Here is a 280,493-nt window from a genome sequence, read left to right as displayed (position 1 = left end):
TGCCACCATTTCGGAGGGAACAGCCCATGTCACACGGGTGCCAACTCGACCAAGGAGGCGCAGTCCCAGAGTCTGCCAGGAGCCACCACAGCCTGTGATGCCGCAAAGGAGCAGAGTCTTGGATTTTTCAATAAAATCAGGAAGTCAAATGTTTATTTGAAATGTCCTGTTTTGTTTTGTTTTTTAATTTCGGTAATTAAAAAACACAAACACTGTGCCAGTCAAACAAATATCCGGGGGCCAGTTTGGTCCGCACGTGCCGTGCACTGGCAGCCCCCATCTCCACCTGGGCCGCAGGGCCACAGCGGGGGGGGGGGGGGGGCGGGGGGGGCCCCCCACCTCTGGGCGGCGGTTTTCTGGGTTTCAGGTTTCAGTTTGGTTTGGTTTCACTGTGTCTAGTTCTAAGGGACCCTCGAATCTGTTTCACTTCAAAGCGAAAATCTCCTGCTCGGGGGTGGGTCACCCCGTGCTTTCTAGAATGGTTTAATGCCATGCGTCACCTTCCACATTCACAGAACAGAGGGTTACCGGCCGGGCCCCCCCACTGCCTCCCCAAACCTGAGCCACTCAAGGGCCTGCATGTCCCCTGCTCACTGCAGGTCGATGTCACTGCCGGAAGGGGAACGCAGTGACCTACCACCTCCTTCCCAGGTCTTCCCGAGGCGGCTCACACCGGGCCCCTCCGCCCAGCCCGCCCGGCCTCCCTTCCGTGGCCTGTTCTCGGGAACCCAACCCCGGAGACCGGGGAGACTCCAGCCCAGCGCCGTTTCAGCCGGCGCAGCGGGTCAGCCCGAATTCCTCAGCACTCAGCATCCCGACAGACAGGGAGCATTCTTCGCTTGTTGCTGGTAGCAACACCTGGTCTTGTGGACGGAGCTCTTTCCTGGCATGCGGCGAGCGAGTGCCTGGGACGCAAAGGCGGCGGAGCCCCGGCCTGGAAGAGGAAGGAGCTCCAGACCGACTCCTCGGCTGCACTGGGGCCGATTCGGCTTTTAAAACCTGTCCGAGCCTAGGTCGTCAAGTTTAAAACCACGGGACACAAAGTCCAGTTGGCCAAGTGGGACCCCTCATCCACGCTGGTAGGAGGAGGGCAGGTCACAGGCCCACCCGGAGCCCTTCCTCAGCCGTTACCGGCTCTGCGGCCTGTTTGCCGCAACGGCTTGGCCAACCGGAACCAGCAAACACTGTCACCAAAGCCCAGGGGGTGGTCACCTGGCACCCAGAAAACAACGTGTCCCCTGCAGGGACAGAGAGGGAACAGGAGGGGACCTTTAAAGTCACGTGGGTGACAGAGCCCTGCCTGGTGTTATTCGACAAGTGAGGAAGGACTCGTCAGGGGGCCTGGAACACCAGCTGCTCAAATGCCATTGTATTGGCCCCACTGGACCAGGGACGCCCCTCACAGGCCAGGAAGCAGCCCAGTCCCCGACCCCGGCCCTTCCCCCGCCCCAGCCGCTCTGCGCATCTGCACAGACCTCTGCCAGCCGCGCCAGTCCCACCGCCGCGCGCTCCGGCTTCCCTCCCGGCTGCGGCACTTTTCGGCACCTCGTTCGGGATAACGGGGGCCACAGAGTGGACACACTGTTTCCCTCGCCCCCGAGGTTACTGCACGGCATCGCTCAGAACCCTGGCCCCGCGGGGGACTGACACTCTGCCGCGGAGACCCGAGAGCTCTGTGAAGAAGGCCTGTGGGAAAACCGGGGAGGGGCGCGGCTGGCCGGGCGCGCACCCGGAGCCCACCGACAATAGCGCATTTTGCACGCATCGCTGGCCTCTGACTCTGTTGCCAATTAAACCCTCCGTGGGGGGCGAGCCGGCCACTTAATCTTCGCTGCCAAAGAGACAATCCCCCCAAATACCGCAGGGTGGGGCGTGGCCTGTATTACAAAGACGACCCGGATCCTGCCCTTCTCTGAAGTTTCCGTAATTCCTCCCCGGTCTGCTCGTTGCTGGCTCCGGCTGTCAGAAGGGGTGACGGCAGAGGTGGAGGGGACCCAGCCCCCCGCCACCCCCACCCCGCCTCTGCCGCCAGCCCGAGTCTGTGTGATTATAAAAGGCCCGAAAATGGGTCGGCCAGCCCCCCGAAGGGGGTGGGATGAGGCGGCAGCTCACTTCTCTGCCCTTTTCTTTCTTTCTTTCTGTTTATGATTATTATTTGATTCTTTCTTGTATGTTTTTCTTTTCTCTCTTGGGTTTAATTCTGTGTGTGTGTTTTCTTTTTTTCGTTCTTTTAAAAAATAAAAACAGCCAAGGGGTTAGAAAGTCAAAATTATATCTAATCTTCTTTTAAAGACTCCGTTTTACAAAAATGGACCTGAGTTCAGTTGCTGGGCTGAGGTGGCCTGTCTTTCATCCCCACAGGAGCCTGGGGACACTGTCACCTTGGAAACAGAGCCCCCCTGGGCCAGACACAGCTCTGCCTCCAGTCCCGGAGCCTTGGCCGTCCAGTCAGTGAAATAAACACAGTCATTTAAAGGTACTATAAAGGGTTTGGCCCTGGTTGGTGTAGTCCAGTGGATTGAGCACCTGCCTGCGAGCCAAAGGGTTGCTAGTTCGATTCCCAGTCAGGGCACATGCCTGGGTTGTGGGCCACGTGCCCAGTGGGGGGCGTGTGAGAGGCAACCACACACTGATGTTTCTTGTCTCTCCTTCTCTCCCTCCCTTTCTCTCTCTAAAAATTAGTTACTTAATTAAAAAAAATAAGATACTGTAAAGTGTTTGGCACACAGGAAGAGCTTGTTAATGTCAGTCGTTATTATTGCCAGCAACGATTTTTAAACAAAAAGCTTAAAGTGCATTTCCAAAAGCTCGGTGGCTTTTAAGCAGATGTCTGTGGTTGGCCTGGTAAAGTCTGATGGAGAACAATAGACACTGGCCAGCTTAGTTTATCTTTTTCATTACAACCTTTGAAGATGGCAGTTAAGTTCTCTATTTCCCCCCTTTAAAAATTATTTATTTTCAGAGAGGGAAAGGGAGGGAGAAAGGGACAGAAAGAAACACTGATTGGTTGCCTCTTGTATGTGCCCCCAACTGGGGATCGAACCTGCAACCCAGACATGTGCCCTGACTGGGAATCGAACCGGCGACCTTTCAGTTTGAGGGACGACACCCACCCCACTGAGCCCCACTGGTCAGGGCTCTGTGTCCCCTTTATTTCACAGAGGAGAAAACTGACCATGTGTTATGTATGATGTGTGTGTGATTGTATCGATTATGTTCAACATGTAATCAGTTTTCTCCTCTGTAAAACCTATTTCCGCACGTTACGTGTGTGTATGCATGTGTCTGCACATGCGTGTCCATGTGTGTGTGTAAGGTAATGATTTCCTATGAAAGAAAATGCAGCCATGACACCTGGGCCCAGGGAACGTCACTAAGCACCTCTCGGGGGCACCCGTTGCCCACTCCTCCTGTCCCCCAGTAAACGTCGTCCATCGACCTTCAGGGCTCACCCCGGCCACAGCCGTGCGGACGGCGCTCTGGTGCCGAGAGAGGCTCCGGCCACACCACCTGGGCATGTGGAGGGTTTGGAAGAGGGGACGGAGCCAGGCGGACTTGGGATTGGAAAGGCGAGAGAGGGAGGGGGGCGGGCAACCGCCTTCGCTGCCGCGTCAAAGACGCGTGAGAAGGAGCAAGACCGGAGCTGGGAGCGCCGGGAAGGGGAGGGTGAGGGACCAGCTACTCAGCAGGGCGCGGAGGCCACCGAGAGTCCAGGGGGACACCGGTCAGGTGTCCAGCAGGGTCCTGGCTGCCCGTGGAGGGCTGACCGTGGGGGATTCAGAACAACAATGGGAAACACACGGGATCGTTGGCAGCGCCAGGAAACCAAGACAGAGCCAAGCTTCCAGAACCAGGGCCGAGGCTCCTGCAGAGCCGGCCGGGCAAAGACCGCCTCTGACCTCCCAGGAGGCACGAAGACCCCACGAGGGCTGATCCACGGACACTGCGGACCGTTCCCTCACAAATCTCCAACCTTGCCGCCCCAAGCATCTCCCTGCCGCCCTCCCGTGACCGGTCACTTCCTGACCTGGAGCTTCTGGGCCAAGAGACTCCCCGCCACCACCGGGAGGCTGCAGGGATGATGGTGGCCCCTCCTACCACCAGCAGGTCCCCGAGAGCTCGGCTGCGCTCCGTGGCCAACTCAGAAGGAAAGGTCTGGAAACCCGGGGCAGGCAAGACGGAAGCCCGGCTGTGCCGGGGCCCCACTGCGGCCTGACCTCGGCCTCTTCCTTCCTCTGCTCGTCTGACCCAGGAGAAAGGCAGGGAGGGGCCCCCACCCCCACCTGCTCTGAACTTTCCATCACCATCATCATCGTCCGCTCTCCAGCACAGTGAAGAGTCGAGAGTAACCCAACTTGCTTCTTCCCAGGGGGCCGGCCGCCGCCCACCCCGCATGCCCAGACCCACCCAGGGGCCTCCTTCAAAGGCCGGACCTGCTCTGGACTTGACCTGACTCCTGCGCCCTCACCTTCCTCCCTTTGTCTGGGGCCTGAGCCGCAGGGGCCCTCGGACAGGTCCTAACTCTCCCAGCTGACGTCAAAGGGCCGCGGGAGGCTCAGGGGTCCCGTCCCGGTACAGCGGACTTCCCAGCCTCTGTCCGGGCGGCAAGAGGCCCCCCGGATGCACAGGGGTCCCCGTGAGCGGGCCAGTCTGAGCGCCTGCCCCAGATGTAACTGTTCCGCCGCAGAAACCGGCGGTCTGGTCGCGGGAGACACACAGCACAGACAGAGGGAGGGAGGCTGCGGGTGTCCCCAGGCCCCTCGGCCCGGGCGCTGGCAGGGGGGGCTCGGCAGACCCCAGGGCGGGGGCTTCACCACGACGGACACTCCGAACCCCCGGTCTGTCAGCGAACACACCTGTGCCGCCGGCTCTGCTGCGCGTTCAGGCCCCTCTCGCTCCCCAAGGCGCCCGGGGCTCCCGCCCGTGCCCTGAGGGTCAGGCACGAGGGCCGCTGGTTTATGACGTCGGGGCTGCCGGACGAGAGTCAAGCCCCTGGTGGTGTGTCAGCTGAGGGCGTCCGGTCCATGCCCAAGGGGAGTCCCGGGGGCCCTGGGAAGGGGTGTGTGCAAGCGTGTGTACATGTGTGTGTGCGCACGTGTGTCTGTGTCTCCGTGTTTGTGTCCTTGTGTCTGTTTAAGGAAAAGGAAGAGAGGTCCCCCCCATGCTTTGCTGTAGAGTCGGGGACACTCGGATGATGTGGAAGGTGGCTTTTTAACCACCCCTGCCCTCGGGGTCCCCCCGCCCCACAGCCCACCAGGCCGCCCGCTGACCACAGCAGCGGAGACGGAGGAGCCCCCGGTGCGGGACCGAGACCTTTCCTCCGGCCGGGCGGCCTCCGTCCCGAGCTCACTCAGGCCTGGCCTGCCTCTGGGTTGACAGTACAGCTCCTGCGTCAGCCACCTCCCCTCCCCCCGCACACACCACACTTTCTCCTAGTGGGTCTGGTCCACGCAGGGCCCCGACCCGGGCCCCTGAGCCAGCGTCCACACAGGGGAAAGCCCTTCAAAGGGCCTCCCAGGTGAGCCGTCCCCCGGGGTGCCCCGGTGCTGAGGGTGTGCCTGGCCCGGAGTGCTCAGACACGCGGCGAGAGACGCCAGGGAGATGGCCGGCGTGGGGCACGATCCCGGAAAATACTAGAAGTTACTTCATGAGCACGAACTTCCAGGGCTTCCGAGGCCTGGAGACCTGATGGCCACGCTCACGCTCAGTGTTCCCGCCAAAGGCACTCGTGGGGCTGCGCCAGCCGCCCCCTCCCCAAGGGGAAGGCAGTGGTGGCCCTGATGCTCGGAGCCCAGTCCCACCCCCACCACTGTGGCCCTGGGGACACGTGAGTTTGAGGCCACCAGCTGAACCGATGAACAGGGAGTCCTGGGGAGTGGCTGGCAATGCCCCAGAGGAGACGACCCCATTTCGGTGAGGACTCGGGGTCCTGAGAGGGTGCTGCCCGGTTTTGTGTCTGGGTGAAGACTTTTCATGGAGTGAACAGTGTCCAAGGGACGACCCGGCCGGCACACCTGGTACCAGGGCCCAGGCGGTGGCAAGGCCAGGCGGCCTGCCGCTCCGGTCACTGATCTGAGAAATGACAGGGTCGGAGCTGGGGCCTCAGGGGGCTGGCCCCCAGGCACCTGCCCTGCCTGGGGGGGGGGGGGGGGGCTGGGAGACCAAGGGAACACAGCTGGAGGAAGGAGCAGGAGGTTCTGGGAAAAGGCTGAGCCCAGCAAGGTCACACGCAGCAGCGGCACACTGACTTGCGGTGGACGATGGCACACCCAGACGTGGGCAGGGGCGCCGGGGACCCTGGCCTCCGCCTGCTGCCGATGCAGCCGAGTGGACAACGTCTTGCACCATTGGACTCTCTGTGGCTGGGGTGTTTGGTAATTCACACAGTAATTAGAGGCTCCTGCAAAAGTCAAAGGCTGTAATTTGCTCTAAGTGGCCCAGAACCTTGGCAGCACCCACGCCGGACTTCTTTCGGGCTCCCACTCCCCCGCCTTCCGTCTGCTCCCCGTAAACGTCTGGGCGCTGTTTGCCCCGGGGCGGCCGCGCCCCTCCCGTGGCTGCCCGGGCCGAGAAGGTGTGGCGCTCCCAGGTCCCCGGCGCGAGGTCTCCTGCGCACCCTGCGTGGAAACTTGCTTCTCCCTGGCTCGATGGCCTCAGACAAGCCTGGAGGCTCCACTGAGCGTGTCTCCCATCGGCTAAACCGGCGTAATTACCCCCCGTGAGGGTTTACAAGGATGAAATGAAGTAACACACAGGGACTTGCCCGGCGGCAACCGGCCCCGGTCCGTGCTGGTGGGATGCGTGTCAGGGCGGACATGAGCGGACCCCGCCTCCGAGGGCAGAGGTCCGGGTCCCGGGTCCGACATCCCGGCTGCTTCCCGGTGGGGGTGGGAAGGAAGTAATTTGAGTCCCCAGAATTTTCCCACGGTTTTGCAAAGACGGGGGAAATAAAGACCCTTCAGCGCGATGCTGTTTACCTAGTTAGCCTGCCTGCAGACACTTGGGTGAAGCCGTGCATGTATGAGGTTTTTCAATCGCCTAAGGAAAAAAATCACCTTAATAAGAAGGTCCTCAACTTACTTACAGCTTTTGGAACATCACGCGTGTGTGTGAGTGTGTGTGTTATTTGTCCGGCACTAAAATCAGAATCCCACCCCGGGCTGTGGGGACGGTGATGGAAATGCCTGGCCTGTTTGCCCGATGCTCTTCCCGTTTAGGGAGACGAGGCGGGGGAGCCTGTTCCGACACCTACTCTTCCGATCTAAGAAGCGCACACGCCGAGAAGTGTAGAAATCGCGAGTGTGCTGCTCCAGGAAGGGTCTCGAATCGGCCACCCCCTGGCACAGCGCTCCCTGGGCCCCCGTCATGGGCTCCCGCCCACCTAGCCGCCCCCTGGTCTCCGTGGCTGGTGCCAGACCCTCCCCATTCACTACACCCGCGGATTCAGCGCCCCCTCCCCGGGGAAAGAACCGAGTTGTTTCCCGGACTTGCCCCCATCTTCGCCGATCCGACTCATCAAAAACGAGGCGTTCGCAGCACCTGAATCTGAACGTTTTCCGTGATGCTTGGGGCCTTTCTTGGGCGTCTCTGGTTTCTGTGGCGCCCGCCCTCGCGTGAGTGCATCCGGAAAACAAAGCCCGCCAAAACCAGCCGGGGGACCGTGCTGGGTGTTTGGGGCCAGGCTGAGGGCAGGTGAAGCTCAGACACCGGGAAATACTGAGGTGCGACCCTATCATTCTCCAAAACGCCTCCCAGAGACAGAGTGAACCAACATGGTAGGAAAAACCAAACGCGTGAATTGGTGGGGGGTTTTTTGAATGCATAAAATGTGCATATAGAATGTTCTAGAAACCATTGACAGGGGTTATTTCTGTTAATTGAGACACAAGAGATTATGGGGGGGAGATTTTACACTTATTTTTAGATAAACACTTTATTTTTTAAATGTTCGGTGTATAGAAAATTGGTAAAGGTAGCACAGAGAGGCCGCGAGCTGACGCTCCTGTACGACAGAAGTGTGCTCAGCTTCAAGCCAGGGCCGAATTACAGCTCACGCCCCACCTGCTTCCGTGTCCCCGATGTCACCTCGCATCACCCCTGACACTCGTCAAAGCTAAACAGCAGCTCAGGGACGTGGTTCTCACCCACCTCCCTCATCCACCTTGCACCCCAGCCGGAACCCCGGGCGCACAGTGCCGAGGCCCCGAGGCCCCGCTCATCTGTGGACACAGGTCAGCCTTCCCTCACTTTCCACGGCCTTCGCCGGCGGCGTTGAGCGGTGCTGGTCAGGTCGGGAATGTCACGAAAGGCCCCCCTGCGTGGCTCTGGTGTTTTTCCGCATGATTAGACCGGACTGGGGAGACCACACAGACCCCAGGTGCGCTTCCCGCCCGTCAGGGGTAGAGGACCTCTGCCCGGCCCCTGGTGGTGCCCCCCCACCCATCACCTGGAGAAGGCAGTGCCTGCAGCCACCTCCCGGTCTCAGCCCCAGTCCCCAGAAGTGACTCTGTCCGTGCGCGCACTTCAGAGAGGTGGGGAGGGGCGGGCCGGCGGAGGACACTGCTCGGCATTTTTCTCGTACCCAGGCAGGTGTCACTGGTGTCATTTAAAAACATCGTCCCCGAAACGGTGGGAGCAGCTGAGGGGGGATCAGGGCAGGGTCCCCGGACATCCGGCTGCAAGCGAAGCTCCCGCCAGCCCTGCAGCATCCCCACCCCCACTCGCTGCACCGCCCCCCGGGCCCCTGCGAAGACGATTCCAGTGAAGAAAACAAGTGCAGCCCACGTCCTGTCCAGGGCACAGGAGACGAGGACAGGCCACCAGTCTGACATGACGGGCAGGTCGGTGTCCCAGACACAGGCCCTGAGGTCGGAGGGGACCCTTGCCCGGGGGCTGGCACCAGCGCTGGGAGCCCGTTCCCAGAAAGTGCTACCCGGCGGTTTTAAGGGGTCGGAAAGGAGGGCTCTGGTGCACGGAGCCAAGATGCTTTGGTTAAATCGAGCAACTTGCTTTGAAAGCCTCCTGGAGGTGCCACTGCTGACGTGTGTGATGTTTTCTCCCACTTGCCTGGGCTTACTGAATTATTTGCCCACAATTTATTTTACTTTCATTGGGCATTAAACTACCCGGAGACCGTGGAGGGGTCCCACGTCAGTTCACGGGGCAAGGCGGCTGACGGGGGCGTTGCTGATGGATTTTCCTCCCTGGGAGGTGAAAGGGGGAGGGGGACCCTGCAAACTGGGGGGACTGGGCGCTTGTAAAGGTGGCTTCCCACCCTGCTGTGGGTGGGCCCTCTGTTCGGTCGCTGCTGGAACATTCTTACGAAGCAGCCGGGAGCATCGAAGTGGATTCAATCGCCTGTGTCTTAGCCGGGAGCATTTACCAAAACCTTCCACCCCGGAACATTTGAACTCCATGTAAGAACAGAAAGAAGACGTTAAGAAATCATTCAGCTTCCAGGACCACCGGCGCAGGGCCCACCCTGGTCATCTCTGCCCCACTCACGCCGGCCCCCTCCAGGGGCTGTTTTGAAGCTGGTCCCGGAGGCCACGGCATTTCATCTGTGAACAGGAAACGTGTTTTCCACAGGATGGAGGAGCCGAACACACCTCTGCTGGGGCCCATCCACTGCGGCACCAGAAGAGGCCGCTCTGCCCACCGGGCAGGCGAAGTGGCCCCCAGTGGGTCCCCGGCTGGGACAGCCCTGGTGTGGCCCGCCTGCCTCCCCCCAGGATACCACGCCCTGGACGCTCACCCGGGAGGGTCGTGGCGACAGGTGGGTGAATCTCTGGGCACCCCCACCTCCCACGGGCACCCCAGCTCTGGCCGGGAAAGCCAGCAGAGCCCGTCCTCTTCGGTCACCTGGGACCTCACAGAGCTCGGCCCACCAAAGCAGGGCCTCTGGCAGGGGCCCCGGAGCCCGTCTTTCTTAGGAACCTGCTCGGGTGACTCTGAGTCCTGGGCGCCAGGAGTTCCCGCCCCCGGGCCGAGCGTGTCTGATCCCGGGCAGTCGGGTGCACCTCACCTCCCCAGCTCCCTAAGGATTTGCAGGCGAGGCCGGTCTCGCGTCTTCACGTGAGGGATCAAGAGGCTTTGGCCGCTCTGACCGCCGCGTGGCCCCCAGCACAGACTGGCCGGGCGCTCAGACCGCCCCGTGGACGGTGCGCTGTGGGCAAGACACGCCCGCAGACTCTTAGCTCTCTTCCTCTGGACTGGACGGCGGCTGTGCCGGCTTTCCCAGAGGCTTCTGGAACGAGGCGACAGGAATCCAGTGTCCGTGTCACCCCCTAGCCACAGCAACCGGGGATTAAAAGGGGACAGTGGAACCCACGCTGGGGCGGAACTGGGAGCAGCCTGGGCCACAGTAAAGGCTCCCGGCCACGCGGTGCCCGGTGCCCCGGCCGTCCCGCCACCCCACACTCCCCGAGAGGAAGGGTTTCCCCACGGGGCCGGCTCTCCAAGGAGTTGAGAATCGGATCTGATTTCTAGAAATGTGCTGGGTTGTCCATGTCCCCTCTCCCACAGGCACCCCGTCCACCGCGCCACACTGGGCACCGCCTATCTCCCGCCCGGAGCGCTCCTGACGGGCCCCAGGCCTCTAATACGAAACACGTGCTCGCGAGAGCGTGCTCTGCGGGCCCCCGCCCCGCCCCCGGTGTCTGGGGCTCGCATCCTCAGACTGACAGAGATTAATGGGCAGCAGCCCACATGTGTTTTCTCTCTCCTTTTGGAGACCAGATACGCCCGATGGATCCCAGCCGCGCTGCGCCGCAGAGGCCGCGAGATGGGAGGTTATAGATATTGGGATCGGTATTAATATTTATCCTGCGGTCACCGCCCAAGACACTTCGGCGTGTCCCCTTATGCGGTCCTGTCCACGGCGCCGAGACGGGCACTTCCGGCCTTCAGCTGCCTTTAGGGGCGAGGCTGACCGAGGAAGCGCAAATTTCTCCATCACATACACAAGATCAAGGTTAGGACTTTGAACCAAAACGAACACTTAGTGACGAATCTAGTTTTGGGAAGGAGAGGAACAGGATGGCCCTCGCCCGCGGGCTGTGTCCCCGGCCCGGGTCCTGTCTCAGGTGACCTCCCTATGTCACCCGGTCAACTGACCTCTAAATATTTCTAGAGAGTGAATGTTCACTTTTATTTCTTTAAATTTTTATTTATTAGTTTCGTAGAAAGAGGAGGAGAGAGAGGGAGAGAAACGTCAAGGTGTTGTCCCATGACTGATGCATTTATTGGTTGATTCTTGCATGTGCCCGGACCTGCAGTCTTGGGGTATCCAACCTGCAGGGATCCAACCTGCAGTCTTGGAGTATCAGGAAGGCACTGTAACCCCGCCCCTCCGAGCTACCCACCAGGGCCAGAGTAAATGTTTTGGAAACAGGCTACGGTGGGTCAGCTGGGTGCCCTCTCCCAGTCCGGAAAGGCCAGCGGCTTCCACCCTCAGGCCCCACCGGGCCCCGGCCCCCCTGGGACTGAGCAACCCCGGGCCTGGGCCAATATCCCGCCAGTCAGCAGGCCGGTGCCTCTGCCAGGAGAACGAATCGGACCCTGAGACGTGGGACGCAATGACCACAGCTGTTTGAGGCCTCTCAGTGTGGGCGGGCCGGTCGCAGCAGCAGGGGGTGTGGCAGTGGCTGTGGGGGGCGAGGGGGCGGACAGGGCGGCCCCGGGGCTCTGAACGCAGAAGGCGGGGCTGACACTCGGACCACCACGCACAGACCTCGGGCTGCGTGTCAGCGTCTCGGCCTCTCAGGGCTCAGTCTCTCCATCTGCAAAGTGGGGACAGGGATTCCTCCAACTGCCGGGCCACAGTGATGAAGTGGTCAGCGCTCAGGCCACACGGGGCCCGGGCGTGGAACCCACGTGTGTGTGTGTGTGTGTGTGTGTGTGTGTGTGTGTGTGTATTCCTCCGAGTCCCTTGACCCCGGCCGGCACTCAGCCTCATCACGGGTGCCTGACCCCTGACCCCACGCCCTCCCCGGAGCGTCTCTCCCTGTTTGCTCGTGCGCCGGCAGCTCCGTTCTCGGTGCACAGCCACGCCTTCCTGCACAGAACTCCACGGAGTCCCAGCTCTGCCACTGGCCGCCGGGCGACATTGGGCGAGCCGCCATCTCTCTGCAGCCCAAGGGCTCTCTGGTGTGAGTGAAAACACGCACAGGCACACTGCAGCAGGGCCTGAGAACACGTGTGGCTTGGAGCAGCCGCCAAACAACGGCCGAACCACTGGGACCGTCCACTTTCTCCTCCTCTTTCCACCACCCCCGGCATGGCCGCGGTCGGCGCACAGAGCGATTCATGTGAAATGCGCGGGTGTCACTGTGTGGAGGCTGCGGGCTGGTTTCTTGCATCTGCAGGAAAAGCGTTAAACTGGCCTCTGTGGTTATTTCACAGGCATCTCACTCCTCGAGAGGCCGCGATAGACGTGAGCCCAGTGGTTTTCAAGCTCTAATCGTGAGTGGACACTGTCGCAGGTGACGGGAGCCCTGCCCCAGGACTGGGCGGGCGGTTCTCTCCCGGTTCCTGTAAATCACATCACATGTGGCCTGAGGTCCCCTCCTGGCAGCGTCCCCTGCTCACAGCGGTGGCCGTGCACAGAGACAGGACTCTGTGTGAGAATGTGTCACACTCGTGCGAGTGACCAGTTGTGTTGGGGGCGGGGGGCACTGGCGCTTCCCTTTCAAACTTGAACCAAAGCAGATGGAACTCACGTCAACATACCCACGGTATCGAGTTGGACACAGACTGAGTGAAAAGACTCGGGGGACAGGAAGCAGCCGGGCGTCACACAGGAAGCGGCCGCCCGCTTCCTCCCGGCCCCTCCAGCCCTCACCTGGCGCCCACGGCAAACCTCCAGCCGCCAGACACACGGCTCAGGGTGGGAGACCACCCAAAGTTGCCGAGTGTCACCTGGCCACCTCCCAGGGGCCCAGCCACCGTCCCAGGCTTCCCGGTTGAAGAATTGTCACATTGTATCTAAAAGCCTCTTTACTGGGGGGTGGGGGTCTCCAAGAGGATTTCTGACTTCCTGTGGCAAACGATTGCATTCTTTCTGCTCTGTGAATGACCTTAAAACATGCCCCAAAACTATACGAGCAACTAGTAGTGTTAATAGATATTATGTATCCAACTATGCGCCAGGCATTCATTCCGTCTCTAATCCTCACCCCAACCTGAGCAGGCGGAAAGGATGAAGATTCCCGGGGAAGTCACACACCCGGCAGAGTCAGGGTTGGAACTGGACACTGGATGGCCCCTTGGTGGATCTCCCCGGCCGCCCTCCCCACCACCACCCCTTGGCCTCGGGGCAGGGCCTGCAGACAGGCGGGAGGGAAGGGGAAGCCCGAAAAGCAAACAGGGGCGGAAGGAGGATGGGCCCAGGGGTCCCCAGGGTCTGGCTCAAATCCTTGATGGCCACAGCTCAGCCAGGACAGGCCTTGATGGTGAGTCCGCTGGCCCAGCCGATGGCACAGCCGCACACCTCCCAACCCCGCTCCTGCCGCTGCTCAGGGCCGTGACCTCCCCCCAGAGGGGCCTCGGGCTGTGCACCGTTCACAACGCCCCGGCGTGAGGCCCTCCTCGGTGCCGCGGCCCTGCTGCGCCTTTCTTGTGAACAGCAGGGGGGAGCCGGTGATGAGAAGCTGTGGCTTCAAAGGCAGGCTGGGCCAGCTGCCCCTCCCCGGCCAGCCTGCAGGGCTGTCCCGGCTGCAGGCCCTCCCCCAGTCCAGCACCCCCCGGCACCCCCCTCCCCGGCCTGGGGTCAGAGGCGGCAGCGGCCGGATGGGGGGCACCGATGGGGGGCTCGCTCACCCTCGGGGGTCAGCAGAGCTCTCAAAAGCTAGGGGCCAACGGAGTCCCCAAACCCCCGCTGTCTGTCGTTTGTCTGAACTGGGAGAGAGTGACAATGCCCATGGTTTTGGCCGATCTGAAAATCAGGACTTCTTCAGGAAAAGTCCGTGCATGTTCTCGAGAAAACGGGGCACCAGTGGAGGGCGGGGGGCAGGCTGACCACAGCCGCTGGCCACTCGCGCCACACAGGTGGGGTTCAGCTCGGCAGCCCCGCCCCAGCCTCACCACCCCCACCCGGGTCCTGGGCGGGACCCTCAGGCGCCCTGGTGGTGACACGGCGGTGACACCGGCACCTTCCTTCTGGCATGTTTGGGGCTCCCGCTCCAGGCCCAGGGGGACCCAGCTCTGAGGGCTGTCCCGGATGTGGGGCTCAGGCTGCAGACACAGGAGGAGAAGAGGAGGAGGAGGAGGGGGTGGAGGATCCTGACCCCAGCCAGCCAGGCCGGCCCTGGTCTCCATGACTACGAAGAAGCTTCTAGAAGGGCCAGGGTGATGTTGACCTCAGGACAGAGGGCGCTAGGGACAGCCACCCATCCAGCCTCTCACGATTTCAGCTTGAGTGACCGTGGAGGTTTCCAGGAGCCCCTCAGGGGCCTGAGACCCCCGGTGCTGAGGGAGGGTGGGGTGCAGGGTCCTGCAGAGGCGCCCCACCCCCGTGTCACCCTGACCGTGACCCTGCCCTCCTGGGCTGACGGTCCCCCCCTGGGGGTCGCCCAAGACTCCAGAAGCAGGAATTTTTCATCCACCCCTAATGCCACCCCAGACAAAGGTCTGGGCCCAGGAAAAGCTGCCCCAGGGACCCAGCGGCCCTCAGCAGGGGCCCCCTCCGCCCCATTCGCGCCCCACACGTGGCCCCCGGCCCCGGGTGGTCCCGGCCGGCCCTCGTCACAGACCTTGAAGGGCACTGTGCACCAGGAGAAACCCGGGGAAGTCCCCTGGCCCCTTCCCCCCAGCTTCCCTTTGATTCCTAATTTCTAATTTTTTCAAAGGTTTCTTCAACACAGGTTTCCGGAAGCTTCCTCCCCAGAAGCTCACACAACAAGTTTTGGCAAAAACCAAAGTCTTGTTCCTCATTGGGCACAAGGAGCTGGAACGGTGGCCCAGGCGCACCCACCAAGGAGCACACCCCGTTCCCCCCCCCAGCGCAATTACGAAGGGGCCCTGGGTGGAGGGGATCCGGGCCTGCCGACAAACTGCACTTCACTTCACGGAGGACTCACAGGACGGGACTTGCCGTCCAGCTGCTCCGGGGGCGCTGGGCGGGGCAGCTACCTCAGTCACGTCCACGGTTGGATCCAAGCTCTGCAGGGAGGTGGGGACCCGTCCCCTCAACAGGGCCTGTGTGAATGGGTTCCCCTGGAGAGTGGGGGGCAGGCAGACAGGGCCAGGGACATCCACCGAATGCAGAGCCATTTCTGAACATCCTTAAAATCCCCAAAAGTGATCTCCGCAGAAACTGTCCCAATGGCCATCGCTGGGCAAGTAAAGATGCTGGCCCATCCGTACAGGGGACTGTGCCCGGCTGTGTCCAGGAGCGACGCTCCGATACCTGCCACGACCCAGGCGAACCTCGAAAACAGGATGCAGGGGGAAGAAGCCAGACACTGAGCGCCACCCGGGGTGGGGCCGAGGACAGGAAAGGCCCAGACCAGGTCAATCCACGGAGACAGAAGGCAGATCCGTGGTGGCCGTCCTCCCCGTCTGCGCAGGGCAGGCTGGAGGGCCGGGCTCAGCGAAGGGGCGGGTCTCTGCACCTCACGGAAGGTGGGACTTCTTCCACGGTGGCCAAGGGCTCGGACACCTTGTGTCCCGGGAGGCGGAGGCAGAGTGACGAGGCCCCCGGTGAACCGGCCTCGGAAGGCACTCGGTGGAGGCCTTGCTTCCGGACTGTGCCGGGAGAGAGCGCGGCGGGCGTGAGCGCTGGGTGCTGTGCAGGGGGCTCTGTCCTGGAGGCCGCGATGACCGTGGCCTCCTTCCCCATCCATTCCGGACGCACCAGATGGCCATTACCGGGCACCCCGACCTGTCAATCATCATCCTGGGCAACGAGTAAACAGGACACACCGGGCTCTGCCCCCCTGGGGGTTGGTGCGGCGGGAGGTGGGGTACAGAGCAGGCAGACAAGGAAAACGTCCCTGGGACAGTGGCAAGCCGAGCTCAGTGTTTTGGAGACGGACAGACGGAGGGGAAGATGCCGAAAGAGGGACGCCTCCCGGAGGGGACCTGCGGCAACGGGCTCAAACGGTAGCAGGCGGCAGTTCTCCCCGCAAAGGGCATTTCGGGAGAAGGGACCGAGTGTGCTGTAGGGTGGAACGGGGTCACGTTCCCAAGGGACAAAAGACAGGCCTGGGAGGGTGGAGAGTGCTGAGCCGGGTCAGTAGCAGGGGCTTCCAAGTGTGAGGGAAGACCGAGGGGCATCGGGACCAAGGCACACGGTGGGGGTTCAACCCCGAGAGCAGTCCAAGGGCTGGCCCCGGGCAGAGGTCGCTGAGGTGTTACCTGTGGCACATCCAGGGGACAGGTGGCTGGGCCAGACAAGACTGCCCTCCGCACACCCACGGCACAGGGAGGCCTGTCCGTGCACCCGTGCACTGCCTGGGCGCTCCCCGGTGCTCCCACCCACTCTGGGTTTGTGCCGCCCACAGCCACACCAGAAACCCCCGCAGCTGCAAAGGGAGACCCAGAGGCTGGAGCCGCAGGGCCGGGGGAGGCCGCTGCAGGAAGTCAGTCTGGCGAGCGCTTCACCCCAGGGCAGGCCTGGAAGAACCCGCCGGTCTGTGTGTTATTTTGGACATGTGTTTTGAAAAAATCAAAGGAACAGAAAAAGGACTGTTTCCTCTGTCGACCAGGAGCCCCCACCTCCCCCCAGTGGAGGGAAGCCAGGCGGGTAGACCCTAGAGTTCTAAAAATAGCGAACTTCCGCCGTGGGCCCCACCCCCCCAACCTTTCGTCTTTACCAAGCCCTCTTGATGTCACTTGAATTTTTTTTTACTTTGTCATAACCTGTCAGTTCCCCAAAGGGAACCCGGTCTCATCAAAGGGTCTGCAAGTGTGGACGGGCCGGCTGCTGGTAAACCAGGGGCTTGGCAGCCTTCACGCCATGAGGTTTCCTATCTGCTCGGTGCCCACCTCTCCATCTGTGGGAACAGCACCCCGAGGTCTTTAGGGACCTCCGTCCTTACTGTCCTGCTCCATTCATCACTTGCTGTCTGCAGGGGCGGTCATGTGACTCAGGCCTGGCCAACCAGAGCACTGGGTCTCTCTGGCCACACGATTGGTTCAGGGATGGGCTTGTCACCCAGTTGCAGCCAATCACCATCAAGCTGAAAACTTCTGTTCCCTGGGAGGATGGACACAAGGATTTGTTTGCACTGGGCTTGGAGCACAGAGAATGTCCCCTGAGACAAGGGACACTGCAGGGAGACCACATGACGAGAATGGGGACACACGAGGAGAGCAGACTGGGAGGTGGTTTTGATGGCAGCGTCTGAACCCGACTGTGTCCCAGACGCCTCCCCGGGCGATGTCAGGCGCCATGTGCAGAAATGACACGTCTGAGCCACCTCGGCCGCCCCACTCGGGGTCAGTCCTGCGTGAGGAGGGGCATCGGCATGACCCTTTTCGACCGTGTGGAAGTCCACCTGCAGGGCCGGACGCGGCAGGTCACCCCAGGCTTTCAGCCTCGGTTTCTTGTCCTGCAGCCTCCTGCTGGGCTCCTCCTGGGGGGTGTGGGGGGGAGGGCGGTTCTGTCCTGGGGAGACCGGGAGCTGTCACTGTTGTGTTTGTTCTCATGGAGTTTGCAATCTTGAGTCTTGACCTTGAACCAGGGAAACAACCAGCCCTTCTCCCACCCTGCTCTCCGCCATCCCCAGCTGGCCTCCAGGGAACCTGGCGAGGACGTAGAGAGAAAGGTGTCCCCGTCTGTACTCCTGGCCGAGCGAGGTGCGTGCACCTCCCTGGGCCTCTGCCGCCCACGACTGGACCCCCCTCCCCTGGCGGCGGCTGCCCAGGCCGCACCCCTTCCTCCCACGAGTGGGGATCCACACGCTCCCGGCCACCCTGGAGCCCCGTTCGGATGCTCAACAAGGTCTGCAAAGGCGGAGACCCCACCAGTACTCGGCGGCCAGGCTCCGGCCCCCTCATCTTCCCCGTCGGTCTTGGTGACATTGCCCCACCTCCAAGGTCAGACGACACAGGACCGAAGGCCTCGGCGCGTCCGCCTGACGTGGGCCCTCCCGTGCCGCCGCGGGGCGTGAGTCACGCCGGCCTGGCTGGGGCCTCGCCGACCTGGCACAGCCAGACCGACCTACTCTGGGCTAATTCGCTTGGCGGGAGCGTCAAAGCCCTGCGAGGAGGGAGTCCAAGTTTTCTCCTCTTTTAAAAACAAGAAAAGAACAAAACAAAAACAAACCCTGGCCCGAAGGATAGCGAAGCTCTGACTGTCTTTCATCTTCTGTTCCACTGGAGTGGAAGTGTCCTGAGGGCGGGACCCGTGTCTGGGGTCCTCACCATTGCGTCACCGCCACCTGACACAATGCCTAGCACATAGTAGGTGTGCGGAAAAAGCATGCTGGAAGGTGTTGCAGGCGCTGTTGCGGGTGAGAAAATGAACAGCGTGAGACAACTTCAGTCCCCGAGAGCTTTGTGTCCCCTCCTGGGGGGTCGGGCCCCATCCATCCCCCCGTGTTTCCATGCGCTCGTGTCCTCAGCTGGACACCCAGAGTGCCCGAGACGCATCCCCGTGATGCGGGGGACGGTGACCAAGGAAGTCGATGCACAGTGTCCGAAGGACAGCTGTTCCTCGTGTGGGGGAGACCACAGTCCGGCCGGCAGAGCAGGGCCGGGCAGCAGCCAGCAGGTGCCAGAGGAAGGGCTGTGTGTGCATGAGTGTGCACACGCATGTGTGTGTGGACATGCATGCTGTGACCATCACCCTACATCTTTGTCTCACCGTCAGCCTCCTGCCCCTGGTCCGGCTTCCTAGTTTGACTGCAGTGCCCCCTATTGTTAACGGAATTAAGCTCGGTTGAGTGTTGGGGGTGGAAGCGCGTACCCCGTAAAGCTCTGTGGATGTCCTAAGCCCCAGACCCTGGGGATGTGACCCTACTGGGAAATGAGGTCACTGCCTATGTAATCACTTAAGATGAGGTCACCCTGCAGTTGGCTGGGCCCCTAATCCAGTCTGACCCACACCCCCAGACCGAAGAGCCACAGGGGAGAGAAAGCCATGTGGAGGCCCAGGCGGGGGGCACAGCGGGCCAGCGGCCGACGGACAGGGGCAGGAGCACCCGACCTTCTGAGAGAGCGTGGCCCTCGGGCAGCGTGATCTCGGGCGCCGGCCTCTGGAATGACACAGGGTCACTCGTGTGCTGTTTGGGGCCCTCCAGCGAGTGGCGGGCTGGTCAGGCAGCCTGGGGTGGGGAGGTCCTGGCACATTGGGTGAATAGGACCGACCTGGCAGGTTTCCCCCTGGGGATGAGTCACAGACACCCGAGACCAGGTACTGCCCACCTGGCTGTTATTTCATACAGGCTCCGGGCCCCGTTCCCCAAGTCGGACGTGCCGAATGTTGCTGGCACAAATCCCCAAGCCCCTCGGAAGCAGCAAAAGCCCCGTGGCTGGCACACACGGCGTCCTGCAGCTGCACGGGGCGGTTCTCGCTGGCACGATCGGCAGACAGAGAGGAGCCCGGGACAGCCTCCCAGGCCGTAGGAACCGAGTTCGACCTCCCAGAGACTTGGGCTGCTGCACCACGACAGTGGCACCGGGAACCTGGAACCGAACGGGCCGTCCCGGCGTTTCTGCACGTGCGCCTCCAAGAAACTCGGAGCTTACATACGTGTCGGGGCCGGGCCCGCCCTGGGTGCACAGGGAGCCAGGTCTGAGGACTGGCTGGCACCCGCCACGGGGATCAGCCCTAACCGGCCCATCGCCAGTCCCGGGGCATTTCAGAAAAATCGAGCTGGGAAGGTGTTTTCTGGGGATGAGTCAGACGCGCCCGTTGCCCCGGCAGGTAGGGCCTGCAGTGAGGGGCACCCAGCCTGCCGCCAGCAGCACCCTGGGGCGGCCAGAGCAGGAGGCCGGTGAGGCCGAGGGGGCGCCTGGCAGCCGGGGCTCCCCGGGACAGGGGAGCACGTGGCCTTGAATGACCCGGGGTGCAGACGGAGGCAGGAAGTGGAAGCAGACAGTGGCCGTGACCAGGAAGGCTGTCCTCCACCCCCTTCGGTGACAAGGGAACAAGACGAGGCCGAAGCACACGAGCCTGGGGCGTGTCCTACAGGCTGGGCACGGAGTGACCCCAACTGTGGGCCAGATGCAGGAGGGAGGACGCTCCCCCACACTGAGCCCACAGCAGGGCCACGGCCTCTGTCTCCCTCCTGAGGAGTTTCTCTGTGTGAGGGGAGGGGGAGGGGGACCCTGCTCGTCTCTGTGGCAGCCCCGCCCTCTCCCAGCCGTGGAGACCACCCGGAAAGTTCTTCCCGCTCTGTCTGCTGAGGCCCCGCCCACCCCGCCACACCTCGCCGAGCTGGGCTGAGGCACCAGGACGAACGGAGCCGAGGCTGCCCCCACTTCCACGGCCCGAGAGGCGGGCCCGCAGTGAGAGGCCCAGCGGCCTTCGCCCCGCCTTCCTCCGAGATGCCCTCCCCGCCACCCGGCTGCATGCGTCCCCACCGGCTGCCACACTGTCTCCAGTTGTCTTTGCCGTAAACTTGGGACCCTGAACGCCTCTGTCTTGTCACAGGCGGGAGGAGGCCGAGGGGACAGATTTCCATCCTGACTCCCAGCCCCTTCGCTGGTGGAGGACGTCCGTAGAAAACGAGGTGACCGAGCACAGAGCTCACTCTTCCCTCGGCCAAGGACAGAAACCCGAGCGGCACCAGATTACGCCTGCCCTGCTCCTGAGGGACGGCCGGGGGATGGCCCGGGGGGTGTTGAAGACCCTCCAACAGGACGAGGGGACAGAGGGGCTGTCTGCAGAAGACCGCCGTGCAGACAGTGCTGGCAAAGAACTTGACCCACCCCCCACCCCCACCCCCGCACAGGACTGTCAAGGGGGCGCTTGTCTGTCGGGGCCACACCTGGCGGGCCCAGAAGCAGGGAAGGTGCCAGGGGTTGGGGTTCTCGGTCCCTTCGGGCATCACATTATGCACGTCCCTGGGTGTGTCCGCCGGCCGTGCCCTCACCTCACCTCTGGAAACCTGTCCACCCGGATGGGGGACTGGGTGGCCCATGGCTCACCCCTCCCACGTTCCACACCCAAAAACTGGCAGAGCGGGCGGCCGGCGCCCCGTGGGACAGAAGCCAGGACTGGGCTGGCTTTGGGGCCACCGCCCATCAGACACCAGACGTTCACCGTCACCAGGCTGGAGTGATTTTCTAAAAGGTTGTAAACGTGACACTGAAGATAAAAACGAACACTGAGCAGTGAACACAAAACACAAGGGAAGGATCTGAACAGCCAACAGTGGGGAACTTGCTCCGCGTCCCGGAAGGGGAGGCGCCTCGCGGCCTCTGCGTGAAGACTTCCTCTCAGCGGGCAGGGTCTCCTGCTGCCGCAGGGGATGGGACTGAAGCGGGTTATGAAAAGGTCAGTCCAGCCACATGCCGTGACAGAATCACTCGTGACTGTGGAGTCCAGCTTTTCAGAGAGGAGGGGCCGAGGGGGGTGCGCAGACCAGCAGGGGCCCGAGGGCCTCAGGGAGTGAGTCCGGGGCCACAGCCATGTTGCTCTGTTTGCTCATATTCCACAGTACACGCATCTACCATACAAACACGAGTGACTTCTGTGGTCAGAAAAAAAATTAGGTTTTTAAAAGCATGGTTAAGGTTTCGCTAGGAAGTGTCCATTCTGTCTGATGCCTTAGTCTCAGAGGCCGGGCTGTGGTTGGGGATGGTTTTGGGACCCCCGGCCACCGCCCAGGAGCCCAGCCAACGCCCCCGGGCCTGGGTTCCCCCTGACAGTGGCGGGCCCGGCCCCTTCCCTGCGACATCATCCCTGCCAGGCGGGTTCGAAGAGGACGGGGCCGAGTCCCAGCAGAGGGCACACTGAGGCGAATGAGGGCCAAAGCCCCAAGTCCTGGGGCTGCCAAACTGCTGAGGGGGCCCCGGGGACCCTCAGTGGCTGGGAGGCCCGGCGTCCCCAGGGGCACCACTGAAAATCGTCCTCGTCCCTTTTCTTCTCCCCCCACCAACAGCTCAGAGGCCAAACTCCTACTCCTCCTGATGGAGGCCGCTCGCAGCTCCGTCTGGAGGCTCCGGGGGGCCTTGAGCAGGTACCCCCACTGCGCCCCGCTTCCCGGGCTATCATCGAACGGGGCAGCAATGGCGGAGCTGCCCCCGAGGCAGTAGAGGGGGTCAGGGGGTGTCAGACCTCCTGACAAGTGCGGCCTCATCCGGCCAGAGGACGGCGCTCGCGGGGCTGGCCGAGGTCCTGCTCACCATGTCCGTCTGCTCACCCTCCCAAACCTGACCTAGGCCCACAGAGAGAGGCCACCTCCAAAAGAGCCAGAGAGAGACACAGAGAAAGACGGAGGGGAAGAGAGATCACGCCTGTCTCCAGCTTCAGTGAGGCAGCCCCCCTGGGTCGTCACAGGCTCCCTCTCCCTGCAGGGGGCTCAGCCGAACCAGTCTCCCCTCTCACCAGCGGCCTCTCCTCTCTGACTGTAACTCGGTGGGGGACGCACAGGCTGCCTGCCGGTTCTTAGAGACCAGCGTGAGGCAGCCTGGCCTCCCTCCTCCATCCGTGGCTGCCCTTTGTCCTGCAGGCTGCCCCAGCCCCCAGAGTCCAAGCCCACCCCTGACGTCAGTCAGCCTGGGAGCAGAGGCACGTGGCGCCCCCGGGGGGAGTGGCCTGAGCACCTTATCGTGTCACCATTCAAGGTTCCCTACGTGTCCACCTGGCCCAGGGTCCCCTTCCCGCTCATCTGGACTCAGTCTGGTTAGGGTCCCCTTCCCTCGGAGAAAACTGGCCAGTGAGTGGCTCCCAAGGAGAGGGGCAGGTGAAGTCGGGAGCAAGGATTACGCCAGTTCTGGTGACGCACCGTGGCACTGAGCACACCTGCCATGTCTCCATGTGGAGCTTGGGGCCGCCCTGCGTGGGTTACCAGGGAAGTCAGGGGTCGGGAGACAGCAGCAAGCCTTTCCCCCGGCCCTGCACCCACCGGGACGAGCCCTGGTGATCCAGGCAGGTCCACCCACCTGTCCAGTGAGGTCGGGCGTCCAGGCCAGGAGCCTGGGGCAGCCCATGGGCCAGATCCTGCGGGGAAGCCTGTGCAGGAGCAAGCGCCAAGCCTGCTGCTCTGCAGACAGTTATGAAGCCTCCCCGGTCTCCCTCGGTGCCTGTAATGACACTCACTTCACATGTGGGGAGACTGAGGCAGGCACCCTACCAGACTCTGGGATTGGCCGGCCAGTGCGGAACCCCAGTGGGGAGCACTGTCCTGATAAAACTTTATTAACAAAGGCCGGCGTGGGGCGGATCACGGGGCCAGCTGCCGACTCCGGCCTGGTCTGGCGAAACAGTCTCTACATCCGGGGCTGAGCAGGCAGCTGGCTCAGTGTGTACCCATCATCCCAAAATGCAGGGCAGAGGCGCGGTGGGCAAAGGACTGGTTCACGGACGTGGGGCCTGTTTCAAACCGGCTGCGTAATGCAAGGCTGACGTAATGCAGCCACGGGTGAGTGCAGGTGGCCGTGACTGAGTCGGCCAGGTTGGGAATGACCCCATTTTCTCACTGCATTTTAAACTGGGGAGGTGGGTGGCACTCTTCCCCCCCCTTGGGTGCAGAGAGTCTCTGCTGGTATTTGCTCTTCTCCTCTGAATTAAAGTTCCCGAGATGCGAATCTCCAGGAAAGGCAGCCGCTCGGCATTGGTTAGATTTCCTGTCTCCCGCCCCACCCGTCCCCAGGGGACCCGGGGCTGGGCGGGCTGGAGCCGCTGCTGGGCTCATGGGCACCAGACGGATGTGACAAGGGACAGGCCAGGAAGGAACTGGCCAAACCAGAGCCGCGGACGTCGCTCTGAGAGATGCCTGCGCCTCCTGATGTCAGCGAGGCGCGCCCCTCCGGGTCCTGCTCACTTTTCCTCTGGAACTGGGGCGGTCCCACCTCTTGGCGTCCCCGGGCCACCCTGGAAGAAGAGTCGTCTGGGGCCACACGTTAAAGACATTGTGACACATGATCACAAATAAATCTCATGATGTTTTAAGTAAACGCACAGTTTTGTGTTGGCCACATTCATAGCCCTCCCGGGCCACACGTGGCCCGCGGGTGGCGGATTGGACACCCGGCCGTGGAAGCTGTGCACGTGTTCGTGTGGAATGGTGCCCACTGCCCGGGCCTGCGGAGCGGGGAGCAGAAATCACTCCTGAGGTCCTTCCGAACCTGTGTTCTCGGGTCTGCGACGTCCGTCTCTGTGACTGACAGCCTGTGCTTTTCTCCACATGAGGCACCAGGCACTTAGAAGTCCCATGTCACCGCAGCCTCGGCATGTCATAAACCACATCAAAAGCTCTCTGCAAGGCCCGCCTTCTCCTCTGTGAAACCTGAGGCCTTAAGTGGACCTGCTAGGAGGCTGGCGATGAGGAGCCCCTCCCTGGGCCCAGAGGGTGCGTGTTCCGGCCGCCAGACTCTGCTGAAACTTGCAGCTTTGTCACTGGTGGGGGCCGGGGGCCGGCTCCTGTGTCCCCCAGAGCCCATGCTGGGACCCCTGGAGCCTGTCTGGGGTCTCGGGGGTCTCAGCGTGGGGAAATTTGGAACTGCGCTGCCCTGGTTTCAGCCACACCCCCCTGTTCAGACACTGAGCCCTGCAAGCCACTCGCCAAACCGCCGTCCCGGGACCACACGGAGGGCTGCCTGGCAACGCGCGGCAGCCCCGGGGACCCCAGGCCTCTGAGGAGGAGCAGGCTGACCCTGCAGCGCCCGCCCCACCCCACCTGCTCCCCCAGGGGCATCTGCATTTGTCAGCACCATGGACCTGTTCCCGCAGCCTCTGCCAGGAGCCTCATCCTTTATATTCCCGGAGACAGGAGCCTTTTTTGGTGGAAGCCAGTTGGTGCTGGGCTCTGCCACTAACTGACGAGATTCCCAATTAATGCAGCAAGTTGCAGATGCGACAATACTCACGGACGCCCGCGCGCTCGGGGGTCCCTGTGCCGGCGACTGCGATGAGCCTTTCCCGTGAGTGGTCCCCTTAACCCTGTACCCTCTTTGGGCCACAGTCCTGTTGTACAGGACACACAGAGAGAGACTTCGCAGCGTCCCCACGGCTGCCCGCAGGGGCTCCCAATGCCCCTGAGCCAGGCGGTGGCCCCCGGACAGAGCCTCCCGCGGCACTCGGTCCAGGCGGACGGGTTCCAGGCCTGTGTGCGTAGCTCCCTCTTGGCAGGTGCTACGTGTGCGCCTGAGGGGGTCCTGGCCGCCCCCCACACACCCCTGGCACCTGTCCACTCCGGTCCTCTCCGTCACAGGGGACACGCCGCTCGGACACCATCCCTGCCACTGCCTATACCTGGATTCCCGGGGGGACTGGAGGAGGCTCGTCAATGTGCCGAAACTGTTCCAACTCGTAATTGTTACCTGGGCTTCCAAGAATAAGGGGGAAATAAGTATTTTCTAATAGCCAGGGAAGAAGGAGCAGGGTGAGGCCCTGGTGCGGGGCTGGAACCTGGGGGCAGCCGGGCTCGATCGGCTCCGGGACCGACACCGGTGCGGAGCAAACGTCACCACAGAGTCGCCGAGACACCGTGAAGTGGGCGCAGGTCTCGGTCGGGTTTGTACACGCGGCCTCAAAATTAGGGTCTGAGCACCTATCTGTACCCACAATCGATTCTCGGGTCTGGATCTATATTGGAGTGTACAGGTCTGTCCAGAAAGTATCCAGCTGTGCAGTGTGAAAAATAGAGACATTTATTGAGGAAGACACAAGAAACATTGTACACAGGACAGTGACACCTCAGTCCCCATTCGAAGCAGGCACCTTGACACCTCACACAGGTCTCCCAGTCGCCATCAGCTGCTCTGTTGTATTTTCCTGAATCTCATCGATGGTCTGAAATCTCTTCCCATTTAGAGGCGATTTTAGTTTTGGAGAAAGTCAGAAGTCGCAGGGCGCCACATCTGGGCTGTAGGGGGGCTGGGTCACCCGGGGGATTTGATGTTTCACCAGAAAACTCTGCCCGAGGCGGGATGCGTGAGCAGGCGTGTTGTCGTGCGGAAGCTGCCCGTCAGCAGGTGCCCGCAGCTGCGGCCTCTGAATCATGTGACTAGTTTCCGTGGAGGGATGTTCAAGTTTAACACAAAACTGGGTGCAGATTCGTGGCTCTACTCGCTCAGTCGTTTCGAATGTGATGGCCACACACTGCACATGCTCACTCGGTGGTGTCTGCCACCCGCACTGACCAGTGCGGTGAAGTCGTCACTGTTCACACACGCACAGTCCAGGCCACCCTCCTCGGCTTCCAGGTTACATCCATGTTGCGCAAACTGTTCTCATTAACAGTGGCTGGACTTTTTCCAGAAGGTCCTCATCTAGGTACATGAGGTCACACATGTGTGCATATATTTCCATGTATTAGAGCAAAGGAAGGGAGGGGAGAGAGGCTGCCTGACCCGAGCGGACAGGGTCTGGGGGAGCCTCTTTCCTGGGGACTCAGGGGGCCCGTGTCGGTCCTGCTTTGGGAAAGAAGGGGGCCGCACCCAAGAACCAGGACAGCCAAACTCTGTCCTCTGGCCTCGTCTGAACCTACCATTGCACTTGAATTGTCACTGGCCTGCGGACGGCAGAGCTGGCCACGATGGACTGGCAGCCTGTACCTCCCGGAGACTTGCACCCTGCCTGAACCACAGCAGCAGGTCACTGTGGTGACCCCGGCCTGGGCTGCAGCGAGGCTGTGGGGACCCCGGAGGGCCAGTGGCGAGCCGGGCAGCTGTCCTGCCCGGTACCCAAGCTGAGGGCGTCTGTGGGGGTGGGGGCCCCTCCTCTGCTTCCCTGGCAGGACCCCTGTTCGCCCCCCACTCAGCAGACAGCCTCCAACCTGCCATCTACGTTTCCCTGCTTAAATTCAGGGAGGGAGAGGGAAGCTGGGATCCTGGCTGTTCTGTTGGAAAGAAAAAGACTCGTGAATGGTGCTGTGAGTGGATACTTTCCCTGCTAGCCGGTGAGGACCCACGAAGAAATGAACAAAGAAAAGCGGGCAGGCGGGCAGCGCACAGGCCGGTTTGCCCCACACGGTTAACACGTGTGTGCCCGACGGGCTCTGGGGGCTTCCTGTGTCATTTCACTTAATCCTACCCTACACCTTCCAAAGAACTGCTGGTATCATCCTTGCTTTACTGCAAAGCCCAGAGCGGTTAAGTGAGTTGCCTGAGGCTGCACAGCTGAGGATGAGGTAGAGGTGTTGTCTCCCGCAACTTAGAGAATTTGTTCCAACGCACGAAAGGTGGCCGGCCTGTCGCAGTGCTGGCCGTGGCGTTTCTCCTGGCCCCAGGCAGGCACCACAGCCGGGCCCCTCGCTGGACGTCCCGGCTCCCGGGCATTTGCTGACAGCGCTGTGCAGGAGCTCGAGGCCCGAACAGGCCTTGAATCCCGACTCTGCCCCTTGTCCGCTCGTAGCCTTGGCCAAAACTTGCGTCTCCTCGACTGCAAACTGGGGCTCTTCCCCGGCTGCCTCTGGGTCCCGGGGAGGGGTTAGCGAGTCACGGCCCCCTGGGCTCTGCCCTCACGGGCATCTGCGTGATTCACGACGTGCCGCTGGCCTGTGATCCTCCGGTCCCCACGTGGTCACGGCTGAGCCCTGCTCACACAGGTCACCGCCGGCGCATCCGCGGTGCACAGCAGCGACAACGGCGGCTGACCAGAGCTCCGTGCTCCACCCGGTGGCCTCGTTATAAATACTCGTCATGGACTGCGGCGTCATCCACATCGTGTCCCGTGCGTGAGCCTGGCCCCGACCGGTCCCCCTGCTCAGAGGAGGAAACTGAGGCACAGAGCCAGAAAGCAACTCACCCTGGTGACGTGGCTGGAGCCTGGCGGGGCGGGGGGGTTTGGATGGGGGTCCCTCAAGGCCCGGCGCGGCCAGCGGTCCCGGTTCAGAGCGGGGGCGGGGGCCGTCCTTCCCGCTCCCCCGGGTCAGGGCAAGCTTGGTGGATGTCCCGCTCTGTCCCGGTGGGGCCAGGGCTCCCTCACCTGGGCCGGGGCAGCCGCCGTGCTGGGGGAGGGGCGGCCTTTCTCGGAGCCTCCCCTTGGCCCTGCGGGGAGAGGCAATGGGAGGGTCCCCGGCGGGGGAGGAGGGGCACCGCGGAGGGGAAACAGATGGGAAGGTGAGTAATTAAATCAGCACAGACCACAGACGGCAGGGCCTGGGACAAAGGAGCAGAGCAATTACGTCAAAAAACAAAGTTTGATCTCACATCACATGAGCTCGTTCCCTATGGACTGTTCCTTAGACCTGTTTGGAATATAATGCAAAATAAAACACACTCACACACACACCAAAAAAACCCCACTTCTGTTTCATTATGTCATTATTCTGGAATTCCCTAAATTTTTAAAAAATATGTAATTCTTCAGGAAACAGCCCAACACAGAACCCCAAGCCCAAGGCCCTTTCCCAGGGGACCGTGGGGTCCCCGGGAAGGGTCAGAGTGTCCGCGTGTCCCCGAGGGCCCGAGCTGAGCCGGCCTGTATTTTAAACAGATAATGTCCCCGTAACTGGGAAGCACTGATGTCGCAGGCCGGCTTTGTCCGCCCCCCGCCCCCGCCTGCTTTGGTGTGTTTGTTGCTGCCGCCTGTGGTGGTCCAGAGAGGAAAAAAGAAACACTGTATCTTTAAATTAGGAGGCGCTGGGTCCAGGCAGCGGGGCAGTGAAAAGGCTAACGGCTGTGGAGAAGGAGTTTAATCTAATTTAGTTGGAGGGCGTCTGTCGGCGGTGTTGTTTTTTGGAGTGTGGGAATAGAGGACAGAAGCTGCCCCCTTGAATGGTCCCCCCTGCGCCAGAAGCAGTGGGGAGCCCCGTCTAGGCCACTGATCCAAAGCCAGCCTTGAAAGGGAGATTAGAGGCAGACTCTGATTTGCAATTCACACGAAGGCACCCCGTGGAACCTTTGGTAATATTTCAAACCCCGTTTCAAGGGAAGCGGCCTTAAAAATAGCTGCCCAAATCGTGCCGGAGGGCCAGGGCCCTCGGCCGCCCATTTTATGATGCGGGGGAGCTCCCCCGTGCGTCCGCACTCTCCCTCCCTGTAACCTCTCCCAACTCGTGTTTTTCAGGCGCAATTAAAACTTCTGCGCCTGTTCAGTTGGCTGCCACTGGAGCCGGGCCCGGAGCGGGCTGCAGCACATTTTCCTGAGTGATCACCAGTCAGGTCACGGGCAGCAGGGGGTTTCCTTGGAGAAAAATGTGGGGTGTGGGGGGGGACATGCCTCCCGGGTTAGAAAATAGCATTTTCCATGCTTTTCCTTTTTAATCTGGTAGTCAGTTTCTGCAGAAACGCAGCCCACGATGAGGGCTGGGGATGCGGTGCCGGTGACGGCCCAGGACCGCCCCTGCCTGCGAGGAAGCAGATCCCCTTCTGTTCCCATTGGACGGAGGACTGGGGATGTGCCTGATGGGACACCGGGACTGAAAGAGGACACACAGCAGCCATCTCGCTGGGGCACCAAACCTGGACGGCCAAGAGCTTCCCCAGTCCCGGGGGTGGGGGGGACCCTGCCGAAAGAGCACCCGCCTGACCCCAGCTCCTTTCATGATGAACTTGACCAACACACCCCGTGTCCTTTCACAAGGCCCGAGGGCGACTCTGACAGCTCACTCGGACCATTAGCTTGTCACATGCTAAGTCTAAAGGCTTAATTTCTTCCTGTGGCTGAAAGGGACAGTCCTTTTTTTTTTTTTTTTTTTTATCTTGGAGGGGTTGCTCGGACTTCCTCTCATCTCCTTTTGGAAAACCTTGAACGGTGCGCGTAAGTGGCCCCGACTGGAACATCACAGGAAGAGCTGTGACTTTGATTTCCAGTGATGTCCGTGTCCAAGTGTTTTACGCTTCTGACTTCGCTGGGTCGGAAGGAACCCTCCTCTCCTTCCACTCTCGTCCACCCGAAAAAAACACCTAGTTCGCGTCCTAACTCTCGCCCGACTCCTGAAACATCCCCTTTCCAAAGCCTTATGCTTTCCAGAGAGAACCGTTCCAAGACCTCGACCATGGCGAATGCTTAAGAGCAGAATTTTCCAAGGTTTTTATTTTAGGTGATGGGGGGGGGGGTTAAGAAAATTCCTTGTCCCTGCAATGTTATTTGAAATCATGTTTAATTATAAAGTTTCATTAAAAACCTTTGCTCAAGATTTTAGAGGCCTAATAAGATTTCCATTAATTTAAACATATCGCTATTCCCACGACAGCCCCAAATGCTTTCTCTTCCCTCTTTCATCCGTGGTTAAATATGTAAATAAAATGTCTAAAGTCATTCTTCAAAGAAGACAAAAGAAAAAAGAGCTGAGGGGGAAGACAGCCATAAAAATCCCTCCCGATTCTCCACAACATTTGCCAGAGGGGGGCCAGTTGCCAGCCCGGCCGAGCAGCAGGGGAGCCGGCTGCTCCTTAGAATCACACATCTCAAATCCCACACACAGGAAAATAAAATAAAATAAAATATCTTTTCAGCTGGAGCCATCAAAAAAGGCCCTTTTCATTTATTAGTCACAGAGTTATCTGGCCCTGGCTGATTTCTCGGAGCGCTCATTTTTCTACAATAACGTCTATTTGTTGGTTTGCACCTCGGCTGGGCAGAGCGCAGGGCGCAGCACTTACTGACATTTTTCTGAAAACCAGAGAAGAAAGCAATCTGAAGTGGTTCCAGCTAAAATAATGGGTCTGAACATGGCTGAATTAAAATAGCACATAAAAGATCAATTAGGAGGCACTTCTCGCGTCCCTGGCACCCCCTCCCGGCGCCCGCAGCCCCCCTGAAACTCTCGCACAATGATTTGCCCCCCAGTAGGTTCTGAGAAGCAGAAAACACAAAGGAAAAGAGAGAAATAAATGGTGCCCGATGAAGGGCCTCCGCCAGGAAAAAAAAAAATCTAGAAAAGCCAACTGATGTTCACTGCATCGTTTCCAACTTCGGGTTTTGAAAATAGCTCACTATTCAAAAGTAAAACAAATAGCATACGAAAGATGGCAGCCTTTGAAAAAGCGGGTGCTTTTGCGTGGAAGAAGTAAAGGCGAGTTGAGGTGGGTGGTTCTGACTGCGTTACGGCGCTTCTGCACTTGGCTCTCGCTCCAGGTCTCCCCAGCATCTCACGCGACAGACACCCAGCCTCCCCGGGACAATGACTCAGGGCCCAAGGGCCAACCGCCGGTTCTGGCCTGCTGGCCAAGTCCCAGCCCGAGACTTCTCAGTGTGGATGGAAGGACCGATGAGGAATGGACGGATGGACAACGGGCAGAAGGAAGAAAGGAAGGGCTGAGGGAAGGATGGATGGACAGGGAGAAGGTTCGGTGGGTAGATGGATGGATAGAGGGATGGATGGATGATGGTTGGATGGATGGACGGAAGGAAGGAAGGATGGAGATGAATCGGTGTTCGGATGGGTGCCTCTATTGAAAGAAGGGTGAGTGGATGTGTCAAGTCTCCAAGTGTCTTCAAGATGGGAAACCCCATGCCTTGTTTGAAATAAAAACCAATGTTCTAAAAAGCCTTCCAGAGGAAGTGCCCGAGGAGTCTCCCACTGGGGCCCAGCACCACTCCCGGGGAGGTGTGCACAGTCTGTGCACCTCTCCAGTGTCACCTGAGCATGGGGGAGATTAAAAAAAGGCCCTGAGGACCGGGCTGGGTCCTCTGGCCTCCTCTCCCCGCGGCGAGGCCCGCCGGCTGCCCCCTAGAGGTGGGGTCCTGGAAGTTTCAGAAAAACTTAAAAACATCCTGACGTCGCGGGCGTCTAAGAGGAGAGAGACGCGGCCATCCCCTAGGGGCCCTGTTTATTGAGGGGTTAACACGCGTTGCAAGGGGAAGCGCTTTGCAGGTTCTTTGCAGGCCCGGCCCCGCGCTTACGCCCGGGGCGGGGCCGGGGCGCCCAAAGAGTCCTGGTCGAAAACCGGCCGGTCCAAGAGGGTGAGCAGACGGCCTCGGTCTAGGGAGCTCGCTCCACTTTCTCCAAAAACTGAGTAGAAATGGAGCTGACGGCCGCGTCCCCCGACCTGTCATTCCCAACGCCGCATCACCTTGCGGGTCTGCGCCCAAGGAGGCCGCGGGCGGGCAGATCACTCGCCAAATAATGTAAATACCCGACGAGCGAACGACTTCCTACGAAAATAAACTCCAGCCCCGCCTGGCGCGAGGCCCCTCGACTCCGCGGCTCTGTGGGGGGAGGGGGTCACCGCTCTACAAGCCGAGCCCCCACTTCCCGGGGACGAAGGAGCCGCAGGAGGCGGCCTGCCCCTCCCCCTCCCCGCCCTCTCGGCCGAGACCTCGCCGGAGCGGCCCTAAAATCTGGATTCCCAGAGCCCCTCCCCCCGGCTCTCAGCTCCTCGCTTTGAAATTTCAAAGGAAGGCCCTCCCCGGAGCCGGAGCCGGAGCCGAGCGCAGGCCTGGCGACTCCCAGCTCGGGCCGACGCGGGCAGGTTTACAAGCCAAAGGGCCACTTTATGGCCACGGCTGTAAAACGCAGATCCCACCCCGCTTTGAAAGCGCCCTCTGCCCGGGACCCGCCATAAAAACCAGGGAAGATGCGTCCCCAGCCCCCTGCCGCGGGCACCCCACCCCCTTCTCCGGCCAGTCTCCGAACTTCCAGTAACCTCGGTGCCCTTGGGGTTCGCCGGGAAAGGGGGCGCTGGCGGGAGGCGGCGAGAGGCACAGGGTGCCCGGGACGATCTCGAGGGGGTCCCCCGGAAAGGGGGCGCAGGCGGGAGGCGGCGAGAGCAAAGTTGGAGGCCGGCGGAGGGAGGGCAAAGGAGCGGCGGGCAGGACATGCGGAGGCGCCAGGCGGGGTGTCCCGGCCGGGCGGCGACGCAGGCGGGACAACGCTGCGCCCCGCGGGGCCCGGAGCCGGCGGCGGGGCGCAGGAGCCGGGGACCGGGCGGCCCCGCTTTCTCATGCAAAGCAGCGGCGGGGGCGGGGCGCGCGCCCGGGGGCGGGGCCTGTCACCACTCGGCTTTTCCCCCTTCGCCTTTTTGCGAGTCTTCTCACCCCGGGACGCAAACCTCGGAACAGCTGCGGGCTGGGCCCGGCGGAGGCCGGCGGGGGTGGGGAGGAGCCGCGCCGCGCTGGCCCGGCCACCGTGCGCCCGCGCCGCCCGCCCGCTCCGGACGCGCCGCCCGGGAGCCCCCAGAAGAAGCCAAAGTTTGCTGGCAGAGACGCGCAGCCCGCGCCGGCCGCCTCGCCGAGGGCTCCGGGGCTCCCCTCGCTTCCCGGTATTGTTCGCCAACTTTGCTCCTCTGTTCCCCGGCCCTACCTCGGCGGAGGCCGAGCTCGGGGAGCGGGGCCAGGCTGGGCGGGCATGGGCGGGGGCCCGGGCCAGGACACGGAGCCGGGGCCAGCAGCCCGAGCCCGGGAGCAGCGGCTCTGAGGGCAGCGGACCTCCCTGCGGGGGCGCTTCCGACGCCACCATGCAGCGCCCGGGTCCCCGCCTGTGGCTGGTCCTGCAGGTGATGGGGTCGTGCGCCGCCATCAGCTCCATGGACATGGAGCGCCCGGGCGACGGCAAGTGCCAGCCCATCGAGATCCCGATGTGCAAGGACATTGGCTACAACATGACCCGCATGCCCAACCTGATGGGCCACGAGAACCAACGCGAGGCCGCCATCCAGCTGCACGAGTTCGCGCCGCTGGTGGAGTACGGCTGCCACGGCCACCTCCGCTTCTTCCTGTGCTCGCTGTACGCGCCCATGTGCACGGAGCAGGTCTCCGCCCCCATCCCCGCCTGCCGGGTCATGTGCGAGCAGGCCCGGGTCCAGTGCTCCCCGATCATGGAGCAGTTCAACTTCAAGTGGCCCGACTCGCTGGACTGCGGCAAACTCCCCAATAAGAACGACCCCAACTACCTGTGCATGGAGGCGCCCAGCAACGGCTCGGAGCAGCCCGCCCGCGGCTCCGGCCTGTTCCCGCCGCTCTTCCGGCCGCAGCGGCCCGCGGGCGCGCCGGAGCACCCGCCCAAGGACGGGGGTCCGGGGCGCGCCGGCTGCGCCAACCCGGGCAAGTTCCACCACGTGGAGAAGAGCGCGTCGTGCGCGCCGCTCTGCACGCCCGGCGTGGACGTGTACTGGAGCCGCGACGACAAGCGGTTCGCCGTGGTCTGGCTGGCCGTGTGGTCCGTTCTCTGCTTCTTCTCCAGCGCCTTCACGGTGCTCACCTTCCTCATCGACCCCGACCGCTTCCGCTACCCCGAGCGCCCCATCATCTTCCTCTCCATGTGCTACTGCGTGTCCTCGCTGGGGTACATCATCCGCCTCTTCGCGGGCGCCGAGAGCATCGCCTGCGACCGCGACAGCGGGCAGCTCTACGTCATCCAGGAGGGGCTGGAGAGCACGGGCTGCACGCTGGTCTTCCTGGTCCTCTACTACTTCGGCATGGCCAGCTCGCTCTGGTGGGTGATCCTCACCCTCACCTGGTTCCTGGCCGCGGGCAAGAAGTGGGGCCACGAGGCCATCGAGGCCAACAGCAGCTACTTCCACCTGGCGGCCTGGGCCATCCCCGCCGTGAAGACCATCCTGATCCTGGTGCTGCGCCGGGTGGCGGGGGACGAGCTCACCGGCGTCTGTTACGTGGGCAGCATGGACGTGAGCGCGCTCACCGGCTTCGTGCTCGTCCCCCTGGCCTGCTACCTCGTCCTCGGCACGTCCTTCATCCTCTCGGGCTTCGTGGCCCTCTTCCACATCCGGAGGGTGATGAAGACGGGCGGGGAGAACACGGACAAGCTGGAGAAGCTCATGGTGAGGATCGGGGTGTTCTCGGTGCTGTACACGGTGCCTGCCACCTGCGTGATCGCCTGCTACTTTTACGAACGCCTCAACATGGAGTACTGGAAGGCGCTGGCCGCGCAGCGCAAGTGCCGGGTGAACAACCAGACCAAGAGCCTGGACTGCCTCCTGGCCGCGTCCATCCCCGCCGTGGAGGTCTTCCTGGTGAAGATCTTCATGCTGCTGGTGGTGGGCATCACCAGCGGGGTGTGGATCTGGACCGCCAAGACGCTGCAGTCCTGGCACGGGGTCTGCAGCCGCCGCCTCAGGAAGAAGAACAGGAGGAAACCCGCCAGCGTCATCGCCCACGGTGGGATTTACAAAAAAGCCCAGCACCCGCCCAAAACGCACCTGGGGAAATACGAGGTCCCGGCCCAGCCCCCCACCTGTGTGTGAAGCGCTGGGGAGGGGGGGGCGGGAGTGCAGCGCTCTCCCGGGGGGCTCGCGAGGGCTGCAGAGTCCGGCACGGGGCTCTCCTCCCGTTGGCGGGCTGGTCGGGTGGTGTGTTTTTTTTTTGTTTTTTAATAAAAGTAAAAGAAAAAAAGTGCAAAGTCTGTGCCCTGAAATGCAGGAGGCTGTGACACACAGGCAGGAATCCCCAGCCGGAGAGGTTTGGTTCTGCCGGTCGGGTTTGGGGGGAAGCGGAGTGCCCCGCTAAGTAGCCTCTTGTGTAACTAATTTGTGGTGAAGGAGTTGATTCAGCCCCCAAAGAAAACTTTTGTTTAGAAGCCTCGGTAAATATACATACATCTGTGTGTGTTTGAGTTGGTTTAGCTACTCATTTACAAATCAGAGGAGAGATAACTTGTTTGCAAATTAAAGGGCTACTGAGTTGCAGAGAGAGAGAGAGAGAGAGAGAGAGAGAGGCGGAGGGAGGCGGGGAGGGTCCCTTCGCCGCCGCCGGAGCCACCCCGGGGGCCCACCCTCGGGAAGGCTGCCCCGGAGACCGCACTTCTGTGCAGGCAGGAGAGGAGAGGAGACCTGACAGCCCCACACGCCCCAGAGGGGCGCAGCCCCTTGAAACAGACCCCAGGCTCCACAAACGGTCTTTCTCGGGCACAGAAATGTCCCCCAAACCTCCCGTTGGCAAAGGCCAGCGAAGTGCAATACATTTTTCTCTTCCCGTGAAAATAAAAAGAGAAACAAGTCGTTGGCTGTGTATAAAGACAACAAAAGAAACCCCCTCACAAAGGAACGAGGGGCCCAGCCCTCAGAAACCCCTCAGCGCTACATTTTGTGGCTTTTTAATGGAAACCAAGCCCATGTTGGAGGGGTCGCCCTGGTTTGCGGGAGGGAGGGGAAAGGGGAGAGGGGCCATTCAAAAGCACCCAAAGGGCTTATCGACTCTTTCTATTGTCAAACAAATGGTTTCCGTGAATAGATCAAGAAGCCCTGGCCCAAGGGCTCGGCCACCCCTCCCCCATGCCGCCGCCCGCCGGAGTGGGCCTGCGTGGGCCTGCGTGTCCAGATGATGTTTTCACGCGCCGCTGTTTTATTAAAAATAAACTATGTTCTTTAGTGGGGGGCTGGTCCCTTGGGCGCTGGGAGAAAGGACAGAAAACTTTCTCCCTCCGCCTGCTTTCGGAGCAAACCCAAGCGTTGTCTCCACGCAGAGCTGGCCTCTCGCCCACCTGGCGTGGCCACTGACCGGCAGAGTCTGAAGGGTGATCCAATGTCCAGTTTTAAAGGAGTCGCCTGCGGGGAGGGTGTGAGGTTGACCTCGGCTCTGTGACTCTTGGCAGCCAGATGCTGGGCCTGGTTGGGGCATGAGCTCAGACGGGCGCTGGTACTGCCTCTGCAGAACGGAGCAGCCAGGGGTGAGAATTGGGTGAGTCCTGTCGGGTGACAGGCTGGGGTCACATCGTGCCCGGACGGAGCGGCAGTCCAGAGCCTGCTGACTTGGCAAGGACAGGCGTACAAAGCAGGATGCAGACCTGCACCGGACCGAGGAGGGTGCACCGGACTGAGCAGCGGCTGACTGGCTTGGGGCTGCCCTGCGCCCGACCCCCTCTTCACCCCGTGTCTGCCCGCAGAGCCTCAAAGCTGGGCAGTGCTGCATTGGCCCAGGCACCTCAAGTTCTAACCGAGGGGCCACCGGCACCGGCCAGTCCCACCGCACCGGGAGACTGACCAAGCAGACCGGGCTGTCCACAGGTCCTGATGACCGCAGGCTCCGCTGGACGAGGACCTCGGAGCACTGTTCCTGAGCACTTCCTCAGAGGGACAGCCACCTGAGGGCGGGGCAGGACCTGAAGAGGAGGACCCCGGTGATGGAGGCCGGCCTCATAGCAACAGCCTTGGAGCTGGGCAGAGGGCCCGGCTGTTTGGGGACCACGTCGAGGAACACCAGCGAGGCAGGTGCAGGAGTTCAAGGCGAATCCAGGCCAGCCTCATTGCATTAAAAATGGGAGGAAAGGGTTTCCCCCGAGTGAAAACTTACTTCTTGGTTGTTCCTACTCGGAAAGACTCTCTGGAGGGGTGTGTGTGTGTGTGTGTGTGTGTGTGTGTGTGTGTGTGTGTGATGCTCCTTTTTCGTCTTTTATGTCTGAGGAGACATAAAAAACGGCATGTTTGGAATAGAACTTTGAAAAGCCTTGAAAGAAGCCGGGGCTCATCCGTGGGCCTCAAAGCCGGCACAACCCGAAACGCGCAGTGTCAGCCGGGGCCGGCTGCCAACGCCGGGCCAGGTGGGCCAGCTGCCAACGCCAGTCCTGTGGAAAACACCCGTGTGGCACACACGGGAGCCGTAGCTGCATCTGGGATGGGTCTCAGGGTGGGTCCGTCCTGGAGGCGGCGACCCTGCTCCCGCGTACCCAGGGACTGCTAGACAAGGGCCCTTTCCTGTCCGGGGTGGATACGGGCCGGAGCAGGACAGACTTCTGAGCAAACTGCTTCCTGGAGCTGGAGCCCCCCGGCCCCCACACAGTTCCAGACTGGTGAGCTCAGGAGCAGCGCCAAAGCGCACAGGTCAGACACCTGCTTGTCCTCAGCCCGACCCGAGTGGGGTGCAGGGTTCCTGAAAGAACTGTCAGGTGTCCTGACTTGGAGGTGGCTCAGCACGTGGCCTTAGCCCCAGGAACAGGGACACCGGTTTGCGGCGACAGGTCGCAGAAGCCCACAGAAGGTGACTGTCCCAGGTCACTCGCACCCACTCACTCTGTCCTGCATTCAGCCACAACTGCCCCCAGCTGCGTGCCAGGGCTCCCGAAGCAGAAAGGGCCCTTGGCCGGGAGGAGGTGGCGGCCCGGTGGAGAGACCAGCCTGGTTCCGCCGGGGCTGCACCGGGCCCAGCTCAGATGGGCTTCCGTAGCCGGCCAGCAGCCTCCGGTGCAGGGAGGGCAGGAAACTCAACCTGTGGGGGCTCACCGCCTGGGGCATGGTGGGGTCCCCTCCTCGGTGAGAGCAGAGTGTGGATGGAGCAGAGACTGTCAGGCGGGGCCCCTACTGTGTGGCCGGGAGTACAGGCCACAGCAGGGCCGGCCCCTGGGAAACCCCACGGGGCCCGGGCTGCACCCAGCGCCCAGCAGCGGGCCTCGCAGGGGTGACGGTAACTGGGACAGTAGCAACGACCACCAGCTGCTGCTGCGTGCTTTCCCGGGATTATCTCAGGCAAGCGCTCCGTCAGCCTGCTGGAGACGGGGAGGTCCTGAGACCGGGATCATGCAGCCGGTCAGGGTCAAGGTCAGGGTCAGGGTCAGGGTCAAGGTGGGAACCAGGCAGTCTGATAGCAGACCCTGGAGCGCCAGCTCCATAAGCAATGACTGAGTGGATGGACGGATGGGTGGGTGGAGGGGTGAGCGAATGGCGGTGACAACCAGCGCTTCACGCCAGGCGCCGGGCTAAGCCCTTCGCACACGCATCCAGGCCTCTGGCTGCTCTCAGCCCATTCCATAGGTGAGGGGCCCTGAGCCCAGAGAAGGCCCAGGGTCACAGAGGAAGCGGGTGGGGAGCTCAAAGCGGTGCGCCCTGGCTGCCCACCTGCCCTCCTGACCACTGGGGCGTCCCGCCTCCCGGGGGTTCTGAGGGCTTCACAGAGTGGGTTTGTCCTTACAGCCCGCTGCATGGCTTTGCTCCAAGCAAGGAGGCACCAGCCACTTGGGCAAAGCCAGGCAGTCGGAAGAGGAGAGGTGTCGGCTGCCTTCTGTGCTGCCAGAGGGCCCTGCTCCCAGGCCGTGGGTGAAACGAGGGGCTCATCGAGCGAGAGGCACCGAGACATATGAGCAGCAGCCCCGACGCCACACAGAGGGAGCAGGGTGCAGTGGGTGGCAGGGCTGGCCCAGCCCGGTGTGTGGGCACAGGGGGACAGAAGGGGCAATGCAGGCCATCTGTGTCCCAGGGTCTCAGAAATCCAGGTAGAGATGGTCGGTCTCAGCTGTGCTGGGGGCGCCAACACGAGGCCGGGGGCACGGGCCAGTACCTGGAATGGTCCACTTTGGAGGCCAGCGTCCCGAAGCGGGCGGGTGGCTGCCTCCAGGGACTGAGGAAGAAGGAGCTTCCCAAGGGGGGGGTCACCCCTCACCAGACTCTGGATGTCACACACACGGGCTCATCCAGAGACCAGGGGGAGTCAGGACGGTGACCACCTGCCACCCGCCCCTTGACCCAGTGTGCCCCTGTCTAACCCTCGGCCCCTGAGCAAAACTAAAATCACCCCCCAGGGCTGACGTGCTCCAGTCTGCTCGTACCTCTGCAGGTGTTACTCAGGACCAGAAGACAGAAAGATCAAGCCCTCCCCAGGCTGCAGGAGGGACCCTTTCCTTCCAGGTTCTTCTCTGAGAAGGACGAGGGGGAGGAGCAGGCTGGCCCAGACGCGGGCACCCTGCCCGGGAGGGCTGTGGGTGTCTCTCCCGCCCAGGCCCGCTGCCCGGCAGCCCGTCTGACTCAGCTGCTGTGGGCTCTGCCTACGGCCAGCGGCTGGACCTCCCTTGCCTCAGTTTCCCCTTCTATACAATAGGGGAGGTCACAGTACCCCCCTTACGGAGTATTCTGTCTTCATTAACCTAATTCCTCACAACCACCCAGGAGATAGGATTTTAAATAAAATCGTAGGGGCCAGGTACTTAGATGGACGGTCGGCATAGAGCAAAGAGTGAATAAATTCTAGCTCCTACTATGTTTACCGCCCCTCCCCCAGAACATCCCGCCCAGCGCACTAACGAGCAGCGCTCTCCAAAGAGAACGAGTTTTCTCTTCTTCTCGGAGAAACACTGTCCCCAACACCGAGTTCCATCTGCACGGAGTACCCACGGCTCTTTCAGGTTTAAAAGGCAGGCCCGGCGCCAGTGCAGCGGTGGAAAGAGTTCTCCGACTTTCTCTTTGAACATGAGAACATCACAATGCACTTCCCAGGAAGTCGGGCCCGTGCACCGCGCCACCGCCACGGTCCACGAGTGGCGAACGTGGAGATGGAGCGCCGCGGGCAGACGTCAGGGGAGCGCGGCTAACACGCCTGGGCCACACATCGGGGGAGTTTTTTAATGTTTTATTAAGAGTGTGAAGGCCAAGCAGAGGGAAGAAGCCCAGAGGCGCGTTTGAAATCTGCAGAGGACGAGTTTCGGGCCGAAGCCAGCTGTCGTAATTCGGGGCTCGCACGGTCCCAGGCCTGGGAAGGTGGCTCTTCAGATGTCGCACGGTGTCTACAGCCCGGTCGGACCTTTCAACTCACCAAGTGTCACCTTGTGATGACAAGACTTTTTTTTAGGTTTTTTTTTTGGAGGGGCTCTTGTCCAGGAGGCTCTGGTTTACGGGAAAAGGATTCCTAAGGACCAACCTTAACCAAATCGACCTGCATCCCACCCAAAACACTTCTGCCCCCGTCGACCTTGGGGGTTCTGTGAGGTGGGACGGGATGTTCTCTGGTGGTCTCACAACAGATGTCCTCACTCGGTGGCATTTTAGGCCATAGTTGCACAGAATTAAAAAACAACAAAACTTAAAAACCCACCCTAACAATGTCTTTAGTGTTTTCGGCAGATCTGCAGTCTCCAACCCTGACAGGTGATAAATCGGCGTCTGCTTTAGAAGGCGGGCGATGTAATTACGAGGTGCAGGTGCCGACTTTGATCAGAAGGGACATGCTCAGGGGGCTGGGGCGACGGTCCTCCCCGCTCGCCCCCAGGGCACGGCCACACCTGGGCCCTCCCAGGGCCGCCCTGCCCGCGCCTGCAGCGCCCGCGCGCTGCTGCCTTGGGTCCGGTCTCTTTCACAGTGGTGTGTCTTCACTCTGCTCACCGGGAGCAGCGTCACCAGAGCTGAGCCGAGATCACCAGGACTCGCTGCAGTCCAGGCTCATCACAGGGGCCTTGAACCTGAACCAGATTCGAAACACTTATTGAGGCCGGCTGAAGCGTTATGGCTACTTTTTTCTCTTTAAGGGACTTTTTCTAAAAACTGGGATAGCAAATGTCAATGTGCCCATCCGCACACGGCCTAGAGGAAAGGAAGCATCAGAGACTTAGGAAGAATTTGTGATTCTAATTTGCTGTCATGATGAAAAAGGTCTATGGAGACCAGCGAAACCTATAAGAATGACAGGAAAAGGTCAATTATAAAATTGGCCCTTCTTCTGTGGCCATCAGGATGACAACCATTTTCCCAATCGACACAATGCAACTGCAGCAATGCACAGAGTATTGGGTCACCTCTCTTGGGTAAATGGAAATTATGAAAGAAAAATAAATGAAAGAGGAAAAGGCATCACAGGAAGACTAGAACCTTCTAAAAGTTTCATTCTTACCAAGGCAAAATCTTCACGCCTATCTCAGGTGATGAGGCAACAGAATTAAACCAAGTAAGAGAACCCCACTGAGTTTGGGATGAAAGCATATGTGGAGCTGTTGCAGCCGTTTTGTGACCACGAGGCAGTAAAGCCAAGGTTAAGGACAGCACACTGAGGATGGTGGGGACCAAGCAAGGAAGAGCCTACTTTGTGATGACTTCACTGAAGTGACTACACCTCTGGTCTTCTTGTTCTTCGAGGTAATTAACTGCCCAGGTTCTCTGAACGTCCGCAAGTTGGGTGTTCAATGATTCATGAAAATATACGTAGTTAACTGGTCCACAACCCTGAAGTGCGTGCAAAGTACCTGGGCTCTGGCTGAGACACTGCCGCCCCTGAGCCTCCTCTGAGGAGCAAGGCCTCATGGACTGCCTGCACAGCTCAACGTCTCCCCGTTGCTCCTGGGCGTCACTGCATGAACTTGCCTTGGGCACCACCACCCCCCCGGGGTGTCCTGTCTTGAATTCATTCTCAATTCTCAAAAACGTCTCCTGTTGAGTTAAAAATCTGCTTCCCGATGACCCTTTCCCACGAGCTCTCCTCTCCATGCCTGGCCCCCATAACACGTCCCAGTTGGTTTCCATGTGCACACCCCGTGGATCTTTGAAGGTGAGCGCCGTGTGCTCCCTGCACCCATGTGGGCTGTCAGCACTGCCGCCCAGATGGCTTGGTTCCCTCTGGTGCTTGAACCGTGATCACCTTGCTCCCCATTCCTGCCTGGGAAGCAGGCCCACAGCAAGGTGGGACCCCAGGACCCCTCCAGCAAACATCATACACAGTAATGGGAGACTGGACGCACTTTTGCTAAAGCTGGCAGCAGCACCAGGCTGTTGGGTTCAACATTCCCTCAGATGTGCTGGACCATGCAATAAGACAAGAAAAGGGACAAGAGGGTAAAACCACTGGAAACCGTCGTTATGTGCAGCTGACGTGATTAGGAGAGAATCAGCAAGCGATCGAACTGGGGAGAAGTAAACAGACTTGGTAAGGAGAGTGGGGGGCTACGCCAATCTACAAACATTAGTAGCCTCCGTAGATACCAGCAGTAACCATTGAAAATATAAAGGAAATAAAAGACCACCTTCCCAATGCCTCCCAAAAAAGTGGACCTGAACTCTCTGGAAATAAACTTAAGAATGTGCAGACCCTTTTGAAGAAACTGTTACTATGTTCCTCAGGGGCATAAGTAATTGGCTCCAAAAATTGGAAAATTATACTTTGTGCCTGGTCAATATGTCCATTGTCCCCAAATTAACTGAAACAGACTAATTAGTAGAATAAACATAATGTTCAGAGAGGGCCCTAAATGCATGGGAAACTTTATTCCGCACAAATAGAAAATAGTGGATCATTCGGTCAGTAGTGCGGGGGCTTGTTTTATATTTGGGGGACTTTTTATATTAGATCTCAACTTCACACCTCTTATCAAAATACATTTGGGTTGCTAAAAGATTTAAACATAAACATAATACTCCCTAAAATTTTCACTCAATAGAAAGAAAATGCTGGTGAATACGTTTTATAAACTCGTAAGGGAAGAGTCTTCTCAGCAATTCCACCTCCCTGCACTGTAGTGAAAACCCAACAACGGCTGTATTCACACCCACAGGCTGGCTGTTGAGTTCAATTCGGGTAAATCCCTGGGATATTATGTAGCGAGGACGGCGATTATGCAGCAACATGCCATTAACCCTGGAAAACGGCTCAGTGCCTCCTCGCCAAGCCGGCCGGAGGGCCGGGACAGCTTCTGGTTGTTCGGGTGTGGCGCGGGTTCTGATCGGCCCACGTCTGTGCCACCTCTGTCATTAGACACTTTGACCCTCGGCCCTGTGGTTCACCGCCAAGAGCAGGTTGTGGGACACACTCGATGGAGCGCCACGTGTTTCTCTGTAACATGTGCACGTGTGTGCTGAGAACAACACGAAGTGCATGCACTAAGCAGTGTGGGGGGCTGGGTGGACCATCTCCATCGTCTCCTGACATTTTCTCAATTTCAGTTTTTGGCACCCAAGAGGCCTTGTGCAGACGGAAGGCAGGATGGAAGGAAGGAAGGAAGTGAAGGGAAAGATGAGTGGGCGCACAAATAAATGGATGGATGAGAGAGGTTGAAAAGCTATTAAAAATACTGGTTTAGTCACCTATTTCCGTCTAGAAATTCCTAGGCCCACAGGGGCAGGAAGACCATGAGGACAGCAGTGAGTATGAGCAGGCGACTCCTCGGAGCTGCAGGAACCCGGGGGCCCCCCGTTCAGGCCCCCACCACGGCAGCATTTGCAACAATGAGGTCAGCGCACGGGAACAGAAATTCTGATTTTTCAAGATAAGCCAGAAATTTGAGTTGGGGGCGTGGTCATTTGGCTTTTAAGTGTAGACAACTAATTAGAAATGTGGCAAACGTGCACAGGCAAGCCAACCGTGCCTGCTAGCCCGCCACGCGTGGCCCTCCCTTGAGCATCCAGGCCGCTCGGGTGGGCGAGAACCGAGTCAGCTTCCTGGCCGGCACAGGGTCGCCTCGGCTCGGCTGAGCTCTCCGTCATCTTTCCCGCAGGCCATGTCTGCACCGTGTGTCCCCTCTCTGGGCTCCCGGGAGATTCATTCTTTATAAACCCGAACGCAGGGGTTACCTCCCCCCATCAAATTTCCTGTGGTTAATTCTGACTTCGTCCTCGAAAACATTCCAGCTCCTGCTTGTTTTCGTCTCTGGCAACGGCCTCGGTTCCCGGCTCTTTCTGACACTGACATCCGTGACTCAGCGGGTGACTTTTCTCCCCAGGTGTCTGTCATGCAAAGTCCTCCCGGCCACACGCATCCAGCTGTCATCTCCCCGTGGCGTGACCGGGTGTGTGCGTTCTCTGGGTTCGCTGTTTGGAAGCATCCAGGCAGGGGTCTTCTGACGGCAGCTTTATTTATTGGCAGCTTTGCCGTTCTGATGCATGGCGATGGCTTCCGGCAGAAGGACCCTGGAAGGTTTCCGATGGCAGCCCACCCTCACCTCTGATGTTCTTCAAGAAACTGTGGCTGCTCATGGCCAGTGGAGCTGAGATCCGGCCCAGGGACGGCGCTCGCGCTGCCGATGTGGCCACGGGCCGTGGGGGAGAGCTGCTTGCTCCCCAGCTCCTCTCGGGGGCCACCTCCACGTCAACCAACTCTCAGATGCAGACCAGGCGGCGAACTCTCAGAACGCCAGCACGGACTGGCTGTGTTAAAGGCAGATTCTCAAACCTCCTCTTCCTTCTCCACCTGGAAAGGTAGCCACATTCTCACCAATGCCCCCGAATCCACCAAGACAGCAGAGTGGGTGCCGCCTCCCGCTGCCACGGGTGCCGGTTGTCCGAGTTCTCCGGCCAGTTGGTGGCAGCCGACACTGTCTCCAGTGGAGCCGACTCTCGGGGGTCCGAGGTGCCCTGTCCTCACCTCTGGTGGCCAAGCTCGTTGACAGGTTTGGAGCCGGCAGCGGCCCCGGGTCTGGTCCCCAGGCGCGGTCCAGAGCCACTGTGTAGGCTGGGTCTGTTTACCTCTGGAAAACCTGGCTTCCTGCTTGTTTTAGGGGGAACAGGTTTAAAGGGCCTCGTAAAAAACGGGCTCAAAGCCCCTCCACATCAAACGGCTCTTCCAGGGCAGCACTTGATGAGTTAAATGCAAAGGAGTAGAAACATAAGGGTTGCATTTCCTCATGGAGACACATAGGTTATAAATTAAGGGGGGAGACTCGTGTCAAAACACACCCTGGCACTGGGCCAGCGCGGAAACGGTGAGGACTGCGTTTGAGACGGTGACTGTGCCCGCGTCCCATCTCGGTCCCTCCTTCCTGGTGTGTAAAGGTTTGTTTCTTCAAAAATAAATGGCAGAGGGTTTGCAGGCCGGGGGCAGGGGAGGGACGGTTCTGATTTAAGTTACCAAGTTGTTTTGTTGGTTGTTTTTTTTTTTCAATTTTCTTCCCGAAAGACGCCCTGGATGGAGGCACTAAGCATCTTGTTTCGTATGGGTTTTAACTGAGGTTTCAAAGGAAGGACCAGAGGTTTTATAGCCTTTAGCATGTTTCTTATTTACATCAGGGCTCCAGGAAGGGCAGTGGTCATTAAAGCCGGGCCCTGTCCACCACACCGCGGCCTTTTCTTCACCTGTTTCCAGGACCCACTGGTCCGCAGGCACCACTCCTGCAGCCAGCGTGTGGACAAGGATGCAGGAGCCACCGCGCCCAGGTGGCACTGGGACCCGCGGCTGCAGAGCCGGAATTCCTGCCCCGTTCCTGGGGAAACGCCAATGACCTAGGGCTGCAAAGGCAGAAAGACACCGCTTCTTCCCTTCGATTTAAGGTTTTTAGAAAACTCAAAGATCGCCCCGGAATTAAAAGCGGGCACCCTGATGCTGCCCCAACAGCAGCCTGCACACCTGTGCACACACAGTGTGGCTACCCGACCGAGAGAGCCCTTTGCAGGGGACGGTGAGCGCCTGAGGCCTGGTCCGGGGCCCCGGGGCCCACGCCAGAGGCACCGATTTAAAACACAAAATAGGCCACAGGCCTGTTTTCCGGGCGGCGCCACCTTAGTGTCTGTGGTCTGCGGGGGGCGGGGAGGCAGCAGCCCCAGCTGCGGTCCTCAGCTCAGGCACCAGCCTGCAGGGCGGGAGGAATGTGAGGGGGGTCCTCACTGACACCCCCCAGCCAGGGACAGGAGGCCGACCCCATCTGGGATCCCAGGAAAAATGCAGCGGGCGACGTTCCCGGGCCACCTCACCCTCCCACCCCTTCTGTCCCTGCTGCTGACTCGGGCAGAAGCCAGTGCCCAGCCCAGTAAAGAAACACTGACTTCAAAAGGCCCCACAGCTGTTCTCTGGGACGTGGCCGCCCGGCCCCTCGGCCCCTCAGCTCCCAGTCTGGGCCCCGATGGCAGGTGCCGGCCAGGCCGGCCAGGGAGCAGAGGGAGGGACATGTGACCATCCCAGTCCAGGAAACCAGGGACAGTGACCTCGAGTCACGTGTCCTGTTGCTGTTTTTTAATGCAGTTCCCCTGTGATAATCAGTATGAAGATGTCTCCGTCTTCTCATCTTAAGTTTTCCTCCGAACCCACTTTGTATGAACTCGAAGGGATGGGGGCGGGGAAGACGGGTCACCAGGGGACCAGAGTCCGGAACTGGGGAAGAGGAGCCACGCGGCAGGTACACCCTTGTCCCCAAGCTCCGTGCGGCCACAGTTTCCGCAGAGCCTGCTGTCCCAGCTCCCGTACTGCTTGCTCCAGAATGCCACCGAGAATGTCCCCGGCCGTACCTACATGAGCGCCACGGGGGTGCGGGGGTTGGGGAGGGCTGAGCCAAGTCAGAGTGAGGTGGGGCTCTCTGGGCCTGGGAACTAGCATCTCCTTCCCAAGACAGGTTCTGCAGGTGGCTGGGCAGAGGGAGTGGCCAGACCAGGGCCAGCCACGCCCCACCTGAGAGCGAGCATTACCCCCCAACCCCCCAGCGGAGAAAGTCTGGGCAGGGCCGGAGGGTGGGGGACGGGCACTCCCCCTCTGTGAATCCAGCCCTTGCAGCTCCACGCCCCCGGGGAGGGTGGGGGTGTCAGCCCCCCCCAACTCTCCCTCCCAGCAGCTCCTTGGAGGGCAGCCCAAGTCCAAGCAGCTGCAGTGGGGGAGGGGCACCGCCTTTGTTGTCCAAATGTGGTCAGAGACTCTCGGTGGGAGGGACACCAGCCCAAGATGGCCATCCACCCCGAGGGACAGGCCAGCCAGCCCCTCCCGGTGCCCGCCTGGCCGGCACCCGGCCAGCCGCAGAGGGAGGAGGCGAGAGCTTTGACCTTGTCCCAGCCTCACCAAGGCAGGAGGTCAGACAGCGGGGACCTAACCTCGGGCCTGGCCCACCGTGCTGTGTCCTTCGGATGCATTTCTGTCCGGGGCCGTCTGTCCCCACAGAGACCTCCGCCCGGACTGGAGCCCTGTGACCTGATCAGGCAGCCGATGCGCGCCCCGTCTGCTGGGAGGGGAGGGCACCCGAAACTTAACGTCTGGGGTCCGATGTTTCCAAGGCGGCCTGAGAGAGGAGTCGGCTCGGGAACTGCTGGGCATTTTCTGACGCTTATTTCACCTTTCGGAGCAGCTTTATTTTTCGTTCCTCACCTGGACATATGCGATCATTGATATTATTAATTTTAGAGATGGGAGGGGAGAAAGAGAGCAAGAGAAACATCGACGTGAAAGAGGAACTTTGACCATCAGCCTCCCGAGGGTCCTGATGGGGACCCAGCCCACCGCCCTGAGGGGTGCAGGAGACCCCTGCCCCCGGCGGGGCCCCCGGCCAGGCAGAATTGCCTTTGTTTTGAAGCATGTGCCCGAGCAGGTGACTGCTGTCCCCTTCTCTGGCATCGGACATCTCCAGAAGGTTCCCTCCAGCCTGTCTCACTGAGGGGAAAGCCAGTACAGCCCTACCCTGTAGTACTTGCTGATGGCCACGAACTGGTCCTCTTCTACCCTCGTTGAGGCAAAATTAAAAATTACTCCTTTTTTTTTGGACTTCCAGGGGTGAAAATTCATTTGGACGACCTTCCTAGGACACTTAGGTTTAGTGCGGCCAAAACCGGCCACCGATCTGGACCCCGGTCCCCAGGCGTGGTGGAGACCTGCCGTTCCGAATGCACTCAGGAAGGGGCTGGAGATACAGGTCGGGGTCCGCGGCCCCTGCGACCTGACGCAGCCACGTCGCGGAACGAGCGGGAAGCTGTCTGAACAAAGCGACTGGGCGGCTGCACTCGTTGGAGCTGGAGAACCACAGCCTCGGTTAGAGCATGGCCAGAAGTCAGACAAATGCGCCCGCACGGTGGTGCATTGCCTTTGCAGACCCACCGCCCACTCGTCCCCAGAGGCCCCCAGGCACCCCTGGCCGAGGGAGGGGGCTCGAGGAAGCAGAAAATGAATCTGTTTGGCCTGTCTTTCGTCTCAGTTCTGGGTGCCTTTGTGCCTGTACTCACCCAGCTGCAGAGCGGAAGGGACGGCCGCGGGGTGTCCCAGTCCAGACGATGTGCTTGTCCTGAGGCACTTCCAGGTGCAGCCAGTCGAACAGACGGGGCTGCCCGCCCAAAGCTCCTTTGTCGGGGACGGGAGGCCGAGCCCGGCTCATCTGCGCTCTCCGGTTGAGTACTCGTGGATTTCGTCTTTGCAGCCGGGGCCACTGTGGGGCTGGGCTCCGCCGGCTCAGTCTGTTCTCAGCGGCGTCTGCAGGATGCTGGGCTACGTGCTAACCTTCGGCAAGAACCACCCAGGCCTGGAGACCCTTGTCCTGTCCGACGAGCTCAGTGCCTCACTCTGTCCTCTGGCTCTGGGTCCCCTGGGACTAGCCCTGGCGGTCAGCAGGGCCGAATCACAGCGGGTTTGGTTTTGAGAGAGGAAACTCACTGACATACATGGTGCCTCGGGCGGCCTGGGCCGCCCCGGCAAATCACCACAGGGTGGGGAGTGTAACAGCCAACATTTCATATGGTTCTGTGGGTTGCAGCCCCAAGATCAGCGCGCTGCAGGACAGCTGGACAGCTAGACAGCTGGACAGCTGCAGGGTGATTCTCCCCGGGTTCACTGAGGGGTTCACTGACCACCATCTTCTTGCTTCAAGGTCACATAGGAGAGAAAGGTCGAGAGAACTCTCTCACAAGGGCACGAATCCCTCTGTGGGGGCTCCACCCTCCTGACTAATCGCATCCCGAAGGCCCCGCCTCCGGACGGCACCACCTGGGAAGCCAGTGGCACTGAGTCCCCGTGCTCAGTGGCGCCCCCTGCAGGTGAGTCAGCAGGAAGGCGGAGGCTCCAAGGGGCTGGAGGACTTCCCATCTGGTCTCCTTTCTATAACGGGCATTGTGGGCTCCCTCCCTTGGCCTGTGAGACCTTCGCCCTGACATCTCCGTGCGTGTGAACCAACTCAGCCTGTCACCTCGGACCAGGGCACCAACCCCACGAAGCCACGGCCGCAAACCTCAGGGGACAGCTCCGCGCGCTGATCACACTTTGGTTTATTGTGTAGATCGTCCAGCATCCATTTCAGGAGCTTCCTGGGAGTCGCACACCGTGCGAGCCGGCTCCCTGAGGGTATTTCTGTCACCACGTCTCTGCGGGAGGCTTCTGGGTCCCCTCCTGACACCCCCCTCCCCCAGCAGGCCCCTCATAGCCAGAAGAGCCCGGGGGAGGGGGGGACGGATTTTCTGCCAGCGCCTGGCCTGCCGTCCCCTCTTCCACATGACGACCCTGGGGTTCAGGGGCTGCCTGGCCTGCACTGGACTTGCAGGTGAGTGGACAGCTGTCCTGAAAGCGAGAAGCAGGTGACATGTTGCGACGTGAGGACACTGGATCCGGAAAGTTGTGCCTGATGCTCACACACCAACGTCTGATTCATGCTTCTCAGTCACGTCCGCTCAGCACCTTCCACGACGGTTCAACTGGGTCAGCAGCGCGCAGAAGAACTGTGGGCCGTGGTTACGGTGTTAAGAAAGAGGGGAGGGCCCTGGCCGGGTGGTTCAGTCAGGTGGAGCGTCATCCGTGCACCGAAACTTTGTGGGTTTGATTCCCGGTCAGGGCACATGCCTAGGTTGCAGGTTCAAACCCCAGTCAGGGCGTCGATGGGAGACAACTGACAGATATTTCCATCTCCCCACCCCCATTCTTCTCCTTCTGGTCACTAAGTGTCTCCTCAGGTGAGGATTAAACATTTTTTTAAAGAAAGAAGGGAGAGAAGAGAAACATATTAAAAGAAAAAGGGGGAGGGGCACAGAGCCAGGCTTGGAGGATCCGTACAGCCTGACACCTGTGGGCGGGACTCGAAAGCTGATGTCCAGATGGAGGAGTCATCGTTTAGGGAGTCGGACCCGGTGGGGAGCCTCAGGAGACCAAGGACACACGAGGGGCCGCGGAGCCCGGGCGGCCGCCGCTGGACCAAAGGGCGTCCGTCCTCACGACACAGCCCGTCTGCGAACTCTCGGAAGGCAGGACCACACGAGACCACGCTCTGCTAACTTCCTGCAAACGTGCGCTTTTCTTGTCCCAACGCAGTCTGCAGTGGTAGCCGAGGGCCTCCCCAACCCACTCTGCCACCAGCTTCAGGACGGCTCCCAGGGCTGCAGCCCCGGGTCGGACACACCTGGAACTTTCCCGACAGCTCCGGTCACAGGCGATGGCAGCCCAGACGATGCCCCCTCCCCCGACCTCCCGGTGAAAGACCCATCATCAGGGAGAGGACCACCCCAGGGTCCGGAGGGAACGTCAAGGTCAGTTCGCACAGACTGGAGGTCTTTCAAAACATGTCCTTTGCTCATAAATATTCTGCGCCCGACAGAGCGGTTCTTGCTCCCCCGGGGACGCCGATCTCTCTGAGTCTCGCCGCTCTGTCCCTGCTGTGCACAGTCTGGGTGGGGAACAGACGCCAGGCACACACACGTATCCCCTGCCAGTCACAGTGGGTGACCACCCACACGGGCACCAGGGAGAGGCAGAGGCCCCAGTCTGGGTGGAGGTTTGGCGGCTTGGATGGGGGAGGGTACAGGGGGAGGGGCAAGACGGGAGGGCCTGCAGCCCAGGTGCTGGGGAGACAGAGGCGCCCGCCCCCGAGGCGCAGACCCAGGGGAAGAGGGCTCAGTTTGAGACTTGCTGGACGCGGAGCCGGCGGGAACTCAGGTGGCCGCTGCAGGGACCGGAAGGCCGGGTGGGGCTGTGGAATGAGGCCCCGCGCCAGGGATGGAGCCCCGAGGACAAGGCCTTTCAAGAGCTTGCTTTTAACCGAAGAACATGCCAAGTGTGGGGTGGGGTGACTCAGAGACTTCCCTGTGGCTTCATGTGTCAGCTTGTCTCGGGCGAAGGAAGAAAACGTTCAGCAAAGCCCCGCAGTGTCAACCCCGAGACATGGGGAGCCGGCCGGGCGGGCCCGCCCACCTGAGCCGCCTTTCTTCTCCCCCATCTCTGCCCTTCGCTGGGGCGGGCCGGCCTTCTCCCGGCTCAGGCCCCCCCCATCCATCCCCACACACCCACTCCCAGGCCACGGTCTTGCTACCCAACACAGCTCCGGCACAAACCCCGCCTCCCCTGCATTGGGGGGTCCCCCTAAGGACCCCCAGCACGGGGGTCGGTGGCAGCTGGGCCGCCACCCCGCCAGCAGCGCAGGGAGGAAGAGCGTGGCCCTGGACGAGGACGTGGTGGAGGTGCTGCTGCCCGGCCAGCAGGCTCTGGCTCAGTTCCCGCACCTGTGGGAGAACCGCAGGGACCCCAGGGGCTGCCCTTCCGCCGCCTTGAGGGTCTCGGCCAGGCCTCAACTCCACCGTCACCTCCTCCTGGAGCCTCCCTGGCGCCCCCATCACTGAGCGTCCATCACCGCGGTCGTCTCTATAAGAGGGACTATATTCGGGTGTCGGTTTGCTCGTTCAACGGCCACCGCACCCCCCGGGAGCTAAATTCTCTGAATGCTCATCAAATGAACGAACGAACGAGAAGTAACATTTTGGGCTGGCCCTGAGGCCAGAAGAAGGGATGTGGAAAGAAGGAATTAAATAACGACCCGAAGCACACGCACTGTCAGGGGTGCCACCCACCGAGGGGCACGCACGGGGTGGGAGGGGCGGACTGGACGCCCGGTTCCGGTTCCGCCTCCTCCCAGGCTTCAGCCCTTTGGCGTCTTCGGTGCAGAGAGCGGCCCCGAGACTCGGGTGCCCCGCTGCCCGCTGCTGGCCAACCCCCGGCGCCACCCACTGCCCAGGGCGCAGCATCTGCTTGCTCTCATTTCCTTCTTTCCCCCCAAAAACTTGGGCGCCCGGTCACTAGGGTCGCCACGGTCCCCATGATGTGACTCAGTGTGGGACCGAAGGCAGCCCAGTTTAGGCTCAAATGTGCCACCACTTCCTTCTATGCCCTCGTTTTAAACAGACATGACTTCTTTATGGCAGTGCTAGGCTCTCTGCAGAATCGAGTGGACGGTACAAGAGACGTCCCACGTCCCCAGCCCCCCGCCGCACGCACAGCCCCCCACAATCGACGTCCCCCCCAGATGGTACGTGTGTCACCGCCGCCAAAGCTGCTCTGACCGCTGGTCACCGCCCAAGCCCGCGGTGAACGTCAGGGCTCACGTTCGGCCGGGTTCACACTGTGGGTGTGGAGAGCGGACGCTGCCTCACACCTGCCGTTGTGGTCGCACACACAGTGTGACCACAGCCCCTGGCGACCCCTGAGCCTTCACTGTGTCCCTCGTCCGGCCTTTTCCAGGTCACACAGGGGGAATCCTACAGTGTGTGAGCTTCTCCCACCTGCTCTTTCACTGAATGGTGTGCGTTTCTCGTCCCTCTGTGTCTTTTCACGTCTCCCTCCCTTTTAATCTCCCCCACCGGGTCCCACCCCCCACAGAGCGCCTAGTCGGCTCCGCGCCCTGGGGTGCAAGCAGGCTGCTCAGCGGTGGGCAGGGCAGAGGCCGTCCGGGCTCCTGAGCCCGATTCGGTCCCGCTCACGGGCCTCCGCCCCCGGCTCCCTCTCTCCCCCACCAGCTACCCCCCCACCCCATCAAGTCCCATAAAAATATCAAACAAGAAAGTAGAGGCTCTCTCTCCCTGTTTTTCAAAAGCAAAACTTCAACGAGGGGTCTTTGATCCACAAATGTAATTAGCGTTAGAATTGGCGATGGAACGGATATTTGTCTAAAAGCGCTCATTTTAATTCCTGGCCCAGTTTTTTTTTCCTCTCTCTCTCTTTTTCTTATCAGCGCCTGTGGCAGGATCAGGAATCAGAGAAACGAAGCCAGTGCGACTCCCACCAGCAAGAGTGCAAATAACAATTACAGGGGAAAGATTTTAAATCCAGGCCGGTGGGGTGACCCAGGGGGGTGACTTTGTGTTTACGTCGGACACCTGGCCTCGCTCACAAGATGCCAAGTCCGGAGCAGTCCCGCCGACCAGCGCCTCCCTCTGCCTGCCCCGCTGTGGACGGTCCTTTGGGCTCTGATACGCTTTGCCCATCGGTTCCTGTTGCTGGGACTTGAGGAGTCACTTTGGATGGTCACAGAGAGTTTCTGGGGGATTTTTTTTACAGCAGAAGTTAAAGTCCCACAAGGGTTTGGGGAGGGGGGTGAAAGACACGTTCTAATGTTTACCGTGGAAATGCATGTGAGTTTCAAGTTAAATTCCTCTGTGTCACCTGCTGAATTCGTCCTCTTGGAAGCCCAGAACAAGCCGCTGCAGATGCGGGGGGGTGGGGTGGGGGTGTCCAACAACAGAAATGAACCGTTTCAGGCTCTGAAGCCTCACGTCCAAGCCTCACGTCCAGCCCCTGTCTGTCCCTTTTGTCATGGGACACCAGTCGCGTCGGACCAGGGCCCCCCAAACGGCCTCCTTTTAGCTGAACCAACTCTTTAAAGACTCCGATCCAAACAGGACCACACTCTGAGGGGCTGAGAGTGGGGACTCCGGTGAGGGAATGTGGGGGCGCACCAGCCCCTCACCCCTGCTCAGCCCTGCTCCCAGCCAGACCCCACTTCTCGAACCCCAGGTCGGACAGCCTCGGTCCCCTCCGCCCCACAGTCCTGCTTCGAAACCCAACTTCCTGCCTTCGAGGGGTCTTGCGGAGTGGGCACAGCCATCAGAAAAGCCGGCCACACCCAGATCAAGGCCCCACTGCCCTGTGCCCGCCTCACAGCCCTGCCCCCCTATGTGGGGTTCCGTGAACTAAACTCCACATTTGCACCCTATTTCCTTTGCCCCTGAGAATCTGCCACTCAGTGGCAGTCCACCCTTGTCATCCGGGCGCGTCACCCTTGGCTGGAGGGCAGGCCATCCTTCCAGGTCGGCAGCGAGGAGCCGTGTCTCCCGGACACAGCTGCTACCTCCCACCTCTCCTCATCTCCCAAGTAGGGGGGCAGGTTCGGTGGGACAAGGGGGTGACCGTAGCAAAGCTGGGGTCACCGGGGGCCCCATGGGAGCACGGCTTCACCCTTCCCAGCAGAGAGGAGAAGTGAGGATGGAGACTCGGGGGAGGGGGCGCTGGGGAGAGGCGGCGCAGACACACCCAGACGGGGTCGGTGGCCGGCACCTGCCAGCCCTGCCGGTGTCTCAGCTGGGACGGCCACCTCTGTTCCAAACGGCGTTTGTGAAACATCCCGACATAGGAAAGAAGGAAACACAAGCTGTCTCTTCCATCCTGAAGTCAAAACTGAAAGGCGTCCTGATGAGGACACCATGGGCTAGAAGAAGGATTCGCCTTTACTTCCTGATTGGTCAGACTGCCCTTCCGCAAAGTGGGCGCTGGTTCAATTTCTTGCTCCAGTGTCCGGACGCCCCAGGGGATGCTGGGAGCTCCCTCCCGGGCCTGCAGCACACCCTCCAGCCTCCAGGTGGCGCCGCCGGCCCCTGCCCTTGATGCACCGCAGGCGGGTGTGCCGCCCCAGCTCAGTCCTGATGGTCAGCGCTGTGTCCCCCACGGCTGTCACTCAGCCTCCCGCCAGGTGGTCACACAGTTTCTGAGGGCTACAGGGCCACAGTGCTGCGGGGGAGGGCCCGGGTGGGGGTGCGGTGTGAGTGAGAGTGTGCACAAGTGTGCTTCTGTGTGTGCGGTGCAGACAGTCCGGGCGCGGGGGAGGGGTGGACAGAAAGGCCGACACAGGCAGGACAATCCTCAGGGAAGCTTCCAGCATGTCCCGCCTTGGGGAAGAACCGGGTGCGGCCCCGATGGTCCCCTGGTTCTGCCTGCGGAAGTGACAGATGCCCGAGATCACCGCCCTGGTCTCAGGTGCTCAGAGCAGGGCTCCTGCCCGGGTTGTGAGGAAGAGGGAAGCACGTGGACATTGGGCTCAGGGCCTGAGTCTGGAATAAACGGGGGGCAGGTGGGGTGCAGCCTGCCCACCCCGCCACTCACGCCCGCCCACCCCTGCACTGGGAGTGGCAGAGGGCTCCCCAAGTAAAACGAGTCCACCCACCGGATTCTGGACGACCCTAGAACCTATTCAAAACGGGTTCAGCACCAGGGGAAAGTGCTCTCCACTGTCGAAAGAAAGGGTGGGCAGGGCTTTCATTTTATTTTTTCCTCTAAAGAAAAAAAGCGGTAGGTACTTTCAAAGTCAGGAGAGACCTTTTTTAAAAAACACAGAGAGAGACATTGGCCGACAGGGTGTTGCTTTCCTCACTCTGTGCCTTTAAAGCCTCAGCTTCAGAAACCACTGTTAATTTTCCCCTTTCTCCGCTGGCGTGAGGGTTTCAGAAACACCCGTCACGCGCAAATCTCCAGGCAAATTGTCTTAAGACGACTCCCCGCATGGGATGAGGTGGGGGGGTAGGAATGACGGTACCACCTGCCCCAGACTGTGCACTCTGCACCCCACACCCACCCCCGACCAACGGGGGGCGCCCCGAGACCTGAGCCCTGCCCCGTCATCCCCAGAGAAGGGGGTGAAAATGGTCCCTCAGTGGCAGCACAACCGCTTCGTACAGGGCTGTGTGGCCACGGTGACCTGGCCTCGGCCACAGCTGTGATCAGGTCAGAATGCTGACACGCGGGACCTGTCCCCATGCCCGCTGCCTGCCCTCTGCCCTGCATGTGGACTTCTGTGACTCGCTTCCCCGCTGCCACCCCCGCCCCCTGCGCTTCAAAGGGTGCCCTTCCCGTGGAAAATGCCTCTCGGAGGGAAGCCGGCCATCGCTGGCCCGCTAGTTTGGAGAGTCTGCACTGAGCTGAGCGGAGGCCAGGAGCCCTGGCCCAAGTCTGCAGCGTTTTCAGGGAAAGATCTAAATAAACCCTGAGGTTTAGAAATAGGAAAGTCATGGCATGATCGCCCCAACACACGGAGCCGGTTCTTTGCTTCGGGATGAGGATGAAAGCGTGACGACTCGCCTCCTCGCTCCCGAGTCCAGGGGACAGAGTCCCGGCCCTAATGAGACTCTTTTCCTGAGAGTTGGATCACTCCCGGGATGATGCGGTGGCCCTTGAACCTTCACACAACAGCCCTGAAATGCCGGCCGCACGGGGACAGGTCTGCAGACCTCCGGCACCCGGTTTCTCTGGGGAGTTTTCCACCGTGACCCCAATGGGAAGGCGCCGCCGCCGGCCTGGTGAGGAGGGGCGGGGACAGAGGGGCGGGGACAGAGGGGCAGGGACGGCAGGGCCCACAGCACAGGCAGCGGCCCTGCGGTGATGTCGGGCTCCGATGCCTTGTCTGGGAAGGTGCGGACGCAGCAGGTAGGTGACAATGACATCCACAGGAGCGCAGACCCAAACGGAGCCCACAACTCAAAGCGTACGCCGCCTGAAAGGACACACGCGGGCGGAGATGCGGGTCCTCCCCTCTCAGCACAACGTCCGCTTCTACACAAATAACGGGAGGCCCGCTTTCCCGTCGGGGAAGGAGCTCTGGGCCGGTGCCCACCTGCCAAGGGCCAGGGCCAACACTGGCCGCTTCATCAGCTGGCGCAGGGGCGGGGCTGGCTGGCTGTCCCCTGTCCACGCGGGCAAGGGGGGACTTGGAGTGAGCTCTGTCACCTTGGTAGAATCGAGCCGTCTTTGCAAAGACGAGTAAACACTGAAATTATGACCCGCTCCCACAAGGGAAGGTGCACAAGGTTTCACCGTGGAGCCGCCTGGCCCTCCTTGGCTACTGTTGTTGCAAAGTCACGTTTGGCTTGAAGAGAAGAAGCAGAGCTGTTTGGGCGAGTCCGTGCTGAGCACAGGGACAGTGCAGGAAGTACTCGCCAGCTCTGGGGACGCGGGACTCCCAGGTCCCCAAAGCTTAGGTTGTGTTACAGGTGGAAACTCGGTGTGGAGAGGCGCACGGGCCTCGGCGAGCACCGCGCCCACTGGCGCCCCCTGCGGCCAACTCCGTACCCACCTCCTGGCCCCTTGCTCCCTCCATGGCCGTTCTGTGGCTTCATCTCCCAGCCTTGCTGTTCGGAGTTACACTTCAGAAAAAAAGCTCAACTTTCTGGTTCCTCCTTTGTCACCACAGGGCCCAGAAACCTTTCTTTCGTCAGGTGCTGCCCACGTGGCCGCTCAGTCTCGCTTTCCGTGTCGCCGCCCCCGCGCAGCCATCCTCAAGGTCCAGTCCCACGGGACATCGCGGAGGGACGCCCCTGGAGAACCCACGGACCCCGCTTTTCTTCTTTATCCTGCGTCTCGCTCCATTTAAAAACACGCTGTGGCCCTGGCTGGTGTAGCTCAGTGGATTGAGCGCGAGCCTGCGAACCAGAGAATCGCGGTTCGATTCCCAGTCAGGGCACATGCCAGGGTTGCAGGCAGGTTCCCTGCAGGCCAGTTCCCAGCAGGGGACGCACGAAAGGCAACCATACATTGATGTTTCTCTCCCTCTCTCCTTCCCTTCCCCTCTAAAGATAAATAAATAAAATCTTAAAAAAAAAACAAAACACTGTGTAGTATGTGTATACAGCTGTTGTGAATATACTTACTCTGTTCATCTATAAAACTCGGAATCAGAAAAACTCAGAAATGAGGTGGGAGAACTTAGGAAAGAATTAGAAATAAAAAGCAATATTGTTTTAGTGATGAAAATTAAGGTTCCTTTAGTGAGAAGGAAGACAGGAGAACGAAAGGCATCGGAACACCTGAAGAGAGACCAAAGTTGGAAAAAAGGACACCTCTGAAAATTCAAAAGAAATGAAAGAGTCGATTTTAGAAATAGGTTTTAGAGAAAGTCACATTGAAACGGTAGGTGAAGTAGGTGTAATAAACATAAAATTGAACTCTCCAGAGGAAAAAAAGCCAAGCAGGAGAAACAATAAACACTAAAATTATAATTCAACAAAAACTGTCCTGAGATTAAAAATAATAACTGAAACTCTATAGCAAAAGGGCACATCGCGTGTTTGAGAAAGTTGGCCCAGAACAACAACGAGATCAACGAACTTGTAACTGCCACCCTTCCTCGTGCAAGAACAGGAAGTGGGGCCCCAGGACCTTGATCCCGCCCGGCCGAGCTCCGGGGACGAGGCCGCCATCGGAGAGTCATCGCCCGCGAGGTCCCGGCAGCGTCACTCCCACGAGCCCTTTCTCAGAATCTAGAGCGCCACGGGGCCCAGCCGGAACCACCAGACGGGGGTCCTGGCGTGACGAATGTGTGTTTGCTCGCTGACAGGACTGATTGGCAGTGATTAGACAGACAGTGTGGCACGTAAGCACTGTGTGCTCTGACACGGTCACAGAGGACAACTAGCAAAACCCAGGAGGAGCTAGTTACTGTTCTCCCTGGAGGTGGCGCTCATCTTGTTACTGTTACTCTTCTCCCTGGAGGTGGCGCTTGTCCTGTGACTGTTACTGTTCTCCCTGGAGGTGGCACTTGTCCTGTGACTGTTACTGTTTTCTCCCTGGAAGTGGCGCTTGTCCTGTGACTGTGACTGTTCTCCCTGGAGGTGGCGCCTGTTCTTTCACTCCGAGACTGTTGTGCGTGTAACCCGTGATAAAGCAAACGCCCTGCGAGGTTGCCGAGCAGTCTGCCAGCCCTGTGTTCTTGGGAACCGTTGGTGTGGAAGGAAAGTCAGACGTGTGGGGTAGAAAATGGCAAGTCAGCAAGCCTGTAGCCTGAGCTGGACCTGGGGCCTCAGCGTGGAGCCCCGAGGTGTTTCCTTCACAGATCGAGACATGAAAACACACATTTCCTAATGGTCCACTGAGACGGCCTAGTGCGGACGAGCGAACTCGTACAGATGAGACCCCAGCACAGACCGTGGTCCTGAAACGCCATGTCCGACTAAAAAACAAACACCCATAAAACGGGACTTTCGTGGGCAGCCAGGGCTGATGGCCGTCTCCGGGTCCGGAGCAGGACGAGTGCATCGTGGGCCTGGAAGGTCCATCACGGCAGGTGCGGTCCTCAGAGCCTTCCACGGTCAAGTCCAAAACCTCAAAACCAACGCAAAGAGGCCCCCGCCGACCAAAGAGGAGAGAATTTGAGCACCAGTTTTTTAAAAACCAGACAAACTGCAATGAACTAAAATACATGACCTGCTTAACTCCGTGGCTTCGTAAGGACACTACAAAAATAGGGTTGGTTGCTTTTCAGTGTCGAACTAATCGCTATTTTGAAAACTGGAAGCGAAAGAGGAAGAACTGTACTGTATGAACCGTCGTGTGGGGACCACAGCGTCACGGGTGACGGGGTAGCAGATGCGGGGTCTGCCTCGGGAGGAAGTTTTCCCGTCTCGCCAACACAAAAGCACTGCAGAATGGTAACAGCGTCATCCTGCCACCTGCGGGGAGCTGATGTTCTGGACATCGAGGAGCCCTGCTGGCTGACGTCACAGAGCGGGGACACAATGGATCATCGCCTCCTTCTCTTTTTTTAATTTTTAAAGATTTAATTTTTTACTTTTAGAGAGAGGGGAAGGAAGGGAGAAAGAGAAGGAGAGAAACATCAATGTGTGGTTACCTCTCTCACGCCCCCTACTGGGGACCTGGCCCGCAACCCAGGTATGTGCCCTGACTGGGAATCGAACCAGTGACCCTTTGGTTCACAGGCCAGCGCTCAATCCACGGAGCCACTCCAGCCAGGGCTGAATCACTATATATTTCTGATGGATAGCCACCACGCTGCTTACAAAGTCATCTCACTGGGAAAAAATCGAACCTGGATATGGGGAGGTCTATGCACCCAACTCCTCACTCACAGAAAATACAGAGGGACATGTAAGATGACTCCACAGGGGTGATTTCAGGAAAGCACCAACTGCGGGACAAGCCACATCCAATAAATGGATTACATAGAAAAGAAAAAAAAGGATTAAGGAGGAATGTATAGGTTTAAAAACCTAAAGACATATTCGAATGGACAAAATGAAACCACCGTGTTTGCAGATGCGTACGGAGAGACAAAGCTGGGAGGGAAGCTGGGAGGTGGTTGAGCAGGTCGGGGTGTGGGGGTTTTCAGGGCGGACGGAGGCCCCACCTGGGGCCCGGGGCGGTGGGGGGGGGCAAGGCTCCATTTCCAGACCTGGGTGTCGCCTACGGGGCCCCAGGCGTAACTCGTCATGAGGCTGTGATTTTCTTGACGTCATTTCCTGTGTCTGTCCGGCCCTGTTCACCACCCCATACACAATAAGAAGTTCAAAGCTTGCATTAAAAAGAAATAAACTCCACGTAACAAGCAAACACACTGACATTTATTCCACAAACGTTGGGGCTGCATTTTAAAATACCCCGATTCCCTGTTGTGTGTATCGGTGGACCACGGTGTTGGAATGCGTTTAAACACAGACAATTTTGTACGTGATGATGAGGGAAAAGAGACGTTTAAGTTAATTACCGCAGAAGGAATAGAGCCGTAAGTTTTGATGTGGTGAAGAGTAAGGCAGGCGTGCCCACATGTGCCCACGCATGCCCGCATTCACGCGTGTGCACGTACACGTGTGTGTGATTGTTTTGGTGAAGCCCCTCTTCCGCCCCGTAGGAGAGAACAAGGAGCCTTCGTGCTGCGTGTGTTCCAGCCTCGGGTCAACGGACTCGTTTAGGGGTGGGGTCTTGCTCGGGTGGTCCCACAGGAGCGCATTGGAGGAGCCCCGACGGACAGGGGTCTCCTGACGGACAGGCCCGGGGCTGTGAGTGTCCAGCGCAGAGGAAGACTCTGGGCCATGTCCTGTACTGTGGGGAGAGCTCCCTGTTTGAATCCACGTGAAAACAGCTTTGGGAACAGAAGTCCGAAGAGACACACAGTCTGCGAACAGGCGGGAATGAGGATGAGGAAGAATCAGCACTGCACACCGGGCATGTCCGGGCCGCCTCCCTCTTCCTCGCTGCGGAACCGGGCCGGGCGGGGGTACAGGTGCGAACCCTGAAAGTTTATTCCGAGAGCATTACGGGGGTGATGCACCTGCAAACGCTTGGTGCAGACACGCGCTTTGGGAAACCTGCCCGCGCATCTGACAGACACTCTCGGCGTGAAAGGTGAGCTGGGGAGATGATGGGCGGCTGCCTGGGAGGTGGTCACAAGGCCGTTACAGCCGACCCGGCGAGAATGAGGCCCCGGCCCGAGAGGTCTGAGAGCTACGGCGTGAGTGGCGTCCAGTTGGACAGGGTCAGGGCACCACTGATGTTGGGAACGGTCCCCAGAGGAGTGTTCAGCCCGGGCCCCGGGATGGGGAACCAGCCCCAGGTTTGTTACGTTGGAGTGAAGGCGACGTTTGAGAAGCACTTGGAAAGTGAGCCTGCAGCTCAGGAGGGAGGTCCAGGGTTGGGGAGCTCGGTGTGGGGCAGAAACTGTGGGGGGGGGGGGGGGTGAGGGGTCCTCGGGAAAGCTTTGCAGAGGAGAGAGCAGGGGGACCGAGAATGGGACTCTGACCAATGGCATCTGGGGACAAGAGGCACAGACAAGGAGCAGCCAGATGGGCGGGACGGTCACCGAGAAATCCCAGACAGGGAGAAGTTCAGGAGGTGGGCGGTGAACAGGGTCGACGGCCCCCCCAGGACCCAGCAGCAGGAGGACCGAGTCGAACAAGGCATTTGGTCGTTGGGAGGTCAATGGGTGTCTTGCAAAGTCCCGTCTCGGAGAAGAGCCGCCCACGTGCCCACCGACAGACGAGGGGACAAAAGCTGTGGCTCATACGTACAGCTGAGTGCGACTCGGCCGTAAACAAAGTCATCTTCCCGTCCGTGGCGGCGGGGTGGGCCTGGGGGGCACTGTGCTGAGTGAACAAAGTCGCTCAGAGAAAGACAGGTGCCACATGACCTCACTCATCCGTGGGGACTACAGGACAATCTGAACGAGCAGACAAAACAGAAAGTGACTCAGGCGCAGAGAACAGACTGACAGTTGTCGGGGGTGGGGCCGGGGGCCTGGGTGGGGCCGGGGGCAGGTGGAGGGACCGAGACGTGCAGACTGACAGGCAGGGGACAGCCACGGGGTGTGTGTGAGAGAACAGAGTTGGTCGCGTTCAGTGTCAGCGACCGGCGTGGGGCCGGGGTGCAGGAAACATCAGGGCCCCGCGGAAGGCGGGCGACTGTCGAACTGCGATACGGCGGGTTTGAAACTAACACGAAATAACAGTGAATGCCCTCTTCAATGGGAAAAATAAGAATCAAAGAGGAAGCACAGGACAGCAAACAAGGAAATGACTTCTGTCTTATTGGGGAGACTTGGGAACAGAAACCAGGTTCGGCAGCGGCAGCTCCAAGGGAGGCGGCCGGGGGTGAGAGTTTGTGTAGCTGGGATGGTGGGGGTAACACAGGGAAGAAGGCAGAATTTTGTTTTCCTCCAGAGAAGAGATGGGGCCCCTTGTAGAGGGCAAGGAAGTCGGGCGGCATTTCAGCTCGATGACCTCTGTTTCCCTTGTGAAGGACAAAGCAGAAAGGATGGGTTTTGTGGGTGGGACGTTTGCCCAGATGGGCAGCAGTCACCGGCTGTGTCCCCAGGGAGGAATTGTATGTGTTCCTGCCCAGCAGACGGGGCGGCCGCGAGGGCCCTGGGCCGCTGCACCTCCGAGACCAGGGAGAGTCCGGTAGGGACTGTGCAGAAGCAGCAGGTGAAAGACAAGGAGCCAGCCCAGCGAGGAGGGCCTGCCGCCCCGGGGCGTTCGGAGCTTTATAGATGCAACTAAAAATTCCACTTCTGACCACACGCCCACGCAACTCGGGAGGAAGAATCAGCATTTGTGCGTGGAACTGGTTGTTAGACACTTTAACTTGCTTTGGAGTAGGGGCTTCCTTTCGGGTCCCCTCAGAGGGGACGGAGGCAGGTCTGCAGCCTCTTCCCGCAGGTTCGGGAGCAGGCGGACGCCCTCTGATCGCTAACCGGGCCACAGCGTCGCTCACAAAGGGCATGCTTCAGCCTCTCTGTCTCTTCTCTCTTTCCCTTTAAAAAAGGCATGTGGCCCAACTTTATTATTCATTAGACACTTTGTTTCCCCCATTAACTTTGCTCATAAAGTGTTTCCAAGAGTCTAAAAGGAGAAGGATCGGTGGGTTCTCAACACTCCCCCTTTGAGCTCAGGGATCACAGCTTCCTTCAGTTTAGTCAAACAACTAACCAGCTTATCAGCTGACTACCCAACTCACCAACTAACCAGCTTACCAGCCAACTACCCAACTCACCAACTAACCAGCTTATCAACCGACTACCCAACTCACCAACTAAGCACCTTCCCAGCCGACTACCCACCTGTGGTTGCTGCGGCAAGATCAAGGAGAGTGGAGGCCCGCTGGGTGAGCGTGCGGGATCCTCGGGGGCCCTGGGGGCGGCGTGGGCAGGTGGGGGAGGGTGAAGACTGCAAGCAGCCCCGGGGGCCCCGTTTCAGACTTGGGGTCTCCGGAATGGTGAGAGTCAATCTGTGCTTTAGTTTCCACTGAGCTTGTGGTCATCTGTCCCAGCGGCCACAAGGCCCGCCCACGGTGACCAAGGGCGTGCATGGCTGTGAAGGAAGGGTGGCCGGCTGAGTCCTGGGGGGCTGGTTAGAAAATTCTATGTGAACAGAGACGTGGATATGGATGGCTTTTGCCAGCTTCACACCTGCACCAGGGGGCAGTCAGGGCCGATCAGGGCCAAACGCAGGGCCCCTCGCCCCCAGTTGAGGAGCAGTTACACGGACACAGTGTGTGCACTGGCCCTTTGAAGACCACCGCGAGGCTGACGTGCCCCCGGTGACGATGAGTGCGACACCCTGGTCCACACAGACACAGAGGTACAGACGCCGAGTATGTATCTGCCCAATATCTGCGTCCGTCTGTCTACCATCTGTCTCTCTGTCCATCTGTCTCTCCATCATCTCTCCATCTATCTATCCGTCCCTCTGTCTTTCATCCATCCGCCTGTCTACCTACCTGACACAGAAGCCACCGTGGCCACCTCCCCTGACACCCACCAGCCCTGTGGTGCGCCTCCCTCCCACCCCGGCCGCAGCTCGGTGAGGCCGCACCCCCTCCCCGCGGAGTCGGACCGGCTCCCGGTGCCACCGCCCTCCTTCCCACGAGGGGTCTCTGAGCACAAGTCAGCGCGTGTCTCGGGCCCTGATTTCCCCGTCTTCCGAGCAGGGATTATGATGTCGCTTTTCCAGGCTCTTGATGAGAACTAAGCAGGAGCATTAATTATTTAAGTCTTTAAAAACCAGAAAAATGCATTCAAAAAGGGCGTTTGATCGACACGGATGTTAACATCTGCCTCCTCTTCTTACTCCCCATTCCCCCCAATTATGGAGAAAGTATAATTTCATATATTTTTCTAAATACGAAGATCTGTGGGAAAGCAAGAGTGGTGCCATTAGTAGGCAGAGAAATCTCCAGCAATGTCTGGAAATGCAAACCCAGACGGGGTGAATCAGGTCACTGGTTGGGCAGGGGAGGACTGGCCATGGAGGCGCCGCAGTGAGGTGACCCCCAGAGGACCCCGCTGCGTGGGGGTCACCGAGCTGAAGGCAGGGTGCAGATGTGCGCCAGGGTTCTGGTTTTGTTTGGCGGGTGGAGCTATTGATTAATATTAGACATTAGACAATCGTCGTAAATATGTACGGCTCAATTTCTAATCACGGCCGTGTTTAAGGACCGGCTCCCCCAATTCCTACACAGTAGCCACCAGCTCTCACAAGCCAGTGTGGCCGGGTTGGCACACGACCGGCTAACGCCGAGAATTGCCAGAAATGGAAGCCCGGAGCTGACCCTGGGTGGGTAACATCCAACCACGCGAAGTGGCTTCACTCACTGCCGCCCGAAGGGCGAACACTGGGAGGCAGGTTCAAGTGCAGGGGCGGGGTTGTCTGTTCCCTGACGGTGCCGGTGCCAGCGGCCCTTCTTCAGTCGGCGACACCTCCTGCTGCGATCCCCATTCTGGCAGAATCCGCAGGGAGCGGGCTGGGCCCCGGCCTTCCGGCTCCTTCTGCGGATAGGAACGCAGACGCTGATCCGAAGTGAGGTCCTGGCCCCGTGCCTCTTCCACCCCGGGGGGCGTGGATGAGAGAGGTTACTGGTGAGTGATCATTATAAACTAGGTCGCGGTGGGAAAATCGCGTCCTTTCTCCTCCTCAAGAGCTAAGTTCCACAGGCAGAGGAATTATGTTCAGCACCAGCGTCTCAAAGGTCAAGGAAAAAAAAAAGGCTGCTCTTTCTTTGGAGAAAGAGGACATCCACTTCGAGCTGCCAGAATTCACAAGCCATAATAAATTATTCCTTTTCATGACTGATTTATTAAGAAGGCTACTTGGTGTAATGGCAGAAAATTTCTGTTTAATTTTCATAGTCTGAGGATCTGTGATTTCTGACCTGAAATCAAGTTGAGTTATTAAAAGAAGGAGCTGTATTTAACGCCACAGCCCAGCCACACACCAGGCCCTGGTCTCCACTAAATTCTGCGGAGGACAAGTTTCAGCATTTCTGTGACACGGCCATCTGGGGCTGGAAATAAGACGTCAGCCCCGGTCTGGGACAGCATCAGGTGTCCACACGCCGAGACACCTTAGGTCAGCGAGGAAACACGGCAAGTTGGTCTGGAGATCCCACGGCCAGGAACCACGGGACCGGGGGGACTCCCATTTTCACTGGAGTTGACCCATTTTGATGACAGACGATTGACCAGCACGTTGGAATCGCGATGTGGCTGGAACGCAGGTAAATGTGAAGCGTTCGATGACACCCGGGAGCTGATGGCCACGCGGACTGCACTTGGGCCTGAGGACAAACAGGAGGAACCGTCTCCTTCTGCACGTCACCTGCGGGGCTCAGCGGGCCCAGGGGGGTGGCAGGTTCTCCTCCTTCTGTGCAAATGTCTGACACTGAAGTGTTCGTGGAGCTCTTAATGGGGTGGTTCAGCCCTTGCGGGAGTTCTGGAAGGTTCTGGGGAAGCCGGCCGGCTGGCAGGAAGGTCTGGGTGACACAGGGGACGCCGGGCCCCGTCCCGCCTGGAGAGCCCTGCAGCCGAGCCTTGGCAGGTCGGGTGGGATTCCCGGAACCAGACGTGAGACATGAAGAGAGTGGCCAGGCCTCCGCCGCCGGGCCTGCAGGCCCATCGCACAGACAGCAGCGAACCCACCTGGGCCCCCGCATTTCTCCAGTGTCAGGGGGCTCCTTTTGTAATCAACCTCTCAGGTTGCAGAAAGGGGCCAGGTAGGAACTTGAACGGGTGTTCTATCCATCTGACAGAATGAAGACAGGACTTCTGGTCACATTCTAAGTGTCTGCTTTGGGTGTTCACGCTGACTGTCCACCCGGAAGCGTGCCTGGCGCCTGGCGAATGCCCAGCAAATAAACACGGCGCAAATGAGATCAGCCAGTGTGTGTCCCTGGGGGCCCCCGGGGCCTGAACAACCGAGGAGCCAGACGTGTGAGGACATGTGGGAGGGGCTGAGACAGCCCCCTGGGCCGGGGGATCACCGAGGCTGGAGCAGAGCGAGTGAGACTAGGTGGCCTCCCTGTAAGAAGTTTGGGTTTTTTTCCAAATTGGGCCACTGAGGGTTAATTTTAGACAGAGCCCGGGGGGGGGGGGGGGGGGGGGGCAGAGTTCAGAAGGCCAGGGGACAGGAAGGGGCAGGGGCACCCTGAGGCTCTGAGGGTCCCCCTGGTGGCGGAGGCACCGGCCGCACCTTACGGGGGAAGTGAGGTGAATAGCAGTCCAAGGTCTGGATTTTGCAGTGTCTGGAAGGACAGACCCTGCTGGTGGCCTGGCTGTGGGAGTGTGGGCGGGAGCGAGCTGGTGCCGGAACGACCCTACATCAGCGATTCACAGCCTGTTCCATCCTATGGCACAGATGGGTAATGACTCACATTCTGCAGTGCAGCAAAATGTTATTTTTTACCAGTCTGACAAAAAAATAGGTATAACTGTGATTGATTTAGCAAAAAATAATAGCGATTACCCACTCTTTTTGCTCCAAAGTGACTTTTTAATAAAATCAACCCTGGCTTGGTGGGGCTTAGTGGATTGAGCATTGGCCTGCAAACCAAAGGGTTGACGGTTCAATTCCCAGTCAGGGCACAAGCCTGGATTGCAGGCCAGTTCCCCAATAGGGGGCGCACGAGAGGTAACCACACATTGATGTTTCCCTTTCGTTCTCTCTCCCTGCCCCCTCTAAAAAGTAAAATAAAAATCTAAAAAGAAAATAATCAGATGCTTATACTCGTATACGAGGATTACTGGTACCAAGAGGTAACCAATCCTACGCAACCTTATTCTGCGAGGTGACCAATGAGAAGCAGCTGTGTTACCTGACCTACAGGTTTGTGGTTTGAGCCAGGGCAACGCACTGGGCGGGCGGCTGTTGCTGTGCTGGCTGCTGTCGCTTTTTCCCTCGACAATCTAAGGGACGAGGGGTCCGTGGCCCCAACTGAACAGCCAGGTACTACGTGCTTTAAAAGTCCTCGCAACACTTGGAAGATTGTGGCTCTGCATTTTGCAGGCAGCTGCCAGATGGACTGGCCCTTGGGGAGCATGCGCACTGCAGAGGCAGGGCCCGGTGGGCGGGGCCAGGCCTGTGAGGGCGGGAAAGGACCCTGCTGCCCAGCAGCGCGGCCCGGGATGAGCGGGCCGCCCTGGTGGGGCCTGGACACTCAGCGCTGACTCTGGAAGGGGACAGACATCCCCGCCAGGCCCTCCGGCCCGGGTCCGAGGGGCCAGGCGAGCTCCGATGTCACACACACCCCCGTGCCCCCACCCCACGGCCGCCCCGCCCTCCTCCCCGGCGAGTTCCCCTCCCCCCCATGGAGGACACGGGCGTGGGGGCCGTGGACGGCGGCACAAGGGGGAAGACTCACATTCTCAAAACCCGATGATCCAGAAAACCACGGGAGGGCAGGATTTTCGGTTTCGACAAGGGGGGGAGGGGGAGGAAAAGGAGCAGAAACAAAAATAACAAGGCCATTAATCTTTCATTAAGTTAAAGGGATGAAAAGAAATCTCTTAAAGTATCATTCTTTCTTGCACCACCAGCATGTCGCCCCCCGCTGACTTCAAAGGCGCTGACGAGAAGTTGCTTAATGTTGTTGGCACGGTCTCAGGCTGGGGCTCCTCTCGCCTAAGTATGATCTTTTTTTTTCCCCTTTTCAACAAAGAGAGCGAGCGGGCCAGGCACGCAGGGACGGGAGGCGGCACGCAGCGTCCAGGGTGCCCTTGCGTGGCCCGCAGCGGCCTGTGGAGTTTGCCTTTGGCCACAGGGGCTGGGTGCAGACTCACAGACATGAACCACCCCCACAGAAACACGCAGACACACGCAGTCCCCCAGGAAGGGTCCGGGCGGGTGTCCACCTTCCGCCATCGCAGAGAGCGGCCTAGTCCCTGACGCTGCACCTGGGCTCCCCGTGGCCGTGGGCCACACGCAATTTGCAGGGAAGATGACAAAAAGCCCCACCACTTTCCGGGGGAGTTGAGGGGCCCGCTCTTCTGTGCACGGGGTGGCTGTGCCTTGTTGATACTGCACAGTTAGACGGTGGGACAGACAGGGCTTGACGGGGAGGCCCTGGCTCCGTGCTGGCGGCTGTGGGTGGTAAGGCCACTGTCCCCCTGGCAGAGAAGCCTGGCTGGGGACGGTCACCCACCCTGACACATTTGTCACCAGTGTTCCCCACAGGGGAACAGACCACAGTCACTGCCCTTTTGTAAGAGGAAACTTCTCAAACCAAATGACCGAACAGCCCCCGGTCTTCCATGCACACTGGTACGGTTTTCAGTGCCTGGCGACTACATGTTGGTCAGAACTTAAAGCTGCAAAGGAAATATTTTTTTTTAATCTAAAATTGAAGAGTAAGCCCTTTATCATCACAAAGAGATTTTCTTCCCCTTTGTGAGGCTCAGCATAAATTCAATCAACTGGTTGTGTTGGAAAGTAAACTTTCTGGGATGTCATTACTTTTTAACAATTTGTCAGGGAACAAGCTATCGCAAAGTCTCAACAGCCGCTCTATCAAAACAAACCTAAAACGCAAAGCTAATAAACCGGAAGCATCGGTCTTCCCATCTGCAGGAAGCAGCGTGCAGCGTGAGCTGCCCAGCTGCTAACCCCGACGTGGACACTCTGTCTTTTCTTTTCTTTCTTTCTTTTCAAAAGATTTTATTTGTTTGTTTTTAGGGAAAGGGGAAGGAGAGGGAGAAAGAGGAACATCCACGTGTGGTTGCCTCTCCCACGCTCCCTTCTGGGGACCTGGCCCACAGCTCAGGAGTGTGCCCTGACTGGGAATTGAACCGACACCCCTATTCATTCAACAAACCCTCCTCGGGTCTCTGCTACGTCCCAGCAAAAACACTGCCTCTGCTCTCACGAGATCAACAATCAAAGGGGACAGAGGAATTAACAAACAGGGACAAGGGACCCGCGGGCCCTCGACCGCTTTCCTCAGGGGAAGCATGGGCGTCTCTCGGGGGACGGCACAAAAGGGCACGTTGGCAGGGTCGGGAAGTTCTGCCGCAGAGATAACCGGCACCGACCCCGGAAGGGGATCTGGGGATTCCGAAAGCAACAGTGACTTCTGGTGCCCTGGGCCGAGGACGCAGCCTGTGAGAAGCTGGGACGACCATCAGACACGCCTGTTCTAGGGACCGGAAAACTCGGCGAGGCTGGAGTGGTAGCAAGAGGGGACATTGGGACAGAGGACACAGCGCTTAGATGCCGTCCTGAGCTAGAGGACAGCACAAGGAAGGAGAGAGAGGGGACAGGCAGGGACACAGAGAACTGGACACTTGGCTGAAGGGGAGGAAGCAGGATGACCCACAGGCTTCTGGAGAGACCGAGTCAGGGGCTGCGGGGCCGGTGAGGGCGCTGAGCTCCACTCTGGATGCGGGTGCAGGCGTCTGAACATGGCTGAGGCAGGCGTCCCGTCCAGTGGGACTCGTGGCTCAGCGGCTCAGAGACGCAGGCGCCAGGGAGCTGAGAGTTGCCCCAGACGAGGGGGAAACTGGGAGTCTGTGGTGCCAACCCCAATCTGGGGACAGGACGCCTTAAAAGTGGGGGCACTGGGCCCTGTCACCAGGGGACAAGAGGGAGGGGCTGGCTGGGAGGGACCGGGGGCCGTGGGTGAGCCGTGGGTACACACGTGTAACTTCTTCCAGGAGTTAACAGCCAAGGAGAGAACAGAGACTTCCCGTGTTTGTTTTACTGTTTCTTCTTTATTTCGTTTCGAGATGGGAGGGAGGACAAGTCTTTCCACTTTTATTCCTGCGAGATTCCACAGGGCAACGGTGTTTTCCGCATCAGTTTGCTGTTCACTGAACACACCTGCTCTCTCAACGTGGAAACTCCTCGTTATTCGTCCGGGTCAAGTTGCCACAAAACCCTGTTGGGGGTGTCGGGCGGCGGGGGCATTAACACGTGTGTTCCTGGGGCGCCAGGCACTGTACTGCTGTTCGAGTTTTCAGTGTTCTGTTGGGAACACGCTTTGCCTGCCCCCCCGGGTACCACGTGAGCCAGTTTTGTGCAAGATCCTCTGAGCTGACTTTTCTGACCTGGCCTGGCCTGTCCTGAGAGGGCCCCCTCCGGGGGCCACTCAACCTGCACTTGGGGACCCAGGTGTTCACAATTCCCAGAGGTAGCCTGGTGCTGTCTCTCGGAGAACATCTGATTTCCAAAAAGTTCTCCATTGTACAGAATCCAAAGTGGTCTCCCCAGAGCTTCCCTCTGCTTGGGAATTAAGAGTAGAAATTCTGAAGTCAGACTTCCCAGGTTCCCATCCCACTCTGCTGCTAAGCGGTCAGGGGACACGGCCCGCCCCTTGGTCCCAGTGGTCCCGCGTCTCCGTCAGCGCAGCAGGGTGGAATGTCAGGACCAGCCCCCGGGGGCCGTGGCTGCGGGTGGCCTGGCCCACTCCCAGGAAGGGTCTGGACCCAAGCTCCATGAGCATTCACCAGCGTCCCAGTCACCAGTGACCCTCATGCCCGCGGTCACAGGAGACAGGGAGGACGCGTTCTACCCTCTGAAACCTGTCCCAGCCACCCGCCTGCAGGCCTGACTTCCAGATTTCAGAAGTCGCTTCCTGGCCTCAGGCGGGACACACTTTGCGATCCTTCGCCATCTTGCTTGCTTCCCTTCGGACCCGAGTTTATTTACAGCCCCCGAAATCCAGTCTATCTATACCCCTGCCCTCCGAGTGCGGCGACCAGAGCAGGCGCGAATACTCTGGCGGGGGCGGGGGGGGGGGGGGGGGTCTGTCCTGAGAACAGGGGAGACAGCGGCGCATCCCGACCTCTCCCCTCTGCGGTCTGCCGGCCTCATCACGGCGCCCACGGAGCACCGAGAGCGCCTTCCCCTGCGGCGGGCGTTCCAGGAGCTCGCTTCTGCTTTTACTGCTAGTGCGGCCCCGACTCGCTGCCGCCCACGGCGGCCGGTTTGGGAGTGTGTTTACGAACAGAGGACTCGGAAGGAGCCCAGCCCTGGAGCTGACTTACTCCTGTGTGGGCTCAGTAATGAACTTGGTATGAACTATTTATTTGTTTGTTTGCTTGTTTGTTTGCTGTTCAGAAGAGGCTGCCCACGCAGGGTGACAAGGTGAAGGGCTTGAAAGAGTAGAGGAAACACGGGTCCCTTTCCCCCCTGGCCCCCTGCCCAAGGAGAGGAAACTACTTTTCACCAGCTGAGAGTCGGGCTCCTTGCAGAAGAGCCCCGGGCTTCCCATCGAGTGGGACGTCACACACACATTGTCATAATCAGTGCTCCCCACAGGGGTTGGCTGGACCCCCGGGGACCTCCGGCTGCCACCCCGGAGGTGGGCGGTGGCGGGCGTCTGATGGGTAGAGACCCGGGACACGGGACGACCCCACTGCCAGCAGGGATTCACCCCAACATCGGTGGCACTGAGGTCAAGGGCACCCAGCTTTTGTCACGACCTGTCCACTTCTTAAGCTCTTTGGTCTGCTGCCCCCAAACGGGTCCCCACGGGTTCCTGAGAGCGGGAGAGAAGGCCGTGCTGAGGGGGGGGCGGAGGGGGGCACAACTCTGGTGGGATGCCCAGCCCCCCGCCCCCCACACGGGGCTGTGACTGCACAGACGATGAATTCGTTATGGGAGACATCGAAATAAAACGAAATTAAATGAAAGTAAAATAAACCCCAGCCCCCGGCCCCCCACCCAGTCCCGGAGGATAGACCAGAATTCGACAGAAGTTCCTCAGAGCAGGCGCAGCGGTGGGATTCTCTGGACCCAAAGCAAAGCACGTGGGCTCTGAACGGATTCTCTACTTGGAAGCAATGTCGGAGGACGGAGCCGCCTCGGCGCGGCCCCCATTTACGGAGACGAGTTACTGGAACTCACGGAGACCTCGCGTGGCTTTTGAAGCGAGGAGACCTGCACCCTCCCTCACGGGCAGCGGACGCCCATCACGGGTGGGGGGACGGAGGTGTCCCATCCTCATCAAAGGCTCGGAAGAGCAGGACGGCCCTGGCGGCCGCCCTTGCAGGGGTGGTGTGCACGTCACATCCGAACTGCTCCCCAGAGCGAAGTCCCGCCCCAGAAGGCCTGGCAGGTGGCCACCCTTGCGATGACCCGTCCAGTCCCAGGCTGGACGGAGGCAGTATTTTCACAGAGAGAGAGAAAAAACGGATCTCTTTAATCAGCTCCGAAAAACCATTGTGAGCACGCACTCCGCCCGTGGAAAAGTTCGACTTGACTTCCATCCATATATAATCAGAGCTCCTGTGTGTGTGTGATCCCTGACAAACACAGATAAAAGTCCGGGGCCCCTCGCTAATGAGACGATGAAACAGCGGGACCGCGTTTTTAATTACTGCCGGCGGTGCGCGGAGAGGGCGGCGCGGTTCCCGCTGCCTGTCGGAGAGCGACTCCGGGCTCCTGGCGGCCCTGCTGTGCCGCGCGCCTTTGATGATGGCTCGCCTGTCTCCAGAGAGCGCGCGGAGGTTTCTGAGCCAGAATCCTGGGGGGCTGGCAATTATTGGCACAGCCTGCCTGGGGTGCCCCGCTCCAGCCGCCGTGCTCAGGGAGGGGCCGGCCCCTCCACGCCCGCCGTTCCCCACCGGGGGAGGTCGGACATTCAAAGTGTCTGTGCGCCCGCCGCGGGGGTGAGTCCGATCCCCCTCTCCCAGCGTGGGCTTCCCATCAACCGTGAAATGCTTAATTGAATTGGAAGGTTTCCGGGACGTACGTTCTCATTTCTTTTCAAAGTCACGCTGGAAATTTTTCAAAGGCCTATTTTTATACATTTTTGTAGATGGGTATTATACTTATTGTCGATATTCCCTTTGTCACTACAGACACTTGGCCACTGGAATTTTTAAGGTGCCATTTTGGGTCAAGCGTGTGTGAAATGTAAAGGCCGTGAACTCTTGCCCCAGATGAAACGGAAGCGGGGCGTGGGTTTCATTAGCTCTCGGGTTGCTGGGACGCCCACCGTGCACACCCCCCCGAGTGGCTACAGTTCTCAATGAATAAGGTTTTCTGAAAAACCTGTTTTTTAGCCGTAAGAGCTAGAGCACAGGATCCATCTGACTTGTGGGCAATCATCAACCCCATCTGAATCCAATTAACCAGGGAATCAACTGACTACCTAACGCACCACATAACTAACCAGCTTATCAACCAACTACCCAACTCATCAAACAACTCACCAGCTTATCAACCAACTACCCAACTCATCAAACAACTCACCAGCTTATCAACCAACTACCCAACTCAACAAATAACTAACCAGCTTATCAACCAACTACCCAACTCATCAAACAACTCACCAGCTTATCAACCAACTACCCAACTCATCAAACAACTCACCAGCTTATCAACCAACTACCCAACTCATCAAACAACTCACCAGCTTATCAACTAACTACCCAACTCATTGACGAATTCATCTCTGACCCCGCTACTGACTCCTCGGGTATGAGGTGAGATCCGGGAGCCCGGATCGCAAGCGCTGACAGAGCCCAGCCAGGCGGCTGGAGAGTCTAGATTTCAGGTCACAGACATAAACAAGCTTCTCAGCTACTGCGCTGGGAAAAGGCCACAAACGAAAGCAAATTAACGGAAAGAGAAGTAAATGGATTTTTCTGTGCACCCATTCCTCTCAATTGAAAATACCCATTAGGAATTTCTATTTTTGTCGACAACGCCTGTGGCCTTAAAGAGTTCCCCGTGTGCGAACTATGAAGACCACACTCTTGTAGCAAAGGGAAGTACAAATGTTCTAACGGTACACTTTATAGGTGTGCTACCAAATTTGTATTACCCCTATTAGTCAGCTTAGACCAACTGCTGTGACAAACAGCACAGACTCCCAGTGGCTGGACACGACAGACACTCACTTCTTGTTCACGGAGTCCCGTCCGATGGGCCTGGCTGGGCAGTGTCCCCCGCAGGTGCCTCAGGACCAGCTTCTCGCATCCAGGGCTGTCCCCGCCTTCTCGGATGAAGCACTCCCCTCTGGCCCCTGCACCTCTGGCTGGCTGCAGTGGGGGGACCCACTCGAAGGCCTCTGAGGGGCTCCAGGGGCCATATCCCGATGTGGTGGTTTTACTTTGTGCACCGTCTGTTGGCCAGAAGCAGGGTGAGGAGGAGTCACTCACACGCACAGGGGCCCCGGGAAGAAAATGCCCTGGCTCGTTAAAAAACTCAAGTGAGTTGTCTGCATTAATAACAACACTTTACCCAGACAGAATGCTTTATAGTTGTTGAGGGGTTTGTTGATATATCGCATTTTACCCTAAAAGTCACGGAATTAAACAGATATCATGATTATTTATGGAAATGAAAACTGAGGTCCAAAAATATTTATTTTCTTGCAAGAGGTCAGACAGCCATGAGGAGCTGGAACCAAACACTGGTTTCCTTACTTCCCCTTTGATGTTTGTTATTCACACGCCTGCCTTGATTCATGGAGTCTATTGTCCTTTAGAAAGAGTTATTGAGATGAAAGCAATAGCCCACTGGAATTAACGTGTTTAACCATTAAAGGCCTAAGTTATTCATTACCCGCATTCAATAAAATAATGCATTTCTAGAGTTGCTGGTGTCAGGCATTGTTCTAAGTGCTTTTATATTCGCAAACTCTTTTAATGCTTAGAGCCTACTTTATTAGGTGTTTAACATCATCATCATCACCATCTTTACCACCATCACCACCATCATTACCACCATTACCATCATCATCACCATTACCATCACCACCATCACCACCATCATCACCACCACCATCATCACCATCATCACCACCATCACCATCACCACCACCACCACCATCACCATCACCACCACCATCATTACCATCACCACCACCACCACCATCACCACCACCATCATCACCATCACCACCACCATCATTACCATCACCACCACCACCACCATCACTACCACCATCATCACCATCACCACCACAATCACCACCACCACCACCACCATCACCTCACCAACATCATCACCATAATTACCACCATCACCATCACCACCACCATCATCACCATCACCACCACCATCACCACCATCACCAGCATCACTTCCACCACATGTGGCCCAGCGGCAGTGAGGAGGTGCAGCGCAGGCAGGTTGGCTGCACAGCGCACAGCGCACCCCTTACGTGCTCAGTGTTTGTTGAGGCGGCCAATGCGGACTTCCTAGTCAGCATCTCCCCAGTATTTAACAAAGAAGCAAAGAATGTAAAAATAAACAAGGAGGTGCTTTATCTCTTTATGATCCAAATATTTTACAGTAATGAAAAATTTTAAATATAATTTATATGCAGGCTATTCTGAAGAAAACAGTGTTTTACCGCATCCCAATTTTACGAGTTTTCTGCGGACCTGTTCTATCAGATGGAGTCACAGCAGTAGAGACACGACTGCTCTCGTTTTTCTCACGAGGGTCCCTCTGTCAGGGAGTGTCCCCTGTACACATGTAGCTGCTGAGCCTGTTCAGCTGCACTGACACCACACTCTGTCCCACCGACGAGCCACCCCTCCCCAGAGCGTCCCCCCCCCTGCCCGTCCCCGGGCACAGAACTCTGTCCAGTTCCTCACCGTTGTAAATACAGAAGCTGTTGATGCTCTGGGCAGAGTGATTTCAGATGAGTGGCCTCCTGGGCTGTAACCCACAGAGTAGGGTTTTTAGCTCAAAGCCTGGATAATTTCATAGTCTTCCAATAGATTTCCTGAAGCAGGAAAATCATGTCTCTATTGCTGTAACTCTGACAAAGTAGGTCCAGAAAGAGAACTTACATAAAACTGATGTGCATTAAAATATTTTCTACAAAATATTCTGCATATAATCATATTGTAAGTTCTTATTAAAGTGAAAGCATTGATTACAATAAAAAAATAAAGCATTCTTCTTGTCTATTTTTACATTTATTGCTTTTCTGTTCATGTAAATTAAATTCTGTAACACATGGAACCTGTGATAACTTACGATGACTTTTAAATCTGGTTGTGTCGTTCAGACGCCCTCAGCTACAAGCGACAGAATGTTCCAGGTGACGTAACAAGCAGGTTGGAGGGAAAACATGCGGATCTCTGCTGGGACCCCGATTTTCCCGCCTGTCCCTCCGTCATCCAGCATGTGGTGGTCCATCCATCTGGGTCCCAAGAAGCCGCCAGAGAGCAAGGGGGGAGGAAGTGGGGTGTCTGGGGTCAAGGCCATGCGGCTATTTGTTGTCATGGCAACAACTAGGGGGGAAATACACCGTGCTCAGGCCAGAGTGGTGGGAACGTCTCCCTCCTTGGCGAGTCTAACATGGTGTCTTTGGCTCCCTGGTCCCTGCACCCTCATTTCTGCGCAGAATCACCCAGAGTGGCCACGGGGGAACCAGAGAAAGCAGGACGCATCCTGGGGAGCAAACAATTGGGGTCCCCCCTTCAACACGTCTGGAGTTGAAAACGAACGCCCTTTAACTGCTGATGTGTTTTGCGCTGAAGAGCAGATGTGGGAAAATCCATCTCGTGATACGAGGAGGAGGAAGAGGAAGGCAGGGTGGTTGGCACGGTCTCGGCTCCCTTCCACGTACGGTCTGCCCAACACTGACACCCACACGGACACACGTGGGGGGCGGGGCGCCTCACAGCGTCCACCCCCCCAATCCGATGATCGAGTTAGCAGAGGTCGGGCGCAGACACGGCCACCTCCCCCAGGGCCCGGGAGCTGAGATCCGCTCCCCAGCCATCGTCGGTGACGTCCCCACACCGTGGCCGCTCCCCACACGCTCTGGAGACAGGTGCCAGCCGCAGCAGGCCCCTGCCGTGTCCCGCGAGCCCTGCCAGCTTTTCGGGCGCCCGCTCCAGAGGCACATCTGTTTTAACTCCTCTTTTATGAAAATTACTGAGCTTCCTCTGTGTGCTCATCTTTAATTTCTAAATTCTTTGTCGCAATAACTTGAGATAATAACCGACTGCATTTCTGGCCCCTTTAAAAAAATAAATGGGGCGGTGGAGTTGGGGCAGAAAGCCTGAATGAGCCATTTCTGGACCCTGAACTACCTTCTCCAATCCCCCCGCCCCCCGGCCCCACCTTCTGGCCCGTGGAAAGCCCCTGGTCCGCGGTCAGAATGGCTGCATCCAGGGAAGGAGGCAGTTTGCGGCTCCCGGCCCGGGGCCCTGGGATCAGGTGTCAGCTGCCGGGCAGGGGGACGGCTTCTCTGGGCCACTGCTCAGCTAACGGTCCCACCCCCTTTTCTAAGCCCCTTTACCCCCCCCCCAAGCCCTTTTTACGAACCTTCTTTCCCTCTTGCCCCCCAGAGGGGTCACTTGAAGGTGCAGGAAAGTGATCACCGGCCGTGGGGGGAGCGCCGGCCAGCTCCCAGGACCCTGCCCAGGGCTCTGGCCGGACGGTTTAACTGGCCCACCTCACTCCGAACACTTCCTGCCGTGTGCTGCCATTGCATTAAAAAAAAAGTCCATCTCTATCAGGAAAAGCAAGTGAACCATTCCCAAGGGCTGCATTTTCCAAAGCGATGACGCACGAGACCTAGAGGGTCTGTGCCCCTTGTGACGTGTGGGTGGTTGGAGGGACACCCCACCAGCTGTCGTCCCCGCAGGACAGTTGGGGACGAGGGTGCGCCGCCTCCTCCCAGCAAGGGCGCTGAGTCCGAGCCGGCTCCAGCCCGATGGGAGCTGCAGGGCACGGGCCTTGGGTGGCCCGAGGGGCCTTCCTTGTAAAGAGGCGAAGGCAGCCCAACCGCGAAAGACGAAAACGAGAGGACGAACTGAAGTCACAGCGGACAGTGGTCCCTGAGAGAGGCCGGGAGGGAACCTGCAACTCGCCCCAGCCCCGCAGGCAGAAGCCCCGCCCCTGCCCCGTGTGCTGGGTGTGGACACGGGTTCTTCAGGAGGTCGTGAGGGTCAGATGAGGTGGCCAGGGTGGGGCCCTCTGTGTGAGGCCCCCTGCAACCAGGGACACCAGCAAGCTTGCTCCCTCCCTCCCGCTCTGTCTCTGTTTTGTGAAAACAGTGGGAAGCGGACCACCTGCCCCCAGAAAGGCAGCTGCCGCCACAGCGGTCACGGCCTTGGTTTCCAGCCCCCCAACCACGGGAGATAACGGCCGCCCACGCCATCGCCTCGTGGCAGCCCGAGTGGACGATGAAGCGCATCAGTACTTTCCCGGACGATGGAGGAAAAGCCCTGCCTGACGCTGGCCCCTCGCCAGGGGCCGCCCAGCAAAGCGGACACTGTTGCACGGGGTCCCGGCCCCAGCAGCGCCCGGAGAGGCTGGAAAGATGGCCTTGCACTGACTGCGGCTGAGAGGAAGTGAGAGTGGCCCAGGCTGGTGCGGGGCAGCACGCACGGCCCCCCAGGGAAGAGTCCGCTCGGCACATCCGAGGACAGGCTCCGGGGAAGGCCCCGGGGCCGTTCAGTCACCTGCACGGTGGGCAGTGTCTGGCGGCTGCAGGTGGTCCTGCACCTGCCAGTCTCAATGGCCTCTGCCCAGATCCCCAGTGCACGGGGTGGGTCCATGCATGACCCCTGCCCCCCGCAAGACGTAGGCCATGAGGGCAGCTTCCAGCAGAGAAGGTGGAGGACGAGGACTCGCCTGAGATACATCCCGATCTTCCCAGTGAGCCCGCACGGGCGGCCCCAGTTCCAAAGCGTCACAGCTGGGCCCGCAACGTGAGACCAGCCTGGCTCTTCACAAACCAGCCAACTGGTCTGCCCAATACAACCCAATGTCAAGGTCTTAGAAATATGGACTCTCACATTTAACACTCTTGTAAACCAGACTCCGTGGGGAAAGGCAGCTTGAAATATTCTAGACTTGAGAAAAAAGATTTCACTGTGGGAATCTCTTCCCACTCATAAATGAGTTGTGCATTTCTGGAGCAACATGAGGCTTTTATTTTTCGTTTCTGTTCCTCTGCTACGTAGGGATCCGTGGTGATAGACATTTCCACAGTCTCAGAGGTCAAGTCCTCGCTCTGTGAGGCGAAGCCAGAGATCGTGTTACGCTGACTGATTAATTCTCAGCCGGAGGTATTAACAAAGATTTATAGGGTGTGAGGAGCATAACAGTTTTTTTAAAAAGAGACTTTGATGTTTACAAACACAGAAACGTTGTTTTGTTGCTCAGAGGTGGTTTCTGAAAAGTGGAGGTATGAGGACACCTTAGAAAGAGGACAGACAGCCAGGAGCAGCGTGGCAACCTCACGGAGGGGCCCCGCCCCCCGCCGAGGACCCCCCACCGGAAGATAAACACGAGCGACCCCGCTGAGAAGGGGATGAAGTACCCGGTGACTTGACAGTGATGCGGGCTGACTCTCACAAGAAATGTCAAGACCTCCGAGCGATTTTATTAAAATACAGATTTTTTAAACAAAGACCTTGGCAAGATCACAAGAAGTTATTTTCGAGGGTCTGGGATGTTTTTTAGATCGATTTGTGGGGCTGTCCCTCACGGGCAGCTCTCGACGGCCGCCGCCCGGCGGGGCTGACGGGATCCTCTCGGTGGCTTCGGCCCCCCAGCGCCCGCCTGTAGGACACGCTCGCCGTGCAAAGGCCTCCGCGTGTCCGCACACCGTCCCCCGCCGCAGCCCCCCCAGACCTGGGTCTGTCCCCGCGCCTTCCGTCCCTGCGGATCTGCCTGTGTGGAGGGGTCACGCCCTCTGTGACCTCAGTGTCTGGCATCTGTCGCCCAGTGTTGTGCTTCCAGGTCACTCGCTGGGCACCGGGGTCAGGCCCTGCCTCCGCTCTGCGGCTGAACCGATCTACCACACACACACCTCACACTTCCTCGGGTCACGGCTCTGTGGACGGACATTTGGGTTGTGACCACCTTTTGTCTATTTGGTGCAAGTTTGCAGGAGGACATATGTTTTTATTTCTCTCTCTCTCTCTCTCTCTCTCTCTCTCTCTCTCTCTCGCCATTCAGGTCGCACCACCAAACGTGGTCGCACCTGAGACAGCGTGTGGGCCTCTCGGCATCCTGGGGGTTGTGGCGGTGACCGCCTCCCCGCGGACCCCGGTGGGCTCGGCCCCCGTCCCCTCCTCCTGCCCCTCGGCCTCGCCCACCTTTGTAGGGCGGCCTCGGTCAGAACGTCTCCCAGTGAACCACGGGACAGGGGTCCCTTTCCCGGCTGGGAGCCAGCTGGGCACGACTGTCATCAACTTCTTTTTGTCGGTGCAAGCGATACAGAGCATAGATACCGGGAAGGGTGACCGTTGACCGTCGTCATTTCACCTACAGAGGAGCAGAGCCCGTGCGCTGGGCCCAGCTCCGCCCCGGGGGGGGGGATCCTACCCGTGAAGACTTGCTCTCAAACACCGGGAGTCGTGAAGGACAGTGAGAACAATCGGCGCCAGTTCCTGACCAATAAGAGGTCTCTCTACAGTCACGATTCTGAACCTTGATCAGAAATAGTCTCCCTTGTTTGTTGTTCCCTTTTAAGTTTGCTTTCGAAGTTCTTCAATTTTTTGAAGACGAGGTTTGTGTCTCCGCAGGGCCGTGTGCCGTCCTCCCTCCTTCCCGGTCCCTCTGCCGCCTCTGCAGGTCCCTGCCCCTGGAAAACGCCTGGTGGGCGCTGCTACCGAAACCCGGCCCGGGCCCCGGGCCCCGAGCACCGCCCTGCACTGGGGTTCTCAGCATCTGGCCGCCAAGTCCAATGTCTGCTCGCTGTGTGAGCCAAGGCGGGTGGCCCAGCCTCTCTGTGCCTCCTTCCTGACTCGGGAGCGAGAAGAGCGATGACCGAGTGCGGGTTTCCTGCGGCCGCCCCACCAGAGCAGCTCCCGGGTCTTGGCTGGAGGGAGTGGAGCACGGAAATCGGCAGCAAGCGCTCGCTTTCGAAACCCAGCGCACAGGTGTGTGTCCCTGTGCCCGCCCCGGTTCTGGGACGTCACCGTGTTTCACAGGAGCAGCCGCGGGCTGCACGTGGGGCGTGAGCGGCGACACGGGGGCACGGCCGCCTGAGCGAGCTGTGCCCTTCACCTCTCCCGAGAGCCCGCTGTCCTTTGGCCACGTGAGACCGTGTCCACACCAGCAGGGACCTGCTCAAGCCAGGTGCCATCGTGCGTCACGTGTGTCAGGGGTGAAGGGTCACCTCGGGTGCCCCGCAGTCCCTCACCGAGGCTGAGAAGGCCGGGTAGGCCCCTTGAGGGCTTGGATCTGGGGAGGAGCCAAGGCGGCGTCCAGACTCAGAGCTCCCAGAGTCCTGAGTCGCAAGTTCTTCTCAGGTGACCCATGAACTTGGCGGCAGGGGAGGGGCCCGCAGACCGGGCGGACGTGGGAGACAGCTGTCTCAGTGTCCGTGAGTGGACCCTCTCCTGTCCACCCCCAGCCCAACCCCGAGCACAGTGAGATGGATTCCCAGTCTAGTGAACTCAGGGGTGCCTTAAAAAAAAGGAAAAGAAAAGAAAAACAAACCCCAAAAAGAAAAACAAAACAAAAGCACAGGGCATGGCCTTGGAGTCCAAACAGAAAGTGTGGGGTTCGAACCCCCCGACGGCCTGTAACCGAGGCGCCAGAATGACAGTAGCCAGGGAAGCCGACCTTTCGAACCTCATCCTCCGACACTGGTCATCTTTTTCTTTTATTTTTCCCTTTCAAAGACAAAATGTGGCTCCAAGATGCAGGGTTTGGGGGCCCGGATTCATCCCGAGCAGCCGGGCGGCGTTCGCTCCCCCGCGAGCCAGCCTGCGGATTAAAGGCAGGCATTTCAAAAATGACTCTGTCGCTTAAGAAAACATACTTCAGCAATTACTATTTCCTCTTCCACGTAACCAAACTCACTGTACGTCGCGACTTTAAAGCTGAGATCTGAGGTTCGGATCAGCCCTTTAATCCTGCCTGTGGCTTCCTGCCCTTTATGAGGAGGGCTCCGGGCCAGCAGCTGCCTGCGAGGGGGGCGGGGGGAGAGGAAAGAAAGGGGAAAAGGAGAGGAAAAGCACAGCCCTGCCCTGGCTGGGAGGGGGCCCTGCCGCAGAAGCCTGTCCGGCTGGGGCGCTCCGCCCTCGGCCACTCGAGCGCTGACTCACTGCAAAACAGCGTCTACTCTCGGTGTCTGGTTATAACTTGCAATCCGAGCTCCGTGAGGGAGCACCGATCCTCGTCCTGAAAACGGAGTGAGCTCTTGTCTTCTGGCACGCCGCCTTCCAGATCTCCCAGGCCCCTCCCCGCCACCCAGCGCCGGTCTTCCACACTGGCCTGGCTGTGCTGTCCCGGCCATCGAGACCGCACGGTCCTCGGGGACTCCCGACACTGACCTCGGCTTTGTGACGGGACACAGACAGACCCTTCACAGAAACGCATTCCCGGGCACCGGTGGGAATTCCGCTCGCCCCTGCTGCTGCGTGGCCTGAGTGGGGCAAGGCCCGGTCATGTCGGCAGCCCCCCCCCCGCCCCCCCGCATGAGCGCCCGGGATCTGGGTGTGCAGACGCGGCCGAGTGGAGGGCAGAAAGGCCAGCGCTGGCCACAACCCTGGCACACGGGCAGCGTGCGGCTGCGGCTCCGGCCTCAGCGTCCTGCTGCGGAGCTGATCGCCGCCTCACAGCCCCACAGAGAAACAGAAAAGCCACGCGGTTGCGTCCTCTTAGGAAGGAGACATTCTGGTTGGATGTCTGTGGCCCCGTCTCCCCTGCGTCACCTGGACAATGTGGAGGCGCAGGGTCAGGTGTGCCACGGTCCCCCCCTCTCCTTACCCCCCACTTCTGTGCTGTGGGTGTTCACCACGAGGGCTTACTGGTGGTTCAAGGTTTTCTAGAACACAGGTAACACAACATCGGAGACACCATGGTCTCCCAGTAAGAACCCGGTGGGTCTCAGGGTTACGGCCCTTATCACACATAGTGACTGACACCCTAATTCAAGCCAGGCCGCGTTACATGTCCTGGCTCTTCTGAAAGAGGAACAGACTGTGCCAGACACGGCTCAGTTCCGTGGCCTGGGAACACACCAGCCACCCCGAGCGACCGCCGACCTGACCCTGAGCATCTCGGGCAAGTCACGGGCTCCGGTCGGGAGCTGTTGGCAGGAGAACCAGGCAGAGACGATGAGGTCGGGCTCTTCCGGAAGTCGGTTCTGTGGATCCGTGAAATTTACTGGAACCTCTGAGTCATTCAGACCCTGGTGGCTCCACCGCTACAAATGTAACTGAATTCTGCTGCTACAAATGTAACTTAAACGGAGAGAGAACCAGCCCGGGGGGGGGGGGGGGGGGGTGTGAAGGGTGGGGTCTTCCCACTGCCTCTCCTTTCCCCGTCCCTTCCTCTGCACACCCCCGGGCCCTCTCCCAGCCGCGACGGCAGCCCGGGCTCCCAGCTGGCTGCCCCTTGATTCCGGGCTCCGCAGGCTTCTTTCCTGTTTACACTTGAACATCAAATGTGCCTTTGGAAAGTTCCCTGTTTTTCTTTGTCCTGTGCTCTTTGTTCTGTTTCCATTTCAGACATGTCAGGGGGAGGGTTTATTGCAACGACCAGACGATGGGGCAGGGAAGCTGAGCATGGGAAAGAAACCACGCACACACACTTGCACACAGACGTGTGCACACATGCACATGCACACCTGTGCACGCACACAGGTGACGAGCAACACCCCAAAGGCAAGCCTTTGCCCACGAGTCCTGGTTGCTGCTTCTTGTGCAGGATCAGGAATGAGGACAGGTGGGCCTTTCAGGGGGAATTTTATACGAAATGGCATCGCGGGCTTTTCTGGAACTTTCAGCTTCACAACAACTATGTTCCTAACTCTCCACCAGGTTGGCCCAACAGGAGCTGTTGAGCATCCTGACCCCGTCCCCGCCCCAGGTGCGGACTTCAGGTCCCTTGGGGACCAGCCACCTCCCCTAAGAAGACAGGAGTTCACGTCACACAGACCGCAGCCGCCCGAGAACACGAGCCACTTGGCAATAAAGGCAGCAGTCAGTCCTCACCCGGGGCCCCCAGAGGAGCCGCACAGTAAAGGCCGGGCGTGTCACGGAGGAAGTCGGCCCACTGCCCCCACATACGGGCTGACCCCCATCCCCTTGGGGGAAATTTGGGGCTGTCACTGTTTGCTCCGGGGCTGCGACAAACGAAACCCCCGGGAAGAGCGAAGAGCGGCACTCACAGACATTTGTCTGAGTCTGCAGCGTTTAATGGGGCGGGAGCAGCGGGCGGGGCAGCCTTGGGCGATTCCGCACGAACAGTGATCTGTGTCTGTGAACGTGACCCTGGGAGGTCGGGGGCAGCGGGGGCACTTTAAGTTCTCGTATCTGTGAAGCGGCCGCGGGGGCTGCAGGCTTGGTTTCCGTTAGGCTCCTAGCCCGGCACGCTCACCCCGCCCGTGAGGCGGGGCAGTTAAACTCGCGGGGAAAGGGCTTTGATGCGCCTCCTGTTTATCTTTCTGACCACACGGAGCCCAGATGATTCTGAAGTCATGTTCCTGTGCCTCTAACCCCGTGACCTCCCGGGGAGCACGGCGGGCCGCTCAGTAATAAAGTCCCCTGCCGCGGGGACCCACCCAGGGTGGCGCGGGCGATGGGGACGGCAGGCCTCACGCCGCTCCGCGCCGTTTGATGAAATAGTCACCCGTTTTGGTATTGAAGCCGTAAAAATGGTGGCTGCACGTCCTGTAACTGCCTCCTGAGCTCGGCCCAATGTGTTAAATGTCACCCCTTCAAAGGGTCGCCGAGCTTCTGATGCCACGGGATGGGTCCCTGGCCCTCCTGGTGAGACCTGGGACATGGTGGAGACCTCTGGTCCCCCGGGGCGGCCGGCGCCAGCAGCTCCACAGGCTGCCTCGCTGGGTTTTCCATGGAAATAAGCTGTCATTTTCATTAGTTTGAAAAAAGTGGGGGGCCACAAAACTCAAGGGACATGGACGTGTGTGAGGTGGGACCAAAGAAGGGTGAACCCCGCCCCCTCCCGGGGCGTCTGTCCGTCTGGGCCTGCAGGCCACGTGTGCCCACCCACACCCACACGGACACTGTTCTCCACACAGGGAAGGACGAGAAGAGGGCGGGGCGGCGGCGGCGGGGACGCCCCACGAGGCCACGCTCCCCTGGCGGGTTTGCCGAGCTCTCACCGGCTCGGTAGTGATGAACGGCATATTTTCTGAGCCCGGCGAGCACCTGGCCTGCCCAGAATCTGTCCAGGGCTCTCTCAGTTCCTGCCCGACAGACCGCCGCGTACCCAGACATCCTCCTGCCAACACGCATCTCGTCTCAGGACACGGGTTCCTCCTGACCTGTGGTCCGAGCTGGGCGCCCACTTGGTTGTCCCTAGAGCAGGGGCGTCAAACTCATGTTCACGGGGGAGCCACATCAGCCTCCTGGTCGCCTTCAAAGGGTCGAATGTCATTTTAGGACTGTGTAAATGTAACTACTCCTTAGCCGTTAAGCGAGAGCTCCGGGCTGCCACCAGGTCGAAACAGGTGCTGGGCCGGATAAAACAAGCTGGAGGCCCGGATTCGGCCGTGGGCCTGGTTTTGGCCCCTGTGCCTGAGAGCAAATGGACGAAGTCAGATTCTCTCCTGCCATCGGCTCAGAGTCTGAGAGTCACATTCATCATCTGACACATCAGCTCTCCTGGGGGGTCCAAGGCGGTGGCCGTGGGAAAGGAGGGGCCCACTGTGGAAGAGGACGGATTTTGGAAACCTCCTACGACCCGAGTCGGGGCTGTGCAAGTGCCCAAGGCAAAAATCCAACGTGACCCCAAAACCAGTGTTATCTTGCCTATGTTAACGACTTCCCGTTTCAACCAGCGGCACGACCTCTTCATTATGGTACCGAACTCATCGAAAGCGTTTTTATGTGTTTTTTATTAGTTGTACCGAACCCAAAACCCAGCCCTCCAGCTCGGGAGGCCCCCACAGGGCCATGCTTGCGTCATGCGAATCGACCACGGTCCTCTCCCTGTGCTCACAGGCTCCCACAGAACAGAGCAGAGCGCCTGCTGACGGTTACATGGAGAGCCCGACACGTGTGTGTGTGTGTGTGTGTGTGTGCTCAGCAGGCAAACACACACGTGCAGACTGGAAGGATGAATGGCTTCCGGCTGCGGGCACAGGACTTAGGCCCAGAGAGACCAGGACCTAAACTGTGTCCACCGCTCAGCGAGTGGACAAGCCCCATTTCTTCGTCTGAAGGGAGGACTTGAGTGGCAGGCGCCTTGCGGGGGCTGGGGGTGCGCCCGGGGCTGAGAGAGTGAGCCCTCCAACCGGCGGCGGCAGAGCGCCCGGGCGGGGCCGACCCCAGGACAACACTGAGGACGGCGGACAGGGGGACGGAGGACAGGGGGACGGAGGGGCCCTTTCACGCCGAAGCCGATGAGAACAAAGGCTGAGAGAGGGAAGGGGACTGGCAGGTGACCGCACCGACGGGCTGTCAGGCCCTCGGTGGCCTCCGTGAGCTGAAGTGGGACACGTGGAGGGACGTCCCTTTGTCTTGGGTGGAATTTTACAAAGAGGCCCATCCCCCCAAGCTGATGTGCAGGTGTTTTCCACAGCGACCCTCGGGAAGGACTTTTCCGGGAGGTGGGGGGGGGAGGCGGCGGTTATATCACGAGGGCCTGCGTGTCCCAGACACGGGCCAGGCCTCCTCTCCGCTACCGCGTCCTACCTCCTCGCACCCGAGTGGAAGCCCCGCGCAGCTCGCCCAGCTCGGCCGTGCCATTCGGTGCGACTCCCTGGCGGTCAGGACGCTCCCTGGGGTCAGGACGCCAGCTGCCGAACCGTCCCAGGGCGTTTCCGGCGGCCCCTCCGACAGCCGGTCTGCACCGTGGCCGGGCTGCCCAGCCTTACGCAACTGAGAACCTGACTTCCGCCTCCCCAGGCCTGCCCGGGCCGACGGGCCGTAGAAACGGCGTCGCAGGCCGCGTGGTCCCCATCGGCCGCCTCCTCCCACTCGGCGTGGGGTCCCCAAAGGTCATCGGGGCTGTGGCGGGTGTCACAGCCTCCTTCCTCGTGTGGTGGACGATCAGTGTCCCCTTGCCCGGACAGGCCTGGTTGCTGTGTCCGCACGGCAAAGGGTGTTTGCGTCGTTTCCACCCTGGGATCGTTACGAGCTGTGCCGTAGTAAACGCTCCCGCCCCTATTCCCGTATGAGAGTGACGTCATTTCCCCTGAGCACGCGCCCTGGGGGTGGGACGCTGGGCCACAAGGCACCCCCGGGAGGGAAACCTGTGGGGAACCTTCCGGACTCTCGTCCAGGCCACGAGCGGCCCCATCAAGCTGTGCAGGCTGATTGCTCCACAGCCTCGCCAACGTCAACGACAGTCTTTTCTAGAATCACCCGGGTGGCGCAAAGTGATACCGCCTTGGGGCTTTCCTTGTCATTTCCTTGACGTCTGAGGCTATTCAGCACCTTTTCATACACTTCTTAGCCATTTCTATGTCTCTGTTCAGATCCCGCGCTCTTTTCAAATTGAGTTATTGGTCTTTTTATTATTGACTTGCAGGAGTTCTTTACATATTCTAGACACTCCTTCCTTACTGGAAGTCCGGCTGTATCCTAGCAACAGTTTATACTACTTTCTTTCCAATGTGCCCATTTTTTGTTTTGTTTTCTTGCCTGACTACCCGGCCTAGAATCTGTGGAACAGAAGGGGTGAGAGCGGACGCTCCTGCGTATTCCTGAACTCAGCGAGAAGCGCCGGTCTCCCACCACCGAACCTCCCGCGATTTCCTGGCTGCGGGTTTTGTGTGGTGGGCCCCACCTCCCCGGAGAAGTTCTACCAGGACGAGATGCCACTTCTGCCCGATCCTCTCTGCACGTGTGAAGACAAGCCTGCAGGTGTGGCCTTTCGCTCTCAGGGCACGATGTGTGACATCGCACAGCTGCTGGAAGTCCAGTCTGCCTGGCACTGCTGTGGCCCACCCTCCGGGCCCGTGTGGGGCCTTGTCACACGCCCTGCACCGAGTCTGTTGGCGTCTTGTGGGGAATTTTTGCGCCCGCATCCGGAAAGAATATCGGTCTGCACTTTCCTTCCTGGTAATAGTGTTGACTGGTTCCGCTGTCGGGGTAATACTGGACTCATTTTTTTTTTTAATGGGAAATGTTCCCTCTTACTCTTTTCTTGTAAAAGCTGGGGAGTCGTTTATACTCATTCTTTGGGTTCAGTTCACCGGGGGAGACACTGCACAGCCCGGGTACGTGCTGGTGATGAGTTTGCGAACAGATGTCCGGCTTAAGCAGACACAACCCACGTGCTGCGAGGAGTCGGCCCGCAGTGCGCCCTTTGCTGGCGAACGGCTCCCGCTCTGACGCGGGTTCCCTCGGACTCTGCGGTCCTGTTCACGTGGGTGATTTGCATTGGGAAGCCCCTTGCAGTACAAAGATGAACATCAACCCGGTTACGATGACATTATCCCTGGTTCTCGTTAACCAGATCAACAGCGCAAAATTTTTCCCGTGTACCACCCCTTATCAAATCAGGAAGGGCTTGTGCTCTTTAAAATAAAACCAAAGTAACTGTGACTTTATCTACCTGTGACTCAGGGTTACAGACCTCCATTCTTGATGCGACACCAACTTTCAGGCATTTTAATTAAACGACCTCGTTTAGCCTGCACGGCACTTCTCCGAGACTGGAAGCATCGGTTCTGGTATGACGATAAGGCCCTGGGTGTCTGAGAGCTGGGGCTCGCTCCAGGTCACACCCGTGGGTAGGCACTCCATGACCCCTTCATCCAACAGACACTTAATGAGCCACTGTCTTTGCGAGGTACTAGCAGTGGCAGCAAGTGGTGGTGGCCCGGGGGGTCTGCAGCCACCCTCCCTGATCTGCTACCCTCCCTCCAGCCTGAATCCACAGCACCTTCGGTGACCAGTGTGCCTGCCACACAATCACACCTCCGGGCAAGCCCCAGACCGCGCCCACCCCGCCTCCTACCGCCCCTTCTGCTCGGGAATGCCACCAACTGCGTCACCGGGTCCAGGCTGGGCGCGTGGGCTACAGAAATACCTGGTGTGGTGCGGTCAGTCCAGTCCACAGCAGGGGCCAGCATCAGGGCTCACTGGGGTCCAGAACCTCCTGACAGGGCGTAGAAAATCACAGACACGTCCATGCGCACATGTGTGTGTTTTTAAAGCTGGGAACCACGGCTTCCAGATTTCCAGAGGAGAACTGCTGATCTCCTACACTCAATCCAACTGTGCAATGCCCATCCAAGTTACATTTTAGCACAATTCTCTGTCACCCTCCTGGTCAGGGCAGGAGGAAGGTCTTCACCTTGTACAGCTCTTTCAACTACACCCGAGACACATCATGGCATGGAGCTCGGTACAACCTCCTGTGATTTTGTAGCAAAAACCAAAAACAAAACAAAAACAAAAAACCACAAGAAACAAAACCCTGCAAGTATTACTATTTGATTTTTGTTCTTTGAACGTAAAGATTTGAAATGAAGCTGGATGAAATTTCGAAGGCACCAGTTGGTAACTGATGATACAGCCCAGGCTAACGCACAGCCCAAACCAGTTCTACATCTGCCACTCTCCGCCCACAAGCCCCATGGTTTCCAAAAACGTATCCTCTGGGCTAGTTAGGGACTCAGACTGCAGCTAATACATAACAAAATTGAGAGTAAATTGTCATTGGAAAAAAAATTGTTAGGCTTCCCAAACAAAGGCTTTAAAGAAGGAACTCTAAAAAAAGGAAGGAAGGAAATTCAGAGTAACTTTGTTATTAAACATAGAAAGAAGTGAATATTTCTACCAACAGATTTAATTCTGTGTATGGGATTTTGTTGTGGTCAGTCCGGACAATACGAACCTCTCCCCAAATGCTAGTTTTCAAAGTACCCATTCCTGAGCATCCTTCCCAGGCCCCGGATGCTGAAACATTGTGACGATTTCTACTGACATACAAAGAAACGGGTGGGGCTTCTTCCCGGTTCAGAACAGAGATCGATGAGCACTGGATACATAGAACAAGAACATGTCGCTTTCATTCAGCTTCCAGAGTCCCACACAGAGTTTCTGCCACTAGGGTACCCAGCCTGGGGCCATAACTGTGGTCAATGTGGAAACAATATTTCCCTAACCTCTCTCTGTAGCTTTTCCTTTCAAACTCTAAGTGAGCTCCTTGAGATGGAAGTTTGCACCATCAGAAGAGTGAGGGTACAAGAAGTACCTCCATCTTCCTGTACCACAACTTCTTAAGTCTTTAGAAACCAAGATTTCATTCATTGCACATCCCAAGACACTCCAGAATATTTCCACAAGCACTGTATCTTTGGCAGCTACAAGGAATTCAGGCACCCAGGCAAAATAAACTGCAGGAAAAGTGCCGCTTCTACCCTCTAACGTCCGTTCACGGTATTTCCTATCCCCGGCGGTGGAGGCTGCGGAGATCTATTTCTTGTTTTATTGCGCCCCTTGCTGGCCAAGTCACAGAACACCTTTTCCACCAAAATCTGACATTTGGCAAAAGTTCACTTTCATATTGTATTCCAAGTTGTGCCTTTTATTTTATAAAAAGTGCAAAGCTTTGCGAGGCCAGGCTTTTCTTTTTGTCCCAAACTAGCTCTGTCTTCAAGTGTCTTGCCTTTTCTCGTACATTCTTTAAGTGTGAATAACGTCAGGATCTGAGAACTCGCCCAAGAGACTCAAATGTCTCGGAGCCTCAAAGTCACTCAGTGCCTCTCATTAAAATTCTTCCTTCCCATCCCAAACTCTGGAATCAGCACGCTCTTGGAGTGTGCGCTTTGCAGAGCTTCCCCCAGGGGATTTCTACAATCAAGCTAATGTGGGAAACCAGGAAATCCAGCCGGTTCCTTTCGCCCACAGACAAGGTTGTAGGACTGGGGGAGGTGCCTCAGGGCAACGAAAGCCTCATCCGGCCCACCCACTCCCCACCTCCACCGGCTTGTGAGCTCTCAAGTAAATAAAAACAGTATGTTTGCTCTATGAATGCAGCTTTAAAACAAGCCACAAACCCCTACACTTTGTTATGCAAGGTTTGAATTATTATAAGACGCAGCTAGTCACACGATTCGTTTCCATCAGCCACACTTCCAACCTGACAAACAATTCTCTTCTGTTTCTCACTAGTTACAATGGTTTTGCCCAAAGACAAACTCCCCTGATAGTCGCTCCAGCAACTAGCCAACGGGCTCACATCGACCGGGACCCTGGCCCAGGTGCAGAACCACCACCTGAAACCAGTTAAAGATGCAAGTGCGTGGGTCCCACCCACGGAGCCGCTGAATCAAAATCTCCGTGGGCGGCGGAGTGATCTGCGGGTTCGCCAGCCCTCCAGACGCCGAGAGGCAAGCACAGGGGGGAACCGCTGCCTTGCGCGTGGACGCGCACACCCTGAGCGCGCAGTTCGTCTGACTACTCGGAAAGTTCAACGTCTTAGGTACGCAGCCGCCTGCCATCCTGGCCTCGCAATGCCATTTTATTTTGCAGGGAGGTCGGGGGTGCAAAATTCAAATTTCACTTCTGTAACTGATGAGTCGACTTCTAAATGTAAGGGCCAGCCCCAGACGAAGTCACTATCCCACTGCGCAGCGCTCAGAGCGCACCTGGCCGCAGTTCAGAGTTTATGAAGGTGGGCTTCGCGCACGGGACTGCGCCCCAGCTGAGCGCAAACCAGGCCCCCCGCCCGCCGAGCCCACAGACGCTGCGCTGCGCTCCAGGGACCACGTGGGGCCTGGGCGACGGGGGACTAGGCCCTGCGTGGGCGTGGCTCTCCTGGGAACCCCGGTGCGCGCGGCAGCCAATCAGCGTGCAGCGCGAGCCGCCCGCCTCGACGTTTGTCCCCAGTCACGTGCGCCGCAGTTGGCCTTTGAAGCCAGTGTCCGTCCACCGCGAAAAAGAGGGCCGCGCCCCGGTCCGCCGGAGGCGCCGCAGCGCACCGTCCACCGCGGGGTGCCCCTCCCGGCCCGGCGGGGTCCGGCCGCGGCGTCGGCGGCCGGGAGCCGAGTCCCGGCGCGGAGGGATCCGGCGCGGGTAACCGTTGGGGACGCGGCGGGGACAGTTAGTGCGCGGGCGGCGATCAGGCTGACGGAGCTCAGAGGGCCGCTGCAGCCCGCGCCGCCCGTGGCGTCGCTTCCCGGGCTCGGTCCTGCGGGCCTGGTGAGGCGGAGGGCGGGGCCTCGGCCCTGGGCTCCTGGCCGGGGCGGGCGGCGGAGAAGCCGGCCCGTGGGCGCGGCGACCGGGGGCTGCGGCTGGGACGCGGGGCGGCCGCGTTGCGGGCCGAGTCACCTGCCGCGGTGCCCGGCCTGGAGGCCCGCGCCCGTGTCTCCCTCGGGGTGGCCACGCGATCGGTCGCAGGGCCCCCGGGGCGCGGGGCTCGGCCCCTGGAGCCTCCCGCCCTGGGGGGGGCGTCCGCACCGGCGCCTCGCGCGCGCCCCCTGTCGGCGAGGCTGCGCCGGCTGTCACTGGGTTTCAAGCCAAAGGCTCAGGCGCAGCCGGGCCGTGGAGCTGACGGAGGGGGGCTCGGGTTCGGGGAAGGGCGCCCCGGCCCCGCCGCTGCCGGCCGGACGCACTGCGCTGGTGGCGCCGAGTTAGGCCGGGCGGGGAAGGGTTTTGCAATCAGGCGGGCTGAGCGGACGTGCCGGGAAGTCAGGCGGTGCCGTCAGCCCCGTCTGCTCGGAGACGGGGCGTTTTCGAAGCTGTTGAAACCCAACCCGGCGCACAGCAAAGCGTATGTGCGCGTGGTGTCCAGCCTGCTGCTGTGGCCGCCGCGGCCCCCAGCAGCCCCGCCCCCCCCTCCCCGAACGACCCCGCGGGGTGTCTGCGAGGCTGGGGCGCCCTTTTCAGCCCTGAGTCCCCACAACAGAGGCAGACCTCCTGAGCAGGACACTTAGGTCCCGCCTCCCTCTTTGTAAAAACGCATTTCCTTCCTTCAACTTTTAAAAATGTGTAAGTTTACCTTCCTTTTCCACCGGGGCTAACGTTCGTGAATGCTCTCCGTGTGCAGGTACTTGGTGAGCGCTCCACGTGCGCTGTCACGTGACCCGGGTGGTGAGCTTGACTAGCTGCAGCTGCAGGTGAGGGCGGAGCTCGCTTCCTGCAGGAGCAGGCCCAGTGCGGCCCTAGGGTCGCTGCCCTTCCTAACCCGAGGCTGCCGCCTTCCTGGGGGGGGGGGGTGCAGGGGGGGGCAGTCACGTGGTATCACAGACAGGAGAGAGTGGCTAGGTCAGGTGCCCTGCACCAGTGCGGGGTAGGTTAGAGAGCGGTGGCCCAGGCATGTTTCTTTGAAGGCCAGGTACACAGTGAACCCCCCAGAGGGAAAGAGGTCCGGGGACATAAGTGATGTAGTGGAATTGGGGGGAGACCCAGGAGGAGGCAGCCAGTGTGCGAGGACCATGGGGGGGGGGAGGCCAGGCAGGGACCTTGCCCCACGCCTAGCCTGCCCCACGGAAGATGACAGAAACCGCCTTCGTCTCGCCACACTGGCAAGCGCACTACTGTGTCGAATGTGTTCCGCGTTGGCCGGCCACCCAGCACAGCGCCCCCTACAGTTCGCGCCCAGTTTGTGGGAGGGGCTGAGAGCTAGAAAGGAGCGATGACCCACGTGCTCGTTTTACGACTGCAGGCGGGTGATACTGTGACACAGCCAAGTGTGACTGTGGGCAGAGTCTTGTCTTTGCCTTCATCTCCTTCCAGGAAAGAACAATGACGGGGCGCGCGAGGGCCAGAGCGAGGGGAAGGGCCCGCGGCCAGGAGACGGCGCAGCACGTGGGCGGGGCTGCGGTGAGTGCCGCCCTTCCGGGCCCACACCCCGGGGCCGCCCCTGGGGCTCCGCCCCCACCCACGGCGCCGCTGGGCGGGCCTGTCAGCCATGGTGAGGACTTGGGGCCCAGCGAGGCAGCAGAGGCCCCATTCTCTGGGGACGTTAGGCTGGTTCTTGGCTTTCGTGGGTGACTTTCTGAGGCATCTTTGATAAACTAGTCGATGACTAACTTAGGTCACTTTGGTTGAATGTACTCACCTCATTGCACACCTGCGAGCCCTCGACGCTGACAGAATGCCCTTCTCTGTCTCCATGGGACCGCAGAGCCAGCAGCCTGGGTACAGGCAGCCGCGGCCCCAGCAGCCGCCGGCCGAGGGGGAGCTGGTCGGCCTTGGACGACAGCGAGGACCAGCAGGAGCAACAGCCAAGTCACAAGGTGAAGAAGTCACAAGGTGAAGGGAGAGCGGAAAGTGTGTGTGGTGTGAGACTAGAGGCGGCGAGCTGTGCACGAGCCCGAAGTGGGGGCCCCACGACTCCTTGAGGTCGGAGGACGGCCTCCCTCCCGCACGGTGCGCCCACCCCGGGGTGGAGGGCCGCAGCGCCTCCTCACCCGGAAACAAAAAGGCGTGTTCTTGACCCGCCCGGGCTGCCACAAGGGAACTGAACGGTAAGCGCACAGTAAAGGCGCTGACTGTGCACTTCAAACCACTTTAGAACATTCTCTCAGCGTCTTTGTGGTCACGAGCTGGACCAGGGTTAACGTTTGACACTTTGGTTTATAAAACTCAGACACAACTGAGGTCAAAGCCGTGACCCCTGGCAGAATCAGACGCCAGTGCTGACCCCACACTGCGCTGCGTCGCTGGTGCAAAACTGAGCTATCTGGGTGTGTGATGTCGCATCTCCGGTGGCTGTGGCTTGTCTTCCTCCTCACTAGGGGAAAACAGCCCCGCGTGCAAGGCGGGGTCAGTGTGAGGTCGCCGGCTTTGGTCTGCGGGTGGGTGCGGGGACGGCAGCGCGGGGGCGGCTGGGAGGAGGGGCTGCTTCCCTGCTCCGCTTCCTGCCAGCGGCCCCCACGTGCTCCAAGTGCTCAGTTTCCACCCGTGAAGTCTGTGAGCGTGAGCAAGCGTGCGGGTGAGTCTGCCACCGGCAGTGGTGTGCACAGACCTGTGACAGGCCCTGCTGGTGTCACAAGACAGCGGGACACTTGGTGACAGGGCGGAAGAGCTCCTTCCTCGGCTGCATGCGCAGCCTCCCATCACCCTGCCCCGTCTGTGCTGCTGGGTGGGCGCAGCGAACAGAGGGGCCAGCGGGCGTGGCACCGAAGGGGCACCGCTGGGAAGCAGGGAGCCTGTCCTGGCGTTCGCATCACCCCACACTCGGCGTCCTGTCCCTCTCCTCACCTGTCACCTGTCCTGCTGGCCTCTGTCGGCGTGGTCCCTGAGGGAGGGGACACTTGTTCCAGCCTGTGGGGGGCCCAGCACCGGGCAGCAGCTCACACGGTGCCTGTGCTGGCGGCCCCCACGCACAGTGGGCGTTAGCGACGCGCCCGACCCGTGAGGGCCAGGTCCCCGGGGTGAGACAGGTGATGGGACTGATAGGCGCGGACGGGTGGTTCCAGACCGGGCCGGGCCGGGCCGGCCGGGGCCGTGGTCAGCGAGGTGGTCAGAGCTGCGTGGGGCACACGGGGCACGGAACCGCCGCGCCGCACCCACACGCCTGGGGCTCACAGACTGTGCCCGACTGTGCCGCGTGTCAGCTGTACGTAAGATTTTAAAATTTATTTACTTTTAGAAAGAGGGGAAAGGAAGGAGAAAGAGGGAGAAAAACATCAGTGTATGGTTGCCTTTTTCTCACCCCTCAATGGGAACCTGGCCTGCAACCAGGCATGTGCCCTGACCAGGAATCGAACCGGCGACCCTTTGGTTCACAGGCCCGCACTCGACCCACTGAGCCGCAGCAGCTGGGGCCGGCGTCGACCCCTGGGAAGTGGGCTGTCTGTGCCGGCTGACGGCCAGTCTCGCTCAGGCCACGTGGAGCAGTGGCAAGGCCGCCTGCGGCCCGGGGAGCAGGCTTCATTGCCGTTTGTGGTCAGGAGCTTACACTCAGGTTTCCACATCCAGAGATGACTCTTTTTAAAGACAAATTCACAATTTTTCAGGGAAAATTTCAAGCCCCACCTTTCTGACCTGCTGTAGCCATCAGGTCAGCTTCAGTGCCCATCCCGGTCGTGTAGTCGGTCAAGGCCCTGGACATGGGGCGGGTTTCAGGGTCCCGGATGGGGGCTGATGGGGACCTAAAGGTGAGTGGAGCCCCCAGGCCTCAGGAGGGGCAGGAACCAACCGACCAGCAGCTCCTGTGAGGCGCTCCACGGTGGCTCTGCCATTTGAAACTCCACACGGCTGGGGGCTTTGTCATCCTCGCTCATTCCTTCGGGAGGAGCTGGACGCACAGGAGAGCAGCTCTGTGGCCGGTGAAGCCGACATGGAGTTGAAGCCACAGGTCGCAGCCAGAGCCCCTCCGCCGCCGCAGCCGGGGCGGGGGCTGGGTTCCTCACCTGACGCTCCGTCGTACTTGGCCTGCCATTTGCTTCCTTCCCTTTGCTTTAAGAACTGCAGATCTCTGCTGGGTTTCAGGAGTTGTCCTTAGCAGAGAGGGGAGGCCGCCGCCGAGACTTCCACGACCTCGGCGTGAACACGAGACAGAACATCGACCACGTGAAAGAGTCAAAAACAGGTGGGTGGGTAGGAGCGCAGCTCCTTCCACAGCCTCGGCCGGAGAGCCGGTCGGGCCGGGGCCACGCACTCAGTCACAGGAGGATGTCTCCCTGGACCTGTGCTCTCAGGGATGGACGCAGCTAGGACAGTGGTCCCCGGAGTCGCGCATCAGGGCCCCCGTCGTCGGCCGCTCCGCCCTCTGTTCGCAGAGCGGGGCGCCTGGGCCGGGAGGAAGGTGCCCGGGGGGACCGACTCGGGTCGCCCCGCGCAGCGACTGGCTCTCGCAGGCTCCTCGGGCGTCATCGTGAGGCTCAGCACCAACCACTTCCGGCTGACGTCCCGCCCGCAGTGGGCCCTGTACCAGTACCACGTGGACTACAACCCGCTCATGGAGGCCCGCAGGCTGCGCTCCGCCCTGCTGTTCCAGCACGAAGACCTCATCGGGAGGTGTCACGCTTTTGACGGAACAATACTGTTTCTGCCGAAGAGACTGCGGCACAAGGTTATTTTCCGTGTCGTGTGGGGAGGGAGGGGGCTTTCCACTTCCGAGCAGAAGTGCCACAGCCAGGGGGCAGCTGCCGGGGAAGCCCCAGTGGCTCCCGTCTGATAGGACCTCAGAAGACCTCAGAGGGTGTGTCACCTGTGTGTCACCCTCGTGCCGGTCTGAGGGGCGCCCTGGCCACAGCACAGCAGCGCACGGTGCCTGCTCCGCTGCCCGCCCGGCCGCCCTGCCCTGGTCCTCAGAAACACGCTGCACTCGCCTCTGTCCTCTCGGACAGTCCCCTCCTCGTTCCCCCCACCCCGGCCCCAGGTGACCGAAGTGTTCAGTCAGACACGCAACGGAGAGCACGTGAGGGTGACCATCACGCTCACCAACGAGCTCCCGCCCACGTCGCCCACCTGCCTGCAGTTCTACAACATCATCTTCCGGAGGTACTCATGCCCGCGTGTGCCCGCGTGTGCCCACGCTCCACCGAGAGAGGGGGAGCTCACGGGGCGGGGGGGAGGGGACGCCAGGCAGCGAGAGCCTGCACTCGCAGCTTTACATGGCGGTCGCTCCGTCACCCCTCGCGGTGCGAGGCACTGGCTCCAGTGGGCTTCTCCACCTTCAGCCTCCCCATCTGGGCCGTCTGATTTCTCACATAAGACACTGCCGCTCAGCTGTCGGCTCCCCCAGGGGCAGGGGCAGCCTGGCGGGGGCTGCCTGGGCCTGAGGACAGCGAGACACGTGCCCGGCTGTAATTTACCTGTTCCGGTGGGTCCGGCAGGCTCAGTCCCCGACACTGGGACGTTCCTTTCGGTGGGTCACTGTGTTGGGCTGATGTAATTAGCAGGTGGATTCTTCTCTAAACGAGGAGCCGGCAGCCCTGTTCTGGGCAGGGCGGGGCGCACATCCCCGGCGGTGGGCCAGGCGGGCTGTCTCAGCCGCAGTGCCCACACCAGCAAAAGGTCGCGGCTGCGCGCCAGCAAAACCCGCTGACGGACACTGGCACTGGAATTCCACATAATTCACGCGTCTTTTTACTTTTCTCAACCTTTACAAAATGTAGGCAGCCATCCTTAGTCCCTCAGCCATGTAGAAACCAGCAGGTGGGCAGCGGCTGGTCAGATGGGGCCCCGCACCGAGCCCGCTGCGCCTTTGCGGTTGCGCTGTGAGGGGTCTCACCCACACTCACTCCCTGCTCCGACCTCTGGGTCCCCAGGCTGCTGAAGATCATGAACTTGCAGCAGATTGGGCGGAACTACTACAACCCGAGTGACCCGATTGACATCCCCAATCACAGGTTTGTGGGAGGTGCCGAGTTTCCGCCCCTCAGGCCGCATCACAAACTTCCAAAGCGACACTTGAAATGACCCACTTTCTTCCAGGGGCTGTTTCTGGTGCCCGTCACAGGGCGTGAGCGTGAACCTGGGAGTGAATAACAAGAGCCATCCCGGAATCCCTGGTTTTTAAAACCATGGGGGGCTCTGAACGCACGTGTCCCCGGGTTCGCACACGGCCTCCCACGCAGAGCCGACACCACCTGGGAGTGAGGGCCGCTGCGGACACCGGGCACCAGGGCGGCGGCCCAGGCGCTCTGCTTTGTGATAAGGACTCAGGAGGTTTCCATTAGATTGGCGACTTTTTCGAGTCTTGGGCCAAGATACAGATTACTTCTATAAAGTTAGTATATTAATTTGCAGTGCAGCTTATAAAATTATTATAAAAGAGCATTCGTTGTTGAATATCTCAAAAAGCCGGTCTTCCTCTGAAGCTGTGCAGACCCTGGCAGTACGTGAGCTCAGTGGGTGATGACGTTTGGCCCCCAGACCCGGCCGGTGGCGGCGTGAGCGGACGGGGCGGGTGTGTGTCGCCGCAGGTTGGTGATCTGGCCCGGCTTCACGACCTCCATCCTGCAGTACGAGAACAGCATCATGCTGTGCACGGACGTCAGCCACAAGGTGCTGCGCAGCGAGACGGTGCTGGACTTCATGTTCAGCCTGTACCAGCAGACGGGCGAGCACCACTTCCAGGAGCAGGTGTCCAAGGAGCTGGTCGGCCTCATCGTCCTCACCAAGTGAGCGGCCGCCCCAGCGCCCCGTGGGTCTCCGGGGCGGGGGGGCGGCGGTGTTGGGGGACACACGCATCTGTGTGGGACAGACACTGCGTGACTCCTGCCCGCTCAGTTTTCTGACAGTGACTGTCACCTCCCTGTCCGTCCGGCACAGTCTGTAAGACACCCTTTTCCCTCTCCGTGACACCGTGTGTTACTGAGTGACTTTGAAATTGTCCCTCCCACGGTGCGTCTTCAGGAAGCACCAGTAAGTGCCCCGTCCCACAGGTACAACAACAAAACGTACCGGGTCGATGACATTGACTGGGACCAGAACCCCAACAGCACCTTCAGGAAGGCGGACGGCTCCGAGGTCAGCTTCCTCGAGTACTACAGGAAGGTACGCAGCGGCCTGCGCCCGTGTGGCAGGGTCCAGGTTCCTTTCGCAGCGGAGCACGTGCAGGACGGGCAGGGAGGGGCCTGTCCCTTGTTCTGATGTTGGTGCTTTCGCACCCACCTGGGGTGCGAGTCAGGGCACTGGCCTGACCAAGACGACTCTAGATTTGGGCCTGGAACTCACTGAACTGAGAAACTCCAGAGGCAAATCGCAAGAAAAGCACCGACGGACTGGAGGACGGTGAAATGTTTGCCTGGCGAGGCGGACGGGCAGGGTCTTAGTTCCTGCAGTGAGCAGACCCGGCCCTGAATCCCGTCGGAAGGGGCACTCGTGGCCTCTGAAGTGATGAGCCTAGCGGCCAGGAAGGTGTCCTGGAACAGGAGGAAGGAATGGGCGGGGCCTCGTGGTCTGTTGACGAGGGACCCAGACTGAGGAGGAGGCGCTCGCACTTCAGGGAGGCCGATGCCTTCGTGTCCAGAAGGCTCGCCGGTGTGGGCGGGGCGCTGGGCCGGCAGGAAAGGGCCGACAGAACCAGGGGGCCCAGGGTTCAGAGCAGCCTGTGACGGCTCCGGAATTGCCAGGCGGCGAGTCCTCTGGTCCACGGGGGGTGGCAGCCGCTGTCTCTGCCCGCTGGCACGTCACCAGAGGCGTCCCCTACACATGGTGACTGCGCTTTCTTCTCAAACAGCAATACAACCAGGAGATCACAGACCTGAAGCAGCCGGTGCTGGTCAGCCAGCCCAAGCGGAGGAGGGGCCCCGGCGGCAGCCTGCCCGGCCCCGCCATGCTCATCCCGGAGCTCTGCTACCTCACAGGTGTGGGCGTGGGGCGGCGGTCGGGGGGACTGCAGGGCCGGTCACCCCGGTCAGCCTCATGGCCGCCAGCGTTTCTCCACGCCCCTCCCGCCCTGGGAAAACCCTTGAAGCCGCCCGTCTCCCCGAGATTCTTCCCCCACCCCCACCTCGCACTCTGAACACCGAGGGGCGATTCTCGGTCCTCCAAACGAACGCCTCGTGGACGTCCCCTCTGCAGGCCTGACCGACAAGATGCGCAACGACTTCAGCGTGATGAAGGACCTGGCCGCGCACACGCGGCTGACGCCCGAGCAGAGGCAGCGGGAGGTGGGCAGGCTCATCGACTACATTCACAAGTACGCCCCCCGCGGGGCCGGTGTGCCGCACTGTCCCGGGGGCGGGGGGGGGGGTGCGGGGGGGCGGGGCCGCCCCTCCATCTCCGAGTGAGGGAGGGCGTCCGCGTCCTCGGTCAGGACCATGGGGTGCAACACGGCGGAGTGAGTTTGGGCAGCTCCGTCCTCTCTGTGCAACGCCAGGGCTTTACTTTGAGGAGGGGGAGGTTTGGGCCCCGGGATTTTCCATTGAAGGAGGGGTGGAGTGTGGACGTGCAGTGTGGACGTGGGACGGTGCTCGTGTTTGTACTCGGCGCCGGGCCCCAGCCCCGAGGTGGCACGGCCATGCACTGCGAGGTGTCCTCACACGCTGACGTATAAACACACTCCATCAACAGAGATGACAATGTTCAGAGGGAGCTTCGAGACTGGGGTCTGAGCTTCGACTCCAACCTGCTGTCCTTCTCAGGGAGAATTCTGCAAGCAGAGAAGATTCACCAAGGCGGGAAAACGGTAAGGCGGCCTTCCCGCCATCCCCGAGGTTGGGCAGGGCAGAGGCCCGTGCAGCCAGCGGGAGAGCGCAGTGGTGTCCGGCTCGGTGCCGCCCGCACCACCCCCGCCCCGCCCTCTGCCAGCAGCCGAGCGGCAGCGGAAGCTGCAGGGCAAACGTGCAGGGGCCACAGTCAGAGGACGAGGCTGGGGCCCCTGGGAGACCGGACCGTGCCAGGCAGCGCTCAGGTGGCAGTTCTCACTAACGTGCACAAACCCTAAGCTGCCACCGTCTTTCCAGACCCTTTTGCATCTCTCTTGCCACCAAGGGCCTTCTGTCCGCCACTGCCGCCAGGTGTAAGGAGGTGCCCCGGGCCTGGTGGTGACTCTCCGGCCTCCTCCGGGGCACGCAGGCGGCTTCACCGTGTCTGTAAACTCTCTCCCAGTTTGAGTACAACCCCCAGTTCGCCGACTGGTCCAAGGAAACGAGGGGCGCGCCCCTGATCAGCGTGAAGCCCCTGGACAACTGGCTGCTGGTGTACACGCGGAGGAACTACGAGGCGGCCAACTCGCTGATACAGAACCTGTTCAAGGTCACGCCGGCCATGGGCATACAGATGAAGAAAGCGATAATGTGAGTTTTCTCCTCCGAAACAGACCCGCGGCCCTGACGGGGGGAGTGCTCACAACGTAAGCACTTGCTGATCTTCGTGTGAAGACCGGATACAGGCCCACGGCCTGCGGGCATGGACGTGCGTGTGAGGACCGAGATGGAGGGGCTGGCGGGGCTGCGGATGCCCCCCCACCCAGCACCTCGGGCAGCAGAGCCTCACACACCAGACCCCGAGGGGGCTTCTCAGCGGGCGCCGCTCCGTCCCCTCCCTCGGTGTTGGTCACGTGTTTCCATTTTAGGATCGAGGTGGACGACAGGACGGAAGCCTACCTGAGAGTCTTACAGCAGAAGGTCACGTCGGACACCCAGATAGTGAGTCGCCCACTGCCCAGAGCTGCTGCCCAGAGTGCCTGGCTCGACTGGGGCGTGTAGAAATCCTTGAACTCGAGTTCATTTTCCAAATGTCATGGTTTGGTTCCCAGACGGGCCACAAAGTGTGTGTGTTACCATCCTGAGGTCTCTGAGGCCACACGGGCTCCGGTCAGTGCCCCGGGTCGGAAGCTGCCTTGGATGTGTTTGGACCCGATGGTTTCAATTGTTCTAGAACACTTGGGGAAAATACTGGCACAAAAGTGAAAGCCAACCTTGGATGTTCCGCACACAGTGTGGAACTGCTAGGTGGCCGGGCACAGCCCCTTCCTTTGTTGGTCCTCTCCCCCTGCTGCTGAGGGCAGGTTCCTGCCCATTGTCTGGGACGCTGGGGACGCAGAGGGTGGGAGAGGGCTCCGCCTGGTGAGGGGGGCGGGTGGGACCTGGGCGTGTGGCCTGGGGCACAGGTGAGCCACCGCTGGGCTCAGCCCCAGCCCTTCAACGTGAGCTGGGCGGGGGTGTGTTTCCTTCCCTCCTGAGGTACAGTTGGGGGAGAACGTCAGGTTCACAGTGCACAGCGCGTGTGCGCATGTGTGTGCGTGTCACCACGTCGGGCTTGTTGGCGCCTCCGCTTGGCGTGTGTGGTGAGTCAGGGAAGACCCAGGCGCCCTGGCAACCGTCGGGCGCCAGGCTGTGCCCGAGGCCACCAGGGCCTGCTCAGCCTGTCTCCGGCCGCTGGCCCCTGCCCACTTCAGGGGGCTGTGTGCGGACCGTCGCGTTAGGTTTCCTGGTTGGCCGTGGGCTCCCTCCACGGAGCCATGAGGCTCCCAGCCAGGGCTCAGCCGTCGGAAAGCCGCCACCCAAGGGGCCTCCTGGAGGTCGTGTGCGGTGGGGACGGAGCGTGGCAGAAAGCCCCCCTCTGTCCGCCGGGCGGCTGCCCTGTGCTCGTGTTGCCTCGGTCCCCGTCCTGCAGCCGTCCTGGGTGGCCGGCAAGCTGGTGGGACTCGTGCCTGGGCGTCAAGGTGCACAGCCATGGGCCGTGTGCTCAGCATGTGCTCATCGTCAGCATGTGCTGGTCGAATGTAGTGAATGAAAAGTAAAGGCCAACATCATGCTTCGTGACCATACGGCACAGACGTGTGGAAAACGCGTGACCGTCACTTGTCCTGTGGGGGTGACTTCTCCCCTGGTGTCTGCATTCTCTGTCTGTCTGCAGGTCGTCTGCCTGCTGTCGAGCAACCGGAAGGACAAGTATGACGCCATCAAGAAGTACCTGTGCACGGACTGCCCAACCCCCAGCCAGTGCGTGGTGGCGCGGACCCTGGGCAAGCAGCAGACGGTCATGGCCATTGCCACAAAGATCGCCCTGCAGATGAACTGCAAGATGGGCGGGGAGCTGTGGAGGGTGGACATGCCCGTGAGTTCTGTCCCCCGCCGGGGACGGCCTGCATGCCGCCGGAGGAGCCGAGTCCCTGCTACCTGGTGTCTGAGTAGCAGCGCTTCCCTTGCAGCTGAAGCTGGTGATGATCGTCGGCATCGACTGTTACCACGACACCACGGCCGGGCGGCGGTCCATCGCGGGCTTCGTGGCGAGCATCAACGAAGGGATGACCCGGTGAGCGCGCAGCAAGGCTGCTGGCCGGGGCCCTGCCGGGTGGCGGGGCTGCATCAGCCCTTCACTTCCAACTGCTGCCAGCCCCGGTGTCCAGCCACGCGGGTCAGGGAGGGACACCTTCCCCTGCTGGCCCTTAGTCTCAGGTTTGCCACTGTGTTGTGTGGGGGGGCGCACTGCACCGAGTGCCCCCCCTGCAGCTGGCCCAGGCGCCACGTGGTGGTGCACTGATGTCAGTCTCGGGGCCCTGGCAGCACGGAGGGGACCAGTGGGACCAGGCTCGTGATGGGGGCGGGGGGGAGAGGCGGGGGGTGTCTCAGCATCGCCGAGGGCACGTTTGGAGGCCTGACGCTTCTGAAGGGGGGTGTCTGTCCTGAGGGCTTCTCCAGGGGACAGTGGGGCGGGCCAAAGTGTGCGCTGCTGTGCGAGCCCAGGAGATCCTGGGCGTCACCGTGCGAGTTGGCACTCTCTTCAGCTGAGCTGTGGAGTCGTGGGCGTGATCGCTGAGAAAAGAGCGTGTGGTGAGTGTGTTTGTCGGGCACTGGCAGGCCGGTCCCTGCTGTTGAGACGTCCTGAGTAGTCGCAGACGTCAGCAGGTGCCCGGCACCACGGCCAGCGGGAGGGAAGGCGGGCCCGCGGCAGCGTGCCCTCGGTGTGCTCTCGCCCCACAGCTGGTTCTCCCGCTGCGTGTTCCAGGACAGAGGCCAGGAGCTGGTGGATGGGCTCAAGGTGTGCCTGCAAGGTCAGTCTCCACCCGGGAGGGGCCTCGAGGGCGCGTCCCAGAGCCACGCTGCGGCCCAAGCCCAGGACGGGGGGGGGGGCCTGGCCGCCGCGGGGGGGCCCCCCCTGAGTGTGTCTGGCCCCGTCACAGCCGCGCTGCGGGCCTGGAACACGTGCAACGAGTACATGCCCAGCCGCATCATCGTGTACCGTGACGGCGTGGGCGACGGCCAGCTGAAGACGCTGGTCAACTACGAGGTGCCGCAGTTCCTGGACTGCCTCAAGTCCGTGGGTCGCGGCTACAAGTGAGCGGCGCGGTGCAGCCCACGCCTGCAGACCCACACCCTGATTCGGGCCCGAGATGAGCTGGGGGTGCAGGGGCAGTGGGGGGACCGCACAGGCCTCGCCCCAGGCCCCGAGAAGGGGGTGTGCAGGCACCCGGGCGACACTGAGTGTTCTTGTCACCTCCAAGCCCCAGGCTGACGGTGATTGTGGTGAAGAAGCGTGTGAACGCCAGGTTTTTTGCTCAGTCTGGAGGGAGGCTTCAGAACCCGCTTCCCGGGACAGTCATCGACGTGGAGGTCACCCGCCCCGAGTGGTGAGTCCCGCCTGCGGGGCCAGGTGCAGGCCGGGTCCCGCCAGGTCCCTGAGCGCGGCCCCCGTGTTCTGTCCGCCCTGACACGCCGCCGTTTCGTCCTCACGCCGTATTCCTTTCCCACGCTGCAGACGTCACCCCGTCTGCTCCGAGACGCCCGCATGGCTTGTGCTCGCTGCCTGGGTGCCAGAAGCAGCAGGCAGAGGCTTCTGTGCCCACGTCCCTGTGGGCCGGGCGGTGGCCCCGTCTCCTCGGTGGGGGGGCCCGGGGCCTGACGGCGGGCACTTGTTTCTGCACATGCACCTTGTCCACAGACGGCTGTTTCCAAATGAGACGTCTGGGCCTGTGGTGGACTCGGTGACCCTTTCTGTGCCCTGGGCCCCCTGCTGCCGCAGGCAGACAGGAAAGCGGGGCTCGGGCCCTGTCGGGCGCTCACAGCACTCAGCCAGGAGCCAGGGGCTTGGCCCTGCAGCGTCCACGGGACGCCCTTCGCAGGAAGCGACCCTTGTCCCTGTGTGGAAATGTCGGGAACGTTTTCTGAAAGGCGCCTGTCGTCAGGAGACGGTGTTGGCCAGGCTGTGCGGTCGGCGCATGGAGCCCTCTTCCTGTAGAAACCGGGGCCGAGCCGTCGCTGCACTGACTGTGTAGACGGCGCCTCCCGTGGCAGCGCCTGGGACTGCCGTGCGGAGCCGCACACTTGGACTTCACCTTTTTCTCGGCAGGGGTTAGGCTGGCAGTCACTGCAGCGCCATGGGCCCCGCACGGCGGGAAACCCAAGTTGCATTGGGAAGTAGGAAAACTCCGCTCCTTTTTGCTACAACCCAGCCGCTGTGTGACTCGGTGCCGGAGCCTGCACCAGCGCCCGTCCGGCTCCAGCGCCTGGCGTGGCCGCGAGCGCCAGTCGGGGCCGGGCGCCAGGTCCGGCTCGGCCACAGTTTCTCTGCTGTCTTGGGGGCTCATTTCTAAAACCCTCGCTTTTCTGGAAAAACCCATAATCTGTTGTAGATCCATTCTGGTCTCATCCTTTCTCTCGTTCCCACGGACGTCACAATCGCATAGTTAAGTCCCTCAGGTCCAATAACAGTGCTTCTGCCCCGGTGGGTTAGCGTCACCACGAAAACGACGGACGCGGAGACGGGTGCCGTACGCCCCTCCGTCCTGCACCACTGGGTCTCTGTGTGGCCGCCCGGTCCCCGTTCTGGTCCCACTGACGGTCCTTCACACTCTCCCTGTCGAAGACGCGCTGAGTCGCTGATGAGTGAAACGCGCCAGGCGCATCTTGGTTGACGACACGGGAACAGCCGGCAGGAGAGCTGCTGTGGTTGAGGGCGTCTGGGGTGACGGAGCCGAAGCCGGGCCTCCCGTCCCCACTGCCCTGCCTCCCCCACGGCGTGGACGTGCAGGCACGCGCGGTGCCCAGGGCTCCCGTGACCCGCCCCGGTACCCGCAGTGGCCCATCTCAGCACGGCACGAACACACACACACACACACAGGCGGCCCGCAGGGGCCACGTCACGTCCCGAGGGGACCGGCTGACGTCCGGCTCCAGGGTCTTCTCACTGTCGGACACCGAGTCCTCTTCCCTCGAGCTTCGGAAAGGGAAGCCCTGACGTGCGCGTGGCTCGTGTGTCTGTGACCCCAGGTACGACTTCTTCATCGTGAGCCAGGCGGTGAGGAGCGGCAGCGTGTCTCCCACACACTACAACGTCATCTACGACAACAGCGGCCTGAAGCCGGACCACATCCAGAGGCTGACATACAAGCTGTGTCACGTCTACTACAACTGGCCCGTGAGTGCCCCTCCCCATGGGCCCGGGGGCGCTGCCGTGGTCATGAGACTCCCCCTTCAGGGAGACTAGCCCTGCGGTGACAGCAGCTGTGTTTTCTCCCCCTGAAGGGCGTCATCCGCGTGCCCGCGCCCTGCCAGTACGCACACAAGCTGGCCTTCCTCGTGGGCCAGAGCATCCACCGGGAGCCGAACCTGTCCCTGTCCAACCGCCTGTACTACCTGTAGCCACGGCGGGGCCACGGCGGGCCACGCACTCCCGTCTCAGTGACGCCTCCGGGGCTTCCCGGCCTTGACTTCTTAACTATTCTTCGTAGTTGAAACTTGGGAAGGGAATTAGGGGGTTTAGAGTCTTAATTCTGAGATTGCTTACTAACCGATTTGTTTCACAGGTAAAAATTAGGATATTTTAAGTTGTTTGCCTCTCAAACGTAGAGTCAGTTTTGTTTTGGGAAAAAACGGGTAAGGTACTTTGTTTTATGAACAGCGTCTCTCAAACTATCTGAAAGTACTTTCATGAGAGAGAAAGTCCTGCTTGGGACCTATATTAACCTTAGTATTGAAATATTTATTTTGAATATAAAGGAGAAAAGGCATAAAGTAGGAAGCGCACCGCGATCCCAAGGTGTGGCTTTACTTGGGTGTGTAAAGACAGAAGCTGGCACTAAATGACACCTGCCAGGCCGGGCAGGGTGACAGTGTGGAGAAATAGGCTCACGGGGTGGGGGTGGGGGGTCAAAAAAAGAATTGAAAACTTTTAAATTTCTCTTCGAAGAGACATTTATTGCCCTGTAACAGAAGAGGCGAGTGGTCCATGTTAACATCACTGTTTGTTTCGTTTTGCAAATGGGACTTCGTTCTACTTATTATAAAATAAAATGGAAGTGATTGTCACCTGATTTGAATTTGCAGTGTAGTTTTTGTTTTCACTGAGAGCATACGCATTTTTCCCACTTAATGTATTTTTCAAACTGCTGGGGAGCAGCTTCAGTGAGAAGGCCACTCCACGGGTATCAGCTAAATCAGAGCCACTCAGGAAGTGCCGCGTCAGAGTGCAGTCTCGCTCGGAAGGGCTGCCCCCCACCCCCAGGGCAGCCTCGGGCGTCTGCGCCAGCGGGAAGCAGGCGTCTGTGACGAACGCAAACCTGCATGTTCGTGGGGATCTTCAGGAAATTTTCTAAAGAGTGGGTGTGAGGTTGCCGAGTAACTGCACAAGGTCTGTCTGCAAGGTTTCCAGCCATGTGGCAGGAAAAATAGAGACTTTTACTGAAGAAGATACAAGATACAAGAAACACTGTACAAAGGACAGTGACACCTAAGTCCCCTTCAAAGCAGGCACCTTGGGACCTCACAGAATTCTCCCAGTCACCATCAGCTGCCCTGTCGTCTTTTCCTGAATCTCATCAGTGGTCTGAACTCACTTCCCTTTCACAGGTGGTTTTAGTTTTGAGAAAAGCCAGAGGTCTGGGCTGTAGGGGGGCTGGGTCACCCGGGGGATTTGATGTTTCACCAGAAAACTCTGCCCGAGGCGGGATGCGTGAGCAGGCGTGTTGTCGTGCGGAAGCTGCCCGTCAGCAGGTGCCCGCAGCTGCGGCCTCTGAATCATGTGACTAGTTTCCGTGGAGGGATGTTCAAGTTTAACACAAAACTGGGTGCAGACTTGTGGCTCTACTCGCTCAGTCATTTCCAATGTGACGGCCACACACTGCACATGCTCACTCGGTGGTGTCTGCCACCCGCACTGACCAGTGCGGTGAAGTCATTCCTGTTCACACACGTACATCCCAGCCCACGCTCCTCGGCTGCCAGGTGACGTCAACCTCATGCAAACCTCTCTCGTTATATTAGCGGTGGCTGGACTTTCTTCAGACAGCCCTGTAAGTCATGACCCCGTCACACACTGCCCATCGGTGGCATGTGTGCAGCACCGACTGTGGCAGCACTGACTGTGCAGGCCACAGGGACAGTGATTTCATGTGGTTCCATGAAGCTGCTTGTCCTGCTCTAAGTTTACTTGTCCTGCACAATAAACACCTTTCTGGTTTAGCCTTGTTAACATTGTGAATAAAACCATTCTAAGGTTTTGTTATTGTTTTTAGTTCTTTGAGCTAATAACCGTTGCTGACACTGTCTTTGGCTATTAGTCCAGGTTTTGTAACCTGTGTGATTTCTAAACACCAGAAGAAAACAGGACTGTGAAGTTCCAGAAGAACACCAAGCAGGGAAAGGAAATCAATGATAAAAGTTGTCACAGTATTAAGGAAAACAAGGAAGTCCGATCATGCAACTGTAAAAGGCCGACTTAGGCATTAGTTTTTATTTATGGGTCTTTATGGACAATCAATAACCTCAGTCCTTGAAGTCTTATTCTTAGGGGTTTTTAAACTACCCCTTCGAGTTAAAAGGCTGGCCTGTCTCCCAAACTGAAAAATTCGGGAAAAGTGGCAGTAAGCAGGCTCCCCCTCCCCACACGCTAGAGACCTCATTCGAGGGACACAGAGCCACTCAGATCAGTGGAGCCAGAAGGGGCACGGACCGCATTCCTGTTCATCCTGGGCCGTGGGTTCCGATGGAGTCGGAACACCTGCGTTCGCCCCGCACGGACCGGAAGTCAGCTGTGCAGCAAGGCCGGAGGACCGGTCCCGGCAGCCACAGCCACGTGGGCCGGCCTTGGGTGGGTGTGGCTCAGCAGCCAGAGAGTCGGGCTGATGAGAGGACACAGAGGCCACGCCTCTCCTGGCCGCCCGCGCTCCTGCTCAGGCTTTTGTCAGACGTCCTTTGTGAGTGACAAAGGGGGCAACGGAATTCAGGTCTCCGTCCCTCCACCCATGAAAGGACTCTGGGGGAGGGGCAGCCAGGCTGCAGCCCTGGCTCTGGCAGGCGCCAGGTGGTCCTGGGCCCACGGACACCACACTGTGCGGGAAGGGCCAGATCCCTGGGGGCTGCTCCTGGGCCACCTGCCCCCTCCCTTGGGGCCCAGGGGCCTGTGCGGGCAGAGAAGCAGCCTGACACCTCCTCTCTGGGCAGTTCTGCACCTCTGGACACCAACTCCTCCCCCTCCTCCCCAACTCAGAGGCCATAGCTTTTTAAGTCAACTTCACTGAGGTTTAATTTCTGTGTACGTGAACACAATCTGGTGAGTTCTGACAGATGACACACACCTGTATCTGCCACCTTGGAGATTTAGGGGCTCTTCTATAGGGGCCTCACACACATTTCATTAAATTTGTCCCTGAATCTCCCGTGGTTTTGATGCTAACATAACCACATGTGTCTTTCGGTCACATAGGAGTATCTCGTTCTGTTTCTGACCCTTGCCTGCTGGTTTGTAGCGACAGCTGACTTGCATGCTGACACTCTCTGCCACCTCGCCGAGAATGTCATCTGCACAGAGTCACGTCGCCTGCACACAGGGACCGTTCCTCCTCCTCTTTCCCGGGCGGGTGGCCTTCATCTCCTCCTCTCTCCTGCTGTCCCGGAGAAGCTCCATGCGGGGGCCAGACGCCAGTCGTCAGGTGGACGTCCCCCCTGGTTTCCGACGGAAGGGGCGCGGTCAGCCCTCACTCACCCCAGAGGAGGGTGTGGGTTGCAACCTTCACCAGGGGAGACCGATCTCTCTCTTTCCCTGCTTCCTGGACAGGCGTGGACAGACAGACGACCAGACAGCACACCTCCCTTTTGCTCTGCTGGTGCTGCAAACCACACCGACCCTCTTCGGTGTGATAACCCAGCCTCTGCGTGTAGGGCTGGACTCGATCTGCTAGTATTTTGTGAGGGATCTTTCATTCCACTCACGGCGCTGTTGGTCTGCAACTCTCCTACAGCACACTGGACTAGTTTTGGCATCAGGATGATGCTGGCCTCATACATTTGGGCATCTTTCTCCTCTGGTCTCCGGAAGAACTCGCACACAGTGGGCGCTTTGTGCTCCTTCAATGCCCGGTGACCTTCGCCACAGCCGAGTCCCGCTTGCCGTTGCTGTGGATTTTCTTGGGAGACCCGTGTTTCAGACTTGGAGACACTCGGTCCGGCTGCCCTTGCTGCTGGTTTTCTTTTGGAGAAATCGTCATCAGCTGACTTTTTCCTGTGGTCGAGTAGCGCATAAATTATACTACTTCAACCACCTGTAAGTGTGCCGTGGCATTAAGTACGTCACACATAGTTACACTAGTATTTCTTAAACGGGAGTTTCAAAGCAAATTTAAACGTTGCGTTTAATTTAGCATTTCAGCTTTTCCTTTACGTTAGAGCACCAGACTGTACTCATATGTAACTAAACTCGTCGGTGCGTGACGAACACCGTGGACCCTCTGACCGGCACCCCCGGCCCCGGCCCCTGCGGAACAGCGCCCTCCTCTGCCCGTGCGGGTCTGACTCTCGGCCCTGCAGGCAGGACACCGAGCAGCACGTTTCTCGGCCACCAGCCCTTCGCGCCGCAGCGGCCGGAGGAGACATGGTCACACTCGGATGACCTGGGGCGTCCGGTTTAGTGGCGGACTCAGACGTCATTTCATAGTGACGGCGCTTGGATCCCACTTCATCTCACCGTAAGGTGCTGCTCACGCCCCATTATCAGGAGAACACTAAAGCCAAGAGGGCTTTTTGGAAAAGTGTCTGCCTTTGAGAAGTGGTGGTGTGCTATGCTAAGCAGGTGCTCGCTGTCCCCGGCGCTAGGAGGTCCCCGTTGCTAGGACGCCGGCCAAGCCGAGGGCCAGCACAGGCGCAGATCGGGGGCTCTCCCTTCCCGCCTCCTGGCTGCGCAGGAGGGCGTCCTGTGCACGGGAACCGCGGACTCAATGCTGATGGTCTGGCCGCGCCACCGACTGGGTTGTCACCAAGGCGAGTGGCAGCATTTTGCGAATGAGGCCCAAACCACGGGTCAGAACTACTTCTGGAAGGGGGGGAGCTCAGGGAAGGCCGCAGACTGGCTGTCGTCCGTGTTGGCGAGCGCGGCTGTGCCGCTGTGACCCAGCGCCTCAAACAACACAGAATACACGGTGTCGTACAAAATCGCCAGTTTTATTTCTAGAAAACGCTGGACACGAGCCGTGCCCACGCCACAGCCACACCGCGCTGAACCACGCAGGGCCGTTTCCTCGTGCCCTGCCGCACAGATCCCATTACAGCCGACAACACAGTTCTGAAGACACAACGGGCCAAGCGGGCCCTCAGTTACAAACCTTCCGTCAATTACAAAAGAAAGGCAGTCTGAAAAGTCCGCGTATAAAGAGTAAAAACAATTTACAAGTGGACAAGAATTACAAAAGAGTAACCATCAAATGCACCTGCCGGCGACTCTGTAAATGTTTGTTCAAGTGCCGGGGGGTGGGGGGACCCCCGGGGGCAGACTCCGGGCAGGGTGCTCTGCGGTGCTCACGCGTGAGGGATGGCTTTCCGTGGGCGCTGCTGCTGGTGGTGTCTGTGTCTGGCATTTTAAAGAATGATGAAAGCTGCGGAAATCCACAGGCCACAACACGTAACACGAAGCGGGGGCGGTGTCGGCTCTCTGGCGCGCGGGGAGGTGGCCCTGCCGAGGAGGCACCTGCTCTGCCCTGAAGGAGGCGGCCGAGCAGACACGGCCGGGGAGCCCGGCGTCCTGCGGCTCCCTGCCCGGACGGGCGGGTCTGAGGCCCCTGCGTGTGGGGGTGGAGAGCACTGGACGCACCACACAGACAGCGGACAGCGAAGTTTTATTAGACATACAAACCGTTGTGCAGGAGTAAGGCAGAACACCAAGGCGGCTCGACTGGGGCCTCAGGACCAGAGTTCAAGTGACAGTCACGCGCGTGGGGGAAGCACTGGGGAGAGGGGGTGGGTGGGAGCCGCTCCCTCAGGGGCAAGTGCACAAAGACTGGGGGCCCGGTGTGGGGGCTGCCGGGGCCTGGCCCGCCTGGGGGGCCCTCCCGCGAGACCCGGGGCGGTGACCGCCAGGGGGCCGCAGCCCGAGGCCTGCAGCCCCTGAGGTGGGTGGGCGGAGGGGCAGAGCGCACTCCGCTGGGTCAGGAGAGGGGTCCTGGGAGGTGCAGCGTCGAGAGAGCCCTCGTTTGGAACTAAGGAAAAGCGCGCGGATTCGGACGCCGTCCGCAGCAGTGGCTCACTTCACCGCGCCCAGCTTTTTCAGCAGTCTCTTGCCTTTGAAAAGCAGCCCCTTTTTCTTTCTCGAGGACACTGCCCTGCCTCTCCCGGGACTACCAGTACCCACAGATGACGCAGGTGACCCCGAATGGAGATGGGCTGTGGGGGATGGCGCTCTCCTTGCTGTACCTGACCCCTCAGGAGGAACCTGGTAGGTACAGTGTGACAGGTGGAGTGTCAGCGCCAGCACCGCCAAGCCCCTCGGCCGCTTCCACGCCCGGCCCGCGCGCAGGGGGGGGAAGGGTGCTCTCTCCTCTTTCCAGTGGTACTGCCCCGGGGGAGGGGGCACCCCAGCGTCACTGGCCCAAGGCCTGGCCGGCTCAGTCTGTGTCCTCAGGGCAGGCAGAGTGGCCAGCGCTTTGGCAAGACAGAGCTAGGGACTCGCTTCCCTTGTACATTAAGACCAAGGGCTGGGGGCTGTTTTAAGTGAAGTTGGTAGTCAGGTTGGCCAAGTACCCACTGGTCATCTCAAAAGTGAACTTTCTTAAGGGGAATTCTGTTGCCTTTGAAAGCTACTTGGGTCTATAAACCCTGGGGAGTGCAGGGGAGGGAGCACGTGCGTTCCTGGGTTAGAAATATTGGAGATGGCACACCCGTTGAAAGAAAAAAAAAAACTAAAATGAACCTTAATTACAATCAAAGAAAGCTTCAAGGCCCTCACTGTATGTGGTCGTTATTCACATGTAACCAGAGATAGAATTTGTCGGTTGTGAGCTACATGGTGAGTTTCAGTGTCTCCATGACCTTGACCTTAAACGGGGAGCGACTGAGCTCACCACGGGGCGCCTGGTGGCCTCGCCAGGCCCCAACTGGCCTCACACCTGACATGCGGGACCACCGCCCCTCGCTGCCTGACCTCGCCAGAGCAAGCCTCCCCCCACCACCCAGGGTTCCGTATTCAGCAGGAAAAGGGCACCAGCCAAGGGGCTTCAAGCTTGCTTGGATTTAAAATCAAGGTCTAACTCTAATGGAAAACACCTCGTCAAGCATCCCAAGGTCACCTGAAGATACCGTGTCCTCCATGTGAGGCAATCATTGGAGCTGCGTGTCTCCTAGACCGAACTTGGTATTGCATTGGTGGCCACCAGCCCAGCCTCTCCCCATGGTCTCTGTGCTTTGGGGAGACGCTTGGCCCTCGCTGCACAGAGGCCTGGGGACCCCAGAGACGGGTGCGGCCCTCAGGCCAGCGCGGCGGGCGGCTGCCCCGCTCACGGCCCGGCGGGGAGCCTGATCTCGCTGGGTGTTTTACGGAAGCCGCAGTCCCGTGGCAAACATTCGTGCGAGGCTGTGCTTTTTGCAAGCCTGGCTCACAATGCAATACGCAGCCTCGGTTACGAGTAGACATTGGAACGCTACGTAAACACGCCACTGGCCTCGTAAGCAATACGCTCCCAATGTGGGAGCCTTTCCAATGCTCTCCGTGTGGACGGAAGGAAGTGCCCGTGAGGGACGGTTCGTCTCACCACACACATCCAGCTGCCCTGCAACTGACGCCCGGCAACAGACACCTGACACTGTAGGTCCAATGATTTTCTGAGACATGTTTCTCTTTGCAACCCCACAGCGAACCTTAAGTCTACCGCGCTAGTCCGTTAAGGTAGCTTAGGTCGGTGTTCTATAGGTATCTTCAGTTGCTGACTTACGTGAAGGCTACATGGCCTGATTAAGGTGTGAAATGAACACTCTTCTTCTGTTTCCAAGCAGATGAGCAAAGAAATAAAAATATATATATAAAAATATAATATATAAAAACTCGCAGTGATGAAATAAAACAAAAATGAGGCACTACACGTGAATGTCGGCGGCCGTCAGACGCGCCCGCGGAGCACTCTGACCTTGGCCGGGCGGACGGGGACCCCGGCGGGGCTGCCTCCCTGCTGCCTGGTGCCTACGGACGGGCAGCCCGCGCCCCCCCTCAGACCGGGTGTGCGTCTGTCACGGGGGAGGGGTCCCCCTGTGAGTGGAGGCAGGCCAGCTAGAACGGAAAGGGTCGCCGTCTGTGAGATGTGAGGTCTAGAAGTGAGTGCTTTCGGGCTCGCCCCCGGGAAGGGCGGAAGGAACGCTGGGGGCGTGCGCTCTCAGCTCGGGATGCGGAGCGGACGACAGACTGCGTGAGAGCACAGGTGGCAGTGGCAGGGACACGACACCGGCTGGGGACGGCTGCTTACCCGCTTTGCCTTGGAGCGCGCCGGCGTGTCCTGCGCGTGGGGGGACGGGGCGTCTGAGAGATAGACTTCCACGTCGTCAGGCACTTCTTCCAGGAAGTTCGAGGGCACCAGGCCTTTCTGCCCATTGAGCTCCCCCTGCAAACACAGGAGGCTGGAGCCCCCTCCCTCCACTGCCCTCCACCCTGCTCCCCCCACCCCCGGCCCCCGCCGCAGGAACGCTCAGAGGACAGCGGTGTGGGGGCTCCTTCCAGTTCAAAAGGGGCGCAACGCGAAGCTGCCCTGGTTGTGGCCATGACCTCCGTGACCTCCCTGGATCTGGCCTGTGGGGCCTGGGCGACCCTGGCACCAGCCCAGTCTGGAGCCTCAGGTGGTCTCAGCCCACAGTTCTCCATGCTGGGACCTGGGGGTCCCAGGAACGCTGGCCAGACAGATCCCCTCCAGTTCAGGGTCGGGAGGTGGAGACCATGTCGGGAGTTAACTGCAGTGGCGAGACCACGCAGGCAGGTCTGTCCCACCACAAGCCTCTGCCCCCAGGCCCGGCTTCAGTCTCATTAGAAATTCAGACCCTGCAGCTGGGGAACGGGCCACAGCCCCCCAAGACCACGGCTTCGGGCTGCTGCACATCCTCCCAGACCCTTCCACCTGCGCATGGAGGCGTGGGAGAACTGCGTCCTCCCCCACGCCTGATACCCACCCGCCCGCCCCACAGGCACCCAGGACCAAGTCCTGGGGTGGCCCACGGCAGCCTGTCCTCTGCTCACAAGGTCTGGGAGATGAAGCATGACAGGGGCCCCCCCTGGGTTGCCCGGCAGGGAAGGGAACCTGCAGAACGGCCCCAGTGGGGGCTCGCCTCCACCACAGGCACAGGATGCCCTCAGCTCAAGAGAAACACCACCCGATTAGAAAGGGCAAAGGGCCTGAATAGCTGCTTCTCCAAAAGGCCTGCGATGGCCATCGAGCACCAGTAACCATCAGGGAAACGCAGAGCAAGACCAGGAAGCGCCGCCTCCCTCCCCTGGAACGGTGGCTGCTGGTGGAGACCGGGAGGCACCGGGGCCTGGCGCAACCTTGGTGGGAGCCGGCCGCCGCTCAAGGTCAACTGCCCTGTGCGACCCAGCACGTCCACTGCCAGTCTCCACCCCAAGGACAGCATGGACACTGCAGACCAGACACACCAGTGAATGGCGTGGTGCGTCCCGATGCTTCAGAAACTCACGTAGTAAAACCCGTCTTCATCGATTTCACCGAACACGGAGATGATGTCACCTGTGCAGAAGGTGAGCTCAGCCTGGGCAGAGAGAGCACACAGTGAACGGCCTCAGCCTCTGCGGGGTGGTTGACACAGGTCTTGCAATTCCTCGATCTCCCCCGCAATGATCTGGTATTAACCTACAAAGCTGACCAGCACGTCTGTGTGCGTGGCCTGTTAGAAAGAGCGACCCCTTGACACCCGGGCACCTGCAGGAAAGCGCGGCGGCATCCTGGTTCCGCCAGAACTCAGGTCACAGCCGCGTCCCTCTGCCATCCTAACACCCGTCATGCCGTCGTTAACTCGAGCACCAGGGACCTTCATGTAAGTATCCTCCCCCAAGGCAAGAGAATCTGTGCTCCGTTATCAAACACCTATTTCAGGGACCACGAGGGGCCAGCTCCAGGCCGGGGACAGGAAAATCGATGAGCTGCAGGTGCCAAAAGATGCACTTCAGTCTCTAAACAGGTGACTGGGGGAGAGGTCCCCACCGAAGGGCCTCAGGCGCCTGTGCACGGAGCCTGGCGGAGCTCGTTGAAGCAGCCCCTGGGGCCAGGCTCTCCGGACCCCAGACGCCCGGGGTGATGGGGTCCGGACACACCCTGTCCTCTGAGGAAGCAGCTCCGGGGGGGAAACCTAATCTCTCCAAAGGCCGGTCCTTTCTGCTTCACAGGTGTGCCGAGGTCACCCAGCCACGTCGGTCCTGCCCACAGCACGTGCCCGTCCTCCCTGCGCCTCCACCCCGGGGCCCTCACGCCCGCCTTCAGGAAGACGCTAAGGGGCCTCACCACTGGGTGTGGGTCACATGCTGCCCTGCCCATGAAGGCCGCCGTGCCTGAGCCTGTCCTCGGCTGCCCCCCCCACCCCGGCCAGCAGCCATTTGCTGCTCTGGGGGCCGCAGAGGGCTCCGGAGCAGGCGGGAGCCACACCAAGTACAGCGCCAGCGGGTGCGCTGGGGAGAAGGGGGGGGACAGGCCGCACCTCCACGTCGATGTTGGGCGAGCTTTCCCGCGGGTCGTAGTCATACAGGGCCACCATCCTGCGCGTGGACACGGGGTGCTGCCTGCCGCCTCTTCTGGTCCTCTCTGCGGACACCCAGGGGAGGAAGAGAGCCATCGTGACGCCACCGCACAGGCGGTGGGCCCCTGGTCCTTGTCAGCGTGGCAGGGACCCGAGAGGACCACCCTGCACCAGGTCTCAGGCTCACGGCCCTGGCAACAGCTTCTGCTTTGGGGCCAGTCGCCTGGACTTCCTGGTCCTACGTCTCGTTCTAATTTAGAATAAGCAGGCCCACCTTTGCGGGACTTGGGGATTACGCGCCCTTGACACAAAATACGTATGTCCCAGAAGTGACGCCAGTGCTCTGACTGCTCAGCTCCACGGGGGACGTCGGGACCGAGAACCTCTGCAGGTGACGAGGTCAGCCCGCCTGCACTCTCCCCCGAGCGTGGCTCACACCTCGCCGTCCACGCTTTCTGGCTGCAGCGCGTCGGGTCACACTGCCCCCCCAAACTCCTGTGCGCCCCTTTATCGTCCCCTCCCACCCTGGGGAACCAACAGCGGGTCTTCGGCCCCCCGATGTCAGCCTCTTCCAGGAGGTCGTCTGAGTGGAATCTCGCAGCTTTAGGGACGGTCTCGGTCCCTTGGATGTTGCGCCTGGGACCTGACTGCCATGTGCTCTGTCGTCCTTTGTTCTCTTGTCACTGGAGAGCAGGTTGCACCGTGTGCACGACCAGGGTTGTGACGCCCATGTGCCAGCAGAGCCACCGTCGTCAGCCCTGCGCTTGTTGCGTGGACAGTTTCCGTCCCTCTGAGCTGTGGGAGGACGCTGCACGTGGCGGCGGCGGTGGCAGGAGCCGGCCCGTTCCGCCTCACCTCCCGTCTTCAGCTCACCGGGTGTTTCGCCCACGAGCTTGCGCCCCTGTCCACGTGCCGAGTCACGCTCGTGCGTCTCTGGTGCAGACTCTCTTCAAGTCTGTCCATGCTGCTCCTGGGTAACTTCTTTCCTTGGTGCTGAGTTTTGAAAGGCGTTCGTGTACCGAAGTACAGACCCCTCTGCAGCTGAGTCGCCTGCAGATACTTCCTGCCAGCCCTCGGCCTCCCTTCATCCTTCTAAGGGCGTCTTTCCAAGCTCCGAGGCACTTCACTTTGATAAAATCTAACATTATTTTTCTTTTATGCATCATGATTTTAGTCTCATAAAGAAATTGTTGCCTGATCCTCACAAAGCTCTCCCCCATGTTTACTTCTAGAAGTTTTACAGTCTTAGTTTCCAGAAGGTCTGTCCAGAAAAAGCCCAGCCACTGTTAATATAGCGAGTTTTAATAATAACGATTTACACAGCATCAGCGTAACCTGGTGGCCAAGCAGAGTGGGCTGGACTTTATTCTCTCCCACTGATCAAGCGCCTATCTTTTTCCAACACCACCTTGTCCTGATTAGTTTGACTTTATAGTAGGTCTTAAAATCAGATTAGCCCTGACCAGTGTGGTCCACTGGGCCGGGCATCATCCCACGAACTGAATTCACAGGTTCGATTCCCAGTCAGGGCTCATGTCTGGGTTGTGTGTTCAGTCCCCGGTCCAGGTATATACGAGAGACAACCAATCAATGTTTCTCTCTCACATGGATGTTTCTCTCCCTCTCTTCCTCCTTCCCTTCCCCTCTCTCTAAAAATAAGTAAGTAACCTTTTAAAGATTTTATTTATGTCAGAGAAGGGAGGGGAGGGAGAAAGAGAGGAAGAGAAACATCCATGTGTGGTTGCCTCTCCCGCGCCCCCTCCTGGGGACCTGGCCTGCAAACCAGGCATGTGCCCCGACTGGGAATTGAACCAGTGACCACAACCTCAGGCTGGTGCTCAATCCACTGAGCCACACCAGCCAGGCCAGTAAGTAAATAATTGTTTAAAAAATATTACTTTTTAGAAAGTCAGGTTATGTGAGTCTACCAATTTTGTTCTTTTAAAAAAATCGCTCCGGTGATTCTAGTTCCCTTGCTTTTCCAGATGAATTCTGCACTGAGCTGGCTGACCCTGCCTGCACCCTGCACGGACTCTGAGCAGGGCTTCGTCCGCCTCCTGGTCACTCTGGGGACGTTCGATACCTTGGCGACGCCAAGAACACGGCACCTCTCTTTATCCAGCAATGTTGTGACTCCTTTTACCAGTGTTTCGGAGTTTCCGGCCCACTGACCCTGACGTACTTCGTCGGGCGTGGCCCAAAGCGCTGCACGTCCTGCTGTTGCTGTGACAGTTCGGCTTTTTAAACGTAAATCTCTGATGTTCGCTGCGAACATGGAAATGCCGTTGCCAGTGTAGCCGTTGACCTTGGTTAACTCACGTGTTAGGGACTTCTGCGAACTGCTTTCTTATAGATCCTTTGAGAAATCTATAGCGTCATCTCCAGCCCTCACACTGTTGACTCCCGTCACTCTGTGACCACACTAGCCGGGGGATAGACGGAGAGACGTGGGTGGAGCCAGCTCCTAGTCTCTCCCCTGGAAGTGTGAGGACTCCCAGGACCCTCAGGGTGGGCAGATGTCCAGCTGCACTTAGAAGAATAGAAAAGGACAGACATTCGAGCTAATGGACGATGTCATTCAAGTTGCTGGTTTTTAGCAGACTGCTGCCAGGTGTTCTCGGTCTGTGGGAACAGCCTGTCCCCTCATGGCTCCGTCCCCGCTGATGTCTGGGGAGGAGGTCAGCTGAGAAAGGGAGGACTCGGTGCACAGGACATAGAGAGCTCCCGCTCCGGGGCTTCGGGGGGCAACAGGTCGGCAGAAAACCTCAGCCATTACACAGTGGGCCCACTGGTACCACCAGGGGCGGCACATTTCGTTTCATCTGTGGTCATCCTTAAGACGATGCACGTTCTTTGAGCCTTTGAATTTTGTCTTTGAAGTCTGGTTTCGAAGTTAACCTAATGTTTTCACATATTGAAACCTAAACTATGAATGACATAGAACTGATCTTTCCATCTCCAGGTATTTAGAAAAAGGAAACACCTTTATAAAGAGTGGGTGCTCCTTGCGTGTGAAGAAAATGAAGATCATAAATGTGACGTTGCTTAAAAACTGGGTGTCTGCTGAAAGTCCACTTCCTGGCTCACAGAGGAGCCCTCACCCGAGGAGAGGGCGGCAGCTCTCTGAGGTCCCTTTGGTGAGGGCGCTCACCCCACCCTGGGGGCCCTACTCGTGACCGCATCACCTCCCGAACTCCTCACCCGCTCATACCTCTCCCTGGGAGTTAGGGTCTCAAAATACTGGGGTAGGAGGGGGGACACAGACACTGAATCTAAAACGACCAAGAAGCAAGTGCCTATTTCTCAGCCTTTGGAGAGAAAGCCGCTCTCTCCGCGCCCCCATCAGGTCACCCGCGTCGCCATTCAGGGAGGCGCAGGACCCTGACGCCAACTCTGGGAGGGGGGGAAGGGGGCGGGGCCGCTCTTACCCAACTTCTCCACGGGCGTGTTGAGCGGGAGGAAGCCTTGTCTGAAGAGCTGCTCCATCATCTCCTCGTCGTCCGTGTGGATCTCGGAGACCATGTTGCAGGGAATGAGGCCCACGCGCGCGCAGGTCTCACCGCGGTAGAAGCCATCCGCATCCTTGTCGCCATAGACCTGCGGCCACGGGAAGCCGAGGCCTTGTGATTGGCAGGCTCCAAATGACGTCACCGGCTCACCGCACGGTGATTGGTGGGCTCAGGAATAGGTCCGGGCTCCAAGCGCGGTCCGCGGCCTCAGCCAGGCAGCCCTTCAGTCGCAGCCCCGCCCGGATGACCCGCCCTCCCAGGGCCCCAGCCCGCAGCGCCCCCAGGCCCGGCAGGGCGCCCCACCTTGATGATCTGCCCCTCCTTGAAGGGCAGCTCCTCCTCCGCAGCGTCAGGGTTCGGGGACATGCTCAGGGGGTCGTAGTCAAACAGGGCCACGAAGATGCGGGCCACGGGCTCCTCGGCCCCGGGGTCGGTCTCGGACTCCTCATAGAAGTCCGGGGAAAGCCGGTCTCGGTCGCCGTATTCATCTGGGGGCGTGAGGCACACAGGCCCGAGCTGGGTCACCCGCCAGAGCCCCAGTCACCCTGATGCAGTAATTCTGTCATCTTTGAAAGCGTGCCGCACGGCTTGTAGGCAGAACTGGTCCGCCGGGCCAGGCGTGGGTGCGAGGTGCACGCCCACCTTGTGCACAGCAGCCGCTGCGCGTGTGCGGACCAGAGGGCTGAGCCCCCACCGCTGCACCAGAGGCACCGCCACAGGCGCCCGAAGCCCAAGACTTCCCACGCAGGGTGTGACACAGCCCCCACGCCCTTCCCTCGGCTCCAAACAACGCGTGTGGTAACTGCTGCCACCTCCCGGCCACTTGCAAACAGGGATTCTTTCTGAAACCCCCGCGTGAGTGCAGGGACAGCATTAGGCTCCATGGTGGCATGCATCTAGATAATTCCAGCCCACTATCTAGACGAACCCGCAAATCCATCGCCCCATAAAGGCGACGGAGAGAGAAAGAGGGCTGCTTGCTGACCAGGGAGGAGGCAGTGAGGGAAGCCCAGTCACCAGAAGGGGGCAGACGGGGCCAGTGGCCAGCCAGAGCGCTGCTGCCTTCTCTGGAGCACACAGCGGACCGACAGCATATCACCAGTGTGTGGCAGGACAGGCCGTGCAGGCACAGCCAAGCCACTGGCTCTGTCGCCAGCAGACACATTTAGTGGGAACATAAAAGACATCTCAGCTGTGGGAAAGCTGGGGGTTTCAAGTGCTCCAATGTGAGCACTTCACGTTATTTAAACCGGGGGTCTTCCCAGAATGCCCGGGGAAGCTGCTAAAGCTTGGCGATCTACCTTCTGCGAGGGAAAGAACTTAAACAGCTGGCCTGTCTCATCGCCCCCACACACGTCGCCTATTTCCAGGCAATGGCAACATCTCCTGCTTCCTCAAGTTTCCGAGAGTCATCTGCCCAGTGCGACTCCGACGGGGCCCACAGAGCAGAGTGAGGGTGGGTGTGGCAGCTGTGTCAGCTCTCTCGGGGGCTCGTGTCCCCCCCCCCCCACCGCTGGAGCTTTGTGGGAGGGGTGACGCCACCGTCAGGGAGAGCAAGGCAGTTAGACGCGACCACACCTCCTCTCCGGGTGGGGACGCCCACGGGAAACAAGGCCACCTTTCTATCTGGTGGCCCCGTGCATTCAGCAGTTTCCAACTTTTTGTCTCTGCAGGTGGAGACGTCAGCTGCGTCCCCTCATTTCTGAGCACGATTCCCTTTCATCTTCTGAAAACGCGACGGGACCCTCTGAGTGAGAACCCTTGCAAACCGGCTTCATTTCTCTTGTGCTGCCTCTCCTCCCTTCTGCCTCAGCTAAGGGGGGGTCCCCATGTTTAGATGAAAATGCTGTTCCCACTCACGTTCCTAAATGTTTGCACCGAGGCTCTACGCAGCCACGTGCCCTGTGGCCGAAGGAAAGACAGAGGCGCCAAGCAGGCACACTAACCGATGGAGGGGCCCGTCCCTGGCCGGGACCTCGGGGGGCCGGCGCTGCCATGGGGAAACCTCCGGCCCACGGAGTCCGGCCGGTCGGCCCGTCCTGCAGCCGCGGGGTTGCCTAGAATCTGGAGACAAAACAACGAAGTCATGAGCCCACCAGCCCTGGGGACACAGGACCGAGTCGGCCAAAGCAACTCAACTCAGAAGCAGAAGCTGTAAAGGCAACTAAACTGAGCTTTTAACTGAAAGGTTAGCTGAAGGGCCTGGGAGACGGAGCTGCTGAGCCCGGCACCCCGACTTCCGCAGCGGGGGGCAGGCAGAGAGAGTCCCTCGAAGGGCATCTTTGTGGCGCCGCTCCCGCTGCAGAGGCCAGGTGTCCGACCCCAAACGAAAGGGCTTGCAACGGCTCGTCGCCCGGGTGGCCCTGGGACCGCGTGCACCCCTGACCGACGGGCCCCTCTGACGGCCACAGAGGTGGGAAAACGCCAGGTGGTGGCAGAGCTGCACATGAGGTCCCCGAAAACTCACAGACGGAGAAGCCTCCGGGCGTGTGACACTCAAGGCAGCGTCCAGCCCTGACCTGAAGATGTCACGTCAGGGCTCGCTTGACCGCTGTCTGCTCCTGGCACTAACGGTAATCAGATTGTACAAGAGGGTCCGAGCAGAGCCTCCAGCTCCAGGTAAGTGATGTGAGTCGGGATGCTCTCTGGGACCCAAGGAAAGAGAAATAAATCTTCAGGGCACCAGTGAGAGGAGGGCCTGTTACAGGCGGGGAACAACTGTGGCTGTGTCCACCGTGGGGGCCAAGGTCCGCAGAGAGGCAAGGGGGCGTGGGTCAGAGCCCCCTCGTGGACAGATGGCAAACTGCACCTGCTCCAAGCGTGGCCTGGCCCACCTGAGACCTCACGTGTGTGCTCAGGGGAGAGTCGGGCCTGATAGGAGCTACGAAGCTTTTTCCTGGTTAAGGAGAGAGGCCAAAACTCAACACCAAAGCCACAGGAAGAGAGCCTTCCGTGGCACCGACAGTCAGACATCAGTCCCTACGTCCATTCTGGAAACCTACGTGCTGTCAGACTTTGGGGTGAGCGCAGTTCAGCTAACCCTTAATTAAAATTTAGATTTAGTTGTCCTTTAACTAAAGCAGCCATAATCACCGCTGATTTGGGGGTGGGGGAATCATTATTCAGAAGCGAAATAAAGAAATCTTCAGCGCGGTCAGAAGATTGGGAAGCAATGGACCAGAAAGTCAGAACGGCATGGAAACCAAAGGCAGCCAGCGAGAGGCCCGGGGGGCGCCCAGACGAGGGGGTGAGATGGAGGAGGCGGACGGATTGGTCTGGCAAGCGGAGGCGAGGAGGGCTCACTTCACACACCACGGGGCCTTCTGCCACTCGGGGAGGAGTCTGTGCGTGTTGGGTGGTCGCCCCACTGGGGGCTGTTTTTAGGCTTTTCTTCCAGACGTCCAGACCCGCGGGCTGGTCCCAGCCAGATGTCCCGGGGGCAGGCCTCTCAGGACTGGGGCGGGTGTCAATGCTTCCGTCAAGGGCGCTGGGGTCCACCTGCTCCCCAAAGTCCTCCTCGATGCTAGTCTGCCGGGTCAGCGTCCGCCGCCGGGCCAGCAGGGGCCTCAGGCTCCTGCAGGGACAGGGCCCGGGGCCTGGGCTGCCCGTAGCAGCCACACTTCTGGAGCTCCACCGAGGGTCCTCCTCTTCACTGCCACAGTCCAGGCCGCTGTCTGGACTCCTGGTGGCCGAGCGGCTGACCCGATAGCCTCTGTCTTCGAGAAGGATGTCCTCGGTGTAGGGCCCAGCTGTGGGACCCCTGAGTTTTGCAGGAAACCAGGAGCCCTGCGGGGCGCCGCGCCTCCGGCAGAGCCTGGCGGGCCCAGGCCCCCAGGTCCCAGACGAGCGCCTTAAGCCCTGTCTGTGCAGGAACTCGCAGTGCTCAGGATCCTCCTCTGCTACTTCAGGGATACTGGACAGCCTGGTGCTGTGCGGGGCCTGCGGGGGGCCCTCGGGCTGCTCCGGGAAGGCCCCTTCACAGGTCCTATGCATAGGGCACTCCTAAGGGACGCGTGCACAGATGGTGTGTGAGCAGGCATGAGGGGCCAAGGGAGGGAAAGAAAACACAGCATTAGTCTCGGAGGCAGGGGTGGGGCATGCTGCCAGCTTGGTGCAGGGATGGCATGCTCTGGCCAGGCTCTAAGATGAGAGCGGAGCGGGCGGAAGGGTGGAGCCGGGCTGGGCAGGAGCAGTGGGGGCGGGCAGACCACGTGCTGAACCAGGGAAGCAGGTGGGGGCTGCTGAGCGCCGGGCGGCACGGAGGCAGGATGCTGCCCTGGACCAACGTGGTTGGTTCCGTGAGCCAGCTGTGCCCAGAGTGCCGGGGAGACCTGACCCGCTGCCCGCTGGCTGCGCCCGTCCCCAGGCAGCTACCACCAGGTGCCGGGTGTTTGTGACTGAGCTGCGTCACAAACAACACCTGTCCTCTCTCATCCTCTTCCTAGCACTGAGCTGGCCTTCCTTCCTCCCTAAGTGTGAAACCAGGACCTGATCACTGGGAGTCTGTCCTTGCCCTGAGACCCGTCCCGCTCCCCAGTCTCGCCCGTCAGTGTCTGCAAAGGCCAGGGGTCTGCCTGACCCTCCTCCACATCCTAGACTTGGAGCCCCGAGTGGAGAGCCACGTCCTGGCTACCGAGGGCCCAGGGCCTGGCCCCATGCTGGCTCACCTGGGGGGTGGGTGCTGTGCATCTGCACAACCCCACCCACTCTGCTCACCCAGCCTCAGTCTCTGTTGTGTGGACGCAGCGTGGGGGGGGTCTGCTCTGGGAAGACTGACCCTCTAGGCCAGGCACGCCCCTCGGGTCCTCCCACCAGCTCTCAGTGTCCAGGGGGCACACCATTCGGGAGCATGGTGATCTGCCACCCCGCCTGTCCCCACACTGGCCTGCAGGGTCCATGAGCACAGGGAAGTGGCAGGTTCCCCGGGACCTGCAGAGCGCTCGTGGGCAGTGAAGGATGCACACTCTGCCCACTGAGAACCTCCCTTGTTTGCTAGCAGGACGGCGAGAACATCGGCACTGGGAGCGTGATGGGGAGGACGGCTGTGGTGAAGCGCGGGGTCTGCCCAGAGTTTCCCGGGCCAGTGGGCCCCGTGCAGGGCAGCCGGACCGATCCAGCCGGGACACAGCCTGGGTGGCAGCTCGGTGAGCCCCCTGCACCAAGTCCCAAACCCTGACCCGGGATTTCTAGAAGCAGCTAGAAATCCAGATCAGCCCAAGACATCTCATCTCTAAGCTGCAAGTGCACTGGGGACAGACTAAACCCGCCCAGCCACTGCCGGCAGCCCCGCTGCCTGCCCACCATGACGCCCCAAAGGGCTGGGGCTGAGCCTGTGGGTGCGGGGCGTACCACACCCACGCGGCCACAGGGTGTTCTAAAGACCTTGCTCGCCCTCTGGGCCCCTCCCTGGGGGGACGCCCTTTTCGCGTCCCTGCCCCGCAGCTCTCAGGGAGCTCCCCCCACCCAGAGGAGCAGCACCGTGGGTGGCGGGGATACCGGCACATGCTTCATCTGGCCCAGCTATGAGCGTGGGGCATCCTGGGGAGAGTGGGCTGGACTCTCACAAGGGGGCTTGGGGCTTTCCTGCAACCAGAAAGGCTCCTGAACCCTGCTGGACAGGGTGACGTGGGGAGCTGGCGGGACAGGGCAAGGGGCCAGCGGGAGGGGCAGGAGCTGCAACCGTGCAGGGTTTGCGAGGGGACCCGGCGTGTCCTTCGGCGCGGCCCTTGCGGGAGCCCATCACTCAGTCTTTCTGTGCAAGGAGGCACCAGGCTGGCAACAGATTTGGGCGTTGCCTTCTGTCCACCATTCAAAACGCATGACTCCGAGTCCCTGAGAAATGCCGCGGCCGGCCCTTCTCCCCCAGCCTGGGTCTCCTCTCCAAAGCCTTTCCACCCAAAAAACCCACAGACATCCTACCGCTGGCCAGCCCTGTGTCTGTCTCCCCCACTAGGTTGGAAGGAACTAGAGGGCAGGGGTCACGTCCATCCTTGCACCCCCTGGTCACACAGGGGTGACCAGCCCACACACCCCATGCAGTGAATGAATGCCCAGGCCAGAGCAGCCAGCAGAGAGGGGGACAGCCCCCCAGACAAGGCTGGGGGACACATGGGGCCAGCCTCTTTCTGGGCACGGTGTCATGCACGTGACCTCCCATCAAATCCTCCACTAGCAGCCACACCAGAGGGGGGTGCTGAGGCTGCCCCATCTCTGGTGGGGGGGGGGGGTCTGACCCCACTGTCCCCCAGGAAGGCCATCCCTCCTGCCCTCCACAGGGCCCAGCTCAGTCACTGATTCTTCCCACAGCCCCACAGCCGGCCCCTTGGGTCCCCAATCCCCAGCTGTGACCCAGGCCGACCCTCCTCTCCTGGCTGCTGCTTCTCTGGGTGTGGACGGTGGGGGCCTCCTTGTCTGATTTCTTCCCATTTGATTCCCAGTGCGGAGCTGGGTGCACCCAGCAGGGTGCCAAATGGGCCCTCCCAAACCCTCGCACCCAGGCTTTTTAGCAAAGAGGACAGACTGAGAAGGACAGGGGATTCCTGGATGCAGATTCAATGGTGAGAAAGAAGCCAATCCAAATCCACAGGCTTCGGGAGCAGGGGGAGGCCCCCTACAGCCGGCCCCGCAGCCCCAGCAACAGACAGGACAGAGCTGGCGTCCGGCCACTGACCTTGAGGGCACTGTGGGACGTGCCGCTGGGCCGCCGCCGGCCGCCGCCCTCCAGCTGCATCTCCGAGTGCAGCTCCTCCTCGTCCTCCTCCATGATGTCCGAGAGGTCGGAGCCTCGGCTGCTCTCTGTGTGGTACTCGTCTCCATGGCAGCAGTGGGGCTGGGGGCAGGAAGGGGACACGGCTGAGCATCCTCGCGAAGTGAGCAGGCCCAGGAGGCTGTTCTTGACGCCGGCCCTTCTCTGCTGGCTCAGGAGCTCACAGACGCGGCGGCAGCATGCCTGCGGGGCCTTGGTAGCCCCGTGTCGACGGGGCAGGGCGGGGGCCAGACAGAGACTCCCACTCCGCGCCCTGATGGGAACGGGCTCCCAGCAGCACACCACCAAGGCCAGAAAACACTGCCCTCCGGCACCTCCAGCATCTCCAACTTCGCAGCCGGGCAAAGGCACAAGCCGGAGGGCGCGTGCCCAGGGGCTGAGGGGCTGGGGCCCAGTCACGGGAGGGGGTACGGTGGTGGGAAAGTGGGCGTCTCTGCACCCTATTAAGGAGCTTCAGACCATAAAGAGCGGCACATGGCCTGGAATGCACACACATGTACACGCATGCACAGGCACACACGCCCACGGGGCCGCCTGGAGAACAGCCTGGTTGGGCGGGGTCCGAAGCCCTGTGAGGCCGTGCTCACTGTGTGCCCAGCTTGTCACAGGCACCAGCTGGGCCCAAGCCACTGAGAAGAGGCTTGGGACAGTGTCAGAGGTGGCACAGAAAAGCCCCCGTGACATGAAGAATCCTTGGTAACGTGTGGACTCCGATGCCAGCAGCCTGACAGGGCGTCCCAGGGAGGGGACAGCCACAGTCTCAGGCCCCCCCACCCCCTGAGCGCTGAGGGAAAGTAAGAAAAGCTGCAACCGCCGAGCAGCACACTGGCACACTGGCACACTGGGGTTTTCGAGCACGGAGCACGGTGACTGCGTTGTCTTTGCTTGACAGTGGGGACCGAGGACATGGCCCATGTCCCTAGTGGGTGACCAGAGAAGTGTGTTCAGCAGCACCTGAGAGACACACTGGCTGAAAATGCCGCACTTCCCATTACTGCCCTTGACAAAGACGGCCTGCGGGGCAAGAGGCAGTGCGGGCACTCCCGGCGGAAGGTTCTAGAAAGCTGCACCTGCCCCGTGCCCGAGAGAGGTGCCCGAGAGCTTGAAAAGCCCTCGGCTGGCGCAGTTTGCTGCATCAGCTTCCCAGCTGCTCGGGCCCCAATTCTCCCAACAAGGCTCGCAGCAGTCAACACAAAAGCGGGTGGGTTCTCAGGGGGCAAACTAACGAAGACCAGGCGGGCTTTCAGTGAGGTCTGGGAAGCCCATGGGCATGAACTCCCGGCAGGGGAACGGCCTCACGTGGCTCAAGCCCAGTGATGATGAGTGAGCAGTGCGCTATGGGATGTGGCGATCTGTTGGTTGCTTGCCAGGTAGGTCACCCACAAGCCATTCATAGGAACCTTGTGAATTGGAGGCATGGGCACATGACCCTGGCTGCCCAATGGGATGTCTGACAGAGGTTCTGCAAAATATTTTCCTCCCATTAACAGGAATTGCAGAGGAGAAAGCCCCTCCTCCCTCAGATGTCCCTTCCTTCCTTCTTGGGATGCTGTCCTATGAGGGTGTGATTATTGGAGCTATGGCAGCCACTTCGTAACCATGAGAACGGCCAAAACAACAGAAGGTTCAGAACCCAGAGCCCAGACACAGCTGAGCAGCTGACTGGACCTTGCAGCCCCCTACCAGAGACCCCTGCAACAAGGTGACTTCATGTTCGTGTTATCTTGTCATTGTAGTGGGGCACGCTGTTCCTTGTCTGAAAGTGAGTGCACGGAACATTAACGTCACCTCACAGAGAAAGAAGCTGACATTTGCAGAAGTTGGGGGACTTGCCTGCAGCTTCAACGGCAGTAGCAGAGCCAGGGTGTGGCCCCTGCCTGCTAGGTGTGGGTGAGGCCCTGGCGCTGCCCTGCCCTGCCCTGCCATGGGAGTGAGTGATGTGGAGGATGTTGGGTTTTGGGACTCCAAGGCCCTGCCCTCCGGTTGCCCCGTACCAGTGTTGGCACCATCAGGAGAGGCCTGGTCAGACCTGCAAAGCCACGGGCTGGATTTGCTTCGTGAGCCTCGTCTGGACGTTTTGCCGCTCGGAGCGTAGCATGCCGGCGGTTTTCCATCTGGACCTCCCATGACACCCAACAAACGTCCGCTCGGCTCAGGAAAGCGCATCGGCAGATGGCAGGCTTTGCCTGAGCTGAGCCCATTGGTCGTCTGACCCACAAAATGCCCTGCAACCAGGTGCTGGCATGGGGGTCAGCGTGGGGGGCTCACATTCAGGCTTTTGAAATGTCCCCAGATGCGGTCCCAGCGCACAGGGATCGCTGAATCTAAACTTCCCACACCCACTCAGCTGGTCCTCCCGAGGCCTGGCACCTCCCCAGCCGTCCGAGGGCCCAGGGGCCGTGCTGACCTCCGGAGGCCGGTGCAGGGCAGGGATGTTGGGAGCCGCCCGCCCGCCACCCACCCACCCACCCACACACTCACGGGCTTGCCGAGCTCAGAGCCTTTCAGAAAGTCCTCCACCGAGGTGCCTCTCCGCCTGACGTCTGGGGACTCGTCGCCCTCCTCCTCGTCGGAGTTGGCGTACTGGCCGCCCCTCTCCGGGAAGACGCTCCTTTTCTCTAACTTGGAAGGAGAGGAAAGAGGTGGGTGAGCACGGCATCGGGATGGGGCCAGCAGAGAGGCTGCCTGGCCCCAGGGCTGCACAGGGAAGGGGGGGTCCAGGCCCCCGGGCCTTCTGCGTCCGCCCCTTCCCTTCACCCAGCTCTGCCTCCGACCGCCCTTGGGGTCCTGGGCAGGGTCTCCAGGCTGTGGGATGCTGGGCTGCGCCCGATGGACAGGGGCAGTGCCGCCCACCAGGCCTTCCTGCCCACAGAGCAACGCCAAGACTCAGAGCTCTGCCATCAGCCGGGCTTCAGCCCCGTGAACCAGTAGAGCAGGGTGTGGCCAGGACAAACACACAAATGCTGAAGTGCGTCCGCAGTCGGAGGCCACAGGTCAGAGTCCAACTGCTTCTTAAGTGTCAGAGGCAGACACCAAACAAGCCAGGAGGCCTCCCCCGAAAGCCGGCCCACAGTCGTCCAAGAGGCCAACCGGCTGCCCCAGCGGCTCTCCCACCCCACCCGGGACCCTGGAGGTGACCTGCCTCTCAGCCTGACCTCCTGGGGGCCCCTGCCCAGCCTCCGGGCCCTGGGTTTCTCAGGAAGTGGGGGTCTCCAAGCACCAGCATCGAGAAGGTGCTGCCGGGGGTCACCATCCTGGAGACCTGACAGGCGGCCTGGGGGGCCACTGAGCCTCCGCCAGTGCGCTGACCACCCAGCAGACACCGAGGGGGAAGTCGGGCTGACCCCAGGCAGGGAGGGCGCCAGGTGCTGCTCAGTTTCAGGCCCTGGGAGAGGAAGGCAGCCTCGCCTCGCAGGGGCGTCTGACACGTGCCCCCTCTGCACATGGCACCTGGAGTGCAACCTCACGCTCCCTGTCCCCGGGGCCCAGACCGCTCCTAACGATGCCACGCAAACACACGTGTGAATTTCCGTACCACGAGTGCACGTGTGCAAACATGTCCACCTGTGCGTGTGCCTCACACACACACAGTGAGAACTGAGGTGTGAGCAGGGCCAGGAGGTGCCCTGGTAGGATGATCGGTCCCCAGGCTGACGCCCAGGACACACTGGAGCCTGGCCGGGGGCCGGTGCAGCGTCCGCCAGGCCAGGCCACAACCCCTGGCTCCCGTCGCCCGGGTCCAGGTCCCCAAAGTGAGGACACTGGCTGCATCGGGGACGGGCCTCGGAGGCAGCCCAAGGGGCGGCTGAGGGTACACATGCTCCATGGGGGGGGGGGCAGGACCCGTGCGGGAACCGCTCTCACCCTGCTGCTCTCCGCCACTCTCTGTGCAGCTTCCCGGGCCATGGCCTTGGCAACGGAGGTGGACACTGGGGCCCCCTGTGGCTGCGGGAGGATCCGGCTGGGCGACGGCGACCGCCTCCCCTGCAGGCCGGGGGGCTGCAGCCTGTGCCCGTGAGGAGGCGCCCGGCCCTGCTCCCAGGCCTCGTCCACCGTGACGTAGGGGCCCGGGCGGTCATCTTTGGTATCGGGGACTCCGGCACTTGCTAATGGCTTCGGTGTGGGAGCAATTCTGGGGGGGGCTGGAGGCACCAGGAGGTCGGGGGGGACGGCAGCAAGGGCGGAGTCCACAGACTCCCCCTGGGCAGAGAGGGTCCGCACGGTCACAGCCTTGGCTTCCAGGCTTCGCAGCCGCACCAGCTCCACGGCCGTGCTGTCCGCCATGGGCGCGATGACCTCGGCCACCTGCCACGGAGAAAGCCCACTCGCAGGCTGCCGGCCCAGCCAGCCCCTCCCTGCAGCCCTGACTGGGGGGCCCGCCTCAGACCGCCGCTTGTGACTGGCAGCTGGGGCCCCTGAGTCTCAGCCTGGGGGGCCCGGCGGGGAGGTCTGCAGGCACCAGGACCCCTGGCTGTCGGAGGGTCTGGGGGCCAATTTAGCCCATGGGAGAAAAGGCTCCTGGGTCCAGGCCCAGCTCAGAGACAGATGCAGGGATGCAGACAGATCAGAGCAGGGCAGGACACAGGGCCGGACTGCGGTCGGGCTGGCTCCCGCCCAGTGGAGACGGGTGGGCAAGCAGAGACAGCCCTGCAGCCCACGGGGCCCGTGCTCACAGAGGGAGCTGGGGGAAGTGCAGACACTCACACCTGCTGACTGGCCAGCCCTCGCTCCTCGTGGGGACCGGGGCAGGGAAGGAGGAGGACAGACAGGAACGCCCACCCCCAAGCCAGCCCTGTCCAGGTCACGTGCCAGGACGGGCGCGGGGCGGAGGCCACAGGCTTCCCTACGCCAGACACTGGAGTCAAGGCCCAGACACGTGTCATGTTCCCGAGGAGCCTGAACGGTGTCTGGTGGGAGTCAGTTTGGCGGGTTTACGAGCCCACCCCCTACAGAGGGGCCCTGATATCGGGGGACCCAAGGCAGGTGGACTTTTAAGCCTGGGGCAGCAGAATGAGAACAGTGCGGAGCAGGTAACCGATGGGAGGCGGGCAGGGAAAGCGGGGCAGACAGAAGTGGGGGCGCTCAGTGTCCTGCGACGCCCGGGGGACCAGGCGGCAGGTGCCGAGTAAGTGCTGGTGGGCTGAGGAGGAAGAGGGACGCTCCCCCGGTCACCGCCCCCCGGGGTGGGTGTCAGCCGCCCCGGGCGAGCCTCCTGCCCAACCACTCACCCTCTGCCCGTTTGCATACACGCCGTAGCCCGTGACGTGGGCCCCATTGGACAGCCCGGTAGCGGTCAGGGCCGGCGGCTTCCAGGAGACGTGGACAGTTGCTGGGGTGGCCCCTGCTTGGACCATGACATCCTGGGGCGGAGCCGGAGGACCTGGGGACAGAAGGCAGGTAAGCTGCCCTCGTGCCGGGCAGGGGCTCACCAGAAAGGGGTCACTCTCGGGAGGCACAGACTCCCGCTCACTGTGTGGGTCAGCTCCGGCTGCTCCAGGAGCACAGGGCATGGCCGGGGAGTCTCAGTGACTCTGCACGGGACAGACGGCCACTGACGTGTCACTGTGATCTCTCAGTGAGGCCTGTCACTGTGGAAACACTCTGCCGTGCACCTGGAACTCACGTGCTGGTGGACCCAGCTCCCCTTTGATGGAAATGAAATGAATGACGAGACATGGAGACCCGGGCGAGGGGGAGAGACAAGAGTGTGAACGTGGGTCCGGGGGTGGGGGGCACAGCGGGCTGCTCCCTCAGGGCCACCACTCGGTCCTTAGTCTGTGGCTCAGGCCTGGCCAGTCAGTGCAGGGCAGCTTCAGGGTGGCTGAAGGGACCCCAGCGTTGGGCAGGGCTCACATGCCCCTCCTCCCTCTGTCTCTCCCTCAAAGCGACGTAAGCCTGGACTGGGTGTCCCCCAGGCGGTGACCTCGGGGAAGGTGGAGGGAGACAGGGGCTTCACTGGCAGCCCTGGACCCTGGGTGTCGGCTCTGCAAGACTTTCAGCCTGTGGGCTCAAAGGGGACCCCCAGACACTGAGTCTGCTGGCACCTTGACCTTGGACTTGCAGTCTCCACAGCTGTGAGAGGGAAACATGCGTCCTTTCACCAGGTTTGGGCAATTTTGTCCCAGCAGCTCGGATGGCCCAAGATGCTCGATACCTGGGAGCTGATCCGTGGGACACGCCACGCCCCATCCCCGACCCTGTCCCCGACCCTGTCCCTGACCCCGGCCCCTCCTCTGCAGGCAGCCTTCCCCAACTGCCCGTGGCCGTGCCACAGCCGTCCTCTGTGCCCACGCAGCCCTGTGTGCATGTCTCATTTCTGTCCCCAGAGCTGAGCACAGGACTCCGCACGAGCACCGATGGTGAGAGGGGCCTCCTGACCCCACAGTCACGGTCACTACCCATGGAATGAAGCCGTCATGGAACAGGAACGAACAGACCATTCCTAACCAGTCTCCACGGGATGCCTCCTGCCCAGAGTCCTGTCTGCTGCCCGCGCGCAGCCCTGTAGCCCGGTGCGTCAGACCCCCGCTGTGTGGGGGCGCCTAGGACCCCAGGGCACAAGGAGAGATGGGGCGTAGGGCCGCTGCGCCTTGGAAATCCGGCCTTGGGTTTGGTGGGCGACTTCAGGCTAAGTTGATACTGAAGTGTCAGCAAAACTCCTGAGGAACGAGGTGGGGCCCAGGTGGCGGAGGGGACGGAGGAAGGCCCTGAGGACAGAGCTCACACCTCCAGTGTCCCTGCAGAGACCCCTGCTCTGCTCCCAGACGGCGGCTCCTCCCAGAGCTCAGGCTCCCCGCGGGGACCAGGGGTCACAGGACAGACTAGTGACTGGGATAAACCGGACAGCGAGTGGACCCCGCAGGCCCGTCCGTACCGCCATCCACAATTCTCTGGAGTGTGGGGGGTGGGAGTCAACCCTCCTCCAGCTACAGCCCAGGACGAGCAGAGGAGACAGGGTCACTCAGTGGACGTGCCCAGGACCTGAACTGCGTCTCCAGAGGCCTCACACCTCGTGCACAAACGCGTCCAGGTGTGTGGTTTACAGCAGGAGGCCCGTCAAGAGGAGGAGTGCAGGTGCTGGGGCCAGTGCCACCCAGCGGCAGGGCCGGGAGGGGCGGGGCCCGGCTGTGTCCCGGGAAGGTCTCGCTCTGCCCGTCTTTCACAGGACGAGCCCCTGGGACGGGCGAGGGGGGAAGAGAAACATTGCCAACACCAAGGCCCTAAACACAGTCCACGTTCTGTGCTGTCTTGCACACACGCACACACACGCACCCTGTGCTTCACAGGTGACGTTGGCCACAGGCAGCTTTCCCCTCCTGCGCCCCTCCGCACCCCGACCCCAAGTCCTGCACGGCTGACGACGCTGCTCTCACCCCGGGGGGCCCCGGGGGGACGGGCTCACCTGCGGGCAGCGTGGAGAACTCCACGAAGGCCTCCTTCTTCTCCCTCTGCTCCAGGGGGAGCTGCCACGGCATCTGGTGGGGCCTGGCCAGGACCTTGACCTTGTAGGCCGTGTCGGGCCTGAGGCTGAGGAACTGGTACTGGTACCTGGCCGCCTGGACCACGTCCAGCTCCTCCTCGTTGAGGAAGATGACGTGGCTGTAGTTGCTGTTGGTGGGCAGCCAGGAGAGCCGGGCGGAGACCTGGGTGACGCTGTCCACCCTCAGCTGGGAGGGGGCCACCACCACGTCCTTGCCCACGAGCAGCGTGCAGCGCAGCTGGTCCGAGCTGCCCCGGCTCGTCACGCACTGCACGGACACGCGGTGGGTGCAGGCCGCCACGTTCAGCTTCTCGATCAGGGCCTTAGTTCTGCCCGCGAGCGGCAGGCTCAGGCGCGGCTCCTGGTCCACCAGCACGGTGTAGCCGCCCACGGCGCCCCAGCCCGGCGGCACGGCCGGGGGCTCCCAGCCCACAATGACACTTCTGGCGAGTTGTTTGATGAGGGTGATTTTCCTAGGGTAAGGCACGATGTCTTCTCCGACGTCATCGACGCTCACGTCCAGCATCCCCACGCCGTTGTCGGTGACGCCCGAGTCCAGCTGGGTGGGCGAGTGCAGGTCCAGGATGTTCTCCCCGTCCAGGCCCAGGCCGCTGTGGTTGATGAAGTTCTGACCCAGCTCGGTCCCCAGGGCACTTAATCGGGACTCGCTGTCCTGGACAAAGTCCACGAAGTTGGAGGGCACCAGACCCCGCTGCCCGTCCGGGAGCTCACCTGCCGGATGCAGGGCAGAGTGACCGCCCATCCAGCACGCGGGGCCCTGCCAGGAACCCACTCAGACACCACCCCTCGGGACCGGGGCCCACTCCCGATGCCCACGGTGCCCCCGGCCCAGCGCCCCACCATCCGTCTGGTGTCTCCATGGCACCTGACGCCTCCACGCCCTCTGCCTGTGTCTGCACACGGACCCCTACTCTGCCGCCACCACCCCCTGGGCGGCACGGGGGCCCCCGGCCCTCGGTCAGCGGTGGCCAATACCACATGCAGACCTCGGGTGTGGAGGCCGCACCATGGGCACCGGCTCTCGGTGTTCGTGTGGGGACCACACAGACAGGACGGCGGGGGGAGGGGCCTGCCCTGCAAAGTGCCATGTGCGACACTGTGAGGTTCCCAGGGTGTCTGTTTGTGACCAAAGCCACCCGAGTGGCTCCCCTCAGGAAGACTGGTGGCTGTGGGTGGTCAACGGGGTGGGGGGGCTCTTTCTTTTCAAGCAACGGTCTCACTTCCGCACTCTCCTTCCGAGAGCCTCCAGGGCCTGCCGGAGCAGAGGCTCGGGGACTGGGAAGTACTGGGAACCTGCCGGCACCCCGGGAACGGACCATTCCCCCCGTGTCTGAGTTGCAGAGGGGGTTTGCTGGGTGGGATGCCAGGGGACCCTGGAGGCTGGGAAGTGCTCGGCGCTGCCGTCCCGCCCAAGGGAAGCCACAGCGACCGCTGAATCAGCTCCGGGTTCCACCCGAGTGGGTGAGCGCGTGCTCTCTGCTGTGGACCCTGCGGCGGGGCCGGGGGGTGTGGGGGTGCACCTGGCTGGGTCAGTGTGTGCCTGGGGGCGCTCTGAGAATGCGGCCTCGCTGACTGCAGATGACGATGGCAGGAGTGACGACTGACATTGCTGAGCGAGTCCCGTGCCCAGGCCCTGCTCTGACCAGGCCTAGGCTTCATCGTCCCCTCGGCCTCCCCAGGTGGCAACTGTCACTATGGCCACTCTATAGCCCGGAAAACCATTCGCCAGAGGGCGACCTGGTGACTCTGGGGAGTGGGAGGCTCAGAGCAGAGCCTGGGGCCAGCAGGGGTCATGTGGGGACCTGGCCTGCTCATCAGGCCCTGGACAGACCCGCCTGGCCCGGGGGCCGGCCCCGCACACCAGCCGACGGCCACGCTCTTAACAGACCTTCATAGAAGCCGTCCTCGTCCATGTCTCCGTAGACGTAGAGGTATTTCCCCGCCGTGAGCGGCAGCTCAGCCTCTGGGTTCTCATTTGGGCCGTCGAAGGGGTTGTAACTGCAGGAGAAACGAAACTCTTTCAGGGACGCACTGACGGAGGCTGATCGCAGCCCCGGCCCTGCCGACTCGCACTCGCCTCCTCACCGAGTCCACTCTCTGTGCACCGAGGCTCCGGCCATCGCCGGCTCCCTCCCGCCAACTGAAAACAGAGTTCTGAAGCCGAGCTGCACACCTGGGATCTTCGCATCAGGTGACACATTTATAATTCTGGTATTTCTGCTCACACCTGTCACTTCTACCATAGCTATAGATTTCCAAATTCGTAAGCAAAGAGGAAGATGGTCAACCCTGCATCTTTCCAAATACACTATTCGGCAAAGGCATAATCACGTTCCACACACTACTTTATAATCTGCTTGTTTTTCCCACCGCATAACCTTTTTAATGGGTGTATGGTATTCCACTGGATAGAGTCCCATGCTTTGACTTCCTAACACTAGGCGTTGATGTTGCTTCTGACTTTGGGCTACTCTAATCAGTATTGACCGATGTCCCTACAGACCTCTTTGCACGCTTTCTTCCGACAAACCCCTCGGAAGTGTGTTCACTTGGCCAGCCGTGCACGTTTCTGAGGCCTTGGGGACGCCCCTCCAAAGTGTCCTGACACGTGGGTGCCCACGGCACTCTGCCCACCCACCAGGAGAACACCCACCCACCAGGAGAACAAAAGTGCCCGCGTCCTCGAGTCCTCGAAACACTGGAGTCGCCATCTCTGGAAGTCACGTCCAGCTTGCAGATGAAACACGTTACACACATTTTGGGTTTTCTAATTAAAAGGTTAATTAATTTGAAACAACAGAAAAGGTCTCAATGAGCAAACACCATGATATTCCTGGTGCTCGGTCACCAGTGAATCCCAGCGAGAGGAGCCCAGCAGCCGTCCTTACTCCCCAGTGTAAACAGCCCAGTGAGGAGAGTGGGCTTGTCCGAAGTCACGAGCTCACTGAGTGGTGGGGTGGGGCCTCCCGACCCCTGTCCTGTGCAGGTGTGACCACGCCACGCCTCCCTGTCCCTCACGGCCACGTCCATAGAAGCCTTGCCCAGCCTGCACTCGGGGCCTGAGAAGGGACGGTGGCAGCTCATGGCAGGTCCCACACCCGAACCTCACCTGCCCCCAGGCCCTGCACCCACAGAGGCTGGCGGGGCGGAGGGGCGTGGCCTCACCTGTAGCGGGCGACACACAGGTGCACCTTCCCCAAGTATCTCTGCCTGGAGGGGTTGGCGTTCCGCTCATTGTCCATCTGTCAAAGGCACAGATGACACGCGGTCACGAGGCTGCGGTCTCACGTCCGAGGGGGAGACACACTGGACGTCCCCTCAGGCCCCCAGGGCTCCGCAGCCTCGGGTGCCGGGGGTCCTGGGAGCCGCCGCTGCCCCCACGCGGGGCGGGGCTGTGTGGGCCCCTCCCGAGACAGACTCACCTCGGACTCAAATCTGCATCTTGGGCTTCCCGATCTTGACAGAAAGGTGGGCCTGACAGACAGCGGCTCCGGCTTGTCCCCGGGGAGCGGCAGGGGCCGGATGTAGTCCCCGATCACCGGGTGGCTTCCAAAGGCGCTCTCCTGACCTGGCCCCGCCCGTGGAGACAAGGGGACGTGGAAGGAACGAGATGACAGACCGCTTGCCCCCACCCCATCTCTGGCTTCGGCTCGGGGCCGCCCGCCCCTACTCAGCCTGCCCGACCAACCCCGCGTGGGCCGTCTGCCAGGCGGGGTCCCCCCGTGCGGCCATGGCTCGGTGGTGGGGGGTGTGCACGTGAGGCAGAACGGTCCCGTCGGACAGAACCTAGTGGGCCTCGCGGGCGAAGGGCTTCCCCCTTCCCTGGCCCACAGCTGAGAGGACGCAAGGCCCGTGAGCCGCGGCCCCGTCAGCACCGGGGCAGCCCCTTGTCCGCTGAGCTGCACCCACAGCACTCAAGGCTGCACCTGTGGCCCGCCACCCACACTCGGTGACAGGCTCCACTTGGCTCCCACCAGCACGGGTGGGCTCTGCTGTCACTCAGGGCCTGAGGGGTCCCAATGAGTCACAAAGCGGCCAATGGGCCGGGCTTGGGGCTGACACCACCTTGACTAGAAACGAGGGCCGTCCTGTTCTCATGGGGCCCGGTGGCCACAATCCCCACCCCAGTGACGGGCAGGGCCAGCAGCTCTGAGACCGGGCTGGCCAGCCCTGTCCCGTGACAGTTGGGTCTCGGCCACCCAGGGCCTCTCCCCCGTCTCTCTCGGTGGCTGTCACCTCATGGGACTGCCTCACTGAAGCAATGACTGCCTGGGTCCTAGTCGGTGAGCACCAAGTGGTCCCAGAACCCGGCGGCAGCAGGTTCGGAGAACGGCCCAGAGCTGGTCTGCAGCCGCAGTGGCGGCTGACGAGACGCGTGTGCCCTGCGGGGCTGCGAGCTGCTCCCTGCCGCGGCCCCAGCGCCCACAGCCGCGAGGGCGAGCGTGAGGCTCCTCACTGGACAGGCCGAGGCCCGAACCCGAAGCCAGCCGGGAACGAGGGCGGGGCTCTTCTGCCCGGGCAGTGGAGGGGCACTGTCCCCGACACACTGCTCGTCCCGGCCAGTGAGGCGTCCCAGGGCCATTCTGTCCACGCAGGAGTGACAGCGTGGGCCCTGCCCACAACCCCCGGTTCAAGTCCCACCCTGGACTCCCAGGTGTGTGGCTGCACGTGGGGCTCCGAACAGCACCGAGGTCACGCTGCCGGGGGCGTATTTGCCGACACCTGTTAAGAGCCAAGTGTCCTGGCCCACTCGCCCCCTGGCCCAGCAGGCACAGCCCTGGTGGGGATGGCCAGGCACCCTGCGCACCCCGGCCTGGGAGGGCGGGGCTTTGGGCACTCACCTGACCTGATGGAGGGGGCCAGGCCGTTCATGAACTGCGGGAAGGGCTTGCCGGGGGACGAGGGGACGTCCAGGGAGGCCAGGGAGCCGCCCAGCAGGTCGGTCCTGCCGGCGTGCTGCCGGAGCCTCTGCAGGTCCCGCGACAGCAGGCTGAACTGCTCACTCTGCGCCCGGCACGTGTCCTCCAGCTCCCGCACCTTGCACTGAGAGAGGCACCGGGGTCAGCGGGGGGGGGGGTGTGCACGTGTGTGCGTGCGTCTGCGCCGGGCGGGCCTGTGTGGGGCACAGGCTGCCCCCACCACCCCCAGGAACAGCGTCTGACGAAACCGCGCTCCCCACTCAGGCTGGCCGCTGGCCACGTGCCTGTCCAGGGCGAACACGGGAACCGTGGTGCCACCAGATCCTGCAGACACTCGGGTCCCAGCCCAGCATGATGGCCCTGGGCTCTGCACAGGGCCAGGCACACGGGGCATGAAACTCGCAGTGAGAGCTGGCGGCACAGCCCGGACCTGGGGTGAGCGTGGTCAGTACTCAGCCCCCAGCCCGCCTTCCCCCCAGGGGCGCCCGCCCCGCTCCTGCAGCGCCCCAGAGAACGGCTCATGAGCAATAAGGGACACTGTCGGCAGGGTTCCTCCGGCACCGTGGCTGCCACTTGCAGACACCTGGAGACATCTCAGGAGAGCCCGGCCTGGGCGTCTCCCTCGGGGACATGGGTCAGACAAGGGGTCACCTGCCCCGCAGCTCCCTCCTGTTTTCTCCAGTTCCTGCCCCTGCTCCGGCCCCGGCGGCATCCGCCCCTCCGTGTGCCTCTCCGGATGCCGCACCCCCTGTGCTGGTGCAGCCGTGAGGCTTGCCTGTGCCCGGTGGGCACCCACCATGGAGGGGCAGCTCTTCCTCCTCACCCCGACAGTCTCTGTGTGGCGCTCGTGGTCCCCAATTACTAGCTCCCTGATGGTTTGTCGCCTGCTCCTTGGCTAGATGGTGAGCGCCAAGCCTCCGCGGGCTGGCTCCCCGGTGTGTCCTCAGTGCTCTGCAGAGTCGGCCCACAGGAGGTGCTCGGTGAATGTCTGCTGGGTCGGTGACGAGGGGACTCTGCCGTGACGAGGGGGACTCTGCCGTGACGAGGGGACTCTGCCGGGCAGGCTTGGAGTCCTTGTGTGTCCTCACGGGGCCCTGCCCTGCCGACGCTCCTCATGCCGTGACCGGGCTGCTGCGTTGCTCATTTTGCCCGGTCTCCCCGACGAGGCGGGCATTTTTGCCGGCCTCTCTCCCACTCTGTCCTCAGCACTGGGCAGAGAACGTGGTCCCAGGCCGGTGCCCACACACGTCGGGCTCAACACCGGCGCACGTGCGGGGACAGAGGAGCGGCAAGACGGTGGTGACAGACCCTCGGACGAAGGACCAGCGGACACGCCCTCCACCAGCACTAGGCTTTTAGCGCCTTAGTCCAGAATAGAGGACTATTTACAAACCTAAAGTTAATTTCTTTGATTCCTTTAAAACCATCAGCGGGATCCTCTTTCAGAAAGCCGAGGGGGCTCAGTGGGCCGCTGTGCCCACTGGGGAAGGTGCAGGTGGGCCTGCGGGGAGGGCACCGGTGCCTGGGGGGGGTGGCTCTGACCCCAGACGGGGACAGTCGCCAAGCCCCCAGTGCAGCCGCGGGGCCCAGACGGCCGTGGAGGAGCCCGAGGCAGCTGCCCCCCGACATCTGCCACCTGTGGCTCCACTGCTGCCCCAGGGGGACTCACTGGCAGGGGTGACATCAGGAAAAATAGTGAGATGATCAGCATTTTCCTAAGTGCGATGGACGGAGATGCGGGCGCTGGCGGGGGAGTTAAAGGCACTCGAACTGCCCGTCAGCCCGCCTGTCTCGCCTCTCCCGCCCTGGAGTGACCTCGGGGCTGGCACTTGGGTCCCCGTGCCCAGACGCTGGTCCAGAGGACTCCTGGGTGCCTGTGGGAGCTGGGGGCAGATGCCCCGCACAGCGCTGAGCCGCAGAGCACACGCAGAGATGCCCCTGGGCGTCACATGCTTCATGCATGTCTGCACATGTTGCACAGAGGCACTGGGGGCAATGCTGAGACCTGGGTCTGTCCTGCCACTTCCAGGGTGCGTGGCCTTGGCCTCGGGTCCCTCATGGGGGGCCCGGTTCCCTCATCTGCAGAGGACCTCCCAGTGCCCCGGGGCACACAGTGGGCACCGACCTCAGGCCCCCCAGATCCGTCACGTTCCGGCTGCCTGGGTGCCCGCTGCCAGCAAAGTGGAATGGCAGTTGCAGTCCACGCAGACACATCAGCGCTCCCTGCTTTTGTCATCAGCCAGGGACATGGAGGCCCCTCACATCTTTTCAGGGTGATCCCCAATTAAGGAGCACCTTTCACGGCCTCTTAAGTGCCCATCTCTGCCCTGGCTCCTGCCCCCAATGACAACATACAGAGAAAACCCCGTGAGGTCATCCGACCAGGCTCTGAGCCCAGGGGCCTTTGCAGAACCAGGGTCTCTTGACCCTGAAAGAGGACAGAGGCCCCCTGGGCGGAACCTGGGAGTGAAGAGGCCTGGGGGTTAGTGCTTTGCCCTCTGCAGTCCACAGGGACCCAGCACCAAGGGGACGCAGGTCTGCCTTGCTTCCTACGATTCGTGCCTCCGTTAAAACGTGTGGCCGAAGCCCAGTGACTGACTGCCACGCTGGCAGGCCCAGGCCATCAGAGTCGGTGTGTCTCTGTATGGGGCGAATTTTCACACGGTGTCAGGGGCAGATAAGCCTCGTTCTAAATGGGACCCGGAGCCCCTGTGCTGCCCTCAGCGCCAACAGAGGCAGAGAGGGGGAGGCCTTGGGGGACGAAGATGGAGTCGGGTTCGTCCTGGGCCGGCTGGACTCCCCAGTACGGGCACAGGCGCAGGGTCCCTGCCCCGCCCCTCCCGGCAGGGACTCGGGGGATCGAGCCGTGAAGGCCATTCCTGGGCGGGGGCAGAGACCACCGTCCGGACCCCAGAAGAGAGAATTCCTGAGGGAACCAGGGTGGGAGATGCCGATAAAGCATAAACCTTCATCTGTTCTTGTCTCGGATTCACAAGGCAGCCAAAACTCTGTCGCGCTTGAGCATCACGCCTGCCTCACAGCACACAAGGCCTGCGGGTCAGAGCTGGCAGCGCCACGGCTGCAGACCGCTGCCCCGACCTCATGCCCCGGCCGCTGCCTGGAGTCAGGCACGTCAGGGGCGACACTGGGTGCTGCAGCCGAGGGGCGAAGCACAGCCCAGGCCCCCACACCACCTGCCGTCCACACAGACACACCCCCACGCAGACACGGCACGCAGGTGCAACGTTCAAGCGCCGGGTCTGAATTCCGATGACCCGCGCCCCGAGTCTGGGCTCGCAGCCGCTGGCCCTCCAGCCTGCGGCTGGCCCACGCTCCCTGCATCCCCTCCCTGGGGTCATCTGAATTCACCGAGCTGTTCGTTCCCCAGCCTGAAAGTTACAGCCTGGGCAGAACATGGGAACCCCAGCTCGCTGGGCCTGCTCAACCGGCCGGGGGCCAGACCGAGCGTCTCAGGGCCCAGACGAAAGCCTGGCCCCCCAGAGGGCTTTGCAGGCGGCTTCTCTGCCCCCAACCACACCCTCTGCTGCATCGGGGAGCTGTGGTTTGGGAAGAAGAGGGGTTGAGCGGGCCCAGGGAGCTGCTCCATGCGTGGGGAAGCGGCACCAAGTACACGGGGGTGGGGACACACGTCCCTGAAGTACCTGCATGCTCTCCAAGGTGTTCTAGGCGAAGCAACAAGACACAATCACAGAAAGACATGTGAGTAGGAGAAGGTACGATTCTCAGCACATTAAATTGCTTGTCATTGTCCAAACCAAAGCGCAACACAGCCGTCACCCCACGTCAGGCAGGCCAGCAGTGCCACCAGCCCCGGGGACGTGGACCGCAGCAGGGCTGTCACCGTGGCAGCTCAGCGAGCGGTCAGAACAGCACAGGCCATCACCTGGACGGGCTTCGGCCGCCTGGAGAAGAGCAGCCACGCCTGCAGCCAGAAGCCCATGCAAATTGAAGAGTGGGGGGCAGTCCCGGAGCAGCCGGGTGATTTCTCGGGGAGAGGGGCCGGGGGCGGTCTGCAGGGCCGGATCTCCCCCCACCATCCGTCACACTCACCCCTCAGACACTCATTAGCTAATGGATGCTTTCAAGATATCAATGTCACGTCGATGACGATAGCCACGGAACCTGCTCCTGAGGAGACAGGCCCTGCGGGGCCCCGCGAGAGAGGCACGGGTTCCGTTTTAAGTGGCTGCTCCACCCCGGGGACAGGACAAGGTCACCTCCGAGAGGGCCGTGCCTGGCGGAGGGAGCCGGGAGGGGCCCGCTCTGTAGCTGTGCCCGTGACTGGGGGTCTGCACTGTGCAGGCTCCGTCTCCACGGGCGGGAGGCCCAAGGATGCAGCGGGCAAAGGCCTCTGGGTGACCCCAGGGGCTCCGTCCGGATTCACTCGTCCTCCTGCCCCTGGGAGGCTGGCGTTGGGCCAGGACCAGGGACAGGGGACAGGAGCTCCTGGCACAGCACCCACACCCACGCTGGTCGGCTCAGTGCCCTTCCCTGCCTGGCCCCTGCCACCTGGGCAGCAGAGCAGGGCCACTCGCCTTGCTCTCCGAGGACAGCGGTGCAGCTGTGCTTCCAAGGGCCTCTGCTGCTTGGGTGCCCTGGGCTGCCCTCTCTCTAATGCTGCCGGTGCCTCCCTGATGCCCACTGCCAGATGCTCCCTCAGCATCAGCACCGTCCCCTGAAGACCTGCTCCACACAGCTTGCTGGACAGCAGGACGCCCACAGGAACAGCCTACCACCCTTTCTCCTTGGGGAAGTGGGCTCCCTGGCCTGCTGGCCTTGAGCCTCAGTAGAGGAGAGTTTGGAGCAGCTGCAGCCATCTTGCCACCATGAGGGGCCTCTGCATAGAAACCAAAAGTCCTTCCCATGCAAGGACCATCCTCCCTGCTTCCCACTTGAGAGGAGCCAACAGAAGCGAGAAGACCACATCTGAGACCCCCAGCCCTGATGCTGGCTGTGTGGCTGAGGGAAAATTGCTTAACTTCTCTGAGCCTCATTTCCTCCCATGGACACGGAATCGTGAAGGCACCTGTCGCACAGGCTGCTTGTGCTGACGAGGCAGGAGGATGTGTGCACAGCACCGGTGACCGGTGCCCTGTGGGCACGTGAGCAATTATGTCGCTGGGCCCGGGCCACCCCAGACCTGACCTCAGCCGCCCCAGAGAAGGAGCCCGTGGGTCACGTCTGCTTACCTCTAACAGCTGCACAGCACCTTCATGCTGCTTCTTAGCTTCAACCTGAGCCTTTTTGATGACAAAAAGAGAAAAGTGCACATTTAAAGGAGGAAAAAATGAAAAGAATGGGATTAATGTCTAGATTATCAGGGAGAGAGTCATCGACTCTTATTGCCGTCCTAAGCCCTGAGTTTCAAGAGCCTGGGTCAGTTCTTATTCTCCTTCCCTTTTGGGGCAAGATGGACTGGGCTTCGGCTGGGTCTGCCTCTGTGAAACCGGGAAGTGCGCCCTGATCCGACGGCAGGAACGGGCTGACGGGACTCGGACAGGTGTGCGCGTGGCAGGCCCTGGGCCTGCTCCTGAGACACGCCACACGCAGGGTGGCCACACCCGGAACAGCGGGATGGTTCCTCCCGAAGCCTCAGGGAGCCCCGTCATTTCCCCAGGTGTCCTTCACTGTTCGAAACAACACAGGCATGTGGATCTGACCCCCCCATGGCTGCAGGCCAGGCAGGACCACAGAGACCAGGAGGGGAGGTTGTGGGGGCGCCCTGAGCCTCCAACGAGCTGTCGGCGGCTCAACCGCAGCAGCAGGGCACCCCCCTCTTCAAAGTACTGGGAGCAAAACCATCTGCTCCACAGAAAAGAAAATTCTACAGGTTTCACTGAAGTTCGTTCTCAGGTTGGCTGGCTGCTGCCTGGGCCCGACGGCAAATTCACACGAAACCAAAATGCGGCATCATTATTCCTTGTCCCCGAGGACCGTGGGTCCTGGCGTTGTGAGGATAGTAAGCGCCTGCTGGGTTTGCCTGACAGGCATTGGCGCCCTCTTCTCCTGGGAAGAGCCCCCGACGTGGCCGGGGATCCAGCCCTCACTTGCCTGAGCACATGAGAGCAGCTTAGACTCCAGTTCTAGTTTACTTTGCCTGGGAATTCTGTGGTAGATGGAAGCGCCTTGCCTACTGGACTTACGCCGGAGTGAAGGGGAGTTTGGTGCAGCTGCAGCCACATTGCCACCACGAGGGTCCTCCACACGGGAACCGAAAACAAAGCCATTTATGTGTTAAATTGAGATTTACACTTAGAATTCTCAGTTCTGTAGAGACACCATAGGACCCAGTCACCCCTCTTTCTAGCAAAGAGACCCCACACGGGTGGGTCTGGAGAGCATCGTGCTGGGCGGGACAAGTCAGGTGGAAAAGGACACGAACTGAGTGATGTCACTCCTACCTGGGCTGTGAAACTGAGAGCAGCAAACAAACCCACAGGACAAACAAACAGACGCACAGACACGGACAGCAGTGTGGTGGCCACCACAGGGGACGACGGGGGTTGGGGAGGATGAAGAAGGTGAAGGGGTCAAATGCACGGTGACGGAAGGGGACTAGACCTAGGGCGGTGGCACGGACGGTGTGATATACAGACGGTGTGTCATGCAACTGGACACTGAAACTTCAATAATGTTATTGACCCACGTCACCCCATTTTAATTTTAAAAAGAGCCCTGATCAGCGAGGCTCGGTTGGGTGGGTGTCATCCTGCAAAGTGAAAGGTCGCCAGTGTGGTTATCAGTCAGGACACAGGCCTGGGTTGTGGGCCAGGTGCCCAGCTGGGGGCGTGAGAGGGCAGCCATGGATATTTCCCTCCCTCTCTTTCAAAAATAAATAAAGTCTTAAAAATGAAAACTAAAAGAATTCTCAGTTCCAAGGGGGCACTTTCTCTAGGAGACAGGGATTCGACACCCTAAGTAAGCCCTTGAGTGTTCTCAGAACAGCGTCTGCCTTTCACTCGCAAACTTCCGTGGGTCAGAAGGAGGGAGCGCCGGCCTCCCCCCCCCCCGCCCCGGTGCCCCCCCCCACCGAGAGATGAGTGAGAAGCAGCCTCACTAAGATTTCTGCAGCGCTCATTCACATACATTATTCCATTCTCACATTTTTCAAATGAGGCTTTTAAAAGCTGGGAAAGTGAATAGAACGCAGGCGTTTAATCACACCATTCTTCAATCCAGCTCAGTCTCCAAACGCTTAAAATTGTTCCTTTCAAAGCAAAAGCGGCAAAACGCAACAAAACGGGGGGGGGGGGGGGCAAACCAGCAGAGAGCACACAGGGATTATACAAATAACACCCGCACGGAGCCAGTTGAGTTGAAGACGTTTGTCAAGTGGCAGGATGAAGAAAAGCAGCAAAAAGCGGCAGAGCGGCTGTTAAAACTCAGCCAAGTTGGCAGGAGCAACTTGGCTTCCGGCTCCGACGGAAAATCAGGAGATGGGGCCCACGGGCTCCTCGCAAGCTGGGCCGAGGGGCAATCGGAAGGGGTGGCTAAAATTAACCGCTCAGATTGGCAGCACTGAATTCTTGCAAAATCTAAACGACAGCTTAAGCAAGGCTCCTGGCAGGGGCCAGTTTGGGGGGAAGCTGTGACCTTCATGGGGACACAGTTTCCTACCGAGCACAGTGGCCTCAGGAGGGACCAGGACACAGGGAGGCTCAGGATCTGGCTGTGAGAAGAAAGGGGGGCCACCTGGGGAGCAAGTGTCGGGGGTGGCAGCACACCGGTGGCTTCAGGGGCGGCAGAGACGCACGGGAGTGATGGACGCCCTCACTCGGAGCAGCGAGCCCCCTCCAAGCACCGTGGGGACTGGGCTGGGAAGGTGGACGCTGGTTAGGAGGGAGCAGGCGATGGTTACGTGAGAGCTGAAAATACAGCTCCACGTGAAGCAGTGTGGCAGCAGGGGGGGGGGCTGTGAGAGCTTCGCATCTGGCCCCCACGCTCCGCAGAGCTGAGGAGGCTGGTGGACACACCCCACTCTGCCAGGGGGCGCCCCTGCCACCTACACAGGACAGCTGACCCCAGACACCGGAGGGCAGCCAGTGGAATGCAGGCAGAGCGTGGACCGTGGACGGCCCGTTTCAGAAGCAGCCTTATGTGCCAGGCAAGCCTTGCCCAGGAGGGGGTGCCCTGCCCCCAGCGAGGCCGGGCAGCCCTGCAGGCGAGTCCTAAGTGTGGGGACTCCCAGGGCCCCGGTAGTGAGGACTGCTGCTCGGGACAAGGCGAGGACGCGCCTGCCCCGAAAACCAGGGAGCCGGAGGGCCCAGGGCAGCTGCGGTCTGTCCGTCAACTCCCTGGCACGTGACCGAGTCTCAGGGGCCTCGTCTGCGGGGGGACTGCCACCCACGGTTACGCTGGGGGCGGGCCGGCATCTCCACTGCTTTCCTCAACAGGCGCCTGCGTACCAGTCTTAGGCCTTCTCACCACGCAGCTGGTTTGACCATCGGCCGCTTCGGTGGAGGAAGCTTGGCAGATCGCTCGCACACCACCCATTCCCTCGCACGCTCGCTCACTCACTCAGCGTTCTTGGGCATCTCCGTTCATGCCCTCTTCGTGGGGTCCCTGCCGGGTGCCAGGCTGTGTGCCGGGAGTTCGGGCCCCGCCCTGGGGCAAGGGGCCTCCCTGCACGAGGTGATGAGGCCGGGAGAGACTCCAGCGATAAAAAGAAGCTGCCTCCACCACTATGTGGGGACCAGGCATTCTGGGCAAAGACCCCAAGAGGTGGACAGTGGGGGGTGGAGGGCAGAGAGAGAGGGTTGGTGTGGCTGTGGCACAGTGACGCCGGGAGGGCGGTGACAGCACGGGAGGAGATGGAGGGAGGTGGGCATGGGAAGGAGGGGACATGCGTGTCCCCGGTGCTGGGCAGTCAGTCTGCGTGCAGAGCGGAGGAGCACACTGCAGCCTCCACTGTCCCCACCACCGCCTCCCCACCGGGCCCCGGGACACGCTGTGGGAGGAACGGACCGAATGCTGGACCCCCGGCCGAGCCCCTGGCCCCAGCCTCTGTGAATGACGAATGCTGTGGGGACTCAGTGGGACCCACTGCGACCTCAACCTCCTCCATCCGTCACTGCGCTTCCCGATCTGAACGGGTTCATCCGCTCTCTCACTCAGTGAGAACAGAGGCCCGGTCTCGCTGTCCCGTGTCCCCAGTTTCCAGGACAACCCCTGAGCAGCCCAAGGCCAACGTTAGCTGAACGAATGAATGAATGAATGAATGATGCAGTCAGCAAGAGCGGCATCGGACTGCCCTCATGGAAACAATAGACGGAACCCCCCACCTCACGCCACCCAAGGCTCAGCCTCCTGCAACACCGGAGCCCGGAGAAGTTACAAAGGCACAACATGAACATTCCCTGAGTTCCTGCCCCGGGGCCCCCACCAAGGAAGCAGCATGCGTCCAAACCAGAGGTGACAGCAAATCTGGGGACAAAGGAGCCAAGGAGATTGGACAGGGCTGGGGCTGGAGCTCCGCGTTGGCACCAGTGAGCTTGCCTCAGCATCAGACGCTTGAGAAACAACTGCCCAGGCTGTGCCGAGACCCCGGCCCGCTGTCCTTCCAGACGACACCGGACGTCCGCAGGCTGTTATCTGGCTCAGACACACCGGTCTGGGGGCACGGCTTCCGGGTACCAGGCAGCCGCCGCGGGTGAGATAAGACTGTGGTGTGGCCGGTGTCCCAGCAGGACCCTGTCTGGATAGCATCTAAGGAAATATTGCTTCTCGGTTGCCAGCCACCTTGTGAGGACGGGTAATAAGGGCTGCGACAGCCCCCGTCAGCACCGACTTAATGAAACCTGTGCTTCATTCCGGGTCTCAGTAAATGATTAGAGGCAGGGGCAGTCCTGGCCTTTGTTTTGAGACCAGAGACCCCGGCAGCCTGTCCGAGGGGTGCAGGGCTGCTGCCCGTGGGCCGGGGTGGGCAGGGGGGCAGGGGCGCCGGCTGTGGGAGGAGATGGAGCCGAGGACAACACTCAGGGCCCCCAGCCCTGTGGTTCCGAGAGAGAGCGCCCGCCCCAGGTATGTGGGGGGAGAGACAGGGGGACCATGGCTTTTGAAGGTCGAGGGGACTTTTCTCAGCCCCCATGCTGCCACCAGTGCTGCGGGGGCACAAACTGCCCAGCCCCCCAATCCTTTTCTCTCCCTCCCTCTCCGTCGATGAGGTCACACCACAAACACTGCCGGGAAACTGGATTTGCTCCCTTCATCACACAGCACTCGACCTCCCCAGATACTGGATGAGACCGAAGTGACTCAGTGACGTCACGCTGGCCCGAGGTGGGTGCTGGCAGGACGGACACAGCCGTGCCCTGGGATGGACGCCGGACAGAGTCCAGGTCCCTGCCCCTGTGGCCCACAGCCGCAGTGCACGGAACCCCCAGATGCTCTGAGCAGGGCCTGGGGCTCCCTGCAGGCAACCCCAGGGCGGAGGTCGCAGGTCAGAGTGTGTGTGTTTTCATTCTAACCACTGCTGGGAGGCTGTCCCCCCCACCAGTAACCCAAGTCCCCGCCACGGCCCCACCACGAGGACTGTCCGAGCTTTACGTTGGTGTTTGCAGCTCAGACAGGAACCCGGGTCGGGTCAGGGAAGGCAGAGGACTCGGAGCGTCGAGGGCCAGGACCCCCAGCCTGGGACAACAGCCTCGGCGAGCAGCCCAGGTGCACCGCCGCCTCTTCCCCCTGCGTCACCGCGTACCACCACCCCACCCTCCCCACCCCCGCTTACCTTCTGCAGAAGGTCGATCTCCTGCTGCTTGGCGTTGAGGACAGCCAGGGCCTGCTCATGCTCCAGCTCCAGCTGCTGCCGCCTCTCAGCGGCCTCTCGCATGTGCTGTGGGGACAGGGCGTGTCGGGTGGGTGTGCCGTGCTCGGTGCATGGTGCCACCCCTCCCCGCTCTGACCGCCCCGCCCCCTGGTCCTGAGGGTGGCAGCCCCGCGGGGACACTCTGGCACTGGCACAGCCTCCACCCGGCTCTCCCTTTGGCTCGTAAACGCAGGAACCACGGGCTCCTGGGCCCAGGTGAAACGGCGAAGGCTCTTCTTCCTCGTTTTGGAAACATGCCCCATCCCTCCTCTGCACCTTCCCCCTGGTGCCCTGCCAGGACCGGCCGGGGTTCCTCACTTCCGTCCCAGGCGGCGGGTATTGTCCCAAGTTGGTCACTGCTGTGTAAGTCATACACTTCTCATCTCACTCTGATCACGGGGCATGGGTGCCGCTACCAGCGCCGCTCCACAGAGGGGGGCCAAGCACCGAGGAGCCTCCCTGCTGGTCCCGAGGCTGGTAGCGGCTGCCGAATCCAAACCTGAGGCCCTGGATAGAGCCAGAGGCTCAGCTCGGCCGTCAGCCTGCTCCGCGGGACTGAGCGCTCAGCCGCTACAGGCCCAGAGGCCCCTCGGCCAGGTCTGCTTTCAGAGCCAAGGGGGTGGCTCCCTGGCTGTGCCCTGTCCTTTGTGGCCGGGTACAGTTCAACCTATGTTTCATGAACAATTAATGAGAGAGCTAATGTGAATTATTGATTAACAGCTGCTTCTAGAGGTGTGCTGAATATTACATGAATTAGAATAACACCTGTCACATATCAGTCCTGTGTTACCCTTTCACTCTGAATGTAAGAAAACCCCTTCCTACTAACCGTGTGCACGATGACATAGCACAGTCCTGTAACAGTCACGTGACAGTGCCACGTAACGGAGTCACACAGCCGTCGCAACACAGTCATGTCAGAGTCACATAACAGTCACATAACAGAGTCCCGTCACACAGCCGCGTGGCACGGAGCCACGTGACGTGCAGCCGTGCAGTTCAGAGCCACGGGAGGCTGCTCCTCCGTTACACCCGAGGGGCGCGGCATGGTCAGTGACTGGGCTCCACCAGCAGGACCTCGAGTGAAGAGGACGGCGGTGCCGGCGCGGTGGTGACGACCGGGCAGGCACAGTCCAGGCCCACACGCAGCCTGGCCGCCACTGAGCGGGTGCCGTGCTCACCGGCCAGAGCAGCTGCAGGGACGAGCGACCTGCCTGGGGCCCCACAGGCCACACAGCTGCGCCCAGAAGCCACCCCAGTGTGTCGGGCCTCAGGGGCCGTGCACGCCTCCCCTCCGCCTCCCCACGGCCTCCCCTGGCCTGTGTCCACCCTCCACGGCCCCTTCACCGTGGCGCAGGACCCGGCCAGGCCAGCCTCATCCGGACCCACGGCCGCACAGCTGTCTGATGATGCGCCGCCCCGGTCGTCCTCCTGGAAGACTGGCCTGTCCTCCTCATTTAGCTCCAGGAAGGGAGTCGTCGGTGGAAGGGGGCACCGTCTTCCCCACAAGGGTCCGTTGGAAACGTCACGTGTGACGGACGCAGAAATCAGTCCGGGTGGGCTGTGCCGGCCATGGGGCACAGCAGGACGAAAGGCAACAGACACTCTTGCCGGTCTCTTTCTTAGGCTCAGGAGAGGGAGGGAGATGGCCGGGGTGGGAACGGCATCGACGTGTCGTTCTCAGAAAAGCAGGAAGCTGTGAAAATGTGTGCCCTCTGTGAACATGGTGTGTGAGGTCAACGGCAGTGCCGGTGCCAGTGGGGGCGAGAGCTGGGGACTCGGACCCCGACTGCCCCTTCACAGCTGTGGCGCCCACAGGGCTTCCTTGTGGCCGTCTCTGCACCCTCACGTCCACAGCCACCGTGCTGGTGTCTTCGGGCCCATCCCTCCCACCGCCCAGCCGAAACCAGCTCCCTGGGGCCCAAGCCAGCAGCCACTTCTCTGCCCGGGGGCCCCCTCTCTCAGGGCACTTGACACGAGGGTCCCTGCTTCATAGAACATTCTCGGATCGTGTTCGGGAGCCCCACGTTTGCCCAGGTTCCTCTCCGGCTGTTCCCCAAATGCTGCACTTCTCCTGGGAGGCAATCTGCGTGTCACTCACGCCTGCCACGAGCCTTTGCAATTCCCGTTCTCCCAGAGCATCTGGAAACCTCTGCCTTTCAGCCCACCCGAACTCCCCCCAGATTCCTACTATGCGCCTTCCACGTCCGTCTACAAGCGTCTCCCCACTGCGAGGGCACACGCTGGGCCCCACGGGGACACTTCACATCTGAGCAGCCCCAAGGACCACAGCCCTGCGGAGCCTGCCCACTTGGCGCCGCCCGGGGAGGCTGCTTTTTAAAGCCGTGCTTTTTATAGTGGGATGTCGACATCAGCGCCAGCACCGAAGTAGCCTGCAAATGTCACAGGGCCACTTCCCGGGGGAGCTCAGACGTGACAGGAGTGAAGGGACACAGAGCAACTGAGTCAGCCCCTCAGCGCAGACGCAGCCCCTCCTGGGCAGAGACATTAGGGGAAAAGCCATTCCCTTCTCAGGAGCTGCCAGGGATGCTCTTCCAGTTCCTGCGTACTCACGGCCGCCTGTACCCTGCCCGGGACCCCACCCGCCGCCTGGGCGCAGCGGGACGACGCTCCACCACCCACGGCCAGGGCTCGCCGCCGACACCCTGCACGCCACACCAGGGGGCGCTGCGCACAGCACAGACAGGGAAGCGCCCCTGTGCGGGCGTCCGCGTGACGCCTGGTGCGCACACCCAGCGCTCACAGCGCCCCGGGTCCCAACCAGAAAAGCAGGCGTTTGAATTCGTCAGGGCTCCCTGCCCCGTGACCGCCTGTCCCTCGTGGACGTCAGACTCGTTCACGAGAGTTTTCACGACAAACAGCCCTGGGAGCTTTCAAAGCTGAGATGCACCCCTGTTTCCCAGATGATCGAGGGAGCCCCCGTGTGACGCTCACAGCTCCACCTGTCCAGGGGCCGCTCGGGGCGCAGGCTGAGAGCAGGGGCTCGGCTGCCCTGGGCACGGGACAGCGGCCCACTCCGCAGCGAGGTCGGAGAGACAGCGCTATGCCGCACGGTCCCAGCCGGTAAGCTTCAGCGCCCGACAGAGACTCCCCATGGACTGCGGATGGACCGAGCTCCCAGGGCAGCCAGGCACCTCCTGTCCTTCGCTGGTGCCTGAAGGTCAATGGCACGGTCAGCTGTCTGGGTCCATCGAGGACTCAGCGGCCCACCACGGGGTCTGCTGGAGACCGGGCCCTGGGCTGAGCCCTAAATGGAGCCTTCTGGAGCCTTTGCTCGAGTGTGAGTCTTACAACACAGAAGATAACCTCAGAACGTTAGTTCGCAGTGAGGATGGCCGCAGGCGGGCTGGAGGGCGGGCGGGGGCTGAGTGTCCAGGCAGGGCCTGGGGTGCCAGCAGGCGCAGAGGAGGGGCCACAGCCACAGGCAGATTAATGGTCCCTGTGGGAGGTGCTTACTAATCCCAGACAATTAGCCCGTCTGTCACCGGGAGAGAAGCCCGGATTATCTACATCACTGACTGATGGGTTCATCACGACAACAAAATTTTGCTCTGAGTACTTTTTCCTTTTTCTTGGAGTCAAAACAGAAAGTGTCAAATTTAACCAGTCAGAAGCGTTTTTGTGTCCCTGGGTCGGGTTTCTGGACCTCATGCCGCAGGCTGAGGCGTGCAGGTGGGCAGCTGGAGGGGCGGCTGCCGAGGGTCCGGCTGTACACCTGCTCCGGCGGCGCCGCCACAGTCGGACAGAGTGGTCCTCACCAAGTTGAGAGCTGTTAAATCAAACAAACCTCTGTCTTCAAATCTGTCGCTGCTGGTCTCACTGGAGAGTCCAGACACATGACGGTTTGAGCTTCTCAGCAGCCAACAGGGATGGGAGGGAACCAGTGTGTCCTCAGGAGCTCACTTCCAAATCAGGCCACAGTCGCAGTCCTGGGCGCACTCGAATCTGGGGGCAGTGTCCACCTGCCCACAGGTGTCCAGCACTTCTCTGGGGACTGCTGGCGGGCTGGTGGGCTGGAGGGCAGCTGCCAGGGCCCAAGTCTCTCTCAGCCACACACCCCCGCTCCATGGGTGCCCCAGACCAGCCCAGACCTCTGTGAAGAGTCTGGCTGCTGAGCACTCAGGTTCAGCACGAGGAGTGAGCCCTGGCCTCAGAGAAAGACAGGCATCTCTGTCCCCCCGACAAGCAGGGCCGCCCTACGGGGCCTGAGCGGGAGACAGACAGGCCGCCCCTGGGCCGTCCAGGGTGGCGGAGGCCTGCACACTGTGCCTCGGGCCACGCAGGGTTCCCGGACGCAGACAGCCCTGAGCACCAGGCAACAGGAAGCCCACGTGAGAAGCAGTTGGGCTGTTTTGCTCCTGAGTCTGAGAAGCTGGAGAAAAAGTTTGCTCCAGTTTACTGCCAGGTGACCCCAGTGCCTGCTGAGAGCTGAGCAGAGCTCAGTGTCAGGCGTCCTCACCGGACGGCCACCAGCCCACACCCTGCAGACGCTGAATCCCGAACCCTCCCACGTCCCGTCCTCTTGGAGACCCTCCGTCTCTGCCAGACAGAGGACACACGTGATCGCAGCCGAGTGCTCACAGAAGCCCCTGGACTGCAGGCCCCCTGCGGCGTGGTCTCTGTCCATGATGGCGGCTGCGCCCACAGTGACAGGCCACCCAGCAACAACTCAGCCTCTCCCTCACTCGCTCCACGTCACTCCATGCCTGATTTGGTCCTCGGCACCAGAAGAGACCAAGTCTCTCTCCAGGTGGCACTCGGTGGTAGGGAAGTCAGGCCCGATCAACCAGGGCAGCAGGCCAGGCAGAGCTCACTGAGCAGGTGCGGGGGCGGGCAGCCACCTTTTCGAAGCTGAGGCCATCATGAGCACGGAGCTCGGAAGGGCTAGTTTTACCTGGCACACGTGGCCTCCCATGTCTGTCACTCACCCTTGCAGCCCACAAACATTTATCACATAGTCTCTCTATGCCAGCCTGGGCACTGGGGACAGAGTGGCAAGGAACAGACCTGGAACCTGCCCACGTGGCACCCACAGCCTCCTGGAGGGCAGCCAGGACAAAGCAATCCAGACCCAGCGGGTGCAAAGGCCCTGGGGCCCACGGAGCCCTGAGAAGGGCTGAGAGGCCAGGCAGTGCAGTGAGGGGGGGTAAGCCTCGACCTGAGCCAGCTGGGCTCCTCTGGGTCTCCTTTCTCTCCTGCAGCTCTGGCCCCCCACTGCCGCTCAGATGCAGCAGGCGGCCACCCCTCTGTCCGAGGCCTTTGAACTTGCTGCCCACTTGCTGGGACACTCGTTCCCTGGATTTCTTCATGGCTACCTCCTTCCCTCCACCCTGGTCTCCACCCAGTGTCCCCTGTCCATGAGTTCTTCACCAACCAGTGACAATGACAGAGCACGCTGGTGGAATCACACCTGTCCCCCACTGTCACCCCCAGGTGTGCTCATGAACGTGTCATTAGCTCTGGCAGAATCAGGGACGTGGGTTCTGTCACTCCTTTCCAGCTTGTAGAAAGGGCTTGGCCCCTGTTAGATGCTCATTTGTAAATGTTTGCAAAGTGCAGGAGTGGGTCCTTGGGTGTGGGTTCAGCCGGGCTCCCCGACAGTCACAGCAGGCTTTGGAAGGTCCCAGTGTCTGGGAACCGGGCCCCCTCGGAGCGTCGGCAGGGACGGCCTCACGCCCTGGCTGCCTGAGTGCAGAGCCGCTTGGCGGCCCCAACACACGGCCCCTGGAGGGAGCCATGCGTCAGCGGGCTCTCGGTTCACAGAGCCGACCACAGACCCTCAGGGAGAAGCCGCCTTTCGCTGAATTGAACTGTCAGCCTGAAGATAAGCATCACACCCATGATACTTGGTGACAAAGAAGCCACTGCAGGAACATGACCGGGGGGCTAATCACCAGTCCAGACGGATGCCGAGTGCACGCCGCTCACTCCGGGGCGGCGGCGACGCCCACTGGCGCACAGTGAGCGCTCTGACTAGAGCGCGTCACAGCCCCTCTGCCCCCGTCACTCCACGGACTCCAAGGCGAGTCAGGTGTGAGGCGGCACAATTTACTCAGCTGTGACCAGCGAGTGTTCACAGTCAGCGTGCAGTGACCACCTCCGAGCACCACACTCACCCGTGCAGGGTCTCTGCTCCGAGCCCCCATGTCCCCTGCCCCCTGCAGTGGTTTGGGCCCCCTCCCCAATGATGAGCAGGGGGGTCCCCAGAGAGGGAACCGGGGTCCCTCGGTTACAGCACACTCAGTCACCAGGCAATCCCTGGCCCCCAACTGCCCACCTGAGTGTCCCCGTCATGGCAAATGGCACCGTTACTCACCCCAAAACTCATACATGCACCCCCAGTGTGGCCCTAAAGCCACCGCCCACCGAGCCCCGCCCAGTCCGTCCGCCAATCCTGTTGATTCTGCCTTGAAAATACACCCAGAACCCAACACCTCTCCCTCCCCCGGCCCCGCCACGCCCACGCTGGTGCAAGCCACCCAGCGCATTCTAGAACACTGCTCCTGACCTGGGCCCTGGGCCACTCCTGCCCCTCACGTTTCGCCCACATGGCCACAGGTGCGATGCTTCACAAGCAAAGACCAGAATCGGCCCTCAGCCCCCAGTTGTGCCCGTGGCCATGTGCTTGGGGAGTGAGTGCCCAGCTCCCGAGTCCATCAAACTCACGGAATGTGACACGGGACGGTGCCACCCTGGCCGAGTCCTCATGGGTCTCTGTGCATCGGCCCCGTTCCCCACCCCCAGACCACAGCGCAGCTACCTGGACCCGGGAAGTCCCTGTCCCACAGTCCTTGTGCTCACCTCCAGCTCCCACGCCATCTCCTCCTCCGCCTGTCCCCCGAGGGCATGTGACACCCCCCGCATGTCCACCCCTAGACAGGGAGGAGGCGGCCAAGGAGAGGGCTGTGCACGGAGCGGGAGGGACAGAACCCGCGTGTGAGCCTGGGGTGTCTCCGCGTGTGCAGGGGCCTGGTGCTGAGGGGAAAACCTGAGGTCAGGTTTGTTTTGGGTGGGAGGGCAGTGGGCACCCCCGTGCCAGTCAGAATATCAGGCCCTTCGCCCACTCCAAACCGGAGGAGAGACTGGCCTGCAGCCCTGTGGGTGGGCCAAGCCCGGACGTTTGGGCCCAGCAGCAAGAGAACAGGGCATCTTTACTCTTAAATTGAGATGTGATTCACTTACCATAGAACTCGCCCTCTGAAACCATAGGATTCAGTGCCTGCTGTCCACTCACAAGGCTGTGTGACCCTCACACGGAGTCCAGAACATTTCATCTCCCCCAAAAGAAGCCCGTGCCCCTTAGCAGTCACCACCTCTCCCGCTCACCCAGCCCCCACCTCCCACTGACCCCTCTGCTTCCCCTCAGAGCCCAGCACGTTCCCTGAAGGTTGTGGATGGAGCCCACTGCTGCCACGGGGTGGGGGGTGGGGGCCTGCTCCCTGCCCGGGAGATGCCCAGAGTCCCAGTGATGGAGGAGCTGGGGTACATGACCCAACACAGCCACTCTGTCGTGCCTGCGGAGTCCACGCCTGTTCCCACAATGAGCATGCAGTGAGACGGAACACACGCCCCCAAAATAAAAAAGCCGAGGAGGAACTCATTCAGCTCGACTCAGTGGCATCGGCAGCGGGTGACCCCGCCCACTAAATACTGAAAGCAACCCCAGCCCCCCAGAAATGCATGAGAAGCCTCCCAGCCCCGGTGCCCTGCTGAAGCAGTTTTCTGACTTTGTGACAAAGGTCATTACATTTACGAGGTCTGAGAAACCAGCGCAGATGCCTCCAACTAGTCCCCACTTACGGCTGCCCGCCCGCTTGCGTTCAGGACGGCTGCCTACCATCTCCCGCTCAGCCGTGGCCAGCCTCCCAAGAAACGGGAGTGCGTGGCTGGCTTTTCGGGATCGCTTCCAGAAACACTTGGATTTTGTCATTGATCAGAGTTTCTAGCATAAAAACAGCACCAAGAGCCCTGTTCTTTGATGACAAAGAAGAGTCTCAGCCCCTTCCCACTGAGGACCTCCCTCCCGCGGACCCTGAGGGGACCGGGGCCTGGCGCCTACCTTTAGGACCTGTTCTAGGTTCTCCAGCTTGGCTCGGAGCTGGCACTTCTCCTTCACGGCCAAATCGCGTTCTCGGGTCACGATGGCGAGCGTGTGGCTAAGCCGGGCATACTCCGCTTTCACCTACAGGCAGCAATGGGGAGAGAAGGAGGCTGTTTACAACTCGGTAAGAGCTGTGGGCATTTGTCTCCACCAGCAGGTGCTTCCTCTTTAATTTCGTTCTGTAGAATCTCCCCTCTGGCTTCCCTGTCCTGGCCTTTGTGCTGGGTCCACTCCTGCTGGGGTGAATACCAAGGGCCAGGCAATCCGCACACTGCCTCCCTTTTCCCCCGCCCACCACCACAGTGATTGGCTCAGGACTGGGGGGGCGTGCCCCAGCCTGGCCAATCAGTGTTATTCCAACCCTCAGGCTAGTGATTTGTTGCAGAGGAGCACGTGACCCAGTTGAATGCACAGAGTAGTGTGCTGCACTTGGAGCCTGCGACATACTGTCTCTTTTGCCCAGTAGATTCAAAAAGTTGAAGACAAAGGCTGCAGCTGAAGTGCCATTTACCATCACAAGGGGACGATCCATCTGAGAACAGAGCCAACAAAATTGATGTAGTACCAGGAGATGCAAAGAAGCAGGATCCTGATAATATTCTTTCAGCACCTGGATCAAGCTATGCCTGAAGCTAATGTTTCCCTTTCTGGGCAAATGGGCAAGAGGATTCCCTTTGCTTGCTTACACTGATTTGAACTATGTTCTGCCCCTTTGAACTGAAAGTCCTAAGAATACAATAGTGTTACCCAAGTTGTCCCAGACGCCATTTTTTCTGTCTAAAACTTTCACCCTAAAAGGGGGCAACAATGGCAACAAGGCTGCATGTGGATGAGGGTGACCGCTGCTGTGACAACTCGGGACCCTTGCCCATCTTCAGACACGGGCCCCAGGGACACATTTCCCAGGAGCTGCCTGGGCAGCGTGCTGGCGTGAGGCCTCTCCCGTGGCTTCTTAGGAACAGAGCAGGGCATGCCCCTGTGAGAAGTCTCCCGGTCTGCTCCGCAAGTCCTTCCACCGTTCCGCATGTCAGCCCATCCCTTCCCCTCCTCCCCAGGAGCCCCGCTTCAAGAACAGACTGTCACAAAGTCACGCTTTTCAGCCACCCGGGTCCTCTCTGCCTCCAGCCCTTTGTGTGCAGAGTGGTCACTTGGCCCAGCGATCTCTGTGGTGGCAGCAGTGGAGAGGAGGCGCCCACCGGGGTTCCTGAGGGGAACAGGGTCACGGGGAGCTGCTCCCGAGAGGTCACAGAAAGGCCTGCCTGGCAAGAGTGCATCTGTCGATGCCACTTGCACGGCGACAGGAGCTTGGGCACGCAACCTCGAGCTCCGGACGGCAGTGCCATGGCCTCGCTGAAGAGGAGGCATGCGTGTGCAGGCCTTGGCACCTCGGGCACAGGCTGGCGGGCAGCCCTTGCACCTCGTGACTGCGGGTCAAGGGGTGGGGCGTGGGCACAAGGTCCGACAGCCCATGTCCAGGTCCCAGAGTGGCAGGTGTGAGCTTCCTGAGACACAGCCAGAGCGGGCGGCTTCCCGACTGAAGCCTCCTGCGGCGTCCACGGAAACCAGAAACACTCTAAACTCCCAGCGTGGCCTGCAGGGTTCCACAGCACCCAGCCCCACAAACCTCTCTGCTGCAACCCGCTGCCCCGTGGCCACCACCCACCATGCTCGGACCACCCTGGACTCCCTTCTGTCCCTTCAACAAGCCACACTCAGTCCCACCCCTGGACCTTGGCATCTGCTACTTCTTTCCGACACACACCCACCCCACTTCCACCCTGACCCCGGGCTGTGCAGCCTGGCTCCAGCAGCTGCCTCTGCCCTGGGCTCTGGTCACGTGGTCACACAAGAACAGTCATGACCCTGGTACTGCCCATCGCTGACCTTGAGCCCCTGCTCCGTGCAGCTGATAAGCCCAGAGAAGGGCTTCCTGTCTGAGGGGTGGCAGCCGAGCTGCCTGGAACAGGACTGACGCCCATACACACAGTGGCCTCAGCACCAGCTCCCAGGGCCGTGCTCCTCTGCCCAGGGGCCCGTCCTGCCCTGGCTGGCTCCTGCCAGAGCCCCACACAGGTCTTTTTCGGTGACAGAGAGCAGACCCGTGTCCCTGTCACAGAGGTGCCTATTCTGGGATGCTCTCCTGGGAACTGAGCCAGGAGACTCTGCTGCTGAAGGAGGTCTCAGAGTAGAAAAAGGACGGCAAGATGCTGTCACTAAGCCACATAAACTGCTGCCCCAAAAAGGAAAAGGAAAGCTCCCACATGTTCGGGTCGGACCACCACTCCCTGGTGGGGCCACACCCCCAGCAGACAGAAGCGCACGAGGAGCGGTCCCAGACAGAGACCCTCCCCGCACTCAGCTCCCACACCCGCTGCTGGAATCGCCACCACCGTTCCGCCCTTGGCTCTCGTTGAAAGGAAAATGCCACGGGGCTGAGAAAGTCACCAGCTGTGTTGTGCACGCACAGCACTCATGAGTGCATCCGCGTCAGGTGGGGCTGTCCCCAGAGCAGGTGTGGAAAGGACAGGGGACAGAGGGAGCGGGGGCTGCAGGGCTGTGGGGAGGGCACCAGAGGAGAGTTAGGATGCACCCAGAGCTCACTGAGGTGCAGCAAAACACGCCCACCACAGAATTCACCACCCCACCCACGTGTGGGCGCACAGCTCCGTGGCACAGCACGTTCACACTGTCATGCACCTGTCACCATCGTCCCCAGAGGTTTCCGTCGTCCCAGCGGAAACTGTCCCCGTTAAACCCTGAGCCGCAGCCCCAGCTCCCACCGTCTGCTCTCTGTCCCCACGACGGCTGTGTCAGGGTCCCGTGTCAGTGGGCTCGGGCACCGCTCCTCCCTGTGGGTCTGGCTGACGTCACTGATCACATGTCCTCAGGGCTCATCCCTGGGCAGCAGGCGTCCCATCCCCTTCCACGGTGTGGGCGGACCTCACTGTGTTTGTCCTTCGCCCGTCGGTGGGCACTTGGGCTGCCTCCACAGTCCAGCTATGGGGACGGTGTTGCTATGAACATGGATGTGCCCACCCAGAAGCCCAATCGCTGGACCGCAGGGCCCGTCTCCCTCCCGGCCGCCCCGTCTCCTGGTGGCCTGGCGCGAGTGTGAGTTACCTGGTCCAGCTGCTGGGCCCCGGAGGGCAGGCCTGCATGCTGCGGTCTCAGGCGAGCCGCTCCCTGGGCGGCGTCCTTCTGCTCATCCTCCTAGGACAAAGGAGAGGGCACCGTGAGTGACCCCCCAGCGCACGGCGGCGTGGTGCGGCGTGGCAGGCGAGAGCCTGACCGGAACCCAGACCCGGGCCTCCTGCTCTACAAAGGGCAGCCGTGGCCCTCACGGTGACGCTGTAAGTAGAACGACACAGGACAAGCATGTGGCGGGGAGCCCAGCAGACACGCGTCACTCAACGTGACGTGCCCACCCGCACTGAACTTCTGTGCCCCAAAGGGGTGCTCGCCGACTGGAGTCCCTCAAGTTTCACCTGCCCGCGCCCCACGGTGCTCCTGGCGAACAGCCTCGAAAAGCACGGGAGGAATGTTCTAGAGGTTTGTCCTGCGCAAAAACGAGACGGAAGTGCGAGAGGACTCAGACTCCGAGTCCAGACACAGGCAGAGAAGGCAGGACGGGTGGGACTCGGCGAGCTCCCCCGAGGCCAGGACCCAAGCAAAGCTCACGGCCTGCCGAGGCGGAGACCTGAGATCGACCCCCGGCCCCCAGAGAAAGCAGAACACAGGAGGTGACGCTGCGCAGACCTCCAGCCTGTATACGACACACCCACCTGGGACAAGGGCTCAGGGCCAGCGGGACAAGCCCCGATTCCACACCAGGGGTGCCGGGCTGCGGGACAGTAACTTCAAAGAGGTAAGACGGGGTGAGCCCAGCAGGACAGAGTGGGGTTAACACTTCCCACTAGGACGGGTCCGAGAACAGAAATTCAAAAAAAACATGAAGAAAGCTCAACCTACTAAAGAGAGACAACGAAATGGGCAACCAGGAGGATTCCCTCCCAAGGAAAGTGGCAAAGCGACCTGAAGATGACATCAGCAGGGAGCAGGGGTCCTCCCCAACAGAGACAAAGGAGGAACTTCCATGCGAAAGGGACAAGACAGAGGCTCTGGGTGCCACGCGTGGCCCAAGGGGATGATGACCGGCAACCGCCTCCGTCTCCTTGTTTGCCCGACGCTGAAGCATGTTCTCTGTCCTCATCCTGCGTGGGCAACCGTGTCCCGAGTGGTCCGGCGAGCGCCCTGGCCTCATGCTCCATTCACACTTGCAGAGGGAAGGGGCAGGAGTCTCGGGGCTCAGGCTCCTCCCGCAGGAGCAAGTCCCCCCCTCGGACCCCCGGCTCTTCTCAGACCCGTCCCAGGTCCCACTCAGCCCTCCCCGCCCGCGGCCACAGCACCCGGAGCTCCTGCAGCCTTTGCGCCCACTGCGTTTCCGGGGATGATACACAAGGAAGCCAGGTGCACTCTCCTCTCCTGTGTGTGTGGGGGGGGGCAACAACTCCCCCACCTGCAGGAAAGTGCTTTTGGATGTGACAGTCACCTCCCTGCCTCTGAGACGTTCCTCTAGTCACACAGGCATCCTTGTCTTTGTCAGGGAAAGCAAAGGGCCAGCTGTGGCATCGCAGCCCTGGGTGAGCTTCTGGGGTCTGGGACAACTCGACCAGGGGCAGAGCCTGTCAGACAGGACGGTCCTCCTGGGGCCCAGGCCCACGTCCCTGCATGTGACCGAGGCTCACGGTGTGGTCCCTCCCTACCAAAGGCGCCACTATCTGCCCACAGCTGCCAGCTCCTGCTGCCGGCCGGCCGCCTGGCTCCTGCCGTGACCTCTCCTGGCCTCTCGCCGAGAAGCGTGGCTGGGGAGGGAGCAGCATCGGGAAGAAGAACGAGGCTAACTCTGCCCCCAGCTGCTGGTGGCTGCAGAAGCGTCACATTCCCCTGCTTCGTTTACAGTCCCTCCCACTGATTCCAGGCCAGCTGCTGAAGCTGATGAGTCAATCTTCCCAAGATTGATCTCCACCCGGTCCAGGAAACTCGGGTCCGAGGTGCCACCATGAGAAGCCAGAGAAACGTCCCGGTTTCCTTCCAGCGCAGTTTGCCCGAATCGGAAGCACAGCGTCACTCGGTGCCAACCCCACTGCAAGGGGCCGGTCACAGGAGAGCTGCTGAAGCCAGAACGGTCCTCCGGACAGACAGCCCCCACCCCACACTTCCAGACCACAAGCAGCTGCCGAAAGGAGCCCAGGAGAGAGAGGGATGCCCATGGGAGCCTAGGCAGACCCTGTGGTTTGCCCGCCAGAGACAAGCCTCTCGCTCCGTCGTCCACACGTGCTATTTAACCCTGAAAAGGCCCCCGGTTGGGGAGGGGCACAGGGTGTCCCATCCCCAGGGATGGGGTCGCAGCACTAGGTCCAGCCCCCAGGAGTGGGAGAGAGAAGCTCCCGTCACGTGAGCCGCCAGCCGATGGGATTCTGCTAAGGAAGTCAGGGCGGCTTCTGCAGGGTTTCCCCAGGGCAGCTCACGGAGGGCCCTGGGTCCTCTGAGGGCAGCCCCTGCCCTGTCGGGAGCGCTAATCAGACCCACCTTGCAGCGGGAAGATGCCCCTTTCCCAGGGGGAGACTCCCACAGGAAAAGGAACGCGTTCTTCCCTGATACGTGAGCTCGGTTCTTTGCCCACAAAAATCCCCGACATGTGTGAGGCCAGCTGGGCTCCCTGGGCACCCTGGACACGGGGGAGAACGCCCACCCCTGTCCTGTGGGTGTGGCAGACGGCCACCCGGGGTGTGGCAGTGGTGCCACAATGACAGAAATGTTGGCTGGGCCATCCCATTGGTTCTGAGATCACGGGAAGCAGCCAGGCCGGCGTGCACGGCGCCTCGCGCAGAACGGGAGCCGAGGGACACCACAGGTGCTAAAGGAGCAGAGTCTGCAGGTACCTGAGTGACCTGGTCGCAGGAACCCCGAGGCCACTTCCAGCCGACCGTCAGCGTCACCATCCTCACTGCAGAGGACTGACCGCAGCGAAGCGCCGTCCGACCCGTCAGACCGCAGCAAGTCGCCGCGCTGGTCTTCCCGCCTCCCCTGCTTTCCCTCCCGCCCATTCATTCACTTCGGCTTCGTGGTTTACAAACGCTGTAAAAACTTTATAGACCACTTTCAGCCCTGGCCCACGTACTCACACTGTGAATTGTAAACGCATAACCGCACCAGGCGCACACACAGCCCAGAGTCTGTCGCCGTGGTGTGAGAGGCCACTATAACCACCGGCACGAGGGTGATGCGATCGTCCCACTGTAACAGCAGGTGATGAAAAGTGTCTGAGTCGACCTGGTGACGTGCCGGGTAGTATCTCTTCCTGAAGGGGCTCCGTGAGTGGCTGCAGCGTGAAGGCAGGGGTGGGTGGAGTGAGTGGAGGAGAGGGGGGAACGAGAGGGGATCACAGTGTTGGGGGGGCCTGGGGGGAGCTGAAAACAAACCCGAAAACCCTGGAGCACCCTGTCCCTGGTCCTGAAGTTACGGAGCCTCTCCAAGCTGCTCCTGCCGAAGGGTCATCAAGGGTCACTTTTTCTGCCAACTTTAGAGCTAAATTTCTGCGTAAAATGTGACTGGCCGTAGCCTGCTTATCATATACAACACATAACGATCTATAAACCATCTCCCGCCTGCTCCCCAAAGCCTTCAGGGGTGCACGTGATAACGGTGTTCGTGCCGCAGGGCAGTCCAGGGTGAGGATGGGAACCGGAAGGGGAATGACAGGCGGCAGAGTTCGTACCGGGAGGTCACAGAGGGGCGTTCTGCCCACTGAGCTAACGTCGCCTGTGTGCACGGAGTTTGTGAGCTGCTCACATGCGCAGGAAAACTCGCCCATCAGAGCTTCGTTAAGGTAAAGACTGAGCCTCCCAGGACCCGTCTGCACACAGATGCTCATGTCAACTCCACGGCACCGGTCAGACGGGCGGGGGCTGCGGTGCTAATCACTGCTTCGGTGCGGAGTGGCCACCGGCACAAGGCTGAGGCAGGGCAGGGACAGAAAAATCAATGAGAGAGCTTTTAAGAAGTGAGAGAATAACACACTGATTGTGTGTTTCGGGGGGCGACTCAGGAAGCCCACAGTCTCTGGAGTGATCCCGGTGGGTCAGGGAGGTGAGGGTGGGCAGTGTGCACAGGCTCCACAGAAAACTTTCTTCCTCGACAGAGCAGTCACGTGAGCCGAGCTACCTTTGACACCAAGTATCTCTTCCTCCCCAGTGACCCGATAAGCGAATACATCCATGAAGTGGAATTAGCAGAGTACAGTGTTTTCCGAGACACACTTTACAACGGCAGTGAGTTGGGACAAGGCTGGTATCTAAAACGGAATGGGAAGTGATAACGGCGATGACAATGACGGCCGGCCCAGCGACAACAGTGCTCTTTGCCAAACCAGTGCTCTGCTCAGACGCGACCTCGGGAAAGCCCTGGCAAGGCCCAGGCGACACCATCAGTCCCGACAAGAGGAATTCAGAGAGCAAAGGTCATGTCCTCACAACCGACCGCCTTCCTGCTTCTGCCAGTTTGGTATAAAAATCAGAAACAAATCAGTGAGGGAAAGAATCCATTCGGCTCTGTCTGCTGACTGACACTGACGAGAAAGGATACAGTGTGTACCCAGCCTCGGGCTCTGTCCAAGGTGCTGATTCCACAGCGGCCGGGCCGTTCCGTCCTGTGGCAACAGCTGCCTCTGAGCAAATGGTACAGAGCGTCACCTCTGATTTGGGGAAAACACAGAGAAAAATAAAGGACAACATATGATTGATTCCCCCCACACCAAAGGCATTTGACAGACTCAGACTCACACTAATATTATGATAATTAACAGACTGAACGCCTCTGGGTGTCAGCTGCAACACACTTTAGCTACATCTTCTCTTTCACATTTACAACCATCTTTTAAAACAGGTATTATCATTATGACCCTGATTTTAATATGTATAATGTGCAGGTTAGGGTTAAAAACTTGACCAAGGTCACGGAGCCACCAAGTGGTAATGCTGGGCCCCGAACGGACCTCTGTCCCTCCCATACGCTGCCCCAGGTGGAGACGCTGAGGGGAAGCTACGCTCAGACCACTGGTGTGCGTGGGAGCTGAGGACCCCACGCTCCCGAGGGCGCAGGAAAATCTCCAGGGAGGAAAGGCGGCAGTGACCCCCACACGTCCAGCGGACGTGAAGGAACAGAGGACAGTCTGTTACCCTGTTGGTCCTGAGAGTTCAGTGGAGACAAAAAGAGGGAGCCCACATGATGACAAGGACAGAGACCCTGGGACAGACACAGGAGCCCCAAGGTCCCTGCCACCCCTTCCCAGTGGTAGGACCTGGGACCGACCAGACACAACCGCCATGAGCTGCAGTTCCCTCCAGGTGGCCCGCCCCGCAGTCTTTGGGGGTGCACATGACCTAATTCGGAAAACGGTGCCCGGCCCACAAAAGTGCTCACAAAACACCACCGGTCACTCTGCCAGCGTCCCATCCTCAGGCGTCCTCAGTGAGTTCCTGAGATCCCAAAACACTGACCGGAAGCAAAGATGAACCAATACTAATGCTCACGTCTGTGGTCACAGAAATGGATGTGAGACGCTGTCTGGCTGAAGCCACCAGACTAACCTCGGTCTCAGGCTCAGTGAGAGTGACCGCGACCTGGGAAAACGAGGGCGCTGGGAGCAGAGCCCCTAAATCTCCACTCCCGTTATCGGGCAAAGGCTTGCATTGCTCGGAACACTTGATAAACGTGAGCGGGTCCCGGGCCCACGCCGACCCTGTGAAGTCAGTGCCGTGCCTCCCTCCCCTCGGCACCAGGGCAGCCGAGGCCACATGCTGGGACCCCAGGCAGCCCGGCCCGGGCTCTGGGCACGGAGCCACCACCTCGCTGGTGGCCTGGGTTACACCTGCTTCTGTGAGGCAAAGCAGGAAGCCACGTCTGCTGAACGCCCAGATTCAGCATAAAGGGCTGGCAGGACAAAACTTCCAAAAGGCCGTTTCAGCTCTGAGCACGGCGGGGGTTAGACAACACAGGGGCGGGAGGGGCTCTGTGCACGCGCCGCTCACTGTCCTGGACACAAATGACTCTGAACACGTACACGGCGCCTCGGGAGTTCGGTGCATTTCATCAACCCCGGGCTCGTAGAGGCAGCTCTGAGCACACACCACTGGGTCTCCTTTGAGGGCAGAGATATGAGTGTATCACCGAAAATAATAATGCGTAAATGTATCCATTCCCACACAAAAATTCTAAATGTGTGAAGATTTAACAAAGGACCTATCTCAGGGAGGGGCAGTGAGCTATTCAACCAGCAGCCTCTGAGGTGAGGGAGGTGTTTTTCCTTCTGTTTTTATAACTTTGACCTTGGAAGGATTTCTATATAAAACAGCAAAGACACAAAAGCTTCTCATGCAAAAGCCAGCCCTGTAAACAGGAGGCAGGAGGGGGGTAGAGCTCTCATAAACGATGCACCCCCATCTGGCAAAAGTTCACAATCATCTGGTCTGTTTGGAGCAACCATCGTAAAAGTCTGGCTCTCGACTCTCCTCGAGTCTCGGAGACACGCCTCCAGCAGCCAGCTCAGGGCACAAAGAGGAAGCCACGCTAGCAGGGATGTTGGCGGTTGTCCTGGCAACCACCGGGCACCCAGGTGAGCTCCTCTGCCCCCTGGAACTTGGGAAGGGCGGGGGAAGTGAAATGAATGGCAGTTTTGTGTTCGAAACTGACTGGGGCTCAAGGCCTGTGCACCTGGGCTTCCAGCTGCGAGGGATTCTGTTTTTAAAAAGAGGGTTTTTGCTGCTTGTGTTTAATCCCTGGTGGCACACGAATCTCATCCACAGGCTGAGGGAGGGGCGCAGGGTGGCCAGCCCGCCTGTCCATCCTGAGGTGGACCCACAGCCAATCACTGCAGGCGCTGTCTTAGCAGCCGCCTGAGACCCCCCTCTCCATGCCGGCGACTTGCATCACCCTCCCGCACGCGTCTCCCAGGAGCCACTGGCCTTGGGAAGCAGCACCCCGCAGGCTGCTGTCTGAAAACCGGCGGCCCCTCCAGCTGGGAAAGAACCACTGTAGGGGGGTGGGGATGAACATCTCCCCCAGAGCCCAGCACCGAGCCCAGGAAGGGGAGGCCATCACCTGCTATGTCTGAGGGACCGGACAGGACGGGCATCTGGAGCGTGGGGGATGCAGGCCTGCCAGAAACATGGCACCCGGTGCGGGAGAGGCTGGGGAGGAAATCCCTGACCTCTCCTCCCCCCGGGGGGTCAGGGGCAGGGCACGCGCTTGCACAGGGGCAGGATGAGAGAGTAGAGGTGGGTGTGCAGGGAGCCAGTGCACCAGGCCGTCGAGTGTGAGTCATGCCTGCTGGACCCTCAGGGACAAGACTTGGAGGTCGCTTGCCCTCTTTGAGCGTCAGGGCACCGACCTTTGCCAAACAGCCACATCCCATGTGAATCCACACAGTGAAGTCCTCGCCCCCAGAAACAGAGAATGTGACCCTCATCCTTGTGGGGTCACTGCAGAGGGACCGGGGTGGGAAGGCCGCCGTCCTCTCTCCTGCCTGCCCTCTGCCCAGCGGGAGAAACTGGACACCAGGGGATGACATCCGTGAGCCCGGGCGCAGGGTCCGGCCTGAGCCTGTGTCTGTCTCCGCGGTGGCGCAGGAAACACAGCCTGCGCCCTGGGCCATCCTCGGTCCGTCAGCGGGAAGCCGAGGACGGAGAGTGGCCCCTCGCCCGACACCGCACACTGGTGGTCCGCCCCCAAGCCTGCTCTCCCGTGCCACCAGGCAGCCGTGTCCCCGCACAGACTCAAGATGGCTGGTAGCTGGAGCCGCTGCCAACGACACCAACCAAAAAGCGACCCAACCACCAAGGACCCAGGAAAAAACGACTTCCCGGCCCCCTCCCCTGGCTTCCAGGTCAGGGCCCGGCGCCTTCTCCCTGAGCCTCTGGGTGCAGACGTGGCCACTGGAAAGGCAGGGTCCCTCTCGGCCCCAGGCCTGGGCCTCTTACACAGAAAAGGGATTTGTTCTGCTACTGATTTGTAACAGGAAGTGTCCCCCAGTGCAAAGGAGGCCCCGTGTCAGGTCAGGGGCTGCCGGGGCTCTGGTGTCCCCTGGCAGGGAGGCACCAGCCCACCAGTCAGCGGCAGACGAGCCCCTTCCCACTGGAACGAGCAAAGCGGTGTCCTGCCCCTCGAGTGTCCTCCATTGCACAAAGTGTCCTTTACCACCAAAGTGACTGCTGAGGGCAGGGCCAAGGGCTCATGCAGCGAGGCCAGGCCTGTGGGCTTAATTCCAAAGGATGGCTCCAAGTTCAAACGTCAGAGAGCTATGCTCCCCGCTGGGTCTGTGGTGTCCTTCCCCCGCCCTTCTGCCCATGTCCGCCTCGTCCCAGACATGGCGCCGCCACCTGGTCCAAGTCCACGTCACAGGGTGTCCCAGTCACTGGGCAGCCGTGAGTCTCTACTGGACGTCCCACAGCTCTGCAATCCAGAGAGACAGCGGCTCAGTGACCTGGGTAGGGGTGGGGGTGCCGGATACAGCTCATCAACTCTCTGTCTTCATGCAAAGTCGTACTGAGCCCTGGCTGCTGTGGCTCAGGGGACTGAGCACCGGCCTACAAATCGAAAGGTCGCCGATCTGATTCCCAGTCAGGGCACATGTGTGGGTTGGGGACCAGGTTCCCGGGTGGGGGCATGTGAGAGGCAACCAATCAATACATTGATGCTTCTCTCCCCCTTTCTCCCTCCCTCCTTCTCTCTCTAGAAACAAATAAGATCTTTTTTTTTTTTTAAGAAAAGTTTTGGAAAGTGGTGGAAGCAACTGGTAAGGTCTCCACCCTATCTTAATTCTCAACCTCACAGGCACCCACAACCCCTTCCCTGTGCCTGCTAGACTCGGGGACGCCGGCTCCCATTCTCCAGGACCAGGGCGTGTCTTCAATGTATCCACACTGACTTTCTATGCATGACCTCCTCAGATTCATACAGCAACACACGCTCACGGTAGAAAACGTTTCACGTGCAGAAAAGTACCTAATAAGACCACTGCAGACCCATCAAAGCCTGCGAACGCACCAGAACCTTTGATCTGTAAGGTGGTGTCCATGGACCTGCCTCGAGTCTGGGACCCCCTCTCCCCAACACTCGGCAAATGAGCCATTTGTGTCTAACCCCACGCTGGACTGTATCCAGTTACTTCAAAGCCACCCTCCGAGGAACGGAGAGCGCTTCATTCACAATAAACAGTCTATGGACTCCTTGAGAGAGTGGAATTTGTCCACAGGAAACAGAAAACCAATTTAAAGCGGCTCGAGGGCCCACCCTGTGAGCCCACCTCTCCCCTCCCCCTGACCAGATCCCCACAGGCTGCGATCACGATGGTCCAGCGCGCCAGCCGGAGGAGCTGCCGCTCACCCGAGGACACCTTTTCACCGCTTTTAGAAAGAAGGGGAGAGAGAGAAACATCGCTTGGTCGCCTTCTCACACACTGTGTGCCTCACCTGAGAACGGAGCCCATGACCTTTTGGTCTACGGATGACCTCCAACCAACTGAGCCACAGGGGCCAGGGTGGCTGCCCCTTGAATCTCGCTCAGGAGAAATGAAACCTTTCCTAGGGGCCAGCTCAGGTCTCTCCTCGCCCACCCTGCCCAGGGCCAGCACGTCCAAGGAGTGCAACCCTGGCTGCAGGTGGGTCTGCTGACCGCAAGGCACAGGGGTCGCCTGGGAAGAGCAGAGGAAAGCTGAAACAAACCGGGGCTCCGTTTGGCGAGAATAAGGGGATGGTGGGTGTTACTAGGCAACCAAGTGTCCTCTCTTCCTGTAGGCACTGCCTGCGCCCACGGCTGGTCAGAACTCCCCTGGGCACTGTCTGGAGCAAAGGGAATGTGAAAAGCAGGGGAAATCACTGAGCAGGAATAGCTCACTGTGCTTCTGGTCAAGTGCAAGCCCAGGTCTCCGGCGGTGGAGCTCAGTGTGACGGATGGCGTGCGGACAAGCTTTGACTTCCTGCCCAGGTCCCTTTCTGAGAACCAAACCAGGGGCTGGGAGCCCTTTCCCGCGGGGGAGAACCTGCTGTCCCATGTCCTGGTGCAAACCTGGAAGGGTTTGTTTTCAAAAACCGCTCAGAAGTCTCAGACGCAGGGGACACGGAAGGACACACCCTGTAGCTCTCGTCTGTTCATGGCCCTTCAGACCAGGCAACCTTCTCCAGAATCAACACAGAGCCAGACGCCCGGCCGCCCCCTGTGCCCGGCTGAGCCCGCCTCCCACAGGCGTCCGGGCGGCATCTCGCAGCCCAGTGAGCAGCGTGAGCACAAAGACACTGAACCGGCTCAAGTACAAAGTGGGAGAAAAGGTCAAATGTGGGTCTGAATGTCACGAGGCTGGGTTTCTGCATCAGAAGTCATGAGGAAAAGGTCTGGGGGTGGTCTCCAATGACGAACGAGGCCATCGAACTACACAGGGAATAAAACATGAAAACGGCGGCTGGTAACTGAGGCCACGCTGGCAGCGCCCACGGTCGATGCTGAGGCCCTTGGAAGGACCGGCAAACGCACTTCCTGCAGAAGGAAGTTCCACGCGAGTGGAACTGCCATTCCGTTCTGCCTTCCATGGCACCACGTAAGCGGCCAGCGGTGTCAGGCCTGCGCGTAAGTCACCCCACGTACCGACGGACTCGTTGCTGGGGCTGGATGCCATCCCTCTGCAGACTCAGCTCCCAGCAACCCCTTCGAATGTAAGCTAGGTCATGTCACCCACAGCCGTGCGAGGGAGGGAGGGAGGGAGGGAGGAAGGGAGGGAGGAAGAGGAGGAAACCCACGATTTCCCACCCAGGTGCATAGTTTCACCTGGGCAAGAACTGGCCCCACACGACTTGAGAGCCGCTCTGAACTGCAGCTTCCCCACCCACGTGTCTGGGGTCCCTGCGGGTTGGCCCTGACCCTCACAGCCCAAGCCACTGCCCCCCACCCCTGCAGCCCCGGGCGTCTGGGTCCTAAGGAGCGGCCAGGAGCTGCGTCCTCCAGAGGGAGCCACCCCAAAAAGGAGTCACCCCACAAAGAGACTGCAGCCCAACTGTCCTTGTCTCCAGCCAAGGCGTGGGTAAACCTGCGTCTCACTGGGCTGGGAAGGCGGCAGGCATGGAGACTGAGCCGGAGCTGGCACGGGCCGCGGGGCTGAGGAGGAGCCAAGAGGCATGTGTGCGCGCTGCGGGCCGTAAACGGAAGCCGAGTCCTAAACGAGTCGCACCGGGAGAGAGATTAGGAACCAGCGGGTCCCGCTGCCCTCGGGCAGGTGCAGTGTCGGCAGGTGAAGACCTTCCTGTGGAAAGAAGCCCAGAAACGTGGCCGGGCGGGTAGGGGCGAGTCAGCAGCCAGCTCCCGCAGAGCTGAAGGGCGGGCGGCACCTCCCGCCCCGAGGGGGCCTCTCTGGGTCCCTCCACTCAGGACAGGCTGCGCTGTTTGCTCTCCTGGCCAGGACCCCACCCATGGCGTCTGCCACTGCGGCTGTCACCCTGACGTGCCCCGCGGTCAGCAGGGAAGGCAGGCCCGGGCCACGCCCTGCTGCTTGTACACGCGCCGGTCCTCACACTTCGCCAGATGGGCCTGTCTCCCTTCCCGCCCGGCCCCACAGGCTTCTAAGTTTACAACCCGAGAGCGTCCGAAAGTGCCAACAAGGAGAGGCAGGAGGGATTGGGCGGAGAGCGTCTGTGTGGAACACGGCTTTGCTGTGCAGCCCCTCAGCCCTTCCTCAAAGCGCTCCCCCACCCGTGGCCCAGGGACTCGCGCCCCATCAGGCTCCTCACGGCACCCTCTGACCTGCCCGGCTGCAGCCTGTTCTGTGACCCTGCAGGTCACCTCCCAGGAGCTCCTGGGAGTCTGATCCTGTGCCACCCAGTGTCCGCTGCAAAGGACAGAGGTCCTGGTGACGGCACAAGCCCACCCGCCACACCTCCTGTCCCAGACCTCGCCAGGGCCCACTCTCCTCCCTGGGAGACGTCCCCGTGACCCGCTTCAGCCCCCACCCCGGCTCCAGGAGTCAACTGAGCTGTTAGAACTCAGCCGCCTCCCCCACCCCCCCAGTTCGGCACCTGCTGCAGACGGATCCCGGGCACGCCACCCCCACTTCCTGCTTCCCTCGGCCACTGCATCTGCTCGGGGTCCCCGTGGAGGGCCCTGCCTTCCTGCCAGGCCTGACGCTTTCTGCAGGACCTCACCCCACCCACGGTAGGGCCACCACACCCTGGTCCCATGGGCGTGTCGGGATGAGGGTGCGGTCGGCCTGCTTCCCATCGGGCGAGCTCTCTGTGATGCAGGGGCAAGGAGACCCCAGCAGTCCTTACATCTCTGACTGGGCAGTCAGTGCGAGGCGCCAGAATTCTTGTCCTCCAGGGGAAGTGGGCAGGCCCACCCACTGCCTGGAGCCCCGAGGCCGCCCACTGGCCGTGGGGGTTGGGGGAGGGCGGCCGGGCTAAGGGAAGGACGCGGGCTCCCCGGCCAGCGCAGCTGGTTATCTCCTGTTTCATGTCAGACTGGCTGTTGCTGGGTGGTGGCACATCCATCATGCTGAAAAGCAAGCTGCATCATGGATTAAAAATTAATTTACTGCCCAGCCTGGCTTTCAGCTTGGTCCTTAATTGAGTTTCGTTATGAGACCGGCACTGAGCTCCAGGGCCTCGCCAGGGCCGCCCAGGGACCGGCGTGTGCGGAGAGGTTGGGGAGGTCGCCCTCCCGCCCGCAGGGAATGCTCACCTCCAGAGCCCCCTGGCGCCCAGCCCGGGCACGCAGGCCCTGTTCTGCAGACGAGGAAGCAGGGGGCTCTCTGGTCTGGGTCTCACCAGAACCCAGGCCCACGGTGACGGTTCAGCCCCGGAGCTCCAAAGGGACGTCCCTCATCCTGCGTTGGGGGTCAAATGCCAAGCACGCCCTCTGACCCCGAGACTGGTCCTTCAGTGCCTCCTCCCCCTGCAGGGAGCTGCAGACTGACCCACGTGGGTGGAGCCCCCGCCACGCAGCGCCTTCCCCCGTTCAGACTTGTGCAGACCTCAGTCCCACACAGGCGACGTCAGCAAGAACGCGGAATGACTGAAAGCGACCAGAGCTGGCTCGAAGGGCCGTGACCTTTGACTCAAGCTCCTTGACACAGACACAGCTGAGCCTGACCCACGAGGCCAAGTCCCTGGAAGTGGTCCTCACTCGTACAATTTCTACGTGAAGACACAGTTAAAGCCTGCGGTGGTGCACTCGGCCGAGAACCCGGGCACCGGGAAAGTCCCCGCAGGGGCCTGCCGATGCCCCTTCCGGAGGGGGCGGCCCTGCCAGTGGTCCAGCAGCAAGGAGACCCCCAGCAGCCCTTCCGTCCCTCACTGAGCAGTCCAGGTGCACTGGGGTCGTAGGTGACCGGGCTGGTTAGGGTCACTCAGAAGAGACAGCACCTCCAGTGGGAAGGTCTCCTCAGACGCACCACGCACAGCTGAACGTCACCGCCCAAGTGTTTGCGGGTGTCTTTGTGGGATCTGAGCGACACTTCCACACCCAGGCCTGTGTCTCCACACACAATGTGCACACCAGGGGGACGGCCCTCTTGAGTGGAAGCACCGCCTCCCACGTCATCTTCCCGGGAGACACGAGGCATCACCCACCATGGTGCACCGGTGGTCAGATGCACGCACAGTCCTGCAGGGGAGCCCCCGAACCCTGGTCACCAGCCAGGTTTCCATTCTGTCCCTTTCTGTCCTCGTCCCTGGCCCCGAGTCGGCCCCTCCAGCGTGCAGTGCTCACCGCTGGTGCTGCCTGGGCTTCGGCTGGAAAAGGCGGCGGCCAGGGACAGACCCTGGGTGCGGGTGTCATTCGCAGACAGCTGCCTGGGGTGGCCATGGCCCTGGGGAGGCCAGAGGCTCACGGTCATGCCCGGAAGGCCCTTGACCCGTCTGGGACCGCCGCCCGATCACTGCCTCCTCACACAGCAGCATCCGGGCCTCACACACAGGCAGGCCACCCTGCTTTCCCACTGGAGACTCTGGGAGCTGTGCCCTTTACGAAGGGGCCCCACCCAGGGACCCGTGACCACGATGGGACAAACATCCTGGAGGCCGATGGGATTTCAAAAGAAGTTCAGGCAAAATGCCTTCCTCAAAAGCGTTGAGATGGAAATATTTTTGATAGTTTTGTCATGTAAATGACCTGGAAGGGAAGATTCCAACAGGGAAGCCACTGGGAGGCTGAGCGTGAACGAGGGTGGGAAGAGGTGTTTCGGTCACGCGCGACTCTGCAGTGATCCCCTGAGACCCGCCGTGGGGGGAGGGCGGGCGACGGAGCAGGGGGCAGACAGCGTCTGAGCCCCCACCCCAGACGACCGGCAGAGACCTGGGCCTGCATCTAAAGGCCAGGTGCCACTGGCATGCCTGTTGACAAAGTTTCTACCTTTTTTTAAAAAATTACTTTGTAGGAAGCTACCTTTGAATTGTGGTAGCAGATCGGCAGAACTGGGAAGAAGTGTTTTTTCAGGATGCGGTCTTCATGGAGTTTACTCATTTGCTCACCCAACCGCTCACCCGACTGCATCTGCGCCCGCTGCCCTCAGGGAGGCCCCCCCGCCCCCCCCCCCGGGTGCAGGGACTGAGCGCATCAGGCCAACTCCCCACTCTTGTGAGCACACGTCCCGCCCAGCCACACAGACCGCGGACAGACAGACAGACAGCCACGGTGGCAATGGCGTCCCGTGTGACCGTGCCATCCGGAGCTCTGGCTCCTGAGTCCCGTGGAAACAGACCCTCAGATGCAAAGACACCTGAGACCCCCTCCCGTTCGGAGTGGAGCGCGAGTCCGAGCCTCCAGCTGGAGGTCGGGGGGAGGAAATGGGGTTCATACCGCGGCTCTGCCTCACAGCCCGGGGCCCCTCAGTGTGAATCAGGAAACCTGCGAGCCCTTCTCTCCACGGTGACGGAGCTGCTCTTTAGAAGCCACACCGTCGTGGGGGCCGGGCGTGTGCCGCGGGCGCAGGTTAAAAATTAAGCTCCGTCAGCGCGCACGCTCCCTCCTCACTCTCCCCACACCCAGGGCCACAGCTGCCCCGGCACCTGCTGCTCTCTGTCCTCGGCGTTGGCCGGTGGCAAACACTCTGTTGCCTGGTTACTAACTGGTGACGGGGACAAGCTCTGGCTGGTCAGCAGGTCCGAAACCCCCAACACTCTCACCCAGGGGGCTCCTGGAGGTGTGGAGGTCCCCGCCTGGGTCACCGCGCCCACCCACACAATGACTCAGTGGGCAGACAGGGCTCTGGCCCACACAGCAGCCGGGGGAGCGGGGTTCCAAGGGAAGAGCCACGCCAGGGCCCCCCTGGCCCCTGTGTCTGCTGGCCGTCCACAGTGTCCCCAGCCCGAGGATCAGCCCCACCTCTGCCTTCGTGCGTGCCGGCCCCCCTATGCCCAGACATCCCCCTTTCCGGCAGGACGCCAGTCACATTGGCTGGGTCCCACATTAATGCCCTCATTTTGGCCTGACTGCCTCTGCAGAGACCCTGTCTCCAAATAAAACCACATGCCAAGACCCCAGGAGTTAGGGCGGCAGCCTGCGGTGGGGACACATTACCTGTAACAGACCTCTGAGCAACCTGGTTGGGCCACCCAGGTGCGTGCTGGAAACCCGCAAACCTGGACCGCCTGGTGAAGCCGGGTCCCCTGTTAATGCACCTGGAATTGTCACACCAGTGATGGGTGGGCAAGCCACATGCCTCCGTGGGAAGAAGAGGGGCTCTCCCAGTCTCGGGGGGCCCATCCACTCTTCTTCGGGCATAATAATCTCCGACAAACAGGAAAACTCTGGGCCCTGATCACAGGCTTCGTGGGGTGGATCCTCTGAAAGATGTGTTAATGTGATAGACTTTGGGCAGGTCCTTCCGGTGAGTGAAAAGGGAAGCCCAAGCAATCTATGAGAGTTTCAAGTTATACAAGTCTTTCTGAGCCCAACTGTAAACATGTCAAGACATAGAGAAATAGCAACAGGTTTGCAAACTCTAAGTACATGATTAAGGGGCCTCTGATTACAACTGAAGCTAACACAGAGGAAATTGAGATTTGTGAAATATTGTTTGAGTCCTGGATCAATCCATCCCTGAAGCTGTACCACTCTCTCTTCAATTACACCAGTCAGTGAACTCCCCTTTCTGCTTAAGCTGGCTGGGCTGGTCCCCTGTCTTTGTCAAGCTAAAAAGCCCCAACAAACACAAAAGCACAGGCCGTAGGAGCCCAGAGCCCTTTGTGAGAAGACCGTCAAGCCACAGCCTCGTGTCCACTCCATAGAACAAAAGGAGAGCAGCGAGTGCACTCCAGGGTCTGGCTTTGCCAGGTGACCAGAGTGAAACAGACGCTGTGACGAGCCATGGGCCAGAACAGAAGGTCAGTGGTCCCTGAAGCTGACTTTCCTGCCCTCACTGTCAACAGAGAGCCACCGCCGCCCAGCCTCGGGGGCACTTCCTGACAGGCTCAGGGTGGCACTGCCGACGCCAGGATGGGACGGGCACCGAGACTCTGGCATCAGCAGAGCCCGTTCCAGTCTGACTTGTCTACGTTTCCTTCAAGGAACAAAGGAAATGGAATTTAAAATACGTAATTGCTTTAGTCTTGAAGGGTAATGCCATTAACTAGACGACATCTTCACACAAACAGCATCACGCTGAGAAGGTCTGTCCCGAGACCCCGAGCAGACGTGGGCCTGGAACCCAGGGGCCGTCCTGTCCTCCGGCGTCCGGCCTGGGTCCTGGAGCACGGAACCGCTGGCTGCTCCCAAGGTCAAACCAGAGGTGACCGGGGACGGGGCTTCCCCAAACACCGCGTGTTTGCCATTTTTGTGTACCCACGATACACATCCCCTTTTTCCTTAAGCAAGCAAGCATGTTTATGGACATACAGATATTTAAAAAGGAAACTTCATATCAGTACCATCGAAACCACAGGTGCGAATGCTACTTACAGTTTTTCTAGTGAATAATCACATTTTTTCCAACAAATGCATGACTGAATCTGAGTTCTGCCGACTGCACTCACCTGTGTTGTTCCTGTAGGACACTCTGGAAACGGCACGTTGGTCTGTGGACTCAGGCAATGCCGGGCTAACACTCAGCAAGCTCTGCACAGGGGCAGGGGCGATGCCCACGCTGCCTGACTGTGTGCGGGGCTGGGGTGCGGCCGCCTGTTGCAGGGGCTCACGGCACTGCGTAACAGTCCCTGCCTGCCAACCCCCGGGGGGGGGGGCACGTGGGACTCATCTGGGAGGAAGGATTGAGTCAACGGCATGGGCGGAAGTCCCGGACACTGGCAAGTCCTGGTTTCGGCAAATACTGACCAAGCGCCTGTTCCGTACGTACCATCATGTGGTTACACACAAAAACACGTAGAGAAAGGTCCAGAAAGACCTAACCGATGAGAGTGGCTAGCGTGGTGGGACGGTGACAGACACCTGAGTGTCCACCAACTGAATCTCTCACCCGCTGCCCCGGTAGTGGACCTGAAAGGCAGCAGCGCAGTGTCTGCTTGCACTGGGATGTACACGCGCACACACGTGCACACACACGAATACATGTGCCCCACTTTCATGTAAGCATCTATAGTGTAACATACAAAGACATTGTGCCTGTGTGTGCACACTGAAAAGGCCTGGAGACCCTGAAAGGCAGCCCCAGACTGTTAGCAGTGATGGCGGCGCAGGGAGCTCCGGCCTCGCACCTCGCACACCCGTTGAAGGAACGGCTGCACTGGCCCTCCCTCAGTGGCCCTGAAGTCTGGCAGAGGACACCAGCTTTAAAGACGTTCCCCCCATTCAGAAGCCCTGTGCATGTGGGTGACATGCCTTCCCCCCTCCGGTCTGGGGGTAACACGTCCGGGGTCTGTTCACGTGGGGGGCCTGGGCGGCGGTGGCAACGCACCGAGAATGAAGGTCGGAGCAGAGCTCTATGCCAGGGGTCGCCCTCTGAGAGCTTCAACCCTGGCCACCGTCAGGTGAGCCCGAGGCGGGCAACCTCCCTCGGGCTGCAGAACTCCCCGGGCCCTGGGAGTGGGACTCGCCGCCCGACACCTGCGGCCCCGCCCCCGTGCCCACAGTCACGAGGATCTGTTTGCCGACCGCTTTCCCTTCACGGAGAGATGATGAAAACATCCGCTCCCTTCCAAAGTGAGAACGAGAGCTAAATTTAAACGCAATAACTTAATGACGCATCTGCAGAGCAGCCAACAGTCCATCCAAAAAAAACGTACCAGCCGGTTCCAAATATAGGAAAGATTCCCACACGTGCACAGCCCTCCTCTGCAGCTTCAACCCCAGGGCCACCAGAATAAAAACATCGGGCAACTGGCTCGCAAACAACCTTCCGCACCCCCGAGAGGGCCGAGCAACCTCTGGGCCCCCCGGCCATGAGAGCAGGTGGCCCAGAAAAAATCACCCACAGGTAACTAACTACCCACAGCGCCCAGTGAGGCCTGTGTGTTCAAGGGCTCACTGTGTCCGCCTGGGCAACGCAAGGCAAGACCAGACAGCAACGGAAGGCGGGGCCCTGCCTCTACCGACTGAATGACAGGGCTTTGTTTGGGGGTTGGGCTGAAACCGAAAAAACACCGTTACCAAGTTCAGATCCTAAATCTGGAATAGCTGAGTTTCACATACAGAAAACGAAGATATAAACCAGAGGTCACGGAGATGGGTGTGAGTTTAAGTCCACTGAACGTGGCCTGGCGGGGGCCGTTCCTAACACCATCACCACCACTGCCGCCGTCACCATCCTGTTTACTGGAGTGTGAGCCTCGGGCCCAGCTGCCGGCAGCAGGAGCAGCCCCGGCACCTCGCCGCACAGCTGGGCCACCTGCTTCGTGCCCTGCACGCCCGACGACAGGCGCGGCACGCAGGGCCCGGCAGCCACGCGGCACAGGCCGACCCCGGCAGAGTGACGCAGCCATCATCCTCACCACCTACAACCACCTCCCGATCGCGGGCGTGCACGACTGCCCCGCGCTCCAGCCACGCCTCCACACAGGACCCCTCCCACCAGACCTGCCGGAAGGAAGGCGGGAGCTGGCCCGGGAGTCTCCCCCGAGGGCTGGACCCGGCCACCGGACGGCTGCCCTTTCAGATGTGACTCCAACTGAACTCAGCAGCAAAACAGACCCTGAGTCTGCCCCACAAACCCCTGTCCCTTCCGTCACTCTCATCTTAGGCGATGGGGCTCCTCCGTCCACCACGCCGTCCACGCTGGACGCTGGAAGTCCAGCTGACCACGCCGTCCCTCGCCTCTCCCACAGCCATCCCAGACCCAATAAACCCCTGCCTGTGCGATCCCCCCGGCGTCCCCCACCCCACCGTGGACACACTGTCCAAGCCACCAGTGCCCCATCCCCACGACACACGGCCTGGTCCTCCCTGCCCCACGGGGGCCTCCGTCTCCACAGGAAGCAGGAGGGTGGCTTCATGTCCCTCTCCCACCTCAGCTAGCCACTGCTGCTCAGATTTAAAGTGGACGCTCTAACGCAGCCCTCGAGGCCCTGAAGGAGCCCCGTCGCCCTGTCCCCGCTGTGTCCAGGAGCCACTTCCCGGGTCGAGCTCCTTCTCGCCTGCGGCCTTCGCACGGCGTCCCCCGTGACCTGCTGGCTCTACCGCATTCACTTTGGTCACCGTGCTGTCCTCCCTGCTAACCAGCGTGCAGCCGGCAGCTGGCCTACACGTCCTCAATGACCACGAAGAAACAGACGTGGCCCCTGACGGATGCGGCTCCTGACGGACGCAGGGCACAGGCCCTCGGAAGAGAGGACGCTCACCACGCAGTCCCGCGGCCGGGCTCCCGGGCTCAGGACAGGGCGGGGGCCGCCCCCCGCAGTCTTGGCAGCGTGGGGTCTGAGCAAACGCACCTTCCGGACCCACAGGCTTCAGGTGTGACGGGCCACCCCCCACCACAGGGAGACACACACGGCCCTTGGTCACCACAGAACAGCCTGGGCCCCGGCGCCCCCGCCTCTTTCCCTTTCTGCCGTGCCTCGGGTGCAGAGGACGCGGGCAGTGTGCCACCATTTTCCAGTTCTTGGCGCTGAGGGCTGAGTGACCAAGCTGACACTGAGCTCATAGTCGCTGCCGGACACGGGTCTCCCCCTTCAACCACCCTTCCTGGTGGGGGACAACTCAGAACCGCGCACAGCCAGACACGGGGCTCGTGTGGCCCCCCTGACCGGAGCCGCAGCCTCCGCAGCCCAGGGAGAACGCGTACACGGAGCCAGTTACCGCTCCACACCCGACTGTGACGCGTCACTGCCCGACGACAGCGAGGGACAGGACCGAGACCACGCGTCCCCACGCAGCTTGCTCTGTGCGTGCCCTTCACTGTGGGCCAGCAGAGGTGCGACCGCAGGTGAAACTCACGAACTTGGGGCTGATAACCAGTCCCTGCGACCCAAGTCCCATCTGGGTCAGCGGAGTGACCTCCTCCGCCCGCGGAGTCCCCGGCAGTGGTGAGACACAGACGCAGTGAGGCCGGGGCCTCCCGGGCCCCGCAGTCTGACGACGGGAGGCCAGGCCACCTGTGGGCGACCTTCCGTCCAGGAAGGATTCAGCGAGGGTCCCAGGGACCCCACAGGAGGTGGGGCAGCGCCGTCCGGACGGGAGGAAGGCGGGAGGCTCGTTTCTGGGAGGCGGCCGACGACAGCGCTCAGGGCCTGGGGCGGCGGCGGGCTCGCAGCCCGAGAAACAGGCCTGGCTCGGGGGGCAGGGCCGCTCTGCGCACGCCCTCCGACTCGGGGGCACAGAAACAGCATCCTGATGGGAAAGAACCACCCCAGAAAGACCTCCACACGGTGACGCAGGAGCTGCCACCACAAAACGTCCCGTGGCCTCGCCGTCGCCCTGCGTGAGCCACTGCGGACAAGCCCCTGATGCCCACCAAGTGGTCAAGACCCTGCCCCAAGGCCCGGCTGGCGTGGCTCAGTGGACTGAGCGCGGGCCTGCGAACCAGACAACAACCGCGGTTCGATTCCCGGTCAGGGCACATGCCTGGGTTGTAGGCCAGTTCCCAGCAGGGGGTGCACGAGAGACAACCATACATTAGTATTTCTCTCCCTCTCTCCTTCTCTTCCCCTCTAAAGATAAATACATAAAATATTTTTATAAAAAAGACCTTGCTCCAAAACCAGACAGCCCACTGAGGATCACTTGCTACATTAAAAAAAAAAAAAAAACCCACCATGTAAGATTAACATCAAAGGACATAAAAATTAAACCCCGAAGAGCGACAGCACAGGCAACCAAGAAAGTTTAAAAGAACGAGAACAACATGGTACGAGGGGACAATGAAGGTCAAAGGAACTCATGTGGATAAAGGAGATAGTTGATAAAATAAAACTTAATTTAAATGGCGGGTGTGGAAGATAAAGTTAAGGAAATCACCCCAAGTGATAGAAAACATAAAAGAAAAAAAAAAAACACTTTAAAGATCAGTCTGGGAGGTCTAACTTCTACAAGTAAGATTTCCAAAGAGAAAAAATGTAGAGAAGGAAATTGTCAGTAAAATATAATTTCCTAGATTAAAGCATCTCATGAGTGCTCTGCAAAACAAGCACAAAAAACTGAGAGACAGCCACAGCATCTGCGGAGAGCAGATCCCACGAAACGGCGACAGAACGCTTCCAGGTGGCAGCCAAGCCTAGGTCTGGGAGGTCCGTCTGCAGCAAGAGGACAGAGGCCGTACACAGTTAGTACCCAGTGACGAGGGAAACTCAGAAGTGTCCGGTGTAACAGAGCCCCGGGAAGGGGTTTTCCGTGCCGGCTGCACTCGGCACGGCTGATGGCTGATCGCTGATCGCTCACTGGTTGGGCAGTTACGAACATTAACAATGTACAATGTAACCCTTCTTCCTGACTGCACTGCAGTAACACAGTAACGGTGTAGCTGTCGGTGTGCCATGGGGTCTGAGCCAGCTCAATCCTCGTCTGCCCCAGGGCCCCGCCCCAGCACGGCTGGCAGGGGGCAGGGTGGCGCTGGAGGGCAGAGTGCCCACGCATGACAGGTGGCTGAGCAGCACCTCTGAGAGCAGCTGGGCTGTTTACAGCACCTGAGCTGTAACAAAGTCTCCAGACCCGACCCCGGGGCAGAGCCACTCTTCTTGAGAATCACTGGTCTGTCGTAACGAGAAGTGCCTTTCTTGAAGAAAGAAAACTGGTAAATCAAAAAGAGCTGCGTGGACATTTTACTTAGGATTACTGAGGTAATTTAAAGAGGAAGCCACTGGAAGTATTGAAAGTGGGTTAAAGGGACAACAGGAAATGGACCAGGCCAGAGATGGCTGGCTTCATCATACCCCTCGGGCAATATCGATTTTTCCGTTGTGTTTTAAACTTAAAAATCCAGCTGGAGCTCAACAGAAGGCAAGTTTATGTCTGCTCTGGGAACCTGCTGAAGTCCTCACATATGAACCTCGTTTCAAGGGGAGCCTCGCTCCGCTCCGAGAACCAGCCCAGGGTGCTGGTCTCTCCTCTGAGTTACGTGAACAAACGGCTATCGAACAACTTCTCTGTCTGTAAAACATGTGCACCTCCTGAAGTCCTCTACCGGGACACACGCCATCCCCCCTACACGGTGGGGGTGACCACAGCAGCGACGACAGGCACAGGGCAGTCCCTCCGCAGTCGCACGGAGACCCTGTCCTGTGTGGTGACCACCTCCCTGGGATGCGAATCACCCCAGGACCTGGTGGCTGCCCACCCACGTTCTGTTTGTCCTGGGAAACCCTGGACCCTCCGAGAAACGGTCAAGCATGTCATAACAATAAGAGAACACAAAATAGGGGTAACTGACAAGGGATGCAAACATTTCCTAACTCTACACCAGAGAAAAAAACTTAGGACAATAATGCCCGGGCTCCCAGTGCGTTTAGCAGGTGGAGGTGCTCTCAGCACAGAATAAGGAAATTCTCTGTTTTTCTGCTCCTTCATCTTTCAGGCTCTGGGTCCGTGTTTCTCCATCCTCAGCCCGCTGCCCTGTCCCCCTGCCCACTCATGGCCGGGCTCAGTGGGCCTCATCTCCCAGGCGGACGGAGCGCTTGCTCAGGGTGACGCAGCTTGAGACTCCACGCTGCACGGCTCCACGTGAGGTGTGACGATCACTCCCTCAGGGGTGGTCCAGCGAGCCAGCACCTCTGAGGGGGCTGTGTGACCCCCTCCGACGACTCCGCAGTGAGTGTGAGCACCGGGCTCAAGTACCACTTCACACAGGGGGCTGGCTACCGGAGCTGCCGGGCCAGACGGGGGGACAAAGCAGTGGTCGATGGAGGCCCGTTCTGTGCGCTGCCACCAGCTGCCACCTCACCGAAACCCTGCCCTGGGGCCCTGCCCTGCAAACCCGCTCACCACCCTGCACAGAGGGAGTCCTTCCGCCAGCAAGGGAGGCCCCGCCCTGCTCTTCAGGGTCAGGCACAGGTGCATTTTGCTCGCTCCGATGTTGGCGATGGGGTTCCCCCGACACCAAACACGGACAGGGAACAACCAAAGCTACGGTCGGATCTGTACGCTAACGAGAGTCGGCTAAAACCTTCACGGCTAAGCCTGGCCTCGCCGGCGGGGCCTACGGAATCGGCAAACGCCGCTGCCCAGCACTGGAACTCGAAGCAAGAGCTGAACCTTCCACCCGCAGCGTCGCCGCTCTGACCGTGCGCTGCTTCTGGGCCACCTCCACGCGCACCCCCAGGCCGGCGTCACGCGGGGGGAGAGACTTCCCGAGGGGGCTCAACTGAGGACGCAGACCGGCGCCTGCGCCCGCGCAGGTGGCGCCCGCGCCCCTTTGTCCTGAGCGGCACCCAGTGTGAGTGTCCTGTCACCACTTCTTCGGGCGACGGCCCTTGATGCGGAGGAGCCAGCGTAACCAGACACGGGGCAGCCGCAGGGACGCGAGCCCCAGTCAAGACCCCAAGGCTCTGGGACCCCGAGTTCTCACCAACCGCACGGTTGCAAGGCCCCTTCGGCCTCTCAGCCCACAAGGCAGCTTTCCACGGCCGCGCCCAGGGGGCTGACCTCCTCCCGCCTCTGTCTGAGCCACGCCCCCTCAGCGAACGACTCTCCCAGCCCCCAAAGTGGGTACTCACGAGACGCTGGGACCAGCTGTGGGTTCAGCGGGACCAGTCCAGGCCACCCAGGCAGCACCAGCGTCCTGTCTGTCCCCAAGGACGGCAGCCTCTCCCAGACTCTGGTGTCTGTGCTCGGCAGGCGGTAAGCGGGAAGCCTGTTTACTTATTCATGCACCGTCCCCGCCGGCCAGGAACTGCTCCGGGTCAGCTGAGTAGGGTGGGAATTCAATCCCCAAGTGGAGGCTGCTCGGCACGTGGCGTGTCTGTCACAGCGCGTCACACGAGCGAGAAGAAGGCGGCTTCCACAGCCTCGGCCGAACCGTCCCCTGACGGTCCCACGCGGACATACCCTCTGTGGGAGGAAAGGCCAGGTGCGGGCAGTGTCCCCTGGCCCCTGAAAGGACTGTGGCCTCCGGAGAGAAGATGGAACCATTTCGGAATCAGGAGACCCTGAAGGGGCGAACGAGCCGGGGGGACTCCATCTGTACTGTAGGTTTATGGCGGCTAAAGCTCCAGGCCCTGTCTCTCAATCCCCACCAGGGATGGTGGCACCAACCAGGACGTCACAGTGAAGCCACTCTGCATGAGACCGTGAGGGTGGGCACACGTCACTTCACCGCTGTCCACGCCCACAGAATATACAGGGAAACCCACTCGGCAGGAGACTGCGGCAAATGTGACAGTCAGCACTGGCCCACCGACCGCAGGCAGGCACCACCCACCACGTGGCGTCAGGTCGGGGCACGGACTGTGCGGTCGGGGGTAACCCCAGAACTGATCTTTTCTAAACATCTATTAGTATTTTAAAAACTGAGCCAAAAAGCACCCCACCCCTGTATTTGCTGTTCTTCTGCATCTGCGGGGCGGCCCCCCGGGGTCCAGGGCCCAGGCGGAGGCACCCCCCCCCCCAAGGGCAAGGGCGAGGGTGAGGGCGGGGACCACGGGGCCACCGAGCGCCCGGCCTGTGAGCTGGCGCCCAGCTCACAGAGTGCTCCGCAGCCATCTGTGGAATAAAAGATTTCATTTCTGGTGCTTCTGCTTGGCCACAAGCGACAGACAGAACATTAACAAGCAGAAATTGAAAGCGGAGATCAACCCTCCCCGAGAGCACTCAGCTGCTCTGTCCCCAGAGACACGAGTCGATGAAACGATTCCGGGGCACGAGGACTCGGGCAGGGCTGTGTGGACAGCTGGTGTGTCGGGCCCCGCAGAGTCCCCAGCTCTGTTCTGGGATGCGTGGCCCTGAGGTGCCCTGGTGGCCCTCTCCGAGGTCCCCGTGGTCAGAATGATCAACTCTCCCTCACAGTTCATTCAGCCACCAGGCAAGGTGGGAGGGACCCGAGCCGGGAAGCACTGCGGCTGCACAAGGAAAAGGCTCTGCGGACGGGACACAGGCCACCTCTGGGACGCGTGGCCTGGGCGCCTGGGGAACACTGTTGCCACCGCCCAAGAGCTGTATCACCACCCGCCACCTCTTGCGGAAACCAAGTTTGCTGTGTGTGGGACCTTCTATTGCTGACAAGCCATTCTCCGGCCCAGTGACCCTTTTGTTTGCAAAACCCAGCTCCGTGCAGGGTGTCACTTTCAACAGCGTCACTCAGGGATGCAATCTCTGTGTCAGCGCTGATGACCAGTGAGTACCCTTATCTCCTGAGCACAGCGCCGACCCTCTTACATGAAGTCTGTGTCCTCAGCAGGCCCCCAAGGTAGGTCCCCGGCGGACCCATGCACGATGAGAACAGTGACACCGAGGCACGGAGAAGGCAGGTGCCTCGTGGCCACACAGCTTGGGAGTCGAGGGTCAGGATCTGAGCTTGGGCAGCATGAGCCACCCCCTGCGTCGATGACCCCTGTGGACCCAGGGGGCGGGGCCGTGGCTCCCGACACCAGTGCTTCCAAAGTCAGAACTTCCTCTTTCCCCCCACGTGAGAAACACCTGCCTCTACCAAGGGGGCCCCTGGAAACATTACACTGAAGCCTTTAATACCAGAAAAACCGGCAGGGAGGATGTACCCCCGTTTCAAGCTGAGTCAAGCCCACACACCGCCCCCCAGGACGCAGAACTATCCCCGTGCCTGTGGGTGGCACCTCGGCCCGGCTGTCACTGAAACCAGCTGTCCCCTGTGCCCTGGCACTCCAGAGCCGCAGTTCACTCGGAGCCCCTCAAATGTGTAGCATCATAAGTACAGGATTCCAGGAGCGTCGCCCTGTCCCGAGTCCTGTGGTTACCATTCCAAAGGGCGAGAGCTAACTAATCACCCAGGCCAGGTCCCCCGGCCTGCGCGTCGTGGCCAAAGAGCAGTTCCGGCCGACACCCACCTGACGTGGCACCACCTGACGTGGGATTACGTCTCCAGCTGCCCGTCACTGCTCCCGCCCCTCTCTGTGCACTTCACTCTCCTAATCAGCCTCACAGACGGAGGCCTCGTTAGCGCCCGGGGCTGAGAGGGGAGGGGTGAGTGCTGCAGCCGTGGGGGGGGCAGCGACCCTGCGGGAAGCACTGGGACACCAGTCGCCTGATGGGACAAGTTACTCCCCTCCCCTGCCCCTCGCGGTGGAGCCTGCGCCCTGGGCCAGCTCCAGACTTCCACCCCCAGTTCTCCAGACCCCTGGCTCCCACCAACAGCAGCCCTCGGGGGCCTCACTCAGCAGGAAGCCCCGCCACAGGCCAGCCTCCAGCCACGCCGCAGAGTGACGCAAAGCTCGGGGTCAGTGTTTGCCGGCGGCTCCCCGCCCCCGAGCACAGGCCCCACGGTCACGGCGGAAAGAGGCCGCACAAGGGACCGACCCAGAGACCGAGGCCAGAGCCCGGCGGGAAGGATCTCAGGTCCTGCAGACAACGCACCAGGATGCGAGCCTTCCGAGCACCAGGGTTAGCAGGCGGGGAGGAGGACGGGTTTCTGCAGGGACCGCAGAGGTCCAGGCCGACCCCCTTCTTCCCAGCGAGAACTCGGAACCCCACGAACAGAGGGAGGGAGGCTCACCAGGCCACACACTGGAAATTGGGTATCACAGAACATTCTTCACTCAGTCACTCATCCACTCACTCACTCAGTCACTCATTCACTCACTCATTCATCTACTCACTCATCCGCTCACTCATCCACTCACTCATTCACTCATTCACTCACTCATTCACTCATCCATTCACTCACTCACTCATCCACTCATTCACTCACTCATTCACTCAGTCACTCATTCAGTCACTCATTCACTCACTCACTCATCCACTCACTCACTCACTCATCCACTCACTCATCCACTCACTCATTCACTCATTCACTCACTCATTCACTCACTCACTCATTCACTCAGTCACTTATTCACTCACTCACTCACTCATTCATTCACTCACTCACTCATCCACTCATTCACTCAGTCACTCATTCACTCACTCATCCACTCATTCACTCACTCATTCGCTCACTCATCCGCTCACTCATCCGCTCACTCATCTGCTCACTCATCCGCTCACTCATTCACTCATTCACTCACTCATTCACTCACTCACTCATCCACCCACTCATTCACTCATTCACTCACTCATTCACTCACTCACTCATCCACTCACTCATTCACTCGCTCATTCACTCACTCACTCACTCATTCACTCACTCACTCATCCACTCACTCACTCACTCATTCATTCACTCACTCATCCATTCACTCATTCACTCACTCACTCATCCATTCACTTGATTGAACACCTGCAGCACTGACACATCCGGGAACAAGACAGTGACGAAGATAAGCCCCTCCCCCAAAGGGGGACACTCCAGTAGGGAGACAACAAGCATGTGAACCAACAATGAGGTGACTGCAGCTCAGATGAATGCTCCCAGGGAAATAATAACAAAGTGTGAAAGCAATCAATGGGGGGGTGAGAGGGGGCACCGTCGGGGTGGGCCCCTCTGAGGGGGTGTCCTTCCAGGAAAGAGGACGGTGATGAGCAGGCACTGGCGACGCTGAGACAAACATGCAGAGGCCCCAGCGTGCGCGGAGGCCCCGAGTCAGGAGCCAGGGCCGCCGGGCCCTCTCTCCAGCCAGTGTCCCCCTCACTACGGATGCTTCCTCCGAGGCCACCAGAGCAGGGCTGAGCAGGGACGTCTGTCCACTCCCCTGTTCAGGCAAAGGGGAGGAAGCAGAGGGCAGACCAAACAGTGGGGACTCCAAAGAGCGCCCACAAACCCTCCCTGCCAGACGGCAGACGGAGAAGGCGTCACGCGGAAACGCACCCTGCCTCCACCGTGGCCTGAGACAAACTGGCTTTCACGGCCCGCTCTGCGCTTAATCTGAGAAGACAGACACATGTCACCTCGGCCACGAGCGTCAGGAGCCCAGCCCTGGACGCGCTGCTTTTAAATACAATTGCTATTGATTCCGGCTCTGCCGGTAGCCTCGTTCATTATCCAGTCTCAGGAGATTAACCATTTAGAAGAATCTATATACACCACGCGGATTAAAAGTAGCATCGTATTTCAAGGAGCCTTAGCAGTAAGTGCAAATTAGTTTGTGCAAAGCACCACACCCGTGTCTGAACCTGACTGAGGGTGACGCACAGGAACTGTGGGTGAGATCGCAAAACCCAAGGGTCCTGAACACACTCGAACCTCAGAGCTGGCCTGGCCACAGGACAGGCCCGAGCGTCTGCGCACGTCCGACCACAGTAATCAAAGGACCTCAGCGCCTGCTGGCATCTCCAGCAGGAAAGGGGACAAGGGCACAAGGGAGGCACCGTCAGGCCCAGGTTGTCCCAGGTCTGACTTGCAATGGCTGTGGCCCAACGGTGTTGCCCCCACCGGCCAGTGGCGAGTGACGGTGATCCCACACACACCACCCTCCACTGTGACATGTGCAGGACTGTGGTGCCCCAAATCAGCCACAGCTGGAGTATTTACACCGTGGAACGGAGCAGAAACTCCCGTCTGTGCCTCCTTACGTGTCTGTTTTCCCCGACGGCCAGTTCACAGCACACTGCTCTCCCACTTGCGTTATCGGGACAAGAGCAGCGATCGGAATTAGGAGTCCAACGCCGAGAGCAGGGCAGCGTCAGCCCCTCCACGCGCCTGGGGCTCAGCACTGTCCCCCAACACTGGCTTCATGTGACGTTACGGCCTGAATGTCTCTCCCACCCCCGCCGAATTCATGGGTTGAATTTCTGACCCCAAGGTGGTGGTGAGGTCGGGCCTTTGGAAGGCGATGAGGCTGTGAGGGCGGGGCCTTCGTGAATGGGACAAGGGACCCCAGAGGGCTCGCCGGCCCCTCGCGCCCAGTGAGGACACGGTGGAAAGGCCGTCTGCCACCCAGAGCCAGCGCCTTGCTCGAGGGCCCCCCGTCTCTGGAAATGGGAGGAACAAATGTCTGTTGTTTGTGGGCCACGCAGGCATCGCAGCCCGACCGGGCCGAGAAGCCAGCTGACAGTGTCCCGGGAGTGGGCCTGCGCCCAGAGCGGGCCCGAGTGAACGGCCATCGGGCAAGTTCTTTCCGGCGGAATTGAATGAGAGGCACGTGGCCTGGGGCGCCTTGGTGACCGCACTGGGGCCCAGCGTGGCCCGCAGGCAGCACGGAGAAGGACGATGGGCAGCCAGGCTGCTGCGGCAGTGAGCCCCCGGACCCGGGCGGGCGAGCCAATGTGCCCCGGCCGCCACGCTTCCAGGCGACTTGGAGGGCTGACGCCGCTCTCAGACGCGTTTTCTTTCAACGGAAAGGTTCCCAAACAACAGAAAGCGGAGGCAAAGCCTCTACCTGCATTCTGGTCTGTCCTCCCCGAACTAAGTGGATTCATTAACGCGCTTTCAAATCACTAAGTAGCCTTGTTTGTACTCCAAAGCTTTTAAAGCAACAGGAAAAACGCCAGGCCCAGTGAACAGCACTTCCTGCCTCACCCCAGCACATTCGCACCCTGAGGGCTAGGAATTCCTGTCTCCCGGGCTCCTAATGACCCGCTCCAGCCCCACCTTGCACTATGTTTGGGGAGGCCCTCACTCTTCCGGCACCAACCCTGGACACGAACACACCCGCTGCTGCGGTCAGACAGCGACAGATCGGCAGGGTGGGGGTGTTTCAAGTTTCGGCCCTAAGCAGGGGCGCTGCCATGAGCTAGCAGGGCGCCTGATTTAACACAGGATCAATCAGACAGGCCACGTGTGGGACACAGTCTTAAAGGTCGTCGTCAGCTCAGAGCAAGGAACAGCAGGCTGCAAGGTGGAATGACCGCCCCATGGTCCCGCATTCGTTTCTTACAAAACGGTGCATTGTTGGTGGCCCTAGCTGGTGGTGGCCCTCCCTCCGTAGAGCCACCTGGAGACCCAGGCCCCTTCTCTCCATGGCCCCCACACACCCTGGGCCTGGGCAGCCAGGACGGGGGGAGGTTAGAGGTTGTGTGAGCCCCGCCTGGCCGGGCATCTGGGAACCGGCACTGGACCGGAAGCCTCCCCCAGGGGCCCTGTGCCCCTCCTGGAGACACTCGGGCCCTTCCCTGGCTGCACTGGAAATCCACAGGAAGCTTTCTGAAGACTGGGCTTTCAAACACAGACGCTGACCTCTGTTCACCCAGTTGTCCGAAGACCCCTTTCACCAATGCAGCCAGCGGGGAAGGTTCTGGTTGCTTTCTCAACCCAGGGCAGTTTAGTTTTCTGGGGGCAGGGAGTGGTGATGGGGACCGGGAGAGTCGCTTCCCCAAAAACAGGCAACTGACTTCCCCAGTTCGCATCTCTAACAACACAGGCCTGGGCCCCAAAAGGAAACACTGAGAATAGTGCAAGCCCCCCCCACCCCCACCCAGGGCTGTGGAGGAACACACCGGGGAGGCCTCAAGTGGCACCGTCTGGAACGAAAATGCTCCCAGCCTCCCGTGGGAAGACAGAGAGCCGCCTGCGCCGTCCCCGCCACAGGCAGGAGCTCTGAGGCAGCCTCACACTGCAAGGCAGGAAGAACCACCTGGGAGGTGGGACGGGGGTCCCTGTCAGCCGAGCTTCCAGGAGGGACCACTGGGCCCTGTGTCCCCCGCAGACAGGCACTTTCCGATCTCGCTCTGCAGGGAAACGGCTTCTCGATGACGCCTCACGGTCCCCGCTGGCTGCCCCAGGGGTCCCCGGAAAGACCCATGTAAACGGTAAGAGTGAAATGAGGAACCACAACAGACAGGCGGCGGCACTGGGGAGTCGGACTGGGCCTCCCCGAGTTCTTCCCAGGTGCCGGGAAGGTTCTGCTGGCCCGCTGGTCGTGGAACCCCCACCCGACCCGGGTAAGCGGGGAGGAGAGGACCACGCCCCCCTACAGAGGAGAACACGAGTCGCCCTGAATGCAGCTGTTTATTCCAGGTCGCATCACGAGGGGGTCGAGGCAGAGAGCTCAACCTGGACGGCCCACCTTCAGGCCCGACACAGCCCCCACGACAGGACAGCCCAGGGCAGGGGCCCCCCAGTCTCCCTGAACAGACCTGCACCAGCCTCTGAGCCAGCCCTCTGTGAGGGTCCTCGGTCGAGGGTTTCCAACAAATCCTGTTTATGAGCCGGAACCTAAACACCAGCAGGGCCTTTGCACTGTCAACAAAGACTGGAAGCACCAGCTCTGTGTCACCGGAGCAAGGAAGGCAACGGAGAAAGTCTTGGGTCTTAACAGACTAGGGTCTTCCCTCTGACTACAGTTTGTGCCAATCCTGGGGACTGCCACACAGCAGGAGTCAGGAAACTACGGCCCTCCACTGCCCCCCACCCCCGTCTGCACAATAAATAAAGTTTTATTGGCACATGGTCACACCCACTTATGGACATGTGACCCATGGCACAGGTGAGCAGCTGCAACAGAGACAGGACAGCGTTCCAGGTGAGCTCACTTACTACCTGGCCTTTCCAGAAAAATTTCTCATTGCCCTTCATGTCCAGTGAGTATTGCAATTTTGGTTTTTCTCTTTGCCTCCCCACCCCCAATTTTAAATACATAACATTTACTTTTTAAAATGCTTGGCGATTCAATTTGGGTGGGGGGGGTCCTTTGTTACCAGCTTAACAATCACTCTGGCCCAGGCAGCCCCTGCTCTGAGGCACCGGAGCCCCGCTCTCGGGCAGCTGCCCTTCAGGGGCACGCAGGCCACGCCGGGACACGTCAGCAGCCGCCACACAGATGACGGCAGATGACAGCCAGGAAACGGGGCAGTAGCAACCTCCCTGCCCGCGCCACACACACACGCTGTGCGCACTCAACCCAGCCGGGTCCAGGAGGATGCAGGGGGAGCACCCTGCTTCCATGAGCCCGGGCGTGGCACTGGGTGTTCTGATCACCAAACGGGCGGGCGCTACTCGGGGACCAGGGACCAAGAGGGCTCGTCCCTGCCCGGGAAGAGTCGGTGGCATCGACCTGCGATTTTGTCTGCGGGGACAGGAAGGAACCGGCTCATGGAGAGGGTGTGGCAGGGGCAGGGAGAGCAAATAAGGTGGCTTCGCTTTATTATGCTCAGGAGGCCCCTGTTCGAACCATGAGCCTTAACTGTCTCTTACAAAGGGTCCTGTCTCCCAGCTCTGACGCTGCTAAAGCAGCCTCCCAGGGTGTTCCTTGTAGAGCTTCCCCTTGGTACATATTTCATCCTGCTGTAAATACACCCGTGCTGAAAACGTTCTAAATCAGAGGTGGTTTTTCAGAATCGGAGATCATCAGAGCGCCTCCGGACACGGCCACGCCGCGTTTGGGACGCGGACACCTGGAGGGAGAGCGGTGCGCGGCCGGGCAGAGCCCGGAGGCCTCCAGTTCCCCGCACCACCCTCTCCCCTCTTCTGCGCTGACCGCCCAGCACTGACATCAGCGGGCTCCGGAGGGAGGCCACCGCGCCTCAGGGGGACCAGCGCAGCCGCAGGGCTTACATTTCGACTTTGAGGGCGACGCCGACCTGCTGCCTCAGGTTCTGAAACATCAGCTCTGAGACGGGACGAGCACGTAGCTCCGTGGGCCAGAACGGGAATTCTGCTGCTCGTGTTTGTACGTTTACAAGAGACACAGAAGGTCTTGCGTCTCCTCCCCTCTGTGTGGGGAGAAAAGGCCGTCGTTTCAAAGGAAACAACCCGGCTAGAAAACAGGGACCGGGAGAGTCATATTTCACCGAGTAAATTGACAAAAGGTCAAAAAGCTTGACCTTTGCTGCTGACGGCGCTCGGTCTGAAAGCTGAACCACCACTTAAATATTTATCAGCAGGAGCTGGAGCGGCAGCTGGTGGCTGGGACGCACGTGGGGCCCGTGCGGCCCATTTCGCAGGCAGTACCCCCCCCTTCCCAGGGGCTGGCGTGAGGGCGGCCCCCCCCCCCGCTCCCCTCCCCCGTGATGGAGGCGGTCCTCCCCGCAGGGCCGGCAGTAACGGGGTGATTTTGCTGAGTCCTGGGCGCCCAGTAGGTCGCATCAAGCCAATCAGAGCACCCGCTGGGCAGGGCTGTTTATGGAACAGGAAGCGGTTTTCCATCAGTGAGTCTGAGGGTGGCTGCGGGCCGGCAGCAGGGGGCACTCACAGTCACGTGATGCGCAGGAAGGCACCCCCCCATCCAGGGAGCCCCCTTGTCCTTGCTCTGCCCTTTGGGAGCTCTCCAGTCCCTGCCCCTGTCCTGGAAGCTCAGAGCTGCAGCCCCGGTGGAGCGAGAACCCCCAGCTGGCGACCCGACAGCATGCCGAACGCACCCAGGGCAGGTCACGGGGCGAAGGAAGCAGGAGTGGGGACCGGGGTGCAGAACTGAGGGGCCAGCTGTGGCTGCACAGAAACACAGAGGACGATGCCTCTGGTTCGTGTGTTTGTTTCTTTAAGAAAACTGTCAGGCGTTTGGATACCGTGGGAAATTTTTGTGCTCTGGTTTTCAACATTGGCAACAAAAGCAAAGTTGAAAACCTGCGTCTGCCTGGTCAGGGCATCCAGACTACGCACGGTGGCCTTCGTCCCTCTTCCCTTCTGAGGCACGTCCGCTCCCTTGGGGAGCTGTTCTGCCCTCGGCAAAAAAGTCCCCGGTATCAGGACAGGCCCTGTCAGAGGAGGAACACGGGGTCCCTCACAGGAGCAGCGCCCTCCTGGGAATCTAGGAGTCCCCATGGTGCCTTCTCCTGATCTTCCTAGAGGAATGTGATTTGGGCTAAATTGTCCAATCAGGCACGAAACGGCTCCCTGTTCAGGTTCCCAATAAAACTGCAGAAGCTGCCGTGGGCAGAGGAGGTGGGGACCCAACCTGGAGAAGCCCACCATTCTGCCAAATTCCCCAGGAGCACGCACCATGAAACTCACCGTTTTGAAGCTGCAACATTGTGACATTAGGTACAGTCACAATGTTGTGCAAGTGTCAGCAGTATTTAGTTTCAGAATGTTTCTCCTGTGAGCAGTGGCTCTCCCCGCTGCCCCCGGCAACCACCCGTCTGCTCCTGTCTCTGTGGACTTGCCTGTCCCATTTCCTAGACACGGAACCGCACCCTGTGCGGCCTCCATGTCCAGCGTCTCTCACTCAGCACCAGGTTTTCAAGGTCCCTCCACGTTGCAGCAGGTGTAGGGGCCTTGCTCCTGCCCGTGGCTGAGCCACGGTCCAGTGCGTGGCAGGACCACGACGCACCTCCCCGGCGTCCACTGCTGGGTCTCTGTGGGCTGAGACTATCACACAGTGTTACGGACTCCACGGTGAAGGGTCAAAGCCCCGAGAGACACCACTGCTCCACAGACACAGGCTGCAGGGGGCAGAGCCCCGGCCCGAGCCTTCCCGAGGCCCCGCCCTGCTCTCGCCTGGCCCAGGAAGCTGTGCTCAGCCTGCCCGAGGAATGAGGGCCGAGCTCGTCCTCATCCTGGGGCAGGTCCAGAGGCTCCCCCGGCCCCAGGGTCACCGTGCCCACAACACCGGCCCCCAGGATCAGCCTTCACACCTCACTCAGTGTGTGGCCGACCTCCGTGCCACCAGCCACAGGCAGAGCTTGGCTCCGTGGGGCCCGGCCCGGCCGCTCCTAGGCCGAACTGCTTGCTTTGCCCTGAGGCCTCCCCAACGCTGCTTCCCACCCCTCACTTATGCCCTTACCCCTCGCTGCACTCCTGTCGTCTGCCCCGAGCCCTCACACTTTTCCCTACACTTCCCGGTGAGAGTTGTAGCCGCCAGGTTGGTTCCAGCCAAATCAGAGAACAGCTGGGTCTCGCCATGGTTGGCTGACCCACAGGACACTGGCCATCCACACCTGTCAGCTTCTGCCCCTCCCCAGTCCCTAAGCTGTGGCCCGCCACCCCTCAGGTCACAGCAGACGCCCTCCAGGGGACAGGCCGGCCCCAGGTGAACGTTCTCTCATCTCCTACCTGGTCTGATTCACTCCTCCCCATAAAAGAAACCTGGCCCCGGACGGGTGAGTTAGTGGGTTAGAGTGTCATCCCAAGACACCAAGGTTGTGGGTTCAACCCCCAGTCAGGGCGCATACAAGAAGCAAGGAATGAGTGCAGAGATGAGTAGAACCAATCGGTGTCTCCTGTCCTTCCCTGCCCTCTGGCTGTCTCCTACAAATTAATAAATATAATGTTTTTAAAACAGGGAGAAACCCACGTACCAGACCTCAGAGACGTCCGAGTGCCCACCCACTCCTGGTGGCCCCGGCTGCTCTCCAGGACGAGGACCCTGCCCCACCCCCACGGAGCCGCTCCTTACAAGGCCCGGGTCGTTCCTTACGTGACACTCATCACACACTCTCACATTCTGGTGTCACCTGGATTGAGACAGGGCTCAGCAGACGTCCCTGCCGCTCACCGTCCCCAACGTCTGCTGCGGGCCGGTCAGAGCACAGAGCTCGGCCCACACGGCACCAGGAGGACCTTGAGGCCACTGCCGCCTCATCTCCCGAGTGCGGCCGGCAGGTGGCTGTGCTGGCCTGGGTGGGCGGGGGCCGCCGATGACGACCACACAATAAATCACCACTCGGATTAAATGCGATCACTGGGCCCAGACAGCGGCTGCGCCTGCCAAGCTGAAGGCCCCCACCCACGGCACCCGCAGCCGGCATTTAGCGCGCAGCCTTGCGCCTCAGCGGGCGTTCGGAGCCAGCGGAGCCGGGGCCCGCTGCCCAACGCCGTCCAAGGAGCCAGCACCGCCTGCCAGCTGGCCGGACGCCACGAGGGGCCTCGGCAGCCAGGGCCGGGGAACAGATGGCTGCCCGAGCTTCGGGTGTGAACTGGAACCGGTGGGGAGCAGGGAGGGTACTGGGGGCGGCAGAGGGGGGCGGGGTGCGGGGAGGAGGTGCAAGAGGCACAGCAGACAAGTGACATAAAGAGAGAGGCCGGAGAATGCGGGCGGCCCCCTCCCCTCCCCGCTGGAGCTCAAAGATGTTCCGAGCTGCCCACTCCTCCCCGTGAGAGCCGCTGCACCTCGGGGCAGAGCGGAGGCTCTGGACTCCGGGCGTCCGCACCAGCGTCCCAGTCTCCCCGTTACACACGGCGGGACCTTGGCAGCCGAGTTGGGTTCTCAGAGCCTGGGCCTTCCCACCCACACACCAGCACAGACACCTGAGCCTCGTGGAAACTAAGGGGAATGAAGACTCGGAGGAGCTTAGGGAGGCCCTGGCTCCCGTCCTGGGCGAGGAGACTCCAGCCCCTCAGTCCTTTCAGGAAAAGCTGCTGCACTTGGACGCCTGGGCAAGTTCGCCGAACAGGACACTCCCGGGAGGGCACAGGCACAGGCCGGCTGCCGGCCCAGGAGCCCAGGGAGCCGCGGCGGAGCCTCCAGGGCTGCCAGGTAACCAGAAACAGAAGACCCGTCGTTTATGCCCCGTGTCCCCCGCCTTTGGCGACCAGCAGTCACGGGCGTGCCGGGGCCCTCGCCGCCCTGTGCGTGTTTGGCTCCCTGAGCTGACCACAAAGGCTGCCCAGGAATCGGACGGCATTATAAGCGGTGCCCACGTTTGCACATCGCCTTCAGAGGGCCAGCACGAACGGCAGTCTGAGACGGTCAGCAGGTCTGGAGTGGACGTTCCTTGTGCCGTGCGGCCCCCCGCTCCTGGAGCCACACCCCACCTGGTCCCAGTGGTTTGGAGCCTGAGGACCCCCCGCCCCTGCTTGGCCTGGGTTCTGCGGGCCTGGCCCTGGGTGGGCTGCCCGGGGAGGTCCCTGACCCAGATTTGAGGAGCACTGACCCTCACGCGACCCGCTGTCCCCTCCAGACCCTGACCAGCATTCTCCCAAGAGCTGCCCCACACACTCCAGGGCACAGTGGGTCTTCACATTTCGGGTAAGATGCCACAACTTGAATGTATGGAGATTTGTGTGTTGCTGTTTCAAAATGGAGTTTCCTAGAAGCAAAGAAATGAAAATAAAACATCGCCCAGTGACTGAAAAGCCTGGACGGAGAGAGGAGAGAGGAAAACGAGACACACAGAGAGGAACAGAGACTGAGAGAATGATCCAGAAGCGACCGAACCCCACTGCTGCTTTGGGGACTGGGTCCAACCCAGAAGAGGAGGAGGAGGCAGCCCCGCCTGCACCCCATGGTGTTCCAGGGAGTTTCCTAAAGCCCGGTCAGCACGTCCCTCTGAACTGGCAGTGCCCTGGGCCCCAGTCACCCTGAAACCGGATGGGGCACAGCCTCGCCCTGTAGGTTCTCCTGCAGCCCCAGGACCACAGAGGAGGCGGCAGTCGGGGGACCGCTGCTGTGCCCTAAACAAAGTGTCCCTCTCTCCCTCAGGACAGGCCAAGCCCCTTCCTACCTGGGCTTTCAGGAAAGACACCTTCCAGCCTCTGGTTTGAAAAATACACAAATGTGCCCTAAACGGCAGCTTCTCAGTCCTGACGTGGTTTCTGTCCTGAGGTTCCCCATTTCTGACACGCTCTCTAAGAGTCCCCGGCAACCTGGATGCACCCTCCTCCGGCCCCTCCTGTGGAATCCCTCCCACGCGTTTGCAGGCCGGCCCTGGGCCCACAGCCGGGAGCGACGGAGGTGCCCAAACGCTGGGTCCAGCACCTGGGCCGACGAGCCCCACGATGAGTCCCGGGCCGGCCCTTCCCGGCTGTGTCTCCCGGGCTGACCGCTCCAGCCCCGTGTCCTGGCCTCTTCGTCCACACGAGAGCAACCGGAGCTCGTCCCTGTGTGGCTGCCGTGCAGCAAACTGGGGGGCTTCCGGCCACAGACGTCCGCTCTCCACGGATCTGGGGGCCGCAGCGAGAGAGCGGGGTCCGGGGCTCCCAGGGAAGAGTCCCCCGGCCTCGTTCAGCTTCTGGACACACCATGAGGCCCTCTGTCCTCTGCTGGTGGCCGTGCCCCCCAAGTCTCTGCCCCCCTCGGTGAGTCTGCTGCGAAGCTCTCTGTCCCATTCACACAGGGTCCCACGGAGAGCCTGCTGGACGGCCCAGGACGGTGCAGCCCCCTGCGATCCTTAACTTCTTCCTGCCGTTAGCTGCAGACGCGGCGTTCTTGCATCACATGGGGTTAACGTCACACACAGTCCCACGGACTGGGGCGCGGATGCAGGTTTTGGGGGCCACACTCTTCCAGGAAGACGTGACAAGCTGCTGATGCCCGCAGACTGTCACAACACGCAGGGCGCAGTGCAGCCCGGTGCTGGGGCTGGCCGCACGGTGTCCATGCTGCTGTCGCGAGAAACGGCTGTTTTCTGCTCTCACCCTGGGGCCTGCGCCCAGCCCGTGTGTCGTCACCGCCCTCCGGGAGCACCGGCTGCGCGACAGCAGTGGGGCGGCCCCGGCGAACGCAGCGGGCACGGTGCAGGGCGGAGAGGGTGAGCCGGCTCTCCCCTTCTCCCCTCCACGGCCTTCACTTTTACGCCGCCGTCATCCCGGGCGAAACAAAGATTCAGGTAATCACGTAACACCGAGCCTCACTGTGGCCCACACGAGGGTCTCTTCACAGAAAACGAGCTCACGGAGACACGACACCGAGTGGGCGGCTGCACCGCTCAACACCGGACGACACAGAACCGCGCCGAGGGGCGGGGCATGGGGGCGGGGCGCCGGGGGCGGGGCGCCGGGGGCGGGGCGTCCAGCCAGCTGGAGGCTGAGCGACCGAGGCGGGTACTGGACCGCTCCACTCAATGCGCGCACACAGGCCAGCGAGGAGAGGGCGCCTGCGGAGCCAGGTTTGGGAAACGCTGATCTGACATTGACCCCCGCCCCTTAGGGAGCACGGAGACCAGACCTGGAGAGGTGGAGCGATGCGCCCTGAGCCCCAGGGCCCATCAGTGACCGGAAGGAGGCCTGCACCCAGGGCTCCTGGGGAGGGTTCTGTGCACCCCGTCGTCTCCACGACTGTGGTGGGGGTGGCCCGGTGCCGCCTGCCCCGGCCGAGGGCAGACGGGTCACAGGCCTCTGCTGCCCTCTCGGTGCCTGTGTGTGTAAACCGGCGGCCGCAGGCGGCTTCCCCTCCCTTCACTTCAGCAACGTGCCTTGAGCTCGCTCTGCACGGCTCCTCCAGCTGGTGACCAGTGTGGCCACAGAGGGCACCGCCCCCCTCCCCGGGGCCTGAGCTCAGACGAAGGGGGGCCAGGGCAGGGCCAGGCCCTCTGGCGCGTCACCCAGTGCAGGGTCACGTGACACGCACAGCCCCTCCCCTCGCACCCGCGCCTCCCCTCACACACGCCTGGAGCAGCTCCGCTCAGAGAAGAAAGCTAACGAACTCCCACACAACATGGGGCCACACAACACGGGGCTGCTGCGGGGCCCAGACTCGACAGCCAGAGCAGACCTCACGGACCAGCTGGAGGGGCCCCTTCTCACGGCAGCTGAGACAAACAGGGGATCGGTGAGGCCTCAGCGCTAAGCCTGATTCTGACCTGAGCGAAGCCGGGGGTCCCGGTTTTCAAAGGAGCCGTTTTATCACGAGGCCAAGGCAGTGGCCAGCATTTAATAAAGCCACTCTCGGGCCAAGCGACGGACCCGGGAGGCCATCACTGTGGATCCCCTGGCGGCTTGAACAGTCAAGGCACTGAGAGCTGGGCGCCAGTGACGGCCGAGTTGCAGAGCCTGAAGGAGCCCCCCGCCGGGGCAGGGTGCGGGGGCAGGCCTGCATCAATACACCGGGTGGGATCCGCCTCCCCGGGGACCACAGGCCGGCCTCCTAATTCTATCACCACCTCGGCGAGGACTCTGAGTCCGAGAATCGCAGCGACAGCAACAGCAACAGCTGGCAGGCCCCGCCCGACCATCTCACTGCGGCCAAGCCCTGTCCTTGCCGAGCACCTGGTCTGAGCGAGCGCGTGGGCGACAGGTGGCGGTCACTGAGTGCTGCCTGTGTCCTGCGTGCCCCGCCTGCCCGGCTCCTTCGGAAGCAGGCCTTGGAGGAGGAGACGGGTGCCCCTCTCCTCCCGGTTTACGGCTCGGAAGAGGGAGGCGCAGGGAGGTGGAGAAGCACACCTGGGGCCACACGGCCGCGTGCGGACGAGCCGCTGCCCTCTCGGCAGGGCCAGCGACACCTGCCGGAGGCCGGCTGCTGGAACCGACTTCCCTCGCAGTGCCGGATGGGACATCGGACAGAAGGGAGCAAGGGGACGGTCCGTCTGCTCCCCTGGCAGTGTGGCCCAGCGTCAGGGCCAGGCGCTCCGCCCACCGTCCCTCCATTCACCTGGGTTGCACCTCTCCCCAGCCACATGGACTTGGGCAGGTCACTCACCTCCCTGGGTCTCGGGACCCCACCTGGAAGAAGAGGAGAAGGACGGCACCTGCCTGGTGTGGTCCCTCTGAGGACGAATGAGGTGACCGGTATATCGCCTTGAGAGCAGGGCCTGGCAGGTGGGTGCTGCCGTTACTGCTGTGCTCCAAGCAGACTGACTGTTAAAATTCTAGCGGAACGACTTGAAAAACCCCAAGGGCCACCCCCTCCCCCCACTGTGGCGAGACCACCACCAGTACCCCGACATGCTCAGTCCCCTGCCCTGGGCAACCCAGCCAGCTGCACCCACTGCACAGGCCCCTCCTCCTCCAGGGAATAGAAATTCCCTGTGTGGAACCCCGAAACGACCAAGGAAACACCGAGTAACTGAACTTACCCCCCCAAATGACGAGACTCACCTCTCTGCTCTTGCGGAAAAGCAGAGCTCACCCCGGCTGGACCACAGAGACAATAAGGCACCTTGGGTCCCACTGGCAGAGCCACCCGCCGGCTCACCCCGCCCACCAGGTCTGCACACCTGCCCCCCAGAGAGACAGAGACTGGACGCAGCGGCCGCCCATTATCGGAGGGACAAGAAACCAGGCAACAGCCCGAATGGCCGCTGTGCGATCGGTCACCGAGGACAGACTTGTGGGGATATCACGCAGCCATGCTGGAGCGTGTCTTCGCGATTTTTCATGCCATAGAAAAAATGCCATTGTCATATAAACTTTCTTTAAAAAACACGCAACTTAAACTAGTGAACTTTATGCATAAATCCCCATGAAGAAAAATCTGGGAGGGGGTAAATGTCAATATTAGCAGTTGTGTCTGGGTAATAGGATTATGAGTAACATGTATTTTCTTCTTCATGCTTTTCTATGTTCTAACTTTGCCACAATGAACATTCATTACTTTCATAACAAAAACTAAACGCTGCCCTGGCTAGTGTAGCTCAGTGGATTGAGTGCGGTCTGTGAACCAAAGGGTAGCCGCCGGTTCGATTCCCAGTCAGGGCACATGCCTGGGTTGCGGGCCAGGTCCCCAGTGGGGGCCACACAAGAGGGAACCACACATGGATGTTTCTCTCCCTCTCTTTCTCCCTCCCTTCCCCTCTCCCTAAAAGTAAATAAATAAAAAGTAAAAATATTTTTAAAAAAAACCCTAAAGGCTGACATTAAAAGAAAAAGAAAAAACGGGTTCCAGAGGCACAGCCCATGCCGTGGGCTGGGGCGGGACTGTCTGTGGGGTTTGGGTGTCAGCCACCCCCGCCCCAAGCACGATGGAAGCAGAGCCCGGCCCAGCTCCAAGCTCACCTGTTGTCCCCAGCCCCAGACGGGTCCCCGGCGTAGAGCTTCGCGTGGGGGCAGGGTCAGGGGGCAGGGAAACTCAGCTCCTTAAAGACCTGGAACTCTCCAACAGTGCAAATGTTACATCCTCCGCCTCCTCCTGGGGTGGCGTTGGCGGTGGGGGCAGAAACAAAGAAGCAGGTACATCTGTGGCCCTACTGCATCTCCTACCTAAGGTAACAATGTAGCCACGTGGTGGGGAGCGTTCCCCAGGCCTGGAAACAATGAGTAATAATACCCATTAGCAACCCAGGGCAGAAAGGGCTCCGGAGCCAGCTGCAGCCGCCAGTGCTGAGGACTGTCATCACCACACACGCGGGGTTTTGGCACCAGGCACGTCTGTCTCATCAGATCAGAGGGAATCTCACCAAAGTCCCACCGCAGATGAGGCAACACCTCCAAGTCCCACGAGAAAGGCCTCTATTCCAAAAGCGGAATGGTGGGTTTTCCCCATAGTGGCCCTGGGCTGCGGTGGGGAGCTGGGGTGAGGAGCCAGGTGGGGGCTGATGGGGGAAGTGGGAACCCGGGCACCTCGGACAGAGGAACCCCCATGGCCTGCCAAGGATGCAGCTGACAAAGGGCACCTACTCTCTGGTGTCCACATGCTCCTGGGGGCTCACAGCTGAGGCTGAGGGTCCAGGGGTGAAGGGCTGGGAACCCCAGCCCCTGTTATGCTCCAAAAACCCCCCACCAGCACCTCAGCACATCAGTCAATGAGAACTGAGGCCGGAGAGCAGCTTCCTCCCTTCACACAGTCAGGGACTTTGCACTGGCGCCTACCCACCTGACCACTGTCATCCCTCATGGTGCAGCTGAAATGTCACCTCCTCCAGGGGGCCTTCCAGGAGGTCACAGTCCCTCGAATCAGGCTGCTTAACCCTGGGAGTGGCACTACCCCAGTCTGTTATTTATTCACCTGCTTGCCACCTAACAGACACACATGACAGTCATCACCACGAGAGCAGGGACCTCGTCTGTCTTGTCTGCCGCTCGGTGCCAGCACCCAAAATGCCCTCAGCGTCGCCATGCTCAGGTGTGGGCTAAGCAAGTGAGTAAGGCACAGGTAACAAGCCACAGCCGCGCCTGCCAGGGGCTCTCCTCCGGCGGGGAAAACTGACCGAACAGCTAATTGTGTGAGGAAGGCCTTCTTCAAGTGTTCTCCATGGTCCTCAGGGACCGAACACGCGGTTTCACAAACCAAGGTTAACTTGAGACTCTCACTGTGAGGCTGGGCCAGACTGTCCCCAGGCGACCCCCAAAGTCACACTTCATTCTCAAAGGTGTAGGCCCTGCACACAGGCAGGCAACGCCCGTGAGAAGTGACTGAGGACCACGCGTGCCCCTCCCTCGTCCCTGCCTCCTGGGCTCCCGCCTGTCCCCACTGTGCCCTACACAGAGCCACAGGTTCAGAATAGCAGGGATTTCAGGCCCAGTCCCCACCGTCCTTGGGGGTGGGGGGACCGCAGGCCTGCACAGCTCAGGTGAGGTGCACAGACACTGGAAAGGTGGGCCAGGTGAGCCCTCTGGAGAACCCTCGGGAAGGCCCCACCCAGAGGAAGCAGCCACACCCCCACGAGGCCCAGCTGGATCCTGTGCGGAACCGAGGGATGCCTGCAAGTGCCTGCTGTGGCGCTCGTGTGGCCGTCAGGGCCTCACGGGGACCGGAAGCCACAGCATGGCCGTGGACATGCTGGGACGCCATGCAGCAGCGGGAGTCACCCTGAGAAGCACATGTGGCCACCAGGCTGGACCGTGAGACCCAGGCCTGTGTGAGGGCAGAGCAGCTGGACAGGCTTCCTGCTCCTCGGACGGTGGAGGCTGTGACAGCACCAGTGTCGGGCAAACACGAAGTTCAAGACCACACAGTGGACACGTCTGAAGGGGCTGCCAGTGACAGAGAAGGCACACGGGGTGGGGATGGGGTAAAAGAGAAGACACAGGGATAACGAGGCCAGGGGAGTGGGGAGGAAGGAAGGAAGGAAGGAAAGAAGGAAGGAAGGAAGGAAGGAAGGAAGGAAGGAAGGAAGGAAGGAGGGAGGGAGGGAGGCAGGGAGGGACAAGGAGGGAGGAGAGGCGGGACAAGAGAGGCGGCGGGCAGGGCTGCACAGTGGCTGAACCCCACCGCAGCTCGGGCTGTGCCGGGCGGCCCCGCCGGACCAGGACAGGCCCGCGTGCTGGGCAGCTGGCTCCCTGATGAGACCAGACGGCTTCTCCAACGGGCGGGGCAAGACGCAAAGCTGCAGAAGCACAGGTTGTGGGATGTAAGTACCCAACTGTAAAGGACCCAGAGAAACACAGAACAGAATTTTCTAGAAGTTGGTGTCGGCAACTCCACTTCATCCACAACAGACAAGGACAGCCGGACCAGTCCCTCTCTGGCTCCGAGAGCCTCCCACAGACGTGGGAGACCTGAGAGAGTGAGGCGGGAGAACCCTCCTCCGGGGAGCGGCCGCGGCTGGCGGGGCTCCACGGGAAGGCTCCCGGCACGGGCGCCTCGGACCCGCCTGCGATGGACCAGGCTTCACCTGCAACCCTCAACCAAACACTCAGAGCAGAGGACACACCTCCCCGAGATGCTCGGCCACTAACCCAGTAGTTCTCGAGGTGGGTCCCCGGATCAGCGGCGTTGGCACCCCAAGAACTGAGTGGAACGAACCCTGGGGCCCCAAACTGCTCAGACTGTGCGTTCACCTGAGGACAGAGAACAACTGCTCCAAAAAACGCCAAGGAGGGACCCGAGGCAGCCTCAGGGCACAGCCTCTCTGACCGTCCCTCTCCGCGTCCCGGTCAGCACAGCTGTCCCCTCCCCATCGCCAAACACGCGGGAGCAAAAGCAGTGAGCAATCCGCCTGTGGGAAAAGGGCTGAATTGCTTTGCTGCCCTTTCTCTTAATTGCTAGGAGTTCTCAGCCCAATCTGCACCGCACCCCCGCACCCGGGAAGGTGTGCCACGGCCCACGCCCACACCCGGTTTGCTGTGGCCGAGTGCCCACATGCTCTGGGGTGAGCCAGACACGAAGGCCTCCGGCCAGGGTCGGGGTACACCCTCCGGCCCAGACACCTTCCCGGCACCCTGGCAACGCCAGCCTTCCCTGACCCAGTTCGTCGTCTTCTCAGAAGCGAGTGGGGGTGGTAACATCAGCCGCCAGCCACTTGCCTGAATAACCTCGACATGCTCTGCTCTGTGTCCCAAGTCCAGGGCTCGATGGCAGCCCTGGACCCCAGGGCACGGCCCAGTCCCTCCACACCCCAGGTGCCCCCACCTGCCGTCCTCCCACGCCCTGGCCCCACGCTGAAGCTGCATCACGCCCGCTGGCCCTCCCGTCACAGGAGCCCACACAACACTCCGAGAAACCCAGTCCTCGGGCGCCAGCGGCCAGGCCAGGCCATTCCAGCAGGACTGCACCTGGGGCGGGGGCAGCAACTTCCCAGAGGCCCCCCTGCGCACCGTGCCGCTGGAAGTATGCCCCTCCTGCTGGTGCCCCACTCACCCAGGTTCAGAAACTGGGCCCAGAGGGAGGGGCTCCAGGCTCCGCCCGCCCCCACACCACCCCAGCCACAGCAGCTGCTGGGCCCACCAGCCTCCCCTTCCATCTGGTCTCCCACTCTCAGGGAGCGCTCACTCCACCCCCGCTGCTCCCATCTGCGCCCTTGGTCTTCCCTTAGCACGGTGGGGTCTCCTCCAGGACAGGGGGTGATACGGGACAGGCCAGCTTGGGCCTGGCACCCTGCCCTCCCCAGGGGTCTGGGCAGCCCCTGCCCTCCACCCTGAGGGGGCCCCGCGGCCCCTCCACCCCTCTGCCTAATGACAGGCAGTGAGCCCCCTCTCCCCAGACCTCAGCCCCCTCGACAGTGACCATGGTGACGGGACAGCCGGGGTGGGCTCCCGGGGGACAGGAGCAAACCTGCCTCTACAGAGGCCTCAGGCTCCCCCTTGCCCCCACCCCAGGCTCCCCCAACCTCAACTTCCCTCTGGGCAAGTGGTCCCACAAACACCGCATCTCCAGGGGAAAACGCAGCCTGCGGGGGGGGGGGGCCTGCTGCGTGCACACGGGCACACAGGCTCGCACGCACTCGCTGCCGCGAGCATCTGTTTTGACAAACAAATTATTCAAGTCAGTCTAGGAGACGTGAACTGACAAATCTCAACGCGCCAGTCGCTCGTCTGTGCCTTCCACATCTGTGCCACGCTGGGGATGTGGCAGCCCGCTCTCAGACTTGGGGACCACATCCCCTTCCCCACTCCAAGCCTCAACCTGCAGGAAGACCCGGTCCACAGCCCCCAAGGCTCCCATCAGAGACAATCAGACAACCCAGCCTGGGTTCCGGAAGGCATCGGTTGCCTGGCCTGGTGTGAAAGCTGGCCCTGAGGGGCTCTTCTGCAAAGCTGGGGGCTGGAGAGAAGAAGGGCCCCCCCACAGACAGAGGAACTGGTCAGCCTTGCCCTTAGGAAAGGGAGCCATCCATCTGTAGGGGGAGACTAGACAGCCCCATCCAGCCAGACAGGAGGCTGGTCTGGGGACGCCCCCTCCTTCTCTCCTGCACCCTCAACCGCCCTCGCCCACCCACGGGCTTCCTGGACCCCTGCTGAAGGGCATTCCGAAGCCGCTGGAGAAGAACTTTGTCAGGGCGCAGTTTCTGCCGCGGCCCTGCCATCACCGCCGCCCTGCAGCTTGGTGGGGAAGGTGAGGGAACGGAGGCTATTTTTAGGAGAAAAACAAATCTCAGCCTACCTTCCAGGCAGCAGGGCCAGACTCGGAGCTTCACTGCGAAGGCGAGGACTGCAGTCTACTGTGTCGGATTACAAACTGGAGGCGGAGGGAGCAGCGCAGGGAAGGGAGGCGGGGGAGGGGGCGGGGCGGAGAGAGGGAGGGCGGGGGAGAGAGAGGACAGGATCATCCGCCATGCAGCGGTACCCAGCGCCCATGGAACAGCAGTGGTTAAACACACGGGCACACGGGCGCACGGGCACACCACCCCCCCAAGATGGCTTTCACCTCACTGCCGGCTTCCTTCTCACCAAGCTGTGGTCAAAGCTGGGAGAGAAACAGAGGTGAACCCACTGTCTGGCCACACAGCTCAGCGGCAACTCCCCCTGGTGGGATGAGAGCGCCCCACCCCCCTGCTGTTGGACAGGGGCTCCTGCAGCCGCCAGCCCATGTGCGTGGGCAGCAGGAGAGAGAACACCCGCCTGTGCTCAGCACCAGGAGCCACCAGCCAGGGCTGCCAGCGACTAAGCGAGCCTGCGAAGACCCGCGCGGTTGGGGCCTCTCCCCTCGGTCTGGCTCCCTGTCCCCCAAGCCTCCAGGGTGAAAAAGACCTGACATGTGTACCTCCCCCTTCCCCAGAAGTTCAGGTGGCTGCATAATGGACCAGCTACCTGGCAATGCAAGTGAGCAACAGTCCAAGGCTAGGAAACCGCACCGGACTTCCTCCCGGGGCTGAAATCGCATCATTTGAAGACCCTAACGACCTAGTCCCTGCGACAGGAAGCCCTGTGTCAGGCCCCCCACACGCCAAGGCAGAAGAGGGAACTCCTGCTTCCCACCTACACAGGACACAGGGACTGAGAGCGTGCAGGCGCTGTGACCCACGGCGGCCTTGAACTCAAGGCCTTCCGACCACGGCTTCTCCGGAGCACGTGGGTCCAGCAGGGTTTCCGGATCAGGACCCTGCTGCTGCCGACACATGGGAGTGGCACCCACAGGAGTCTGCAGGTGGGAGGCTCCTTCCAGCCCCACATCCACAGTCCCGCCCGGTTCCTCGGTCGGTTGCAGAGCCCTGTGTGACAGCGGCAGTGGGTGCCGACCCCCCCCTCCCGTTTTGTTCTGCAGGCGGAGCAGTGGGTCCCGTAACTGGGCCCAGCAGAGAGAGGAGCAGCATGAGACAGCGGGAAGAATGGTGCTCGGGGACATTCGTGCTCATATTTCACGACAGCCACAAGGTAGGCCAGGCAGTGTCCACAGACAGGTGTGGCCGGGCAGCAGAACACGATTCAGCCGTGAAAAGGAACGGAATCCTGACGTGCTACAATGTGACAGAACCTTGAAAATGTGTTGCTGAGTGAGAGACGGCAAGCACAGGACGCACGCACCCCGTGACGCCCTCTACAGGGCACAGCCGGAACAGGCCAGGCCACAGACCAGGAAGCAAGGTGGTGATGGCCATGGGCTGTAGGGGTGGGTGGAGGGACAGAGTGGGATGTGACTGCGCGTGGGGACAGGGTTTCAAGGTGGCACTTGTACAACATCGTGCGTGTGCCCAATGCCACTGAGTGGCGCCCAGATGAAGTGGCTAATTTTCTGTTATACGAACCCCATCAGTTGACAAAGAAGAAAAAGCAAAGGCTGGTGAACAAAGCCTGAACTGAGCGTCCCACTCAGCCCTGACCGTGTGTGGGCCTGAGCGGGTCGGTCTGTCCCCTCATCTACAGAAGGGTCCCACCTGCTTCCAACAGGGCCCCCCTTCCCTCGTGGACTGCGCCCACCTAGGAGGGACACGCTGCCGTGACGGGTCAGGCCTGGGTGGGCTGAGGCCCAGGGAGGAAGCGTCCCCGTCCAGAGCCACGTCTGGTCCCCAAGGGCAGGCAGAGACTCTGTCCCTCGGCGCCAGATTCTAACCTCTCAAAGCCCAGGTAAGGTTTGCACGTGAGGTAGTTGCAGTGCGAGAAAGCAGAGACTTTCATGGGCCTGCTCGGAGGTGACCAGGGATGCAAAGGAAGCCGTCCGCCGCAGCCAGGAGCGGGGACCTGGGTGACACCGCAGAGGAATCGCCCGGTTCTGACAACCACTGCCTGCCCGAGACCCACCGCCCTGAAGAATCAAAGGACTGAACCACCCACTGCTCCCCGCCCCTGGCTCTGGCTGGAAACAGACCACACAGGAGCCCCTCTATTCGCTGGGCCCGCCAGGCCGCCAGAGGCTCCCAGAAGTGTAGGTGTGTGTGCCAGATGTCTGCAGAGTTGCTAACGGCCACGCAGTTTCCTGGGTGTCCTGTGGTGGCAGAAAGGGCTGTCCGAGAAAGCGCAGTCCCACGATCGGCACGTGGTTCCGAGGGCACAGCCCTCAGGCTGCGGAAGTCAGCTGTGGCCAGAGAGCTAATGCTGGGGCTGCGGCACTAACCAACCACAGGGCCGCCTGGCACTGAAATCGGAGCGGCTGGCCCTGTCCGCAGCCCGTGTGCGGTGTGGGCACCTGGACCCTTCTAGGGAGCACGTGCAGGCAGTGTGCACACGAGCACTTTCCGGCTCCGCGCTGGGCTAGGGGCCTCCCCGTGGGCAAACCTCACCTGGGCTTTGTGAGGTTAGACACAGCGCCCCATCCACACAGAGCGGGGGCACCGGGGGTGACAGGCAGGCAGCGCTGGAGATGGTCTGACGGCCAAAGGGGAAAACCCGGGCAAACCACAAAACTGCTACAGGTGAGACCAGAACCGGGTGGGGCGGACTGGGACGAGGAGGGTTCTACGCAGGTTCCGGAACAGAGCGGGACAAGCTAGAACAGGAGAATCCGTTGGTGAAAATAACTTGTATGTTACTGCCTGTAACAATATATAAGACTCAATAGCTTTCCTCTACAAGAAGAACAGCCAATCAGAAACTGCAATGGGAGGGGGTAAAACCCCACTTATCATCGCATAAAACAGAGAAATATCTGTAAGGATGATCTGAACCAGAAACCTGCAGGATGCACACGAAGAGCACTGAGGGGCAAAGGGAACGTCGAACAGAGAGAAAAGCACACTGACACTTGGGTGTGAGGCCCGACCTCACGGGACTGTCCCCAGACCAGCCGCACAGTTGGCTGTGACCACGGCAAATGCGGAAGCAGGACCTCTCAGACCCAGGCACTGGTTCCGACCTTCGTGTGGACCCAGAAAGTACAGCCTGGAAGCTGTTCGGGGTAAAAATATGTGAAGGAAGGATGCTGACCTCACCAGACATAAAAACACATTCTAAGTATACAAATAAAATTGTTTGGTCGTGGTGTATGAACAAAGAGATCAATAAAACAGACTTGGATACATAGATCAAATTACTATGAGAGTTTAATATATTATAAGGTGGCACTTCTAATCAATAGAAAAGATTGATTATTCTATAAATGACGGTCAGAAAACTGATGAAGTTTTATAATATTCTTATACAAAAATTAGTTCCAAATGAATCAAATATTTAAACATATAAAGGAAAAATTGGACGTTCTAAAAGAAATCAAAGACTTTCTCAGCAAGACAAAAAAAAACCAGAGATGTTGAAAAGAAGGTATGATTACATTAGACTACATGAAATTTAAAACCTCTGCACAGTGGAGAAAAAAGCCGTATAGAAAATTGAAAGACAAGTTACAAACTGGAATAAAATATTTACAACACAAGTTTCAAACTCAATGTGGGGTCCGGGTGTGGTGGGACCTGGAGTTTATTCAATTTGAGGAGACCTGTTTAAGAAAAGAATTTTTTAAAGACTTTTGGCCAAGATGGAGGCCTAGGTAGATACACCGTGTCTCCTCGCACAACCAAGCAAATACAACAGCAAATTTAAAAACAGAAAACAACCAGAACTGACAGAAAATTGAACTGTGCGGACATCCGACAACCAAGGACTTAAAGAAGAAATACTCACCCAGATGGGTAGGAGGGGTGGAGACAGGCCGCCGGGCAGAGAGGACTCGCGGCAAGGCAGTGGCTGGAGCACCAGGGTGGGAAGGGCAGTAGCTGGTGACTCAGCAAGGCAGCGGCTGGTGGACCAGAAGGTCTCACATTCACATGCAGATAAACCAGGAGGAACAACTAGGGAGCGAGCAGACCTCGCAACCTGGGGTCCCAGCATGGAAAAATAAAGCCTCAAACCTCTGACCAGAAACACCTGTGGGGGGATGAGGTGGCAGCGGGAGAAACTCCCAGCCTCACAGGAGCGTTGGCTGGAGAGACTCACAGGGTCCTAGAATGCACACAAGCCCACCCACCGGGGAATCAGCACCAGAAGGGCCCAGTTTGCTTGTAGGTAGTGGGGGAAGTGACTGAAAACCAGCAGAGAGAGGAGCAAGTGCCACTGTTCCCTCTCGGACCCTCCCCCACATACAGTGTCACAACCCAGCGAAGTGGGTTGCCCCGCCCTGGTGAATACATAAGGCTCCACCCCTTACTATGTAACACGTGGGACAAGACAAAAAACAAAAGGACCCAGCTCTGGCTGGTGTAGCTCAGTGGATTGACCGCAGGCCTGTGAACAAGAGGATTACGGTTCGATTCCCAGTCAGGGTACATGCCTGGGTTGCAGGCCAGCTCCCTGCAGGCCAGTTCCCAGCGGGAGATGCACTAGAGGCAACCATACATTGATGTTTCTCTCCCTCTCTCCTTCTCCTCTAAAGATAAATAAATAAAATATTTAAAAACAAAAAAGAAAAAGAAAGTTCTTCCTTTAAAACAAAAAAATGCCCAACTGAACAAACAGATCAAAGCTCCAGGAAAAATGCAACTAAGCGAAGAAGCAAGAGCCAACCTATCAGATGCACAGTTCAAAACACTGTGATCCGGATGCTCACAGAATTAGTTGAATATGGTCGCAAATTAGATGAAAAAATGAAGGCTATGCAAAGTGTAAAAATAAAAATGTACAGGGAACGAACAGTGACAGGAAGGAAATTGGGACTCAAATCAATGGTATGGACCAGAAGGAAGAAATAAACATTCAACCGGAACAGAATGAAGAAACAAGAATTTGAAAAAATGAGGAGAGGCTTAGGAACCTCCGGGACAATTTTAAATATTCCAACATCTGAATCATAGGGGTTCAGATGGGGAAGAGGAAGAACAAGAAATTGAAATTTTATTTGAACAAATAATAAAGGAGAACTTCCCAAATCTGGCAAAGGAAATAGACTTCCAGGAAATCCAGGAAACTCAGAGTCCAAAAGAATTTGGACCCAAGGAGGAACACACCAAGGCACATCATAATTATATTAGCCGAGATTAAAGATAAGGACATAATCTTAAAAGCGGCAAGAGAAAAGGAGACAGTCACCTACAAAGGAGTGCCTGTTAGACTGTCAGCTGATTTCTCAGAAGGAACCTTGCAGACAAGAAGGGGCTGGAAAGAAGTATTCCAAGTCATGAAAGGCAAGGACCTACATCCAAGAGTGCTCTATCCAGCAAACCTTTCATTTAGAATGGAAGGGCAGATAAAGTGCTTTCCAGATAAGGTCAAGATAAAAGAGTTCATCATCACCAAGCCCTTACTATATGAAATGTTAAAGGAACTTATCTAAGAAAAAGAAGATAAAAAATATGAACAGTAAAATGACAACAAACTCAAGAGTTCAACCACACCTAAAATAAAAACAAACTAAGCAAACAACTAGAACAGAAACAAAATTACAGAAATGGAGATCACATGGAGGGTTATCATGGGGGAGGGGGAGAGAGGGGAAAAAGGTACAGGGAATAAGTAGCATAAATATTAAATAGAAAATAGACAGGGGGAGGTTAAGAATAGTATAGGAAATGTAGAAGCCAAAGAACTTATATGTAGGACACGGGGACATGAACTAAAGGGGGGGAGATGTGGGTGGGAGGGGGGTGCAGGGCAGAGGGGAATAAAGAAGGGAAATGGGACAACTGTAATAGCATAATCAATAAAATATGTTTTTTTTAATTCCTTTAGAACAAACTGACAGAAACCAGAGGGAGGTGGAGGGGGATTAAAAAGAGAGAAAGACTAATGCAGGTGGAAAGCTGTTATTCCAAAATTGAATAGCTTTTGAATAAAGACTTCTTTTCTTTATCACCAAAAAAAACTTTTTTCTTTAAAACCCACCCATACAAAATGGCACAAATATGGTTATATAGAGAGAATGAAAATATAAATCGCAACAAATTCCAGGCTTTAAAAAGCTGACGAATTCCACAATTACCCCCAAATCCGGGAGGAACAGTGTTCTGTTTGTCCCACAGTCTCCCGGACACACTGCCACCAGGACACTCTTTACCCGCACAGCCTGTGGTCACCTCCTCGTGGGACCGTGGGTTTGTGACACTGTTCTCCTTTGTGAGAAGAGAAAGAAAAATTCTTTCCCTCAGCGTAACTGACCAAACTTTCTTTTCCATGGTTAGCAGTCGTTTAGAGGTTTTCTTTCACAAGCGTCCCTCACGTGACATTGTCACGCGTGAACGTGCTGTCCGCACTACTGCGCCAGGGTGTGCCGACAAGCACCGCCTGCCGGCAGACACTGCCTGGTCCGTGACCATCGAAGAAGAAGGCCAAGTGCGTGGAGGGCCACGCCCGGGCCTGCTGGGCGGCCGGGCTCTTCCTGGCAGTGTCCAGCTGGCCGTGTGTTGGTGAGAACAGCTTCCTCCACCTGCCGGGTCCCGGGTCCCCCGTGAGGACTGGCCTTTGTCCCCAGACACTTCATGCCTCCCTTCTCACCCACCCACCGCCCGGCGCCTCCAGGGACGAACGAGTCAGCTGCAATCAGCTCACACTCTTTGGCCACTTGGGGTCACCAAATTCGGAACGGACGGCAGTGGCAGGGTTGCAGGATGACACCCCACACCAGGACAGCTGGTGACAGTTCATCCCTGGCAGTGACGGGACTTCTCAGAAATGCCACTGCGTGTTGGACGAGCCTGAGGAAAAGCCTCCCCAGGAGGAAGTGGTCATCACAAAGGACCGCAGCCCGAGGCGCATCAGTGACTCCTGCAAAGCATAGCAGGACCCTCCCAGGGTCCGGAGGGTTTGTACATCGAGGGGCAGGGAGGTCGGGCTGCACCTGCCTGCCACGTGACATGAGAAGGACTGAATTGCTTAATATGCAAAGAGCTCTTGCAAGTGAAGAGAGCGACAGTCCGACTGACATGGATACACAGACGTTTCAGCAGGAGGCTTGACGGTGGGTGGCGGGCACCCAATGCAGTGTACAGAACATGCATCACAGAATCGTGCACTCGAACCTATATAGTCTGATTAGCCAGCGTCACCCCAGTACGTTTAACTTTTTAAGAACCATATGAAAAGAAATGCACAGGCTTTCGGGAAGCTCACTCACAGTGGCAGGAGTGGTCGCCTCTGGAGAGAGGGGCCGGGGACTACATGTGTGAGTGTAAGTCCCTTTTACTCAGGCACAGCGGGAATCTCCCACCGTGTGCAGAGAATACCACCATTTCTTTTCCACTCAAAGCTCTAGTATTTATTAAAACCCACTGACCTATAGAGAGAAGCGGCTACGATGAAACACAACCCCTGACGACCCACCAACACAGCGGTGCACCTGCGACTAACGGGCAGTGGGGCCTGGGACCGGCCGTGCGTGCAGAAGGGGGGGGCTCCCCTCCGAGAAGGCCCAGCGGTGTCTGCCGCCACAGCAGCCTGTCCTGGGGCAGAAACAGCACAGTCCTTCAGGGCAGCCACAGGGCCACAGCCTCGGTCAGCTCCCTGGGGGCACCTGAGCGCCTTCTGCTGTAGAAACACTGTCCCCCACCCGCAGGAGAGGGTGGGATGGGGGAGAGGAAGAGAGAGAGGGGGGTGGGCGGAAGGGATGGAGGGGAGAGGTCCGACTGGAGCAAGAACCCCCACAGCCAAAACTCAGCCCTCCAGTCATTGCCCGGGGCAGAGGGCACAGGCCGTTCTGAGCTGCAGAATGAACAGAGCAAGCCCCCAGCAAGGCATCTCACATGCCCTCAGGATTTATCTAGGATCCTCCGGTTTCTCCGTTTAAATCTATTCCCTCCAGGAACTCACTCGATCAAGACACATTTCCCCGAACCCACTCGGTGCCGGAGCTGCTCCAGGGGCTCAGAACAGGCCCCACGTGTGCAGGTGGGGCGGGCGCATCCCTGGAGGCGCGGAAGGCAGGGGAGTCAGGGGGAGGTTTGGGCTCAGGTGGTCGGGAAGTCCCCTCTGAGAAGGAGAGGGGGAGCAGGGGGCTAAGGCAGGTGAGGGGGCAAGATGCTTAAGAAGAAAGTGCACCAGGCAAGAGAACAGCTAGGAGGCCCTGCAGGGAGAACTCGTGGGGGGCGGGAGGACCACCCAGGCTCCCGGAGAAGGGAGCCCCACAGGTGGGTTTTTATTCGAGGGGCAAGAACCCTGTTGCTTTTTCTCTGAGAGAGAGAAGAGCCATTGGAGGTTCAGGGGGCACGACCCGATGTTCTCCATTTGTGCAGGGCCACTCCAACAGACCTGCCGGAAAGCCACCCCCTGGGGTGCGGGGGAGTTGCGCCCTGAGTGTCCGTCACTCAAGGTCATGTAGTTTGATAGCGGGCAACAAGAGAGAAGCTGTCCTGAAGAGAACGAGTCTGGAGGAGGTTCTGGAATGGCTGCCTGGGTGGTCTCATATCGGAAGTGACGGTGGTGGCGGGGAAGCTGCCTCGCCTGGTCGGCCAGCATTTCCCGGCCCTGTGGTCAGACTTCTCCGGGAAGCAACGGCAATCAGAGCCCACTGGGTTCGGCCTGTTTGCACACCCAACCAGACGTTCAAGCCCAAAGGCCCAGAGACGCCGTGTTGCTTGGTTTTTCTCCCCCCTGCTCAGAGTGTGGTTTGGGGTGAATCCCTCTCAGAACAAGTCGAGAGCTGTTTTCAGTGTGTGGCCGTTCTCCAAAAGCACGTGCCCCGGACCGGTCGGCTCGGGGCGCTTCAGGCCATCTGGGGCGGCGATGAATCCTCCTGCCTCTGCTGTTTGCTCTCACACGTGGGCACACACCCACCCAAATGAGACGACGTCACCCGCCAGCTCCCGGACCGGCAGCAGAGAGACTTGGCGACAGTTTTCTGCAGTTGGCCAGAAGGCTCCGTCGGGAACTTCGAGACTGCAGGTGTCTCACCAAGTGCAGAGCCGGCTCCAGCCACGAGACCCGCGCCTCGGCACCCACTCAGGAAGCCCGACACGCAGAGCTGAAACGTGCTTGTCTTGCACAGCCGCGGCTCCCGTGCCACCACTTCCACCAGGGTTCGCGCAGGCAGAGCCTGCGCGGAGCTTAACCAAAGGGAGAAAGGGACGGAGGGGGACGTGTGTGATGCCAAGACTTAAAACCCTGAGCCTGCGCACATAGCTCCACCTCTCTGAGTTCGGTGGAAAAGGTGGGTGTGCGGGCAGGACCCCCTGCCCGCGGGCTCCTGGCCGACAGAGTCCGAGGGCTGACGCTCACCTCAACCGCACCTCACTGGCGTGACTCACTCATTTCCCCTGCCAGCCGGGGCCTGAGTCTATGAGCTCTGGGTCACATGATCTAGCGTCAGCCACTCCTGCCAAGCCCACAGCAGACTGTCTCTTCCACGTATCACAAAGCGGGGAGAGAAAAAAGCTAGATGCCCCCCTGGGGGGGAACCAGGTGACCCCCTTCCCCCGAGAAGAGGCTGCGGCAGGAACTGGGGGCGCGTCGGACTCCAGCCTGCCTCTGCCTCGCCGGTTCCAACTTGACCCTTCGCCTAAGATTCTCCATCTTTTCTGGGCGCCTCTAGCCCCCTTGTGAAAGGAACAGCCCTGGAGATGAGAGTATCTGTGGTTAGGGTTTTCATGGAACCAAGTCCGCCTTTTTCCGGATTATTCCAATAACTCGTAAATCAAGGCCCTAGAGGATGAAGTGTAACATCCAACTTCTAAAAGTCTCAGTCGTGGGGTGGCCGCCGCTGCGCTGCTCCCCACTGTCCTGCTGGACAGACTCAGCGCGTCCCTGCTTGTCCGGCACACAGGCGCTGAGTCCCCTCACAGAACGTGTTCCGTCCGGCTCACACCGGCTTCCTCTGCGGCAGGCCCGCGGGCAGGACACCGCTCTGAGTAGAACCTTCTGGAGTGATCGCCACTGAGGGATGATAAGCTCAGACTAGCCGCACAGTGGGGGTCTTCCAGAGCTCCCTCCCCGAGAAATAAAACAACAGGCTGCCCCCGCCCCCGTCATCCGCGTCCACTGTTCCCAAGACTGAGCTCACACACATCCCCTCAGCTGCCTGTCCCCACGCAGTCCTGTGGCTCTCGAGCCCCAGAACCACCGCCGGGACAGGCCCGGGACCCACACTGGGCGGCTGGTGTCAGCGCAGAGCGCCCACGGAGCCGAGCTGGGTACGTGAACGACCACACCCCTCCACGCCGTCGGGTTCCTGGGGGGGCCCTCCTCACAGGGAGGCTCCATGTAGACTCCAGCTAACGGGGCACGAAGCACAAATACCCGATGCGGTTAATTTTCCATCTGGGAACTGGTGTTCCGTGGCCTCGAGAGACAGGATTTCTAGAAGGCGATCCCTGGTTGTCAAGACTTCACAAAGGGGTGAAAGGCAAACATGCTTTTGGGGACAGAGCAGAACCCATCAGCGTGGGAGGGGGGAGGAGGTAGGGGAGGAGGCAGGCCCAGGGTAACTGGGAGAACGCAAGCCCCACCCAAAGTAATTCAGATTAATTCCAAACCATGCAAGCTTGACCGAACACACATGTGGTCCCTGGCGGGGGCCCTTCTTCCGAACAGTTTCCAGGCTGAAGGGGACCTGGCCTTTTCACCTCAGTGACTGTCACTGGGCCTTTGAGATTGTGTACCAGGCGGCTGTAGAATTTGACTCACCCTTTGAAAATTCACATACCAAGAACTAAAACCCTAAAGCTTCTAGGTCAGACCCTAGAGAGCAGGCCAACCACCCATGAGGGGAAATCCCTGGCTTTAAAGGGTAGACCAGGTGACAGGGGTGTAAGGTACAGGTTCATGGGCTAAGCCCCGCCCCCACGTGTCTTTGCACACCCAGTTTTATCGGAGCAGAGTCACACCCGTCTGTTCACAGGTGCCCATGGCCCCTCGCCGCCCTCCACCGACAGAGTTGAGGACTGTCGGCAGAGACCACGCGCCCAGCGCGCCCAAGATGCTTGATGCCGACTCTGCAGGGGAGCCTTGCCGTTCCGCAGTCAGAGGTTTCCAGAAGCTCTGATCAGGCGACCAGCTGACAGAAGATTTCAGGGCATGCAACCCCGACACATGGATTAGCTACACGGTCTCAAAATGTTGCCCCGCGAACTACTGATTACAAGGGGAGAACAGTGACCTCAGAGTGGACACTCTGACAGACACCTTTGCCCGGCACCCAAAGCAACGTCGCCAGGAACAGGACAAACCAAACCACGTGCGTCCTGGAGGGCAGCGCTGAGAGCTCAGTGTTGCGTCAGCAGCCACCGCACCAAAAACACACGGCCAAGTCCCTCATGGGGAAACGCCAGGCAAACCCAAACCCAGGGGCAAGTCCTCTCCACCGGCCAAGGTCACCGTCGACGGGGAGGGGCTGGAGGACTCTTCCCAATTAAGAGTCTGAAGGGGTATGAGGACAACATGCGACGTGCGATCCCGGGTTGGACACTGGACCAGGTAAAAAAGTAGCTAAGTAGGACGTTACTGGGGCAGTCGACGAAATTTGGATAGGGGCTATCCATTAGATAACAGTGTTTTACCAGTGTTAAATTTTCCAATTTTGATCATTGTACTGTGATTGTGTAAGAGAATGTTCTTATTCTTAGGAGAAAACCACGCTGAAATATTTAGGGATGAAGGGGCAGTGTTTCTGCGATCACTTTCAGGTGGATGGTTCTGGGGAAAACCTCTCCTCTCCCTCTCTGAGGGGAGGTAGGTAGACAGACAGAGATGGACGACAGGCTGGACAGACAGATCAGACAGATAATCAGAGAGATAGATGATTAGATAGACAGAAAAATGAAATTGGGGTGAATATAAAGAATAGATGAATATAGGTAAAAAGTGTGAGTTCTTTATGCTATTCTTCCCACTTTTCTGCAAATTATATCACAAAGTTCTTTTCCAATGCTGAAATAGAACAGTAGGACATATAGTCGGCAAATCTAGAACAAAAGAGTAGAAAAATCCCCAAAGCACCGCCCAGGCCAGAGTCATCCCTGGTCGCTCCAGCTCTCCGGGTTCACTTACTGACAGGCCAGTGGTACAAAGAGGATGAACCCTGAGATCCCGGAGCTGGTCCCTGGGGCTCTCGCTCTTCATCGCCAGCGCGCGGGTCTCCGGGTGCCGGTCCAGCCTGGCAGCCCTGGGCACCTGCCGCAGGGCCTGCGTGTCTCCATCGAACTGGGGACCCCAGGACGTGACGGAGACCCGCCTCGCGGAGTGGGCTGCCCTTCTCTCAGATGAGACGCAGCATGAGCACGAGCAGTCCTCCTGAAACAGAAAAGGGGTGATTCTGGATGCTGCGCAAAACCTCGTTTGGCTGGTGTGGCGTACACTGCCAGTCCTTTCCAATACCCATTCGTCCCTATGTAAACAGGATGTTGACTGAGAGTGGCAATGTGTCAGACTCCGTTGGAGCTAGAGGGAGCCATGCCACACTGTTTTGGCGAATGAGCTGCAAGCAGACGTCTGATGGGGATTGGGAGGGAAGAGTCCAGGAATCATGTTTTTTTCTTCCTAAAGAGGAATAGATGAGGTCAGTGTTGTTCCTCATTCTCCTATTCCCTGTCCTGAATGCAGATGTGATGGATGGAGCTGTGGCAGCCACATTGCAATCATGAGGCAAAGGCCAAGAGACTCGTAATAACAGCCCTGACAACCTTGAGCCATGGAATCAGTGCCTGAAGCTGACTATATTCAAGTTTCCCCTCATGTGAGACAAATTTAAGTGCTATATGTTTAAGATACTATCGTACATTCTACTCTTTTTGTCAAAACCATTTTTAATCGATTTAACAGTAATTTTTTTTCTGTTTAATCTTGGCTTCCAGAGAATAGTTGTGATAAAATATTCTCCCTTACGTTCTCTTAGGGTTCCATCCTCTTCTCCCTCCCACCAGAAGACAATTTTCAGTTAAACTTGGACGTAATTCTTAAGTCCCGATTCAGGCAAAACTCCCATTGGGAGGATTCCTTGCATTAAGCTCATGATTCCTACTTGCCTTCCCCAAGCTAAACATTTCCCAATTCTGTTTAATTATTAACACGCTGCAGATGTATTTAAGACACAACCCTAGTGTCAACTCTATTTAAAACTCCAGCGAGGATTCCATTACATGGATAAATAAAGGATGAGCTGCTCCGGCCTGCCTCCCCTGCCTGTTCAGCGGCTCCCACGCGCTTCTCACTTTGCTGGCAGCTCTTCCGACCGATCTGTGTGTCCAGCCAGCTGGTAGGCTCGAAATAAGGATCACGCCGAGAAGAGTTACCAGCCCAGAACTCTATGGGAAGCAGCGAACGGGAATGCCTGCCCAGACGCTGGGCATGTGGATCTCTCATCAAAACAGACCCCCCAATTCCGGAATTTCTGCAGGCGGGCACGGACAACGGCCAACGCGGCGCTTACTGCTCACCCTCGAGCCCCGCGCACGATCCAGAAGCCAGAGCAACCCGGATGCTCACGCTGGGCGTAGGTGAGGCCGACAGGCTCCACAGCAGGACGGAGGAGGGAGGCGGACGTCAGGCAGAGAACCAGGAAGAAACCCGGTACATGAGACTCAGTCCACAATTCATTCCTTGCAGGTCAGAAATTCTACCATCAAAAGGTGTTCATCTGAGTTAAGACATTATGACTCCCAAAGCCCCAACTGCTGAAAATTTCTCTAGATAGACTACGAGGGTTGGGGGAGACTCAGACCCTTTCCGGTGCATTTGCCCGCACAGGGCTGGCCATGCAGAGACGGGGTGCAGAACGGGTCAGTCCTGGTGGGAGTGTGGGTGCACGTGCTGCCCCGTGTCAACTCAGCCTTGCTGTGCCCAGGGCACCGTGAGCACCACGGGGACGGGTGTGTCATTTCAGGTAACAGGCTGCATGAGCCCACGTTTGCCATCATCTTTTCCCTTGTGCCCACAACCATGGGAGCCTCTGTGCAGACACAGCTCCCTCCAGCCCGGGTCCCTCAGAACTGCAGTGGCAACTTGCCATAGACGTTTAGCAAGATGGAGGAATTAACTTCTATTTTTTTGTTATTAAGATTTTATTTTTGGAGGACTTCCGCCAAGATGGAGGCATAGGTGGATATGCCGTGCCTTCTCACACAACCAAGTTTAGAGACAACTAAATATTAGCAACAGAAAACACAGCCAGAATACAGAAAATTGAACTTTTCGGAAGTCTGATAACAACAAATTCTTCAGCCTGACCGGTAAGAGGGGCGAAACCAGCAGCTGGTGGAGCGGGGTAGCACAGGAAAACTCAGTCGGACGGACTCAAGCGCGTGGAATCCAAGCGCAGGGTTGGACCTAGTGAGCGACCGAGCGAGCCACCAGGCGAGCGACCTCGGGGAAGACAGCAGGGGAGCAGTGCTGCATGTTGACTGTGGTCGCGCATTTGTGCGCAGGTGGACAGGCAAGGGAGTGGGCGGTTGGACTGGGCCCAGCGGGTCCCGGCAGCAAGCGGCAGTGGAGGGCGCCGCCATTTCCCTGCTCTGACCCCACCCTCCACATACAGCGTCATAACCCAGCGACTCTGAGTGGCCTGGTCCAGGTGAACCACCTAAGGCTCTGCTCGTCACCCAGCTGCGAGAAACAGCAGAGGGGGCCGCCATTTCCCCGCTCTGACCACGCCCCCACATACAGCGTCACAACCCAGAGACATGGGAGTCCAAGGTGCCGCTCCTCACACTTAAAGGGCCAGAACAGACCAAAAATGGCTCAAGAAGATCTCAAAGCCCCAGAGCCCATAGATCTAAGCGATGAAGAAATAGCAAAACTCTCAGACGCACAGTTTAAAACACTGGTCATCAGGATCCTCACAGAACTGGTTGATTATAGCCACAAATTAGACAAATATATGAAGGCGAAACTAATTGAAATGAATGGAATTGCACAGGGCACCAATAGCAATGAAAAGGAAACTGGGACTCATATCAATGGAGTGGACCAGAAGAAAGCAAATAATGGCCAAACAGAAAAGAGTCAAGAAGCAAGAATTCAAAGAAATGAGGAGAGTCTTAGGAACCTCCAGGACATCTTTAAACGCTCCAACATCCGAATTATAGGGGTACCAGAAGGGGGAAAGGCACAGCCACCAGTGGAAAACTTATTTGAACAAATAATAAAGGAGAATTTCCCCCAATCTGGCAAAGGAAATAGACTTCCAGGAAATCCAGGAAGCTCAGAGAGTCCCAAAGAAGTTGGACCCAAGAAGGAACACACCAAGGCACGTCATCATTACATTAGCCAAGATTAAAATGAAGGAGAGAATCCTAGAAGCAGCAAGAGCTAAGGGGACAGTCACCTACAAAGGAGTCCCCATCAGACTGTCAGCGGATTTCTCAAAAGAGACCTTACAGGCAAGAAGGGGCTGGAAAGAGGTATTCCAAGTCATGAAATCCAAAGACCTACAACCAAGATTGCTCTATCCAGCAAAACTTTCATTTAGAATGGAAGGACGGATAAAGTGCTTCTCAGATAAGATCAAATTCAAGGAGTTCATCATCACCAAGCCCTTATTATATGAAATGTTAAAGGGACTTATCTAAGAAAAAGAAGTTAAAGAAACATGAACAGTGAAAGGACAACAAACTCACAGTTATTAACAACCTAAACTAAAAGGACAAACTAAAAGGACAGCTAGATCAGGAGTGGAAACATAGAAATGAAGATCTCAAGGAGGGTTAGCAACAGGGGAGTGGGAGGAGGAGAAGGGGGGAGAAGGTACAGAAAATAAGTAGCATAGACAGTAGGTAGAAAATAGATGGGGGGCAAGAATAGCATGGGAAATATAGAATCTAAAGAACTTGAGACACATGGTCATAAACTAAAGGGGGGGTAATGGTGGGGACGGGGGGTAGGGTGGAGGGGAATGAAGGGGGGAATAGAACAACTGTAACAGCATAATCAATAAAAAAATTTTTTTTAAGATTTTATTTTTGGAGACAGAGCAGAGAGGGAGAAAGAGAGGGAGAGAAACAACCCACGTGCAACTCACATGCTCCCAACCAGGGACCTGGCCCACAACCCCGGCATGTGCCCTGTCCGGGAATCGAACCAGCGACCTTCCAGTTGACAGGCCAGTGCTCAATCCACTGAGCCACACCAGCCATGACTAAACTATTTGTAAGCCACTGGGACTCTGTTACAGCCGCAAACGCCAGCCTGTCCTGACTGCTTCTGTGAGGCTCATACTAAGGATGCACTAGCTCTGGCTTCGGCTGACCTTGGGGAAGCTGGTCCGCCTCCTCAAGCTCCGGCGCCCTTGTCTGCAGTACAGGTGAGAACGCCCTCTCTGCTGCAAGGGCCACTGCAGGGCTGACGCGGAGCCACCTGGGACACGCTGGCACCAACGGGGCTTGAGAGACGAGGGAGGTTCATTGGAATGCCCGTTATCATCACCGCTCTCACTTTGAAAATGAACACTTTGGAAATTTAGCTGGACTAGATTCATCCACTCTCACTAATGCGGACAGAATCTATCCCATTTCTTCTGAGAAGACCAACGCGTAAAAATCTAAGTCCCCAGTCGAGGTGCTTCAACGGACTACACTGCGTTCATGCCCTCAACCTTATTGTTACTATTGTTGTTAATAACATTATTACCATTTGTGATTATAGGGAGGGAGTCAGGCTGACATCTGACTTTAGTTCTCCCTCGTTACTCTTTCCCCTCGGAAAATAAGGGTGCACAAGATTCCCGGCAAGACGTCCGCCTGCTGACGTCCCTCTCCGGCTTCCCCAACAGTCTCGCATTTCCCTCTTTCACTCTTTCCCACATGCCTGAGATGATTCAGTTTTTGCCCCATAAAAGGCAGGCGTTGGTAAAGCCTTGGTGTGCCAGCTGGAGGTAACATGGCGTTGCCCAGCTTGGCATTTCCCCGTTACAGCCACAAGCAGCTGAGCCCTGTGCAGAGGTAAAAACACAGAAACACAGCCACGCCCAGGGACCTGGGATGTCACCTGGTGGGTGGCTCACCCAGCAACGCGGTCCAACGCCTGAGAAAAATCGCTACCCTCTGGCGCCACCTACTGGCTCTCCGCCTCGTCCTCCCCAAGCCTCTTTTCCCCGAAACGGCATAGATGAAGACCTTGAGCTGGCTGCATTCAGAAGAGTTGACCTGTTCCACAGAGGCGAGTGGAAGAGACGTTAGGACACTAAACGTGGGTCTGCATTGCCAGCTATGTGGCCTGTTAGAATTTGAAAAGTTGCTTTTGATTTCAAAGCATTCAGATGACTTCACAGATGGATGTGACCGGTACATGGGTAAATTTATGCATAACAAATATAGCCAAACACCAACTGTAAAATCTAAATAGTGGGAATTATCTTTGTTCCCGATGAAATTCGTTTCCATTTTTGTACGCCTGAAAACTGCCCTAAAACGTGTGGATGAGGAGAGGCTGCTCTTCACGCACGACTTCATCCCTTCACTCCCTGACTACGCAAGGTCCTCTCTTTAGTGCACCTGCCTGCATTGCATACCCTTTTCCTGGGTGTTGACGTCACGAGATCTTGTCCTTGATGGTCTCCCCTTAAAACTGCTTCCTCCTGCAAGACTTCAACGTTCCCAGCTCTTCAGCCATCTCTTCTCCCCTGACCACCCCTCCTCTGTCTCCAGCACTCACCCTTTTAACAGTGAGACCACCCTGACTCGGACAGCCATGCACAGTCCTCCCCCCAACAGTCTGGGTGGCACCCTAAATTCAACTGGATCAGAACTGGTGGCGTCATTATCATCAAAAGCCTCAAGTCCTCCCCAGTGGCCCCACCGCACCCCTCTCCTGCCAGCTCAGAGCCCAGGGCCGGCCTGGTTTCCACCGTAGCCCTGGACAACCACATCCTGGTGGCTTATGGAAGCACCGAGCCTGACCTTTAGGGGCACCACTGAGGGGTCCATTCTACACTCCTTCTCCATCTGGCCAGCCGCAGCTCAGAGAGGGCTGACAGAACTAGAGCAACGTCGGGGCCTTGAGCACAGTCACATGGCAGGAGCGGGAGGGCAGGGGTTGTTTTATTTTTTAAGCTCAGGAATTCCAAAGTGGCTCAGACTCCCACAGGGCTTCTGGGCAAACTGACCACAAAATCACTTGTTCCTGCCCTGGTCATCTCTGCATCCCTTCCTCTGAGCTACTTTGTCCCCATTTCCAGAGGGATTACTGGAAAACACTAAGCATTGTGGGAAACTCCCTGGAGTGGCCTTCTCAGGAGGCCTTGCTTATTAGAGCTCAGGCCCACCATTGATCCCACCTATTGACAGAAGGGTCCCCTGCTGGCTCGGGATCCCTCTCGGGGCCTGAATGGTCGGTCTTACAAAAGCAGTCACCGAGGGGATCCCTGAGGCTGCGGGGTCCTGCAGGTAATCATTGTTCCTGGATTATCTGTGTGCTGCTGGTTCGGAGGCCCGAAGCGGAGGCCCCCCTTCAGAAGCAATGATAAACAGCTCTTCAAGGGTCGCACAGGTCAGTGAGAAAATGGGATCTGATTGACACACATTCTACCCACCGGAGGTTTGTAAGGAAACAGTTGCCAAGGAGAAAAAGAAGCCCCGTTCCTCCCACAGCTGGTCAGGCGGCCGGGACTCAGGGCCTGGGATGGGGCGCCCTCTGCTGCTCATCCCCTGCTCTGCAAGCCACTGGAGCAGAGGCCAGAACACCCCAGAGGCAGGGACAAGCTGGGTCCAGCCAGCTGTCCTGGAGACCATCGCCTACTTCCAAGTCCTGCGTGGAGAGGGAACCATGACTTTTTTAAATGGCTTTACTGAGGTATAACACACAGCATAAAATATACCTATTGCAAAGGCTGAGTTGGATGTTTTTAGCACATTTATGGTTGTACAACCATCACCACAGTCGAGTCCTAAAACACCTCCACGTCTGCAGAAAGTTCCCAGTCTCGGGCAAGCACAGATCTGCTTCCTGCCTGCACGTCCAGGAGACCACACAGCTGTGCATTCTCTCAATGCACAGAGCAGCCCAGAGCGCTGGCTTCTTCCCTTTGGTGGAGTGTCCACCCCACTCCCCGTCAGGTCTACTTCCTGGTGTGGGTGTGTCTCAGGTGTATGCTTGGCCTGTGGGTGCATGTTCCTGCAGCTCCAGCCTTGGAAACACTATTATGAATAGGGCCGCTCGGAATATTTGCCTACAAGTCCTCGTGTGCACGTTTATTCTCATTTCTCTTGAGTAAATACAAGGAGTAGAATTGCTGGGTCATATAAGATTCTGTGGAGCTTTTGAAGAAACTGCAAATTGTTTTCCAAAATAGCTGCCCTACCTGGGATCCCACCAGCCATGCAGGAGGCCTCTGGTTTCTCCACGCCCTCGCCCACACAGCCAGCTCCCCGCCCTCCCCCCACACCCCCCATCTCCTGATGCTGGGGGTGGAAGTGCGGTCCTTGGGATGTCGCAAGGAAAGCGTTCCAGAAGGCCCGCAAGGGAGGATGAGGTCTGGTGCTGATTTATTTGTGGCGCCAGATGCAAAATCAAAGGAATTTCCCCGGGTCTCCATCTGTCCCTTTAAAGTCTTACTTAAAAGGTCAGCCCTACCTCTGCCCCACACTGACCGATTGGTAACAAAGGGTTCCTTATTATTAAACAAGCGGCAACATATCACCACAAGGGAGGCTCACATTGAGGTCCAGGTGATAGCTTCTCCGGAAAACCCGGAGGAGCTGGTGGCCCTGCCCCATGGCCCTGCCCCACACCCCGGCAGGCAGCAGAGCGGATGGGGGTGGCTGCCCCTTCAGACAGGGCTGTATGGCGATCCCTGCACAACCTGTACACTGACGGCTGCCTCCCCATCACTGAGGTTGGCACAATCGCCATTTGCCCAGCTGCTTTATTGACCATTAGTTTGGAATTAAAGGAAGTATTTCTTATACTCACATATCTTTTAACACTGGAAGCAAAACAGTCCCCGAAAATCGTTATTGGAAGAAAACACAATTCCCTGACAGTTAAGGCTCGTCTGTTAGGTCCGCCTGCTCCAGCTGGCTTATTCAGGTTGTGACACCTGCAGGCCCCTGGGCGAGCGGCTCCTGGCTCTAAGATGTCATTATTTCATCCTTCTAACAGATATGGACTGAGTTTAATAAAGTCCAGTATGTGGCACACAAAAAAAACCATGATAGCGCATTAAAAGCAGCCAGATTCTTTCATCTGAGTGTGAATTGTGCACTTGGATACCAGGCCCAACCAATGGTTAGTCCCAGGGGGTGTGCCTGCTGGTACCCAGCCCACAGCATGGAGCACAGGGCTCAATCCCTCCTCTTCACTCTCCGTTTATTAACGAGGCCGGTCTAAGAGCGTTCTTCAGCCACAGGTAATTTAAAAACCATACAACAACTCCAACAGTTTTGTCTTTAATAGCACAGGCCTTATTTTCCATCCACAGTAATCATTTCCATGGACATAAGTGAATGCCAACCTTGGTGTGTAAACTAACGCATCCAAAGCAGGCGCAGGCTCTGGTCTACAGCAAACCCCCGCCTGATTTTCCATGGAAGGGCTGAGCTTCGAAACAACTCCTGCAAAGGCTGGTACAGGATGGAACTGTTCCCAACAGGCCTTGGAACTGACTTCCGATGATCCACTCATTATTTGTGAGAAAACCCAATTTCCTTCTCACTGAAAAAGTTCATTTTGCCATGAATGAACAAAGGCAAGAAAATGGGATTGACCTAAAGTGGGTTTCATTTGCTCAAACGAAGAACATTTATCTGCGGAGGTCGGGAGCCAGCATGACTTTAAGTACATGGTGACGATGCCGCCCCATAGCTCCTGAACACCTCCTCCCAGTGAACCTTCCAGAAGGACAATGGTCACCAGGTATTTAACCACACTGACCTGAGTGTTCAGGGCCACAGAAACTGCTGTTTGACAGCCCTGGCAGGTGGGCACTTCCTGCTTTTTCCCAGGACAGGCAAATGGGCCCATGAGTGGAGAGTGGCTGGTTTAGAAATCCCAGCAGGTCTTCCAAGTGAACTGCGTGGTCAACAGGTACAGTTTTCACACATCGCACTGAGGTCCCAAAGCATCGCCCTTCCAAGGACGAGGCCACACCCTGGGAGTGCAGCATGTCCTACTCCAGGGCACCCTCCTGCACGGGCCTGTCACAGCACCCTACAATGTCAACCTGAATGCCAGAACCTCGGGCACCAGCTAATCCAATGTTCTTCCTACATATGGGGAGACTGAGGCCCAGAGGAAAAAGCTAAGAAAAGCTACGCCCTACGTCATCCACGCTAAAATGATCAGATGAAGCACAGGGCTTCGGTGTACCGGCACGAGACAGACAACACAGAACTTATGACTGCAACTGGCCACAGACTATGAAACTCTACCCAGTTTTAGAGACTGTATAATGGGAGGAGGGAAATGTGTCTTCGGATCTATGAAATCTGGTCATTTAAATGATCTCAACCTTATTCATAGATGGAACAGGCTTAGCACATGAGATGCATTGTTTAAATTCGTAAAACCCAGCACCTCGCTGTTCAGATGAACATGCACCCTAACCAGAATTTTCAGCTCGCCCATGCCCATCCTCCCACCCCAGCGTCCCCCTCAATGGACACGACTGAACATGGACCCCAAACGGTCTTTGGCTCCAGAAAATGCTTCACCTGCAGTATCCAGCTGGTCACCTGATCCTGCCAATGAGCCTTTGTAGAAACACCTGTGTCTGCCCTTCCCTCCCCAAGCCTGCACCTCCACCCTGGCCCTTCTAGAGACCCTCCGATTCCCACGTACAATTCCGCAGACACACAACCCCTAAGGAAAACCATCACTAACAAGACCTGCGGCACTCACGTCTTCACGGATCAAGCTCCATCTGAACGGCCCAGGCCGGTGCTAGCAGCCAGGGAGACCGTCCCAGTTCCACACTGTCGTTGTCCCAGGGACCAGCAAAGGAAGTTGTGCATTCAAGTCAGAATCCGCAGGAGAATCTCTCAGGAGGAGAGGATGTCTGCCTGGCTGGTGTTACCTCTGCTGAGAGGCTGCCCAAAATACCCTGCTCACGACTCTGCTTCCCATCTGACTGCCGAGGCAGAGAGTTCTGGCGGGCGGCAAGTGGGAGTGCATGCAGCATGAGTCACGGTGTTTCAAATACAGCAGCTGTGGCTGCACTCAGATGTCCGCAGTGGGCACCGGCCTCCCGACTCCAGAGACAAACCTCTCAGCAAGCTGCCCGTGAGCCAGAGCCTTGGCACTGCCCCGGTCTCCTCGGTCCCGCAACGAGCTCAGTGTTCATCCCTGAAGGTCCATCATGGTTTAGATTAGACACTGCATTCCTATACGGCAGCATATGGACCTCAAAAGCATTTCTGCTGTGGTCTGTGAAAGACCCCAGTCACCTGCTAACTGGTCATCCTCCTTCTATCCGTGTCCTCCTCCAGATGTCTCAACACAGGGGGGCCGGGCAATGCCACTAAGACATGGAAGTCGGATCAGTTATCTGTGTATGCGCTCCAGGGACTCCCATTTTTGTCCGTATGACAAAGTCCTTATGCCAGCCCACAAGACACACACACACACACACACACACACATACTTAGCCTCGAACCTTGCCTCCGGCCACTTCCTACCACCAGCTTCTAACAGACCCTGGGAACTTTGCACATGCTGCCTCCTCTTCCCCGGAAATCCAAGTGGATCACACTCTCTCACCTGTTTCATGTCACCACTCAGATGTCACCTTTCAGTCTGACCTTCCCTCACCACCCTGCAGACGGAAGCACAAGCTCCATGCCCCAGAACTCTTCATCCTCTGGAGACTCATTTTCCTCCAAAACTTCATCCCACCTGACACGCTCTACACCTTACTCAGTCACTGTGTGTGCTGCCCGTGTCCCTCTCCTAGATGATGAGCCCTGTGGGGGCAGGGACTGCACGTGGGCCGTCCACCGAGGTCTCCCCAGCCCAGGGAATATTGCCCAGCATACAGGCAGTCTATATCGATTAAGTGAGAGAGCCGCATGTTCCATGAATTAAAAGGGGGGACCCACACACATCCTTGCTGGAGGGCAGTATATGGCTACAGGTTTCCCACATCAAAGGGATACAACCCAAGTTGCGCAAAGAAGCAAACTGCGCTCAGAGGAACAACCAGTTTGTGGCCCCTGCATCAGAGCCGCAGAAGGGCAGCAGGCCCTGCCCCCTCCGAGCAGGCTCCACCCACTCCCCTTCTTTCAGACAACTGCCCCGACCCCACTGCACCACACGGATCTCCGGCAATCTTCTCTCTGGAAAAGTGGCCCTAACTATGGGTGAACGCCGGGCAGGGGGAGGGGATACAGATTTGTCCTCACATGATGCTGCTGCCCACCTTGCACCCCCAGCTCCACATCCCCCAAAATGTCTCAGCCACCAGCCACCTGCCCCGGGCGCACTGGGGGTACCAGTCCAGGGGTACGTACGGTTGTCCACAGGCTCGACACCGCCTCTGGGCAGCGACACAGAAAGATCTGCCGCTGTCACCCCCCCCCATTGGTGGTGCTGCCACGGAGAACCGTTCAGCTCACCCGCAAACACAAGCAGACCACAGACAGCTCCACCAGCATGGAAGGCAGCAGAACCTCCACACCGCCACGCAGAAGCAGCCATGGTGTCACTGGACCACCTGGACAGACAGGAGCCGGGGAGGCACAACCAGTACAGATCACCCTGCTGGGTGCACACCGTGGCACTCTGGCTGCACTCAGCAGCCCAGACCTGGGGCCACCAGGGTGGGGACGCCCCATGCTCGTGCTACCCTGTTGTCTGGACTCATTCCCCAGGTCCTGCAGGTGTCTCAAGGACAGAGGACAGGCGGGCTCTCCCATGAGGACTCTGAGGAACCATGGGAAGTGGCCCCAAGGAACCCCAAGACCTGACCCCAAGGGACAAGGAGGAGCAACCCTGAGGAACCCGTGACACAGGGTGCAGCCAAGGGGAGGGGGGGCAAAAAGGGATTTGGAATGGTGTCCAGAACTCAAGGTGTATAGGAATTATTGAAGAGACATATATGATGTCCTTCCCCCTTCCCCCACAGGTGTGAGTAGGGGAAGGTACACATGGAGCAGGAACATGCAGGGCCGTTTTGTACAGCCACAGCCTTGCAGCTAATCCATGGCATGGTCATTTAACATATTTATAGCCTTTGGCGGGTCACTTGGATATGTTAAATGGCTGTGGCCAGGCTTGGAGCCAGGGGGATGAAGTCACTTCCCCCCAAGATGTAACTGGGGGCCGGGTCCCTCGAGTTAGAGTACCTGCGTGGGAGCTTGGAGAAGATTGGCTCTAGGACATGGGGCCATACCTGCCAGACTCATATGGCAGCCCCATAAACTTGTAATAATACAGAAATACTGGCAGGTGTAACTGATTGTGGGAGGAGTCGGAAATAGGGGTACAGAGGAAGACTGGCACAGGGATTTAAACCCAGACACGGCAGCCATTGGGGGAGAAGTCAAGTGATTTTAGCAAAGTGAGGACCCCCTCTTGCCCGTGTGAAAGAACCACGTGGTTTTGGCCAGAGTGGGGACCCCTGCAGCTCTGGTAGAAGAGGCCCAGGCAGCTGTGGGGTGCTCCCTTTGGCCGCATTGGACTGGGAAGCAGGAGAGACTTTGCCTGGAAGAAGGGTGAAAGAACTCTTTGCCAGTGGACCGTGAGATGGTGCCACATGGCTTTGGATTGTTAACTGAAGATCCTGCCCAGATGGCGACACAGCTGACGGTGCCAGCGGCATGAAATACAGACGTGTGCTTCTTTTCCTGAGATACAGCACCCCGAATTAGGGCAGGGGGAGAAGGAAGCGCTGTGGGCGTCTGTGGTGATCCTAAAGGACTCTGATATACTAATGGGGACACTGGGTCACTACTTGAAGTCTGTACAGCTTTGAATAAACCTTTCCTTTCCTTTTCAGAAATCTCTGGCATTGAGAGATGTCTTTCCAATTGGTCGTGGACAAACCCAGTAGGTATTAGTGTACTGTTCTTGGGAGGGGCCCTCTTTTCTTTAACAGTTTTTGATACACCTTGGTAGGCCAAATATTGCCTCCCTCCTGGACCTCTGTTCTGTAACACCCAAAGGTCCGACTCCAGAGGAAACCCAGGGGAGAAACTCCGAGGAACGGGGAGGCCCGACCCCGAGAAACCCGTAGGCCCGGCCATAAACAACCCGGGGGAGAAACTCCGAGGAACCAAGAGGCCTGAACCCGAGGAAACCAGAGAAGAAACTCCGAGAAGCCGGGAGACCCGACCCCGAGGAACCTGAGGGAGAAACTCTGAGGAGCCGAGAGGCCCGACCCAGAGGAACCCAGGGGAGAAACTCTGAGGAACCCGGAGGCCCGACCCGAGGCACCCGGAGGAGAAACTCTGAGGAACCCGGAGGCCCGACCCGAGGCACCCGGAGGCCCGACCCGAGGAACCCGGGGGAGAAACTCTGAGGAACCCGGAGGAGAATCTCTGAGGAACCGGGAGGAAAAACTCTGAGGAACCGAGAAACTGACTGGAAGGACGGAGAGACCAAACCTGGAGAAGCGGAAGTGGTGACACTGCCGTAGGCGTTCGGGGCACTTCGGTTCCCGAGTGAGCACCCGAGGGCACGCCGCGACTGTCCAGGGTCGGCTTTGCCCGCGAGGTCCCTTCGCTGGGACGGCTGAGCCGGGTCGGGGGCGAGGGCCGGAGACACCGCGTTCGGCGCACCGCCGCTGCTTGCCGTCCCGCCCGGACGCGGCGCCGTTTCCTGCCCCGCAAACGCCGGCTGGGCTGTGACTTCCCACGTGGTGACGCAGGTCCTAGACACGTGCGGGACGTGACGGGGCCCCTCGAGCTTCCTGGTTCTCGGGTGCCCCGTGGGAGCCGGCCTCAGGGACGCGGCAACATAACAACGCACGGGACGGCGACGACCGAGGGGACGGCGACCTGAGCCCGCGGCGGCCAGGGTGCGGCTCCGCCCGTGGCCGGGGCAGGGCGCGCGGGGCGGGGGCTGCGGTTACCGTGCGGGGCCGGCTGCCGGGTTCGCTCTCCTTCCCCGACAAAGCGGCGGGGCCGTTCCCCAGGCTTTCGGAGGCTGGAACGCCGGTTGGGCGGGAAGACCGTGCGGAGGACGCAGAGCAGCGGCGAGCGCAGGGCCCGCGCGGCCGGCGCCTCACCCGCCGTCGGTCGTGGGTCTGCCTCGCCGGCCCACCCGCCCGCCCGGGCTCCCGGGACCCGCAGCCGCCGTCCGGGACTCGGGCCGCGGAAGCTCGTGAGGACGGAAAGGCCGTCCAGGGGTCGACGGCGGGAGCGGTGCTGCCGCTGCCAGAGGGACTCGTCAGCGCGGCGACTGACCGGTTGACGCGCAACGGATCGTCTCCCCGGGTGTCTCTCCAGAAAAGACAAGGCGGAAAGTAAGTGGTTTGGTTTTCCTTTTTCTTTTAATGTAAACGCGGAACAGCTGAATAATAAAAAGGTAACAAATGAACCTGTAAATACAGTTTTAAAAGTCCGATTTCAGGTCGGTACATGAGGCTTACACATACAAACGTGTTATCTGATAAGTGACTTAAACATTTAACTAGAAATCAAAAAGCAGTTCCTAACTTCGACCACAAAAACACAAATTCGGTGAGTACTTCGAACCTGGGAAGAGCGACTGGAAAAGGCGGTGAGCACCCTGTGAGAGGCGCGGACAGCGGCCTGAATGTGAAGAGGAAAGGGGACAGCAGAGGCGGGTGCTCAGCACAGAGCTGCGCCTGTGGGCACAATCTCAGACAACAGGTGTGCAAACGGTGCACGCACACAAGCGTGATCGCTACTCACACATCCTCAGGACAGTCGCATCTTCGTGTCAGCACGGGCCAGTGAGCGCACCCCACTGACAGTCCACGAGGACTCGACCACGTGCTGGAGCCAGAAGGCTCCTAGAATATTTCGGAGTATACAGCGATGATCAGCAAGTAAACAAAATGCATAAATACAGATCTGAGTCTTATCTAAGCAGTTAGATGTAGAAATTATAACTGAGTTCCCCACTGTATTCAATTAGGGACACGGCTTCTAAACTGTTCAGTATAATTGACGCTTATCGTTTGGAATCACGGGTATCTACTACATAAGTTTCCACACCAAGCAATGATAAAATACAGTCACATGCTCATACAGTCAGATACAGAAGTAACAAAAGTTAACTGTATTTTGGGTATCCTTCATTTAAAATATTGACTAGTCGCTACCTTATTAGATTCATTAGTAAGATTTCATACATTTTACAAGTCTAAAGCATATTATTATAATAAAAACATTCATGAGCAATGAAAATGTTTAATTACTGTAGAGTCCTATAAACTTTGGGAATTAACTTTAAAGTTCGGCAGAATAGTAGGTACTTAACAAGAACATCGAAGTGATCTACACAACAGTTTAAGAGAATTACTTAATGTTTAGGAATAATTTCCTTGAGTTAGAAAGTAGTAAGTCTTGGTTTTTATCACCATCTTAACTTCAGACTTTATTAATGTAAATGGGGAAAACAAACCATATTTTTAATGAACAGAGAGAAGAGACCATTGTCTTTACAGTGCAGTAACTAATTTATTATCTGGGTAATGGAACAAGTGGAAGTGGAGCTGAGTATAACAGACTTTTCTGGAGGGCCTAAGGCACATTTAAACCACTATTAACAGAAGGCACTTGAAAGGCTTTTTAGGGTGCTTTGCAACCAATGTTTTCTATACCAATGGCAAACTTTGTAAACAACTGTGCAAAGATGGCTCTAACATCATGAAGTTACCTGTTTCTTTAAAAGGCAATATTTAATATATAAAAATGAAGTAAGGATGTTAATATATTAGACAATTTATAAACATTGAAAATTACAGATATCTTACAAAACAGTTCTGAGATAATTATTTTTGCTAACAGTAAACAAACACAAATTAAACATAATACAAAAGTCTCTTAATTACCTTATTAGCTGGGAAAAGGGAAGAAAGTCTTAGACCTCAACTCCAATGGCTTCAGAATGTAAAATATTCCGAATTATTAAACTTCACATAACATATTTTTAACACTGAAATATTTTTTAAAATGAAAATTTCAATAATTCCTTATTTTAAGGCCATTGAAACAAGTTTCACATTGTTTCACGTTTGTGTTGTGTTATTTAGAGTCCAAGGATGTTTGGGCTGACTCATCACATCCATTCTGCTCATGGCTTTTTCACTGAACAATACATTCTGTTGTGGGTTCTCTTTCAACCCACTAATAAAGTCAGCACTCAGTGCCACACGTCACAATGTCTAGGATTCATTCATGAAATGGGAGGATGCTGATTTGCTGCAGATGTGGTCTGACTCCAAGGACAAATGGCTCTTGGGCTATGGTTGCTATGACAATGTTGTTGCTAGGATAATTCCAAGGATCACAAGCAAAATAATTACACAAATAATAATGAACATCATTTTCTGCAAGATAAAGAGAAACATTAATTTGCAAGATATCAAAGGAAAGAAATCACTTGTCATTTCCTAACAAAATTCTCCTGGAATTTGAGATAGTTTAAAATACCAGCCCATTAAGGAAGAACTTCATAGGTCACAGAAAAGGGAGAGATAGAGAAGGAAAGTTCCAAAAGCAAAACACTAAGTTACAGACACATGTACATTAAATTAAATTAATACATTAAAATATGTGTTACCAAAATAGTTACTTGCTCCTGAGGGGAAAAGGCAAATCTACTTCGCACCATGTGGGTTCTTTCTACTGATCATAATAAAATTCCAAACTGCTATTTCTCAGATGCACTATACATCTTTTTAAAACTTTAAATGGCTATTTCTCATTTGTTGAAAAAAATCTTATTATGCATTTTTTTACATTGAGGTATGATGCATGGGTGTCAGAAATCAACAGCCCCATTCACTCGATCTTCCATTGCACCCACAGCCCAGAAGCACGGCCACATAATATTTAACTTCTTTTAAATTAACAAGCATCCAGCCCTAGCTGGTGTAGCTCAGTGGATTGAGCACGGGCCTACAAACCAAATGATCGTGGTTCAATTGCCAGTCAGGGCACACGCCTGGGTTGCAGGCCAGTTCCCAGCAGGGGACGCATGAGAGGCAACCACACATTGATGTTTCTCTCCCTCTCTCCTTCCCTTACCCTCTAAAGGTAAATCAATAAAATCTTTTAAAAAAATTAACAAGCATCCTTGCACAACTGAACCTTTTATTCATCAGCATTGCCAAAGAACACCCATGAAAAAGCAGCCCATTCACTGGGTCCAATCTAAAAGTTAATTCTATCTTAGTATAACTACATTCAACTGACCATAGTATGGCCACTAGGAAAAAATAAGAAACTACCATTATATTGGGGAAGAAAAATGACATACACCATTTTTTGAGCAGAGCTAATAGGAAAGCAGTAAGAGTAATACATACACTTCCTGCCTAATAAAAGCAGCTACTCTGAGTCCCTTCTGCCTGCTAAAGAATGGACCGTTAACAGACTCAACATCCCAGAGCTCACTGCTAAAGAAATGTCAAGGGCAATTTTGTGGCTTTATGAATGTGCAAACACTGACTGGGAGGTCTCATGTGCTGACTATGCGTGCTGAGTGCAACATGTCACATTGAGAAAAAACTCAAAAATTGAACAGCAGCAGTGAAACCTGGCCATACCAGTGATGCCTTTCTGCTATCTTATTTTTTTAAATAAATTGCCAAGTGTCCATCAAGCTGGCAGTCACTTTCATGACCAAACAGTGAATTCATCGAGGGCTGCTTGTCACAATCTTAAATACCCTGGTACCTTTCACAATTTTAATCACAATGATTATGCCAAAAAAAATTTGAAGAGAAATAACCGACTGGTATATTCTAATTTAATACACCAGAGAACATTCTAATTTAAGGGTTAGTGCAAGAAAGAGGACACCAAATGTATAAGGAAACCGGACTACTGAAGTTTGGGAAAAGGTGACACACAGTGAAAAAGAAAGACACTTTAAAAAACTGAATGCCTTTTACAGTCAGAATTGTTTAAGAATTAAAAGGCACGCTACCTAAAAAACAGTGTGCCTTCACTTAATAAGGGAATATTTTTAAACTAGATGGATGAGGTTAGATGGGAAGTTTCAGTTTCATTGAAGGTTTTTCCTAGTTTTAGTTCCAATCCCTGTAATCCCACAGTAAAACAATGAATAAATATATGCACAAAGTAAGTTTTAGTTATCGCAATTATTTGAAAAGTTAACGTTTAAGAAATAAATTAAAATATTAAGTGTTAGTTTCTTAATCGAGAACCAACCTTTACTGCTATGGTTATTACACTTAATGAAGGAGTGAAACTATCTTTCCAGATGGAAAACAAAAGGGGGGAGACACCTAGGTGCTGTTAGCTGCCATACTCTCACATCCAAGTAATGTAAGTAAACCTAGACACTTAAAAAGGAAGTATGTGAGAAGAAGCCCTGGGCTTAAAATGAGCGACCTGCAGCCTGGTTCTTCTCCTATAACGGCCAGAGACTGAAACAGCACGGCACATGCGCCTGGAGGACGTTAGTGCATGCACTCCACTGCGGGCCTATACCACTGTTAAGCATATTAAAATTGGGCAAGCACTACTGTTAGCTAATTGAGAAAGTTAATAAGTATATTAGTTGATTACTTACTGCTGCGCTAGCAGAGAGGCATACACACTGACGTTATCCACATCATTATTTGCCAACTGATAAACCAATAATTAGAGCAATTACAGCAACCAGAACCACCGACACAGCAACAATTATCCACTTTTTCTGTCAAAGAAAAGCAAGCTGATTATATCATGGTTTACTTTCTATCGGCACATTAGAAGACATCACTCATTTAAAATAAAACTAGCCATGAGAACTCATTTTAAAATCGAAGTTACAGGACATCTGACTAATTCTGTTTGACAATTTTTAGTTGTTAAAAGAGTGGTTTTAATTTAAGGTCTAGTATCTGGAGTGAACGGTTATAGAACTTTAAGAATATCAGGTTCCATGAATGAGAGACCTGCATGAGCACAGTACTTGGGTCAATTTCTGATGGACGGAGATACATAACTTATTTTTCCATGTCTACAGAGCTATGTAGCCAGCCCAGTCAGCTAAGAAATCGGTGCTCTGTTGAGAATGCCTCACACTCTTTCGTTTCTTGTAGTTTGCTGTTGGCAGTAAGAGCCCTCCCTGCTCCCACCACACCACGTAACATCAGTCACTCTGCTACAGCCACCTGGTCGCTCAGAGGCCACACCACGCTGCCCTGGGAATAAAAATCAGACACCAAGAGAGGGGACAGCCATTGTCTGAAAAGAGACAGCAGCAAAGCACCTGAGGAACAGAATGATAGGTAAATCAAACAAGCCATATAGTTTCAGGCATCAGGCAGTTAACAGGAAAAAAGAGTGACCATTTTGAACCAGGCATCACATTTCCACCCAGCTAGCAACTGGGAGATGCACAGACCCCATCACCTCCTCAAGCAAGGCTCACTCAGCAGGTTTAGAATGAAGATGTACCTCTCCACTATCATACATCTTTGCAAAACCAACACTCTCTATTTAAATGTTCACTAGACTGATGCAGTGCTGTGGTCATGAAGAACAGGAAGGGACTGCCCCTTTCTAATGTTTTTTTGTGTGTTTTTTTTTTTAAGTAAAAGTCCACTTTTTGCCGGGAACAGGCTAAGCACTTTACCTATGAACCTCATTGCCTTGTTCTACTTTAAGAGTGAGCACTTGCCAAGCAATAACAGAGAGTAATATGAGAAACCATGCCTGACATTTCATAGGTAAAGAACACGTAAGACAAGCTCAGGAAAAGCACAGGGAGGTTCTCTGCAGAAAGCACAGACGTATGCCCTGTTTGGGAAGGTCCGCGTGCAGTCACTGCAGGTGAATCTGCACATGAAACGGACTCCACATGTCTCCCAAACACTTGGAAATTCTCTCTTCAAGGCCTTTGTTGACAGGGCACTGTCAGACCCTCCCCAGCCCGACGCTGACAAAGTGGATCTGCAGCCCTGCAGACCCAAGCGGCCAACTTCTGGGAAGTGGGAGGCAACCACACAGAAAGCAGCGGTTTAGGGCTTCATCAAAGAAAATGGCCAAGAACTGGTGGGCAGAGACACAGTGACACATGTACACAGCTTTCCAGTCCCCGAATCAGAACTTAATGCTGTAGTGTCACTGTTTTCCTAGAAGAGATTTGTCGGCTCATAGGACAACACATTTAAGATTCAGATAAAAAATATTCAAAGTCATTTAAAAAGCTTAAATGTGGATGCTATATAACATCTTAGGTCCAGTCTCAAGTAATTCCCAAAATCAAAGGATCAGCAAATAACCTAAAAGGAGAATACAGTGTTCTTTGCCTAAAATGTATAATCAGTGAATTTTAGGAGAATTTTTAATCCCGTTAGTTTTTCTCCCTCCAAATAATGACCCAAGAAACAGAGAACTCTAGAATTTAAACCCATCCAACCTAGAAAAGGGAAGTGGCTCACTTCCCATTGTAAAGGGTCATAACTATTTAGAACACAGAAGGGTTCATATCAACATAATTTGTCAACAAACTTCCAAACTTTTTGGCAAAAAGAATTACTTCAGTTTTTAAATGAAACGTTAAGAAATTTATGTTCCTTGGAATACCTTTTAAGTCAGCTTACATTAGCATATTATAACTTGAAACTAAAAAGGAAAACCCACTTTAATTCTTAAAAACCAAACTCACCCTTCTTGCTTTGCTCTGATATTTAATAGCTTTTTTTGTTTCTTCCTTGGCATGTTCTACATAGTCTGCAGCATTCATAACATTTTTTTCTATGTTGTTGATCATTTCACCCTTAAAACAAAAAGTTTCAAACTCAGAAAACATTTTCAAATGACTTAATTATGTATCTTAAGACAGCCACATAACATCAATAAAGGTTTCAATGAACATACTGTGCATGGAAGGAATGGATTTCGAATTTCTTTGTGACATTTATGGAAAGATGAGACCATTATAAATATAGCAATACAAAGTAATCAAAATAAATTTTTATTTCAAAAAGAACTAAAAGGGATGGACAACAATATGGACAATTAAAGACATATCAGGTGAGTCGTGAGATATGCTTTAATATGTAAACAACCTTTAAAGATGAAAACAGGGAAGAGGCAGCTGCCTGAGGTTGAACTAATATTTTACTACTGTGCACACAAATGCAACGTACAAGGAATGACATCTTTTGGTTAGAAAACTGTTGCAATTTCTTTAAAATATCAGTGAACTAAGAACCACTTATGTTTGCCACTAAGCTGACTAAATTAATGAGCGAGAATGTAAAACAAGGTGAAGGCAGTGGCGTGTTTGGGGGAGGCAACCATTACCTGGTTTTCTGTCCGCCAGCAGACATAACTGCAGCATCAAGCAGAAGAGCATTGGAGAAGGACGCACAATTAACTCACTCATCCGCAAAATGAAACTCACCGCTAAGTTGGCTCTACACGTCTTTTAAATTGGATGAGTCAATTATAATGCAATACTAATAGACTTCAAGAAGGAAACAATGAAATGGCTAAGAATACAGCTATTTTTCCAATGGAGCTTCATACATTTGGCATACAGCAATTAGAATTAAACTCTAAAGTACTAAAGTCTTTAGTAATTACAAAAATAACATAGTATTCTTGTTGTCTACTTGGTTTCCTTCAGAATACTTCCTGAAAACAAGAAGCTGCTGGACCAGGCTGCTGACTCCATTTCTTGTTTCATGAGTGGCAACTGGTCTGCCCAAGTCAAACCCCATGTGGTTGTTGGTTCCTCCTAGCAAATGCAGACCTGAGTTTTACACACGTTTTCATGACAGTGTTCCTCAAAATAAAGTGTTCTTCAAAAGGTCAGTGAGGCCTGTGAAGAAGGACATCTACCTAACTGTGTCCTCTCCCTACTGGCCCAGGCAATCACAGCAAATGAGCCACTCACATTGGGGCCTTCTGAGGGACTGTTCCCACCAAGACAGATGCTGCCAGCAATCTCCATGGGAGTGAGGTCCCGATTTACCCACAGTGGTCTCACAGGAATGTGTTCACTTCCTGGGCTCAGCTGAATTCTAACAGGCCCTCAAACCGCTGAATGGCAGGGCCCTTAGCACCACAAGAGTCCGGGCAAACTTCCACATACCTAATAAGTACACAGCAGCTTGTACTTTAGCCCGAACTTTACATAGTTTTTAAAAACTGCATTTAATTCTTCAGTCCTCTCACAGGGGTCTCTTCATACCCCCTTCACTCCCTGTCTGTATTCTGGACGAAATAAGAACACCCTATATAAGTACAAGCATTCATTTGTGTCATAGATTATATCCCCTTTGGGGCTTATTCTTTCAAGCATGTCTTCTAATTATTACTCTCATATGTGTTCTTCATAGAAAACTTAAAAATATGTACTTTACAGAAGAAAACTTAAATTCTTCTAGTCCCACTATTATCATACTGTTTGGTATATTTCTTTCCCTCTCTGAATACTAGTTCATGTAGTCAAGTTCATGTCACATGACATGCATGTGTGTTGTGTCATTCGTGCACGTGTTACATGTTTGTACACATGGGCGCATATAAGATTTCATGGCTCCCTCTTGAAATTCCAGCACAATATTTGTATATTTCATTAAAAATCATTCATGAACAAAAGTCTATATTCCCTCTAGTTGCCTAACAGGCTGTCCTCCCGACACATCATAATAATTAAATAAATTGAGCCAGTCTCTTATTACTGAAAGTTCAAGCTGTTCCCAGCATTTCAGTCTTATATTACAATAATATTACAATTAACTTTTCAATTTTGAGCGTGTATCCAAACTAATGGCTTTCCCAGGAACACTGGAGTCAACCAGCGGATGTTAGAGATGCCTGTTCTCTGTTTCAGAGAAGGAAAGGTGTCTGCAGTTGTACCTGCGTCTCCACAAACATGGCCATGTCCATAAACATCTCATGCAGCTCTCGGATACTGGTCTCCAGTCTCATGATGTCTTTGTGACGTGACTCAATTTCATTGAGAGCTTGTCTAGTAACTTGGGAATCTGATATAATCTTTGGAAAACAAAAGCAGAAGAGAACTACTGATGAACTTAAGAGTGCTTTGGCAGCTAAGGAAAGGCATTCGTGCACATGAACGCTGCGGCCACAGCCCATGGGGCACTCACATCGGACGTGAAGATGGATGGGTTCCCGCTCTCCAGCATTGCTTCCAGCTCGTCATCAGTTGTGGTCTTCCCAGCTGAAAGGTGAACAATTAAAACTGCACTCAGAATGTGACAATGTATAAAAATGACTTCCCACCCTAAGTCAGCAACTAAAAGCTGAGTTCTTAACATTTTTAAACAATGTTTTTCTAACCTTTTGAATATATAATATTTTCTTAGGCAAGTGTTAATGATGAGAGAAACTAACATAAGACTGAGAAGTAGGAGGGGCTGGAAAACACTCATGAAAAACCTAACTAATTGCAATGAATAATAAAATCTAATTTTAGTATAAATGAGAAACAACTATAAGGAAATAGATAACATAATTTTTCAGCACATCAATTTTCCAGAAAGTTTAACTCTGGCTTGTAGAAAAAGGGGGTAAGCTGAATTTAGCATATTATAAATGGACATAAATAAAGACAGCATATTTAGAATCAGCTGCTTTAATACTTTCTATGTTTTGGTTGTTAATATTTTACCTTGAGTTTCATGTATTAACGCTCTCTGAAAAAAAACAATTTGATAATTACTATTTTTCACAATTTGTGCCACAAAAGACAAAATTAAGTGAATAACATCATAATAATTAAAATGTCATTGATGTGAATATTGACTGCAGTATTACTCATAATCACCAAACAGTGGAAACAACCCAAAGGCCCATCACCTGGTGATGAATGAGAAATGAAACATGGTCCATCCACCTGACGGAACATGATTCAGCCACAGAAAGGGATAAAGTACTAACACCTGCTCAGTGGGGCTGAACCTTGAAAAAACTGTGAAGTAAAAGGGGCCAGTCACAAAGAATGTATGTTGTATGATCCAGTTTATACGAAACATCCAAAACGGGCAAATTTACAAAGACAGAAAAGTGGGTAGGTGGTTGCCTAGGGCTCTGAGCTTGGAAACAGGGAGGGATTGATAATGGGTGGGTATGGCCTTTTGTTTGGGCTGATGAAAATGTTCTAAAACTGACCGTGCTAATATATGGGGTGGGGCATAAGCAGGTTTACAGTTGTAAGTAGTGCAACAGTTTATCCTATTATTTATTAATGATTGTTGTGTCTTCTCTGTGAGCAACTGTAAACCTACTTTTGCCCCACCCTGTACCAAAAACCACTGGGCACTGAGTAGCATCCTCACAGTATGTCAGTTATGTCCCCACGAAGTTGATCAAAGGGCATTCAGTGAGGTTCACCTTCACGGCTGTTCCTCACTCCCCAAGTCCGTGGACGCTGCCCCCCCAGTGGATGCGTCATGGCTGAGGAAACCAACCTTTGATAATGGGTGTGAGCAAACCGTCATGTGTCCAGGGAGATTCAAGCTCCATCTCGAAAGACTGACTGCGACACAGACACCCGTGAAAGGTAGCCTGGGGCCAACGGGCGGTTGTTGTCTGCTCCCCAGACAAGCAGAGCCCCAAGACCCATGGGGAGCCATCTCCCAAGATGAGGCAGGAGGGGTTGGGGAATAGGGAAAGGTGCTTGAAGAAATAATGGCTGAAAGTTTTCCAAATGTGATCAGCACTCTAAAAGTAATGGAAATTAGAAATTATTTAAAGCCCACTGGCCTAGAATTTTCTAAAGGACATAAAGAAGTAGCAGGCTTGGGATTCAATAAGCAAGAAGCTATGAAAGGGCTTTAGGTTTTATAAGATTGGCAAAAACAGATGGAATGACTTTTTTGAAGTTATAGTACTTTGATATCAGACTTTAAGATGGAAAATGTTTTTAACAAGGTAGCATTTTCATGTACTCACTTATTTCTAGCTGACGCTGTATACGCCCTTTGCTTCGCTCCCGAAAGAGAGTCTGTGCTTCATTATATTCTGTCATAACTTCCACAAACTTTCGAGATAGTACTGAGTGCTATTAACATATGAAAAATTAGATTAATATGTCATTTCTTCTATTGAAAATGATGTGTAAAACCTCACATTATGAAAATCCAAACTATTATGCTACTCCTTCAAATGGAAAGTAAGAATGGTAGCAATTTCCTGTATAACAGGATCTATGCTAAGAACTTCCCATGCATTGTCTCACATAATTTCACAACAACCGTCCTATACTCATTACCCGCCACTTCACAAAATGAAAGCCATGATTAAGAAAGGTCAGTTAGCCTTTGGTGACAGGCTGACGGGCTGTCCTCAGAACCTGCATGCTTAATGACCATTTGTCGAGCAGAGTTAAGCAGTCTGAACCCCGCACTGTGCCGCCGCATACACCTCCGAGAGGTGAGGCCTCAAACATTAAAAACAAGTTAGATAATTCTCCGCTTTTCCACACAGAATTCTGCTGATGGGCTAAATAGATTTTTTCTTCGTAATAAAGAGATACTGTATCTTTTTGAAGAAATAATGGCTTTTTATGCAGAAATCTCAGGATTACTATGACAGTAAAGGTGAAATTATTTGGTAGTTGAAAGAATAAAGTGAGAGGACTTATCACTTCAGCCTAGGGAAGGGTGGGAAGCAAACCTGGGTTCTCCGTATGCGAACATCCACGGAAGTCCGGTGCCCGCTCTCATCCTGATCAAAACTTTGTTCAATAGCTGGAAACAAACAGGAAAGAGTTACCTTTTATACGAAAACATGGACTTCTTTAAGCCAAACCTCAAAGTGCCCTTCCTTCTTTTCAACACCTAATAAATGTATGGATCTTGGTAATAATCATTAATTATGGATAATATCACAAAATAAAACCAGATGTTATATGTAACCACGTAAAAGAAAAAAATACCTGAATCTGATCAAGCCTGCAGAACTTAACTATCAATCTACAGGAGGTACAGAGGACACTGGAGCCTGTTAAATGACATTATAGGGGTGAAATCAGCGAACCCCTGAAGCATGGCAAATTCTGATAGACAAACGTCCTGGTTTCTCCAACCACAAGAAAAAGTGCTATGGGGCCAAAGATGGCAGCAGAAGCTGATTTTTAAAAACTTTAAGTGACACACCAACCAATCACAGTGTATGGCCCTTATTTTGAAATCCTTATGTTTTAGAAATACGCACTGAACTACACACTGAAGAAGTCGTCAGTGTCTGGGATTGGCCTGGAAACCGTCTGTGTGGGGTGGGAGTCACTGAGAAGGCAGCACTGCAGGGTGTGGACACTGGGCTGTGACAGTCATCACCTGCTTCGAGACGGGTCGGAAACTTCCCATAACGCAAAGCCCTTTTTAGTCTTCAGAGATTTTCTTGAATGCCAGTTTGCAAAAGTTAAATACAATGTCTTTCCACCACATTAAGAAAACACCACCTCTGTCTGCGTCCTACAGGAAAGCCTTAAGCCTCTCAGGACCCACTGCTGCTGGAATGAGCATGGAGCACTGTAAACCCAGCTGAACAGCACCAAGTGTTCAAAAGAACTTGCTGACTGACAGGTCCATTCAAGCACCGGGCAGCGCGTTTTAAAGGCTACCCGCCTTCTCAGGGATCTGCAAGTTATCCAAGAGTCAGAAACACGCCACGATAAGAGATGAACAGTTTGCAAACAAGTGCTTAATCTTGTGGACCATGAACGGGTGCTCCTCTAAATTTAAGGGCTAACAAACATCTGCTTTAGCTCCTCATCTGTACAGCTAGTAGTTTAAAAATTCTAGGAAAATTAATGGCTTAAACAAAAGGCTTACTATCCCAAGTACATACACACAAATTAACTTTAAAGTGCTCACAGTTTTAACTTTAGAAAATATAAAAGAAGTTTAAAATCATAAAGGAAAAATGGTAATTACCCACAGTCCCACAGTGATTAAACATAACCAAAGCTTTAAACTCACACTTTAACTTGGTGCGAATTTTATTAGCGGTTTTCTTGATTTCTTTGTTCAGATCTTCAAGCTCCTCTTTTATTTCTTTAAAATTTAAAAAAAAAAAGTCATCTGAGCTATAGTGTCCAACATCAGTAATGTCCAAAAAACTTAAGTGGAGTATTTGGTAAATGCTCAAGTGGGTTTGTTTCTTTAGAAAAACCATGGATTGTGTCAGTGGTTCTCAGCCAGCAGTGGCTTGGTCCCCAAGCCAGCAGCCTTAGCACCAGCTGGGAGCTCAGGAGACATGCACATTCCCGGGCCCCCACCAGACCCACTCCACAGAACTGCTAGGTGGGGGCCAGACCCGAGCTCAGCCCTCCTGGCGGTTCTGGTGCACACCTAATCCTGAGACTAGCTGGTTCACACCAACTAATGGATGAAACTGCACACCGCATCCACTACTAATGCCCAGACTCAGAAAAGGAAAGCAGAACTTAAACCACATTCTGGAAAAGGAAAGTCTCCCATTTGTGTGATTCCTCTTCTGCCCTCCACTACAGTAATCAAGGTAGGCCGGTTCCTGTGCTGTGGGGGCAGAAGCTAATGCCCTCTCCAAGACCCAGCGCTATGCCGGGAGAGGGAGAGCCAAGCGTGGGCGTCTAAGCGAGAGTGCACACAGAGCAGGAGAAATGGTGCTGGGACCTGCCCAGAGAGCACCTGACACTGGCCAGGGACGCGACGCACTGGACTGTGCACACAGGTGTGAACCACTGAGAGCTGCAGAAGCAAGGACAGTGGCAGGCAGAGCCCCGCTCTTCAGCTGGCCTTCTGATGTGCAGTAGCACTGGCCTCTCTGGGTAAGAAAGCAAACGGGCTGGGGCACGTTCAGATGAGATGCAGAACTTCCTGCTAAGGTGGGTCCCTGAGCCCAAGGGGTAGGGGAACACCAAGGGGCACTGCCACACTTGATCCTTTAAGCTACAGAAACAGCTCTTAAGGTGTATTTGATAAGAGTGGTATTTCAAGTCACTGAGAAAAGAATAGGACATTGAGAACTTCCCCTTTCAGCAGACTAGGTAATTCTGATCAATCCTCCAGCTGAGAACAATCAGAAAAGCTGGACAAAATATTTGTTTAATCTGCCTAATCCTGGAGAGGGAAACCCAGGGAGGTGAGCCAAGCTTGGCAGCTGAGGCAGCGAGAGAGAAGCTGGGCCCTGGCAAGCCGAGTCAAGCTCTGAGTCACTGTGGGAACTGGAATCAGAACTGCCAGTGCCCCAGCACCCGTCACAGTGTTTAAGGTCATCGCTGAAAAAAGGAAATACTACCAGAGGACTCAAGTTATTGTCACCTGTTTTCATGTACAAAGTACAGTACTCAGTCAAAAATAACCAGGCGAACACAACAGACACCACCACCAGATGCACAGGGCACAGCTAATGTGGTTACCAGACACAGACGGACATACAACATTGGGTTCAAAGGGGTAAGATACAAGGTCATGAATTTTGTCAAAAAATAGCACAGTATACAAAGGAACCAAATGAAATTCTAGAACTGAAAAATACTGTAACTAAAAATAATTCAACAGGTGAAGAGAGATTCTGTGATTGGAAAGAAAACAGCTGAAGAGAGAAGATTTCAGAATAAAATATAAGGCAACACGACCAGGAACAGAAAACGGGGGACAAGGGACATAAAGGGAACAATGGAAAAGTCTAAAATACATATAATGCAAGTCACAGAAAAAGAAATAGCAGGAAATGGAACAAAGATAATTTCTGAAGAGAAATTAGTCAAGATTTTTCCAAAACTGCCAAAAACCATCAATCCAAAGAATCAAGAACATTATGAAAAGCAGGATAGGTAAAAAGAAAACCACATCTGGAAACATCAAAGTCAAATTCTTAAATGCAAAGACCAAAAACCAAAGGTCTTAAAAGCCACAGTTAGGCAGCTAACTTTAAAAATAAAAAAAGACAATAGAAAAATATCTTCAAACTCTTCATGGTGGTGAAAGAAGATAACTTCCCAACTAGACTCCTGTATGCAGTAAAAATATCCTTCAGAAATGCAATTAAATAAATGTAATTTCAGACTGTAACACAACCTAATTAAAAGAGTTTTTTAGAAAGAAAAATGATGATCCCTGGGTTGTGCAGCTCAGTGGACTGAACGCAGGCTGCAGACCAAAGTGTCGTTGGTTTGATTCCCAGTCGGGGCATATGCCTGGGTTGTAGGCCAGGTCCCCACTTGGGGGCAACACAAGAGGCAACCACGCACTGATGTTTCTCTCGTTCCCTTCCTCTCTCTCTAAATATAAATTTAAAAAATTTTTTAATAAAAAAAGAAAAAAGATGATCTCAGAGGGAAATTTTGAGACACAGGGAGAAACGGGGAGCTCTGTTATGGGGAAATACGTGGATAGGTCCAAATGCCTGTTAATTCTATAAAACAATGTAAAATATAAATACACATATATATTACTTCCATCTATCACATATAAATGACAATAAGAGCAAAGAAGTAGAAAGAGATGAGTTAAAGTTCCCTGAGTCCCTTGTATTACTTGGAAGTAGTGAAAACACAGATCTACATTAGACTTTAACAGATCAGGACTGCATTCTGTGATCTATAGGATTAACCACTAAAAGAACAAATGATAAATAGGATCTACATATGAGCCAGCTAATGGGGGAGAGGATAAATTTTTTTAAAACCACTACAAAAGCAAGTATTAAAAAGAGAAAACATAACATAGAACAAGAAAAATAAAAATCAAATAAGGTTATAAATGGTAGCCCCAACACATCAATAAATCTAGTAAATAGACCAAAAGCACTGATTACAGACCAAAAAAGCGTGAAATACGGATACGAAGACAAATCCCACTACATTTTGTTTACAAGAGATGAGGAACATCTTAAATATAAGGAGGCAGAATGACAAAGAGAAGAGGGGCGGGGCTCTATGCTGGGCTCGCAGCCCTCAGGGGAAGCTGGTGGGTGGGGCTCTCAAGGCAGAGGAAGGGGCATGAAGGCACGGGCGTTCCCAGAGGGACACGTCTTTTGATAAAGACTCAGCTCACCACACCAACAGTTTTTATCTGCAAAGTGCAGTTTATCTGCAACAGTTATAAAGGACATCATGGGGACAACTGGGGAAACGAGAATTCAGACTGTGGATTAGATGACAGTACTTAATTGATGTTAACTTTCTAAATTAGACCGTTACACCGGCTGTATGTAAGAGATCATCCTTCTTAGGAGTTACAAATAAAGAAGATTCAACAGGAGATGGAACAAGAACTTTCCTAGGTGAAAAGACTCCACATTATAAAGGTATCAGTGGTTCCGCAAAGCAGTCTGAGGACCCCTATATGATCCCTGGCTCCCCCAGACCCCTATATGATCCCTGGCTCCCCCAGACCCACCTTCCTGGTTCCAAAACTTGCCAGCAGGTGGAGGAAACACCTCTTCCTCCTCACTGCCCCGCCCTGAAACGCCAACTGCTGACTGACCACCAACCACCTGCTCTGTGCCGCCGGCACAGACACTGACCACAGCACGCTCCACCCCTGCTTTGTCTGTTCATCTCTGAACCTGCTCTAACTGGTGGAGTTTTCAGAATCAATCCCTACTCAACATCCATCCGAACATGAAATTCTCCTTCCTGTTCAACTGTAAGCATAGTACAGGTCGAAGGCCTGATCACTGACATGGCCCAGAGTTCTGCAGAGTCTCTCAGATACACTGGACATTTGGCTTTATCTGTAAGTGTGTGGACAGTACCCGGCGGTGGTTCCCCTGGCTGACCACCAATGCCGTGGCTCATGGGACCATTCACATGGGAGTCGGAGCTGTGGCCCACTGGGTTCCGGTGAGTTTGACCAACTCCTAGCTCCACTGCCTGTGCAGCAAGGGCTGAGGCCTCTGTGACCCACAGCAAGAGAGACAGGCCCACGACAGACACAACTTACTTCCTTCTGGGTTTGGTGCAGAAAGAATGATGCTGTGGTTTTTCTTCACTTCTTCCACATACTGAGCTATTTTAGATATACTGTTTCTAATCTCCTCAACCTAGGAGAGAGAGAGAAAGTCATCACTGTGTGGCAAGTGGCAAATTCAAACCTGTTACTTACTACTTTTCATGCCTATGAAGGAAAGGATAATGAAGGGGAATAGGTGAATAATTATACGTGGGAAAAAAAGCCATTTCTCATCACACATTGATATTCACTTAATTCAAAAAACATGGGCCATGTACAGCTAGGCATATAAATCAACATCCACCAGCCCATTAGGTTATAAAAATGTTCACAGTCGAGACTCAAGTATCACCACAACAATGCCGACCAAAAAGCATGGTACTAGTGATGCCCGCACTCACACAGAATTCGTGTACTGCTCACACAGTAGTCACGCACGGAGAAAGAAACTCAGCCCACAGCATATGCGGGCAGTCACATTCTCACCTGGGGAGATATTTACACTTGATAAGGCGGAGCCTTCACAGTTATTATTTTTTACCTCTAATGGCCTGTAGGCAAAATATTCAGTACTCATTTCTAAACGTATTCATTAGCAAGATCTGTCCAGGTGGGGCCATATTATCTTCCTAAAGCTCTGCAGTAGGCTGAATAATGTCCCCTGAAATGCTCAGGTCCCAATCCCTGGAACCAGTAAAAGTCACCTTACCTGGCAACAGAAAGTTTGCAGACATGACTAAACTAAGGCTAGGGAAGGGGGAGATGACCCTGGATTCTCCAGGGCAAGGCGGTGGGGGCGGGCCTCAGTATAATCCCAAGTGTACTTAAAAGAGAAAAGAAGGTTGAGTTATAGCTCCCGAAGGGGCCCCCTGACCAAGAAGCGAGAGCTGGCTTTGCCATGCAGGGGGTATGAGGGGAGCAGGGGATGGCCAGCTCCCAGCACTGTTGATGGGCACGGCCCCACCCTCACCTGGGGTTCACCCAGAGTGGTGAGAGAACACACATCTGTGCTGCTTCAGACTCTTAAGTCGCGGTCACTAGGCAACCAGGACATTCCCCCCATATTTAAGAGATCAGGTCACCCCAAAGCACATCAGCAGGGGACTGGGTAGATTCGAGGACCTGTCTTAATAACACTAAAAATTCCTAGAGAACTCATGTAATTCAAACAGCAACTCTTAAAAACATTAGTGGTACTATTACTTCAATAGGACAAATGCAGTTACATCAATGTAATGCTGGAAGAAGAAACGTCTGTGCTCACTTCAGCAGTGTGCGCACAACCGGAACAACACGGAGAAGGGTAGCATGGCGCCTGCGCAAGGATGACGCGTGAATTCGTGACGCATTCCAGTCTTTTAAATAAGAAAAAAGTCTGACTGGATTTCATCGAATGGCCCTTACCTGATGGAAGAAATCGTCCATAAAATGGTCCTTCTCCACGACGACAGCGGCATCCCCATCGTCATTTTTCCTGCACTGCAGCAGAGAAGGGGAAACCCAGATTTAAAGACTTTCCACGTGGGCACCCACAGTGAACTAAAAGAGCAACTCAGGTCCTCTGGGTCTCAGCCCTCGAGAGCACACACTGCACCAAGCTCCGCCCGAGCTCCACGCTCCGGGACACGTGACTCTGCCACGGGTCAATGCAGCAGCAGGCTCCGTGAGGGGGGGGGGGCTGGGAGCCCTGCGGGAGGGACCCGGAGCAGCGTGGCACCTTTCCTTCATCCTCAGTCCGTCCGTCCACGTGAGGCAAGCCACTTTTCACAAGAAGCAGTTTCACAAGAAGTGAAACTGCTCACACTGCATTTTCCTATAAAGACGAAAATGCTGACACTGTAGCCAGTTGTCCTGGAGCTCAGGACAGCTGTCCAGGACTTCCGCTCACATTCTCTGGCGGGAGCAGCTCCAGGTCGTGCCCGCACTAATCAATAACCACTCTGTAAGGGGACGGCGCTGCGGGAGGCCTTGGGAAATAAACCACAGGAGAAAACAACTCTCATGACCACTGGGAAGAGCCGGGATGACATGTACTGTAAGTTCAAAATCACACCGAAGAATAAAGAATGAGGAACCTTCTAGGCCAATGGTTCTCCACCTTGAGTTGCATCAGAAACCTCCAGAAAGCTGGGTCTCTGACTCGGCGGGTCTGGGATGGGGCATTCTATGCATTATTGAGCATTCTAGAATACTGCTGCGTTCTAACGCGAAGCCCCTACTGGGAAGAAAGTCGGCGGGGACAGGACACAATCACACCAGACCCAGGAAGCGCTCGGAGCACCCAAAGTGAGCCGCAGCAGCGGAGGGAAGTCTGGGGTCAGTGCCACAGAAACGCAGCGGAAACCGGCAGGGCAGGGCAGGGAGGGAACTGTCCTGAACACACCAGATGTCAGCTGACGTCCGACAGAAAGCTGCAGCGATGGGTTTCAGAATGCCCCTCGGGAAAACTGAAGTCTTTAACTGTTGAAAGGCTGAACTCTATACAGCATTACTGATGTACAACCCAGGAATAACCTGGGAATGAAGTTCTACTAAAATTTAGTTCTGAAAAATTTAGTAAGTGTGGCAGAGCGGACAAGAAACCCCGTCTCCCCATCCAGGGCCCACTCTCAGGCAAATGGGTTTGGCCTACAATCAACCACAGTCTCTCAGGACCCTCAGGAGGGTGCTCAGTGTCGCCTCCCAGCCTGGGGCCTGTCGAGGCGGCAGTCAGACAACTCTGGGGCAGCAAAGGGAAGCACTGTGCTTCTCTAAGACGGACAGAGGTGCACTCACGTACGAGGGCCTTTCTGAGCCGATCTGGACAACATGGCCTCACCGGGGCACACGGCACCGGGGCACACGACACCGGGGCACACGGCACCGGGGCACACGGCACCGGGGCACACGACAGGCAGTTCTCACGGAAGGAACAGGATCTGCCCCAAGACCACATGGGCTGGGGCAGAGCTGAGGCCCAGAGGCGCGTGGTGTGCACCCCGCTTGGCTCCCTGGCCCTGTCCTGGGGGGCTCCCCCACAGTGCCCGAGCTACGGAGCCCCCACTGCCCTTGAGTGGCACAGCTGTTGAGAAAGACCCCCACTGCTGAGAGCATCTGTACCGTCAGTGAGACAAGTGTTAGGAGTTGGACTGGGTCCCAAAAGGTGGGCCCTGGAGCCCGAACCCCAGGCCCTCGGTATGTGAGCCACATTTGGAAAGGGGTCTGTATGGACGGATTAGCTGTGATGAGGTCACGCTGACCACAGGACTCAGGTCCTCACAGGAAGGGGACAAGCCTGCAGTGACACCTCGACAAGCCCAGGCACACGAGGACTGCCAGCAGCCCAGGGAGCCAGGCCAGGCCGTCGGGACGCTCCCTCCAGCTCCAGTGGGAGCCTGGCCCTGCCAGCACCCGACCCCAGAGCTCTGCTGTCCCGAGCTAGGAGCTCCGTGTCTGGTTTTGAGACACCTGGTTCTCGGCACTTTGTGTGGAAACGGTGTCCACCGGCAGAAAGCCCAGGCCGTGGGGGCAGCAGACCTGCACTCCAGCCTCGCAACAGTCCGACTCCACTCGCCCTCTCTCCCAGCCGCCCCCAGGCACTCCTCCGGGCCCAGGGCGGCCTCACCCCCACAACAGTGTGCTCCGTACCCATGTGGTCTGGGCCCTGCTGTCACATTCCCCTGCACTGTCCATCTTCTGATCTGGGGTAAGGGTGTCTCTGAAGGCAAGGATGGGTCTTGTGCAGCTTGGGGCCAAATCAAGAGGGAAAGGCCACCCCGTGAGCAGTCCCCTCACTGTCAACTCACCCCAATAAGCACAGGGAGGGGAGAGGATGGTCAGGCACATGACGCTGAAGGCTGGCAAGCCTCCCTGTGGCCCAGACACAGGGGCGATGAGAAGTGCATCTGCCCACGTGACCCTCATGGGGTCCCCGTCTCTCCACAGACTGTCATTCCCAGCTCACAGCTGCCTGCCTTGTGTTTGTCTGGCTGTTTGCTATGGACAGTTACAAACGCACACGAAAATAGGAACAATAAGGAGGCAGAGGGGAAAAACGTGGGACAACTCTAATAGCCTAATCAATAAAATGTTCTTTTAAAATGTAAGAAAATAAAATGTTAAAAAGGAAGAAAGAAGGAAAAAGAAAACAGGAACAACATACCGCGCCCTCGGTGCACGGGTGGCCTGGGTCCCAGAAGGGACTGCCCTACCCTGTCTCACTGGCAGGCCCACGGCGCCCCGCCCTCCACTCCAGGTCGCCCCAGGGAAAAGTCCCCCACGACAGACGCCTGTTGAGTGTACAACCCGGCTGAAAACCCAAGCTGATGACCTCCCCTGCCCCTCCAGGACAGAGACCGGCCCCTACCTCAGCGCCCAGGGGGGATGGTGACCAACAGAACAGTTTCCCCAAGGACTTCCCCCTGCTCCCCTGACTCTCGGAACCCCACCCACCGCCGGGACCTCCACTCACGGTCACTCGCCTGCTGCTGGATCACCTGTTTCTCCACTTGTAGACGGTGAACGAGCCGGGCGACTATGGGATGTTTCCTCTATTGTCTCTTTATTTGTCATTTTACACCTTTACTTGTATTTCTTATTTCTACTTGGAATTCTCAGAATTGTTAGGTATTAGGAAACAGACCCAGGAACACTGTCTTAGCTTTTCCATTCATAAAAAAAAGAAACACAGAATACAAGCACCACACTAGTGCTATTTAGTTCAATGCTCGCTGCACATTTTAGCAGCAGCAGAAGCGTCACAAACTAGTAGGACCCAAAGCTGGACAGAACACTGGCTGTTTTCTCCACGTACACGTATCCTGGGGCCTTGCACACAAGTGATCGTGGTGGGGAAATAAACTCACCGAGCCTGAAACACACGCAGTGGTTATTGTACCTTTGCTGCTAGAATACATTTTTTTTTCAAAATAAAATCATTTGAATAAAAGAATATTTGTGATTTAATATGGATAAAAAGGTGACTATTGGCCAGCCTGTAATTACAGTGCCAGATATAACATTCCATCCTCACAGTTCTGGATAATTGCAGTTCTGTGCCCTGTGGGAGCATGTGACACTGGTTCAGCTGTTCATGTTTCACCACAGGTTTGTCTGTTACTAGTAACACACAAACACTGCTTCACGGGAACTGCAGCTTCACAGAGGAAGCCCTGTCCTGCACAGACCCTCTGCAAGCCGGTGGGCTTTTTTCCCTCGGGTGCATGGACAGACTTCTCCTTACTGCTCACCTCTGCATAGTACCAACAACCAAACTGGTCACCTTTCCCTTCACAGCCCCGTCCCCACCTCTGAGCCTTGGGGTTGGCTGCCCTGCCTAGAGCGTGCTCCCCAGACCACACACCTCATGCAGGTCTCAGCTCAGAGCCAGCGCCCTGGCTGCCCCGTGCACAGCAGCCCTGACTCGCAGCCTCCAGAGCAGTTCCTGCAGAAGACACTGAACTAATCAGGGCTGAGCTATCTCTGGCCCACTCCAGGAAATGGCTCACGACACTTCCCGGGAGCACAGACTCAGCATCATGCCTGAAACGGTGCCCCTTAGTGAAGGCTGGCTGAACAAATTGAGAGCAGAGATGCGGGCTGGAGCCGAGAGAAAGCAACAGGAAAGGACAGCGAGATGGAGAACAGAGACCGGGCGGGTGGTAAGGGACAGACCAGCCGGCCTGCCATCGGTCCTCATCTCACTCCGCAGTAGGTCCGAGGGCACCAGCCCACCTCCTCACACACCTCCCTCCCTGAGTGCAACACTCTCCCTTGCAACACAGAGAGCCGTGAAGACAGCAGGTGCCACTGCCGGGTCCGTGTTTCTTACCGCAGGCGTCTCCAAATGGGAGCACACCGACTCACCGGGCACCGAGCGGAGGCTCTGTGCCGACACCCTGACAGGCTTCACAGCCACACAGACAGTGCGTGTCTGCCCTGGAAAGGATGGGTGGTCTGGGGGCTGCAGGAACAAACAGGGAGCACATCTCTGCTCAGAGACGTTCCACTTCTGGGGACGTCAGGGGCAAGGGATTGTGAAGGCTTCCAGGGCTGAGGCTGCAGAGAAAGGGAGGTGGCCATCTGTGGCCTTCCCATGGGGGCAGCAAGGGCAAAGCCACGGGGGTAGGAGGGCTTGTCAGGAATGGTAACTGCATCTTGTGACAGGACCGAGGTGACAGTGGGAAGCACTGTGCTAAAGAGGAAACCCCTTCACATGCTGGTTATCTCTTGGGTTTTTTCTATTCCCGAAATTCAGAATGGACTTGAGGTTAAAAACAGGAAGTACTAATCTGTGTGAATGTGGAGGTTCTGCTATCGTTAAAAAAAAGGGACACATTATACATGCGAACATATTTATTATGTTTAATAGAGAAACTATAGGTTTCAACTGTGGGAGTTGTCTGTATGATGATAAACAAAATGTAAAATGTTGGCAGGACTGAATAAACCCTGAAATTCTAAACTCTAACCATATGCACTTATAAAGTTATAAATATATTATAAAATTCTGACTATTTTAAGTTTCGGTGAAGTTGTTGGAAAAAAAACATTTTATATTGTACACTGGAATCTGAACCTTTACTATATAACACTCTGCACTACACATGCAATCTGAGCTGTCAAAAAGTAACTAAAAATACCTGGCCAGTCTCTCCTGCCCTTTAAAAATTATACTTGCAACTTGTCACCTTGAACTCAGGGATGAAAGTAATAATCTCATCCTGCACACAGGATGTCACCCTGCGCACAGTCCCCACAGCCGAAATCTGTGCTCTCTCTGTCCTTAACTGCGACAAATAATAAATATATCCGTTTACATAAAAAACTTTTTTGGAGTCACTTCTTGTAGAATCACCAATCCACTTGGACTCACATCCTAACGTGCATTTCCTTACACCTCCCTCACTCTTCCTCCCCGGTCCATCCACAGCACGTACCGGGCTCCCACGGGGGTCTCCCTGCACTGTGCCCACTGCCTCGCTGGGACCTGGCACTCAAGGGCCCTGTGGATGAGTAGTTATTTTACTTTCTGAAAATCAGAAACATCTTTCTGGACTTAGAGTCTAGGAGGTGTTGGGCAAATCACTTAAAGTTCGGGCACCCAAGCAAACTGGTGGCTTAAAAAGAGAGTCATTGGTTAGATGCAACTACACTTGACAGATTGTTCTGGACAAACCAGTTAAGCCTTTCCAAATACTTACTAGTGACCATCTCTTTCTCACGAGAAAGCAGCAACAGTTAGTAATATTTGGGAGGCATCACAAACATTTTGTCGGTGCAGAAACCATTGATGAGGTACTTTTAACTACTAAAAATTAAATATTAAATGTTACCCTGGAAAAAAAATACCAGCCAATTAGAAACACACTTGTGAGTAGACATTCAACTACTCCAAGAGCTACTTGGAAAGGACACATTTCATGGGGGGCGGGGGATGTTTAACTCTTATACCTGGTAACTTTCAGATGTGTTTTTAAATATTAAGTTATTAAACTTCAAGCATGTCAAATTCAGTTTTAACTTAATATTTTATAGTAGAGGGAAGGTTGCTCTTTATAACCTCCTGAAAACATTCTTTAAAAACTAAAAATATTAATAGCACTTATAATTACATGGCGTTCTCTCTCCCCACCTTCTCCCGGAGCAGCAGAGGTCAGCCTATGTTTCACAGCGCCCTCTAGGGCTGACAAGAGACATTATGCTCCCTATTTTATATACAGGGAAATTGAAGTTCTGAGTGTCTTAAAATCATTTCCCAGCAGGTAGAAAACCCACTAATTGGCTCTACAATGACTCAGCCTTTCATCCAGAGCAGGATGGTACTGGACAGCCACCTGTACCTCTACAATTCTAGGTCACAACAGGTCACACGTTGCACGTTGCAGTGGGGGCTGGAACACACATAAAGAGTGACAAACCACTGCCTTTGCATGTTTTGCTAATCAAACCAAGAAAGGCTGCTTACGTATTCCACTGACAAGTCTTTCTCACAATTCCCCGACAGCACACCAATTTGGCCGGGTTCCACCAAACGGTTATAGCTGTGGCGCTGAGCCAGCCTCAGCGAGTCCGCCCTGAACGAGCACCTAAGCACCCCCTCGCTCGGCTCCGCGGGCCTTTTCCAGAGTGAAGTAACGACAGTAACTTGCTGTTTAACCTGTTGCTCACTGGTTCTGCAGATGTCAAAATATTAGAGCTGATAAAAAGGGAAGGAAAGAAAAATCGCCGTGAAGAAACTGTCTCGCAATACAAGCAGAAAAACTTTCATGACCCTGGGTCCTATCGCTCTGACCCGGGGTCATGAACTGGCTCACGGAGCTCTGACCCGGGGATCCTCGCAGGACCCCCAAGGCACGAAGGGACAGCCGCAGCGCCCCTTCTCTTCACTGTCCCACGGCGGACAAGTGACCGGCTGCAGCCCAGGAGCCCAGCAGAGAAGGTGATTCATTGGCCGGCCCTGGCCACGGTTGCCGAGGGCGCTGGGCCTAGCAGCCTGCGCTGAGACTCTATTTGCGCATCGGGAAACAAAACGTTACCACGGCATTCATTAATGCTTGTGTTTTTAACTCGTCCTCATTCTCTCGGCACCCACCTCGGTGTCGCGGAGACGGTGTCATCCGCAGTGGTCACCTGTGACACGTACAAAGCATTGGCGGCCCCGCTCCTCACTGTTGTAAACGGCAACTCACCGACACGTCTCCCCGGGCACCGACACCCCCGCGGCGGGCGCGCTGGCGGCTGGGCAAACACAGCCCGGCTCGCGGAAAGCAAACTGTTTACTCGGGCAGCAGAGGAGAGGCTCTGCGCCGGCCGGTCCCCCACCCGCCGACAGCGCACAGCGGCAGGCGACCACATGGCTGTGCCGGCCCGAGCGGGGCTTCGCCGCGACCCCAGAGCGCCCAGCACTTGCAAGGCCCCGGTCGCACTCTGCTCCGTGGCGCGGACACCCAGCAGAGAAGGGCGGCGTGACCAAGCGACGTAGGGCAGAACGCAGCCCGCGGGCGGCAGAGGGCGGCTCATAATAGGGGTTCAAGGCCCGGCCCCGACACCGTCCGGGAGTCCCCGCAAAACTCAGCTTTCCCGTTTGTTGAAGCGCGGCCCCTCGGTTGTCGGAGCGCCCAGGACACAGCGGACGCGGCACCCCCCGACTCCGCCGCGCGCCGCACCCTGACCCCCAGATCCCGCGAGGCCGCCCCACCCCGGCCTTTCCCGGACGCCCACCGTAGCAGTGACCCCGGCAGGCCCCGCCCACCTCGCCCGGCCCTGCCCGAACCGCTATCTGCCCGTCCGCCCGCCCGCCGCTCACCGCCGTCAGGTCCGGCAGCCGGTCTCGCATCCCCGCGGGCCGGGCGTCCCGCCCCGCCGCTCAGGCCTGCCCGCGCTGCCGCTTCAGCTTGCCGGTCCCCGGGCTTTGAGCCGCGCCCGCCCGCCCGCCCGCCGCCTCCCCTCGGGCCGGCGCTGCCACGGCAACCGCGCCCGCACGCTCTGCGCATGCCCGGCCCGCGCCGCGCGGGGACTTCGCAGCCTGCGGGAGCCTTCCAGCGGGAATGCTGCGGCTGGAGGGGCGGGGCCTGACGGGGGCGGGGTCTGGGGAAAGGGGGCGGTACCTGCTGAGGAAGGGAAGCAGCCGGGACGTACGGAGGAGAGGGCGGGGCCTGGTGGGGAGGGGCGGGGTCTTTCCCGCAACTGGGCAGGGGCGACGTCAAGTTGTACTCTGATGGCCTCTTGGCCGGGCCAGGTGGATGTACCATTTGACCCTTCTTGATTTGTTCTTGTGTTTGTGCTTTCTACATTCAATAAAAGCTTTTTTTTAAGATTTCATTTATTTATTTTTAGAGAGCGGAGAAGGGAGGGAAAAAAGGAAGAGAGAGAAGCATCCATTTGCAATTGGTTGCTTCTGGCAGGCCCCCACTGGGGTACCTGGCCCTTAACCCAGGCATGTGTCCCCACTGGGAACCGAACCAGCAACCTTTTGGTTCACCGGCCAGCCCTCAATCCAGTGAGCCACACCAGCCAGGACTCATTTTCTTTCTTCTTAAAAGTTGTGACAATTTCGATGACAGATGTAGCCAGGCTACGGAAATGAGCTGGGTGCAGCTTTGTATATACCCTGAACAAGCCTTCGCCTTAGGACCCACACCAGGGCTTTGTGCATAAAGGAGACGAGGCTAAGTAATGCACACAATATTTAAGGGACAATGTTTAAGAACTCCAAATGGCGTGAGGTGGGAATGTGCAGAGTTTTCGTGCCTGATCTGTGATACTGACGGTTCGGACTTGCCGAAGGGAAGCCCTGAAGTGCTTCCTTTAAGGGAAAGAGTGAGTCCAGCGCAACGATATGTTTAGAGACCAAGAGGACGCGTCCCCATCTTTTGCTACAGCATGCTGTTATAATTGTTCTATTTTATTATGTTGTTAATCTCTTACTGTGCCTAATTTATAAAATTAAATGGTATCATAGGTAAATGTAGGTATAAGGATAACCATCCACTAGGGGTCTTGGAACGACAGACCCCCGCAGATAAGAACGGGCTACTGTAATCCACTGAGAGCAGGGATTTTTGCCCACTTCACCAATTTTCCCTGACACTTGGGATGGAACCTAGCACATACGAGGTGTTTCCTAAACGTGCTGAATGAATGAAAAAGTTCTGCGTGGTGAAATGTACATGCTTCGTTTGCAGAATGAGTACATTCTCTCAGGTATACTAATGGCTTCGGTTTACAAGGGCTCGGCTACACACACAGTGCTCCACCTCAGCCTCTCATGACCCCTGCGATATCACCCCCCCCCCCGGAAAGAGAAACCTATTGCTTAAAGGTTTCAGATAGCTTGCCCAGAATGACACTTGTGGCCAGGAGAGCAGAGTTTGGGTTTGATTGCCAGCAAGATTCCTGCCGATTTTAAAATTCTGTGGTTCTAATTTAATTTATTTTTATTGCACATAATGTGATAGTAGGGGAAATTTTAAGAGTCCATTTCAATTCAGACCCCTGAAAAATTGAGAGTGATTGTCAATTGACCACAGCAGTGTTTGTTCTCGCCGTAAGTTGGAGACCGAGTTAGAATTCACTGTCTTTTGATCATGCATATGGAATGTAAATTTAAACGAGAGTGAAGCGTTTAAGGTTTTTGGAAATGCATTAGCATAGAAATAGGCTACCCATTTTTTAATTTTTATTTATCGATGAGAGAGAGGGGGGAAGGAACAAAGAGAAACATCGCTTTGTTGTTTCTTATTTATACTTATTTATACATTCATTGGTTGTTTCTTGTATGTGCCCTATTCAGGAATCAAACCCACAACTTTGGCATATTGGGATGGTGCTCTCACCAACTGAGCCAGCTGGCCAGGGTAAGTAAGCTGCCCTTTTAAAGATGGGGCCCAACACACGATCTGGAAATAGCTTCATGTATTAGTTAGCCTCCTGTGGCTGTTGTAACAAATCACCACAAACTTGGTGCTTTAAAATAACACAAATGTATTATCTTACGGTCCTGGGGTCAGATATCTCAGCAGGCTAAAGTCGGCCTTTTCTGGGGGCTCCAGGAAACACTTTGTTTCCTTCCCTCCTCTAGCTCCTGGACGCGCCCACATTCCGTGGCTCGTGGCCCCTACCTCGTCTCCGAAGCCCACCGAGCAGCATCGCAGTGACCCCTCTTCACTGAACATCTTCTCCACAGACCACAGCCAGTCCTCCACTTTGAAGGACCCGTGTGATCAGACTGGCCCACCTGGGTGACGTCTGCACCTGCAGGTCCCCTGTTAATCACAGCGGCAAAGCCTCTTTGCCAGGGAAGGTGACAGAGGCAAAGTCTCCTTGGACACCTGTGGCAGCCACTGTTCTGAACTCTACACATACCTTTGGCTTATTTTTCAAAGAATGATTTAATGTATTAGTTTGTGGGAATGAAAATAAAACAGGATGAAATCCTTGGCGCATATAACTCACGACTTTCAGTTTAGCATTGATATTATCCCAGAAAAAAAGAAATAAGACTTGATGTGCCTCAATCAGGCCACTTCCAACTTAGGGGTTGACAGCGTACTCAGGAATGAAAAGATGCACATATCCCCGCTAATCAGGAAAAGCAAGACTCCAACTTCCAGGAAAACAGAAATAGGACGTACACATTCCTTCGACCTACAGTTCCTCTTAAGGAATCTGACATACCATAATAATAAAAGCCCAGCATGCGAATATATAGGTTAGGGATATGCACCCCACATCATTTTAGTGGAAAAAAGCTCAAAAAAACACCAGCATGTCACCACCTACCACTGCCAGGTAGTGGCAGGTTCAAATACCATGGGAGTCAGAGTGGGGTGACAACCAGACGAGGTGGACAGTACTGTGGGAAGACACACCGCCCCGTGCACCGCCAGCCTCCATCCGATTGGGGAGACGAGCCGTGGGGGTTGACATCCAGCTTGCACCCAGCTCTCAGCTGTCCTAACAAAGCCGACCGTGAATTTGTGTAAGTGTGTACAGGTAACCAAGTTAAGATGAGGTCAGTAGGGTGGGGTCCTTCTAAGAAAAGCAGGTGCGGACACAGACACACACAGGGGGACAGCCACGTGAGGACGCAGGGAGAAGGTGTTTGTTGTCAGAAGAGGACGTTGCGGCCATGCGTCCACACCCAGTAGCACCGGAGGCTGAGACAAACGCCTGGGGCAGCCTCCCCAGAGCCCTCACCACCCTGCCACTACCCTGATTTGGGAACTTTGGAACTGTGACAGAGCAAACTTCTGTTATTTTCGGGCACCCAGTTTGTGGTATTTTGCTGTGGTGGCCCCGGTGAACCAGTGCACCCTGTAATTACCTTATGAGGAGTGCTGTTTATGTCGCGATGGTGAGCACTGTGTCTTATAAGAGCCAGTTTAGTAAAAGCAAGCATTGAAAACATGCCTGAATTCTGAAACCCTGCAAAAATATATACTGGAATTTTTATACATATACTTTCAAAATCATGTATGTATCTATATGTCCATATATAAACACTTCTATCTGTATATAGATATAACTACTCTACCTATGTAGACATAGATATTACACAGATACTATATTATGTATCATATGGATTCTAGGTCTATATCTATCTTGCTTTATCTGGAGGTAAATATAAATATGTAGATATCTAAAGATAGATACGTAGATACTAGGAAGCATCCGAGGCCTTTCCCAACCTCCAGAAAGTACTGCTATGTCTCATTATATGCTCTTGTGTCCTCGTGACATTTTCTATCCACTTTTCTTACACCAGACTCTCCTGCAGTGACATGGGACACAGAATGCAAGCTTCTTTCATAGAGAGCATCTGTCCTACCCCGAACTGCCATGAGTCTGCTTTTAAAGTCCCTTCTGCTAAAAAGAAGCCACCATTGTCCTTAACACCGGGGCCCTCTGCGCTCACCCTCGGGCACTTGTTTACACAGACACCCAGCCAGAATGCCAGCCCCTCCCGGCCTCCAGGAGCTTGTCTCTCTGGCCACACGCCTCCTTGCAAGTTGTCCCAATAACTCCAGGCCAGGTCTGCCCCAGGGCCTTTGCACTAGCCGGTCGGGCTCCCTTCAACTATCTGTGTGGTTCCTTCCTTCCCCTTCAGCAGGTCTGGGCTCAGATGTCACTGGGTCAGGGAGGGCCTGCTGGTCACCACTCCACCGCTGTCACCCCTTCCTCTGACATCCCGCATCTTCTTTACCTGCTGCGTTGTTCACCTTCGCAATCAGGGCTGTCTCATATGTTTCACTCACCTACCGGTCTGTTTCCTGTGTCTCCCTTCTAGAATGAAAACTCCGGGAGGCCAGGTCTGTTTCGTCACTGCCCCAGTCCTTAGAGAGCACCTGGTACATAGTAGGTGCTCGATAAATATTACCTGAATGGATGAAGGAGTCTGCATTTTTCCATCACTGTGTCTTAGACTCAGTAAACTAGAGCTTGTGAGCTCAAACATTTCAGAACTCAGACAGATGAGTGAGCAGAGCAGGCTGTGTCAGGTGACCAGGGCCAAAGGACACTAGGATTCCTGTCTGAGGTTTAATGGGGAATGGCAAAGCCAGAGTCTAACGGCCTCATCTGGTGTGTGTATGGGGGGGGGGTTAGGGGGAGGGTCAGTGGCTATTTACCTCCAGGCAAAAAATCAGGCCCAATACCTTCCAATCCTGATTTTTTTAAAGAAACGGGACATTTAGATTTTTATGCAAAACCACCTAATATTTTGTACTAGCTATCTTTTACTGCATAGCCAATTACATGAGAAGAGAATAGCTTGAAATGGTAATAAGCAGTATTATCTCAAAGAGTTCCCGCAAGCCAGGAAATGAGGAGAGACTTACCTGGGAAGTGCTGCCTCGGGTCTCATGAACCTGCAGGTACGACACAGGCTGGAGCTGCAGCCATTTGAGGCGTGACCGAAGCTGGAGGAGTGGCTCCCAGCAAGGCCCAATGATGGCTGGCAAGTTCAGGTGGCTCTTTGAGGGGGGCCACAGTTCCACATCACAAGAACTGGTCCGTGGGGCTGTGCTTGTCCCCACAATAGGGTCACTGGCTTTGTCCACAGTTAGCGATCACAGACAGTGCGGCGGAAGCTGCAGAACCTCCGCGACTTCTTCTCAGCCATCCTGCTGTCCATTCGGAAATGCTCCCGTTGTTAGGAGTCACTGACTCAACCCACACCTGAGGAGGGAGAAGTAGCCTTTTGCAGTGAGAAGCATCAGGGATACTGGTGGACTTATTTCAAGACCATCACGTTTTAAAATATCGGTGCCTCGTTCAGACAGAGAGGGTGGCGTGACCCTCTCCGGAACAGGGCAAACCACACCCCCGACAGCTGGACCGCATCCCTGGCACAGTACAGACCTTTACATGAAAGAGACTACACGGCATGAATTTATGACATCTCTCCATCTATCCTTTTAATGAAAATGATTTCCATGCTAACGCTAAAAAGTGGCATGCGATCGCCGCCTGGACATATTCCCTGTGTAGAAAACTGAGTGTCAGATAAGGGACGTATCTCCTTTGATAAGTTACCAACATCACCAGCTAGACTGATGAATGAATCAGACAATGAAATCCTCAGGAACAGTTCCCTTATTGGTTTGCAAACTCAACAAAGTTAGGGCAAAGACACTAATAGAAAAGCTTAGCCCTGTATTTGGTAAAGGGACAATTTGCTCAATATTAGTCTCCAACATGAGATAACATCATTAAAATTCTAAGAAGTGTGTATATTTAAACCACTATTATTATTACTATTATTAGAATACAATGCTGCTTTCCGATTACTCTCTGTATTCAGCTGGGGTTAAGAATAATTCACTGGACAATTCAACAAATACCAACTGAGCAGCTTACATGCCAGGTGCTGTGCTAGATACCTTGAATACCAGGCCGGACAATGTACTTTGTTTATTCTAATGAGGAAAAGATAAAAAAGCAAGCCAGTAAGTGATTAAGAAGATATTTTCAGTGAGCAGTGAGAGCCTCGGAGAAAATGAAACAGGGGCTGACATGGCAATGGCTGGCTTGTCCCAAAAGGTGGTCAGGGTATGTCCACCTGAGAAGGTGACTTTTGCGCTGAGACCAGCAGGGTGAGATGGAGCCAGTCAGGCGAGGATGTGGAGCAAAATGCCGTTTAGGCAGAGAGACCAGTAAGTGAAAGGGCCTGTGGCAGGAACAAACTTGGCCAAGGAAAGCATCATAAAGGCTTGTGTGGCTACAGCAGAGTGACAGGCCTGAGCAGGGCAGGAAAGCAGGCACAAGCAAGCTCATGTAGGACCCGAGTGGCCATGGAGTTCCTGTGTCTAAGTGACACGTGACCATTGCAGAGCTGCAGAGGGGAGGTTGGTTTTACGAAGACACCTCTGCGCCTCCTGATAAGAGGCTGAGAGACACAGGACACCACTTCTGTGCTGTCCCAACCCCGCAGCTGCACAGCCAGAATCTCATCCTGAGCAAGTATCAGACAAGTCCAAACTGGGACGGACGTTCTCCAACAGAGCTGGTCCACCGAATGCGCAGCAAAAGTGGCAAGGTCATGAACTACAAAGGCAAAGGTGCTATTCAGGATTGAAAGTGCCTGCGGCGCCGGGAGAGTCAAAGGAACCAAGTGAAAACTGGGTGGATCCCACACCAGATAAAGGAGAAGAGGGAGACAAGTGGTGAAGTCAATAGATTAGCTCCTGTGATACAACCACGTGGACTTCCTGATTCCGATGTGTACAGCGGTTACGTAACAGAATGTCCTCAGGTTTAAGAACGACACACTGAGGGGCACCCCGTTTGCAGTTACTCTCAAACACTTCGGAGGGGAAAACTATATATGATGTATTTAGAAATCATATATATATATACATATCATGTAAATTTATATTATATGTGTAAATGTATATAGAGAGACAGGAGACAAGGAGAGAATGCTAAAGCCGATGATAAAGTAAGCAATGTCAAGAATTGGGGACATTAGCAGTAATGAATGCTGAAATCCCCTATGCTATTTTTGCAACTTTTTTTGTACTTCTGCACACATTTCTTTGTGTGCTTGGTGGCAGTATTTCGAACTATAGGTTAAGCATGGGTTTTCAGTCCATGTTGGACAGCAAAGATGAGCAAGCGCCTCTGTGAACTAAACCTTCAGCAGTCGGAAGAGCTCGGGCAGTTGTACTGGGAAAGCATTCTGTCTGCCAGTTTGAGTGCATTTTTCTGTTTTTCACTGTGGTCCTTAAGATGATGATCTTTAGAAGCTGTAGGACTGGGCCAGTTAAAGACACCCGCAGCTAAGGAACAAACCACCCAGAAGGCTGGGTGTGAGAACAGCTATTATTCTTGGTCTGAAATATTTCCCCCTGGTATTTTGGTGGAAATACTTTTTAAATACTGAAGGTATAAGCACTGGCGTTGTCACCACCCAGAATTACACAATGCTTAATGGATTGTCACATTTGCTTCCATGGCCTTAAAAACACTACAACACGGCAGCTCAGGTCTTCTTTGCCCTCTCAGCCTGGTTCCATCATCCTCCTTCCCGCCATTGGTGGAAGCAATGGCCATCAGAATCCAGTGTCTATGCTTGCAGGCAACTTGTCCAAATTTACATATAGACCCAAGAAATAACAAGGTTTCATGTGTTTGTAAAAAATACATATACAGCCCTGGCTGGTGTAGCTCAGTAGATTGAGCGCGGGCCTGGGAACCAAGCACCCACAGTTCGATTCCCAGTCAGGGCACATGCCTGGGTTGCAGGCCAGTTCCCAGCAGGGGACACACAAGAGGCAACCATACATTGATGTTTCTATCCCTCTCTCCTTCCCTTCCCCTCTAAAGATAAATTTTAAAAAATACATATACAGTTATATATAATTTCTCTATATAAAATTAAATTCTGGATTATTAGATTATATAAAGCTACTTTTCATGTCTTTTTTGAACTCACTTCTCTACATCATCCTTTTGGGATCTACTACTCTTGTGACATAGATGAACTTTATTCCTTTCATATGCTATACTATAGCGTAATATAGATAGAACATATTTTACTTACACATTTCCCTATTGGATATTTCTGTAAGTCCCATTTTATTATGTCACAGTGAGCATTCAGTAAGGTCTATTTTTTGTTATTACAATGTCACAGCAAGCATTACAATTCCGGTCTCCCCCTGTGCAAGTGGGAGTTTAACTCCAACGCACCTCCCTAGAAATGACACACAGGGCCGTGAGCTCTGGGCATTTGTGTTTTATTAGTTTCTGCTCTCCCAGAAGCCAAGCCAGTTTACACTCCCACCAGCAGCAGGCTGATCTCCTTGGTGTTTCCCAAGGGTCCTTTGGGGCACCCTCACTGAGCTCCCAGCAGGCAGATGCTCACCGGGGTTGTGCCTGATTTGCGTCACTTAGGTTCCCAAAGGAGTTGCCTGCAAGTGCGCTTAGGACCAATGGCTAAATTCTCGGTCATTTGGATTCTCCTGAGCGGGGAGTCCGCATGGACCTTTTCTGAGGACCGTGACTACTCTGATGAGGCTCCTGGCTGCCTGCTCTTACTGCCACTTGAGGATGCTTGCTTGGGAGGGGGGACCAAGGCATCAGTTGAAGATCTGGGGCTGCCCCTATAAAAACGCCGAAAACTGGCCTCAGACTTAGGACAGGAGAGTGGAGGACTCCATTTGGCCCACTTTCCCGAAAGCGACCTGGTACTTGTTGAGCTTGTGGTTCATCTCATTTTCTAGCCACGATGGCCCAATAAGGTGGGCATCCCAGGAGCGGGTGACTTCTGAGTGGCCGGCTCTTGTCTGGACCTGATAGCTTTATCTCAAGGGTCTGGAACCTAGTCATGGACTGCATGGACAGGTTGGCAACTAGCATGGGCGGCCAAGGGTGAAAACCCCCAAAGTCATCACTCTATTTGCAGGAAACGGCCACAAAGCCTTCTGGCCAGTTAGATCATGCCCTCACAAGGTGGAGATCCAAGGATGGAGACCCAGGGGCGGGGACAGGGGACTGCCATCGACCATGCTGCAGACAGGGGCTGCCAAGCCCGAGTCCGTGCGTGAGGCCTATGGGCTTTGTGAGGGCCGCTACGTAGCATTTCCCGCTCAAGGGTCCCCCACTCCGCCCCTCCCCCGTGACCCCTCCCAGGTCTGTGACCAAAGCGGCCTCTGGGCGCGCCACCTCCCGTCAGCGCATGCGCGCGCGGGAAGCCGCTCCCAGGGGAGGGCCCACGTGGCTCGCCAGCCGCCTGCGTGCGCGCTCCCGCCCCGACTTCCTCACCCGCCTTGCCCTCCGCCCCTTCCCGCACGCCCGCAGACGGGTGCGGCCGGCGGAGTCCGTGCGCGCGCGCGCCAGGCCACGTGGGAGCGGCGCGGCGCCGTTGCCCCGCCCCTCCAGCGCGCGCCGGCGTCGGCTGCGTCTCCGGGCATTTGAATTGCGCTTCCGCCATCTTTCCAACTCTCAGTCAGACGGCCCGGGAGACGCTTCTGGAAGGTATCGGCGGCGGTTGGGCCGGACCAGCGGCCGGGAACGAGGGCCGGGGGCGCGGGCCAGGGCCGAGGGCGGTGACCGAGGGCCGGGCTGGGTCGTCGCGGCGGCGAGCCGAGCGGCGGCTGTGAGCGGGCGGTTACTTCAGGCCCAGGCGGCAGCGGGCGGGCGGGCGCGGGCTCTTCTCCCCAGTGGCGGAGGCCGTGGGCCAGGGCCCCAGCGCGGGGGCCCTGGCAAGGCAGCGGGGCTGCGGGGACGGGCCGAGGGGGGCGAGAGCGCAGGGCAGGGAGGCCCGGCCTGGCCGCGTGACCAGGCGCTTTCCGCGGGCCGACCTCCGAGCGGCGGTGTCGCGGGCGCGCGGCCAGGCCCGGCGCTGAATGAGCAGGCGGGGACCCGCCGCCATTGCGCGTCCGCGTGCCGCCGCCGCCCTGCCCGCGTGTGCGAGTGGGGGGCTCGGGGCGCCGGCCTTTGTGGGCGGCACGTGGGCCCGCCCGTCACGTGCGCTGGGCCTGATCCCTTCCTCTCTGTTCCGCAGTCACATCGCCATGGCCGCCCAAGGAGAACCCCAAGTTCAGTTCAAAGTATGTCGTCCTCGGAGCGGCGCCGGCGGCGGGGAGCGCCCGGGTCCGGGGGGAGGGCGGCCCCGGGGACGCGGGGGCTCGTGTGCAGCGCCTCGATTAGACGGGTTTTCCTCCCGGTGCGGGCGGTGCTGGCTTTGTCGGCGGCCAGCGGGCCTTCGCGGCGGAGGCTCCCTGGGCCCCTGGACGCGGTGAGGGCGCGGGGCCGCGTCCCTCGGGCCCTTTGTTTGAAGTGGCTGCGGGACAGTGGGAGTGCTCCTCGGGGAAGCGGGGTCCAGAAAGCCCGCGGCTTCGCGGTTTGGGGTCCAGCAGCGGTCGGTGTTCTGGGCTCATTTCAGTGCTGTTTCTCAATAGCTCGTGTTGGTTGGTGACGGGGGGACTGGGAAGACCACGTTCGTGAAACGCCATCTGACGGGTGAATTTGAGAAGAAGTATGTAGGTACGTGGGGCCGGGCGGGAGCGGGCGCGTGGGGCGGCGCACGGGCTGGGGACTAACGTGTGTGCCGCTGTTGCAGCCACCCTGGGCGTGGAGGTCCACCCGCTGGTGTTCCACACCAACCGAGGGCCCATCAAGTTCAACGTGTGGGACACGGCGGGCCAGGAGAAGTTCGGCGGGCTGCGGGACGGCTACTACATCCAAGGTGGGCCTCTGCGGACACCTGCGCAGGAAGGGGCGGGATGGGGTGCAGGTTCCCGGGGGTCGTCGGTGGGGTGCTGGGCTCTGAGAGGCACCCTAGAAATGAGTGGTTGATAGTGAGGCTTGTAACTTCCTGAGAGTAACCAGCAGACAAGCTGGGTGCAGCCTCAGCGCGTGGGAACTGAGCTTGGGTATGTTTTGGTGGGTACAGTGATTGTCATCCATGCCATTAGCCATGAAGACGGAGAACACGGACTAAGGGCCGGATGAAGGGGCAGGGTCTGTCACAAGTGGTGTGAGGCCACCTGACTTCTTTTTAATTGTACTGAATTTTACAAAATACTTTTTTCCCTTAAAAATGTTTGTTTTAAAAATTGCAAAGGAAATAAGTGTTTGCCGTTATACCAAACAAAAGCCACCAGAGAAAATGACCTTCCTGTGGTCTCACTCTGTCAACGGATTGTTGGGGATCTTTCCATGCCTTTAGCTTTCCTTGGGCACCTGCAGATTTCTTCAGCCAAAAACCTACTGGGCGGCGCCCACTGGGGCTTGTCCTCTTACCAAGTTGATGGTGACTGTTTCTACAGGTCATTGTGTGAACCTACCTGCCTTTCTAGAACAGGCAGGAAATATCCTAGTGTATTCAGCCACTTGAGGGTCTTGAATTCATTTCTAGATCCTTGTAATGATGGAGGTGAGTTCTCTGGAATGCTCGCTTGTCTTTTACTTAACTCTGGATACTTTTTGGGGGTGAGGTAGACCAGTAATGAAATATTACAGGAAGAGATTTGATAGGGTTTGACACTCAGATCTGCTGCTTCACAAACTGCTGTTTCACACTTTCATGTATTGTAGAATAAACAGGAATTTTAAACATAGTTGAATGTTGTGATGATTTAAGAATTGGAAGAGATCTTGAAATTGAGAGACTTCTAGATGATCTAGACTTTGTTCTGAGACTATGCGTTCAAATTCATAGTTTCTAAGTATTTTCCGTCCAGGTAGTGAAATGCTGGTCATGTACTAATTACTGTGAATCTGTCTTTCAGCCCAGTGTGCCATTATAATGTTCGATGTCACTTCGAGAGTTACTTACAAGAACGTGCCTAACTGGCACAGAGATCTGGTACGAGTGTGTGAAAACATCCCCATCGTGCTGTGTGGCAACAAAGTGGATATTAAGGACAGGAAAGTCAAAGCAAAATCTATTGTCTTCCACCGAAAGAAGAACCTTCAGGTGAAACTACAGTGCGGGGCCGTTAATGTGGTTCAGAGATGTGTGTCGATTGAACCGTATTTTATTTTTTCGCTCAAAACATACCTTAAAATAATGATTTAAGTAGAACTTTACTTCTCTCTTTACCAGTACTATGACATTTCTGCCAAAAGCAACTACAACTTTGAAAAGCCCTTCCTCTGGCTTGCTAGAAAACTGATCGGAGACCCTAACCTAGAGTTTGTTGCCATGCCTGCTCTCGCCCCTCCGGAGGTTGTCATGGACCCAGCGTTGGCGGCGCAGTATGAGCACGACCTCGAGGTGCGTGTTTGCATTTCAGGTGATGCCATTAGGGCGGTGTGTTCCTGCTGGCCTCAGTCCGGAGTGTCACCGTGTCCCATCTCTCTCCCCAGGTCGCCCAGACCACCGCTCTCCCGGATGAGGACGACGACCTGTGAGAAAGGGAAGCTGGAGCCCAGCGTCAGAAGTCTAGTTTTATAGGCAGCTGTCCTGTGATGTCAGTGGTGCGGCGTGTTTGCCACTTTATTATATAGCTGAGCAGAACCTGTGCTTGATCTTTGGGATGCTGACAGAGATGAATGGGCTTCGGAGTGAGTGTGGCAGTTTAAAAATACCTTCATTTGTTGGACCTGCATACTTAGCTGTTTTGAAACGCAGTTGTTTCTTTATTGAGTTTCCACTCTAAGACTGCTGCAGCCGCATCACAATATTCAGTGGTGAAACTTTGTTTGTTAACTGTCATTCCCATTCCTTTCGTTTAGAACCAGAATAAAGTTGTATTTCAAATATCTAAGCAAGTGAACTCCTCCCTTGTTTAATAGGCATTCTGAGACCGCTGACAAGGACAACTGTGCTGTTGCTGTTGATCGCCTTCACTGTAGTCACTGTGGAGTCTGCTCCATCCAATTTTCCCTGTCCTGGTTTTTTGTACATTTGAATCATATTTTACACAGATGAAATGACAGGTCAATAATATTTTATGTGGTAAGTTAAGAGGTATAAATATTGTCTGCAGTTAAGCTGAAATATTCCCACCTGCTTTCTGGCTAGGTAGTGTCCCTTACAAAGAGCTTGTTTGGGATTATGTGATCTGCCAGAGCAAAAGCGGTACGCGTTTTAGACATTCCAAGTAGACGTTTTAAGAACTGTAGTTGCTTTTATTTTATGGCTGAAGTAACCATCTGCTAGTTACAGAGCTTTTCAAACCATATGAAGCCATACAAATGATAACGGGCTTACGGAAAGTGATCTATTAAAAATGAATATAGATTGTGCATTTAATTACCTTTTGTTCCAATGTTAGATGTTATTGTAAAGGTATTCTAGGAAGATGTTCTATATTTACACACTGCTATTAAGTACTTCCAAGCTTTAAAGATGCCAAAAAGCAAGGACTTAAGCGAGAGCACTGCAGCTTTAATGGCTTTTTCCCTGAGCGATGTCTGTGAGGGGTACAAGGACACAGACAAGTAATCAGGAGACTCTCTGCACCAGAGAAGCGGTGTCACTCCTTGGGAGTCTTCCGTGTGGCCTCCATGGTCAGTCTGGCCTGAGTTTGATCTGGGCGACACTGGACTGTAGAATCAGAGTGTCAAAGGAGTGAGCTATTCTGCTCATGTAAGCGTTCCTGTACTTAAGTATACCAAAGTTACTCAACCATCCAATTTCCCTTAAATGATTGCTTTCTTACCAAAAATAAAGGTAGGAAAGGATCACTCAAATGCATAGATACAATGGGTAGAATTGATTAAATTTTAATTAAGATTGAAGTTAAACACCAGTAGAGTATCTTAAGGTTTGAATCGCTGTATATGCTGTGCTTTATCCAATTCGAACCAGATGCTAACAGTCTGATATGTGAAGCCTCTTCTCCAAAGGAGGATGAAACCTCTTGGATAACAATGTAAGGGTGTGCGTGTGTGTAGAATACAAGTGTAACAGATACTCTGACTCAAATGTAACCCTTAAATTTTGGAAGCTGCTTGTTTAATGGGGTGGGAAAGGATTTAAAAGTCATTGGAAAAAATACTGCTGCAAAATATATTGCTTATACTTTGCTTGGATTTTCTGAATCTCTAGTAATGTGAAATAGTAGCAGAGATTATCATTTTGAAGGGATACGTTTCTATCCAGTTTAAACAAGTGGGGGACATTTGTCCTCGACTCTAAAGTCTTGTATCTAATGGGGGGAAACTTGAAGACCTCGGTTATGGTGAACCTAGTAAGTATTAGAGCAGGGGTGTCCAACTCATTTTCCCCGGGCCCCACATCAGCCTCGTGGTGGCCTGCAGAGAGCCCAGTGTGGTTTCAGGACTGGGAATGTAACTGCTCCGGAACGCTGAAGCAAGACCTCGGCCCTGCCACTGGGTAGAAACAAGGTGGAGGGCCTGCGGGCTTTGTGTTTGCCTCCTGTGAGCTAGAGCAGGTCAGGACCCAGCCTGAGCCTGGTGTCATCAGTGTGTTGAAATATTTCATTACAAGGCGAAACTTATACATAGGGAGCACTGTTAAGACCCAGGGTAAAGTGTTTGGAAAAGTGGTTTCCTCATGTTCATGATTAACATTTATAAAATCCCCTACAGAGCGGGTTTTTTGGTCTGGCAGGCTCAAAACATCTTCAGAGATTTTCAAAAATAAGAACGACCAATTTACTGATTGATACATGTACCTAAAGTAACTTAGGTAGTGAAGGTTTTTGTTGTCTTGGATAAAACAACCATCTTAAACGACATGCTGAGCCAGGGGGGTGGAGATGGAATTGGTTTGACTCACTGGAGCACGTGGCACAAGCGACCTCACTTGATGCTTTTGGCTGAGTTGGGGCTGCAGGTAGCGGGCTGGTCAAATTAAGTCCTGGAATGAGCAGGTCCATGGGGTGGGCACTGTGCTGGCGACAACTACAATATGAGTCCGCCTTTTAACCTTTGACCTGGAAGCTTTAGGGAAGGAAAAAGGTCTCCTGACCACTTGCGCCTTCGCTGTCACTTAAGGGCTCAGACCAGTTCAGAAGCAGGTCTGACTGTGGCTGCCCGGCCGCCTGTCCACGACCAGGCCTTGCAGGAGTCCACTGGTGGTCACTGCAGCCTTCCTGGGTTGGGCCTGGGTTTCCGGAGTAGAACGGGGCGGTAGATGGGAGCCAGGGGCCTGCGGAGGCGCGGGCAGGCCCTTGGAGCTTAGGAAGGCGCCCTGGGAAATGCAGCCAGGAGGCGCGGGTCTTGGCGCGCTCTCATCAGTCTCAGCAAGCACCGCGGTGCACTTAGCGCTCAGACTGGTCTCTAAGCTGGTCCCTGGCCCTGCCGTAGGCGGCCCTGCAGCCCCTCACAGCCCCCGTCAGAAAGGGCAGGCTTGCTCGGGTTGTGTCTCCCCTGCCACTCCCCCCCCCCGCCCCCCACTAGGTCTAACTGCTGTGCTCCCTCATGCCCCAGTGTCAGTGAGGATGACCCTTTTGGTGGGACCGCAAAGGAGGACAGGAATTGGGGGTTAGACTCCAGCGGTGAAGCAGGCTGAATTTTGTTCCTACAGTCAGCTGTGTCATCTCGGTGGTGCTTCCGGCCTGCGGCTGGTACCTGCCAGTCATAGCTGGTTATTCCAGCTTGAATCCATCCGAGGGGGGCAGGGTGGACAGTTTGGACACTGGGCGGGTGAACCACTGAGTTCAGGCGATGCTGTTTCTGCACACTGAGTCCCTGTCGCCTTAGCCAGGGACAGTGGTACAGGAACCTGGAGTTTAGTTGGTTTACCATTCCCTGCCTTCAAGAAGCGAAACGTAAGTAAGCCATTCCGGGTGAGTGGGTCACTTCTGGTACGGTCAGTCCCGCCCACGCATCCCGAGCTGTGTGCTGCGGAGGCGGCAATGGCCCAGAGCTTGGACAGGAAGCTTGCGTCCTGGCAGATGGGCAGTCCAGGGACTGCAGAAATGAGTGGTGACCATGGTCCCTGCCCAGGTGGCAATGTGGGTGATGTTAGAGCACGACAGGCATTGAACCTGTTGAAGAGGCCTGAGTGGGGACTCAAGGTGTGCAAGGAGGATGTGAGGTGAAGGGACAACAAGCCAGTGGGGAGAGACCCTGGGGTAAGGACGGCTGGAGAGCGGGGGCAGGTTTCTCAGAACCCGTGTACAGCCAGCGGGAGGCTGGAGGGTCAAGGGGGTGCTCAGTGAGCATGGCGGTCCAGCCTTGTCCCCTAAAGTCCCTTTTGTACACTGCAGTGTCCAGAAAAGGGGGGGACTCCAGGTCACAACAGAATCTCTTCAGCAGGCATCTCGGCAAAACTGCAGTGAACACCCACTGTGTTGGGCACCACCTTTCCTCCCAGACCACGGTCTTACCCCCCTTCGAGCAGGTGTGATGGACAAGTGAACCCTGGCCACGTGCAGTGTGGCGTTCGGTAAGAGGAGCCATGTGAAATGATCGCCACGGTCCAGCTAGTCAGCACATTCTTCACTCAGCTCCTTTTTGTGTGTAGTAAGAACAGACAATCCTCTTAGCAGATTTCAAATATGCAATACACAGTCGTCCTCCTTCCACGGTGTCAGTTACCCGGGTCAAGTGTCACGGCTTGGTGACCCTCCTGATCGGCCCTGATGCGATGTCACATTCACATTGGTCCTCATCACACATCAAGGGTGATATTATCGGCTATTGTTAATCATTTACTGCGCCTAGTTCACAGGTTAAACTTTATCAGAAGTATCTATTGTAGGGAAAAACGTAACATAGAGGGTTTGGTGCTGCCGTGGTTTCAGGCGTCCGCTGGGGGTCTTGGGACATATTTCTGCATTTAAGGGGGGATTACCGTAGCATTATTAATGGCAGTCACCATGTTGTACATCCCAGACCCACTTACCCGCACAACACACTTGGTGCCCTTGACTGCCATCTCCCCTCCCCCAGCCCCCAGCAACTACCATTCTACTCCCTGCTTCTATGAGTCCCCCTTTCCTGGTTCCACACACAGTTGTGGCTGTGCGCTATTTCTCTGTGCCTGCCTCACTTCACGTACATAGTGTGATGTCCTTAAGGTTCATCCCTCTTGGGACAGGCTTTCGTGTTAAGGCTGAATAATATTCCATTGTGTGTGTATACTGCATTTTCCTTGTCCCCCGAGATGGATTCATCGTCTTGGCTGTTGGGACAAGAGGGTAAGAAATTAAGGAGCTTCCCAAGTTGCAGGAACGAGCTCTATTTCTCCTTAAAGTTCCTACTGTACAAATCCAACACCGATTAGTTTAGAGACACCAAACTAATGTCTGTCCGGTGAGGCGGTCATCTTGCTGATCCTCTGGGCATGAAAGATGGGAAGCCAAGCCGTTAGGATGAAGAGACTGTTTGTTGCTCCAGAGGCTGCGGCCAACCTGGCAGAGAGAAGCGCTGCCTCCCACTGCTGCTTCCTCCCTCTTTGTATGTGACGAGCAGTATGACTTTGTGGTCTATGCCTGTTTCTTTTGGAAAATAAAAGGGCAGCTCTGGCTGGTGTGGCTCAGGGGATTGAATGCCAGTTTGGTCCCCAGTCAGGGCACATGCCTGGGTTGCAGGCTGGGTCCCCAGTAGGGGGTGCATGAGAGGCAACCACACTTTGATGTTTCACTCCCTCCTTCCCTTCCCCCTTCCCTCCCCCTCTCTAAAAATAAATAAAATCTTTTAAAAATTTCATGCAAGGTAACTAGATGTCCTTTGCTCTTGAGAGCTGCGGAGATCTGGGGCTACCCGATTCCCACATGGAAGGCTGAGCCCCCAGCCATGCTCCCTCTGACAAAGGCGGGTGTGTTTACACGAGCCCAGGCATTCGTGTGCACACTGTTGGAGCTGTCAGGTCTTGGGATAAAATTGTACTTGCGGTCTTAAATGTTCTTTACCTGTGAATGACACAAACGTGTCTGTTCTGACAGTGCCTCCCCTTGGGAGTGGGCGGTGTGTGTGCCTCAACACCGTTTCTGCGGTGTTCACTGAGTGCAGACATCAGCCTGTGGTTAAATCCCTAAGTCCTGCAGTTTCTCTGGAAGGCGATTGTCACTCTAGGGAAGGCGTCTGGGGTTTGAGGTCAAGGGAGGACTATCTTCATCTCAGCAAGAGGCCAGCAGGAAGGAGAGGTGTTTACATAGTATGGGGAAGGGCAGAGGGGCTGGGCCTGACCTCCAAGGTGAGGTCAGGGTTTTTTTGTCAACCAGTGAGCATGGTGTCCTGGCTGGTATGGCTCAGTGAATTGAGCGCTGACCTGCAAACCAAAGGGTCACCAGTTCGCATTCCCAGTGCAGGACACATGCCTGGGTTGCGGGCCAGGTCCCCAGTAGGGGGCATGTGAGAGGCAACCAACGGATGTGTCTCTCGCTCATGGATGCTTCTTTCCCTCTCTCTAAAAATAAATAAAATCTTTAAAGAAAAAACAGCGTCACCAAGATGTCTCAAGAGGACAAGGAGGGGTTGGAGCTCGGGGCAGCAGTATGGCCCCCAGAGACATTGAAAGAGATGCAGAGATTGCTGGTTAGTGACCTTCTAAGGTGAGATCACCCAATGTTTAGTAATAGTGCCTCCTTGCAA

General features: G+C 57.9%; 5 protein-coding genes, 1 long non-coding RNA gene and 1 other non-coding gene across 12 annotated transcripts; 5 read left to right on the top strand and 2 right to left on the bottom strand.

The window, feature by feature from the left end:
• Positions 1 to 33,119: 33,119 nt before the first annotated feature.
• FZD10 (frizzled class receptor 10) lies at positions 33,120 to 35,302 on the top strand. The gene has a single exon (XM_037161047.2). The coding sequence runs from the start codon at positions 33,460 to 33,462 to the stop codon at positions 35,203 to 35,205; it is 1,746 nt and encodes a 581-aa protein (XP_037016942.2). The 5' UTR covers positions 33,120 to 33,459; the 3' UTR covers positions 35,206 to 35,302.
• A 57,325-nt stretch (positions 35,303 to 92,627) lies between these two features.
• On the top strand, positions 92,628 to 108,161 carry PIWIL1 (piwi like RNA-mediated gene silencing 1). Of its 2 annotated transcripts, XM_053669605.1 has the most exons (22): positions 92,628 to 92,765; positions 93,739 to 93,808; positions 94,428 to 94,514; positions 94,819 to 94,930; positions 97,105 to 97,230; positions 97,499 to 97,713; positions 98,023 to 98,144; positions 98,915 to 98,995; positions 99,572 to 99,769; positions 100,034 to 100,145; positions 100,831 to 100,957; positions 101,175 to 101,292; positions 101,667 to 101,781; positions 102,204 to 102,391; positions 102,670 to 102,742; positions 103,956 to 104,156; positions 104,251 to 104,354; positions 105,023 to 105,093; positions 105,223 to 105,376; positions 105,544 to 105,669; positions 107,309 to 107,456; positions 107,564 to 108,161. In XM_053669605.1, the coding sequence occupies exons 3-22, from the start codon at positions 94,437 to 94,439 to the stop codon at positions 107,678 to 107,680; spliced, it is 2,586 nt and encodes an 861-aa protein (XP_053525580.1). In that variant the 5' UTR covers positions 92,628 to 92,765; positions 93,739 to 93,808; positions 94,428 to 94,436; the 3' UTR covers positions 107,681 to 108,161. The 2 variants fall into 2 exon arrangements, with proteins under 2 accessions (XP_053525580.1, XP_037017057.2); XM_037161162.2 differs by lacking the exons at positions 92,628 to 92,765; positions 93,739 to 93,808 and having other exon boundaries at positions 94,427 to 94,514.
• Positions 108,162 to 112,786: 4,625 nt separating this feature from the next.
• On the bottom strand, positions 112,787 to 209,498 carry RIMBP2 (RIMS binding protein 2). 3 transcript variants are annotated; one of them, XM_053669923.1, is made up of 22 exons: positions 198,475 to 198,519; positions 162,787 to 162,876; positions 159,625 to 159,747; positions 151,467 to 151,571; positions 145,930 to 145,980; positions 140,642 to 140,843; positions 139,223 to 139,368; positions 138,966 to 139,042; positions 137,689 to 137,798; positions 135,702 to 136,511; positions 133,528 to 133,679; positions 132,164 to 132,604; positions 130,781 to 130,921; positions 128,204 to 128,362; positions 124,846 to 125,535; positions 123,480 to 123,597; positions 121,837 to 122,021; positions 121,453 to 121,621; positions 117,986 to 118,089; positions 116,972 to 117,043; positions 115,756 to 115,890; positions 112,787 to 113,735 (listed from the first exon to the last, which is right to left on the bottom strand). In XM_053669923.1, the coding sequence occupies exons 4-22, from the start codon at positions 151,566 to 151,568 to the stop codon at positions 113,547 to 113,549; spliced, it is 4,053 nt and encodes a 1,350-aa protein (XP_053525898.1). In that variant the 5' UTR covers positions 151,569 to 151,571; positions 159,625 to 159,747; positions 162,787 to 162,876; positions 198,475 to 198,519; the 3' UTR covers positions 112,787 to 113,546. The 3 variants fall into 3 exon arrangements, with proteins under 3 accessions (XP_053525898.1, XP_037016954.2, XP_037016952.2); XM_037161059.2 differs by lacking the exons at positions 124,846 to 125,535; positions 198,475 to 198,519 and adding an exon at positions 209,436 to 209,498; XM_037161057.2 differs by lacking the exons at positions 124,846 to 125,535; positions 198,475 to 198,519 and adding an exon at positions 209,436 to 209,498 and having other exon boundaries at positions 113,645 to 115,277.
• LOC128628097 (uncharacterized) lies at positions 193,577 to 195,867 on the top strand. 2 transcript variants are annotated; one of them, XR_008392432.1, is made up of 4 exons: positions 193,577 to 193,725; positions 193,819 to 193,893; positions 194,102 to 194,664; positions 195,419 to 195,867. It is a non-coding gene; the product is annotated as an uncharacterized LOC128628097 (long non-coding RNA). The 2 variants fall into 2 exon arrangements; XR_008392431.1 differs by having other exon boundaries at positions 193,577 to 193,893.
• A 26,440-nt stretch (positions 209,499 to 235,938) lies between the features above and the next one.
• On the bottom strand, positions 235,939 to 261,994 carry STX2 (syntaxin 2). Of its 2 annotated transcripts, XM_037160911.2 has the most exons (11): positions 261,838 to 261,994; positions 253,956 to 254,030; positions 252,543 to 252,642; positions 248,592 to 248,666; positions 247,285 to 247,358; positions 246,562 to 246,670; positions 244,755 to 244,828; positions 244,504 to 244,641; positions 242,300 to 242,410; positions 240,215 to 240,340; positions 237,910 to 238,001 (listed from the first exon to the last, which is right to left on the bottom strand). In XM_037160911.2, exons 1-10 carry the CDS (start codon positions 261,865 to 261,867, stop codon positions 240,260 to 240,262), a joined length of 867 nt encoding a protein of 288 aa, XP_037016806.2. In that variant the 5' UTR covers positions 261,868 to 261,994; the 3' UTR covers positions 237,910 to 238,001; positions 240,215 to 240,259. The 2 variants fall into 2 exon arrangements, with proteins under 2 accessions (XP_037016807.2, XP_037016806.2); XM_037160912.2 differs by lacking the exon at positions 240,215 to 240,340 and having other exon boundaries at positions 235,939 to 238,001; positions 261,838 to 261,993.
• On the top strand, positions 253,808 to 253,911 carry LOC119060841 (U6 spliceosomal RNA). The gene has a single exon (XR_005084672.2). It is a non-coding gene; the product is annotated as a U6 spliceosomal RNA (small nuclear RNA).
• Positions 261,995 to 271,404: 9,410 nt separating the features above from the next.
• RAN (RAN, member RAS oncogene family) lies at positions 271,405 to 274,750 on the top strand. The gene is made up of 7 exons (XM_037161096.2): positions 271,405 to 271,511; positions 272,041 to 272,086; positions 272,438 to 272,522; positions 272,599 to 272,724; positions 273,770 to 273,957; positions 274,087 to 274,257; positions 274,350 to 274,750. Exons 2-7 carry the CDS (start codon positions 272,051 to 272,053, stop codon positions 274,392 to 274,394), a joined length of 651 nt encoding a protein of 216 aa, XP_037016991.1. The 5' UTR covers positions 271,405 to 271,511; positions 272,041 to 272,050; the 3' UTR covers positions 274,395 to 274,750.
• Positions 274,751 to 280,493: the final 5,743 nt, after the last annotated feature.

This window comes from Artibeus jamaicensis, unplaced genomic scaffold, assembly GCF_021234435.1.
Source record: "Artibeus jamaicensis isolate MK-2021 breed Jamaican fruit bat unplaced genomic scaffold, CSHL_Jam_final contig_525, whole genome shotgun sequence".
Classification (NCBI taxonomy): domain Eukaryota; kingdom Metazoa; phylum Chordata; class Mammalia; order Chiroptera; family Phyllostomidae; genus Artibeus; species Artibeus jamaicensis.
The sequence above is the reverse complement of the archived record's forward strand: the minus strand, read 5'-3'. Positions and strand labels throughout refer to the sequence as shown.

Coding starts and splice junctions, on each gene's coding strand:
- FZD10 (XM_037161047.2), top strand. CDS start 33,460: ATGCAGCGCCCGGGTCCCCGCCTGTGGCTGGTCCTGCAGGTGATGGGG.
- RIMBP2 (XM_053669923.1), bottom strand. CDS start 151,568: ATGCGAGAGGCCGCTGAGAGGCGGCAGCAGCTGGAGCTGGAGCATGAG. Junction 139,043..139,222: donor GATGCAGATTTGAGTCCGAG/GTGAGTCTGTCT, acceptor TGCCTTTGACAG/ATGGACAATGAGCGGAACGC. Junction 132,605..133,527: donor TGTATGCAAACGGGCAGAGG/GTGAGTGGTTGG, acceptor TCTCCGTGGCAG/GTGGCCGAGGTCATCGCGCC.
- RAN (XM_037161096.2), top strand. CDS start 272,051: ATGGCCGCCCAAGGAGAACCCCAAGTTCAGTTCAAA. Junction 272,087..272,437: donor AACCCCAAGTTCAGTTCAAA/GTATGTCGTCCT, acceptor GTTTCTCAATAG/CTCGTGTTGGTTGGTGACGG. Junction 273,958..274,086: donor ACCGAAAGAAGAACCTTCAG/GTGAAACTACAG, acceptor TCTCTTTACCAG/TACTATGACATTTCTGCCAA.
- STX2 (XM_037160911.2), bottom strand. CDS start 261,867: ATGCGAGACCGGCTGCCGGACCTGACGGCG. Junction 254,031..261,837: donor GGCTGCCGGACCTGACGGCG/GTGAGCGGCGGG, acceptor TCTCTGCTGCAG/TGCAGGAAAAATGACGATGG. Junction 244,642..244,754: donor CATCCATCTTCACGTCCGAT/GTGAGTGCCCCA, acceptor TGTTTTCCAAAG/ATTATATCAGATTCCCAAGT.
- PIWIL1 (XM_053669605.1), top strand. CDS start 94,437: ATGACGGGGCGCGCGAGGGCCAGAGCGAGGGGAAGGGCCCGCGGCCAG. Junction 98,145..98,914: donor TACAACATCATCTTCCGGAG/GTACTCATGCCC, acceptor CTGGGTCCCCAG/GCTGCTGAAGATCATGAACT. Junction 107,457..107,563: donor ACGTCTACTACAACTGGCCC/GTGAGTGCCCCT, acceptor CTCCCCCTGAAG/GGCGTCATCCGCGTGCCCGC.